General features: G+C 42.0%; 5 protein-coding genes and 3 long non-coding RNA genes across 31 annotated transcripts in view; 6 read left to right on the forward strand and 2 right to left on the reverse strand.

Annotated features, from left to right (window-relative positions):
- The first annotated feature begins 8,723 nt into the window (after positions 1-8,723).
- Positions 8,724-127,733, forward strand: HSD17B12 (hydroxysteroid 17-beta dehydrogenase 12). Of its 2 annotated transcripts, XM_086892241.1 has the most exons (13): positions 8,724-8,917; positions 28,952-29,012; positions 29,510-29,578; positions 76,441-76,487; positions 80,913-80,988; positions 94,592-94,702; positions 99,318-99,382; positions 100,335-100,379; positions 110,358-110,392; positions 115,796-115,877; positions 119,190-119,255; positions 125,758-125,907; positions 126,056-127,733. In XM_086892241.1, the coding sequence occupies exons 1-13, from the start codon at positions 8,804-8,806 to the stop codon at positions 126,158-126,160; spliced, it is 1,026 nt and encodes a 341-aa protein (XP_086748367.1). In that variant the 5' UTR covers positions 8,724-8,803; the 3' UTR covers positions 126,161-127,733. The 2 variants fall into 2 exon arrangements, with proteins under 2 accessions (XP_086748367.1, XP_086748368.1); XM_086892242.1 differs by lacking the exons at positions 8,724-8,917; positions 28,952-29,012; positions 29,510-29,578 and adding an exon at positions 45,063-45,359.
- LOC111930137 (uncharacterized) lies at positions 32,868-43,289 on the forward strand. Of its 5 annotated transcripts, none has more exons than XR_015287799.1 (5): positions 32,868-33,086; positions 33,559-33,672; positions 33,929-34,186; positions 36,126-41,344; positions 42,248-43,289. It is a non-coding gene; the product is annotated as an uncharacterized LOC111930137 (long non-coding RNA). The 5 variants fall into 5 exon arrangements; XR_015287800.1 differs by lacking the exon at positions 32,868-33,086 and adding an exon at positions 33,098-33,168; XR_002865044.2 differs by lacking the exon at positions 32,868-33,086 and having other exon boundaries at positions 33,175-33,672; positions 36,126-36,260; positions 41,110-41,344.
- LOC147652546 (uncharacterized) lies at positions 41,709-44,958 on the reverse strand. Its single transcript, XR_015287802.1, has 2 exons — positions 43,287-44,958; positions 41,709-42,273 (listed from the first exon to the last, which is right to left on the reverse strand). It is a non-coding gene; the product is annotated as an uncharacterized LOC147652546 (long non-coding RNA).
- Positions 127,734-128,568: 835 nt separating the features above from the next.
- On the reverse strand, positions 128,569-129,152 carry LOC111930049 (uncharacterized). Its single transcript, XR_002865012.2, has 2 exons — positions 128,902-129,152; positions 128,569-128,816 (listed from the first exon to the last, which is right to left on the reverse strand). It is a non-coding gene; the product is annotated as an uncharacterized LOC111930049 (long non-coding RNA).
- An 84-nt stretch (positions 129,153-129,236) lies between these two features.
- On the forward strand, positions 129,237-147,833 carry ALKBH3 (alkB homolog 3, alpha-ketoglutarate dependent dioxygenase). Its single transcript, XM_023927993.2, has 9 exons — positions 129,237-129,382; positions 130,684-130,796; positions 132,439-132,473; positions 133,331-133,378; positions 134,938-135,041; positions 136,226-136,314; positions 139,207-139,416; positions 145,955-146,053; positions 146,562-147,833. The coding sequence occupies exons 1-9, from the start codon at positions 129,313-129,315 to the stop codon at positions 146,652-146,654; spliced, it is 861 nt and encodes a 286-aa protein (XP_023783761.1). The 5' UTR covers positions 129,237-129,312; the 3' UTR covers positions 146,655-147,833.
- A 12,119-nt stretch (positions 147,834-159,952) lies between these two features.
- Positions 159,953-161,589, forward strand: C6H11orf96 (chromosome 6 C11orf96 homolog). The gene has a single exon (XM_086892243.1). The coding sequence runs from the start codon at positions 160,867-160,869 to the stop codon at positions 161,227-161,229; it is 363 nt and encodes a 120-aa protein (XP_086748369.1). The 5' UTR covers positions 159,953-160,866; the 3' UTR covers positions 161,230-161,589.
- A 63,725-nt stretch (positions 161,590-225,314) lies between these two features.
- On the forward strand, positions 225,315-240,653 carry LOC111930140 (1-aminocyclopropane-1-carboxylate synthase-like protein 1). The gene is made up of 15 exons (XM_023927994.2): positions 225,315-226,134; positions 227,245-227,861; positions 229,342-229,401; positions 232,006-232,076; positions 232,611-232,680; positions 233,798-233,864; positions 234,320-234,417; positions 234,985-235,062; positions 236,061-236,161; positions 236,842-236,931; positions 238,249-238,294; positions 238,442-238,583; positions 239,166-239,308; positions 239,691-239,844; positions 240,050-240,653. The coding sequence occupies exons 1-15, from the start codon at positions 225,498-225,500 to the stop codon at positions 240,346-240,348; spliced, it is 2,673 nt and encodes an 890-aa protein (XP_023783762.2). The 5' UTR covers positions 225,315-225,497; the 3' UTR covers positions 240,349-240,653.
- Positions 240,654-245,678: 5,025 nt separating this feature from the next.
- The window catches only part of EXT2 (exostosin glycosyltransferase 2), a 76,241-nt gene continuing 73,284 nt past the window's right edge, over positions 245,679-248,635 (forward strand). For 2 of the 19 annotated variants that reach the window (XM_086892246.1, XM_086892261.1), the window contains exon 1: positions 245,732-246,709. The gene's annotated coding sequence lies outside the window, so the exon portion shown is untranslated. Of the gene's footprint in view, positions 246,710-246,928; positions 247,868-248,009; positions 248,506-248,635 lie in introns of those variants that run through there. The other 17 variants (XM_086892260.1, XM_086892258.1, XM_086892259.1 and 14 more) reach the window with 17 other exon arrangements.

Genomic DNA, 248,635 nt, shown 5'->3' on the forward strand with positions numbered 1-248,635 from the left:
TTGTTTTTTTTTTCTCAGAAGTCTTTACAGGACCCAGCTGAGCTGCCTATGATGTTTCTTGGCCCTTTGTCTTAGACGGCAGTCATCAAATCTTTGATTCTTACTTGTTGTGCAAGACATTTTATTTATGAGGCTATTGACATTCCACTGTCTCTAAAAAAATTCCAAATTGAAAGTTCTTGTCTCTTTGTTGTTAATCAAGATCGGGTTCCTGAAGACCAGCAATGGGGATCTCCTTGTACCTTTCACCAGAAAAATAGGAAAAGGAATGTTGCTGAATGTCTTATGTACAGTAGTGCCAGACCTGAAAAAGCTGATTTCCTGGCATAGTTTCATGCCTTGCTGTAAATTTTCATGGATGCTCTTCCTGCAGTTGGGCCTTTCCTACCTGCCTTCTCCTGTGCGGATTCTCCAGTGCCTAATAAGGCATGCAGTCACAGTGCAGCCTTTTTGTCCAACCTGGAACATTTACAGGTCTTTGTAAATCTTGCTGGCCACTTGTTTCCACAAAACTTGCAGGAGCTCAATTACCATGAGACCTGTATTTAAGTGCCAGGACTGACTACTAACTACCAGTGTATTCAGCAGTTACTGACCACCCTTACGGTCACTTTCTGTCTGTCTTGTCCATGCACACATACACACACATAGCATGATCACAAGCCTTGTTGCCATAGGAAACCAAGCTAAAAACAAGCAAGGTCAGAAGGCATGAGCTCATTGTTTTTCTTTTCCTGTTCCTTCTTAAAAACTCCTAGCATAGGCTTTTGTTATTGATTAGATTAGATGTGGGTTTGGATGCTAGGTGATCACACTTGCTGCCTGCGAGTTTTATACTGCATGACATGGTGGTGTCCATCATGGAGTTTGTCTGGCTTCCATCTTTGTCAGGCCTTACCTCACTCCCTAGTCAGTCTCTAAAAGATCTGGCAGTCATACTTGCTGCTTTGGCTTGCAGTTTCCTTCCTGGTCCCTTGCTTGTTGTTGAGAATGTCTCCCATAATCACTTTGATCTCATTGCAGGGTTTTGCCCACCTTGAAAAAAGTAGTGGTATCACAGGAACGAAGGATATTCCAAAAATCCAAAGCAGGGTCTTCGGTGGTTAAATATTACAGAAATTGTTAGTCTTGTTAGAACTAACTCAACCGCTGTCATCTTCGCTTTAGAATAAATATTTATAGTGTGTTATGACTAAACCTGTATAATACAGAGGTATTTCCCTGGGTAGGAGATCTGATGTATACCATGTCTCTCCATAAAGGGAAATGAAAGCCGTACTTTTGCTAACTGTTCATGGATGACTCTTCTTTCTTTGTCCCCCCTAGTAGAGCAGCAATGTGCCACTTTTTTGACCAACATGGTTACTTGTGGAGACTTATTTGTGTTTTCAACATAAATTGCTTCATTCTCTTCCATCTTCTTCTATCAAATACACTTGCAAAGTACAAGGAACAGGAACCCATCTGGATATATATGTATAAAAGAGCTTAGTTAATAATAAAACACAGTATGTATTTCTTTATCTCATACAAACATTCAAATATGGTGACTACAAATGGGCACAGTTATTTGTACATGTTTTATCATGAATAAATCAGATATATTTGCCATATACTGTTTTAGATATTCAGAACCTGGACATTTACTTGGTTATGGTGGCCTGTCCCCATGGCCAGGGGAGGCTTGTTCCTTGCTTGTGATTTTCTATGCTTTTACATGTATTTGCTCTTACAGAGGTTCTGTTCTTGGGTAAAATCAGAGAAATTTCAGCCTTGGAAAATATTACCTCTTGTCCTGTCAGGATGCTTTTTTGCTCCAGTGGATAGAAATTATGTCTTAAATGTATATATTGTTTAGTAATGACTCCTTTGCAGTGACGATCAGTAAATCCCAGAGGTACATAGCTCACCCTGATCCCATCTGCATTTCTACATCTTTCCCTGTCTTTGTCAGTGCTGCAGAAACAGAGTACCCAAAGTCACTCAGCAATGGCTTCTAGCCACCTCAGTTTTGTTAGGCCTTCTAGGGACAAAAGCTTTTCTCAGCATCAAGTGTTTATGGAGAAGGGTCTGGAAGAAGCCTGCAAGAGTAATGGTGGCAAACTGTAAAATTTGGAGCACTTCTGGCCATCAATGAGGGCATTGAAAACACATTTTCTGAAATTCTCTTTGACCACCCCATCCCCAGCTTCCCTAGAACTGTATTGCTGTCTTTACTAGTTGTACACACAGGGTTTTGGCTGTTCATGGTGCCAAGCCATGAAACATTTGCAGTCTGGGAGCTGTGCTGATATTATCAGGTCAGCAGAGAAAGGGACTACTACAGTTATTTTCAAAAGCCACTGAGGAGATTAAAGTTGCTACAGAGCGTACACCTATCACCCTGTATTCTTCCAAATCCTGGTATATGGCTTTAAAAACCTTAAAGAAAAGGAAACTGGCAGCTCACTGAGACACCTCACCTCAGAGCTGGCACCATGTATCTTGAAGGCTCACATCACTGGCTGAATCCATGCTAGTAAATATGCATCCTGGACCATTCTCTGGCATTGAGGTCAACTGGAACAAAACATACAGTATCCATACTACTAAACTGTCATGATCTCCCAAGACAGGACAGCCATACACAAAATGTTTCTTGAAAACAGTCTCTGGCTCATGGTAGCTTTCAGTCCTCACCCAGGAGGTGTTTGGGAGAGTGCTGTTTGGTCCTGGCCTCAGCCATGCCAGTGTTCTTCGAGAAACTGGAGAAGAGGTGCCAACAGTAGTGTCCCTGGCACCATTTAATGTTTCAGAGAAGGTGTAGCCAGCAGACTTGCAGGTGAATTGTGGGTGCCTTGGCCACAGCAACAAGATGAAAGGGTTGATCCTTTTAACAAGGGCTGCAGTTCCTTCTGTTTGTCAATCCCTTTGTCTTCTTACTCAAACCTGAGATTTTATTTTGATGAATGCTGGCATGGCTTGCTATTTTCAGCTGTTTAATAGTTTGCTGTTGTGATTGTATCTGATTGTGTTTGAATTTGTATTTCCCCAAGGATAGGGAAAGGGATTCTGTAAATATTATTTGTTTTAATTAATAAATGTCAGCTTCTTTTGTAATGTGGTTGGGCAGCAAGGATGTGCACAGGGATAGTGACCAGTAAGGCCAGAAAGGCAATGCTGTTTTTATTCCTGTGCCACATTCACCATAGTCCCTTTGCCACTGTTGCCAGAAACTCTAATGCCACCAGGAAGGACATTATCTATTATAAAACCCTTGCTAAAGCCCCAAGGTATTGAAGGCAGGCAATAAATTCCTTAATATTTTCTCAGGTATTTTTTTATGACTCGCAGTTTGTTGCCACAATCCACAGACTCTGTAAAGCAGGTCCTACTGAAAGGATGCACTTGGTCAAAAGGTTTTGATTTGGGCATTCAGATTATTTTGATTCCTTGTAGGCTTATCAGGAGATCACCAGAATTATTTTGTGCTAGTATAATCTTTCAAAATACATCTTCATTCTGAAGTATCCTCTATAGCCTGATGCAAGCTCTGGTTGAATTTGGCCAGACACATTAACCAGGCTTCTGCTAACTGAGTCAGACCATTTGTTGGCTGCGGTCTAGGAGACACACTGTTAGCCCAGGAGAAGAGGTTTCTTTCTGGTGATTATTTTGTTAACTGGGAAGACTTTAAATTTCTTGTTTATAATACTTTACAAATCTACAGGTCAAAATCTGAAATAAATGACAATATTTTTATTAAATGCTAATACATCCTGAGCAAATCAGTGATGATACAGGACCATGAAGATTCATTGTAGTCTATTAAGGTTGTGTCTACATTCTCAAATGTGTGTATCTATTCCTAGAACTATCTTGGATAAGAAAACAAAATATCTTGGGTATTTTTGCTATTCTGAAGCTTTCAGTTAGACTGTTAGTTGAGTGAAATATTCTGTGGAACAAATGCTGTTTGCTTAACTCATGGGAGCTAGTCTGCTTATTTCAACGAGTTCGCAAAGTGAACTGGATTTTGTTGTTTGGAAACTATTCAGAAAGCTGTGCTATATTTTTATGGAGGATCTTCCACTAGTGTGGATGTCACTATATAATTAAATCAATAGGAAACCGGTGGGGAAATTAGAAGGCATGGCATTGAGTTTGCAATGTTTCAAGATTAACAAACACACCCTTGAAGGGGGGCATGCAAAAGGCAGATGGACCCAAATTCCGATACACTTCAAATGGTATTAAGTAATATTCATGGTTATTTCTTGTGCTGTATATTTAGGGCTTCTGTGGATATACAGCACTGGAATTATTATGTTCTAAACTAAGAATTTTAGAGTGGTTTTAACAAATGTTCTATTCATCTGTAAAATCTGGAAATGTACTCTGTCAATGGAGGTTAGTACATAAAGACTGATGACTGTTGAAAAAAAAAATGTGAACTTTTGTTTGAATATAACTATTTGTTTTGATGGTAATTGAGGCAATTCCTTCACTTTCCACAAACATTCATTAGATGATATTCTGTAGAAAAACTGTCACATGCAATGATGCATTTCTGCATCCATATGAATGCCTGAACTGGAAGTCTGCGTGCAGCTTTTAGGGAAGCCTTGTATGGGTTGTAAGTTTACCAACCAAGGGTAAAAAAAAGATGTCAAGTGATTTGGGTGACCAATAACCCCCTATAAATACTAATCTATGAGTAGATGATTCCTAAAATACACAAAACTGTCATTTTAGTGAGTAGCTTGTGAGCAATCTCATGGGCAGAAATATGTTGGCAATTACTCATTCAATAATTTGTGAAAAATATATTTGCTCATTGGCATTTTGAAAAAAAAAAAGAAGATAAATCTCTTAAATGCATTGCAGGGAAATATCTTGCCAGCTAACAACCGAAAACACACAACTCCATTTACAAATATTTAGCCACTTTCTAATTGATATTTCTGAACTTCTGATATTTTTTACTGGAAGAGGTCTGTCTAGATGTACAGACGCCCCAGTTCCCCAAACAGGAGAAATGTAACCCCAGAGTTGTGATACAATTTGAACAAAATCCAAAATCTACATGAGCGGTCTTGTTTCTGATCTGAAATTTGCAGCTGGATAGCTTTTTTTAAACAAAATTTCAATTTTTTTTATACTTGGATATGTTAAAAAAAATGGATTGCAATTTAACTTTGAACCAAAATTCACTTTTGAAAGCTGTTACGCATGAGCATTAGGGATACCAGTACACATTTGAAAATGCAGTTATTGGCAGTCATTAGTTTAAACTCCTCTGCAGACCACAGGTAGATCCAGAACAGCTTATAGCTCATAATTTATGATCTGCTGCACTTACAAGATTTATGAGGGCCCATTCCTGCATCATTCCCTTCTCATTGGCCCTGAGAATCAGTTCTCCCATGCTGCTCCTCTGTGACATGCCTTAGAGGTCCAAAGGAGATTTGTTTCCTGCGTCTCCTTCTTGCTGAAACTCCCAAGAAGAAAGGTCATTTTTAAGGGTGTATTTTTGTGATGCAGACATAGGAAATGATTGTTCAAATCTACTGACAGATTTATTTCATGCAGGATACATGAACAGTGCTTGTAACTGGTGGTCCATATGTGCATGGACTGATTTCAGATTGGTTGCTTAGCTGGCATAGCTACTTCAAATTACAAGATTATTTTTGCAATTTCAGCCTCATTTCAGTAGTGGCTGGACAACAGACCCTATCACGTATAGACACAGAGCTCTTAATGTATTCCTTTTCTGGCTTGAGGAGGTTGGAGGGGAGTAATATAATTTCCTGACACAATTGTTTATTTTTTACAGTTTTCTAATCAAGACTAAGTTCCTGAACCACTATATTACTGAAATGGTTACATACTTTACTAAAATTTCTTCTGGTTTTCAAGTATACAATGACTATCATAGCATAGTCAAAACAGTACCCTCCATTATAATTTGGTGGTTTAAGATTTCCTTTAGAAATAAAACAACTGAAGTAGAGATATTTAATTGAACTTCTTCCTGAAATATACAATGTTTTTGTTTATATTTTTGGTTTTCGGCTTTCCTCTGAATGATTTGCTATCCAAAGCAAAATCAGGGCTTTTCTAGTACACAGTAATTAAAAAAATGAGCACTAACAAGTACTAGAAAATGAGTTTTGTTCATTGTAGACTGGTGACCTGTACTGCAATGCAGAAAGCAGATGATGACCTGAAAGTCAGAGAGACTGAAAAGAGTGACAAAACTTATTACAAAACGATTACTAAAATTGTTAAGAAATTTGTGCTTTGAAGCAGTCATGTGTCTTTAAGCCTGTCACGATGCAATTCAGCTTCTTCTTTTTTAAAGTGTTCAGTGATGAGACTGAATAAAACATTCCCAGGAACTCTGGTAACGTCAGTGCTGCTGGCCTGAAATATTCCACTTTTTGTCATAGCCCTTCTCCTGACATGGCATGTGTTAGTACACCTTGCCCTGTTATCAAATGTCCCCCTTCTTCTGCCCCATTCTCCTTTCAGCCAATGGGAATTACAGTATAGGTTTTCTGAGAACAGGGGCTGGCCCCCTTTTTGGGATTTCTTTCCACATGAAACAATAACTTTGCACAGTGCCTGATTGGTTTATGGGGGTTGTTTATGGTAACTTCTTGAGTTCCACAGAGTTTTTGTGTTTTCTTTTATTGTTGCTAATTTAAATTTATTTTTAAAGGGGGAATTAAATTACCTAGACAGGAAGATATTGATGCAAATTTCCTTACTGCTAAGTTAATAGGATTGAAATTAGGAGCATGTACATATTTTCAAGAAGCATCAAAAATATATAACTACAATTTAGGGGCCTTAGAAAGACTTAACAGAAGTTACAGTTTCTGTAAAACTTACAGTTTTAACAGAAATGTAATTGCTTAGCTCATCTGTTTTTTAAATGCCATGGCCAAGACTGAAAGACTCTTTGCACCTTCAGCGATTCCTCAGGATTGTGTTGAACTCTTCCTGAGAACAACATCCTGGATAGCTGTCTCCCTGTTTTTTTCAGGGTATTTTAAAGACTCCCCAGATGAAGCACTATGACAATTATGCTTTACAATCCATTCCACTATATGCTTTCTTTATAATTTTACCTGGAAATTTTGTGAGTGAGTTCCAACAACAAAACTTAAACTGTGGAAGTGTTGTAACATGTACTACCACACATATGTACATGCAATTATTTTGCAGCTCAAGAACACTAAAGTCTCTTTCTGAGATTAGCACTCTTTAGCCAATGAAATACTACAAAAATATAACCCTTCTATTATTTATTTCTCCTTTTGTGTATAGCTGCCAGTGCACATTCAACCCAAAGGATCTCACGGTGCTTTGCAAATGACATATGTTCAGGAATTCCTTCTACACTGAAATGCCCAGGCTTAGAGGGTGGGCTGCAGCCAAGAAAATAATTAGCTTATAGCACACTGCATAATGTGTGTGAACTGCATGTGTGTAAGGATAATTCTGGCCAAGGGCATATCAGACAGTACATCTCACCAGTGCATCCTGCTGGAAAAGTCTAATATTGAAAAGCTCTATTAAAATTTTAAAAACTATCAACAATCTTCTTCATTGGCAGTCAAGTGTGGCCCACTAATATTTTCTTTTTATTTACACATGTACATGTATTTTAATACCCATACATACAATTAAAATGTTGATTTATCATTGACATCCCTAAAGTTCTCTTTTTACAAGTATTTTCCTTTAAGCACCAGGTTTTAACAGCTGATGAAAAAGGGAGTTAGAATGAACTTGGCTTATACATCTGAGAGGAAAATATACATCTGTATTGACTAAGATAGGACAGTATACATTTATATTGACTACTGACTGACAGCTCTGAGTACCAGCCCATACACAGACTTACTTGTATAAACTGTGAGCTAGACAGTGAATTGTGTTTGGGCATTTGTCTTTTTAAGTACTACAGCACCTGCTGCCTGTTTCTTGTTACTTATGTAGTGCTGCTAGCTTGGAGGTCCCCAAACATTTTACCAAGGCTAATTGAGGAATAATCCTATTTAAATTGGGAAAAGAAAAAAAAAAGTAATAAAAAAGATCCAACAAAATCCTAAAACTTTTTTCCCTGTTTAACAAATGAGAAACTACCAAAGAGTTCTATGATATGGCTTTGTCAGTAACACACAGTGAGCCCTAAGTTAATACTTATTGCCAAAACTGAGTGCCATAACTGCACCTGTCAAGCTCTTTCTCTGACTGGGTTTATCCGTCAGTTTGCTTTTGGAGTAGAAGCAGCCAGTTGTGGAACTGTACAATCTTACCACAGTGAGACTGTTTTTCCAAGAGCATCCACAACAGCTGTAGTGTTGGCTAGTAATTATAAGAAGGACAGCAATTCTTAGAGCCTCCCCAGTAGTACCAGTGTTCTATAACAAAGTCTTTTCGTAGACCTTCAATAAGTGCTTCAGTGTCTTGCAGAGAAAAATATGTTGATGTGACCTCTATACTTGCGTGAGAAGGGGCATTGTTTACCTCAATCTTTACCATAAGTCTTGCTTTCTAAAGAATTTAACTTAGCTCCTCAAACTTGTTTTCCTTGCTTTGTCCTCTCCTTTCATTCTCCTCATCTCTGCACTGACTCCCAGGATGCCTCTATTCCCAAAATTATTACACCAACTCTCAGTTAATGTTGCTATTCAGGTACTGTCTTTTTCTGCAGATTCCTCAGGACAGATATCTTCTGCAAGTCCTTTCAGAGGAGATGTCCAGTGAGATGTCCACAATAACAGATTGAAAAGGATGATAAAATAAAATGGCAAGGACTATGTGGAACCAAACAGCGACTACTGGCTGTCTTCTTGTAGAAAACCCTTGCACTGCTCAAGCATCTCTACTCTATTCCTTCCTTTTCTTCATGCCCCCTAAGGTATGTTTGGGAATAGTCTAATTTAGCATATTAACTTCTCAGGAACCAGTGTTTTAAAATATTTTTACCTGTATTGAGATATATTCATGTATGGCATTGTATCAATAATAAGAGAAAAGGCACCAGCACAGTTCCTTTAGCTCAAATGTATGCGTGCTAACCGAAGGATTCATTATTTCTGCTCTTCCATGCTTAGATTTCAAAATCAGATCTTTCATGACAAGGCTGTAGATGGAAAGCCATACTTTGAAATAAAACTTTAAGAAGTAAAGTGGGGATAAATGATCTCTATAAATGTAATCCAAGTAGTTATTATTTAATAGCTGATATTTTTGCTTCTCCCTTCCCACTTACTGCTGAACACCAGCAGTTTCTAAAGGGAAAGAGCCTGACAGGGGAAAATAACTGATTTTTTTTCTGGAAAATAGGGATTTCTTTCTGGAATGTCTGTAAGTGCTGGTATGTACACACTAAAGTGTGCATGCATTAACTGGAATTAGCAGCTTTGAAACATTTTATGTACATGGTCCCTCTATGAAAAAAAAAAAAAAAAAAGAAAGAAAAGAAAGATGGCTCAAGCTCAAATAAATTTCCAGGCTGATTTGGTCAGACAAACAGCAATGTGGGAATATGTAGCCAGGATGCAAATGCCTACATAATGGATATGCTCTCTGAGTGTAACTGAGTGTGCTTTCTCTATGCGTGTCTGTGTGTCAATGAAGTGTTTTGTATTTATTTTTCTGTGTGTCTGTCTGGACATGCTTCCAATCCAGTTCATCCAAGGCAGTGTAAGTCATAACAATACTCATTTGGCTGTGTTTGTCAATGCAGATATTTGAGTTCATTTGAGTTCTGCATGTCCTAGTCAGGACCTGTGCTTGTCCGTAATATATGTACGCGTGCATTCATGAAGATGTGCTTTGGTCTGATCTGGAGAGGTGAATAACTCTGTGCAGAAGAGTGTATACAAGGGAAGTTTATTTTCACTAGTTTGCAGACATTTAGTACATTCTTAGTGTACAGAATGCTGACCACTGACAACTTGTGACATCAGGGTTAGTAATGATTGACAGCATTAAAGATATTTTAATTTATGAAGATAATTATGTCCATATTCTTGCACAAAACTTATTCTATTTTCTCTCATTCTCACACACGCATACACACACAAAATTACACAAAGTTACATTACAACACTGTGAGAGAGCCGGCCTTTGCTTCTTAGGGGAATGCAGAATACGGCCAAGACTGGTTTTAGGAGGTTTTTTTTGTTTGCTTTTGCCTAATGCTTAGAAATACAAACCTTTAGATTTCTATGCCAAGTTTGGAAATTGCATCCCTACTAAATGTTTTACAGGCACTTTGAGCTGTCTGGTAAGCCAAAGTGAGAGATTATATTCATCAGTTTTTCTGTCTACTTAATTTGTTATGTGAAGTAACCTTCCCGAAGTGGAAGCATTTCACAGTTTTCCAAAGAACCAGGAAATCTTTTTTTTTTAAATGGCAACAGAAATAAAAGTATTTCAGTCTCCAGCACTTCAAATAAAAATAAAGACTTGATTTTTCATTGCTTCATTTAATAATTTAGGCCCATGCAAAGTGAGTGCAAAAGAGGTATTGATGATCTATTTTGCACTATTTTCTCACCTGAGTCTTGAAATGTGATTTCCTAATATGATACAGACTACCAGCATGGTGAAACAGGTGCTTATACAGAGCTGAGTATACAAAGGGCAAGACAGCAGAAAATTAGGGCATAGGGGCCTATCCCAATTCCCCCAAAGGAAATGGGAACTGGATTAAGCCTAAACCTCTAATTACATACGGGTAATAGTCTATCAGAACTCCCACAGCAAAAGGGAGTTGGATCAAGCCCAAGACTCTAATTGCATTTTTTCCTTGCCATTTTTGTTCATATATTTTGTTTACTTGGCTCATCATTACATTATTTTGTAATTATTATGATAGGATTAGTGGCCATTAAATATCTGATTTCTGAATGGTATGGCTTGTTCCTTGTCAGTGATGTCCCTGATCTATGTCAGAAAGGTTTGTATATTCTGGTTGGTATAACAAGAGATAGATACATTTATGTAATTGACTGAAATGGATCAAGGCTTATACATTTCCTACCACCACCTCAAAGAGCCATACTACTTTCCTTTGTGTGGTAAACAATACAGTGCTAGGCCACACCAGTGCTATTTTCCTCCCATTTTTTATCCTGGTATTCATACCAATGCCTTTGAATTTCTGTAGTGAGGCCTGGATATATCTAAGGAATTTTATAAGAAAAAAGCGTTACTGGCTATGTGATAGCTATTACTTGGAGAAAGTTATAGCACTATCTGTCATTTTGGAGCACCCCAATACATTTGTTCAGTTTGTTCAATACCAGATTTCCTCCTGCTCTTCTAATATTAACTCTGCAGTGGTATCAACACGTCATCTGTAGTGCAGATGTTTGGAGATTTGTCCCATCTTTGAATCCCATCCCCAAATCCCATCCCAGCTCTAGAGTCAGAAGAGAGTTCTGGCACATTCCAGGCAACAGGGAGTGTGCCCATACTTCCAGTGGTACCCTTACTGCGGCATACTGGCAATATCACAACGACAGGGCTATACAGAGGCCCCGATACATGATGGGAATTCTCACTGACGACAGTAGAAACTGCATGCGTCAGTCTAGGCAGGACTCCAGGTAGATGATGTCAGCATGGCTTGGAACACATCAAAGTAGGAAATACATGCTGGAGCAAGGGGCATTTCTGCAGTCATTCCTCACAACATAATTTTACTTAGTCGCCCATTAATAATGTCCTGAGACAGAAGGGTACAGCTTTATTTTGGAGATTTTATTGATTTTGCCTAATTTGTACTTTCAGTTTGTGACCTTAATATGTAAACTCAAGATTAGGGGAGGGCTTTAGTCAAGACAGGCATAGGCTTCTGAAAAAGTTTTCTCACAGCTGTGGTGGAAACAGGCAAGCAAATTGGCTATGGATCTTGATTAATTAATGAAAGGGTTTAGATAGGAAGGTTGTCCAAAACAGGAAGGTTTTACTCATCAACATAGGAGTTTTCATTCACTGTATCTATCTGGAGAGCTGGAAAGGAGATAATTATCAATACTCATTGGAAGGATATGGTGAATCATTGATATAGCTATTCTTTGCTTTCTGAGACAGAAAGACTGACCAGTTTAGAAGTGTTTTGTTCCCAATTAATATACTTTTGGCTACAGCAGAGGTACAGAAACTTTGAACCAAATAGTAGAAGACGTGTCTGTCAATTAAACTATCCAGGAGATGTATTGGTAAGTGACCTTCGGTTACAGAAATATAAAGACTAAGTAACCTCAGTCACTTCACTGGAATCATTCAAGACTTAAACTGACAGAAAAGAGGAAGGAGCGTCTTTATCTCTGAAACTCTCTTATCGCTTTTAGAATAACGCAGCCTTAACGTGTATCTCCTAACTGCAGTAGGAAATATGTTTTTCTTTCAGACTGAACAGTATTTTGGTGTTTAGCTCACTTGACATAGTGTCTGTCAAAGAGGGCCATTTTTTATTTGTGAACTTACAAACCTGATTTGCAGTGTTTCCAATATGTGCATTAAAATTTGTAGGGCTGTATCTCACTGTAGGCTTAGCATTTGTTAATATTTGAAAGGGACGTTTGATTAAGAACAAACAGGGTGAAATACATCATGATAAACAACAACAAAATGTTTAAAAATAGATCCAATTCTCTTGATTAAAACAGATTAATTTTAAATTTTTCAATGAAGATTAGTTAGAACTATATCCATGATTTGTGAAAAGTAGTATCCGAAGGCCATTTTATTGACTTTGAGTTTGCTGCCCTGGGCTATGTGGAGCCTGGGAACTCAGAGAGGCAGAGGAATAAGCTGGCCAGTCCAGCTTCAGTGTTCATGACCAAAATACACCAACACTCAGATACTTCAGGCTGTGAGATGCAAGTGAACTTGCAAAAACTGCTTCATTCAGCAGTTCTGTGTGCTTGGGTAACAGAGGTAAGGAACCTATTTAAAATATATACTTTAACCAAAATATTTGCCTTAGCATTGCTTTTTGGAAAAAGCAATGTAAAAATACCTGTCAGATCCATTTTAAAAGATAGGTTCTCTTTTGCCATGAGAGAAAACCATGTCTTTCATCAGTGGGGTCTGATACTGAGTTAAGCAGGTCTTCTCTGTATAGCTTCAGTGACAAGACATTGTCGTGCTTCCCTCCCACCTCCTTAACAGGTGCAAAGTGTGATACGCCTGCAGCCAGTGAAGTTGTTGGAGTCTTGGAGGGCTTCAGAGGGGCTTTCTCTGGCAGAATTCTTCAAGAAAGGGGAAAAGTGCAGGTTTTGTAATACAGCTTTTGTAAATAAATACCTAAATTGCATGTAATTCAACAGCTAAGCATTTTCTTAAGCACTAGTATCAAGATACTGACTAAAAAGTAAATAATATGAAAAATTTCTGCTAGTAAAATCTTCTCTTTCCTAATATAAAAGAAGGTGGAGAAAATATATTGTATATGCAAAATGGTTTTTTGCTTTTTTTGAAGCAAAGAGTGTGTATAATGAAAACTATTTGAAATAAGTTTAAGAAAAATGTGCTTGAATGCAATAATGTAAGAAAAAAAGCTTTACAAGATTTTACAAGATTGTATCTGTAATTCATTGTAACCAGGGGAAAACTGATTCTTCTGTAGAGTGCAGACAAACAGACAACATTCCACTGGCTTGGACTGGGGCTCTGTGTAGGTGGCATGTTGGCCCTTGGCACAGAGTGACTTCACAGTGCTAGGTGATACCATTTTAAACAGTTAATTAAACTAAAGTTTAAATGTTTTAGACCCACATTTCAGCCCCCAAAATCTGAAAATAAAGGACCATCTTACTTCCTCTCATAGCCTTTATTGCAGATCTCTGTGCTCCAGTCCTAAGAGGTCATGATGCTTTCCCAGGCAGACTGAGGTCCCACTCTGTAACTCATACAGGTAGTTTGCCAGTGTTTCACTGATAAAAGTACATGTCGAGGATCTGAATTCTTACTGGCATGCATGAGAGAAATTGCTAAAATCATTGCAGCTGCACAGGTTAGCATCAGTAACTTTGGCTTTAGTTTGTCAGTAAAATGTGGAGATCTTCGCTCTCAAAATGTTTGGAAGTTTTCTGCCATGGGTCACTGCAATGTACCACCTAACCCCAGTTTCACAGAGTACATTTATGTGTAGGCAACTGATTGCACGTGCTAGGAGTGGGAAGTGTTTTGCAGTCACTCCCCTGTATGATGTGTGCCTTAAACCTCCTGTAAAGAGTTAACACCACTGGAGGCTAATCACAGAAGACTTGCTGACCTCAGGGGATTTCATCAGACCCAAGCGCTTTTGTGATCAGACCCCATGAAGACGTTGCACAAGTCATGCATGCGTTGAGGGTTCAGTTGTTGGTTTTTGAAAGCTGGTTAATGGCTGTTGTCTTTTGTGAAAAAAAGTGTAATAAAAATGTTATTTTCTGCTTAATGCAGAATGTTTTAACTTCTCAGAATATAGCTCTTAGTCTTTGCTTGCCCATCTGGCCCCTTGGGCTGCTCACTTTCATAGCTGGGTTGTGCAGCTGATGGTGCAAGAGCACAGCAAAGACGATGTACCTGAGACTGCAGTCAGTGGGAGAGCTACACAGAAGAGCCCTGCCACTGGCAACAGACCAAACTGTGACCATTAAATTCCAGTTCAGTTATAGATCTTTTAAAAAACAAAATCTAAGATTAAGATGTTTGGTTAACCCTTTGGAAGTGAGTACTTGTAAAAAGCGGGGGGGAGGGGGAAGTTTTTCTAGGAAAGCACTAAAGTATTGTAATCTATTGTGAAAAAGGCTAATAAAGGGTAAAATCAGCAGCTCTATGGCTTGTAATACCTGTGGAGCAGATACTTTTTTAAAGTGGACTAACTATTTTCATACCTTGTAACAGTTACCTTACCTGTATAAAAGTACATTTTCTAGTTTAAATAATTATCTTTATTAGTGATTAATGAGCTGTGAACTTGAATTTGCTTTATTTACAATTAAGGAAATATTCAAAATCACCTGAATAGCCCTAATTTGAATTTATCAGCAATGCTTTTAAAATTTTTTTTAGAAGCTCAAAATAGGACAACTTACAAATTACATTTTAAATAGTTTCACATCTCCCTTAAATAAGTTTGTTACACATCTAGACTGAAATTTTAGATGTTCTGTTTTAATTTAGTGAGATAGTTTTTGGCTGAAAATAGGGTAATTCTGAATGGAAAAGTTATCAAAGCTTTATTTTTGGCAACAGCTTTTCAAAACGACACGAGGTGTAGTCTGCTGTGCCTTGTGTAGTTTCAAGCTCTTGCTCTGCTTAAAGTGCTCACAATTTTGTATGATCAGGCCCATAACTACCTTTGTCACCACAAATAGAGCCATCAGTGTCACGCCATTCCAAAAAAATATGTTAACCCTTTCCTGCCCAGCACCTTCTCAAAGACTTGCTTCAACTTGAGCAATTCAAAGAACCAGCTTTGAGAGGAGTGGAGAGCTTTGGTGGTTGGTTCAGTAACTCTTTAACAGATCATCCTGATTTAACTCCTGGTTTTTTTCATAATATAAAGGAGTTTTCACTAATTCTCCCCCTCTGTTCCTGGTTCACACTTTCTGTGTTTGCTGGGAAAATTTATTGCCAGTTTGCTTCTTTGTGAGGGGACAGGTGAAGCCTATGACTTAACAGCAAATAGACTAGAGGCATCAAGGTCACAGGTCTAAAATAGGTAGAACTACTAATTTTTCCAGCTGTATACTAGCAAAAACATGCATCACAAAGGTCTGATCTTAACCAGCCTCCCATGCTTTTCCATTGCCCTCACTATTTGACACCTGTAGGTTTGTGGATTGGAAGCCAGCTTTCATCCCAGCTGTTACTGGTGCCCTGGGTCCTGAGCATGCAGGATGTGTGCTTGGGACCACCCCAGCTTGGGGGCTTACAAGTATCCTGCTCTGTCTCTGCACCACACTCTGCTTGGGTTCAGAGGCAATTTTACATGTGACTAAATAGCACTGCTTACTGAAGGAGTTTATAAATCCTGGGGACTAGATTGAAACAATTAGCTCCAAAATAGTTTTGTCCTGTAAAATAGCTTCAATCAACATCAGGACTAAACATGCTTTCTGTTCCTTATTGAAAAAAGTAAGGAATTTCTGCTGGCTGTTTGGAAACTAAATCCTACAACCTCTAGTGAATATTCATGCATATTCATGAAAATAGTATCAAGGAACTCAATAGAAACATTTCTGTGGATCAGAATTATTCCTAGGAGTGCAGATTAACATAATATGGCCCCAGAAAAATCTCCAATTGATAATGCTACAATGCTTCCTCTTTTGGCACCTAGCTTTTAGAGCTAAGTTTTAAAAGCAGTAAATCAAAAGTAAGAATTAAAACTTTTAATTGCATGTTTCCAAGTGCATTATACATAAAACAACATTAAGTATTCCAAATGAATTAGAAAACAAGTAAAAAAGCCTTTAGCTGTAGTTTTGGTTGAGTTTCTTTTCTTGGATGTTTGGGATCTGCTATAATCACTTCTACAAAAATTAAAATCTTCAGGACAAGCAGCTTGAATTTTCAACGAAGTAAACAAAATTTTGCACAGTACTAGAGTTTTTAAAGTAAAGAAATTGGTGATTTGATTTGTAACAATAATTTGCAAATTTAACTTTGGAACCAGCTTTTTTTTCCAGATGAGGCAGGACCAGAAGTAGCCAGAACATTCAGAGAAGGTAACTATATAAGCTTTCAAAGCTGCTTTGGTAACATACTGTCCATCATAAACATAATTTTTACAGAATCATAAATCCATATTTTCATATGAAAAAAATTTTCATACAAGCCTCTTGACCTCCATAATTAATTTAGGCAAAATGTCTACTGCCTTTAAATGTATTGCCTGAAAATGCTTCTTTCAGGGGAAAAAAAAATGTCCTGAGCTTTATGTAGCTTTTATTTGAATATATTACATATTGTGAAATATTGACATACAGAGACAGGTCCTTTTAATTGTCAAGAATTTGGACTTGAAGGAAATTAAAAATCAGAAAAGATTAAAAGTTAGGGAAAACATTTTAGAACTGCAGGCACCAGCCAGATAATTTCAGTGGGCAGCTTTTTTAAAAAGTGAATGTTTATACTAAATGGCATCCAGTTCAGAAATAATTTTCAGGGAAGATATTTTCTTATATTCTGGGAAGTTAGACTCATAATAGCCAAAGTACTACGTAGCATGCAGCTAAATATAAAACAAAATAAGCTCAGTTATCTAATATAGATATAAATACAAGTATTTGTGAAATCTATTTACAGCAGTGTTTTATACCTTAACACAGAGACAAAAAAAATGAAGTGGAAATATTGTATAATTTAGCTAAAATACCAACTAATTTTTTTTTCCTTTTGCTGGAATTATTTCCTAGCAGTAATAAAAAAGATTTAAATTTTAAATTTAAATAAAGATATCAAATATGTCCAAAGAATAAACATACCTAATTGTTACTGAATTAATATGATAAAATTTAGGAGACAATTGGATTTTAAATTCTTTTGGACTGATCCTGCTCTCCTGAAATGAATGGTAAAATTCCATTTGCCTTCAAAAGGAGCTGAATTTTCTGTCAGCTTTTAAAATAGAATTTATTAACTCTTCAGTATTCTACTAAATAATAAAACTTCAGTGTTTTTTTAAAATCAAATAACAAAAAAATTAGATTAAAATATAAGCAAACAAGGATTAGCAAATACTGTTAAAAAAAGCTTTTGGGAAATAGCTATTGGTACCCTATTGGCTGATAATTTCCTAAAAGGTATTCAGCCTTATTTTTCTACTGTTTTAAGTTGTTTACAGGACTTGGATGTTTTAGATTCTCCATTAATATATACAGGATGCAAAAGAAATAAAGCCCTGCCCTTGCAGAATAAAGGTAGAAATATGTTTTGTCAATTAAAACAATTAAATCAAGCTGCTGAATTTAAAATTTAGTTACCTAAGAACTGACATTTTAAGTTAGCACTAGAAAATAAAATAGAGATATCTTTGCATCAAAGAAGAACTTCTTTTAACAAAATATACAAATTTGGTCTTTCAGGCATTAAAAAAAAATATTTGTATTTGTGAATTTAAATTTGTGGTTTAGTAAATATATTGTTTAAATAGTTGGCAGAGATAACCTTTGAAAAAGGATAATTGGTAGAAATAAAAGTTAAAGTTTGTGCAAAAAGAAAATACTTTGATAAGGGCAAAGAGTAAGCACAAGTCAGATTAGGATTCATCACTATCCCATGAATTGCTTTATACCATACTAATACATATGACTTTAAGACAAAATTGTTAGAATTGTTACTCACCCTTACTGAATATGTTTCTATTAAAAAGTTATGTTTTTTCCTCCTTCAAAAATTGTTATTGATTTTTCTATAGAGAAGCAGAAAAAAAAAGTAAATTTGATCATAATTCACAAATACGCTTTCTATTGAAGCAGACTTTTTACTCTGAAATTACTAATAGGAAATTATTGTAACATTTTTTTACAAGTTAATTTATGTAAGAAGCTTTTTGAAAGTTATAATATTATCTTATAACTGACTGTAGCTAGAATACAGCATTTTTTCGAATTGAATACTGTACATAATAATTAACAAAACATGTGGATGTAGATACAGTTGCAATTATTAGGAACATTAATTTGCATTGTTAAATCTTAGTGGGGAATTTGTTCTTTCTTAAGGCTCTCAAGTAGTTAGCAATGAAAACAAATTGAGATTAAAAGAATCTGTTTCAAATCTTCCTTAAAAACCTGAAAAATGTTTCTAAACCTTTAAATGTGGCTTGATATATTTTTGCTTGTAATGTATAGGTTATTTATAAATACTTTCTTGGATAAAATATTTTTATTTATGGATAGTTCATATCTCATTAAACTTACTGAGCAGACAGGGTTACATCATATTTGTTTGTAAGTTTAGCTGAGACTTATTTAATAGAAAAATGAGCTAGATAAATATCCTAAATTAAGTTTCATCCAAATAATAGCACTTGTAATAATTATTTTATGTTAAAGCTCCTCTATTGATTGTGTATCTGGAAGCTCTCTGTTCAGTTTCTACTTAATATTCTTGGAGTTTTTTTCCATTTATGGCTTTCGGAATAATAAACACAATATCCCTGCTTTTGAAATTTGCAATAAAGAATAAATATTGATTTTGTTTTGACATCAAGAGACATTACTGACAGAAGGAAATATGCAGCAATTTTGCTCAAGTAACTTCATGAAGTTTTAAATTCTTTGCAGGGAAGGAGTTAAAAGAACAAAAAGAAACTAATGACCCCCCATCCCTCCCATATTTGAGTAAAAATATTTCTATATGTCTGCTGCAATTTTTTTAAGAGGGGAAACAGCTTTTTTGCTTTGGCACTGTATTAAAATTCAAATAATAACATTAAAATTCATTATGAGAGTTTTACCATGGAATTTAGCTTTTCAAAGGTCTGGACAGCTTCTTAAATTTAACTGAAACTACATTAAAAAATTATGTTTTCATGTACTAAGTAAACCTAAATGTTTACCTTGGAAAAGAATAACTGCATATATCTGATCTATGGAGAGAGGAACTCCACAAAAGTGATTTTTTCAAAGGAAAAAAATTATTTCCATATAAAATTTAAATCAATGTGCATTTGTTTCTAGCCATATTAGTGCTATAACCAGTAAAATAAGGTAGATTTTTACTGAGTAAATGAGAGGTAGGTAGAGTATGATCTAAAGTGGGAGCGAGCTCAGAGTTGCCTCAGTGTAGTGGCAGCACATAAATGTCAAGGAACAAAGTTCAACTTCTTTGACTAAGTTTCCACTGAGATACCACCTTAAATTTGAATTTGCAAATTGTATGTGCTTCAATTAAATCATGGGCTTTTAAAACATATTAACAAACTTAAACATGATTATGTTATTAACTATTTCATTAATTAGAAAGAGAGCTCTGTAAGATATAATGTAAGCCAAAAATGGAAAACGGAACTGATGGTGTTAATAATATGCTTCATTCTTTATTTTTAAAAGAACAGTTTTAGAGGAGAACAGTAAATTCACCAGAATAAATTCACAATTGTATATACCTCTATTACTTTTTGAAAATGTTTTGTTCTCCTGTCATTAGTTATGACATTAATTATGTCATCTTTTTGCTCTCCAGAAATTATGCCAAAGTTGCTGAAAGGATAAAAATATCATCAGCTTAAGTACCACAAAAAAGTTTTCAAATATTTCTATATTTCATGTTACAATAAGGTGTATGTGAAAGATGATTAAATGTAATTCATTAATTAAAAAAATTCCAATGATGAAGATTCAGCTCTAAATTATTATTCCAGTAGACTCTTATTTTATAATTTTTTTTTTTTCTGTAGGGTACTGTAAATAAAAGACGAAGTCCTACATTCAGAACTCCAGCTGATAATAGAATAAGATTAGACAAGGCAGGATTTGGAATGCAGTTTCCTCATTTCTGACTCTAATCTTATAACCATAGGAATATCTATGTTAGAGGTTCCAAGCTGAATACTTTTCTTCTGCTACAGTTACCTAGATTTCTGTTCTATTTACTAAGATTAATATTTTTGCCACAGTTTTCATTGTTAAGAAATTTCAATAAGAAGACCAATTGCTCTGGTCTCTAAAAATCCATTTTGTCAGGATGAGAATTAATTAATACAGCTTTAATTTACTTTAAGTTTTCTCTTTCCCTTTTTCTCCCTGGTTAATTTGGTAGAGGGCAAAAATAGAACTCAGATTAGTGTAATTTCTGCCATGGCAGGGAGGTTGGAACTAGTTATCTTTAAGGTCCCTTCCAACTCAAACTATTCTGTGTTTCTGTAGTTTCCTAACTCATATCAAATCCTCTGTTTCTGTAAGACAAATTCTTGGGGTAATAATGACATGCTGCTACTAGCATGATTTTTTTAACCTAAAATATACCATTCATTAAATTTAATTCACTCCAAAAAATCCAGTTAATTTGCCTCAATATTTATCAGAGTTGCAAATTGGGATTTTAGTTATTAAATCTTAGTATTAATGGTCATTATACTTATCATATAGAATGCTATTTAAACAGGCCTCATGCTTTTAAGATTTAAAGCAACCATTCAAGTCATCTTCACCACTGTTCTGCTATAATAATGCAGTAAATCTGTATTTCATGACACAGGGATTTAAAATGAGATAGTACTATGTGCACAAGGGTATCTAATTGGAACAAAAAGGAAAGCAGTCAGAATATGAGGATATCTGGATTTAAGTGGGTTAGCACCAAACTTCTTTGTAAATTGCTATATGAAATTTTGATTCATATAGAATCATAGGTGTGAAGATGTGAAATTACACAAACTGTGTGATGTATCCAAGTCCAGCCAAGAGCTCGTCAGTGATCACTGGGCTCATGTGACAGCAGTGACTTGTTGCACTGCAGCCTGACTTCATCCTGAAATGGAGTCTGGAGTGGAGAAGTGGATGAGGTAGAGGTACAGGCTAAGCTCTGCAGCTGGAACACAAGCCTGCCCATCCTCAGAGCAGCCCAGCTCTTGGATAGGAACCATTCCAGGTCTGTGGTACCCAAGTCCTCCAGAAATTTAGGGTCAGGCCTGTTTTGGTAAAAACTATTTGGCTACATTCTAGTGTAGAGTGCAGTCAGTTTAAATTAGGTTGTACTTACCAGAATTTTTGTGTACGATATTCTGTATTTATGGCTTGGACATCATGATTATTTTAACTGCTTGCTTAAAAGAAGCTGAAACTTTAGGAATAGAGAGGAATTATTTTTTTACCAAAGAAAAAAATACTGTATATAGGACAGACTCTGTATAGATAATATGCCACCTAGCTGCTGGGTGTATTTATTCCTTATGCATATGAGATGGGTGGTAACATGAAGCAAGAAGGTACTAATGGCTGCCTTTGACTAACAACTGGTAAAAATTAAGTGGATGCTGACAGAATCACTTACCATTTGTGGAAGTTTCACATGTGTCTCATTTTCCAAATTTAATCAAAATTTAGAATTTTTCTTGTATATGTTTTCTGAAATTTCAGAGTTCACTGGTCACACAAAGATGCACAACAGTAGTGAAGTATGGGTTATATTCTTCAACTGCATGGCATACAAGCTCTGAAGGTTCACAAGGGGAAAAAAAAAATCTCAGCCAGGTTGTGTCAATTAACAGTGTTCTTTACACACTTAGTTTATTTGAGAAGTTCCACAGAGTAAAGTTTGAATTAATCTGCCCAACCTTCACTTTTCCTTGAGTTTATACTCCAGCAGCTTACAGAGTTGCTGGTTGCTATATAACTGGGACTGTTTGGTCCCAGTAAGACCAGCTTCAGTACTATTCATGTGAGAGACAAAAAACCTGAGCAGAAATACCTGACCTTAACCTATGTGAAGTGTCCACTTTATACTGCTTTATCAGGAATATGTACTTGGGCCCACAGCCACTGTTTACAGATGGGTCTGTAATCTATTATCATGTAGATAACTATCAGGCCAATTTTTTCTTCTTCTCTCCCCTTTTCTGATTTCTGATTATTTTAACTATGGTTGGATAGCCAGAGAAGAATATTTTGTTATTACCTGTAACCAGAAGTTCTACAGTATTTAGACAAATACTGTAAAACACCATTAATAATGAGGTGCTGCAAAATCATATAGGACAGTAAGAAATATCCATGTAAAAGACTGACAGGGCATAATTTTTCATAAAAATCTTTAGGACCATTAATGTAACTTTTATACAGCACTTTATTTATTTTTTTTTAATAGGAAAAGATCGAAGTAACACCTGTGATATTTCTGAAATCAGAACACTGCGTTTTCTTTTTATGGAACTCTACTGAATTTTGTTTATTCCCATTTAAATTGTTACATCACGCTCATAACTGCACTGTTGAAAAGCCACTTGCTTAGTGCTAATGAGTGTGTTTAGATACTTGAGAATGACTTGACTTGTTTCCAGGAAAGGGATGGGAGTACCATATATCCAAGATTAGTTGGACACAGCTTGGTTTACAACCCATGAATATGTATTCTTGAGGACTAGACATAGTATGGTTTTGGATGGTCTTCCTGAGGATCAGAATGGATGTTCTGTTAGTCTCCTGTTAGCAGATGGTTTCTGATCTTCATTATGCTACAAATTTCTAGCCAAACTTTTTGTTGTCCAGAGGGTGTTATTTTTTAACACTAGTGTGTTAAGGGGGTGGGAGAAGTAAGGGGTCTTTTATCTTGTGCAAAAAGTTTAATATTAACCGAGTAGAACCCCATTTGCCTAAGTGCCCTGGAATGTCAAATAAGATGTAGAAATACATTTATATGTAGAATACATGTATGAACGTGTAGAATATGGAGTAAAATAATTTAAGATTTACTGTGGGAAAATCACACACTATCTTCTCTCAGAAAAAGTTGGGAAAAGACTTGTGAGTGTAAAGAGCTGGTCTAAGAACAAGAAAACAGAAGGACTTTTTGCCAATAAGTTGTTTTTGTAGCTGAAGCTCTTCAAAATGGCAGAGGGAAATAGAGCAAGCTCATCAGCTGTCTGCATACAACCCAAAAGGTACCACGCTCATAATACATTTTGAGACAGGTGAAGTCCACAGGATTTTTACACATGCTGAGCACTCCCTCCAGCTGAATTGTGTGTAGTTCCTTCCCATTCATCCACTAATATCTCATTCAGAAGGACCAATGCTTTCAGACTGTGAGGATTGTACCCTACTTTTTAATTGTAGGATACTGAACATATGGCAAAAATACAGTCACTAATTTTTTTTAGTGACTTGATAAATCTGCTACCAGTCAGCCCACCGTCAGAGAAAGTTTTATGTATCTTTCTTTCAATCTCATAGGGAGGTAACCTGTGGTGCAGTTCTTTTTCCTGTTAACAGACAGCATATGTACTTCCTTATTTTGCAATCTACTATATGCAATATCATTATGTCCTTTAGTAGCGTTTATTCTATTATTTATTTTCTGAATCTGTGATTTCCTTTTGATTCACCTCTCTCCCTGTCATTGTCTTGAATCCTTCCGTTTTACGAAGATAGATTTTTGTAATTGCTACCTGAAAAGTCACTTTTTCAGGGAGACTGGACCTACTGACAGCAAGCCAAGGCAGTTAGTAGATCAGTAGCTACCCTAGATACTTGCAGGAGCTTCTCACTCCCCAGCTGTCAAAACTGAGATATTCCTGAGAAACTTTGGGGTTTTTAACACTGTGAGTATCACTGTCCTTTGGCAACCTATGGTTGGAGAAACTATTGTTTAGCAGAGGCAAAGTTCCCATAGAATGATGAATTCCCCGACAGCACAGTTTTAGAAAGCAACAGAAAGCAGGTTTGTTTAACCTGGATTCAGTGAAGGTCTGCTGATAGTGGCAGAGGACCTGCATAATTCCATAACAGCAAAAGTTTCTGTGATAAGCTGAGTTACAGCTACCTTTCTCTCATATTTCTCTACAAACAAAATTATTCTTAGTAAGGGATACGGGCCATAGAAGTGGTTTTGGTGCTGGTATATTTACTTTATGTTTAAGGAAAGAACGAAAGTATTTTTCCCTAGATTGCATGAGTATTGTTTTAAGTCTCTTGATCAGCCTGTCTTTAGTTAGAAGTTGCAAAAGACTATTGGAAATCTATGAGGTTCTGTTACCTTAGTTGTTTTAAATAGGGCCAGGTATCATTTATAATCCATGTGTTGTAATAGTCACTGTATCTCTGAGATAACCCTGTTGTGCAAACAGGAAGATGCTGTTCGATCACAAGCCAAAGGAAGGGTCCCAACACTACTGGGATTCTCTCCATGAATCCCCATCCTCCGAGCTAGCTTGATTATTGCTATGCTCATCTTGGTATCTCCTATGTGAATTTCCCATTGAGTTAGGATCAGGGCACTGCTTAAAGATCAGGAAAAGGTAAAGATGGCTAAAGTCTGGTGTATTTGAGACTAAACTGGAGTGAAAGAGAGGTGAAAAGTCAGCGATCTTAGGCTGTGCTCTCCTCACCTGTCACAGATACTGTTTGACCTGTTCACATCTCTGTTCCTCCATTTAACCTACCTGTCATGACAGCTACTCTCCACTCGCAAGTATTATGAATAATGTGACTATTACATAGCACCAGCTGTTATGCCTGGTGCCTTCCAAGACAAATACTCAAGCAAGTATTTGTTAATAGTTGTTCTGCTCCTTGTTTTCAGAAGGAAAAAGGAGAGTGCAGCAGACTGTCCTTGTGATAACCTCTTGTACTGCAGCATAACCTGTCAGAAGAGGGCTGCAAACTATTAGGAACCCCAAGGAGAGACTGCAGAGCCCTTCAAAACTGTTGGCATGGCTAGGAAAGGCATCTCATGGAGAGTTCCCTTCTTTGCACTTCAGGAATTAGTATAACATTAAGTATCTTTGAAGTAACACCAACCCTCTTTCCATCACCTTTCCTGTGTAACTGTCTTTGGCCTCTACCACCCTCATGGTATTTCGAAGGGTTCATTAGAATACTTGCCGTGAGGCCTTAATATCCTTTTAATTGGAAGACGAAAGATAAATGGCAATCACACAGCTAAAATTATCTGGTTATTCTAGTTTTAGAAATACAAAAATGTACAGCAAATATTTATATAAAATTCAGGTAAAATACAGGTTAGAATGCTCCAGAGTGCACCATGAACAGCATTTAAGAGCAAATCTAAGTTATGAAGTACATCCTTCAAAGGAAACTTTTGAAACAGGCCATTGTATTTCCTGTAATTATTTATCTGATTCCACCAATATTAATTGATAGATATTTAGTGATTCTTGAGTGTTCACTTAAGCTTCATGCTACATTAAAGAAATTGATACGACTCAGGGTTTTTGCCCTAAAAGCTATGCAAGGAAAGCTGGAAGTATCAAAGTCTTTCTCCCAGGGCACTATTACTGGGGCAGATGCAGCTGTGGGTGAAAGACTGATGTAAAATCTATGCAATAGGTAACTCTGACAAAAACAGTCTATCAGTGGTGTGGTTGGACATTAGAAAGTTAGGGACAAACAATCTTAGATGATGCTGTTAGGAAAGAGTGAATTTTGACAGTTAGGAGGAATGTGGATGGATACCCTGGGATGCAAATGTAGCATGTTGTGAATATGTAAAAGTCAGTGTTGTGATCATGCTTTCCAGTAAACTAAGTTTTCTGTGACCCGGGTCACAGTGGTCTGTTTTTGTATGGCACTGAGAAACCTTAAGGTGTGGTTTACCTAAATGACTGAATAACCCCACCGAACATGGGGTATATTTGTACGCTTGAAATTTAGTGTAAGTCTCATGTTGAACTGGCCTTGGAAACAAAAAGGATGTCTTCTGGGGAAAGGAGAGGAAACATTACGGTTGAGATGGAAGGCAAAGACAAATTCTTCGAGAGAGCAGTTACTGCTGTGTAGTAATATCCAAGAAAAGAGAAAGCAGGAATGTGTGCTGCCTTGTACTGTGGAAGCTGCTCATGGTCTAGGCGTGTAATGTGACAATATAAGTCAGATACACAGTACCACAGATAACTGGGATAGAAAAGTGTGTGAATGTGGAGTGGATGGGTACATGATCACAATGCACTTGCGTTTTTATTCACATTTCATATGGTAAATTAAACAGTAGTGTAAATAAAACTATGATATAAGTATTCTCACAGGAGTTGCATATATGAGCTTTCAGTATTTGACTTTTGGCATGTAAACTTGACAATTTCTGTAAGCACATAGTGGCAATTTCTATGTGTGCTTGTGGGACGCAAAATGTCTATGAAAGAAGCTGAAAAGTAACAGTTGCACGGCTCCTATAAGCCTCTAAGTCTTCCCATTAAGTCTCAGTGTCTCAGAAGCCCTTATGTCTACAAAGGCAGGAACTGCAGTGCTTTGATACCTAGAGGAAGATTCCACTCTATGTATATGTGCTTGCCTCCATGTGTGTGAGTTCACAGCCGTGTTTTGGAGTCTATACCATAGACAGGGAAGGTAATATAAAAGGGTACATACAGGCTTGGAAAAAATTTGTATTTGGAAAATACAGATGCAAGCCAGTTTTTGTCCTGCTGTTGATTGTTTAGGTGCTTAGAGCACTGTGGTTTATCCTGAAAAAAATGAGGGTTACACAAATGTATGCTTTGGAAACTTTAGTTAGACAAGGTCCTGGTGCAAGACAGTAAAAGTTCTGTCTGGGCTGGAGTGTGTTTTATAGATTGCACTTGGCATAAGCAGGAGAAAGAGTTACCACAGCTGGTAGCAGGGACACAGAGTGTTTCTTTCCCCATGCAAACCAAAGTGAACATATGCCCTCTAATTTCCTATGGCCTATGTCAAGAAGAGTATTTATTGCTAATTTAAAAGCATACAGAAAGGTAAATGCAGGGACCATTTTTTCCCCCTTGAGTTTGCGTAGGAAAATAATTAAAGGCAAACATTGTATGTTAAAAGGAATATATTGGTCTGCATATGGCATTCTTTTGTTGCATTTTACAGACCCAGTGGCCTGATCCTGCTATCACTGAAGTGAATGGCACATTTCTTATTGATTTCAGGGAAAGAAAGAGCAGACTACAACCCAACATGAGACAGGTGGAAGCTGCTTCTTTAGAAGCATGCTACCCATTATATTTAGGCTCCCAAATTACTTTTTCTTAGTGTCCTGGGAAGTACATGGATACAAATTGTTTGTATTAGAAGCGTAATGAGGATTACTTAAAGATGCAAATGTTGTCTTTAACATTGCTGAACCAAAAACATAAAAGATTCTGCCAGTGCATGAAAGTGAAACTAGCTGAGAACAAAAGTGAAACCAACAGGCAACTCTCCCTTCCCAGGCTGAGTGAAATGCAGAAATCCTAGAGTGCTGATGCTTAACAGTAAATTTGAATTTTAAAATTTCCTCTACTTTTATTAGTGTGAAAAAAGTGTTGTTAATGATCTAGACAAAGAGTCCCCCTAAGATAGGTGTTTTCTCATGATGGTATCTCTTTAAAAAGTCAGAACCAATTAAAAATGTCTTTTTTTTTTTTTTTTTAATGATATTTAGGGGGATCTGTACATGTTACCCTCTTTTTCCTTCTCATGCCTTTTCCTTTTGCATGTGTTGCAGCACAGACTTATAAGTCATGTATCCTTAATATTCTGACAGAAGCATGTGCTAGAGCAGGACAGAAATGACCTTGCTTTACAGAAGTATTGGTGACTGTAATCAGCAAGTTTCTAGAGAAGGGAAAGAAAAGTATTTTTAAAAATATATTAAAATAATGGTTGAATGTGTTTAATTGATAAAACACCAAAAATGAGAGGAAGTGTAGCAATGGGGAGAGACAGACTTTCAATTCTTCCTGCCTGATCTAGTAGGATCAGCAGGAGATAAATGTACAGAAAAGTGGGGAAATACCAATCAAAACAACAGCAGAGGGTAAAAAAAAAGCATTGGGTGCCATGGACAAAAAAAAAGAGAGAATGGAGGAAATTAATAGTTTAGATAAATTAACATTGTGCAAAATTCTTCCTTGATTCACATTTGTCAGTGCCTAGGAAATTGTGTGTAAAAATACATGTGCTTCAACAGTCCGCTGTAGATCTAAGCAGTATGAGGAGGGTAAATAAATGGAAGGAAAAGTGGTAAGAGAGGACTGATTTTTTTTTTTTTTAGGGCAGTTTAGTCATAAATACTACACCCTACAGTGCTGAGGCTTTCTGACCATGATTTATGTTAAAAATTCTTATTAAATGACAAACTGAAGCAAGATTTTTTTTTTTTTTTAATTTAGCACAAGCAATTTCTGCTCATTATCTTAAGCATTTTTCCCTCTCACATTTGTTTGGAAAAGTTTAGAGGGAAAAGTGGGGGGGAAGTGGTGTATAGACAGTGATTTTAGTTGGTATCTACCTCACAGGTGGAGGGAGGAAAGGGAAGTATCAAAACTACAGGCCTATGTAAATTCTGCAGCATCAGAAGTAAGTACAAAATAATACAAATCACAGAAAAATGGGTAAAACAAAGACCTTATTTATCTGGGAAGGCATTCAACTTTTAAAGCAGAGGAGGGAAAAGTTGCTGTGGGAAGAAATATCTCAGGACTTTGTCCCTCATGTAAATAGCTTTAAAAATTTTTCAATGTATGTAATTTTTTTTTTTTTTTTAATATAAGATCACACCATTTGCAGATTAAATGTTACTAATGGGATGGTGCATGCAGGGAGGCCTCTAAGAACTGAAAACCAGGCCTAGGGAATCTGGTACTTCAAATGACAATGTATGGAATTAATTTTTGACATGTGTACCTTACTTATAAAAACCAATTTTGAAGACTCAGACTAGAATGTAATAAGAGTTTTTAAAATGCTTTTCAGACCAAAAAATATAAAATGCTTTTTGAAGGCCAGATAATCTGAATGTGCAAAGATGTTCCTGGGTATATAGTAATTTTAATCTATTCCCTCTTACATTACAGAGAGCATAGCACAGCACTTGTTCTGGACAGAAGGACAGACATCCGAGGGACATGGGCATCTCATCTCAGGTAACACGCTCTTTCTGATGGCTTGAGAGAGAGAGAAAAAATAACTTTTTTGTTCAGATTAAATAATACCTGACCTTTTGGCCTTTTAGATTTTGGTGTTTATTGACCTTTCAGACAAACACAGATACTTTTGTTTTATTTTGAGAGAGGCGAGGAGGCAAAGTGTTGTGAGGGAGGGAAGTTAATGCCAAGTCCTTCTGATGTCCGATCGGTTGCAGGAGAACAGCAGTGCTGACAGTGGTATACCGGATTTTCCCATTGAAAGATGCAAATGATAGAATGTTATAGAAAGATCAACATATTTGTGAACTGTGCTGTGTGTTTCAGTTTGCTTCACATTAGAATAGCTAATAAATTGGAAGTAGATGCTACAAATCTCTGGTTGGTCAAAGAGAGGGCTAGAAAAAATAGTTCTTTCTAATTGTATGTGGTTTTATTATGTTGACAAATATATTTGATGTGGTAGCAATTAAAAGTAGTCTGTTTTGATTAAGTTGAAGGGCCGAGACTTGGTTTTAAAGCATGCTGGTTAATTAAGCAAAGGTCAGTAAATGGCATAAAGCTCTAGATAGGATTCTTTCTGAGAAAAATGCAGTTGCTTGAGGTCAAATTAGTCAATAAGTAAAATTTTCTGATCAGGAAAGAGTTTGTATTTCTGAGGTATTTTATACTTTGTGTAAGCTTTTTATACACCAATAGATAGAGGAGCTGTGTTAAAGTGTTGGAGTTGCAGTTGTGTTACGGTACGTCACTTGTTCTTCCTGGTTTGAATTGTTGATTCAACTCTGATAATTAAGACAAGAGAGAAATGTAAATTCCATTTACCAAATGTGATGTTTGTAGCATTTAAAAAAAGTGAGAGATTAAAAATTATTAGAAGACTCTAAAATATATAATGTTGTTCTGTACCCTTTGAAAAGGCAGAAATCTAAATAATAATATTTCTACAGGCAAAATAATATACATTATCTAAAATAAAGTATAAACTGCTGTTAGAAGAGTTTTGAAATAAATAGTATGTGCAGATAGGTAGTCAGGATTTTTAAGTATTTTTCTTCCCCTGTTCTCTCTCCTCAAGGAAAATAGAAGGATTTCTTTCAAATATAAAAGGAATAAATAAATACAATTGGGATGAAATATTATACTAGATATTTGGTGAAATTTGTTTTCTTATAAGTATTTTGGTTTTAAATGAAAGTGCTGTGAAATAGTTCAGATCTCAGAGTTTGTGGGGAGGAAATGTTCCAGCATCTTTGTTCATACCTGAGGAATCCATTTTAGAAGTCTATTTTCCCTGTTTGCAAAATACATTTTTATTAGATCTATGTATTTGGGTTAAGACTTACTTAAAATTACTTAATTAGGTTATACTGAAATTCTAAGTGATTTAAAAAGAAGGATTATGGTAATATGACAAAACATAACACTATTTTCATTGAAATTCTTAAATAAAGCCCTTTTAACATGCCACTTTTAAAAATCTATAAATTTAGGGTGTTAAAATAGTACAAAATATAAAAAGGCTGAACTTATGATGGAATGTATAATCCTGTACCAGTGAGCAGGGGTTTTATAGGTACGTCTGGAACATGGCAGGAGGTCATTTACACCTTCCGTTTGGTTTTGAGCATTTCTCTTGTGGTATTGTCCTTCTTCTTATTTTACAATGTATATGTAAACACTTATAAAACATTTGTTGTTGATTTGTTCAGAAAAAATATAGAGAAAGAGGTAACAGTATAGGTGCGCTAAACTAGATGGGGACTGATTGTGTTTTCCCAGGAAATTCTGAAAAATATACTGGAGTAAAAATTGCTACAGTAAAGAATAAATTCTAAATAATTGTATTTGTACTGTTTGAAATAGTGTGGTTGTGAATTGTCTTTAAAAACCTCCTGTAAGGGTCCAAAAACAGTGCAACATAAAAAGGTTTTCCAACTGTGTTTTCTCTAGATAAATCTATGGGCTTGTAGGCTGATTTCAGAGGCAGAGTATTAAAAAATGAACTTAAAAAAAAGGAGCTATATGTTTGCTTTTCTCATAGATAAGTTGTTTGTTTTTTTTCTGAAAATGAAAACGTATATGTGTTTCTTTCCTCTGTGTTGTTTATAGTTTGAAATAAATAATAAATTTGTAGTGATTTTTTTTTAAAGACATATTTGTATGAAAAAATCTGGTAGTAGGTTTGTTTTACTTGTAATTTAATATTGGAGAAATAGCAGAATGTTTCTGGATATTTGCATTTGTTTCAGAGGTTGGAGCCTAAGCCAGATTTCTGTGTAGTCTGTCAGGCAGTTACACGTCTGAGCATGTTACAGTCTGTAGCACTACAAATTAGAGCTATTTGACTTTTATTTGCTGCACGAGACTTTCATTAAAAACAAAAAAAAGGCAGCAAATAAAATAGAAAAATAGGGGATGAGCCCTGCATGTGTTTAGGGGCTGTTTTGGGGTGCAATGCCGAGCTGTGGAGGGGGGCTGGGTGAGACCCAGAGGGTTTTACTCTGAGGTGCTGATTTTGCCTCAACTTGTGCTATCTGCTCCTGTCCCTCACTGACTTTATAAATTTATTCTGAGTCTCCGGGATATTTTTTAGTTCCCAAAAGGGTAGTTGCATGCACATTGTTTGCTACTTATTTTGAGAGGAGCTGAAAAAGAGATGAATGTGTTGGTCACACGTATACTGAGCACCTGTATGAAGAGTGTATGGGAAGGAGGGCAGAATATGAGTGTGTGACTGATTTTCACATTAGTTTCACTACAGGATAGCCCAGCATTTCCTAGAAACTTTGTCCCAAAGTTTTCTGGTGCTTGTAAAGCTATTTTTGAGTTAATTTGCTTATTGCAATTTGCCTCCTCAAACATAAAGAATTTTTTTTAAAGCCCCACCAGCCAGAATGAGGCATTTCACCTGCTTTTTACTATATCGCAGGAAGCGTGCAGTTAGTGTCGGTAACAAACAGTTGTGCTTGGGACCAGAAACCACACTGCGGGAGTACAGAAACCCGCCACGGTGTCAGCGGCCCGGGGCCCGCCGCTGGGCCGGGCCGGGCCGGGCCGCTCGGAGCGAGCTCGGCCGGCGAGCCGGGGCGCAGTGGCGCTTCCCCGGGGGCCGCGGATGTGCCGGGCCGGGGTCCCGGGCAGGAGGCGCCGGGCAGCGGCGCGGGGGCACCGGGCGGGCCGGCGGAGGCGCCTCGGCGCCGCAGAGGGTTAACGGCGGCGGGGCCGCGGGGGCCGGCGGGAGTTGTAGGCGCCGCGGCATGACGGGAACCGCCACGAGCGGCCGGGATTCGCCGGCTGCGGCCGTGACGGCGCCCGCCCGCTCTGGTGTGGGGGCGGCGCAGCTGTCCCGTCGGGTGGGAGCTCCGGCCCGTCCCGCTCCGGCCCGTCCGCGCTCAGCCGGCCCGTGCCCGGCCGGGTGTCTCGGCGAGCGCCGGCGTTATCCCCGCGCCCTGAGCAGCGGCTTCGGAGCGCGGCCCGGCCGGGGGCGCGCCTCGAGCGCCGGCAGGTCAGTGGCGGCTTTGCCCCGGAGCCGCTGGTGCGGGGGTGCCCGGCCAGTACTGGCCAGCCCCGATATCGGTGGGGCCGGGGTGAGGGCCAGAGCCGGGGCCTCCCGGTGCCCCTCGCTGCCCGCGGCTCCGGGCCGGGCATTAGCCCAGTTCGGCAGGGCTTGCCCCGAGCCGAGCCTCCCGAGAGGGATTTGCTTTGGTTAAACCACACGGGCGGTTCGTCCGCGCTGGCTTTGGGGCTCCGCCGCACCTGTGGCTGCTCGGGACCCCGGAGAGACACCGGCTCACGGGCTCAGTGCTTGTGCGGACCTTTGCTTCCGCTTTGCGCGGAGCTCCGCACCGAACCCGAGGGCCGGTAGATCCCTTCCTGCGGCCTCCTCCGCTGCTCAGCTGGCGCGGATAGAAAAGGCTGGCACGTGGCAAGGGAGGATCCGGTGCTTTTATCTGCAAGTTGGGATTTTTTTTCCTTAGAGTTTGTCAAGTGTGAAGTGGAAGAATGACGGTGCGTGAAAGTGCTGATGCGCGTTGAAGTTATGGGACAAACCCAGGAAGCAAACAGAACTTGGTAGTTTACCTGACAGAGAGGTATTTTCTCTTCGGACAAAGTGGGGAGGGAAGAAGAAGGAGGAAATTAACACTAAGTGTTAATGTAATATAATTTATGCCAATAGTGCGAAGTCAGTTCTTGTTAAACCTTCTGATGTTTTAGAGTAACTTGTTAATTAACTGGAGATAATTTACTCTGTGTATCAAAGGAATGACAAATAATAAATCAGTCGGAAGTGAATTTAGTTAATTTTGTTTATGTATTTTTGTTTTCCTCCTTATGTTTTGGAAGCAGATCTTGAAAGACGGTGTCATGCATCCACAGTCAGCTGAACTTGGGGCTGAGCCTGCTTAAACTTCTCTTGGGAATGGAAAGATTCTTGTTATGTTATTTTCCTTGCTAAGAGTAATCCTACTGAGATTCAGAAGAAGACTAATTTATTTGTTAACTAATAAATAAAAGTGCAAAGAAAATTACACGGTTGAGCTCAAACATCAACATAAAAAGGAAATATGCCACAGTTTGTTTTCTATTGCTCAGTTTCTGTGAGAGGTATGTGAGGAGCTCTACAAACATTTTTCTGTCAGAAAATACATCAGATTTTGCCAGTGGTATCACCTGAAATACATTTTTTAAAGTATACTTAGATGGTTCACTGAAGAAAGAAAAAGAAGTGAAATATATGTTTTTTTTCAAGAGAAGTTATTGTTCTATTGGAGGGAAATTAAAGTTGTTTTGCTTATAAAAGAAATTGTTGACTAGCCAGAGAAAAGGGATACATGCCTTCAGTGCCAGCAATACAACCTCTGGTGGTTTGGGCTTGCAGGGTGAAGCCGGTGAAGATGGCATGAGATAAAAAATCAGAAAGTCTAGAACAAAATAAACCAGAAAAAATCAAGGCAAGAGAAATACAGTTATTGTAAGGTGTTTTACACTTGTTAGTGTATTTCCTACTCTGTTCCCATTCTAACTATTACTTTTGCAGTTTTGCAGTAGTAGGTTTTCCTGAGTTCTGTTTTCTGATTTCAGTGGCAATGCATTAAGCACTGCAGTTGTGCTTTAGCTCAATAAATGCAATATATCCCCTTTCCAAAAATGTATAATCTACCTGCAAATACTGTACTGTATTAGCAGTGGAAGCCACATAAAAGGGGTCAAATAGTTGAGGGTACCCAAAGGAAAGACAAGATTAGTAATAATGATGATCTAATCTGGCAGCCATTGTACACTTAGCTGTAGGACAATTTTTGAAGGACAAAATAAGATCACAGAGAAATTAAAGGTAGGATAAAATGCAAGGCTTTTAGCAAAATACACTGTGCCAGGCTACCTTGTTACCTTATGTTTCATTGTGAGGAAACTTTGATTCTGTTCCATGTGAGGAAATCATGTGAAACAGAGAAAATTTTGATTAATTGCAATGTAAGGTGACTTTGGAATGAACTGACAGATAAAAAGTGGAAAGAGATTATACTGATGGAAAGAAGGCTGCAAACTGGAGTTTTTGAGGACTGTTGGAATTCTTCCCATAGTGACACTAGTGAAAAAGTACAGCAATGATAAAATCTTAACGACACAAAACCGGTAGACTGTATTGATAGGAGGACTGGAATATCCATGTGCTGACAAGATTAATCAAAACTGAGATTAATAGAATTAGATGGGTTTTAGTAATGCAAATAGAAACTGATCACAATTTTTTCTAGAAGAGTTCATAGCTTCGGTGACAGGTTGGTAGTTGGTGTAATAGCAGTAGAATGATAGCATGTGACATGGCTGAGAAAATAATAAAAAACAAAGATAGTGTCCTAGAAAGTGTTAAGGGATGGATTTCCTGTATGTATAAAAATATTACTATATTTTTAATGTAATTATAAGCTTTTAAAAATATAATTTTAATAATGTATAGTATTTTATAATTATATATTATGATGTCCAAGTATATGGCATTAGTAAGACCTTATCTGGAGCCCAACTATCACCCACATTCAGATAAATGGGTTCAAACAGATGGATGGAACAGATGTAGAAAAGGACCACATGGATGTTAAGAGGAATAGAGAGGCTTAACAGAAAGACACAGAAGTGACACTTACACTGCTATATAAGAAGGGAAAATAATTATATGAGCTCAAGATCAGAATAAAGCAAAACAAATGTGTGTAAAAGGAATAATGGATAGACTTCGCTGGAAATTGCAGGAAGAGCTCTAACTACCAGACTAACGATATTCTGGAGTGGTTTCAAATGAGAAACAAGTTTAAATTTCTTTTAGAAGGAAGTTTGATGTAGCCAGGAAAGAACATTTGTGTTGGGTTCTGCATAGTATTGGGGAATTTGACTTGGGGAATCTTGGATATCCCCTCCCATAATACCGCATTCTTGTGTATCAATGGATTCCAAGATGGATATGTTAATTTACAGTGGGTCCATTTTGGAAGTGCTGCTGGTTTTTGTCATATTAATTTCCTTTTATTCTGCCTCTTAATAGCAGCAGAATAGTTTGGTTGTGTTTGCTCTGAGCTCTGTGTTTGGTTTGGACACTATGGCTGAATTCATGCAGTGCTACCTGACTTCTTATGCCTGGATTGGCTACTTGTAGGAGTCTTAATGGAACAATTTTTAGGTAAGTTTTTAGGCATCTAGGCCAAGACAATGTTGCATTCTAAAATGTATGGATAATCAGCTTCCTTGGGATGTTACTTGAGACCTTGTGGCTTTTTTTTTTTTCCCTGCCTTTTGGATTGTATGGTTTTTACATACAGCACTTAGTGCAGTACTGAAGAATTAACAGAAGAATATAAAGATTAAACAACATTGTTTTTCAGCAAAGCTGCTGTCCTCTAGCCAGACAGTTTAGATTTTCACTTGGCATTTTGGGTTTTGGGAAATCTCCACAGGGCAGGGAGTTAAGCAATCATTGCTCAGTCATCCATTTTAATTTTATTTTTCAGTCCACAGCTGTAGCAGGTTATTCAAAGAGAAATAATATGTTTTAAGGAGGTAACTTCCTGTTCAGTGGTCAATAGAAAACTAAATGATAGAATCAATCTTATCATCAATTTATGCATTAAGTGCTACCACTGGCACTTTCAGTAGTTGCTGAAGCAAAGAAGTGAATTGATTATAAGAATTAAACTTCCTTCATATACCTAGAGGTGAACAAGTCATGAAAATGGAGAGCTCATTTGGTAAGAGACAGTATGAAAGACTAGTAAAAAAAAAAAAAAAGTATTATATCTAAATGGTTTCTTGTACTTTTTTTTTTCTGTAAAGTGGGATTTGAGCTGCAGACATTTATCTTGAAGCTTACAGGGCAGAGGTGTGACCATACAGTGATGGTATGACTGTGAAATGAAACATGCTTGGTTGATACTTAACCCTGATTCCTGAAAGTTATTTTCCTCTTCCATCATGAGTCTGATTCTTTAAAGAAAGTGATTCCTATTCATAGCAGGTTCTTTCTCTTGTTCTTCTCTTAACCTTTCTGAATTGGAAGGAAGTTGTGGACTTCCCATTGAAATGTAGGAACACTGAGTTAGGCCTTCAGCAAGGAAAAATTTTCTGACCTGATTTGCCTGTGTCATCCTACAAGGCTTTCTGCCATTAAAAGAGGCACTTCCACTGCTGTCACTTGTTTCCAGTCCTCTAGTGCTGTATTATGCCTCTTGAAATAACACTGATAGGGGGAGCTAAGTCATGGAAGTGAGCAGCAGTCATGTGATAAGACTGATATGACATTTGTGTGACTCAATAACAAAAGCAAAACATCTCATATTTTAGTATTAAACAAAAAGAAGTTGTTACTGCTGTCACTAAGAGCAAGCCAAGTCCATTCTTTAGCTGGTTTTATGTAACCACATCTGGGGAGAACGTATATACGTGTATGTTCACACACATGTGAACAGGTGTAAACCTACACCTGCTTTGCTGCGGGTGCTGGCTGATGAGTAGAATTAACAGAGAATCAATATTTAGAAGTACTGGGAAAGCTACACACCAAACAGAATCAGAGCATGGCAGGGCTTGGTTTGGTAGCCTCAGAAAGGGAGGGGTCACTGCAGCTTGAGGCAGCATTTTTTGGGTTGGTTGTTTTAATTGCTCATTGTTTGGTTTGTTGGTTTTTTTTTTTTGGGAATATTCTGGAGCCAGGCCATTGTGGCTGTAAAATCTTCAGATTTCCACTGAAGTCTCCAGAGGGGGATAGCATTTTACATACCTTGAATAGATGGCCTTCTGGGTGGAAACATTATTATGGTGTCTTTGGTCCTACATTGTTTTTAAACAATGGTGGTTTTGAAATGCCAATTATAATGGTTAAAAATTCAATGGTAAAAGTCTTTAGGAAGTCTGGAAGACAAACATTTTAAAGAAATATGGAGAATTTGATGAAAACTATACAGATACATAATTAGGATTTAAAGATAGATAGCAATCTGAGATACTTTTTTTGCTCAAAACTTTTGCCCCTGGTAGGGTCCTAGTTGAACCTTCTGCCCTCACATTTCCTCTAGGAGTGACACGCTGTGTTTAACAGGCATTCAAAGTGGAATTCATGTTTGTGAAATACTGGGAGTAGCCAAGACAGTCTTCCACAAGTACTGGGTTTTTGCAGGGGCACCAGAACTGCCTGGCATGTGGATCTTTAAGGAGACACTGAGGGCTAAAAAGGATGAGAAAACAGAGATTTATTACGAAATGTAGTCCATCATCTGGGGCTGAAAGTGAATGTATCACGCAAGGTGACATTGAATGTTGGCAGTGGTGTGAGTGCCATGAATTCCTGAACTTTGTTCATTTTATCTGGGCAAGTATTTTTATCGCTTACCTACAGTTACAAAACTAGGTAGAAGAGACATCAAGGATTAAACAATGAGCACACAGCATTTCATTTCTACAGATTATATTTCCAGCTCAAAATCAGTATATTTCAATGAGCTGTAGGATTGAAAAAGGGTAATCAGTAGCCATGGCTGTGTTATGTCTCCAGTAAACACATGCTGCACTTGGATTTGAAGCAGATATAACTATTATAATTTATTTTTTTTAGTAGTATTAATTTCCAGTGTTGTTGGTGATTTTAAAACCCAACCCCCACTTTATATGCATGTCCTACTAAGCTTTCCTTGCTTTGTATAATAAGGAGCTCCCCACTGCAATAATTTCTGAGAACTTTAAACAGAGAATGGCAACAAAAAGAGGAAATCTGAGTTTTAACAGGAGATGTACTTGCCAATCCATAGTAGGTAAAAGTGAAAAATCCCTGTATCAAGTACCAGAAGTTTGTAGAACCATTTGTATTGTTTCCTGTTTGTAAGGAAAACTGAACAGACTTTCTCATAAAGAGCAGTGTACATCTGCATGGCATGTTAAATTTGCAATCTATAGACTCAACTAGTTAATATGCCAGCTACTGTTTGGCTTTAGATTCTGTTTGTTTTCCATTGCTACATTTGCTTGGAGTATTTTGTTGTTGAGAAACTTGGGACTTTATTCCCTGAAGCAGGCAAGGTTGCTGATGCCCAAAGTTTATTTGAGAAGCAAGGAATGTATAGCTGTTACACAGTGTGGTAACCTAAAATGCCTGACTGACTCAGTTTCAAAGCTAAGACTCGTGTTTAGCAGCTGCCTTGTGTTTGCAAGTTTCTGCCCTTCTCAAAGAAACTATACCCAAAAGTATGCAATTGCAGATGAGTGACATATCAATCAAAATTTGTGCTTAATTGGTTATTTATTATGGCACTTAATGTTACAAATTCTATCCCTTTCTCTCAGCCTGCTGTTCTCTGGCTCCCTTGTTTCCTGCAAGCTCTGCAGAGCAGGGCTGAGCTGCTCGAGGTGCCTTATGTTAGGCCCACAGGAGTCCTGTACTGTAGGAACTGACAGTGAGAGCCAGCTGGCAAAGCCCAAGTCTGAACCATGGATCCCCCAGCACTTGCTTCATGTGTAGCATGCCAGGGAGGAGGGTTACAAATACCCACTTCTAGAGTTGCCCAAATACACCACTTTAACATATGCTGAAGATGTATACACAGGATGGTGCTGAGAATGTCTGCCCCAGCCCTTCCAGTCCCACTGGCTTTCCATCCCATCATTACAGCTGAAAGAAAAACAGTTACTGAGAAGAAATTCTTTACTGAGGGTGGTGAGGCACTGGAATAGGTTGCCCAGAGAAGTTGTGGATGCCCAATCCCTGTGAATATCCAAGACCATGGGATGGGGCTCTGAGAACCCTGGCCTTGTGAAAGGCATCCTTGTCCATGGCAATAGAGTTCAAAGTAGATGATCTTTAAGGTCCCTTCCAACCCAGGCCATTCTAGGGTTTTATGATATGATGATTCTGGGATTCTGTGTGCTGTGCAACAGCTTCAACCAAAATCTCTTCACTCCACACACGTGTGCCATGCTGTTAAAGCACTTTCCTGCCCTTTTGAGTAGAGGAGGGAAAGCTGAACTCCTGGGTGAATGCTAAATAGTGTACGGGCTCAGAGGGGTCCATGACCCCTGCAAGGGCATGAAGTAGGTGCCTAAGGAAAGGCTGAAGATCTGGAATTCCACACAAGGTACAACCCCATCATTATGATGAACTCAGCAGCGGATGAGGTGTATTGAGAGATTTGTTGGTGTGTCTGAATGGTTCTTTTCAAGATCTTAACAGAATGGACAATGAAGATTACATTCCTAGGTATTCTAATTTTTGCCTTCACTGTGCACTGGGGCAGGGTGTCTTAATTTGGAGCTGTGGATTTAGGCAAAGACACGCTGCAGTGCTCAGCACCGCAGCAGCCAGGCCCTTTATTGAATCTGGCCTCACTGCAATAAGTGTGAGTAATGGTAAGAGAGGCATGAGAGCAGAATGACTGTACAGGGGGGAGAGCTGCTCTTGAGTTGCTAGCATGAAAAACATATTTGTAAAGGGATAAAATTAGTGCTGGGTACAAGAATGCCATTTAATGAAACAAATGACTACACTGCTCAGTGGCAGGAAAAAATGTGACACATCACAGATAACCCCCTTCCCTGTCTCAGGGTTGCTGCAGAGCATTTCTGGCAGCACTGGGCAGGCTGGGATGAGAAGTGGATCCCAGTGCTGAGGCTTCCTGCATGCTGAGACCCCCTCACTGTGGGGACAGGTCTCACTGTGGGGACAGTGAGTGACTGTCTTGGGTTCTCATCTGTGGGCTTGTAGTGAGAAGTGTTTTCTTCAGGTACTAAGACAGCGGGGCAGGAGGGAAACATGAGAACGTGGTCTCACTGAGATGTATATTGCTTGTGAGGTCCTTGTGGCAGCAATGTCACAGAAAAACTTCATGATAAAAATTGAATGACTCTTCTTACTGGGTGCTCTTTTATCCCCTATTCATTGTGTTTTATTGCTCCTGTGCTTTATTTTTGGTTTTTTTGTCTCCTTTTGATGTTGTCATCTATGTAGTTCTAATCCATTTTTTTTTGTTCCTTATTGTTGCATTTTTCAGTCATGCATGTCACTACTCCTTTAACTTTCCTAAGGACTTCTCTCTCGTCTCTGTTGTGCTCTGCTGTACAGCTTGGCCACCATCCATATGATGGAGCAATGTAGCCAAGCTGTGGGGTGACCAAGGCTTGCATCACTGCCCTGACCCAGATTGCATCTGCAGTCATCTGGAACTGACTACACGCCTGAGCTGATAAAAGAGGCTGTGGAAATTCAGATCTCTGGGGCCTTGCAAGGTATCCTCATACGTGTATGCATGTTGATGTGTGAGTACACTCAAAATGCTTGTCTGTTCCATCAGCTCAGCCGACTGGGTGCTCCTTTGGGATTTGCAGCAGTTTATGGCAAATGGGAACAGACCTGCAAAGCCCATGAGAATACTGGAATTAACCCTGGAAAGGGGAATAGGCCTGTTGCTCAGAAATGTGTGATGCCCATAAGCAAGAGATGCAAACCCCCTCATCTGACCTTTGTATAATTCTTTCCCTTCCAGTGAGTCCCTTTCCCTGCCTGTGACTCATCTTCTTCTAAATGTAGACTGTAAGCCTCTCAGAGGACTGCCCTTCTCTCCAAGCAGGGCAGCATAAAAAATAGCAACGCTTTTGAATAACCAGTATTATTTTTTTTAATACAAAAAAACCTAGAGAACTTCCTTGCTGTGTCTATACTTCTGTGTCAAGGGGTTTATCAGTCCCCCTGAGAGAACAGCAAGGCAGGTTCTCTCCTGACCTGCAACAAGAAGGTTGTTCAGACAAGAGGTCTCAGGAGCAGCACAACTGCAGTGCAGTGGGCAGGAGATGTTATAATAAAAGATGGGTAGACTCTGACAGAGACCAACAAATCTTTTGTAGCACCTACATACTTCCTTCCCTATTTCTGACCCATTTGTAATTGGCAACATCCCCTTGGTAACTGCAGTGCAGCTTACATGAATGTCCAGAATGTCCTGCTCCCTTCAGCAGGTTGCCCAATGTTCATTTCCTTTCCTCCAGCTTCTACGTGTACTGTCCAGCTGCCCAGTCCACTTCTGTTCTCAACACTTGGTGACTCTGGTGACCACTGTTACCTTCCATCCTTTGCTTCAGCTCTTCTGTTGTTTTTGATTTGTAGTAGATCTTTTCTACCTTTTCTCTTTCCAGATGTTTGTGCCATATCCACCTGTCGTCTGGAAGACAAAAGAGTGAGGATCAGCAGTGTGTAATTTATTCTGCATAAACTGAACAGATGAGAACTGCCTTGACAGCTACTAGAAGAAAATAGTGTGATATGACCACAGAAAGCACATGTTCTATCTAACAATTTCACTATTGATCCCAACGAGGAGTGGCACTCAACCTCCTTCTGATTACCTCTGTTCTTTTCTTTTGCTCTAACAGTATATTTTCTTTCCAACACGCAAGTGTTTATGCAAAAATACCAAGATTCTCTATGCAGATTAAAATAGGTTTACAAATTAAGGAAAGGCTGGTATGGAACAAGAGGAAAATTATCCCAGCATTTTGCATTTTTTTGTAATCTGAGTCCTGTCTTTGGAGGGTGTTATAACAACTACACGCTTGGTGAGGCCTAAGAGGATTTTCCTTGTGAAATGACTGAAGGAGTTAGCCCTAGAATATCACCCTGCTCTAAAAGAGGTGTTCAGTAAGCAATAGGTGGGCTCTCTTGGGAAAAATGCAGAAGAAAGCTTGGTGAGAGCTGGATCCTCTGCAGTGTCACCTCTCATGAGTGATTGACAAAAGAAAAAAAAAAATAGGTGAACTAATTCACTGTGGGGATGGAAGGATGGATGCTTCCTGTTGTGGAATAGGACGAAATCCTGTGACATGTTCTCTCCTATTAGGTTTGATACCAATGCTTATGATAAAGATTAATTTCTAAAAAACAACTGTAAACCTATAGGTCAGCCAATAAGACACTGACTTGACTAATTTTTCATTGCAAAGAGTATGATAGTTTCATGCCTTTAATTAACATCAGTGCAGACAGTGTGCTGTTGAATCCAATTAAATGTGAATCCTACTATGAATTTGTTTTCCACAAGTAGATTAAGAACAGAAGCCTTTGATTTCTATTACTTATGTATTTTTGAGTGAAAAGCTATTTCATGTATATATATTTAATAACAGGAAATGTAGCAAATATTTATTTTTATTAAACTAATAAATAAAAAGGATAAACCTATCACAGCAGATCTTCATTTCTTTTCTTTGGTCTTGTTTCCCTTAGCACAGACGAAAGGTGATAAAGTACAACCTCAGGTATCTCAGGATGCACAGTTCTTTGCGTCGGGTAGTTGATGTCATACAAGTGTGTCCTGTTTCTAAATGAGAGCTTTGAGGTGGCTGTAGTGCTTGTAACTGCATTCACATGGCACCATGGTCAGGTTGCACTCAAGGTGCAACACGCCAGGGTACTGTTTACCTGTTACAATTAAGGTGGCACCCTTACATGAACTCTTTCCAAACTCTGAAGCAGGCAGATCTTAGTAAATGTGGAATGGGATGAAGAAAGAGAAATTGCAGAGAGTTTGTAAATCCACTGAGTATACAATGGGCGGTCTGTAGGAGTGGGCTGCAAAGGGAAGCCAGGCCTGAGGCATGCCAGGATTTGGCAGATTAGGCTCCTGGAGGCTGCCTCTGCCATCGACATGGTGTGTGGCAAGTAATGCAAAGGAGTGGACAAGGGGAACATGGCTGCAGCCTGGCAGCTGGTACAGCTTGGAGATCTTCAGCAGTAGTGGCTGGATTTGGGTATGACCTATTTGCCACTCCAAGAAAGAAAGGAAAGGCAACATTAAGACTACCCCCTATGCTACTTGTTCTTAATAACTCAGATGGATGTGGATCTCCAAAAAAACTCATTTAGAGAAGGTTTCTTACTGCTTGAACTAAGGTAATTGTCAAATAAGTGGTATGAAAGGCTTGTGTACAGAAAAAATTGACACTGAAAGTTGCAAGAGGCTCCTTTTAAAAACATCAGTCCCCTATACCTCAACTGGTCTTCTCTGACATTTTAATTGGCCCACACCTTACACCAAATTGCCACTGATCTTCCATATTTCTCAGCCACTCCTGCCGTTTCAGCCTGTTGAGGCAATGCATCTCAACCATCAGCTATTTCAGGGCTTCAGCCTCCCACAGCCTACACTGTCCCACCTCCTCAAAGCAGCTTTGTGCCCTTCACCACCCGGAAAGAGCCACCGGCGGCGTGTGTGTGACATTTCTCTGTACACTCCTCCCAAGTGCAGGAGTTCCTAACCCGTCCTGCGTGGGGCTTTGGGAGAGAGGTCGTGTCAAACGGGCAGCTGAAGGGCGACGGGGCACGGCAAGTCCAGGCATGGCACAACAAGTGGTCATCTCAGGGGAAATATTTCAGGAAGCCTCCTTTGACCCTGGATCTTTTCGAGGAAGACAAGATCGAGGCCGGTCAGACGGGACAGCGCTGCCAACCCCGCGGTGCGTGGGGTGCAGCGGCAGCTGGGCTGTGGTGCCCAGCCGCGCTTTGCCCGGGATGGACTTTCCCCGGGGCGGGTTCCCTGCGCCCAGGGGTCCCTGCGGGCCCGTGCCGGGCCGGGCCGTGCCGTGCCGTGCTGTGGTGACCGCGGCGCGGCTCCGTGGGCGAGCGCAGTGCGGGGCTGGGGGAGGGGAGCCGAGGGACAAATTCGAGTGCGAGGCGGAGCCTGAGCATTTTATGAATGGGCTCATATGACGTCAGTGGGGGCGGGAGCAGAGGTCCCGTCTTTCACCATTCCTGCGCGGCTCCTGGCCGGTGGGACCAATCGAGGTGCGGCGGCCCGGTGACTGCCACGCTCGCCGGCCAATGGCGGCAAGAGACCGGTGCCGACCACGTGGGGCGCAGGCCGCAAGTAGTACGGGGGCGTGTGGCCGCTCGCTGCCTGCCCCCCCTTGCCGGCGCGGCGGGGCCGGGCGGCCCCAGGGCGGGCGGGCCCGGCCGCGTTGCCGGGTTACCCGGTGGCTGAGCGGCCCCTCCGCCAATCGCGGCGGGGCGGGGGCGGGCGCCGTGACGGCTGCGGGGCGGCGGTGGCCGGGAGGGCTCAGTCCGGCCGCGGCAGCCTCCGCAGCATGGTGGCTCCCGCCGCGCTCCCGGCCGCCGGCCTCTTCTACTGGGTGGGCGCGCTGGGCGCTGTCTACGCGGCGGTGCTGGCCTCGTACCGCCTGCTGACCGGGCTCCGCGTCTGGGTGCTGGGTAGCGGCGCGGCCGCCGTGGGGCCGGCGCTGGGCGCCTGGGCAGGTGAGTGCGCGTCCCGGCCGCCCCCGCCGCGGCTTTTTCTACGGTGCCCCCTCCGGGCCGGGGCAGGGACCTCGCGGGGGAGCGGCCTCGGCCTGGCGGGGAGGGGACGCGGGCGGCGAGGACCGGCCCGCGGGGGGACCGGGGCAGTCTGGCGGAGTACCCGTGGGGCGGAAGCCGGGTCCGGGACGGGCCGGCCTGAGGCAGCGGCTGAGGGGCCGGCGGGTTCCACTGCTCTGCCGGGTGGGCCCCCGCCGAGCCGGGAGCCGTTCTCAGGCTCCCTACGAAACGTGCGAGGTCAGAGCGCGCCGGTCGGGTCGGTCCTGCATGAAGCGCCGAGTGTCGGGACTTGTGGGCGGGCGTGCGAGCACGGCGTGTTTGAACTTGGTATCTCCGGGGCGGCCGGGCTCGCAGCGCGGCTCCGGGGCCGCGCAGCCGGGGCCGCTCCGCAGTTCCCATCGCGGCCGGTCGGTGCGCGCCGCCCCCTCCGCGCCGGCCTCGCACCTCATCGCTGACGTCAGGCCCGCCCCGTCCCCGCCGCCCCCGGAGGAGCGGCCGCTCCCGGCGCAGCGGGAGCCGGGGACCGCGCGGCCCCCGCCCGGCACCGGCAGCAGCGGCGCTGTCCCGCGGGCGAGCGGCGGCGGCCGCGGGTGGCCCGGGAGCGGAGCCGTGCTGGAGCGTGAGGGAAGCGCCCTGCCGAGAGCGGCGGGCGAACGGCGGAGCGGCGCGAAACTTGTGCCGACCCCGTCTGCTGCGGCAGCTCGGCCCTCCTCGGTCCCGGAACGCGCTCAGGAAGGGGCTGAAGCACGAGTGGCCCTCCCTGTGGAGGGGGTGACAGTAGCGGTGGCAGGGAGGGGCGGCGGCAGCATTTAGCTGGCATCCCCGAAATACAGGAGTGCTGTGGAAGTACAGCAGAGGCTGTTACCAGGGTGTTTTCGGCGCTACGCTGCTCTAACTTTTTTCAGTACTTCGATTCCTGGTCACAGAAGCCACGCTGGGGAAAGACGGTTTCTTCCGTCTGAGTCTGCCACTGCCACTGTGGCCTTTAAATAATGATGAGGCGAGAGAAATGGTTTCTCTGCTGGTGTAACAGATCAGGCCAAGGGAATTTTCAAATCCATTATTGGAAAAAATCATTGTAAAGGGCAAGTCCTGTGCCTGATTGGGAATTAATAAGGTGGGCCACAAAAATAATTGTAGCGTGTAAGAGGTGTGAGTTTAAGATGAGATGACAGTTTAAAAGGCTGCAAAAGGTACTTCCTTCCCTCAAGGGGAGTAGGAGGACATCAAGTGCTCAGCTGCTGCGGCTGCTTCCAGGTGTCAGACCTGTAGGCAGAGAGCCCTGCAACAAGCTTGTTTGATTGCTGGGCTTATGACTGCGCTCCCCCACAACCTCTGCTTCGGACAGCACAGATCATACGTGAACATATGTCTGGGTAGTTGAATGTCTGCTTGTGTGAGACACCGGTAAACCAGCAGTGCTACTTGCAGCATACACAATGCCAGAGCATGTCATGAGTCCTGTGTGCACAGGCTCAAAGTGCAGCAGCCGTGCCTTGGATAAGTTGCAGCTTTACTTACAAATAACTAAGGCCCAGGTCTTCCTTTCAGCTGGAGAAATGTTATACCTGTTAAAGATGTGGCTGGCACAGGACACCCAAACCTTTGATTTTCTAATATTTGTTTTGCATATATTACTGCATTATCAGTTGCCTGCTGACTTGTGGTGCATCCCAGAAGTCTTGGTGGCCACTTGAGTTTGTTTTGCATTGTTTCAAGCATGGAAGTTTGCAGTGCTTGAGCCAAATGTCAGTTTATCAGCTGGAACCACAAACTGTAAACAGCAGATCTTCCCACAGTCACATCCTCGAACATCCAGAGAACTGCAGTGCAAATGTCCTCTGTCACTGTTTTGTACGAGCGTGGTCAGCAGTGGGCCACGGTATGTGGCCAATGGCTGTTCACAGAAGTTGTTTTATCTCTGTCAAGATTGTGGTCTTCAAGGCAAGGAAGAAGAGGAGCACTGGCAGCACAGCTAAATTCTGTGTTTATTGCTCTGCTCTAAAGTGGGAGTATTGCTGCAGTGTCTAGGAGAATGGAGAAATGAGAGTGGTGATGCCTGCTGTCAGGCAAGACATGTGGCCATCATGAGTTAGCTGTTGTGTGTGCAGCTGATGCAGGTGAGATGCTGCTTTATTGGGACAGCTGAAAAGAGGAGAGGTTGTCTTAGTCTGAATAAGCACTGGGGTACTTTCCCCTGAAGTTTATTATGGCTGGGCAGGCTCTCTGTTTACTCTTATGGAAAGGAGGATGGAGGCACTACTGCAGATGTGTTGAGTCACCTTGAGAATTAGGAAAGTATTAAGTCATACTGTAGGAAGAAGTGCATTTCCATTTTTTCTGATATTTAAAAAAACAAGTGGTTTTGATGCTAATTGGCTGCTGGAGTTACTGGGTCAATGTATTCTTTTTAGTTCACAACTGGAGAGCAACTTCATAAAAACCCTAAAACACAAGTCCTTTTGGAAGGACTTCTTACTAACCTTTAATTCTTCTGCATGTCTGAAATTGAGTTGCAAATTCTTTCCTTTTTTTCTCAGAGGTTTTTTTTGACTGCTTCTGTCTATGCTTGGTCTAATTTACTGGCAGTTAGAAGGAGGGGATGTGAGGAGGAGGAACAACTACGTGAGCTGATAATGTACTGTGGGAAAATTAGGTTTGTACTACTTGAGGTAGTAGTAGTAGTAGTAGTAGTACACTTCTTTTGACAAAAAGTTAGTTTTTCTATGGTCACTATTATGTGTGAAGGTCTGTAGGCAGCTTTTCTCTCCGTATAACTTGCATCTGGCTTGATTTTTGGGTACTGTACAGTGAAGTACAGTATAGAAGTTGGGTGGATGTCTCAATGTGAGATGGGTGGATCTTGAGAGACTATACAGTGGAAACTCCTGGGTTGAATGTTCTACCTTCAGTGTGCTTCACAAGTTGGTAAAAGAAGATAGTAACAGCTCCTGTGATTGAAAAACAATGTAGCTAAATAAAGTACAGACTCATCAGGACCAGAGTGCCAAGGAGTCATTCTGAATTCACCAAGAATACAGCAAAGATGTGGCTGTTCCCCTGCCTTCCTCTAGGCAGACAGATGTGTTGGTAGTGCTGATTGTTGTGATCCATAGTGGTATTTCCTTAGGTTGGATGAGAGTCCTATTCTTCTCCAATTGATGGTAGTGGCAGGCAGCCACCTTGCTTCTCTGCCATTGAAAATTGGGTGTATTCTGGAGTATAGAGTGTCTGGAGCAGGGAACTGTCTGCTGCTGTTATAGCTCCCATTTGGAGAGTTGCCGTGTCTCCTATTTTAGGAAGCTGCTGCTTTTTCAGGAAAACATGAAATCGTTTTTCTGCTCCTTCCCTTCAGTAACTTGGTGAAATAAGTTCAAAATCCTGTTATAATTTAGACTGGGAGGGACCTTAGGAGGCTTGTAGTCCAACCTTCTGTTTGGAGCAGGGTCAGCTGTGTAATCAGGCCAAATCAGTATATGCAGATAATCAACTTTGTATATTCAAAAGACACTGTCAATGCAAGTTGGATTGATCTGGTACTCTAAAGCATCTAACATCTTGGTTGTGTCAGTACTTGGTTGTGTGGATACTTAAACTTTTTGTTTCTTTTTTTCCCTGTCTCAACATGGCAAATATTTTGATGATTAATGTGATTCCCCCCCCCCCCCCCCATTTTCTGTAGTTGAAACAATGTGTTAACTGGAAATGAAGTTTGTTTTGATTGTGAGATTGGCCATATGACACTTGAAGAAAAGTTCTGCTTTTTTTCAAGCCTCACAGTAGTTTAGAAAAGCATCCACTTCTTCCCCTAATGCCTTTGATAGAGTCATGGTTGAATAATCGTACATTTAGTGGTTACAAGATGTCTGATAGTGGTGATGCTTTCTCATGTGGTGAATACAGCTGTACAGTTGTATGTGGGCCAACAAACGTTTGTGAAGATGAGCTTGCCTTAATTAAGCTTCTTGGAGTTTATTTCTTAACATACAAAATTAACTTAATGTGGGCAATTTGCTCTAGGTTTCTTAAAAAAGAATTTGTAGGAGGTCGTTAATCAGGATGGTGCTCTCAACTGCCTCTAACTTTCTGTAAGACCCTTATTCAGTCTTAAACCATTTTTTTTCCTGTGTAAACATTTTAAAAAAATTAACAAAAACTTCTTAGAACAGCAGCAAAGCTGGGTGACCCTCTCTACTTTCTTGCTGGCTTCTTTTGCTTAACAAGGGCCATACATAGTTCAGCATCTAAAAATAGCAACTTGTGCACTAGGGCCACTGAGGGAGGCATGAAAAATGTAAGTAACTGGGTACATGAGTAGTGGAGTAGATACTTCTTTGTGTCTGTACAGTCAGGTCTTTCAAAGATTAAGAATACAGGGGCAGTTCTCAAACTCTTGTTGACTAGTAAGTTGAGATAATAACAAGCTCTATAAATTAGACCTTACTGATAATATTATTCAATTAATAAGATGTGATGCTTATGTCAAGATGAAGAAATCTAAGAAGAGGACTAGCTGGATTTTGTGCTTGTAAATGGTTTGAGTTAGATTCCTTCTGTAAACTGGTGCTTTCTGTGGTCCCTAGAAATGATACCTTATGAAACAGACCCTGATCCTTATAAAGTTCTTGGGGTATCCTTAATGAAATAAGTCAGATGGTAAAATATTTTAGTTGCAATATAAGAAGTCCATACAGAGGACATTCACTTCAGTGCTATCAGGTGCTAACTTGTTGATGACTTTGAGCAGCTTTTGCAATCAGTGTTGTTTTTCAAACTCCTTAGCATTGTGAAATAGTTGTTACCTTAAAGCTTCTTAGTCTTCTGCAAGCAAGTTTCAGTCCCGATTGCACAAGAAAGTGAAGTCTTGCTTTGCAGGTGTTTCACAATGTGCAGTGACAAATAGTTGACAAACCATGTCACAAGTCACTGTTGCAGATTTAACAGCCACCCTGGAGCGATGTGTGATGAGGGTGTAGTTAGTAGGGAGATGGAGGGGAAGAGTGTTTCAGCCTCTCTGAGTATTACTTTCCCTGCAGGATGTGAGCTCTGCCCAACTCCTCATTTTCCCTGTGCACTGTGCTTGGCTGGTGTGTGCAGAGCTTTGGAGGGAGCTTCTGATTATCTCTTATTCTTTAGCTGAATCACTTATTAGGGATTTATCAACTTCAGCACTTCAGATCCATGGTGAAGGTTTTCTGGCCTTGTTCTCAATTCTGGACGCTACCCTTGTATGAAATAAAGCATGGCACTTGTTAACTTGAAAAGTAATGTTAAGAATGTGTGAAAATATGCCAGCTTTCTTGAAAACTAACTTGTTTAGACACCAAGTTCAATTGTGACAGCTCAAGTGAAATGTACAGACTGAACTCAGAGCATATTTTGTTTTCTTGTTATGGGTATTTGCAAACTGCTTCTGAGGGGTTACTGCACTGAAGAGTGGCTCAGAGAGCATTCTGATGCAAATGTCCCATCTGTACTTTCCTGGAGTATTGTGCTCCAGCCTGTATGGCTTTTTCTTTACCTATTTGCCATGTAATACTTCCAAGTATCCATCCTAAATTTTCTCTAGTAAAAATTTAGCTGTCTGCCTTCATAGCTTGTAATTTAGGAGACTTCTGTCAGTGTATCCCTTCAGCTTTGTTGGACTAAGGAAATGATGCTCTTCCAGAGCAGTCCAGGAGAAGTGGGATCTCTGACCTGTTTCTCTAGACTTGGCAGCTCGTGCTGTGTGGTGTTGGAGGAGGCTGTAACTCCTTGAGAGACCTTGCAGCTCTTGGTGAGTCAGGAAGGCTCTTTAGTATTTTTTAAATAGGCTACTGCTATTAACATACCCTAAAATCAGTCCTGCTTCCTAGACAGTATAAAGTAATGAACCGTACTCCACTGTTTTCTGCAATTTTTCTCTCTTTCTGGTTCTTGCTTACTTCTCTCAGGTGTTTCCATTTGCACATGATGTTACTGACTATTTAAAACCTCTACTTAGTAGGATTGCACAACACTGCACTAGGTGCTTCTTTTTGCACTCTCTGGTCAGAAGAGTAGAGGGAGAGTGACTGCTCAGAGTCCAGAGGTCCTGAGTCCTGATTCTGCTGTGTCCTTGCTGATGGACTTCAGCCTTCCCCTTCTGGCTCATGCCAGCACACTAAATCTGTGTGTGGGTACCACCAGCCTCAGCATCAACCAAGCCTCGTAATCTACAGCTCTGCAGTTCGATTCAGAATATGAGCAGACTTCGCCATGTTTAGCTGCAGGAGCAGAGAGATGTATATGGAGGAGGGTTAAATGCTGCAGTACGGTTTCTCCATCTGCAAAAAAACCCAAAAAACAGCTAATGAGTGGAGGACAGATGTTTGCATTAAGGTGAAAAGAATACCCATCTCTGATAAGCAGCATGAGAGGGATATGCTTAACAATTTATTAGCCTGGAGATGAATAGCTGTGATTCAAGCTAGCTCATTCATTCTCCCAGTCTTCTGTGTGTTTTAAGGTAGAAATACTTGTAATGGAAACTGGTTACTTAAAACTAGAGAATTTATACAAGGGTGTAATCTAGAGTGATATCTTGCTCCAGTTTCTTTGGTTTGCTCTTTTGTCCAGTGTGCTTCCCTCACTTTGGGATTGTCAGGAGGCTTGACCTGAGGGTCGGAGGGCAGAGCTGAGAATGTCCTTTGGAAAAACTGCAGTAGTTCTCCACCTAGGAATTATTTTTTGGTAGGTGGGTGAAACACGTTGCTCTTGGTCTTGTGAATATATTAATTCCTAATCCATAGGGTGATGATGACCATCTCTGCTATGGAAGGGATAACAGTAAGAAAGTATCTTTCCTGACTATTCTAATAGAAATGCCAAATGTGGTTCTTTAGGCCTGTATATGAACACAAACGTGGGAAAAACACTCTAACTTGTAGGTAAAACACCCATTTGTTTTGCTTGCATGGTTTCATCACTTATCTAAGTTGCTGCTTCTAGCTTCAGATGACTTCTGGTGCTGACTTACTGATAAGTTTTAGAAAACCTGGTTCTTAGAGAAAAGCAAAAGATTTTTCAGGTTGAGTACATTAATATCTTGAAATGCTAGAATTAGGGCAATTCAACTTTCTTCTCCTGTAGTACATTTAATTGCACAAAAGAATTGTACTTTAAATCTGCTATTTTTTGACTCCTGATTTAACTTTAAAATAACATATTGTTTTTCAAATCTTTGCAAGTTCCCAGATTCCTGGAATTAAAGTCTAGAGCAGTGCGCCATCACCCACTGGGTGAGTCATTAGCAGTGCTGAAATCCTGTTCCACAAAATAAGCGTCTCCAGCTCACATGGGAAGAGAGCTATATGCAAAATTTCCTACTGAGCTTCTAATTCACTCCATTGCCCTCAGCAGCAGATGGTGACACCTAAAAGCCTGGGGTTTGGTTGTAGGTTTTGAAAGAAACCTCTTGTTTAGCAGTTCTTAAAAGTGGAATGGAGATGTCCAGAAGCTGAGCCTCAGGGAAAGTAGTGCCTGTCCCATTGTTTCTTCTACTTCTTTTCCAATTTATGTTACCCTCCCTGCTTCTTTCTCCCCTGAGGGTTCTCTTGGGTTTCTCTCATGATTCAGTTGCTTGTCAGTGGTGGGAGACAGCTGGGTGGCTCAGGTTCAGGCATGGTCTGTGTACGTGCAGAACTTGCTGTCTAGTTGGCTGTACAGGTTTGGTTTTGGTTGCATGTTTGCTTTTTTTCTGTTTTTCACACCTCCCTTCTATTTTGTCCTCTTAAGCAATTGTGAGCCACATGTTCTTGAAGGGTGTATCATATCAGTCATGCCAGAGGGGACAGCTCTGTCTCCACTTCTTGAGGAGCTCTGTACTTAACTAAACAAAGAAGAGCAGACTTGAGGAGTTCAGCTCTAGGACTGTTAATCACTACAATTTTTCCAAAAGATTTTGTGTATGTTAGAAGGCAACCAAAGAAGCAGACAGGGAGAAAAGCTGTAGTGAGAGAAGAGGAATGGGAGGTGATAAGCTCAATGGGACAAAGGTTTTTGTTGCTGATGGGATGAAACTGTTGTGCATAGACTAAAGTGTCTGGTCTCCTTACAAGGTATCTAGTCCCTGCTTTTAGATAGGGAGGTTTGTGGATGTGTGTGAGGTTACATATAGATACAGAAAGCAGAAGGCAGAGAACTGTTTCTATTTCTGCAGCTGCTGCTGCCCAACCAACACTTGCTTATGCTTTCATTCTGCTCTCCCCTACATTCTACTTCACCACTGGATCCTTGTTCAGCTTTCACATTCCTCATCTGTGACTGGCTGATTTGTTTTTCCAAAACTCTTCCATCGTTCTGAAGTCTCTGGAAGACCTGTTTCCCATAGGCTTCTGCCCCTTTGCTCCCTTCCCCAAGATTCTTATCTTGCCAGCAAAGGTGATTAATCTATAAACTTGTTATTCTCTATTATTTTGCATAAATATTTTTTTCTTCAAAAAGGTGTACATACCCAGTATTCCTGCTGTCTTAGTCTCATCAGCCAAAGAGCCCTCCATCCCCCAGAGTGTGGATTCAGTATGGATCACGAGTCAGATCTCTAACAGGAGGGAGAAGCAGCAAGGATAGGGCAGTAAAGGATCACTGCACTGCTGGAAAAAGCTGCTACTCAGTCTGTAGTTGAACAAGGCATTAGAGTAAGGATGTTTGCTGTTTGTTCCTGCCCTTAGTTGTCCTGTGTGTCCAACCCAGTGTTTACATGGCATGGCAGATAGGGATGTGTTTGCCTATCAACTTACAGGTGTGCTTCCAGGCAAGTTACCTGTCCTGATACAAACTCTTTCCCTAAGTATTTTTGTCCTGGTAGACCCAGATCTATGGCAAGACTTTAGGGGCTCCTCAGCTTTGTGTTTGTTCCTAGATTTTGATCTAGAACACTCCATTTGGTGGACTGGCTCTTCACCTTGGGTGTTCACTCTAACCTCCAGAGCCGTGTTCATGTTTCTTTGCACCAGAATCAGTTTGCTGACACTCACATGGTGTCAGTTTACAAATGAGATGCCTTTGGTCACAAGAGTGAGTGTGTGTTTTTACATCATGGCTTTCTGATGTAAAAGCTTGGTGTGGAGAGAGAAAGTGTATGGAGGGCTCTTATCTTGCTGTTTTCCTCCTCACACTGGCACTGAGGCTGGTCTTTTTGTGTGGTGATCTGGTTAAGGAGTGTGCCCTGCAGAAAGTTAGTCCCTTGGGGCTATTTATGCTCCATAGACTGCTTTGGTCATATGAATTCCAGTGCTGGTGCAACAGAAGGGAAATTTGGTAGTATTATGGAAGAGTATGTTGGAAGATACAGGTGAGCCCAGTGGTCAGCTTGAGTTGCTCTGAGACCAGGCTGCTGCCAAAAGAATTGCAGCTGCTCTGCTGCTGGCTGGGAGCTCTCACTGCTTCTGTTACATTGCCTCAGTCAGTGTGTGGTGGTGATGTTGGTGAGGTCTGCTTGTGTGGCTGACCTCTAACTCTACAAGGAAGACCAGCTGCAGTCAACCAGGTCAGCTTCTTGAGCTGCCTGAAAAGTGGTTGGCAATCAGATGCTGAGGAAGCAGGTAGGCATGGATGGTTGGGTGATGTCCTGCAGCTGAAGCTGGCTGAAACTGAGCCTGAAATTGCAGGAGGAGACTGTTGTCAGTTCTATTGCTTGGTCCCATCTTGATGGACTGTTCCAAAGTTTTGTTTTACTTGATTCTTTTGTGGGTCAAGATGGGTGGCACGTACCTCTTGTGTGTTTGAGAGGATTGTTTATGTGTTGCAGGGTATGATTTTAGTCCCTGCTAACAGGTTTTAACTAGCTCCTTTCCTTTTCAAAGACTAGGATAATGGTGTTGTATTGGTTTGATAACTAAGTTTTTATTAATTTTAAGAAATAAACCTCTTTGTCATTCTTTCTACAATAGTTTATGGTATTGTTCTTCCTGTGACCTTGTCCTTGGGGACAGACTGGTTGTGCTTGGCTGTTTTTCAAACTCTTAATCTGGTAACCAAATTCTTGATGTTTTAAAGTGTTTGGAAATGATGGGGTAGGAATCTGTTAATCTGAAAGTCTTTGTAAGCCAAGAAAATTTAGTAAAATGAAAAAGGTGGATTTTCAATCTGCCAGCTATGCAGAATTTTGGTAGTATTTCATCCCAGCTGGATTTGTCACTTAGTTGCTGTTGCTGGTTGTGGTTAAATCAAAGTGTAGAGTTTCTGATGTAAAACATTGCCTTAGCAACATATGAAAATAATGCATTTGTTCAGAAAAATGTGTAATGTTCCAGCATAGACTAGCTTGTTTCAGTCACCGTTAGTAAGCTTTTGATTGAAACTGTTTCTTGTGCACTAACCTAGAATTAGTCTCCTCAAACAGACTTTCAGCACAAATTATTTACTAAGTGAAGAAGCAGATTTGAGTAACAATGTATCTTTTTTTATAAATGTATATTGTTTTAAAGTTGCCCTTACTGTAGAAGTTGGTTTATATATTCATTTTAAAGCTTTACTTTGGGGGGAATTACTGCTATGGGGATGCATGTAAGTAGGGGATGCTGATTAAAACTTATAATGCCCTGTGTGGTACTGTATACACATATTCTTACTAGCTTACTAGCTGGATTTTCTTCCATCTGAAGTTTGCTGTTATTCCTAAATCTTGGAACAGTGATTCTGTTCTTAAAAAGCTTTTTTTTTCCCCCCCTTTCTCCTTCTCTTCCTTAAGGAGTCTTAGTTCCTTAGATGCAAGCTACTTTGTCTAGCCACAATGGCCATTTTCAGCAGGAATGATGCACCTAAATTGACTGCTGTGAGAGTTTGCATGTGCAATGGGCTGCTCGGCCTCTAACCAGGCTATGCTGTGCCCCAGCTGGCCTATGTTTGTCCTGGTGTGCATGTGTCCTGGTGCTTGTGGGACAGCAGTGTTCTGGTGAGGTGACACTGGCTGAATGCGTGGTAGGAGAGGTTTACAGGGCCTGAAGGAGAGCAGCAGAAATCCTGGAATGGGTACCACTGCAGGGGGAACTTTATTAAATTTTGAGGGGTCTTTTGAGAGGCTAGAAGGACCTGTGGATAATAAATCTGTTTTGTCAGTCTGGTTCTGATCAGTGAACTAAAGGTGCCAAGATCACTCTACGCAGATATGTTAAGAGCAGCCTCCATTGCTCTTTCTGGTGTCAGACTTCTAAAGTAGAGTTTTCTCTTGGACCAAAGAGAGAAGTTAAATTGCTGGCCCCTAGTCCCACTCAGAAAGGAGCTGGGGAAACACTAGGGAAATCCTTTTCTGCTGTGGAACCTATAAAGTTGTCTAAATCAAGGAGTCCTTGAAAAGTTGGGATAGGAGGGCTGCAAGAATGGGATGTCAAACAAGGAAGGAAAGCAGCAAGCAGAAGAGAGATAGGGCAGGAGGTACCTGAAGTCAAACAGGGAGCCTGAGGGGTACAACCTATTGAGCATGCTGCTTTCCAGAGCATCCTGGAAATTGGTGAAGGTTGTTCTCCCTTTATAGCATTGCATCTGTGGATAGGAAATGTTGCTGAAAATTCCTCCTTTTTTTCCGAGCCGTGGCTGCCGGTTTGCTTGCTTGGGACAAGCTGAAGAGTCCTGTCACCACTTGCTTGTGTGGACTCTGTAAATGAAAAGGGCGTTGGGGAGACTGCAATGAAGACCTTGGAAGGAGCTTGTAGTGGACCTTGACAGGGGAGTGCTGTATCTTTGGTTTAACTCTCCATAGAAGTCTCCACTTGGTCAGGGACAGAGCGCATGTTAAAGACAAGGTGAATAGTGCTGTGCTTATGCCAGTGTTCCCTGATGGAGCCGGAGCTCAGCGGGACCTGAAATCCATGCGTGGTGTTGGCTGGCCCGGAGGTCCTTCCCTCTGCCGGGTGTGCCCTGCTGCTCTGTGCTTGGGACAGGAGCTCGCAGGGCTGCTGGCCACGAGCTACGGGCGAGTTCTCCGCTGCGGGCGGATCCTGTAAAGGCCGGCTGCGGAGACCCGAGGGGCAGGCGGCAGCGAGGGATGCGGGGAATGCTCTGGGCTGGGCCTTAGCTCAGCTTGGGCTGGGCGCGCTGGTCCTTTTGGAAGGCAGGCGCTCGGGCAGTGCCGGCTGCTGGCCGGGAGCGAGGATCCAGCAGCTCGGGATCGAGCAGCGTGCTTGGTATCAGGGGCTGCTCGCATCCTGCGCCGTGACGCGGGCGTGCTGGGATCAGTGTTCGGGAATAGGACGTGCTCCTGGCACGCCGGGCCGTGCCTCACGCGTGGGCGCGGAGCGGCGGCTGCAGGGCGCCGGCGCCTCCGGGCCGTGCGTCCGTCCGTCCGTCCGTCTGTCTGTCCGCCCCCGCCCGCCCGGCGCGGCGCAGCAGCGCCCCCTGCCGGCCCGCACGGCGCGCCGGAGGTGCGGGCGCTCGGGGCCGGCCTCCCGACGGGACCGACCCCGCTCCGCGCTGCCTCCGGTGGGCGGCGGGGGAAGCCCGCCCCGCTCCCGGGGGAGCCGCTGCCCGCGGAGGAAGGCCGGCCCGCCAAGGGTTAATGCCGCCTCACCTCAGCCGCCCCGGCCGCGGCGGGAGGGGGCGGAGGAGGAGGAGGAGGAGGAGTGGTGCCGTCACTGCGGCGGCTCCCGCGCCGTTACCTAACCGGTGACATAACGCGCTCCCTCCGCTCCGCTTAAGAAGCGCCTGGGGCCATCACGGGGCCCGGCAGACCCTGCGGGGCGGTGGTGGGGGCAGTCGGTGTGACCCCTGCCGGGAGCGCTCGGCTTCCTCCGCCCTCATTGCCGCTCCTCCCGGGACGCCCTGGCGTCCCGCCCCGAGGGGCAGCGGGGCTGCCCCGTCCGAGAGCCGGGCGGTGGTCGGGGGGCGCTCCCCGTGTCCTCCTCCCGAGGTTTCCCGGGAGGCAGGGGATCGGCGGGGCTCCGTGGGAGCCACCATCCCGGGCCCGGGGATGCGCGGCCGCCTCGCGTGCCAGGGATCCTGCCAGGGACACTGGCTAGTCCACGTGCGGCCGGGGGGGCCGGGACAGCCTGCGCCAGCCCAGGCACTGACCGCAGGCGCTTCCTCTGCCTCCCTGCTCTGCCAGCGAGAAGAAAGTGCACCCAATCAATCGTAGCTGAAACATTTAAGGAGGCGTGATGGGAGCCTCGTTTCCATGGGAAAATCTGGGGAGTTTTCCACCGGGGAAATACTGCAAGTTTTCAAGGGCTTGGAGTGAAATATAGAAGGCATCGGTGGGCGTTTCTTTATTTAGAAACGGGAAAGCAAAGGCAGTGTTGCCCGAGTTCTTCCTTAAATCTTTAAGGCAAGCGCCTATTGCAAAACAGTGCCGATACGAATAAAACAGTCAAGGATTTCTAGAGCGCTTTAACGTAAGAGTCTCCCTAATGCTTTATGGTAATTTATCGAGGGCATTTCTCATGAGACAACTGTTGCCTTCTAAGTTGATTAACTTGGGCGTGTTAACATTATTCATATCCTCCTTCCCCCCCCCCCGCCGCCGCCGATGGATAGAAATACTTAATTAAACCGAACGTAATTAAGAGCGTGGGATGGAAGGGACCTCTGTGGAGCAGTAATTACCAAATATTCTCATTCTAGCTCAAACTATATCTATATATTTTAGGATAAAAAACCTGCAGCGTGGCGTTCAGGTTCGCTGGGTTTCCAGCGGCGCAGGGTGGCCTCTCAGCGCTGCGAGACCCCCTTTTTTTATGAATGGTGGGGCCGTGCTGGATTGAGCGGCCGGGCGCGCTCGCCGCTGCCGCGGGCTGCGGGCAGAGGGCGCTGCCGGGAGCGCTCGGCGAGGCGCGGCTCGGGCTGCGCTCCGCGGATGCGGGACGCCAGAACTGCCCTTCTGTGTTCCCCGCCCGTGCAAAGCTTAGGGTGCAAAATGTGCTTTTGGGAAGCAACGTACTGCGGAGTACCTCACACTTCTTGTAGGCAGGGTATCTTTGGAAGAGAAGTTTTTTTGGCTCTTCAGCAACTTAAATTTCTGGAGGTTGTTGTTTGTATGAACCACCTATTTGAGTAGATTGTTTCTCATCATAATTAGGTAACTTTCAAAGATAGTGGAAATGTAAATTCTTCTAGTGCTACTTCTCTACGTTTTAAGGCTTACTTTTATAGGATCTTGACAGCTGAATAAAGGCTTGTCAGCTATGGCATCTTTTATCTGTGCTTCTCTTTACATCTTTTTAACAGAGTAGCGTCTACTAAATATGATCCTGAAGCTTTCTTTGCCTCTAACAAGCCATGAGAAACTATTTCCAGTACATCTGAGAGGACTCTACTTTTTAACAGAAATAAGTGTTATTTAGAGTTGGGGATTATGAAAGATTTAGAGCCATTCCTACCATAGCATGAATATGCTTATAAGCTTCTTGTGGATCTTGGTATATGTGTGGTTGTGCTTGAACCTGTGAAAGGGGACACCCTGAAGGGTGTTTTCCTCTCTTCCCAAAAAAGCTACTTTAGCAATTGGTTTGAGTAAGATTGCACACATTCTTTATTCCAAAGTAGCAAGGGAGAAGGAAGGAAGGGTTTTATGTGGTGATGGTTTGAGTCTTGGATAGCAACAGGTGGTTTAAATGGTCCAGTCCACCTTTTTTTTTGTCCTTGAGAACTAATGGTTTGGGTGACCTGAGTTTTTGAATGTTTCGAGTCATGAGAACAGAAGCATAAGAATCTACTAGAAGATCCAACATTGTCTCTAATCAATATGGTTTTGGTTCTTGCTTAACGTGAACTACTTGGCTAATTAGCTAAGGTGTCTTCTTATTCTAAACTTTTCCACTTTATTATCCATTTTAAGTGCTGGAGACTTTCACCTGTAATGGTCACATTAGTTTCAGTCTGCATTTATCCTAGACAAGCTGCCTACAGATGTAATGAGGATTGTGAATGTCCTGCAGTTCCACAGTTCTGCAGCCTCAAGTGAGGAGCAGTGGGCTGGGTGAGATAGGAGCAGTTCTTTCAGCCTCTTTTGTCAGTAATGTTTCTTACTTCCATGTCTGATGTGACACATGTTATGTGGCTGCTGTGCTCTTACTTAGTCTCAGTAAAACCATGAGGAGCTGGCTATGGAAACTGGTCTATTCTTCTGGCTTGTCATTGTTCCTGCTGTGCTGGAGTGAAGCTGATGTACGTTTGTACACTTGTTTTCTGCTGTATATACATTGAAGGGCCTGAACTTGCATTCTGCAGTTGTTATCCACCTGATACCTTCACAAGGCCTTGTAAAATTTCCAGTGTGATGCTTTCCATCCTGCTGTTTAGGGGTGTCAGATATGGAAGTCTCTGTGCTCCAACTTGCAGGTTACACATTGCGTATGAGTTTTGTTGCCACTTCAACTGTTCTGTAGAATCCTTATTTTCATACCTCTGTGTCCCTGGAGCTAATGCTACCTTCTCAGCGTACAGCTTGTTTTAATGTTGCTTCTAGCTTAAATGAATAAAATATCACTGGGTGTCTTCCTGCTCAATTTCTGTTCTACTTCTGAGCAGTCAGTCTCTTCTGAGAGAGCAAGCTTCTGAATGAAATCTCTTCAAGTCTCACCTCTTTGCTGTTGGATTCCTTTTTCCCAGATAACCTGGGGATCTTGCAAATTCTGCTGACATTTGCTTCCCTACGCTTGTGTTGGTGGGGGAGGAAGTGAATACATAGTGTGGGTGGTGGGGAGGCAGACCTTTTCTGCTCCAAACAAGAAGTTTTGTCAAGCTTTCCTACTTCTGTCTTTCTTGTGTGCTACATAGCACGGTGAGAACTTGGAAGAGGGAAGATCTTGGAGCTGTCCTTACACAAAGCAAATGCTTTTGCTGTCCCTAGAGCCGTCTTTATACTTGCTCTCCCACAATCTGTTAGTGCACTCTGGGAGCTGAGGTGTAAAACTTGGGAACATGATACACATACAGGAATATCTCCTGAGCCCTGAATGCTGACTGGCCGTGACTGATAAATGGATGGTATGAAACAGGAGGTAAGAGCTCTTATATGTCCCCTGCCTGTGTTAATAAGCAATGGACTCGAATTCTGCAGGGCAGCAAGTTTGGCTCATGGGTTTGTGTAACATACACACACAATATATTTTGTCCATGACCGCACATTCAAAACTTAAAGGCTTTTTTAGAACAGTTGGATGGTGTCCCCTCCCATGGGCCCCTGGAGGCAAGAAGTTAAATAAGAGTAGTTTCTTGGGTAGTTCTGATTTTGGGATTAACTCTGGGGGTTTTGGGAGGGAGCAGATGAAAGTGGAATTTAAAAGGGGTCAGTGCAAAACTTATCAGTAAGCTTGACTCTGTCACATGGAGGTCCAAATCATGCTATTGTAGAACAAAAAGGACCCACAGATCCAAAGAGCTGGAAAATCCCTATTTATTTTAAAAACAATTTTAAAAAGCCCTAGCATTTCAGAAACTCTTCTTGTATTTTAGAATTTTTAGCTGTTGAAAGTCACTTAGCAGAAATGTGTCTTAACAGTTGTCTGTTATACACAAGAACTTCTAAAAAGATCTCCAAGAATGGAAACAGCTTGGGGAAGGATTAGATATATTAGCTTTGTGGGCTTTTCAAAGTCTTCACAAAAATTCAGCAAGGAAGCCAAGCTGCTTTGTATTTCAATAGAAAACCAAGAGGTTAGAAAAACTCTGTACAGTGTTGTGTAACTTTGTCATATACACTGCAGGGCAGGTGTGTTTGCTGAAAAATGTATAGATACAGATTTTCTCTTCACATGTAGAATCTGTCTCTTTCTTGGAAGATGAAACATGAAAAGGAGTGACTTGTGTGGGTAGTAAGTGGGTGCAGAGAATGGGAAGGTGACAGTGCAGGCATATTAGCTGTCTTGAAACACGTTTTAGTATGGCTTGAGCTCTTAAATTAAAGGTTCTGGGAGAGCCCTTGCAGCTATTGCATCACTTGCTAAAAATAGCATCTGTACTGCATAAGGCAGCCTGTCTGCAGTGTGGATAGTCTTGAGAATTTAGTGCTTCTTATGAATGATGTTCAGTCATTTTTACTTCTCAGCTAAGCATGTTTTTAATCTAAACTGTGATAGAGAATGAAGCAAAAGGTTTTATTTTCTGAGGGTGGGGTGAGTTTCAAAATAGCATTGTCCACAGTTCTGTGTGCAGCATGATTCTAAAAATACATTTTTAAGCTTACTGAAATTACAGCTTAAAGGCACTGATAAATATGTTCTTATATTGTAATTGTCAGGGGAGGGGAAGAAAAAAAACTTCTTTGTGCAGTATGAGGTATTCTGCTCTTCTCATCAATCACTTAAAATTTAGCAGAGGTTTTTTTTAATGGCAGTTACACAATGCAAGTGAAATATAATGCTAATCTGAATTCTTACTAAAAAAACACCCCACAAACCCCAAATCCCTTCTCTTGAAAATAGAATATATGTTTTACAGTGCTTTTTTCCCTTCTCTTATTTTGAAATCTTAGTCAAGAATCACCAGCAAAGGAGTGTGTTTGTATTCCAGTGGTGTTGCTGAACCAGACAGGTCTGCAGCACAGCATTTTATTTTTAGACTCTAGGTTGCCATTTTTATCCTGTAAAAAATATTCATCAGCGTCTGGGTGACAGGCCATCAATTTTTTTAAATGTGTTAGACCACGTTTTTGCACTTCTCTCTATTTCTCCTTTTATATCCTGCTATATACATTTCTTTTTTGGGGGGACAGGGAGAGGGTATGGATTTTAATTCATGCATTAGATTTTTCAATTCACAGATCTTTAGCGTCACACGGTTCATTCATCTTCTGTGCTCGGCTGCTTACGCAGCTTTGCTTATTGTCTGCAGAGGGTGAACTGCTCTGGTGCAAGCAGCAAAAGCATGGGATGGGCAAAACCAGCCTCCTGCCTGACTGGTCACCTCAGCTGCCCTCTCTGCTTGCCCCAAAATACCTCCATGTGGCTGTAGTAGTAGTTTCATGTATGGTTTTGGGGTGCTGGTGAGGTATAAAATTACTTCCTGGATAAGCTAGTCAAGGTCTCTTTGCAATAAATGTATATGAGCCAGCTGACTTGTAACAAGAGAAGATGGGAGATATCTTCTGGTGTGTAATACTAAGAATTGTTTAGTGCCTGGCAGGAGGGGCTCACAGCCACACAGTTGTTGGGTGGCGAGGCAGTAATTCACTAAATGTGAATCTGCAGCACAGATTCTATGGCAGGAGTGCCACATTGCAGTTGCTTTCTAGGGTGGTGGGCTTCAGAACCTCCATACTGCAGCTGTCCTGTTTATGCATAGAAAACCTGAGGCTTTCTTAAAGAATTGCTTTGTGTCCTTGAAGAGCCTCTAGGCTGGCAGGGAACTGTTGTCATCAGAGCAACTGGTACAGCTGATGGCCCCTCCCTTTTTCCCCTGAACCCAAACATGGGAATCTCTCTGTAGCAGTGACAGGAGCTTGTTTTTGAGCGGCTCTTCGGTGCTTTTGGTGGTGTTGGAGAAGAGTTGTTGCTAATGGGAGGTGGATGCCAGGAACAACTTGCTGCTGGAGCCAAGTTAGCTTGTAACCCAAGGGGGCCTCACCTCTGAGGGTGATGGGTTTCATGGTGGTCTGGCTGCTTCCTAAGACTTTACCTGAATCATGGGATCTCAAATACTCAAAGGGAACTGAGAGAAACAAGAGAAAAGAGTGAATATACTCTGTTAGTAGCTGAAAGTTTAAGTCATCTGTGTCCTGATTAGTTTTATTTGTAATTTTAAAAGCTTTTGGAGCACTGGTATCCAGGATGGCTTGTTGTGGCAGGGCCAAGCTTATGATAGTAATAAAGGTATTCCCAAGTGTAAGAGCAATACTATTTTTAGGATGGTTGGTTACTGACACTTTTGGAGTTAGAAGTGGAGATTTCGTATATTGAAACTATATCTCCACACATGCTAAACATACTTTAAGGGGGAGAAAATGGACAGGATTTTGGTCATATTTCTAGAGACATTGAAAGTTGAGATCTTCCTAAGGAAGGTTCTTGGGTACAGTTGTACCCATTTGTGTACAGAAAGATAACATATTGAGCTTGTGGTGTGACTTGTAACCTCCTTAAATGTGTGTAATTAAAAAAGTTGCTTATCAAAGGTAGACTTTATCAGCCCTATTAAAGATACACTTTATCAATCATATATGATGATAATACAACACTTTCTCAGGGTTAGAACTTGTTTTTGCTTCTGCACAGCTAAATGGCTGTCCTGATTTATGTCATCCTTCCTTAAATATGGAACATTCCAATTTTTCCGCATCAGAATTTGGAAACCCTAAGGAAGTGGCTTATGGAAGAAAGCAAAGTGGTAGGTGATATTTCAGAAGAAATTAAGTAACCTGTGTGTTTGATTTCCTTCATCTATTTTGGCAATGATGGTTTTGAAACCACGTTGTAAATAATTGGTTAAGGATTGGAGACTAGATCTGAAATACCATAAATGATAGTGGTATCCAGATTGAAGGAATGTTACAGGAAGAAGAGGTGAGGCTCTCTGTTTCCCTTCTCAGGGGCTGTTCTGCAAGGAGGTTTGTTGGGTGAGAGCAAGGCTGGATGAATATATGACTTGAAGGCATTCCTTAGCTTTTTAGGAGTTCAGAAAACTCCATATGGAGGCACACAGTGGTTCTGGGTGAGCTACTTAAGTCTGGATGGGCTTCTCAGCTGAAAGTTGGCAGGCTGTGTTGTGAGACTATATTCCTGAGAGTCTCCATAGTCTTTCTGTGCTTCCCAGTTTGTCTATTTTTGGTATATTGTTGATGCAGTGAAATTCTACTCCGTGACTTGCATTTGAAACGAAGTTTTTAATTCTGGGAGTAGGGAAGGAACATGGTGTTTCTAATATGTGGAATATGGTTAATTTGGTATTTTAAATGTACTTAATTTTTAAGATTAAATTTGCCATCTGCAAACCTATAGTCCAAGGGAATTCTGATAGAGGCTCCCATTAAAGTGTTTCCTAAATACCATATACATTTTGTTATATCCATTAGATTCACCTGTTTAGTAATATATAAAATAACTTGAAAATCCACAACATCAATTTAAAGGACAGAGAGAAAGTTAAGCAAAGTGACCAGTGTCATTGCTTGCCATGATCAAGAGGTAGTGGAGAAAGCACCAAATCCCAAACTAGCAGATGAGTTTCAAAAAGAACAGAAGGAGGTGATACTGTCCCATGTAGGATGTAGTTCAGCTGAGTGGCTTCTTGTTAAGTCTGTATTATGTGCTAAAGGTTTACATGGATTTAAAAAAAAAATAAAAAATAATACCTTAATAGCTTTGTCTCATGTGGATTTGTCCAAAATCACCAGCTGTGGTCCACTAAATTGCAAGCTGGAGACAGGAGGAGCATCCTGGAGAGATACCATTATACTTGACTTCTCAAAATCTCCTCTCAATACCTCTTGTTGACGACTAACAGAGACCAAGTTTTGGGTTGGCTGGATCTCTGTTTTGAGCTGGAAGATCTGATCTTGGGATAAAATGGTTATACTGTGAGAAAGCTTGTGTACATTGTGCTTTTTTTTTTCCCTTTGCTTCTAGTACAAATGGTTGGATGTGTGCAAAGGCAAAGGAACAGGTGAATGCTAACATGGGGTTTTTTTTCCTAATAACCTAATGTGTTGGATGTGCCAAGCTCATACAGAATGATGCATTATGCTTAAAATACACCCAAACTTTCATTTAAAAATTTCTTCAAGACTGTGTTTTGTATAACTGCAAATAATTCAGATCCTAGTCGTGAAGCTGTGAAAGGTCAAAGTGTTTCAAAGGTGCAGAGAAAAGGTTGTATTTAGCACTGCACCAATTTCATGCCCACGGTGTGATCTTTAAAAAGCCATTACAAGGTGCTGTTGGTTTTTTTCATGCCCCAAATGGAGACTGGTGTCCTCACTGTGAACAGGAGGTGCTTAAGTAAGAAGATTTGAGTTATTGCCAGCAGGATAAGGGGTTCAAGAGGGAACCCCTTCCTAGTTCCAGTGCTTCATGGAACCAGAGTCTCTGCTCTCTTAGGACCACTGTGCATTTGACTTACATGTTGTTTTTCTTATGTACAGCTAGCTTCACTTAGCCCCTTTCTCATGGAGAGATGAACAAGACACTCTCTGGAAGTCAAATTGTGTGTTGAGATGGTGGGGGAGGAATGATAATTTCTGCGATGCCCTCTGACAACCTGAGGAAGTGTAGCACCATGCAGTCGAGAGAATGTATCAAAAACAATAAATAAATTACAGTCAGGCTTATTTTGTTTCCCATTTTCTGTCAGATCCATTAAATGGATGTTAATGAACAGATTCTTGTTGTGAGTTTGTAGCTCTACTTCCACAGTTAGCTGTGGCTTGACCTGCATTTCAGATCTCCTCCAGCAGGTCAGGTTCCTTACCCTTATTCTGCTTTTCAGAGTCAGAAATAGGGTGGGTTTTTTTTCCTTCTTTGGGGAATAGTGATTTCCAGTTGGTCACAACCAACCAACTTATATTGTCTTCCCAATCTTGGCCTAAACTTTTCCTTTTCTGGTGATTACCCTACAGGAGCTTATGAAGAGCAATCAAAATCCTTTTAAACTCATCTCCCAGAACAGCTAACTCTAAATCATCTTAGCAGCCCTTTTTTTTTTAAATTCTTTTTGCAGCTGTTCCCATTTAAATTACTTAATGTATTATTGTTTCTTATTACTATAGGAAGCAGCTCAGTGGTTATACATGTTGTCTTTATAGTTTCATCAGAAGGACAATTTACACACAATTTTATATGCAGACACTGATAGGTTATATCAGATAGAAAGACCAGATACCTTTTTTCCATTGCTTATAATGGTCACTTCACCTCTAAACAAAGTTAGTTTCAAATGCATATCTTGACATGTGGTATCTCCGTGTCACTGTGTAATAACTGGCAATATTATGTTTTATTCCTGTGTGGTCTGTAGACCCATGTCATTCTTTGCAGTGTGACACTATGATCCTTTTCAGGGGCTAGATTGTCTGTGAAGTTCATAGAGCATTTCCTTCTTTGTGTGATGGTCACTAGTAACAGTGCTGAACAGGATTTGTGCTGAGATCAGTTCCTGAGGAGTGTAACTAGTCATTTGTTTTTAAGCTGATAAAATTCTGGTTTTGGTCTGAGCCATTGTAGCTGCCCCCCCAGTCAGCCCCTGATGATGTTCTAAGATTCTTATGTTTCACCATATAAAATTATTTTCTTTTGCCTCATAGGTCTGGAGCATTCTTGTCTAAACTGACCATACCTTTTAGAAGTTTGACACAGTTTGACTTTTGATTAAAAATGGATCTAGTGCTGCATTTTATACCAGTCTCCGCTTTTTGTATGTTCACAGTTATTCTGACACCTTGCCTAGCTTTGACTTGAAATGAAATGCCCACAGCTTGCCAGGATCACTTGTTTATCCTCTTCTACTTGCAAATGTTGGCTCTTTGTTGCCACATCGCTAACTGGAAATTATTTTTCTGCTTGCTACTAATACTTGGTGAAAGAGGAAAAACAAATCTCAGATTTATTTTAGTGACTTCTGATGTAAAATCTTCTTTCAGCATTGCAGGTTCTAAACCCAGAGGCCATTCTGCTGGCTGCTTAGTTTCTTCTCAGAAAAGTGGCTTAACTATGCGTGTTTCCAGTGGCAAACACACTGAAAGCCCCCAGATGGTGCCAGTCCTGAGCTATCTGGTCTTTAAAACGTTCGTGTTGTATTCACCCCCTCCTAGAGGCAGGAAGAACCAGAAATGGTAATTTGAGTGACCTCTATGCATGTGGTTTTTTGGCCTGGTCGTGCTTGCCGTGACAGTCAGCATCTGTCACGTATTTCACAATGATGAACAAATGAGAGGTTGTTTTTGCTGAATATTAATGCTATGCAGTAACTCTTACTGTAGTGTTTTACAGAGCACAAGGCAGCTGTAGCCTTTGCAAATGCTTAACTCGAACTGGCTTGAGCAGGTGATCCAAACAACTTCTTGCTACTGCAGAAAGTTTAATTCAGGGCAATCTTGGTTTCACCTGACATTTTCTGGATCAAAAGGCTTAAAAGCAGCAAAGGATGGGGTGGGGGCTTCTGAATAGGATAACAGAATTTCCCCCCTTCTCCCAGACTCCCATGTCCATAATGCAGCAGCCCTTGACTGACAGGAAAAAAATACCTTGCAGCAAAGGCTGGAGTTTGAGTGCATAAAAGACAACCAGCTTGAACTGGGAGAGCTCCCATAGAGGCAACTGCAACTGGAATTGCTTAAGCATTGAGTGTGACTTTCATGAATTCTTCAGCATGCTTTTCTTGTAGGAATTTCTAGATTGCTTCTAGTTCTCAAATCTAAAGAATCTTCAGAGTGCACTGCCCGAAACCCTTTCTTGCTGTAGTTCTGGGTGAATTGGGAACTTGTCAGTGCTGTGATATTTATAGAATATTTTTCTACCCACAATCCTAGCTCCTAGACACAAGCTGTTACCAAGTAAGTGTTTGGTTTTGGGAATTGAACCTTTTTCTGTAGCCTGTCTTTTCAAAGCCTGACCATTAGGTGTTAGCTCCTCTGTGCAGAAAGAAAACCTTTATATGAAAAAAAAAATAAAAAAAAATACTGAATTTCTAGGATTCCAGCTTGGGTACGGATCTTTGTGATGAGACTTCCTATTTCAGCAGTTAAATTGAGAATAGATGTGAAGTTTGTCTTATTTTTTGCACAGAGTTTTCTGTTTTTATTTAATAAAAATGCGGGGAGTTGCTGCTGTCTTATTAACTTGCAGCCGGCATGCTTATCTTCTTTGTTCTTTGTTAAATATGAGCTGGCATGTGTTAGACTGCGTTAGCGTTCACTCTTTGGGACTTCAGTGGTTTCTAAATTTGGCATTGCTAAGCCGGTGCCCTGTTTGCTTGAATCAATTGGGGCTGCTATTTTTAGCAACAAAAGGGAATTGAAATAGCAATTTTCTTTCCATGTAATGGATCCCCAAGAGGATTACTGATGTAAGCTCTCTGTCATCCTGTATTCTCCCCTTCCCCAAAAGCACTCAGACGAAAGGCAGCTGTCATGGTTTGCGGCTGTATTAATCTTTAATCAATCGAGTGTTTTCTGCATTCAGGTGTTCAGGGAAAAAAAGGGTCACGACTAAGATCTGCCTAGAATAACTAAGCACTCATGCATGGTCTGTGCAGCCAGAATTTGTGGATAACGGCAGGGATAGATGGAGCAGCTAAAAATAGTATATGCTTCCAGTGTTTCTCCAGTCTATTTTTGATGCTTGATTTTGATAAGGTTGATTGGAGTCTTACTAAAAATAGCCGTTCCTAGCAAGCTGAGGACAAAAAGTAGAATATTTTTAACCAGCACAGACTAAAGTACTTTTGTTGGCTAGAGATAATCTAGAAGCTTGGTATTGGTCAAATGCCAGTGATTTATATAAATCTGTAATAAATGAAGCTCTGCTTGATGCCAAGCAGGGATAGTCTTTTCTCCCCTTGCCAGCTTTTGTTTTCCCCAGGAGCTGTCATATTCTTAATATAGCCTGTGTGTTTCGTAGCAGAAGAATCTCGAGTCTTCAGTTATTTATGGGCTGTACTTTAAACCTATGCTAAGGTTAGCTGTGCTGTGAAGTTTCTCTCAACTGTATTGCTTTAGCAATACACAGAGGGTCCTAGTTTCTGTTGATATGTGCTGCAGCTGGATTCTGTGCTGTGACAGACCCTCACTCAATTCTGGGTTCAGTCTTGCAGGACAGGGATGGCTCTTCGGTGTGAATGGAGGATGTTGCAGACAGACTAGCTCTGCAGTGACCATTTTGACAACAAATTTGAACACTTCTCAGGGGATCAGAGATGTAGCTAAGCTACCCTTCTTGAAATCTGTTAGCTAGCTTAGTTTCCTGACAGGAAAAGGGTGTAGGTATTCCCAAATTGCTGGACCCACATCTGTCTAGGGAGAATAACATTGCTGGTGGCCTGAGTTCTCCCTCCTGGGTAATGACATGCATGAGTGCATCTGCAGTACTCAGAAAGATTGCCTGAGAACTCTGGCTTTTCTGAATGAAAACAGGAAAATGGCTGAACCAAAATGAATTTGTAGTTTGAAGAGACTAGTAGAGAACATGTCGAATAGTTGCTAGCTTCATTGTGTAGGTAGGCAAAGCACTGCAAGGACTATGCCTGGTGCTGTTTGCTAGAGGCAATATGGATAAAAGTATTCTGTGCTTTATCTCCATTAGGCATCCCAAAAGTTCATTTTGCTGTGGAAAACGTGTGTTTGTATCTGAAGGCAGGCTTGATCTCTTTAAGCTCTTTTTTTCACTGTAGTCTAACCTTGAGTTGGGGAGTCACGAATCTATAATCTTGTTTCAGCGTGATTGCTCTGCAGAACTGCAGTAGAATTTTCTATGCTTGCTGTTGCTCCCTCTCCCTGTGTCAACACTGGTCCTTGCTCCCGTTGTGAGATGAGATGATTTCTACATGCCTGCCTCATGCTTTACTGCACCACTCTTTGCTTTTGTTTTAAGATGTTCTGGCTGCATGAGAAGCAAGTAAAAATTTTCTCCTTGGGCCCTGAATACTCTCACTGCAGTCACAGAACAGACTGCCAATGGCAGCTGGGTTCTGCCTTTGCCTGGGTTTGGGGAGGTAGTCCCTGCTTTATGAGCAAGGAATACACCTCTGTTATATCTCTTAGGAGGTGGTGGATGGTTTTTGGTGACTTCTTAATTGCCAACACAGTGGCTGTTACTTCTTATAATCAGAAAAATACGTGAGTTCCTCATAGAGTTAGTGGCACTTCCTCTCTCATATTTAGCCATGGGTTGTGAGATTTCTGAAGGATGCAGGTATTATTGGAAACATTTGTGTATTTACCCCTATGTAAGGCTTCTGGAGATGTGTCTACATTTTTCTCCCCTAAAGTACCACTGGTCATTTTAATCTTCTAGACTGAAGTCACTGTCTGGTTGCATGTGTTCCACAGGCTTGGTCTATGGCTTTTTTAATAACAGGAAAGCTGTTCCCTTTTAGTGCAAGATAACGCCTCACTGACTGGTGAGGCTTTCTAACTTTGTTTGTCAAGGGTTGCCCTGAGTTTGGTACTGGCCAGGAAATGCTGCCAATGCTTATTAACTACATCATACTTGTTGTGTATGTGACAAAAGCTATGCATTAGGAGGTAAGTTGACTAGGTGGTATTAAGTTGTAGAGAATTAGTGAGTTGTGTCAATAGCTATTCTAGTAGTGGAAGCTGTGGTTGTGGCCGTGTAGCTGTATCTTAAATTAAAGAGATCACTGTAAGAGGTCAAAAAAGCGTAGTTCAGCTTCAAGTGGGAATTGAAAAATCTGTGGGGGGAGGTATGGATTTCATTTTTAGTTCTTCTCTCCCCACAACCACATAGGAAGCAAAATTCTGGCACAGCCGTTAGGGCAAAGATGCTATACTGTCCTGAGGTAAAGATTCTGGTGATTTAAGGAAATGATTACATGATATATTAAGGATAATACTGTAATAAAAATTTAACTGTTTGTGATCTTGTGCTGATGACTTGTATATAGACAATGGTAATGGAAACATCTACAGCCTACATATAGTGTAACCTCCTCCTCCAGCAGTGTGAGCAGATGATGTTCCACACTGCTCTCATTGTTTGGAGACCTCAATACTACATTGGCAGTTTCTTTTTGCACCCTATCACTGCATCCAAAGCATGGGCAGGTTCACAGTCATTTATACTGATGTGGTGTACACTAGTGGCTAGCATGAGCAGTGTTTTTAGTTTAGCAGCTTTCCAACTTCTTGCCTACCACTCCAAATGGTGTAGGGTTTGGAATATAAGACTATTGATGCAAAACTGAAATAAAAACCAGAACTAGAAAATGATACATACATCTGTCACTGATAACAATGATTATGCCATGCTTACCCAAAATACAATTTCCTAGAAGAGCAAGAGATGTTCCTTTCAGTGTGCTGGACTCACTAGGGCCAGGCTTTGTGGACTCTCAGAACAGGGATTTTTAGACAGGCTGTTTTGGAACTTAAGAAAGATGATGTATATATATGTCAGCTCTTTAGTTACGCATATACTAATTTCAAAGAAAGTTCTTGAGATGGGAATGTGTTCCAGGTGAGGACTAATTATTTTGTGAAATACCATGTATCCAAAGCTGCTGAAGACTGGCCAGTGGGAACTTCCCAGGGTAGAACATCTCCAGCCCAATGTGAGTGCATGTATTGATTTATTAGGAGTGAGGTGCTCTCAGAGTATGTGGTGTTACTGGACACCTTCCCTTATTTTTTGTCCCCTGACTTTTAGGGCTGTAGGGGAAAAGGCAAAGATGGGTGTTGACTTCTTTATCTAAAATTAGCCAATGCTGCAATACTTCCATTCAGGCAAACATTTACTTTGTGGGCTCACACACAAGTTGCCTGGGCACTCTTCTTGCTTCTCTCCTGGAGACAGCAGATGGCTGAAGTGGGAAGCTACTACAGTTAGTCTGACTACTGAGTAAATGTGTATAATCACACTTAGGTGCTGGTGCAGCTTTCTTGTATAGACAATAACTTATTTCTATCCCGCTTGCTTTGCCTTCTTTAAGCTCTGCCAACTGCAGTCAATTTGTAACTTTTGTTGGAAGGCAGTCTGTAGTAGAAACAAAATTCAAAAGCTTAATCTACACTTGGAGTCAAACTAGCTTGGGCACATCAAGTTGAAATTTAGTTAAACAGACACAGCTTTGGAGTGGTTAAAACTGCAACATTTTCCTACAGTATGGAAGCTTGAGATGAATGTAATCAATGTGAAAATAGTGACTTTCTAATGTACGAGCTTTAGGTAATCCAAAATGTGGAGGAAGATAAAGTGGCTGACTCTCGACTTCTGTGATGTTGGTCCTATCAATTACCTTTACCCACCTCTTCTCCCTTCTTTTACAATGGAGGGTCTAAGTTATGCTTTCCGCTCTGGCAGATTCCTGTCAGGACAGCCTTTCTGGCCAAACTGCCCACGAGGATTCAGAACATGGACAGTAACCAGAGGTGGCTGAACTGGGTGCTGACCTAGATGGCCTCTCCAGCAGTGCAGCTGTAGATGGGAAATCCATTTGCTTTGAATGGGAGGGAGCTGAGCCAGGTGGCTTCTCTCAAAGGGCCTTAGGAAGAGAAGTGTGGCCTGAAAACAGTAGGGTTTTGGTTAGATATTGGAAAGCACTCCTTGTACTGTGTTTGTTCTTCAAGATGGTGTGGGAGCATGGAGCAGAAGAGAGTTATCCTTCTCCACATAGAACCACTAATTAAATGATGGTCTCAGTGTCATCTTGCAAGGAGTTCCCTTATTGCTAAGAAAAACCAGCTGTGTACTTTATCCTCATACCTATGCCTTTTCCTGCAGCAGAAACAGAGCAGGGATGTGTATCAACCAGGAGTCTGTTTCTGTAGGTGATGGCTCAAGCACTACTTTTTTCCTGATGGGATTTTGTGATTTGTATGTGCATCAGGTTTATTTAAATTTCTCACATTCTGTTCTGGGGGCTACTTCAACCTCTGGACTACAGGTTATTTTAATTTGAACTAGGGCCTATAAAGGGAAAAAAAAATCCTGTTACACTTTAGTTAGAAATCCCTGATCTTCAGCTTATGTCTCATGCTCCAGCTGATTCCATTACCATTTACCTAAGCAATGGATTCAATAAATGAGTAAATATCCTTGACTGAAACTACTTGTACTTTACCAAGTCTTTAAAGGGCTACAGGTGCTTTTTGGAGTCCCTGCCTCATGGAGCATGTGTTTTTGGCTGCAGCTGCTAGAAGTGGAATAATTTGCAGTGTCAGAAAACAGTATTTAAAAATGCTGAGCTTGTTATCTGGGAATAAACCCATTAAGTCTATAATTTCTGAGTTGGAAGGAGAAGAAACAATCTAAGTGTTACAGGGAATGGCTCTTCTTTAGATGCCTCACTAACTATAGTGAAAGAAATAACCTTTTCACCGAGTCACTGAGGTTGAATGTTTTCCACATGGGGTCAGCTTAGAACTTGTCCAGCTACTGTTGTGATCCTTACAGGGAGGGATCCTGGTACTGTTTTCACTGTACTCCTGTTTGCTTCATTGTTTTGGTGAAGCAGCAATGACTTGTGTGATGATACATAATGCGAATCTCAGGTCAGCAAGGCTGAAACTGAAGCTTGTTAGTTCTTGAACTAAAGGGATTGTGCTGTCCTGCAGGACTGTGGTGTGTCTGGCTGAGTGGGTAACAATACTGCTACAAGTTTAGTGGCAGGAAATGGGCTCCTGATAATGTATTCTTGATTTCTTCCCTAAAGTCTGATTTTTATTGGTCATTTGGACCCTTGATTCACCTTTCATTACATGACTTTATTTCTCTACCAAACCTGTCACTCACACTTTCCTAATGGTGGCTGGATAGGAAGTGGCAAAAGCAGTGTGACACAGACACTTGGTTTTCTCAATAAAATTCCCTGTCTTTGACAGTGCAGCAACCAGAGCTCTGTTTAGTAGCTGGAATGTCCCTTGTGTGCAGTATGCATATCCTTATATGCTGGAGTTATGGCATCTTGCAAATGAACCCTGAAACTAGGGAAGGGATAAACATATATGTATGTACCTTCATCTGTGGTCATCTGTGAATCTCACTTAAATCAGGGATATGACTGTATCTTTCCTTCTAGCCTGTTACTGAATTGTTGCTGGACCATTCAAACTCAGGTAGGACCTTTGCTGGCAGTTTGATCTTTTGTTATTACTTCCATTTATTCATAGATAGCAGGCATAGAGACTGAAGGGGTTATAGCATTTCTGAGCTCTTAGTAATCAAACACAAATATTCTGACTGCAGTTTGCATGCCAGCTGGTAGAGGGGATCTGCAAGCAGTAACTAATCAAATCATCTGCAAACACCTCTCCTTCCGGTGCTCCGAAGGGAAGTTATTGCTGAATCCCAATGCCAGACAGCACCTCTATGCTATGAGTTTCATTCAGGTAGAGGTTGACATGAGAATTAAACCAGCACTCCCAGTTAGTTCACTGTTCTGAAACATTAAACAAGTCCAGTTATTTGGCCATGCTTACATTCAACAATAAGCAGTAGAAGAACAAACCAAGCTGTTCTGATCTGATCAAAGGACAGACAGAAAAAATCTGGTATGTTGTGTGGCTGCTTGGAGAGTGAGAGCAGAGACAGGTAAATGAGGTTAGACAGGAGAGCTAAAAATGTAAGGATGTTGAGGTGTAGGCATTTGGTTTGGTGAGAAAAAAAAAGCTGAGGGAGAAAAGAAGTGGTGCTGAATGTACTTGAGCAAAAAGTGGTTGGAAAAGCAGTTTCTGTATGGAGGAATTGCTATTTACTGAGATGATCAGCTACTAGTGTGGTGAGAGCCCTGGAATAATCTGTCAAACTAATGGCATGTTGAGTCACTCACAGCTTCGCAGCTTGTGGAAAAGAATCCTAGAAAGACTTGAAGCTTGACACAGATCCAGTCACCCACAGGTGAGAAAGTTTAAGCTGTAGAAGCCCAGCTTGCAATTGATGTCTGGATCAGTCACTCATACTTGCTGCTGGGGAGCACCATGGTCATAGGGATCTGAAATCTGCTGGAGGAACACTAGCAGAGACCTGTTGTCTGTGTCCTAAAAGCTGTTTTCTTGGATGCTTACAGGATTGGAGATACCTTTTATTTTACTGTGTACTTAAAACTAAGGTGGCAGCTGGTTTAATAATCATAAAACAGCTTTTTTCAGTTAAATGGCTTGGAAATCTCTTAGTCCACAAAGCCTCTGAAGAAGTGTATTGGGACAGAGGACTGGCTTGAGAAGGGGTGCTGAACCTGATTCTTGAAACACATTAGGCTCCTAATTCCATCTCTTTCTCTCCTTTCTTACCTATGGAAAGGTTTCAGTGTGAGTTTTTAAGGTGATTTCATAAAAGCTGTACACCTATTCCAAAGACTTTGATGTGTTTGTCTGGAATGAGTACTTTAATAGCCTACATAGGAAAACACCCATTGCAGTTCCTTCTGTGAAGCAACTAATGTAGATTTGTCTTTCTTTTTGTTGTTGCAGTGGTCACAGGAGCTACTGATGGGATTGGAAAAGCCTATGCAGAAGAGGTAAGAATTCATATAATTTGCAAGTCTGGCTTGATTCTTGGCAATATGTCAAGCTGTCGCAACTCTGTCAAGCTGCATATGATATCTCCTCACCTTGTCTCAACATAGATACCTGTGGAGAAAGAGGTCTTCTACCTTGCCTCCTTCTGGTAACCAGCCAAAAGTTGTATCTCTGTTAGTTTTGTTTATTTGTGAACTATGTTTTCAACTCTTACCTTGTCCTTCAGTTTTTAACTTTTCTAGTTTTTAAAAGAATTTTAACTTTCTCAGCCCTTGGTATTTCCTTTTGGTATTTCCAGGCACTGACTAAATGGCATTTACAGCTGCCAGCAGTATGTTCCAATTACTTCCTCAAGTTCATAAAGTCTCTGAAGCTGGGTTTTACCTTTATCTCTTTTTCTGTACTTTTGATCTTGATGGATATGTGGGCTCCAAATATATTTCATGTGATGGAATGTACTGCTTAAGACAGAAAGTGCCTGTTAGTATAGGGTAATTTAGCCTGTAAGCTCAGAGAACATAATGACAAATAGTGCTGACTACAACAATTTATAGCAAAAATAACTTTAAACTCAGCACTCGTATCAAAGTAAGCTTGTCTGTGCTTGTTTTTGTGTTCTCTGAAACACCAGCATGATTTTGTGTGAGATCAGCGGTGAGAGATTCCCTTTTCTTTGATGTTGTTTTGTTTTGTGTTTTTTTTTTTTGTTTTGCAAAGCCCACAGGGAAAATGGCATTCATGGATAGTCCTTGTCCTTTGGATTCCTGTCATCCTGATGTGCCTTGCCTTGCTGCCTCACCCCTAGCCCCCAAATTCCTTTCTATTTTGCAGGAAGTAGTATCTCACAGTACTGGTTCAAGGAAGGGGAATGGATTGCAAAAGGAATTAAGCCTGGTGCCAGCAGCACCTGATCCTGGTTTATTGTTCACAGCTCATACGTGCCAGGTATCTCAGTTACATGGCACCAAAGCAAATGATGCAACACTTAATTTTAACTGTCTGGAGCAAGTGGAAGGAGGTCACTGTGCCCACAGCAGAGCATTATTAGGAGGAAGTCCTCTAGTGTGGAAGACACCCTCTGAACATCATGGGAGATTAGTTTCAGGATCTGTGTGTGAAGATACTGTGTGAATAAAACTGCAGCTTGCTTTATGTTCTGTAATGTCTCTAAGAACTAGGCTTCTTTCAAGCATGAATGTCTGCTGCTGGCTGACTCCTGCATTCAAACCCCCATTAGGAAAGCCTTGAGTATGAGATACTGTTGGAAAACCATGTCTATTACAACTGCCTTGTAGTGGTTGCTATAAGCAAAGAACACCCCAAAAGCACCCCAGAGGGTACTGATACTCATTCTTGGGCTACAGAATAAAATGCACTGTTCATGAGTTGTATTTATTATTGGTACTTATGTGTTTATTTAGAATAAAACACAAATCCATCCTTTGACAGCTTAGACAGATGAAGAAAATTGATAAAGTCAAGTGTGGATGTAGAGTGAAAGGTGGAATACCTGAAAAGACGTCTCAGTTTTTAAATTAACTCCAGAAATATCTCCAGGCTGCCAGCAGAGGCTTGATTTTCTACTAAAAATTCTCTTCTGGCTACTATAAATTCCACTAGCATATGGCTGCTTGGGCCCTGATGGCTGTGATTATAGTCATGCAGACAACTTCCTTTTTCTTGGAGGGATTGTTGAGAATTGCAACTGAGTGTTGAGAATTGCCTTTTTGAAAGTTTGATATGGTCTCACTGGAAAGTGATGGACGAGCTTTATGAGTGCGTGGAATCTTGGGTTATACTCTGCTCTGTAGATTATTTTCCTTTTCCAAGCAAAGAACTGTTTTCACATTTTCACTCTTGCAGTATTAAGACCTTTAATTTTTGCCCAGCAGTGATATTCTTATCATTGCTAGATCACCCCTTTGTGAAAGGTTTCATATTTTGAGGATGTGGTCAGGAGTCAGTATTCGTTGCCCCTCTATCATTATCTTCTGCATGCTTTTGAAAATCATTAGTATAAATTCAATCTTAGCCGTATTTATGCTCTAGTGATAAACTAGAGGTTGCGATCCCGTTGCATACTTTGTAGTACTCTACTATGCCCATCTGTTGAGTATAGCATTTTTAGAATCTATTGCTATGTCTACTCTAACAACAGCTTTAACCTTGCTTTGGTTGGCTGTTGATGTCATTGTTTTCCATCCTGGAGAGAAAGAGTTTGAACAGCAGCTGTGTTTTGTTACCAGAATGGAAAATGTGGTAGTCACTAACATGGCATTGAAGGAAATCAAACGCCTCCATTCATCGGCTCCATTAGAATGGTGACCCTTGCTTGCATCAATCCTTAGGCTACAAGGGTATCTTCCCAACATATGCTACTCTAGTTGAGTTTTTATGTTAAGTTTTAAGGACTTGTCATTCAGCCATTCCAGGACCTGAAGGATATTGACCAAAGGGACAAGTATAATAACAGGTTATCTACAAAGCAAGTGGGTCTTCCTTGATTCCTATATAAAAAATATAATTAGTATCTGGGATTTTGGGGATCATTATCTCTCTTTGGATGATTGTGGTTCCTTTCAACCAACTAGGTTGAAAGTGAAGATAGAGTATTCATCAGGCACTTTAACTGAACCTGCTCTCAAGTGCTGTATCTTTTCCAAATTTGATTACTTCTCTTAGTGATATTTGTTCCTAGTTACAGGGGCTTTTGTTGGGTGTTTTATGTGCTGTCTACTTAGAACTCACTTGCAAAAGGGTTTCTGCTTTCAGATGTACTTCTCAGAATGCATCCCTTTAGTATGAACATAGCAGAGATTTCTCCCAAGTTCACCCTTGTGGAAATTCTCTAAATATGGTGAGGTGCCACTGACTGGATGTATTGGCATCATTTTACTTCTTGTCTTTTGAGACAAGTGCAGCTGAACACTTTTCCAGTAAGCCCAGGTACTTACTGAAGCAGTCTGAGCCCAAAGGTCATGACTGCTGAAAAGAGAGCAAACTGTTCTGTTGCCAGTCTGGAGCTTTGCATCCATGAGAAAGATCTCTCAGGCTTTTTTTGCCTCATGGGACCACAGTTATTTTGGATTCTGAATAGAATACTGTCAGATTGTCCTAGCAGGTTGGGTAATCAAGGCCTTCACTGCCTGGATCCTGTGGAAGAAGAGTGCCATTCCCTTTTTCCTGGTGCCTTCCAAACCTACTCTGGGCTTCATGTAAAGCTTATCTGGAGGTGGCTGGATGTGTTCATCCCTTTTAGACAGTAATTCTTGTAACACCACGTCATTTCCTTGAGCAGAAGGCTTAAGTTGTCTGTAAGCCTGAACCTGGCAGCTGTCTGCTAGTGATTCCTATGGTGTCTTTTGTTACACCACAGCTTACTCTATGCTCATGAGATCCAGTATGAGATTTCTACTGCTTATAGGATAGTAGTACCTCTGGGAGTAAAGTACAGAATTCACTGATGGACTCTGCCATACCTGTCTCTGACAGAATCACTACTGCTTTGCATTCTCCTGCTAGAAAAATAGATGCCATGAAGCCACTTCAGGTTGTTGCTATACAATGCTGTGGTGTTTGAGGTTTCTGCATCTGTGTGTTTTGTTGGTTGGTTGGGATTTTTTTTTGTTGCCGTTTTTTTAAAATTCCATTGAAAATCCATTCTCATCAGATTCTGAAGGCAGTGAAGGAGTTTTGTGGGAGCGATGACAACATATGTGTTTTTTATATGTAGGTCTTAAGTCTCTGAAAGGCAGTGCCACTTTGAACTGTGGATAGATATATTGTTTCTACTTATAGTAGTCACAAACATAATTTTCATTTTAGAGTAATTCAGATATCTAACTGTCTTCATGTCTTCCTCAACTTTTCAATTAAATTGTTAGAGCCCATTTTAAACCTGCAGTGGTAGGTCTGATTTGATGACCAGGTTTTTCTCTGGCCACAGCTTAAGTTCCACAGATAGCTTCCCTAAAAGAGTTGCAGAAGTAAATTAATACTTGTGAGTAGTACAAAGTCAGAGTGGAGCCTTACTATAGGGAGGAAGTATTGAGTTGCAACATAGGTGTTCAAGTGACCATGGATATCTTAATTTGGCATATTAAACTTAATGTCTTTGCTCTGACTTGCAGAGGTAGTGTAAAAGTTTTGTAACATATCTACTATTTGTTATTTTATGAGTATGTCTATCCACTTATACTAGATGACTGAGAAGATAATGTGGTGTGAAGGGAATTAAGTAAGAAAGAACATAGAAGTATTTGTCCTGGTTTTTCCTTTTGTGTCTCTATTGAAAACTGTGTTTTTTTCAGACTTGCTGGTCATATGTTGTCGTGGTATTTTATGAATCTTGCAATTCCTTTAATTAGGATACTAACTTGGAAGTGATTTATGACTATTCTAATGTCTCCTCTTTTGTCTTGCAGTTAGCAAAACGTGGAATGAAGGTGGTTCTAATCAGTAGGTCAAAAGAAAAACTGGACCAGGTTTCTGCTGAAATAAGTGAGTTAAAACTTTTTTCCTACACTTCACTGGCATGCTTCTAAATAAATACAATTGCACATGAATTTCATACATGCTAATATATACAGCTCTGATTTTGAAAATGCTTTGCTCTTGTGCACAGTGCAAATGTTACAGATATAAGTGGTAAAGGCCTTGCAGATCAATTTTACAGCTGTTCATATTTAACTTCTGAGAACAATAGAGGTTAGTTCTGGAATAAGTACTCCTAAAACTGTTAGTCTTCCATAAGAACAGCTTACGAGGCCAGACTGAAATACCACCTATTCATGTAGTAGTAGCCGTCTAAAATCATAATAAGGTAAGAAACATGCAGTCATTTCCCCATCTGAATATTCCCTTAGTTTGAAGCAAGTTTGATTTCATGGGCTCCAGCCATATGTGGTTTCTTTGCAACTAGAAGGTGTTCAAAGCATTTCCCTTATGTTACTTGTTGTCTTACCAAGTGTACAAATTTATTGTGGGTAGCTTGCCCCTCCTCTCTCTTTTTTGTTTTGTTTGAATAAGCTACTCAAAGATTAGATTAGAGACCTGTAAGCTTTGTTGAGGTGATGAGTGTTCATAGTCATAAGAATATTTGGAATGAGTTAATGTGTTTAAGAATCTGTATTTGGGATTGTTCCTTCATTAAGTGAGTAGTAAGTGGCTGTAATGAAAAAATAAGGGAGAAACTTTAGTGTTTCTATCACAAATGGATATTGTACAGGACCAGTTAGGAAAAAGCTTCCTCAAGTCTCGTGCTGACAAATGATTTTCCAATCAGTGCAAAGTATAATTTAACCTACAAGAATTCCTTTTCTAATCTAGATCTCTTTTATTCAGGCATATTTCACGCAAGGTTATTAGTTTGTGCAGAGTTATGTCAAGATAAAGTGAGAAATGTAACCATGTGAAAAGGTTTTGATAAGCAGGAGTAGGAGTTGTAGACTATAAAGCAGGTTTCTCAGCATAATAATGTTGGGCAAAGAAACCTGTAAGATCATGCTTTTGTGTTACCCTCCGTTGTCTTGCTCAGGCTTTCTAAAATGGTTTGTGTATGTAATGCAGATAATGGCAAGAACTGCTCTTTTTCCAAGGTCATAAATGTACAGTTTTGGCTTAGGTTTACTAAATATTTCTGTGAATTTATTAGTAGCACTGCTTTACTATAAAGCATAATCCCCCTAAGTCAGTAGTTAAAACACTGTCCTGTACTAACTTGTAGGGGACTGCTGAGTGAAAGTAAGGATGACTGAAAAAAATCAAGGACTTCAGCTTGCTGAACAGTAGCTGTTGTATTAGATCTGTGAAAGTCAGGGCATACAATTCTGTTGATATAAATGTCATTATTTCTGATTTTTAGTGTCCAATGTAAGATGGCGTATGAAACTGTTTTCTGGACAGAAAACTATTATTTTCTATGTGTATCTTTAAATTGTAGAGAGCAATCCTTCTTAGAGAAAAGCTGTCATCAAGTTCTATCTTCACTGATTTGGAAGTAATTGGCATTGCTCATTAGTATCCTGCATTTAAGGTTGTCAGTGCATTGTCTGGACCTACCGTGATGCTGTGATCAGTCCAGTGGCAATGTAAATGCAGCAGAATAGGTGTCACTGCCTGGGTAACCTGTGTAACTGACGATGCTTGCTGCCAGTACATAAAGAAGCTACAACAAGGTGGTGTTTTTTGGTGGTTCTCTGCAGTAGCTGGATGACAGTTTGCTGCATGTGTGGGCATGTGCAGTCACGTTTCTAGCAACGTTACATAAAATTGTTTTCCTAAGTCAAACTATAACTGAAAGAAGTTTCTACAAATAATCTTGTTCTGGAATCAAACACCTATGCATGAAGTGTCAAGCTTCCTGAAAGTGGTCATAACCCTTTCTGTAGCAGTCTGGGTATCTCTTCTTCCCTGGGAATTAAACATGATGCTGACAAGACCGATAAATCTACTGCTTTGAGCTTCAGCACTTACATGATAGCTGTTGGGGGAGGTTCTCAGATTAAAAAAAATAGGTACATGTACCTATGTGAAGCAGCCTGTAATACATAATTAGTGTTAGGCTTCACCCAAACATTTTTCTGCTTCCTTTCCTAAACCATTCTGAAATGAGATGACTCACGCTGGGTTTTCAGAACACTTCTTTTGACAACACTGAGCTACTGAAAAGTCTGTCTTGTTCATTGTGGCATATACTGAAGGATTAGGATAGTCTGCATGATCAAGCAAGCCCGAGTTGCACTTTCAGATCCTGCTAGGTTTTAGCTGGGCAGAATTGTCTTGTATTCAGTCTCATGTGGTCTCAGCAGTCTGCTCAGATGTTGTCATATATAAGGTGGGTGACTTTTTTAATGCTAAGACTGTAATTACTTGAGTGGTCTTCCCTTGCAGCCTTCTAAGGTAGCTTCCAACTTCATTATGGTGGTCCATTGTTCTTCAAATTGGCATGAGCTTGCTCCTCTTTAGGGAAGAAAGGCTGTTCAACTAATTCCAGTTCTTTTGTGTGATTCTGTGCATGTTTTTGGTTTTGACCTCCTTTTCACTAATCAGTCTCATGCTTATCCTACTGAATGGATAGATGCAGTCTGCCACAAATAAGGAGAGAGCTTTTGAGGCTCAGGTGTGTTCATTCTGTTTTAGAAGACTCTTCTGCTCATAGGGTAGACTTCTGCTAGGAGTAACATCTATTTACAAAATGCGAGTTGTATAACCACCATCATAAGGGAAATACTGATATGCCTTTCTGCATGTTAAATGCCAGCTGACCTGGAGCTGATATTTTTCATGTGTGTATGTGCATTAAAGTGGCTGAACTGATGTTACAGGAATGCCAGATCTTCTGAGTGTGCAGCTCAGTTTGAGCAACAAAAATTAGTGGTTTAATTACAAGTCGTTAAAGACTTCAGAAGACTTTTCACTGTGTTTTCAAGCATGATTTCAAGCTGTTTTTTTTTACAGAGTACTTAGGTGTTTTAGGATTTGCCATGAAAGAGAAATTCTGCTTTCTGTTCCCTAAGAAATAGAATATCAGCCACTGGCTGAAGAAAAAATTTAGAATTTCCTCTTCAGTCATCATGGACAACCTTTATGAGGAATTATGTAAGTTTTATGGAAACATATTTGTTCTTATAATCAAATTGTCATGCACAAGCACAGACTATTAAGGTCACTATAAAAATTGCTTGTCTTAGTTTAGTTCATGCTGCTTCACTGTTCCACCACTTTTCTGAAGTGTATGTTGCATTACTTTGCTAAACACTTCCAAAGATTCAGGGAGGATCAGAAAGAAAATTTCTCTGTGAATGGAGACAATTGTTTGAGTGCCACATTATGAGTCTGTTCCTTGATTTGCTGTATTTAATAATAAACATGGTCCAAGACATCTCAGGTGCTCTGTGCTGGCAGTTGGTTATCGAACCATGGATTTGCAGGCAGAAAGGCTTCAGTTACTGCACTGGATAGGTTTGTTCTGAGGAGAATTGGGAACTACTTTGCTGTAGAAACTCATTACCTGGGGGCTGCAATATGAAGAATGTAGTGCAGAACAGTTAAACAAGGAAAAACTTCAGTTTGTCTATAGGGAAAGTGTCAAGAGAATTTGGTATTGATGTCCGTTTATAGCTGGTACCTTCACAGGACAGGTCATGGAGTTGAGTATGAGCTGCAAGAGCCAGGAAAAAAACTGTTACTGCTTGCTAGTGTTTCTACTTATAAGTCTAAGTAGCTACTTGCTTGTAGGTGAGTACATATAAAAGCAACATGGCAGATTTTGAGTTTGTCATCAGTTACTATATAATGAAAGGAAATTTCTATTTACTGCTTTAAAGTTGGTAGTTTAGTGTTACATACACCCAGGTGATAAAATTGGCTCCAATTAAATTGTTTGAGTTCTGAGAAATCCATTGTTTTTCCAATGTATTCTCACAAGTTAGCATTTAATTGGAATACACTGTAAGCCTTTCATACATTTTGGCAACTAATGCCCAAAACTTTGATTCTGCTACATGACTATAAGAAAATACAGGTTTTTTCTATAAGGAAATATAGATTATTTGCAATTAAAATCTATGTAGCTATTTCATTCCAATGCATTTCCTCAGCCCAGTGTGTAGTGTATCTAAGTTACTTGGTCATGGTAGTTTCATCTTGAACTACTCTTGAACCCTAAGATTTTGGGTATTGTAAACTGATAGCTGTTATGCTTATACTCAGGTTCTCTTGTGTTCTTACCAGTCTTGGCATGATTTTTGAGTACAAAAATGGGATGTGGTGCCAAACCCAGAAATGTTTCTTCCCCGTTTACTAGGTAGGTGTGTTTTACAGTTTTCTTCTGCTTTCTTGGTAACCAGATGGTGGGCAGCATTCTGAAGCAGACCTGATGCTGACCCATGTGCTTGTGCCCCATCCCTTACCATGACCCACTGCAAGAAATGGGCCATGCCCCCATGACAGATCTGATCCCTGCAGATGATCAGCTCCCTTGGAGCACTTGGCTCCTTCATCTCTGCCCTATCACTTGGATTTCCTCCCCACTGCACCCCACTAAACCCTCCTCACATTTTAGAGTTGGCAGGTAAGAATATTTGTTTATGCAAATGCAAATGCAGACAAGCTCTGAGAGGAAGAATACATCTTTTTACTTTTCTCACGCAGAAATGAGAAGGTTCACTTGCCTGAGCTTAACTTGAAGACTAAGTGAATCCGGCAGTTATTCTGACCTTTAGCGATCTATTCTAAGGTAAATGAATGTGTTTTCAGCCTCCTATCATCTGAGCCAGGTTCAGTTTGACATACTTGAAATCCCCGTATATTTCTTGAACTTGACAAAATGGCTTCAAATATTTCAGACTTGTTTTGATGCACTGAAGTCACCTTTCACATAAAGTTGTAGTGTGAGGATCTTTGATTCCAAATGAGGTCTTGGATTTCATCTCTGAAGTAAGCTTCCCTTGGATGAAGTGAAGGAGGTTCTCTTGATTTTGCCTTGTGTGAGCCACTTACTAAAGGAGTGGTTTGCAGGCACTGTAGAGAATGGACAGAGGATTCAAACTGAATTAATTTTTATTAATTTGTTAATAAATTAAATAGATGAACCCTGATGTAAAAGAGCAGTTGGAAAAGGAGCTTATTTTTAGTTTTGAATTTTTTTCTTTTAGAAGAATTTTGGTTCTGTGGTGTTGGCTGGATCTTTTTTCCCCTTAGTCCCTCTTTTTTAATCAAGTTCTCCTGAATTTTCTCAGTGACATTTTGCCTGGATTCATTTAAAGAAAATGAGCAGAATACTTAGAGAGGAGCACTTGACAGATGTCCTGCAAGCTGCACGATGCAGTCCTAGAACTGCTTCACCTCTTAGGAGAGTTTTGAGGCAGCAATCTGGTAGGACAAGCCACAAGTAAAATGTTCTGTAGATGAGTAGTGATATCCTTGGAAAAGGACTTTGTTTCCATATCATCTGTTGGCATATGAAGTAACAGACCACATGTCCCAGGTGGTTTTAAGGATGAAAACCAGGAAGTTTATTGGTCACTGTTAGGGGTTCCACAAAGCAATAGGGTGAGCTGGCAAGCTCTAGGAAGTGGTGCTTTTTCACCCCTGGCAAGACTGAGTGTGCATCTTCCAGAAAGAAGGTGCTTGCTGTGAACCTTACTGTCAATGTGTTCTATGCAGTATTTATTAATAGTCTGTAAACCCAGAAAGTCCAGGGGAAGGAAGTGTATAAAGGTTATTTAAATGTGGATTAGGTACTTTGGGTTTCCTTGTCTGAAAGTAAACACAGCACAAGCAGCCTCTTCCCTCTCCTCACATACTCTGTATATTGTGCCTGTAGGATCAGGACTAACTCTGGAACTTAATGGTTTCTTGAGTCTTACAGTTTTACTTGTTAGGTAATTGGATCAATGGGCAGGTGACTTCCTTGGTACTTTTGAAACCCGGACTTGCCCAGGAATTGTGTTCCCTGAAAACATTTGGGGTCACTGCTGCCTCTGCCTGGCAGTAGTTATGTGAGGGAATACATTGCATTTTCTGTAATACTCAGAAATGTAATGCCCATCTCTGCTAACAACCTCTTTGTAACATAAGCCTTTAGGGATGCCAAAACAAGAGCCCTTGTGCTGGTCTCTGGGCCATTAAACACCTGTTGTTAACATGGAAGCTGCAATCTATTGCATATCACTTTCAGTGTAAAATAAGCTGAACATTACATGGAAAGATAAGTATTGGATTGTTTTCGCATTGGACTGGGTGGGTGAAAGTCTGATTTGCAAATCTGGTTTAAGCCAATTGGTGGAAGCTCTATTGCCAAGAGACTTGAAATTAGGTCTTTTAGGTGTCTGCTGGGAATAGTCTCTCTCTGGCACAAGAAAGGACTGTGTGGTGAAAACAGTGCTGTCTTCCTTCTGCAACTTCCTTCTATGAATGTGTCTTATATCACTTTTTTAGCAGGTTAAGTTCCATTACATCAAGTCCTTTTTATCTGTCAAAGCTGTAAAAATCCCTGATAAACTTCTCTGCTGAGGAAATGATGATAATCACTTCTTTTTTTTCAGGAATATGTTGTGGTGAGGAAAAAAATGCTAGTTAGTAGCTCTTCATAGAGAAAGGAAACTCAGTTGATTCGTTCTGTACAACAAATTTTTAAAAAAATAATCCTTGAATATGAGAAATAAACAACTTTTAAAATTGTGTAGCTACTGGATAAAGGTATTCCTGCTGTAACTTAGGCATGTGCCACATTTTCAGTGCTGAGCTGGGTACTCTGTTTCTTTGAACAGTAGATGTGGACTAATTAACAATGTATTATTCTGCCTTACAAATAATACTTTGGAAAACCCTGAAAACTTGTGCTTTTAACTTCCTGACTTTGGGCTACAGCAAACATTTTACTGTGGAGGTATAAAAGATGATGCTGAATCAGCCTAGCAACTTGTTTCCCTTTTAAAATTTGCTTCAATTCAAGTAGAGTGACTGACTTGAATGTCTTGAAATTGACTTGAGAGCAAGGACACAATTTTTTGTTAATCCACGATGTGACACCTTTCAGTCTCTATAAGTGACCCCAAATTCTTCTTACAATGTATTTTTTCTGGTATTTTTGAAATTCATTGTGTTGAGCCAAAATCTGAAAAAAAAGTTTGTTTTTTTTAATAATTACTGTTATAATAAGTATATGGCTGAAGAATTTAGACTTCATTTTGCAAAAAGTCATGCAAAATTAATGCCTACATGTATAGATGTATCAGGTGCACACATTGTCGCGGACAATAATAATGATATTAAAGGAAAGGAAATATTACAGGAAATATGGGAAATAGTCCATATGCCCTTCCTAAAATGATTAAGTAAATTAAATATTTCTTTAAAAATAGCTCTCTTCATGCTTAGTAAAAACAAATACATCAATGAATATAAAAAAAGGAATAAAATCTTGGTGGAGGGTTCAAAAATAGTGTTGGGGAGGGAGAAGAGCCAGAAGGGGAGTTTGAGATGCTGCCTGCTACACAATAGCAACCTTCCCACACTTCACGTTGTGCTTCCCCCTGAAGCAGCTTGGGATTGTGCCCATACCGACTCCTTGTGCAGCTTCAGCCAGAGTGGATATTTTGGGGTTGCGGTGAGGAGAGCTATTCTGGGAATCACGACTCCTGATGGCACGAGGGCGGCCGCACGTGCGGTGCCCAGGAGCCTCTCGTGCCTGGGGTGCGGGGGCGTGCGTGGGGAGCACCGCAGCTCAGCTCGCCTGGCTGCCTGCAATCACGGCTGCATTTCCAAACACTGCCGTGACTGGAGCGTGCAGCCCCCCTGGCTGTCAGCCTCTGCAGCTGTTTGTCACAGGCTGCTTGATTTTGTGTTTTTAGTTAGCTTGGTAATTAGAACAAGCTTGATTTAGAAAAGCTTACAATGCTGAGCAAAATATTTGGGTGAATGGCCTTATTGATTGATCCTGTGTTGCTCAGAATGTGTTTCTGACTTGGTTAGCGTGTCTTAGAAATTGTAATATATTTTGATGTAATGGAAGTCAGAGGAGAGCAAATGGAGGCAGCTATTAATAAAGTGTGTTTTCCCTCTGTTTTGTAGTACTGTATATACACATTAAACACTTAGACAGCCCAACAGCTCAATGGTTTTTGGACTTGGGCTTGGAGAGATGAAGTCATCTCTGAAAGCTGAGAAGTGAGGCACTGACTTTTATGTCTGTGTATATCAAAACTTAAAGTTAACAGAACATTTTAATGAAGGTCTGTCATTTTTTTTACCTGCTCTACATTTCTATACGATTAGATTTTAAAAAAATATTCATTCTTTTAAAGGAAATTGTTTCTAAAAGATTACATGTGCAACTGTTGCAGTATGTATGAATTCTCTGAAAGTCCTGCACGTGTACTTGAATGAAAGGAATTGGAACCAATTCCTAGGTGCTTGACCAAGTCTTCATATGCACATGCTTTAAAAAATTTATGGAAACATAGCAAGTGCTGTTAGCTTGTAGGCAGGCATCTTAAGCCGTGCAGGAGCAGCATGGCCTTCCTTTGCAACAGGTGCAACAGAGCTTCCTTTTAGAGATTTCTTAGGTTATCAGTATTCGCGTTCAGAGTTTCACACCCTTCAAAATGTTCAGAAAAAACTAGCTCTTGTTATACCCAGCTGATTTTAACATGCTTCTACATGGTAAATATATCACTGTGTAATAACAGTCTGCTATCACCAGTCTGGAAGTACTTGGTACTTCTGGAAAACCAATTCCATCCATCCATGACACTGTGAGTTACTTCTGTGAACTCTGAAAGTCCTAAATTGGTTACATTCCCAAAATGAATGGCTCTCCCTTAAAACCAACTAAATACTTTGTAGAGCTGTCAGGAAGCCACTCTATAGTCTTAAATTCTTCATCTCTGTCCTGCATAGATAGAGTACTAAGAAGCAAGTGGTTTTAATATTTTTCTTTCATCTCTCAGCTTCTTACCCTATATTGAAAAGTTACAAACTCTGTTTCTGGAGACTTGGGTGCTGGATTAGGATGAGTTTGCCACTTCAGTGGTACTGGAAAGATGGCATCTTTATTTGTGGATGTAGTTCATTCTCCTTACTTAATGAAATTTGTCCTCTTCTGTATGATGAAAAATGGAGAGCCGTTTTCCTACTGAATAGAATCTCTGACCATCTGGAAGCTAAAGACCAAGTGAGACCTTTTATGTTTCTGCAAGCAGTTGCATTATAGTGTATCACTGAGATGGCAATATTTATACATGGCTTTGAATGTAAAGTGGTGAGATGCTGCAGTTGTAGTGAAAGTTTTTAATGTCCTTTCCCTGATCTTGAAAGAACCATCCCCATTACCTGCTTACAGTGTTGGCCTTGTATCCCAAACCTCTCTGTTGCAAAGTTGACTGGATTTGCCTCACTGTTCTTGGTGCAAATTCAAGCTGCTATAGCAAACTGCTTTGAAACAGGTGTTTCAAGAACTAATGTTATTTTATTAGGGATAAAATGTAATGTTATTTTATTATTTTATTTATTAGGAATGCTTCTCCTGACCACCAAACTGGTGTCTGTTTGCTGTTGCATCAAAGTACACAAGCTTGCTTCTCTTGGGGAACCTTCTTTCAAGCCCAGTTTATCTATGTGTGAAGACTTCCTTAGCATTTTCTTAGCCTGTCAACAAAGATTTCAGTTTAGGGGGGCTGATGATTTGAATTATTTGCAAGCTTAAAAAAACCCTAAAAAAAAATAAATTAAAGTGTTTGCTTTCTAACCATTTTACAATTCTTAGTTGTTATTATTTAGGGTGTACCTCACCATAGTTTCTAGCTTTCTGCTTTATTTTTTTAAATTACGGTGTGATTCTCTTTTTCCTGGTGCTCTAGGTAATGTGGTGTTATTTTGCAAGTGAATCTTTTTAGTAGACAAGGTATGCCCTACTTCCCCTGATAGTTAAGATTAGCATCTTCCTTGCATATCAAGACTGGATATGTTTCCTGTAAATCAGACAAATCTGGCCTTTGGAATGAATAAGGCTTTTGCTTCACCTACTGATGTTGCAACTGATGCTCTTAAAAATCAGGCGAGGGTTGGCCTGTTGGCTGTTCCTCAGAATGGTTGTAAGGTTTTTTTTATGCTTATTTTGAATAGGTAACACTTTAGCCAAGGTTTCAGGCACTATTTGGAGTCCTCTGCTGAGGATACTGAAGGTAATGTGTACTTCAAGGACTTATATGTGAAAGTGTTTGTACTTCTGATGGTGTGAAGAATGTAGTTAAATAGTGTATTTGTTTCCAGATTGTCTTATTCCTGTATTGTGCAGAAATGCACAATGGGAACATGCCTCAGGAAGTCAGTAGTTCTTTTACCACTGCAAAAATAGGCACTTTTAAAAGTTGTTTTATGTTCCCCTTTCATTGTGTATCTTATGTACTGCTTTTGTTTGCATGACCACTGTATTGGACTGTGCTGTGCCCCTGCCTCTGCAGTCTGTGTTCTTGGGTTGCTGTCTGGATCTTGGGAAGAATACATTCCAGTATCTTCTGCAAAAGTTAACTTCATCTTTTTGTCTTGTACAACGTTTATACTGGCCTGCTCTATCATTATTGGGACTGTTGGTTCATTCAGCCTTTCCAGAGCTGTGAAAATTTGTTCATGGTCAACAACCTACTTCTCAAATGATGCTATGAATGGAGAAGATCATGTCTGCTTTTATTGGTTTACCAGGATACTGTTGAGCACAATTGGTGTCTTGCTAAATTATCAGATGTCTTAGCTAAGGTAATACAGATCCTGCAAATTAACTGGACCTGTGAATGCTTAGGTTAAAATTTATTTGTAGGGTCAATACTGATCTCACCTAATTTTTTTAGTAAATGAGATGATTAGGACACTTGTGTGTCAGAATTGAGAATTGTGAAGGAGATCTGCTGAATTTCCTTTCCCATCCTATGGGTAGGTGATGACAGACTGCTGCACAACTATAGACAGCATGATGTTGTAATATTTAGTCTCCTGCTAAGGAGCATTTGAAATACAGTTCTGAAGACAAAACATCAGATCCACTTTTCAAAATATCATCAGGAATGTTGGACATGCTGGCAGGTAATAGCTCTTTCAGGTCCTCTAGCTGTGACTGCAAAAACTGTCTTATACCTTCCTTTCACTCCCTGTGGCTCTCAAGTGCCTCCTGGTCCTCAAGCTGAAAGCTCCATTAAGGAGTTTCAGATTTTCTCTTGGACAGCAGTAGCCCAGGCACTCCTAGATACCCTGGATAAGGACATAGCCTATTTGCTTCTTTCTCTATTACTCTACATCTCAGTGTCTTTCTGGCAGATAAAACAGGAATGTGCTCTCTTCTAGCCCATCTGTTTGAGAACATCTTAATCCTGAAGATCAAGGAAATTCCCTTTTCCATTTTTTCATGGAGAGCACACCTGATATCCTCTGTACCTTGTGCTCTGACTACTAGACCAAGTTTACACTGAAGTGACTTAATGCTATTTGCATTGTAATTTGAAATAGAACTGTTTCTTTCTCTGAGGTAGGGGATCATCCCACCTATTGCAGGTTCTGGGACAGAGCACAGGGTATGCAAAAGTTACAGGATACCTGAAAGCTGCTGTGAAATGAGGAGGGAGGATTTGGTCAGCTGGTGGTATCTGCTGGGGCAAGACAGCCTTGCATGTTTGCATGAGCAACAGCACAAAGACCTTATCCTTATCCTCTGGCTATACCAGTGGGCAGCCTTCTACTTTTCACACGTTTTCATATGTTGTACTGTACACCCTGTGCCCACAAAGGGTGCTGTAGTGCTTTTTTAAAGTGTATTGCTTAACTACAGTAAGTGTAATGGCTCTTTGCTAATTTTCTAAAGGCTTAAAGAAGGGTCCAAGGGCTCAAGGAATAGTAGTGTGAATACTTTATTGTTTTCTATTTATAGTATTATGTATATAATTTATAGTATTATTTGTATTTATAGTATTCAGATTTGTCTTTACCTTGTCCTCTTAGTATCTCTGTAGTGATTTCAGGAAGCTTTGAAGATGGATTGGTAACAATCCTAATGAAGAGTGTTTAGTATAAAAAGGACAGGACCAGTTGAGCAGTTTGTGAGAGTGGTGTTTGGGTCCTTTAAACAACTGGCATTTCACAAAGCATCTGAGTGGCAGTGAAGACAGCTGCAGATCCCACAGAACAGTTAAAAATGACATGTGTGTAAAGTGTGTGGCTTGGGCTGTGCCCATCCAGTCCATTTGCACGTATGAGATGAGCCTCTAATGTTGCTCTTAATTCTGTGTCCTGTAAAAAAAACAAATGTGTGTGCTAAACATTAGAACAGCTGTGTTCAAAAATAGACCATTTCTATGCCCCCCCCCTCCAGTGTTGAACTTGATTTTCTTCTGACGCGATCACAAGACTGCTGCTGCAGTAGGGGCTTAATGCTATTTACGTCGTCATTTGACATAGCAACATCTCTCAGGGGATTTTTAAACAATGCAGCTGTTCAGGAGAGATGAAGAGGTTGAGGATGGGAAAAGGAGCAGAAATAATTTCATCTGCCATTAGGGATATTGGGGGAGGGGGGAGGGGGAGCATCCAGCAAACCAGTGAGTTCAGTAGATTCATGATTCTGCATGAATGGATGGCAGGATCATGGGAGTCACGGCTTTCCCTTGAATGGGAAGGAGCATCATGGGAATCTGGCTGCTTCTAATCTTTTTTTGTGAATGATTCTTTTCCTTTAACATGGCACTGGTTTTTATGAATGGCTCTGGGGGCAATGTGCTGCAAAATCCTTCTTGAGCTGTATACAGGTCCCTTAAGGAATGCTAGGGTGGGAGTCGGGTGCAGCAAAACAGAGATGCTGCGATGTTAAGCTGCTATTCTTTCTGCTCTTTTGAAGTCTGAGAGGACATTGTACTGCTTTTAATTCGATATAATTTAGCTTGATGAAAGCAGAATTGCTTTTTAGATGAAGTATTTTTACTACTTGCTGCCTTCTCTTTCAAAATGCAGTTGCCTACATGTATTTTTCCTATTCTAGTAAGGCTGGAGATGACAGCAGCACATCAGAAGGGCTTTGGAATGATCAGATTTGAAGTTCTGCTCTTTTTTTCACCCACACGTTCCCTTTTTGGTACACGTTCAAAAAAATGAAAGAGTCAAAAAGTTTTATGGTACCAGAAGTAAGAATGGAAATGGAGAGCAAGAAAGAATTGTTTTGCTTGGTTTGAAGCAACTCATTTGCCATTTAGCTTAAGTTGGAAAAAAGTGTTCTTGTCAAGCTGTATGTGAACACTTGTATACATATGGTTACAGATTTCTCCATTTTTGCTGTTCTATGCAAAGGTGTATAATTTGCTATCTTGACACCTTTCTTGACCCTTACAAACAAAATATACTGAATCATTTGAGAATTTTTGTTCTCACCAAAAGTAGATTAATGTCATGAATGTCTGTGCAGGGAATGTTAAAATTCAAGGATTCCTCTTGGAGAGGTGAAAACGTTCATGTGTAATGCTAGCTACTTAAAATGTTTTGTAGAATCTAATAACTGTTACAGTCTTAATATCTGAATGGTAAACTGTTTAAAACTTCTTAAAACTTTTTTTTTTTTTTCTAGGGGAGAAGTATAAAGTGGAAACAAAAGTCATTGTTGCAGTCTTTGGAGAGAGAGAGGATATTTACAATGGAATCAAAGCCGGATTGGAAGGCCTGGAGATTGGTGTTTTAGGTTTGTACTGATCTTTCTAAATCTTTCATTGTGTTTTGTCTTGACATGCCTACTAACTTCTTCCCATATGGAAGTTTATTGAAACTACTTCACAAAAGCTATTATTTTTCTCACTAAGGCTCTGTTGCTGCATGCTTGAGGTGTTTTCTAGCTTGCTGTTGATACAATACATGAGACGGTGCTTGCATGTGTGCCTACTTTCTAGGAATTTGTGATGTTTATTGAACGTGTTCAATGTGTTACCCTGTGATTGTTAAAGGCCTTTAACTGAAGCTTGTGACTGCACACACCGTGTCATGAACACTTAGGGTTGTTGAGCCTGGAGAAGGTCTCTCTCTGGTGAGACCTTGTTGTGGCCATTCAGTACTTAAAGGAGACTTGTAAGAAAGTTGGGAACACTTTTTAACAGGGCCTGTATAATAGGACTGTTGCAAGGAGCAATGGCTTTAAGCTAAAAGAGTGTAGCTTTCGATTAGGTATAAAGAAGAAGAGGTGTTGACGCATTGGAGCAAGTTGCCCAGAGAGGTGAGGTGGGGGATGCCCCATCTCTGGGAATGTTCAAGGCCAGGTTGGTTGGGGCTCCGTGCAACCTAACCTGGCTGAAGATGTCACAGGGATTGGACTAAATGACCTTTAAATGTCCATTTTTAACCCAAACTATTCTATGATTCTATGACCTAATGCCATCTTAGATCCTAAGCAAGCTTCACATACTTAGCTTAGGAGATGCTCAATTTAGGAGTAGAGCCCTGTGGGAGAACTGTGAACTTTTAATTACAGAGCTGTTGAAATTCAATCATTACCATAGGACATCAAGTAACTGTCTCCTGCTTCAAAAGCTTTTTCTGGCCATGTTGGTAAGCTGTTTATTTTGCTGATAGGAGCACAATATGCCTGAGTATGGTTTGCTACATCACAGGAGAGTAGGTGGTGTGGAAGTCCTTGAAAAGACACAAGGTGATCCCTCCAGTTACTTTGTCAAATGTAGAACTGAGGTGATTTCATATAGGTGTTTTATCACAAGCTAAGAAGAGTTTCAACATAATAGCAGTTTACCTGAATCTTTTTGAACAGTGGGGTAAAAAAAAAAAAATTGCTTATTGGTTTTCTGGGTTTTTTTCCCTTGGAAACACATACGTCAGTCCTGTATTTCTATGGTTAGTCAATATAGGGATGAGAACCTCTGATGGTTAAACACATGAAAAAAAACATGTGGCTCAGGCATCTCCTAGTACCTGTCATCTGATAAAACACTCCTCACTACAAAACCCATTTTACTAACCTGAAGTGCAGTAGTTGGAGCTGCAACTGTGGGGTATTTTAGGCATATTTCAAAACAAATTTGTTATATACATGATAATATACTCTATGAACTTTGTTGCTAATAGATTAATCTTGTTGTTCATTGTTTGAAAATAAAGCTCCAGAAAATAGTGTATATAAAAATGCAATTAAAAAACATTAAAGGATAAACCCCAGAATGCTCCCTACCACTTTTCACAGACTTGAGTACATACAACTCATGGCATCCAGTATTTAATTGCAATAAAAATTCAAAGCCATTGGAGTAACTTCAACTGCCAAGGATGCGTTTTGTGTAAAGGGTAGTTGTGACACAGCTGTGAATGCCTTGTTTCTTGTTTCTGAAGGAAATAAGTTCCAAAGAAACTTTGAAGAGTAAAATTAATGTACATTCTAATCTGTCCTGTCAAAATCCACTCAGAGTGTAAGGCTTGCAAGCTGCCTGTCACGTAGCAATTGCTGCAGAATGGTAGATTGTTTAAATGTCTCAAAACACCAGCACATATCCCCACTGGAAGGGTTTTTATCATTTTTTAGGCTGTGATTAGGTTATGGTGATTTACAAAATCATGAAAATCTGACTTCTTATAGCCTTGCACAAACTGGGCACTAAAGCAGTGTGTGTGTGTGTCAAATTTTGTGTAAGATCATTACAGGAAAACAAAGCACGTTCCTTAAACATAGCCTGCTTCTTGCTTTTATTTGCGTGAGCATCTTAGCTAAAAACATGGTAAAAATAGCAACTAAATGCTCTAGAGTTGTGTATTCTCCAGCTGAGTTCCTCTACTTTTTTTTCTTGCAGCCACTGTCAGTGCAGGTTTGCAAAAACCTCTTTTTGAATTGATCACTAGCAGTTTTAGTAGATCTTGTGCTCGAGATCACCAGATTACATGATACGTGGATATTTTCTTTCCCCCAGATATAGCTGTATTAATAGAAACCATTTGCCAATGTAATTTTTCCACAGAGATGACGGTTACTCCAGAAGGATAGTATTTTAATTTTTTTTTTGTGGTAATTAATCTCTTGCTTTAGTGCCTTGTATTTTAAACTATGTAATATTTGTTGCAATCCAGAATTTAGTTTTTGTTGAGCTGTGTTCCTCATGTTTGTGTGAGGGAAAACATGGATTTAAATGAGACCAGCCATAAGGGTTGAGTTCTCAGGTTCCAGTATATTTTCTTCTTTCAGGTCTCATCTGGAACAGTAAGTATGAGAAGCATTGGTAGCACAGCACAGCTGCCAGTGATCAACGCTGGTTATTCCTTAACCTTATACTTGGAGACATAGGAGTCTCTGCACATACTGCTCAAGAATGAGCTTCTAATTATGGAGTTCCACAGAGTCTAACTAAAGTACTTACAGATTGAAATCCTTGTAAACTTCTTATTTGGAAGCTTCTTCTCACCCACGTAGGAAGGCTAAAAGAGTTTGCATAATGTTTTGCTGTGTGTTCAAAACAGCGTCTGTCAGTGACTTCGAACATGTGCTAGCTACAGCAATATGTTAAACAAGCAGAGGTGGGAAATCTTCCTTTTGCCGTTCTTAAATAGCTCTGATTCTTGAAAGAAGTTTGTGCTGGACAATATCTTACACTGTTGCCATCCATTTTTTTTCTTTCTAAAATATGGTGGCATGACCCAAAACCTGATTTTTTAATGGTGTGTTAGAAACTTGCAGCAGAGATGATTGCAGAAAGTGGAAAGGTGCCTATCTGGGACCTAGTCTGCAGTAAAGGGTGTGAATTCTGTGTGACTGTCTCTGTAGCATGAATCATATAAGCCTTCTAAATTTGGAGAGAATCACCAAGGTTAGTCCCATAACCCTGCCACAATTCATAGCCAAAATCCTTTCCAGAGAGATGGAACGAAAAATAGTTTATTTTTGGATGAAAAGAAGGAAAAAAAATGAGGTTCACTCTGGCAGTAGCAAAACTGGATCTTCTTCTTTTTAGAAACTTTTCACTCTTTCTAAATATAGCAAATGTCTGCTGGGAATTTGCCAACTCCCTGTTCCCCTCAATTCCTCACCTCAATTTTTAAAGGTTATCTAAAAGTTAAAAATTTGAAACACACAGCGTGACTAATGAACTTCCATAAATACACTAAGATCTGGACTAAAAGAGCTTGAGGGAATTCCGAATGAAGTTGGTGCACTTTGCCAGAATCTCTTCCTCCTGTTTCTTGCACATCTTGCATCCCTGTCGATGCTTAAATTATCTTTCAGGCTGGGTCTTAAAACGATAGCTTTTGGCACAGATGGAGGGGCTATTTTATTTTACTTTATTTTTTGAAAAAGGCATCAGTGCCTTTTGACGACGTTTCTTGTGCCCGTGCAGCCTGGAGGTGCACAGTGCTGCTGAGCACACACAGCACTTCGGGATTCTCTGGGGTGTAAGACACTATATAAATGTAAAATGTTGCCACAGCAACCACATGTCACGCGATTCACTTGCGTAAGATGAACAACAGATACTTAGGAAGCGGAGATCCCTTTTGGTTGCTGCTTTTTGTCTCCATATCAATGTGCTCTATGGAGCTGGAGGCTGCAGAGCAGCACCGTTTTCGAACAGAATTAGAAGTTTCCTCCTGTCGGGGCTGGGTTTTAGAGGATGGGTATTGGTTTCACGTCCGACAATAAAACCGTGCCAGCGTAAAGTATTGGAAAAACCCAGTCTAGGGGGTTGAAGCAATCCCGTGCAGGTGTGGGCTGACGGGGAGAAGGCTTTCCCGCGGGGAATCTCCGTGCAGGGAGGCCGGGCGGCGGCGCGGGGTCCCCGCGGGGGCGGCGGCGCTCGGGGCGGGGTGCGGGGCGCGCCCGCCCGCCCGCGCCGGCCTCTGCTGCCACCTGCCGGCCGCGCCGCGCACCGCGCCCGCCGCTCCCTCCGCGGGCACCGCGCCTCGCCTCTGACCGCGCTCGAGGGCTCCATCCGTTTGTGGGAAAAACGGCGTGACACGGCTTCAGCTGCTGCCCCAGCAGAGCAGAGCCAGGCAGCTGCTCTCCGGCTCACACCCCGCAGACAACCCCGCTGGTGGCGGAGGCAGCGTCCTGCCCCCCGCGCTGTGGGGCGTGGGTGCGAGGTGCTAAACGCGGCAGCTTGTAAACAATGAGAGAATTAACACTCGCACATTAAAATGGCCTGGCCTTGTGCTCCCGCGTTCCGCTGCGTGTGCGCCGGGATGTTTCCAGTTCAGGAAACTTGGCCAAAGCAGTTAGAATGTCTTTAAAAGCAACATTTTAAGCATTTAATTGCTTGAAAATTGTCATTAATCAGGGGGGCATCCAAGTGATCTGATTTATATTTTTCTTTCAGTCAACAATGTGGGAATTGCCTATGGTTATCCTGAATATTTTCTTGATATTCCAGATCTGGAGAAGGTAAGTGCTTTTGTGGTACCCTCTAGTGTTCTATTGTGGTTAGCAGATGTTACAGAAGTGTTCAGGTTTGGTTAAGGAACACACATAATGAGCTTTTCTGATTAGAATCAAGTGTTCAAAAGCTTGGAGATTCCCATAAGCAGCGTAACACAATGCTAATGATGGCAGTCTCACTTCTTGGTGGTGTTCTTTACGTATTTTCCCTGCTTCTTCTGCTCCTGTCCCTGGTCTCATCTGGCTGTTGTTTATGAGCTGCTTTAGCTTGTGCTGGGGGTTTCTTATGTGACTGAAGGGGAGCAAGCAATTTCATAGATGAAAGCTGCGTAGTCCATAACACCTACAAAACTTAAATAAGACCATTTTAGACAGCTCATGATGTAGGGACAATCTTGGTTGTACTGGATACATTGAAAACTCTGATTATGAACAATTTCACTAGTGCATGATTTTCTTTCTGAAGCCGTTGTAGCTCACTGGGTCCATTGTGGTTTTGTATTTTCTGCTTAAGTGTTGTTAAATACGTCTAGTGTTTGGTTCACCTTCAAATAAGCTCCATGATGTTTTGCAAAAATAAATTAAATAAATAAAATCCTAGTTTTTTACCTCCTGAATAAACTGAAAGTCATTAAAATGGTGAAGAGTAAAATATGGTAGTTAACTTTAAAATGTGTAAAAGATAAGAATTTATTAAAGTTTGTAAGTATTGCAAATTGTGTTAGGAAATAGTGTCAGTGTGATACACCTGTGTGGTTCTGTATTCAAAGATGAAACCTGACAAAGAGCAATTCACAGACTTTGCTTTGAAAGCCCATCACTGTTCCTCATACTTTAGCAGGTAGGCAAGGAGAAAAGGCAGATAATTTGTCCCAGAGGATAATTAAACCCAGAGGATGTATAAATACTGTTGAAACAACTTAAAATGAGTAAACCTCAAAACTTTGTGTTCTTGCAGACGATCGACAAAATGGTTAACATTAACATCATATCTGTTTGTAAGGTAAGTTACCAACACTTCTTGATAATTCAAAACCACAAAACAAGATTCAGTTGTCTGAGGGAATTACTTTGACCTGTTAGACTACAGGTTCATTTTTTGTCTTGGAGAACCCAGAGGTTCCAGTTGTAATATTGAACTGTTCTGATGGTTGTGTGAAATGTAATTTGTTGCAAAGATGCCTATTAGCTGTTTGAAAGGAGCAAGGTAAGTACATAAAACAGCATTCAATGCTTCTTCACAATTGTTCTTCTAGTCCTTCTTGTAAATGCTTCATTCTTCTCTCCCTGCATCTGTGTTTCTTGGGGTGGGCAGCCCTTATCTCTGCGTGCCTAAGGTTTTTGTACACTGTAGTGAGAAAGCACTTAAATCTTTTCTGCAAAATATATGAGCAAGAAGGAAAACCAAGTTCACATAAGTATGCATTAACTTTACATCAGAAATTGCCTTCACTTTTTGATATTTAAACTGAAGTTTTTATTGAGAAGAAATCAGCATGACTTCAGGCTAAAACATATGGTGGTTCTCTTGTTAGTTAACATGAGGCCCATTCAAAAATGAGGTTTTTATCCTAGTATAGCAAACCTTAAGAAGGACAGAGGGAATAGCTGCTTACACATCACAGGGATGCTGGTAGTGTATTATCAGTGTAATGCTGAAACTCCTTGTGAGTATTCACTGCTAAACTTTCTTATGCATAACAGTGTATCTCTATTAGTCAAGGGTTAACCTTCTGCCTCAAAGATAAAATATTACAGGTTTCAAAGATGGCTTGAAAGATTGGACTTTTCTGCAGCTCTTCTGATTAGGTCAGTTAAAGTAATCTAGTGCAGTTCTTTTGGGAAGTCTAAACTCTGATTTTCATGTGAGGAGGCACAACACCTCTTAAAACAATGCTTTAATAAGATTCTCACACTTCGTTAAAACAGACAAACAGTGAAAATGCAGCCATTGCTTGACTGAATGGGAGTTGGTAATGTCAGCTTACTGCTGCAAGTTCTTTCTTCTGTGTGTGTTTTGTTTAACATCTCAGAACTACTTGTTGGAAAGTCAGAAATGCTATAACAGTGAGTCTTCAGAAGCCTTTCACTTGGAAAATGACCATGGGCCTGACAAGTACAAGTTTTCTAGTTGACCAAGGACAGCCCATGGTGTCTTGTTGTCCCCCTGCAAGATTTAATCAAAGAAGTCAGTTATTAATGAGTTTGCTCTTAAGAAAACTTTCTCTTAAGGAAGTAATTTAAGTTAGCTGCATCAAGGTATACATCTGAAGAAGTGTGGTGTACAGACCTCCTCTGCTGAAGTGTGAGGTCTGTGCTGTGCCAGCAGAGGGAGTGCACTATTCAGTGATAAAATAATTTGGGGTGTCAGTCTTTCTTGGGAGCATTTTGTTATAGTAGAAAAGTTACAGATTAACTACTTCAGTATGTATTTCTGAAGATGGGAGGGTAGTGTAATAGTTTAAATCAGCATATACCCAAAGTTCCAGAGATGCAGCTAGATTGTGTTGTTTTCATAAGTAATCTAATGCTTCAGTTGTAGTGTCAGTGTTCGTCAACAATATAACAAAATTGTCATACAGCTTCCTGTAAGATTTGCGTCCTTTCAACCTCTTCGCAAGAATAGCCAAGAATTTTTGACTGAAAATCTGCTTGCTGTCCGTTAATAGTGGTTTTGCTTCTGTTTGAAAACTCTTTTCTTGACTGTGAACAGCTCCTGATACTGCATTTAATCAGAGTTTGAGCATAAGATTCCAAGCTTGAAAATGTTTTCTCCTGCATGAGCATGTTGTGTAATTAGACAGTAGGCACGCCAGATGCTTAGTGTTTTGGGGAGAAGAGCACATTAGGGATGTGTGCCATCTGTAAGACACTTTTTCAGGAGAACCCATAGAACTAGAGAATCATGGTATGAAAAAAATAAATTTAGGAAAAGTCTGTGTATCTTTTCACTTAGAATTTTAGGATGTAATCCTGTGAATGTTTAGTTCCATTTTTGAGGTTGATACCATCTCTTATATATATGCGTGCGTGTGTGTGTACGTATGAATATTTGTGTGTGTTTTTTAAAAACAATAATAAGAATATTCTTGTCTGACTAAAAACAAAGTTTGTGATGGAAGAGAGCACAAAGTTCTTAGGCAAGAAGCTGAAGGTCTGCTGAAATGTGAAAGTACAGGAAAGGCAGAGCTATTACCTGTTCAGGCTCTGCCCACAGTATCTCCAGATCCTCGTCAGAGGTATGACGTAACTTACACTGTCATGTTTTAGAGCATTGGCATCCACTTCCTTGCCTTTTGGACCAACCTTTCTCAGAGCCTAAAAGATTATGATGTGCCCTGCCCTCTGAGTAGCCTGCACCATGTGCCATGAGCAGCACCTTTTGAACAGCACAACTCTTCTGGTGTGTATGTCAAGTAATTCCAGTTCTGGCTGAAACAGCCCTTGGACTAGAAGTGGGCAAGTCAGGATAATTAGCACAGATTGATTTTGCAGAAATGTTGAAATCTGTTTTGTTGCCATAAGCATAGGCAGTTTTGAAGCATAATGCTCATCCCATAACTTTTTGATCCATCTTTTTCTTAATTAATCAGCTCATTGGATTTCCTAGGGGATATGCAGTGTGTAAGAAGGGACACACTGAGAGAGAAGACATGTTCACCTCACAGGACAAATTTTTAGCCTAGTTGGTCCCACTGTTCAGTATTTTTCCCAGCTGCAAAGCATCTAATACTATGGATTTTTGGCAGGTGTTTTGAGAACCTATTTTCTGTCAGATCTTTTAAAACCTATGTCTTTCCCAAATCCAATTCCATGCTGCCCTGCCTGCCCCCATCATGTCCTTAGAGCAGTGTTGGATTAGATCACCTGTGAACCATGCAGTCATGCAATTTTGGGGTTCATTCAGTCTAGCATGAAGTGTTAATTACTGTGATTTGCCTTTAAAGCACCCTGTACATCACTGAAGATAAGCCATGTAAAACTGCTTAAAACATGTTGGAAATCTAGTATCTTTTAAAATACTGGTTAAAAAAATTGACAAAATATCACCCTGTACCCCAGCCAAAGTAGATGCTTTTTAAGCTGTCAGGGCAATATCACATTTTCATGTGTGCAGTGCAGGAGTAACTCTGGTCTTCATATAATATACAAACAAATAAGTGTTATGAGTCTTGATGCCATAAATAGAATAAAGATTTTTCATTTGTGGTATTTTCTCAAGAGAGCTTGAGACTTAATACAGTAGTATACGAGGATCTAATTGACAAATAAATGAGGAAGAAGATGAGGTAGTATATATAGTTTCATTATTCTTGTCATAATCTCAAGTTTCTTGAGGGATTCAAATAGCAGAACTTTAATGAATGTTGGTAGCAGTTCAGGTAATGTGTGTTTGTATTATAACTTTTGGATATCTTGTTGCATTTTGAGACACAAATATTAGTGGCACTGAGTGAAATACCAGGTCAGAATCCCTGGTTTTTTTCATTAACCAGCAAGTGTTGAGAAATCAAAATTAGAGTTGCTCTGTATAGTTCTAATCACAGTTCCTTTGTATTAACTTCATCTTCTATTAACTTCATCTTTGTATTCTACAGCCTTTAGTTTTACTTGGAAAAATAAACTTGATTTGGCTGTTGGCTTAATGTTCTGAAAGCCAAGGGTTCTAGAACTGCTGTCCTGTGGAAAAAGTGGGTAGGTACATGAGCACAGAGGATGGCTTCAAATGCTTCAGGTAGCCCTTCTTTGTCCTTTGAAAGCTGCAAGAGTTACTTGGTATGCAAAGAATTGCAAGTTTATTTCTTTGGCAGCGTCACAATATGCTAATTGCATTGGGAGTGAGGCATAAACTTATTTTCTCTTGAAAAATGAGCAGGACTAAATAGTGGAGGGAGTGCTGGCTTAGCGGTTGGTTAAGCAAGGAGCTGGATTGGTTAGCAGGCTATTATATTGTGGGGGGATGCAAATTTTAGGCTTGTAGGTCAGGCTTTGCTTGGAAATTGGCACTAACAGGTGAAGTGGGAGAGTAATGTACATATACATCCCTTGTGTCTGTGGTAGTCTTCACGTTGATGACTTTACTCATGTTCTGTACTGATTGTCAGTACAAAAGGCTAATAGGCTTTACAGCATCAAGGATTTTTGTTGTCACATTTGAGATGCTTTTAATTTTCTCAAGACTTAAAAATACATAAATGCTTCATGTTGAACTGAGATATCTGGTGTGAGCCGCCCCTGTAATGGAGGAGTAGTGAGAGGTGAATTCCACCAGGTTGTGAATCTCAGGCAGGACATGGGAATAACTACCACAAAGTCTGAAACTGTGAATTTAGGAAAGAAAGCAACAACAGAACCCAAAACCAAAATAAAATTAAAAGGAAGAGCAGAAATTAGTGAATTTGAGAAAGAGGGGAATGATATCTCTCTCACTCTCCCCAATGTGGATTCAGATGGGCTAATGCAGCCTAATACTACATCTGTAAAGGTACCTTACCAGAAATCAGGTAGTAGTTGCTTGTCCCCTGCAAGAACCCTGTGTGTGTGTGTATTCCAGTCTAGTCAAGAGATTTTTAACATTTATTCACAGTCATAATCAAAGGGGGGGTTAGTGATCTAGCCAAGTACATAAGACAAGTTTAAAACAGAAGGGACAGTTGCCAGTGCTTGGAAAAGGAGTAAGCATCCTGTGAAGGTAGTCATGAATATCATTCAGATGTTCCAGAGGGAGAAATTCAATGCTGTGGTTTTCCACCTTGCTGACTTTGAACCTGAGAGTGTGATACACAGGAAGCTGGATCAAGGGAAGTGTAGCCCTGATAAATATTTTTAAGCAATAGTCAGAGAATCACTGGGGATTTGTCTTCAAAGTATAAGTAACTTGGGGAAATTCAGGAAATCCTAGAGTTCTGTGGCTTTCTGTAGATTAGGGATTGACACAAACACGTATTTTGCCTCTAGAAAAAAGAAAGTTCAGTTTTATTATTTGAGCAGTCTTTGTCCTGTGTAAAGGGCAAGAGGAGAAATATGCTTATTTTGAGAGCTTTCAGCTTTTAACTTCAAAAGTTTGTGGCTCTAAATATGGAAAACTTCCTCTTCTAAAACTTGCTCAGAGGAAAGTCAGTGAAAATGAGCAGACCTTGTTACTTTTATAGTTCGATTTTTATGTCTGGCACCCCTGATATGGTCACATGGGTTACTGTATGAGTTGAGCTGACGTCAGGTTTATTTGCTAGTTTCTACAAATACAAATAATTCTTGATCAGCTTGGGGTATGAGCTGCATTAAGAAGTTACTGTTTCAAGACAGACACATAAAAAAACTTTGTAATTGCTGAGAATGGGCTTCACAATCAATGTAATTACCAGTGCATGAGAACAGTTCCTTAGTTTTTCAGGTACCATCTGCAGGCAAGGGAACCAGTTAACTTTGTTAAACAGCTACTGCATTTGTGAACTTGTGTGGATCCTCTGCCCTGACACTCTTGAGTTGGCTCATGGTCACAATGATGTTTTTGTACATGAGTGGGAGCACCATGGGGAATTCCTGATCTTTAAGAAGTTATGTTGCTCTGAGTTGTTAAAATTTCACCCCAGGTTTGTGAATGAGGGAAGCTTCTTGGATTCATAACACTGTAGCAAAGTTGTCCAAATTCTCAAGCCTCACCCTTTGTTGTATTTGCTTAGCTCTAGTTATAGAAAGGGTATCATTATACCATTTCAAAGTGGAAAGAATGACATGCAGTTGTAACATCATAGAATGATTTCTCTCTAAATATACAACCGTGGTATTCGATTTCTGGTGTTGTATAACAGTTGTGAGGCCCATAAGGTGTGAAGGATGACTTTGAATATTTATCTCACCTTTTCCTGCTGTGTTTTAGTAGTCTGAGTAACATCACTTGAAAGATGATAAAAATTTTGCATATTAGTATTATTATTTTTTCCAAAGTCTCTACTTCTGAGCTATTGCTTGGACCAGATTGGAAAAATACTACAATGCAGTGATAACTAAGAATGGGAGGTTTTCTTTGAAGAAAAATCACTGGAAATCCATGATTATAATTTCCAACTGTATTTGTTGGTCCTCCAATAGCAGCTTTTAATTGTAGTGCCTGCTTTAGAATGTAAATCTAGCTATAACTCTGTGCATTCTTGTATTTGCAAGTAGGAATCTTTGCTTTGTTAGGGTAAAAGTGGTGTTACTTTTTCCAGAACTAGAAAGTAGAGGTCAGGTTTCATGAGGAAGAGTGGACAATGCAACCAGTGTTTGCCAGGAATGTAATAAATGCAGTTGCAAATAAAAGGGCATCAAGAAATGATAGCTGCCTATAAAAGATGATTGAACTGGTCTGTAATCAGTCTCTGCCTTAAGTTAGTCATTTGCCCTGAGCATCCTGGAACTTGAGATCTGGATAGTTAGGTATGAAAGAAGTTTACTTAAAAACAAAGCAACCCTCTAAACCAACTGTACCCCAGACTCCATGACAGCATTATGTGTGCACGTGAAATAACTGGAAAACACACACAAAAAAATAAGAGTGCAACAACCGCTCCTCATGGTAGTGTGCTAAATACAACTTTTAGCCAGACCCTGTAAAATATCAAAGATTAACAGCTTCTGATGTTGAGTAGTCTGTCCTGAACAAATTTGTCAGATGGATGTGCTCCAATGTAAATTTTCAGAAACAAAAAGCACTTTGTTTTAGATGAACTGGCAGTTTTCACGTAGCCCAACTACTTGTCTGGAATTACCCGAGTCTTCAGAGTCTTGGGAACAGTTGTATTTTCAACTGTAGCACTCGTATTTCTGTGGAAAGTAGTATTCCTTCAAAAAAAAGGTCATGTGAAGGAAGCTTAACCATGTTCAGTAATCACCAGCTGAAGGCACTCTTTAGGGTAGCTCCCAACCTCTCCTTTAGGCTTCCTGACACTTCCTTCCACCTGTATTAAATTGCCTTCAAAGAACTCTAAAGTTCTCTGACATCCTGCATGCAAATTCCTATAGATTGCCTTGCAAGCCTTTGCCATTTATGAAATACACACCATTGCAGAACTAACTGACTATCTTTAAACAAGACCCAGCTAAAATTTGTATTCTTTATCTGGGAGATATTTATTCAGTTCTAGATGCTTAGGTTTTGAAATGCCTTTTTCCATAATGGCGTGTCTGAAATTACAGCTATTGCAGATGAGTGTGAACCAGTTTGGCTGTTTTGGATAAGGATCATACAATACAAGCACAGGTGGACACCACTGACACCATTATTAGTGCTAAAACTACATTTCTGCTATTAATTGTTTTATTTAAATTAATGCTGAAAATATTTTACATGTGTGTACAGTGTATAAAATTGCCAGAGCTGAGTATGGCTGCAGAATACTCTGCCAGCATTTTTCCAATCCTGCACTTTGAGTGTGCAGTTGGCTGGGTCAGGTGAGTCTGACTCAGAGCACTGCCTTCTGTTATCTTGCTCTTTAAAAATATTGGTATTTTTACATCAGGGTACTGAATATTCATAAATATATTTTTTTTACAAATCACAAAGGTGTAAAAATATTGATAAAAATTTTTACCTTTTTTCACAGAATTTTGAAGTTCCCTCATAATAAGAATTTTAGTAAAACAAATGGAAGTGATGTTGAGTATGAAGCCCAGTTTTGCCATCAGTATTTTTCTGTGGAGGGGAAAAAAATTGATGGCCTGTCCAGCTGAACTTCAGAAACAAACCATTTAACACAGTTGGTAGAGAGAGACTTCTCAATTTCTCCCCCAAATTGTGTACCTATTGCTGTATTTCAGCTGTCAATGACTTCATAGTTTTTTTTATTTTATGTAAGTCCAGCAATTATTGTAGCATATTTTAGTAGCCAGCGGGTTCGTGATAAACTGTTAGAGCTGCTTGGTGGGTTGTAATTTGGACTTAGACCAATGAATGCATTTGTGTGGATTTATGACAAAGTTTCAAACATGGGGTCTCCTCTACAGTGGGAAATTGTGTACTGGTTTTTCAGATCATTTATGGGTTGCCTAAGGGAAGGCAATTCCAGTCCATGTCCGCGTGCCAATCTGTGGAGATGATATGCAGCATTACACTGCCCTGAGAGGCAAGAAACAGTATGCTGCTTTTTGCCAAGGGATCTGTGGAAGAGATCATAAAACTTGGATCAGATAAAAGCTCTTCCAATCTTGAACTAGTCTTAAAATCAGCCCAAATCATTCTTCATCCTTTAAGATTAAAAGAAATAGTTGTTTCTACATCTCTTTTGAAGCATTAGTGTATGAAAAAGCTCATGTATGCTTAAACTTAATACTAGAGGGTTTTTTGAAGCTGCATCAGATCTGTTTAGCTTGTTGATGCTTATCAGCTCTGAATACTTAGTTTGACTTCTGGGGCAGTGCTGACAGCTAAGTGTGTCAACAGCTGACTTCATGAAAGGAAGGCCTGTTCAACTCCTGCCTGTACAGTCCCTTATCAAAACTGTCATGCAGTGTGGCTGATGGCAGAATCTATTCTAAGGAAGAAATGCCAATAAAATGCAAAACACAACCCTTCTCTGGCATTTTCTTTGTGTGTCTGCAATCAACTGAGATTGTTTTCTTTTGTGGTTTTTTTCCTATTTTTTTTTCTCCTTTTTTCCTGAAAGGGTATGCTTTATAATTAAAAAATAAAAACAAACAAACAATAAAACCTCAAACCCAGACTGAGTCATATGTAAGAGCTAATGTAGTCATGATAATAAAATGAGTAGCTTCCTACAATAAAAATGGTTTATTTGTAATGAAAGTGCTTACAGGTGTTGTGTGCCTGTATATGCTGATTTCTTTTGTGTGTGTTTTTCTTTCCATACTATTCAAATAGTCAGTGTTTTATTTTATGCTATCAAGGTAATTAGGGATCAGTGGGAGTATCATTACATTTTGGTGTATGCTGGTTTTAGTGTTTTATTACCTACCTCCCATGTTCTCAAAAATCTTGTTAGAGTACATTTTTGATGTTGAAAATGGTAGCAGTTTATATTTCTTGTGTGATCTGTCTTTGGTGTCAGTGACAGTTATGCATAGGGTTAGTTGGGGTGGGGAAGAATTTTGCAGAAGCAGAATTTTGATACTGCTTTAAGAAGGCAGAAGTTTTGGATTTAAATTGTATTTTAAGATGGTAGTAGTGGGAAAATTAACTATTTTATACTAATTAAAATTTTGCCCAACTTTGGATCAGTGCTTAATTTGTTTCCCTTGTCAGAGATGCTCTGTCTGCAACTGGGAATCTTGTTTTAGGATTACTGCTCTGGAGAATCCTTCAGCCAGCTTGTAGATGGATTGCTCAGAGTCATAATAACGGCAGGAGTTTCCAGAGCAGTGAGGATGTTTGCCAGTCGACTTTCCTCTTAGGGATGTAGATTTTTCAGTGTGAAAACATCTGTGTAATCAGCAAAAAGTGTTTTGGAGTCTTAAATATTTTCTGTAGGTAATAATGTAGGAAACTTACATTCACTAATTCTGTCAGTGCTCTTGCTGCTCCGTAATTTATTTTTGTCTTAAACTCAGCAGTTCAGTTAGCCTTGCTAAAATGTATTGGATAATGTTTTGAATCTTGGCATAGGTGGTAAATTTAGTCAGTCTTGAGGAAGAAGGGTGTTTTTTGCAGGGAAAGGAAGATGGTATATGTACTGTAGTTCTCTGGTGTTTTAATGTTCTTTAGAGGCCATGGATACTGCAGAGTGGTGAAGGCATTTGTTTTATTTACTCTTGTGCTACTAGCTAGATGGGTTCACCAGATTCAGTGCACACACTACTTGACAGAGCCAAGTTATCCAGGTAGAATAAAAATAAACTGCCTACGCAAAGTATGGTCTCTGCTTCCCCGAGCCGTGCTTTGGGTGGAGGGGGTGGCAGCTGCTTCTGGGAGGAAGGGAGGCTTCCCTCGGTCTCTGGCTGTCTGGTGTCTGCATTCTCAGCCATCACGAATGTTTTCCTTTTGCAGATGACACGATTGGTGCTGCCCGGCATGCTGGAAAGGTGAGTCACGCTAACACTATCCAGACAAAGTCATCATTATTTATAGGGGAGAATCCTTTCTTGAAAAATTCATTACTGTGACTAATCAGCCTGGTCTCCATGTTTTAATGGCAGAGTAATGCTGGGTGAGTCACGCTGATGGTGCATGAATCATCAGACGGTGGAAGCCTTTTCCACTCGATTCCCTTTTTATTTTTCCTCTCCCTTCTCCACTGTTGTGGTGATTCCTTTTAGAACAGAATTAAAAAGCCCGTCTGACTCATCAGCACTAACTCAACAACCTGCTATTCTGAGGGGGTGGTTACAGTTCCTGGGAATAACCTTCTTAAGGCTATTTCTCTAAGTCATTGTAAGTAAAATGGATGCAAAGAATTTGTTCTCATTATACAGTAGGAGGTATATTGAGGAAAAGCTGTGATCATTTGGAAAAGTAGAATTGGAGACCAGCTCTTTAGAATAACACACCACTGTCGACAGGGAAGACATGTACTGACTTCCCAGCTTAGCTCCCAGGTGAAATCAAAAGGTTCATGATTTCCATTTAGTCCCCCCCAGGCTGTTTTTCAGCTGATGTTGGCTCTGCTGGCTGTTTGCCATCTCTCTTGGGGTGCTAACCCTGCCTTGCTGGGGTTTGCCCTGGATCAGGCTTGAGCCATGTTCACAATACTGGGAAAACCTCTGTAGAACCATGCAAATGAATACGGCAGGAGGAGTCCGTGTACGGGGCAAGCCTCCAAATCTCACAAAGATGATGAAAAAAAAAGGAAAAGGGCTTAGTTTGTGTCATCTCATCATCTGAGAGTCTTCATTGCAGACCAGAATTCAGGTATTCAAGTGTTGTTGCACAGATGCATAGATGCTTCACTTTTAAAACAAAGCTTCTTCCTGGGTGCAGACTGTCAGAGCTAGTGGTCATTATGAGAGTCAGTGTCTAGCACATCAGGGTGATGGTGAGCTATGATTTTTACTTAGCCAATCAGGAGATACGAATACATTTATTTCATCTAAAGAGATCTGAATTAGAAATATAGACCCAAGAGTGAGCTCTGGGGCAGGAGTAATATTTCCCAATGAAGCTGAAGTAGAGGTTGAGGATTATAATACAGGGGTGATACATACTCAGGGCTTATAGGTCAGAAGCTGCTCCTTGTACTATTATTGATAGATAAAGGGACTTGTTTTTTGTAAAACCACTGTCCCCTGAAGGTCCCAACATGACCAAAACCTTTATACTTTTGAGGAGATTTAATGTTGTTCCATTATTAGGCTTAGGAACTTAAAAACTCTTAACAGTTTCTTTCTTCGGTTTCTTCTTTCTTTAAAGAAATATTGTAGCTATGCATTTAGCAGAGTTATCTATTCAGCTTCTCTGGACAGAATGATGTATACTCATAGAATATCCTGCATAGGTTTTTCTGTTACATTTCCATCTGGGTAAGATGATTTGAATGGAATGTAGCAAGCCAGGATCCTGCTGGGTCCTGGTTCTAACTGCCCTCGAGCACACACCATCTTTCCTCTTACTTCTCTAACTGCATGACTACCTCAGGGATTCCAAGGATAAATGCTCAAGAAGCCTGGAAAGAAAAGGTTAATAGTGGTAAAAAAAACTAAGCGCACGTCTTGAACTTTTTCATAAATATAAGGAACCACTTTAAAAGACTGCTCCATTTGGATGACAGCCTTGGTGTCTGTCTCAAGGAAAATTATTTGAAAAAGCTTCCATTTTCTGTTTGATTTTTGTGAAGCTGGTTGGGTTTGCAGTGCACAGAATCATTGCCTTCAGCTGCCAACTCCTGCAGTCATAGCTCACAGGCCATTAACACCTCTAGGAGTCTGTAACCACAGGAGAACATGGATGTCCAGCAAAACCAAGGGCATGAATGAATTTGAGCTGGACTTGGCTGCTCTTTAGGTCAGCCATATACTTCTCACATGGGACCACAGGCTAGAAAAAGGGCTCCAGGCTCTAAGAATAAAGCTAGACTAAGAATCTCATTGTCATTCCTCACTTGTTCAAGGAGGAAAGCATGTTGAGTAGATAGATGTGACATAGTGTGTTAGAGCATCTTGCAGCTTGCTCTAGTACGTACTTTTGCATATTAGAATGTTGGTTTTATGACAATATATTGCAAGATAAATTCAAAAATAGAGCATGCTTTGTATGCTTTGCATCCAGGTCTGATAAAAGAAAACAAAGCTACATCTTAGTGTGCCTTTTACTTTTTATTTATAATAAACACAGCAGCATTCGATGCATGCCACTTCTGGTAATTAAGTTCTCTGCTGTGACTTCTCTCCTGTGCTCTGAACACTTAAAGTGACAATTTATTATCTGAAGCTTCCTATTACACTTAGATGAGCAGTTCCTGTATAAATACGCAGGCTACTGTCTGTGATGGGAAACTCATAGAACTGAAAATGAGGCTTGATGTCTTTGGGAACAAAAAAAAAGCCACCGCTACCAAAAATCAGTTGGCTGTTGCTAGACAAATACCAAGCTATGGTATTTATTGCCAGGAAAGTAGCAAGTGCATAATTACATTACAGAAGAAGCTTGCTCTTTCCACTTGGCATGCAGCTGGAGCAGGCACTGGTTGCCACAGCAACAGGGAGATGGCTAAATATAGCCTCCCTGGTGCTGGACCGCTTAAGGTAGAATGATGGGGAGGTGTGAGGGTGTGGGCCTGGCTCTCTTCATCTTAACCAACTTTTTTTGTTTGGTTTTGGGTTTTTTTTCCCCATTAACGGCACAGTCAAATCAGATGGAGCCCAAATTTATTTTTACCACACTGATGCTTGAGTAATTCTTCAGATCCCTCCATGAAAATGTTTATTCTGCAATTCCTCTAAGAAGCAGAATTGTAATTGGAGTAATTGAGAGTGTTCCCCCTACTCACATGCTTCTCAATTTCATTTTATCTGGAGGTTTTAAGTTATGAGCTTTTAAGGCTAGGACTGTTTTCTTTAAAATGTAAAAATACAAACCACAAAACCCCCAGTGGCACTGACTGCTTCAAAGAGACCAATACACAGAGCTTCTGCAAGGGGCTGCTATTAATGTTTTAATGTTTTATGTTTTGTTTTTCCAAGAGGGTTTTCTTTACTGGGTCAAACCATTAATTCACTCCATCTAGGTGGTGCTCACGACTCCTGCTAGAAAGTTGCAGTGTAGCCAGATGCTGTGAGACCTGTGCTTGCAGCCTGAATGTCAGGCTCTCTTCTAAAGCTTCAGTTTATTTTAAACGTGTGAGGCTCGTGTTTATCCATATCAATGCTTATCCTTCTTTGAATCTGTTAATCTTTTGTCCTCAGTTAAGTTTTGTGGCAAGTACTCCCTAGTCTGAATATGAGAAGAGTACTTTTCTTTTATTGGATATAAATTTCCATCTTTCATTTAAATAAATGTCATCTTTCTTTTGTATTCTGAGAAGATAAATCAAGATCTTGATCTTTTTCAGTTGTTAGTTTGTGTCCTCTTATCATGGTTACTCTTAATAGTCTCTTAAATAACTAAGTTGATGTATCAGAGTGGATTTTTTTCTTCACTTCCCCTTTCTTAAATCATCAGTTTCTTAATATTTCTGTTCTGTATTTTGAGGGGTAAAGATGGTTTGTAGACTGTAACACAAGATTTTGGTGGTGGTGGAGGATCTGTCCCTGCCATTTCCAGCATCCTGTTGTTTGGCTGGTTTTAGTGACTGCTGCACAAAAGAGAATTCCTTGTTCAGGGTTTTCATGAAGGACACTATTGATTTAGAATCCATCAAGGTTTGTGATTATTCACAATTTTTTCTTTAGTATGCATTGTTGGTTATTGATACTCTTAATACTGATTTTTTTATCTGCCATTCTGTAGTCTGTTCACATAGCAGCCTGAGCTTTTTAAAAAGTTCCTTATAGTATTCTCCAATCTGATAATCTCCTAAAAAATGCATAAATACTCATTTTATTGCTAATCTTCATTTGAGATAATGAATAAATATCACAGCCACCACCTGTCCTGATATGAAAAACTATTAGCATCCACTGTTAGCTTCTAGCATCCACTTCTGCTGTCTTGAAAATTCCTGATTAATATGTGATCTTATTGTGATGCAGCTTTCCATGCTGCATATTTTGATCCATGCTACTACTCTTTTCGCCAACCAAGCCTTTCAGAGAAGTCCTGAAAAACACAATGAACTTTGGAAAAGGTGCTTGAAATCCTGAATAACTGAAATTATTCTTTTGTGCCACATTTGCCGTCTCATGCCTCGTGACAAATCAGTCACAGATGTAACTCACGGTTATGTCATGGCACAAGCCATGCTGGTTTGACTCTGTTGTCATGATTTCCAAAGCATTTATATGTTCTAGTTTTTAACGGTGACTTAAATTACTGTTAAATTATTGTTTAAGATGGTTACTTAAATGATTGTGGCAGCAGTGGTGTAGGGTATACCTGGTTGATCAAATACAATGGAAACTCATGTGAATCTGCAGGAGCTGAGCTGTGTCATGTCCACCTGCATGAGTGTTCTCACTGCACTGAGCGTGGCATACTTTGCTATGTTGAGGTAAAAGGGCTTAAATTTCCAACAGGGTTGGAAGAAGTAGAGATTTATTGTTCATTATGTTGGACTGTCTTGCAGCACCTTCTAACACAGTAATTGCCCTAATTCGCATGAAGGTTTTAAAATTAATTATTTTTTCTACATGTCACTTAATATGTCTGATTTGGTAGGTAAAACTGGTCTCAGAAATAAATATGGCTGAAATCAGTGTACTGGGAGGTCAGGAGTGCATGTGCTCTAGAATGGCTTGACAGAGCAGGTGGTTGCTAATCTCAGGTATATTTACCAAAATACTACCGATAATACCTTCAGTGTTACTGTGATACAGCTGTAAGACAACTTTCATTTTCTGTGTTCATCCACTGAACATCTTCTATATTTATTAAAATACTTCTGTATTTGAGCCGTAGTTCAGATCCTTGCTATCTTGAAGATCCATTATGAAGTAATATTTAGAAGATGAAAGGAATTATCAAAGTGTAAATCATACAACAAAACTGTGTTGCCATTTCTGCCATCTTATCCTAAGATGTAGAAGCTCCTCTTGAACTTGTGACAGCTTGACTCAATGGGTTTGCATAGTTTAGCTCACAGTGTGTGTATGTATATAAATACAACTTTAATTATTTTGCTGTATTGACCTTGGAGTTGTTCCTGATTTATATCAGCTGCTTGGATACTTTTAACTGTGCATAAATCGAATTTAAATTCAGGATTTGGTTGGGGTTTTTAAACAGATCTTAATTTCAGTTGCGTTCTAAAGGGTTTTTTTAGGCTTGCTGTAATTTTTGGAAACATGAAAGATGTTTCCTTTATTTCATTATAATATATCTTTACTTCCTTTCAGATCAAAAGGGATAATCCTGAATATTGCATCAGCTTCAGGGATGTGTCCAACTCCACTGCTGACTCTTTACTCTGCAACCAAAGTAAGTGTTCCCCTTCCACACTGAAATCAAGTGTCAAACATAAGGCAATGCTTATAGGAATAAATGTTTTGGTGTCCATCTAGTGGTGCTTTCATGAACTAAAAGTACAGAGTTTCTGTCTTGAGTTTTTCCAATAGTGAAAGCTGGAAGGTTGAGAGAAAACTGAGTGCAAGGATTTACTGGCATGGAAATGACTATTTTATGTATTTCCTCATGCATTCCATTTTTACATGGAAAAGCATAGTAGTGTACCAAGCAAGCTTAGTGTAAAGTTGAGAAAGGACATTGACTAAGTTTAACACACTTTATTTGAAACTTCTTTCCCCTAAATTCAGTGATGATTCTATGATCTACATTTCATCTTAAATTCATCTGCTCTGGTTTCTCTTTGTGTCACTTGGACAGTTTCATCTTTTTGCAGCTTATTTTGGTTTTTTTTTTTCCCTAAGATACTTTCAGGTGATTCTAAAATGTTGCCCTACAATATCTCCAGTGGATGCTGGATGCATATGACAGAATGTAGGTACCCAGCATGGAACTGAGGCATACGTGATGAAATAGAATGCAAGAGACATTTACACTGGTATTAAAGCAGTATGGTACTGCACCTTTTTCAGGCATACCTGGTAATTAACTTGACTATTTCAAGCATCTCAGAGTCTAAGCAGAACCTTGACAGGATGAAGAAACCTTCAGTACTGTCATTCATGTCAGAACAGACTCACATGTCCTGTAGACTCTCAGTAACATCTTCATATTCCCAGAAGGGAGTTGATGCACACTATTTCATACTAGAAGGGATATTTAAGTTTAGAAGTATTTAAGTTTAGTAGCTTTAGCTGATAAAATTTCCCCTTGGAATAACTGTTTCCTGAGGACAGTTCTTTGTTTTAATACAAATGGTCACTTTTGTTGTGGTAGTGCTTTAAGCTTTATGCAATCAAATGAGCTTCTGATTTTAGTGCTAACATACCTTACACTGCTTTGGTTAGTTTTTTTTTTTCAATGGGAATCTGAAATATTTCTTCCCCTCCCCTTAAAAAACTTAAGTTACAGGTCAAGTAATCTGTCTATTCTCAGCACTACCCATCATCTCCTACAGCAAGATTAGTGAGCATGAAAGTGACTCCCCTAATGTAGCTATAGAAAGACTGTATCTGCAGTTTCTAGGGTTTTTTTTTTTCCCCTTCATCCATTTAAAGGGAATTTAAAGCATAATACCCTTCATGTGTAAGTCAATGACTTTGACTAATTATCAGGAACAAATGTGGTCCAACTCTTTAACCTTCCTGTGGAGAATTCCCTAGTTTACACTGAAATGAGACTTTTCAAGGAATCATACTGCTATATTTTGACAGGTTTACCTACCTGCGTTAATGATAATGAGAAGTGAAATATGATTATATCATTTCCCACCTCACCCCTATGCCTTTGGATTTGTTATTAGATACTTGGATATCCAAGAAGAAATTTTCTAACATGAAATGGTTATCTGTGTATTCAGGGAATGTTTACTTAGAGAGCAGGTTCAAAGTTGTTGAAGGACTTGAGCTTGTGGAGGTAGAAAACCCAACTTGTCTTGAAATAAATGTTTCAAAAAAAACCAAACTCCAAAGCTTATTTGTATACTGGAAGTTGCTTTCTCTTCTCATATAAAATGAATATTTTCTTTATAGCAAGCTCTTTGCAAGCAGTAGAGAAGACAGTCTTTTATACTTCATGTCTATATCTGAAGCAGTAGCTAATATCAGGACTTTTGTCATGGAGGAATAGTTAGAAATTTGAATGATCAAAGCACTTTCATTAGCATAATGTAGTTATTTTTAATAGATTATCAGTATACTCTGTGCAGTTATTGCACATGCACCTGCCTGCTGTGTTTAGAAACTGAACCAAACTAATTGGCATGTCCGTGCAGGTACCTTACTCTTGCAAGAGGACAGTCAGAGGATTCACTTGAATGGTTGCTGCTAAGCCAGACTTTGTCTTGTTCATGTTGACTTCTGAATTTTCTTATGAACTTATACTCAGGGGAGAGGGAGGAAAAAAGAGCAGCTGAACAGCAGATAAGCTTTTTATGGAACCTTCTGCTAGCTTATGCATGCAACTTGAAGAAGAAGAGTAAAAGGACCTACCTGCTATACAGCAAAATCCAGTTTTATTTCAGATCTTCCAAGTATGCTCAGAAGAGTGTCTATAGAAATAGTCCAGTAGTATGGGAGTGTTTCTGTTCTTTTATAGGCTGAATTCAGTGGGATGGCCTTAATAGGAAAAACACTGGCCACTGCCAACTTTGTATTTGTTTCAGTTAGGACTTGTGTTAAACCACTGGGGACATGGTGACCAAAGGAAGACTGTAAAGGCGGTGCAGTACTATAGCTTTGCTGCTCACTTTGAATCTGGTGTGGAGCAACTGCTTCTTAAATAATTGAACTAATTTACTTAGTATTTACTTTAGCTTCAAGCATGGATGGGGTGGTTTAGTTCATTCAGTTGAAGATAGTCTGTTCATCCTACTTGGTTGTATCGCTTCACTAAACAAGAAACCATAGCAGAACCTGCTATTTTTGTCTCACTGGACAGCAGGATAAGGTGGAAAGGTGGTTTAGAAGAATTTGAGAAGTGGAAATCTCTTCTGGTTTGAACTGCTGGGTAGCCTTTGATTTTCCAGACAATATTTCCTGGCAGGGTTAAGGAAATGGCTGTGTCATCTTTGAGAGCATCTTGAAGGCAGGTGCTAACATCCACGTTTTAAGCCCTTTAACTTCTTTCTTTGAACTTTCAGTCTTGCAATTTCTGAAACTTCCAGAAGTTTGGAAGAGGATCTGTGGAGGTGGACTTGAGGATTAGGAAGAAGTGTCACCATAGGGTGGCATTTTTTAGAACTGTAAAGGGAGAAGACTAAGTGTTTAAACACTATGTTCTAAAAACCATGCACAAGAGGAACCCAATTAAATCAGTCTTAAAAATATCTAAGAAGATGACATAAGTAGTGAACAATGTGAACATGAAGTCGTCTTTTCCTCTTTTAACTAGGCTTTGTTTAACAAATCTAGTTCCTTTTCCTTCTATATTAAAAAGGAGGTTATTTGTTTAGATTGAGCCTTGCTTCTGTAAAAATACTTCATAAGCATAGAGTTTCTATTTGAATGGCATTGCTCTTGTATGCACAATTTCATTGAAAACCTCGGGTTTTCACTTTGAAAACAGGAACTCCAAATTGTAATTCAAATACCCTCACACAAAACTGTTAAACTAGAGTTTCCATTGTAACGTGTATCATGCTGCATGTTTCCCTTCTTCTCTCTCCAGGCTTTTGTGGATTACTTCTCCCGAGGCCTTCATGCAGAATACAAGAGCAAGGGCATCATTGTGCAGGTGAGTAGTTTGTTTCATGTAAGTGTGGTTACCACAGCAACATTGGTGTCTTGGCAACAAAAAGGAATCAGCATATTCTCTTATTCATGAGTGTGTGACACAGATTAAGGATAAGGATTTCCTTTGATCCCATTAACAGCTTTCTTAAATGACTCTGAAACCATGGGTCTTGAAGCAACAAAAGACATGGTTTGGTTTTGTGTGGTTTTAGCTGGTGGTGCTAATTGAACCTTTATAGATAAAATATTCCATAAAACTCTGCATAGTGCTGTGGAATACATCTTTATGAAGCTTCATCTACTGGAATACACTGTGGAATGTGTTTGTGCAGGCATTCCACAGGTAACAACTCAAAGGACTGGAATAATAGAACCCATGCAGTGTCAGTGAATCAACTGTTAAACTAATCATAGTTGAAGAAGGAACAAAGCCTCAAAGATCCTTCATGTGTGACTGACTGATTTAATTTTCTGTATTGCTAAGGAGTGTTGTTTCATACCCCTCCTTGCCCCCTCCCCATTTGTTTACCTTCCTTGATTTTAATTATTTGTAGTGTGGCACAAAAGCAAACCAAGCCAGTTTCTCATAGTTTTATAGGATTTTGCTTTAATATCAGTTCTCACATACTTAGTGTTTGCTTCCAAAGCTGGAATTTCCAGATTTGGTCACAGCGAACCTTCCATTGCTATTAAACCTCTCCACAGCAAAAATCAGTTTAATAAAGGTGGTATGACATCTTACCTGTACTGTGAAGACAATGGTATCTCTTATTGAAGTTCAGTTAGAGATCTTACAAACAGGATTAACTATGTCCATGCCTCTCATTCCTCTGTTCTGTGGGGTAATTCTCAAAGCCATTTGAACTTCAAAGGCTTTATGAAAGGTAAGGCACAAAGTTGCCTGCTTTAAATGTGTAATCACCATACAAAAAAGCACAGCTCTTATTACTGGCTAATACTATAGGGAAGTTGTTACCAGATTAAGGCTATGTTACTTTTTTGGTGTGATAGATTATTTTTTCCTTTTAAATATATTCAGCAAAACAAGAACTTCTCACCAGAAAATGTCCTGTCACATTTCCTGAGAATGGATTGCATTATGAGAAAAGACAGTTGTTGGGTGAGCTATTCCCGTGCAGTCACCAACCTTTTAATGGGAACCTCCTGTAAACCTAGATTTAAACTTTATATTAAATATCTGAAGGGGTGCTGTATATTTTTGGGATCTGTTGGCAGCGGAGAGGAAGCTAGTGAAGGTGGACCTTGAAAGCATTCCAACTGCTTGACTTTAGTTTTACACTGGTAACATAACTTGGAATACAGCTCCAAAACCTTGACTTCTCCCAGGGGTGCTTGATTCTGTGCCCTAGCTCTCTGGGTTGTACAGTTAAACCAATGTGCAGCTATGAAGGATGCATAAAAAGGTAGCACTCTGAACAGGTTCAGCATGCAGGGGTCATTTTGTGAGCTCTCAGTTCTTGAAGTGGATTGAGCTGGAGTAACTTTCAGTTAGTTACTGTCAACAGACAGTTCATGTCTCCTTGTTATTTTCTCTCCTCACAGAGTTTTAGCTCCAAAGTGTCCTGCAATGGGTCAATGTTTACCACATGGCAAGTTCCTTACAGCTTTCTCTTCACATCTACCCTTCTTGATTACTTCTACCTCCTCAGTGTCTTTCAAATTGTATTACTAGCAGATTTAGCTCCACTATCAGACAGTTATTCTTCATCTATATTCATCTATGTGCAATGTGGCCCTCTCTGTCTGTGATCAGTGTCTCAAAATGAGACTCAAGGAACTGGTAGAGTATTGCCCTTTCTTACATCAATAATATCAAGTCTTCTGGGTAGACTTCCTTTCTGCTGAAGTCTGTCTACAAAGTGAGCCACAGGCCTCTTCAATACACAGCTTCACTGACAATAGACTGAATTTTTTTGGGCCTGTGTTGTGGTACTACATCTAACCTCTGTTTTCTGGTGTTTTCTTAGGCAAAGCTACTCTTAAAGTCACTTTAGGGCGAGGGTGCTTAGGGACAGATGCTTGCAGGAGAAAGAAGTGTTGCATCTTTGAGATGTGTTGTTTCTATGTGCAGCTTTCTCCTCCTCCCCAGATTTTGTCTAAGTAGTACTCTTAGCAGTTTGAGAGGAGAAAGAAGGAGGTGCAAGAACTGTTCATATAGGACTGTGGAGTACCTGTTGAGACTGACAAGGTAAATAACCCAGTGACTCATGCTTGGCTAAAGGCATTAAGACCAGTATGAATGTATGTAGGATAGGAAAGGTTTTTTAGCTTTTGGGTATAGAAAAGCTAGGAAAAGGGTTTTTGGTGTCTTACATTTTTAAGATTATAAACAAATAAAGAATTAAATATAACTTTCTGTATCTACAGTTCTGTTTTCCTGTACAAACCTTTACAGGTTGTGGTAAACTGTCTTTTTGTGACTCTGGTGTTGGTTTAGGATGCTGAATTCCTGACAGCAGAGCACTGCTTTTTACCCTTAAATGTAGATAGTGAATTGCCATTGAGTTATGTGGGTCTGATTTTCAATAACTGTCACAGCTTCAATTTGTTATGCTAATTTTGTTGCAGTCCATGTCCTTGTCCTCTTATTTCAGCCTAAATCACTATAAGCCAGTAATGAATATTACAAGTACCTTCCTGTGAAGACTAGCTGACCTGTCTCCTTCAATCCCTAAGGAAGATTGCATCCCTCTTAGATTTTTTTTTTTTTTTGAAGTGCATCTCTGTGACCTTCAGAAGCATTATACTTTTAATTTCATATTTGCCCTTCCAGCTAGATCATCATCATTGAAACCAGTTAACTTTTGCTGTGAAATACCTGCAGAGCACCACCGTGTGAAAAGCAGAAACAAAGTGCTTGTGGGATTTTAGCAGTTTCTTCCTATCAGCCTCTCAAGTATGTGTCTTGCTCAAGTGGATTACCATCTGTGGAAGCTTAGCTTTGATACTGCTTTTATTGAAGCATACCCATCTTTGGATTAAAAATATGCTCTTCTGGCTGACATGTCTGCTTATTTTTTCAGAAGCAGCACAATAACAGCACAGGTTAAAACCTTGTATGTGTTTACGTGGGGAAAAGAGGCAAGAGAAAAGAAATAAGGAGGAAGATGACAATGACTTTACTCAAGACTTTCAGAAAGATCTCTCCTTGGCAGATTTCTGCAGACTCTTATGAAATCTTTGCTCTTTTAATATGTTTAGAAATACTGCTTGGTTCTTTGACCCTTTCTTTTTACTCCTTTTAAACTTCAGTTAGTTATTGGCATTGTCCCTTTATACTTCATTACTATGTGTAGCAACAGTATAGCAGTAGAAACTTGCACTATCTGTTTTATTTTATTTTATTTACTACATAAAATACTAGACCACAAATTAATGAAAATGTCCATTTAAAAAGATTACCAGAAAATTTTCTACCCTAACCTTCTGCTCTCCCAGCAGTTGGATTGCCTAGCAATTAGCAGTGGGAATGCTGCTGGCACTAGGACATGGGCTAATTGTGGCTTTATCCAGCCAGATCTTGGAAACCATCAAGAGCAGGGGTGCTGTGAGCTCTCTGGACAGTCTATTTGAATTTTATATTGCTCTCCTAGTAAAAAGGCTTTCTCCCTAATGTCCAGTCTGACAGTCTATTGCCAAAATTGACAGTTGACCCTCTTGTCATTTGATCAGGCATTACCAAGAAGAGTTTGGCTCTTATCTTCATAACTGCCTTTGAAATGATTTTAGGTAGGATGGTATCATCAGCTTCATTTTTACAACACTGAACAGGCCCAGCTCTATTGCCAGGTATCCACAAAAGTGTGCTGTCACCAAACTGATGTCTTATGGCATTACCTTATTTCCTCCAAAACTTTTTAGTTTTCTATACAGATCAACTTTGGTTGATGTAACTCTTCAATTTCCCTTTTATGTTCCTCAATCTCCTTTTTCGTCTGTTGGAAAGGGAAGGAAGCTTATTTGTCAACATCAAAGAGTTCAGGTCTTTTTACTTTTTTTAAAGTAAGGTTAAAAAGGTGATAAAATTGTGTAAACAGGGTGTTCTGACTTCAGAGGACTTACTTGACTATTCAGGACTTGAAATCTGGCTTCTTACATCTAAATAATATTCAAGAACCCAATTTTGAGTGTGAGCCAATTTGAATAAGCATCAGAGCTATAAGCAGTAGCAAATTTTTTAAGTGAGCAGGACATATTGTACTGACATAAGCTACTTTTAAGGCATGTTTTGAAACTGTAGGGCAGGCTAAGCTTTCCCTGAACAAGGAGAAAGTGTGGGTTATATTTGTCTGAATGTAAAATGCTGGAAGGCTTTAAGGAGGGGCTTTTAAATTTTTAAAAAAAATCTTTTATGCCTATTTTAGATATAGTTCATGAATCTCTGAATTCCTTGTGGGAAGGAAAAAGGGGAGAAAACTAAATAGATTCAGCAAGTCTTTTGACATCTATTAAAATAAGGTACAGTTAATACAAAGATGGTAAATATAATGTATCTGAAATTAAGTATCTGTCTTTTTGTTTTCTGGAGTGCATCTAAAAGAAAAATGTTGGAGTATAATCCCATGTTTCTATGTGCCTTGAAGTCTGTGGATCAGTCCAGTAGTGCTACCATATGCTTGCTCCTTCAAATAACCTCATGCACAATTGTTTGCCCCTTCATGCTGTCCAGTGGTGTAACTGGGTAATGCAGTTCACTTTTAAAGTCTTTTGAGCAGAGAAAAGAAATCATATCTATTGTGCTTTTCTTGGTGGGGACGTTGCAGATATAATTTGGCGGTGAATAAGAAGCTTAAAGTTTTAACTTTTTAAAACAACAAACTGGAGATTCAGCTTAGAAAAGTGATCTGAAAAATAGATGCAGTTCGTGTTCTGGAGCTGAAATGAGATACCTATGCTGCTATGGTAGCAGAATGAATAGTTTTCTTATCTGAGTATTTGTAGCTTTTGGTCACTTTAAAGGCAATGGTAGCTGCTTTCACTTCTGAAGTTTAGATCTCCATTTTTCCTTCCCATTTGAAAGTGGACTCATGTAATATATTATTGAAAGTCCTATTTATAGACAGAAGGGCACAGTTTTCATATTCTCAGGTGAAGGAATGAGCAGACCATTGTGGTGGTAAAATTTCTGTTGAAATGTGCACAGCTATGGCATGGATGTACACTCCATGAGAACTGAAGGGGTCCTTTCCCTGCTGTGCGGCTGAGAGCAGCAGCAGATGTTTCTGAGGTCAGGCATGTGTGGTCGTTCTTTAAGAGACTAACATGGGGAAGCAGGATTACAAACTGTAACTTGCCCAAATATTTTTTGCCCTAATGTTTTTGGAGATGGTGTTCTAATTTGGAGATGAGTTAGTAGCAGAGGTGGGCACACACTTCTCAGGTACTTGCTGTAAAGGTAGGGCAGTGGGAGCACTCGCTACATGGGCAGTAGTGGATGGATGTATTGAATCACTGCTAGAGCCACTGACAGTGTGTTAGGAGGTCCTTGTTGAAGCGGTGATAAAGTTCCAGCCTCTCTAAGCATGTTGAGATATGGTATGTTTAATATCAGTTTAAGCACTGTCGACCAGGGCTTTTTTGATTACCTTTTTAGAAGAAAAAATTGAGGACAAGTTGAAAGCATTTCCAAAACCATGACCATGAGCCAAGGGCGTTGCTTCCTACTGTGCAAGTACATGTACATTTCCCTTTCCTTCTCCAGCAGCATGAGACTGGGATAAGTGGAATGAGGTTTTGGATCCTCCAGGTCTATCTTGCCCTACCATGGGCATGCCTTTCTGCTATCAACATCTCTCCATCAAGATATACCTACGCTTCTTCCTCTTGCTTCTCCGCTGCAGTTCTGAGACCCAACATCACTTTTCTGTTTTGCTTCCAAACATTGCTATAAAAGCTCATTACTTATGCTCTGCTTCTTGATTCTTCCTTCTGTCCTTCCACTCTGGTACTGATAATCTCCTTCGTCCTCTGAGCCCTGCTGTGGAGTTACAAGCTCGGTGTTTTGAGTCCCTGGATGTTGTTTTCTCCATCCTCCTCCTGTCTTTGCACAGGTGCCAAACTGAGGAGCTTTCACTATAAAACTTCTGTCTTGGTTTCTGCACCTCCTTCCCAAGCAAACATTTGGAGATGTTTGAGAGAAGCAGCAGTACAGCATTTTCTATTAAACAACTGGAATGAAGTTTTGTACTTATTAGGCAAATTATAATGGCTTTTCAACCATATGCTTGCAAGAGTGGTTTTTCTAGGGCTCCAGCTGGTGATGCTGTCTGTCAGGAGACAACTGAACTATGTCAGGTTATCCAATTAAAAAGTTTTTGATGTTACATTGGGATCCCATCGTGATCTCAGAACTGAAAATAAAGCTGGCTTAAGCTAGAATTCGGTGTACAGATTATCTGATTTCCAGCTACTTTAGCTCTTTAATGGATTGGTAAATTAATCTTAAAAGCATTTCCTGCTTAACATAGTTTTCCTGTGTGCAGAGTGTTCTACCGTATTATGTGGCAACAAAAATGTCCAAAATCCGCAAGGCAACCTTTGATAAGCCGAGTCCTGAAACGTATGTCAGAGCTGCCTTGGGCACGGTGGGGCTGCAGTCCCGGACCAATGGGTACCTACCTCATGCACTCATGGTAAGTCACCTTGGAAGATGTAAGGATCTGAAATGTCCTTTGTGTTTATTATGGAAAAGAGAGTAATTAGTACAAGTTTTAAAATGCTGAGACTTCACCTCCTGATTTTTATTTAATTGGGGTTTTTGTTGTTTGTTTTTTTTTTTAGGGATGGTTCATGTCTCTTCTGCCTACATCTACTGCCATTAACTTAATCATGAAAAAAAACAAACAAATACGGGCTCGTTATTTTAAAAAAATGAAGGAGAAGTAAGTGGGAAGCAACTTCATCTTGGGAACCTGGGACTCCTGCAGATTCCATACCATGCTGCAACATCAAGTAGACCTAATGTTTTAAAGATCTCCAGTTGTAGGTGTGCTTTCTAACAAAGAGAACAGTCTTGTTTTGAGGATACAGATAAAATGAGACTGTTGACTTCTAATATTGATTGAAAAATAGGCTTTATTTGTTTATAGATATTATGAGGGGAGAAGTGCTTTGAACTAAAATTGCATTGTGCATTACAAAATATTTTCATGGACTTGGTCAGACATCACGCTGTTGAGGAACATCTTGGTTATATAGTGTCCATCATATATATTATTGTGCTCATGAGTGAAGGGCAGAAAAAAAGTAGTTCTCAAAGATCCCTGGACAGGTGGGCAGGGAAGGAAAGGGAGCATAATTATTTAAAAAGGTAATCTGGCAGTATTTCCTGAGTACTGACCTCTTGAAGCTCAGGTTTTGGATACTTGCGAGGATTCTGCACTATCAGCCAGCTCATGAGTGCTCCCCTGCTTACATGGTCCAGTGTGATTTTTTGGTTATGAACTAGAAGAAAATGGGCCAAAAACCAAAATAAGTGTAATAACTCATCTATAAATATATACATAAAGTAACACTGCAGAAAGCATTCAAAATCTTGGGTCTTGAATATGGATTCTAACTTTTCAGTAATATGTAATCTTCATGATTTGTAATAACATTTTTAAAAGTTCAGTGCCTGCTCTTTGTAATAGGTGGTGATAACACAATGTAGATAAATGTCACAAGTTACATGTTATGTACTGGTTGCTATGTAACAGATTATGGGTACTTTAAATGCAGAGCTTGAAATGAGTTACTCGTTAGCAACTGTGGTTAAATTCTTTTTGAAGTTATGTATCAGTCTGTCTGGTAATGTCCTTTGAAATATGAATCCTGAATATTTAGACGGCTTTAAAAATGAGAACCAGGAAATGTTGTAATGAGTAGAACAGTTTTAATTTAATTGAATTAAAATTAACTGATTTGTTTCATGGTTCTGTTCCAAAGTGGAATGCTCCTATGAGGCTCAAGTTACCTAACTCCTGGACACAGGGAATAGAGTACATGAGAAGTCTGCACTGCTGTTGTCTGTATTTACCTACTCTTTATTAAAGATTTTGGTCTCTAACATTCCTTTTTATAAACATAAAATGTATAAGACTAGCAAGGCAAATGAAATTGCAAGAAAATACCACTGTTTCCTATGGCTGAAAAGGGAAAGTTTTTTCTGTCCTTCAAAGAATAATTTCAAGCTCTGATTTTGAAGTAAGATGTGTTGCACTGAGACATGATTTGGGGCTAACATTTCTGTACATTGAAAAAACCTGAATACCGATGCAATGGTGCTGATCAAATCTGAGATGCAGATCCTATCCCATAGTTTTCTTAATTTTTTGGAACAGGGATGGTGAGGTTGGTGGTATTAGTTCTCTAAGAGCACGTGATTTGGTTTCCTCTGGATCTGATGTGAAAGCATTGGACTATAAAAATCTGTATGTTTTTGACTTTGTAAAACAAATAAAATGGAAATTACTCTTGAGTCTTTAATGTGTTACTTTTTCTCCTAGAAATGTTTGCGGGTACATGCAAGTGTCTGATTGTCCTTTATTGTGAGTAATTACAGTGAAAATTGCTGTATTTTACATGCCAAAACCAATGCTTATATTAATCCGTTTTCATGGCTGTCGTTTACTCCCTATCTGGGGTGCTTTAGGCACAGCATCTCTGGCCAGTTGAGGTGGGTGACACTCCTGCTCTGCTCTGCACTGGGGTGGCCTCACCTTGAATATCTTATGTGCAGTTTTGAGTACCACAATATAGGAAAGATATAAAGCTACTGAAGAGCGTCCAGAGGATGACTATGAAGATAGTGAAGGGCCTGGAGAAGCAGCCTTATGAAGAACAGTTTGAGGTGACTTGGTTTACTGAATTTGGAGGAGACTTATAGGAGACCTTATGGTCTACAGCTTCCTCACAAGGGGAAATGGAGTGGCGGACACTGATCTTTGTGGTGACCAGTGACAGGAACCAAGGGACCAGCATGAAGCTGAGCCAGGGGAGGTTTGGGTTGGATATTAGGAAAAAAACTCTTCACCCAGAGGATGTTTGGGCACTGGAACAAGCTCCCCAGGGAGGCAGTCATGGTACCAAGCCTAACAGAGCTCAGGAATTGTTTGGCCAACACTCTCAAAAACCACATGATGGGATTTTTGGGGCTGTCCTGTGCAAGGCCAGGAGTTGAACTTAAGATGATCCTTGTGGATCCCTTTCAACTCAAGATATTCTATGATTTTACATAAAATATATATATATGTATATAAAATATATAAAATATATAAAATATATATAATATAGAACATACATAAATATATATATAAAATCAGCAGGATACAAATTTTATTAGAACTGTTAAACTAGTAATACATATTTCCAAGTAACAATTTTCTAACTATTGAAGGTATTCAGAAGGGTATGGCAGAGAGAATGGTATGCACATCCATCTGGCACAGAGGGAGGGGTGTGCAGGTAAGGAGGTTCTCAGAGCCCCGTGTCCCTTCATGTGGTGGCAGGCTGCAGGTTGGGTTCCCTCTCTCATGCCCTCTGAGGTCTTCTATTTCCCAAGCTGCAGCAGGGAATCACTAATTAATTTTTTATCTAAATTATACTTTAACCTAAATTACCTCGACTTTAATTTTGAATGTGTTCACCTCAGTGATAGAGGAGGTAATGTGGGACTACCCTGGGCACCTGTCAGAAAATAAGAGGGGGTTTCTGGTGGCATCGGTCCCGTCCTCTGCTGGTTCCAAGACTGTTTTTGTTACCGGCGCCATGCAAGGCCTGGAATTTTGGCATTTTGACTCCCTTGTTGGAATGGCACAAGCGGGCAGGGAGGCGAGTTGAACGCCGCCGGCTGCCCAGGCACAGGGCACCTTTAATTGAAGCTCGGCCCCTGCGTGCGCGGCGGGCGGAGCTGCGGCCGCACGGCCAGGCCCAGGCCCAGGCACGGCCCGGGCGGAGCTGCGGCCGCACGGCCAGGCCCAGGCACGGCCCGGGCGGAGCTGCGGCCGCACGCCCAGGCCCAGGCGGGACTCGGGGCCCTGGGCAGGGCCGGGCCGGGCATGGCGGAGAGGCGGCAGCGGGCCCGAGTGCAGGGCGGCTGGGCCGGCGCCCCGGCGGGGCGGCCCGCAGGTAAGGAGCGCCCACAGCCGCCCTTCCCTTCCTTCCCGACGGCCGCGACTTCTCCGCCGCCGTCCTGGGCGCGACGGGGCGAGCGGCGGGGCCGGTCTCCGGCTGCACTTCCCGACCGCCCTGCGCGGCCCCGGGGCTGGCCCAGTTTGCCCCGTTGCCGTCGGTGGCTGAACTGCAGGTGTTGGAACCCAGCTTTTAAGTAAAGTTTGTGCGTGTGCCACAGGTGCGGCGATTTTGGCTGCAGAACGCAGGGTGTGGATGTGTTGCTAACGCGCGCGGTGAGGCGGGCGCGTCGTTGGCGTCTCTGGGCAGCTCGGGGGAGACGAGGAGCGTTTGGTGGAGCTGACTTGTGTAAGAACAGTCAGTCACTTATTCATAAAACGCATTACGTGTCTTTGTTTAGCTTTTCAGGGTGAAAACATTGTAAAATAAAGAGATGTAGTAGAAAGGGATGGAGTTAACGTCACAGGGGTTTTAGCAAACATTGAAACCAAAGAGTGCAGAGGCAGAGGAGTACTTTGAAGGTTTCCAGTCTTGCAGGGGGAACTGGTTTGTTTTTGTGAACGTGCTCAAAGCATGTTCCACTCACCTGATTACAGTTTCCATAAAGCTCCCATATATCTGCAGCCTGAGCATCCTAGGCAAGCTGATTTTTTTAATCATGAAAAAGAATAGCCAACTGTTTTTGTGCATGTGGCCTCAAAATTATCTGTTTCAGGTGCACTTCATTGCTTCTATTCATGAGTGGATTAAAAAAAATAAAAATTTCCCCGATGTTTGAATTATGCTGAGTGAAGATTTTGTGTTTCAGGCCCATTTTAAAGCCTGTTTGCATGTGTAAATAAAACACCTGAAGTGGTGTGCTGAAGTTGCTCTTCCACTTTCTCCCTGGTGTAAAAATCCTGTTCTAATAAAAGTGTTTTTCTCTTTTTTTTTTTTTTTTTTTTTTTTTCCTAAAAAAGGTAATACAGAGGGAAACAGTTTAGCTGCGTGGAGCAATTCCTGCTGGCGTGTGATAGGTGTTTGTTGTAGAATTGAGAAGTTATAGATGTCATCCTTTCTGATAAAAGTATGTTTTCAGTTCTGTTTGTCTGTTTGTATTTGTTTGTAAATAACAAATATACATGTAAAAAAAAATTCAGTTCCTGTACAGTTTTAACTTTTAGGTTTGGCAATTTCCTGAAATCTCTGCCAATCATAGGATACTCCAAGGAATGATTCCATATGTTTTTCCTAGCTATGTTTTTAGTATCATGATATTCTACTGAATTGAAGGATCTTTTCTTCTTTCTCTGTTTTAGCACCTAAGGTACCTGTGGCCAGCAGCGTTGCCCTTGCAGGTGCCAGACCTGCATGGAGACAGAAAGATCAGCCTCACATTCAAAAGCAGTTTGTCTTTGAAAAGCCATCAGAGGTAAAAATTACAGGGTAAATAGCAAAATCTCATCTGTTATTAAGCTTCAAATGATAGATAAAAATTGTTTGAGAATATAGTCCATTGTTTAAAATCTGAGCTGAACTTTGAGCCTTTACTAAGCATAATTGGGAATTGTTTTGCATATATGGCAAACAGAAAGTCATAGTCCCTCTGTTTAGCCTGCTCATAACTACTTGTTTTTTTTTTAGAGAGCTAAAAGAGTATGTTCTACTAAATATTCAGTGTGCAATGTCTAAGCATGGTTTGAGCTCTTCTTGTTTTCCTCAGATGGGTTATCTGGCTTAATTTGTTAGAGGGGAACAGCATGGGATTTGTTTTATATACTTTATGTCCCATTGTTAGCGTTCAGGAACACACATAGTCAAGGAATGATTATATGAAGGTGCTTTATTAAGAGCTCTGGGTGTCAGGAGTACACATACCCAAATCTGACCTGACTTGGTTTTGAGCTGAACATATTTTATACTCTATCATTGTATAACTTACATATTAATTATTAAACTTACGTTGTTCTATTGTATACAATAGAATAGCATGGATTTCTCATGGTTCCCATCAAACCCCTAACATAGTTTCTCATGATTCTTTAAACAATATTTATATCTAATCATATCTAACAATTACATAATTTATCATATACTGACTACACAGGTGCAGTCTCACATGATCTTAGCAAGCACAATTCCTAACATTTCTCAGGGCCTACCTTTAACACTTTTCCCAGGGCTTGCCAAGCCTAACTTTGTTTCTAATTCTCCAAATTTTCTGTGATTTTAAAATCTTTTTCTATCACCTTCAGCTGACGAAGGATATTGTGCTCTATACAGAGCACTTCTTTGCTTGGGGAAAAAAGTAATTGTGAGCACTTCTTTCTAAGTTAGACTTATTTGAAAGGCTGTCATCTTGGCTCAGAAGCATTGAAGACAGCCTGGGAAAATTCTCTTTCCCCTGTGGCAGAGACCTGCTATCTCTATGGTACTGTATTTTGATCCTCTTGTTGGCTCAATGCAGTAACTCCTTGCAAATCAGAACTCCACTGAGCTCAGAGAAGAGAAGCATAAATCCCTGAGACAACCAGAATGATAGCCAAGGCTGGATTAAATTACTCTGTTTTTTAACAAAATACAGCTGTCTCAGCTGTGCAGACAGCTTTACAGCGTAAGCTCCTGCTATGTCTGATCTTTTGTGTTTTGTCCATTTGACTGAGGCCTGCAGTTTGTTCATGCTTCTTAGGGTTGCTCTGAATTTTTCCTTACATAAGGATATTTTTATAAATACTATAAGCATTTTCTTGATTGCAGTTGATAAATAGCAAGTATTGTGATAATCAAAATAATTTAGAAATCAGTGTCCTTTAGGGGGCACTTGATGGCTAAAAACCAGCCTGCAATGGAAGCTGCATTTGAGAGTTTCTGGGATGAGGAGGGAGTGGCTGAGTTGTTTTCTACTGCTGTTTCCTACTGCTACTGTTTTCTGCTACTTCCCTCTTGCCCAGTTTTTCTCACTGGCTTATCAGTGTGTGGCTACACAGAATCACTAGAGATGACTGTGAGTTCTGTTTGACTGGAGAGCACCAGATATTTTAAGATTCACTGTGTACTGTCTTGTTCCCTTTCAGGTGGAGCGCAGGGTTCCTGAGGCAGGTGTGATAGAGTGAGTACCCTGCTGGTTTCTCTGTGTGCTTTTTCTGTCATCATGGTCGGTAAGAGTAGAAATTGTGGACTTTTAACCCTTTTATCATGAGCTGAATGTATTACCAGGAGAGCCCAAGTTAACTGGTTTTTATGCCTTTGGTATGGCTGGGAAGGCAGTAATCATGCTCAGTTGGACATTCTGGTTCAGCACAATTGCCAGTACGTCTTCTTTGGTTAGCAGTGTACATTTTCCTGGGACAATCCCGGTGTAAACTATGCTGGAAATAACTTACTCTGGAATATACCAGAAATATAGTTGGTATGGCATCTTTCAGGGATTAGAGTAGTAGTTGATAGTAAGTTTCCTACTGAAGCTGGGTATCTGTATGTCATATACCCTTTGTGTTGAAATGGGGGTCTTCCCAGGATAACTTTGGCATGAAGTGTGACAAAGTGTGGTTTATGGTGGAGTTAAGAGATACTGAAAATCCAGCTTGGTTCAGTTTGGCTGTCTTGGCAGAATTTTCTTTCTCAGTGTACCTATAAAAGCAAACACAGTGATCTGAGTGCAGTCATGTACAGTTGTCTCCTTCAGGTTCCCTGTGACGTCCCTCTTTTATTTTTTTCTAAGAGCCCTAAAACTGTACTGAGTCTTTCTTTGGTGAAAGGAGGGACAGGAAGAACACGCAAACTCATTTGCTGCCTTACTCTGACCTTTATGTCCAGGACATTATTTCTTCTTTTTTCTAACTTTCTTTTCTTTTTTAAAGAAAACTTTATCTAGTCCAGGCCTATAGCAATTCCAGTCTGTGCTGCTCAGTCTAAGGTAATTTCTTGTTTGTCTTTCTGATGGCTCTTTCCTTTCTACATCCTCAGCAAGCCTGGTGTGTATGAGCTCAGCAAGGGACCAACTGGCATTTCTAGGTAAGTGGATGAAATATTACTTGCTTTTGCAGAGTGACGTGGTGATACTCAGCTTTCTGAAGTCCAGTCTCTGCAGAGGGTTTTGATTTCAGCATTTGCACACTGTACTTCCTGTGCATCATCTGTTTAGAGTATTTCTGGAAGTACTTTTGAGTGACAGGTAGCAGGGACTGAGATGGTTCTGAGCAGCACTGAAGAGAAGAAAAATAAACCTGTTGACATCTGGTGTGTACTGCATCCGGTGCTCTTTCCAGAATAAGGACAAGGGTCTGTGTCGGTTAGTGTCACGATTCACAGTAAGTTGCTGCTGCAGATTTGGATCAGTATTCCTGTGTTAGCAAGTGTGGGATGTCTGTGTTGTACAGTTAAGAGTGGCCCAAAACTTGTAGCTGTAAATTGGAATTGTTTTAAATAAATCTAATAAAAGCATTTAACTTTAGGCAATTGTGGTAGCCTCAGGATTGTCCCTTCTGCTTATATGCTGTGCCTTAATTATTTCAGCTTAAGGACACTTCAAAAGAAAACCTACTTACTCTGTGATTCCTACTAACTAAAATATATTTTACCTTGCTGACTTAGCTGCAATATCAATATTATTCCTCTTCTTTTGAATTTGATAGAAAATTCAAATAATGCCACGGACATAGTAATTTTTTGTGCATTTATTTAATTTCTTCTGATTATTGTGTTATTTTATTTTTGTGTCTTTATCTTAGTTTCTTCTAAATATGCAAATAGATTTTTAAAGCATTTTGAAAAGTAAAAACTTTGACCAGCTGGAAAGAGACAATATACACAGTCAGCTGCATTTTCTGGAGTTTGTTTTTGTAATACACCAATGGAAAGTTAATAATCAGATTTGAATCTTTTTTTTTTAATACCTTTACTATATACTCTTACTGTGACATCTTTAGGGCGTGGAATACTTGTGAGAGTAAACTGCTGTTAGCAGCATTCCTACTCTGCAGCTCACCACAGTAGCTGTAATTCTTGGATGACTGCTAGTGCAATCAATATATTAGATGTACATAAGGAAATGAAAAAATAGGACACGTTAAATATTGTCCTTATGCTAAATACTTTCCTTTGTGCTTTGAAAAAGAGAATAGGAATGGCAGTAGGGATAAAGGGATATCAAATTCTAAGTGATGTGGAGACAGTGAAAAAAGGACAATTATTTACATAATGTTGATTGTATTACTATAATCAGGTCTATCTGATTTATCAGATGTGAAGTTAATGACAAGCAGAAAGATGTCATTTTTCACAGCATATGACTGATTCTGGAATTCATGGTATGTTGTTGGTTATCATACATTTTTAGAAGTTTTGAATAGGAATTACATACATTTGGTGAGGGTAAGACTCAACAGGAGCCCTTCTGTTCTTTTTTTCGCACCTGCTTTTGGCTGGGGTCAGGAACGGGATACTGGGCTTTGACTTCTGATATGATGCATTACAGCCACTTTTAACTCCTTTGGGAATCCTGGAAATGAAAATACTTTCCCAAAGCAGATATAGAAATGTATATTCCTTCCATTTTTCTTTTTAATCCTTAGGATTCATTTGATTCCTGGCTTTATTGACTCAGAACAAGCAGACTGGATGTTTGAGCAACTCCTGCAAGACATACCCTGGGGCCAGCGAACTCACATCAGACAGGGTAGGGAGTGTGTAGACCATCTTTTCAGGTCATTCACAGGTCTATTCCATAACAGAATCTGTATGTTGTTTAGAATTGGTTTTAATTTTCAGTATTACCACTTCTTTAAGTTTCTGTACATATCTGAAGACTACTGCAGCTTATTTTGCAATCTCTAATGACATGTTACTGTGGCCAACTGAGTGAGATCTTTCCAAATTAAAATTGCCTGTCTTAAAAATCTTGGAGCTGTACTGTCTCTTCTGTCATCTCCAGTTCTTTTTCTCACTCATTTTTTAAGATTAAGTCTGGTCACCATCATACAATCTCCTGCAAAAAATATGTTCTTGGAGATTTCTTTCATGAGGTATATTTTTTGCCTCTTTTACTGAAAATCCCAGCAGAGAATGTTCCTCTTCCTTTGGCTTTAGTTATTAGTTCCAGTGTGCAACAGAAGAGGCTGCTATTCTGGATTTGTTCACTAAGGGGCACCTATTCCAGCTAAATCTCACTTTCAGTCAGGATCTGATGTAAGATAATGTATCAGAGTAGTTACTGGATGGGGCTGGAAAATGTCTTCAACATGTATATTTCTTGGCTGGCAGTGAAGGGGCAGTATAGTGGAGAATGCTACCTGTCAAGCATGAGAAGTTGTTGCCAAGATAGTCTTTTCAGAAGCTGGAAGTATTTTTAACCTGATGTTTGTGTTACACCACAGAGCACACACATATGTGATAAAATATTGTGTCCAGCCTTGCCACATTATGTTTCTGTAATGTCCCAAGGATGCTACAGCCCTTTCTACTTCACCTTTCTAGTGGATTCATCTTCATCTTGCAACTTATGCCAGCATACTGGGCACCAGAACCAGGTGAATGTAAAACAAGATAAAATTTCAGTTTCATTTGCTAGCTTTAACTCATCCAGTCCCTGCTCTGTCTGGCATATAGGGGTAAGAAAATGGATATGTTTCCAAGATTTTGACAAGGTAATTCCTCCTGCAGATGCACACCTGATTTTGAATAATTTCATTCCTACATTTGAGTTCATTTTGTAAAGCTGAGAATTTTAAGGAGCTGCTTTTTAACTTCAGGTGAATGGACAGTCTCTTTTTGATGAAGTTTCTTGGCAGAATTCCATCATCTCTCCATTTTCAAATCCTGTGATAAGGCCAGTTGAGAATGTCTTCCTGTTTTTTTTTTCAGAAGCATCTTTTGAAGAACCACGGCTAACATCCTGGTATGGGGAACTTCCTTACACATATTCCAGGATAACAATGCAGCCAAATCCAAATGTATGTATATGTTTGCATGTGTTTTATTACTGTCTACAAAGAAATCCTTTGCCAACATCAAGAGACAAAAATTCCCTCTATCCTCTATTATCTAGAGAATCTGTTAGCATTTCATTTGTGATCAGCAGCAGATTCTACAGGAATGTGGTCAGTTTTATGAAATGCACTTTGAGTGAGTTGACTGAGAGCAGTGTAATTTAGTTGCCAAATATTGCCAAAAGGAAGTTACTACTCTAGAGTTTAAAGTTTTACTTTGAGTCACTGGAGCTTTGGGCAAAACTCTGAATTGCACTGTGTAACTTACTCCAAGTGTCTTTGCATGGGACATTGTACTGCACACAGTCATACTGATTTTTTTTGTTGTCAAGATAAAGTAATACCAATTACTGAAATAGTTACTTTCAGAAACACTTAGGTTCAATACTGCTTAAATGAAAGTTTAGGCATATTTTGATTCCTGTGTGGATGCTATGAAATTCACACATGCAGCTCATCAGCTCAGCAACTCCAGATTGTAGCATGTCATTTCCCACACTGTTTTGGAAGAGTTAAAAACCTTCCAAGTGACTCAGTGATGTTTTGTTCATGTTTTCTCTCCCTCTACGCCCCTCTCTCTCTCTCTCTCTCTCTCAGCCTGTTGTCCCATCAGCCTGTCTCTTGGTATTGCTTTGTTTAAAATTCCCATGGCAGTAATTAGGTGTCACTGTTGAAAGCTGGATAGCATGAGAGAACAGTGTCCCAAGTCCCAGAACTGCTGCCAAAGTGGGATGTTTGGGATGAGTTGGAAAGGCGTTGTTTAACATGATGAGTTGTAAAGATTTTAGTCTCAAAAATACTGTAGTTAAAAATTCTATAACCTACAGAACTTGTGGTGGAAAAACAGGCATTTCTTTGGTCCTCATTTGTGAAATACTATTTTGAATGGGCTTTTCTGAAAGCTGAATGTCTTTAGGGATTGGAAGTGCCCTCACAAAATCATTTTGTTGTACGCTAATGATTTAAATCCAGTTCAGAACTGCCTTCTGTGGAACCCATTGCTACTTGGAGATTGGATGGAGCCCATATACCTTGGATGCAAGGTTTCATTTCAGTTTGCATCAAGTTCTTCAAGGAGTTAGCACTTATGGGGCCACTGGCTTGTTTCTCTCATCCAAAAGGCACAAGTCCTAAATTAATCACTCAGGCTGGTACTGTCTTTTATTCCTGAATATTTCTGCATTTTGCTGAGAGAAAGAAACTCAAGCAGAAAGTGAGATGCACTGGAGAAGTTGCAGAGATGGAAGTCAGCCCTTCCCAGGCTGGAAGGTTGCCTGTAGGCAGATCCGTGGGTACACTGCACATGGGCACTGACATTTCACACAGCTTTGCAGGTGGAAGTACCTGTAGCTAGAAGAAGTGGGGGATGGTGTGAAGAGCACGATCCCTACCTGTAGAATAGGGTTTCTATCACAAAAATATCCTGAATAAAATGTAATTTAGTGCACAGCTTAGCCAAAACTGATTACTCCCTGAAACAGTTGATCTGTAGGAGTAATTAGCTTTGTGTCCCTCCTTTTTTGTTTGGTAAAAATTGGTGTGATTGCAGCGCTTCTAGATATAATCCAGTGTTAGTGCCTAAATTAATTTTGCTATTAAAAAATGTTTCTCTGTAAGCAGTGATAGAGTTGTTTCAAAAAATATTTCAATGAAACTACTTCCACTGCTTCAGGTTTGTAGTTGGCTTTCAACTACATTGTAAAATTCACCATATGGTAGCGTTTTAGTAATACATACTTCTGTGATGTGAGTTGAAGAAATCTAGTCCTGGTTGGTCACTGAAAAGTGCTCTGAATAATTGTTTTTGGACTTTCTGCACATTCAGGCAGCACAGTTGCAAGCAAACTGGTTTTTGGGTTTTTTTTGGGTGGTATTACTGCTTTCCCAACATGTTCCATAGCTAGAATTAATTACTCACATGATGCTTAATCGTTGAAGGCGTGACTTAGCTAGAGATACCCCATTAGAGAAACATTGTATATGTTCCATATACATGCAGTGTAACCACTAAGTTAAATGCCTCTTAAACTTGGAGAAGCTTGGAAATAAGATAGTGCAGTGCTGTTTATTAGTGGTGGATACTAGAAAATATTTCCAGCTGTCTGTTGCTTCTTCTTCCAATGGTGCACTGGGAGATTTGGAATCAGTTTCTTATCCTCTCTTGATCTCTGTTTTTGCTTATATAATGGACAAAAAATTCTGACCTACATTGCTTTGGCTTTTTTGTTTTTCTTATATATTTGTGTAGTTCTTAAAAGCTCTCTGACAGATGAAAGTCATGATGTAAGCTTATAACATGAAATAACTGGACTGAGTTGTAATGGAATGTGAAGAGCTTCCCTGGGCTGTGGGCTCAGCAAGATGCTAGTAAGGGGAAGGATGAAATCCAGGGCCAGTGTCATCGGTTTTGTGACCCACTGAAGAGTTACAGTGAAAGCCCCAAGAGGTGATGAGTTGAGCTCAACAAGCTGTGCTAACAGAGTGGGGACAGAGGGCTGTGATATGCCAGCCATTTCCTCTTGTTCTCTGTCAACAGCTGCAGGCAATTGAGAGCAGTGTCATTTAGTCACTGATTGCCTCCATTAGTATGAAAGGCAGCCTGGTTTCAGAGTTTTAAGGAGATGATTTAGTATTGAGCGATGGGTAACGTGTGCGTATTTTTCAGAAAGCCCAGCCCATTTCTCTGCTCTACTAAAAATATCATCAGAATTGCTGTGAGTCATTTATTTGATTTTAAGTTTATTGTGATTGGAGTGCAGTATATTTTGTTTCTTAGTAGTTTTTGCCTTCTGTTTTGCATTACCTGCCCCTGGCCTGCGTTCATGGTATTTACATTCCCCTCTGTGGTGGTTGCAGTGGCATCCTGTGCTGACCATGCTGAGGGAGCGCATTGAAGAGTTCACTGGCTATACCTTCAACTCTCTCCTCTGCAACCTCTACCGAAATGAGAAGGACAGCGTGGACTGGCACAGTGACGACGAGCCATCACTGGGAAAAAATCCTGTCATTGCCTCACTCAGCTTTGGTGCTACTCGGACCTTTGAGATGAGAAAAAAACCTTCCCCTGTGAGTGTTTGTGTCACACTGAGAGAGTCTTATAGCTACTAATATGTTTATTGTTTTCCCCATTTAAGGGAACTTAATTACTCAAGCATTTCAAAGTTAATGAAAACACAACTTGGAAAGTTCTGTGGAAGAAGTGTAGGGATCAAGAAATCTCTAATCTCTAGTAAATCTCTAATAATGTGCAGCAGTGTAGTGTAGTGCTGCAGTGAAATTGGAATCTGGGCAGTCTTGTGCCCAAATAAGGGCCCCTTCTGGTGCATAAGATGAGATCAGTGATGCTGTAAGTGGACTTACACTGTGCAAATGAATCAAAGAGTTGCTACCATTTTCTTAAACTCAAGCCAGTGTTATGTAATGCAGAGTGTATTTGGGATGAAGAGTAGTTCTGACTGCTCTTGTAAGTGAAAATCCTCTAACAGTGTTTGCATTTGGACGTGTGTGTATCCAGATTGAGGGGCAGTGAACAAAGGGAAGAAGCTCATTTATTGTCTGTAAAATGCCTTGGAAGCTGTCACATCGTACTCGCAGGCTAAGGATAAGGAGGCTGTGTGGAATATCCTTTCAGGAGTTAATTGGTGATTCAGTAGTGAATACTCTTTCTAGATAAAGTGCTATGTTTGGGAATGCTTTGTTTATAAATCAGCTTAAACTTTGCAGGTCATATTTATCCAAGTCAGGGATTCACACCTGTTGAGAATACAGACCTTATTTTAGAATGTCCAGTTTCAGATGAATTTTCTGCTTGTGCAGTCCTTGACAACTTTGGAAAGAAGTTTTCTATCTCCTTGTGTTGCTATTTATTCTGAGTAAGTAGTACAGAAAGCAGAGGTGATAATTACCAGCCTGCAAGAAAACTCTATGCTGACATGCTGAAGCCTGCCCATCAAGAGTCACCTTGGGTCACCTAGTATGAACAGCAAAGGTCAGAAATTGAGCCAGAAAACAAATAGTTTGTAGTTTTCATCACTTCTCCAATTTGTAAATTCTTTGTTGCCTGAAGTGAATTTAATCTTGGTCCCCAAGCATGTGATCACATAACCAGTCTGTTATGTCAGTGGGCATAGCATGAGTAAGTATCCCTGATGCTGTGTTGATAATCAAATGTCAGCTGGAAAGTTTGTTCCTCTAAAAAACTGTAAATGGTGCTTGGATTAATTTTAGAAATGCTTGCGTTCCCCATCAGTGGATCAGAATAAAATACACTTAAACTTCAGTATAAACTTTGCAGGTTCTGTCTTAAAAATCAATCCTAGTTCTTGAGTAAGATGCCTTTTTTATAGATTTTCTGAAAAGACAACCCCTATTAGTAAAGGGAGAAATTCAGTCTGCCATTTGTACTTGGCTGCCTTGTTTGATCTGTACTGCACGATTTCTTCCCTTTTCTTCCAGAGATGGATGGTTTTCTATAGATGTATCCTTTAAGCTCTCCTCATTTCTTTTTTAGCACCTTTGACTTGATATCTCTGACTACCTGAGTCTTGCTAGCTGTGAAGTGTATTTCTTTTGCAAGTGTCACATACTCTGTGACACTTTTCTCTGAGGTAGAATCCCCATGTGCAGATCTTCGAAATAGTTGCTATTAAGTGTGTCCCATGTCTAAGGGAACTCATACTTAATAATTACATGGCACACATTATGTATTCTTTGCACATTCCCGAAGCCTGAAGTTTCCTGAGAACATCCTATGACAATGGATGCTTTGCTGAGTGGGAGTTACAAGAGGCTGTGATGGAAATTACAACCTTTCAGGCTGTACCGCCAGAGAAGTAATTTTCATACTCTACTGTACTGTAGCATTCGCTCTTTCATTAAGGGAAAGTTAAAACTGATTGTAGATCTTTGAAGTTTGATCATTCCTTTGTTAAAAAGCAAGTTACAGGAAGAGGAATGCAATCTAGGGAAAAGGAATTCAGATTAACAGTCATCACAGACATTCAGGCTCTCCCTGGTTTCAGTATTAACCAGTATCAGTGCACTGGGTTTTCCAGACGTATTGTAGTCTTATAAGTCTTCATTGAGGAGGGAAATAGTAAGTAAATCCTTTTTCTCCCAAAATTAAGCCTCTTTGAGGGCAAACTCTGTGCTATTTCAGATTCTAGGGTTTCAAAGGCCTTCGTTTCCCTTTGTTCTTTTAAGTGCTTTTGAATATTTTGAGATGAAAGATATAATGAACATACAAGATGAGAAATACTACGGTAGAACATCACTGTGGATAAATGCTACTAAGAAAAAATGTGATTTCCTGTGTGGGATCATCTATTGAGTACAAAACTGTGTGTACCACAAGTGAGGTCACAGCTTGAAGGGCAATTGAAAAGTAGATCAGAGCCTTCAGAAACTTCAGTTTGTATTGGTATCTCTGCAAATATTTTCTAGATTGTATCTTGAAATGTGGATGAACCTAATAGGGAATAAAACCCTGTTTCTCTAACTGAAAAGATGACCAGTGGTGTTGATGGGGTTGCATTTTGTCTGCATGTTTATGTGAATTTTAACAACTGTCTGTTAGTAATTTGGTAGTGTTTTTGTAAGTCACTCTGAAACAATCATGCAATCTGAAATCTTTTTTCACTTGGCAAAAATGAAAAAAAAAGTTACTTAGGTTTAAGTGGTTTTTTATTATCCTGAAAATTGTTCTAGGTTGAGGGTAAGGAAAGGTTCAGTCCTCTGTTTTTCTTTTTGGTGAACACTGTATTGGATAAGTCATCATCTTATAATAGAGGGTAAAGGAGTGTGGAGACATGTGTAGATCGTTTGTATCTTCTTAAACAAGCATCCTTTGTGGAAAAGTAGAAATAATTTGTACTGGGATTTCAACCCAGTGAATATAAAAAAAGCTGCAAATACATTTCAGGTGTAAATTTCTCACTGGAATAAGGAGACTTCATGGAAATTAACATGACTCCAGAAACTGTTTTATTTTGCCTGCTGGAATTTTTCTTTTTAAGCATTTGTTTTTCTAAATAGAGCCTTTTCTGTTTATTTGGACCAGTTACGTGATTGCAGCTGGTATTTGTCCTTTGCTTTAAATGGTTTCTAGGTTTTTTTGGATGCCTTCTTCGTAGTTAAAAGTCTACAGTGATGTGGTTTCTTCTATTTTCTTCTTCCAGTTCCAGTCAATTACTTCAATCTTGCTCCTGCTTGCTTGTTCCCCCTGCCCCCATCATTGTAGCTCCTGCCTACACTGAAATCAGGAGACAAATTCTTTTCTTTAGAGCTGTGATTCATACACAGTTCACACACCTTTGGTTGAGTCAGTGGGTCCTCTTGTGCTTGCCTACAGCCTGAGTGTCACCACTGTGGCACCGTGACCTCCTGCCATTCCCCACACAGCCTCAAGCCCCCAAGCCCACTTGGACGTGACTTCTTCCTCCCAGTCGAGAGGAATTGATTTCACTCTGTGGGATGAGTGTTCCTGATACAGCCACACTACCATTTTTTACTATTGCTTGTTCACTGCTCAACTCTGAGACAGTGCCAGGTTATCTGATTGTGTCCTGGAAGAGTGGGGAATGCTAGTACAGGGGGGAAGGGTGATACCTGATGTCCCACTGGGAGGTGTCTTGTGGCAGAGGGGTGGCTGCCATAGGTACCAGCTGGGTGGCTGTCCAGCAAATGGTTATGTGAACTGTGGAAGGAGTTAGAAAGCCAGCTGTCAGCTTGCTCTTCTTCCATCTATAACCAAGGAAACCGATGGCTGCTGGGAAGGGAGGGAGCTTCACACCTTTTAGATAATAGCAGGATGTTCGAGGTATTCGAAGAATCAACCTCCAGATGGGTCTGTCCTTCAAATGGATCTCTGAAGCACAGTCCTTTTTTCCTAGCAGAAGGTAAAGATCTCCCAGTACTTCTAGAAAAAGCAGAAAAATAACCCTTTGTGTATTAACAGAGCTAATTGAAGATGGATTTGGGAATATGTGGAGCATGGTAGAGGCAGAGATTCAGATCAAGATGAAGCGAGTTGAATTTGTAGATTGGCATGAAAGAGACTCACAGACAGCGGTGGCTGCAGAGGAGGAGGAGGAGGTGTCCACCAGTAGTGGCAGGGCTTGAGAAGCTGTAGGTAAGCAGAGAGGCTGAAGGGAGTGCTCAGCTGCAGAAGGACTGAGGGAGTTTAAAGGTAGGCCTGTATAGACAGGCCAGTGCATTATGTGAGTATTTCAGTATATCTGAGTATATCAGTGTAACTGATATTCATTACTGAGTCTGTAGAGAAAAGCAGTGTGGTGAATATTTTGTCAGAGACAGTGAAAATAAACATGTTAAATGCAGAAGAATTGATAGGTGAGACTACTTTGTTGTGGAGGAGGGTGTTTACAGAGCTGGTGCTAGAGATGTAAGCTGGAGAAGAGGGATACAATCAAGATGAAATCTGAAAAATACAAGGTTTGAGCTTTCGTAAGGATAATTCTCTTGGTAGTAGGTGAATAGGTGAAGCAGAAGACTAGGAGCCAGTATTCTCCATGAATGATGCTGACTTTTGCAATTGAAAATTATTTTGCATAATTTGCTTGTATAATTGTATTATTATTTATACATTCTTCTACAGGATGTTTCCATTTACTTTTCCCTATAATAGAAGGTTCCTCTACACAGTCCAGAAACCATTTCCTACCACTGTAGCAATAAACTTTACTGAGATTTAAGAAATAAACTTGGGTGATTTATATAGATTATACTAGATCTTTCCTCTTTCTGATTTTGATACCATTTCAAGAAAACAACCTTGTTGGAGTCCCAGAATTCCTACAGATTTTATATTCACAGCTTCCCATCAACTCACACTGAGCTTTCCTTGCTTATTAACTGTAGTTACTCTAATTAAGGATTTAAAAAAAGGTTTAGCCAGTGTACTTGGATAGTGTAAAGCTTGAATTGTATTAAATGTGTAACTCAAGACTATGAAAATTCTAATACATTAAAAAGCAGAGCAGTTGCTTTACTATACATGTTTTTGTAAGCAGGTGGTTTTGTGGTACATATATAGAGTTACAAAGTGAACATAAAGAAGTCACCTAATGCACTTCTTTCAGTGTTTGTTACCAGAAAGTCTTTTCTACCTTAGATGTCAAAAATAAATTCTCTTCATAAACTTCTTGATCTCTGAAAGTCAAGTGAGTTCTCTGTTTGTCTGACATCAGCTCTAGCAATAAAAGTTCTGAAATGACCTTTGGTGGACAGTAACGACATGTAAGAAAGTAAAAACTTGTTGTTTCCCCGGCTTTGCAAAGCAAATTGACATATAAATATCTTTTTCTAAGTAAAATGGAGTTTAGAGATGTCCCATTTAAACCGGAAAGTAATTGCTGTTTTTACATACTGACTTTCCTAAGCCAAAAGGGTGTTTTCTCCTAAATCATTTATCTTAGCAGAATTCCTTTTTAGTTAAGATGAGCAAGAGATAAAAATAAGCTCACTGTTGCCCATCACAAAGTGAAATGATGTAATCCTCTGAAATAGAAAGTACGTGTGCAGTGATATTTCTCTGCTTTTCCTCAGCAGTCATATTTACAGTATCTATTTTTGAAATTTTTTCCTTTTTTCCACTGAAGATAAGAAAACATTTCTTGATACTAACTTGATACCAACCAAGCTCTTTTGCATTTTTGAAAGTGCAGCCCTCTTTCTATGTGCACCTTATTTATAAATTCACACACACTCCCAGTTGGTTTTCTGAAAATCAAACTCTGTTTTAGTTGAGGGCATAATTTTCCCAGTATTTGTTACTTTACCTCATTATTTTGAGCTTTTCAGCAAGCCATGAACGTTCAAAAGGACAAACCTCCTTTAAGCTGGACTACTGCACATTTGACTTAGCAGTGTATGAATCTGATTTAAAGTTGGAAAGGATAGTGCAAAGCAACAGAGTTGCTGTTCCCACTCATGCGGCATGTGTGAGACCACTGCTGGAGCCTGTCACTATGTCTAGTTGTTATATTTGAGTTTTTAAATAGTTGCACATAATCTAAAGGCTTAACAAAAGCTTGTAAATTATTTGTCTTTGAGTCTAACATTCTGTTTCGCTTAGTGGTGATTAAGACAACTTGTTTTACAAGGTATTGTGGGAAAAGGAGGATTTTTTTTTTTTTTAAATAACAAAAACTCTTCTTCCAGCAGCTAGTGCCATAGCAGCATGTAATGTTGTAACAATTCAGAATAGCAGGAAGATGTTACTTTTGATGAAATAATTAACTGTTGGAATCTAGGGTGGCCTTTGCAGAATGTCTCCACACTGAACTGTTTAAGATGTTTCCATAATGTTTGCAGCCTCACTCCAGAATTTTGCACTAAATACAGGAACTGATTGTTGAGCTTTACCTGTGGCATCCAGGTAGTGAGCTACAATGGCTTCTTTTCATCGTTAAAATGCTTGGCTCCTGGACTTTTTATGAAATATGGATACAGAGAGGTTTACTTAGACTTGATCTTGGAAGAGCCTCCTCCTCCCTCACAGCTCCCTTTAAGCTCTTCTGTAAAGGACTGGTTTTCTACTAAATGCACATGGCCTGCTTCTTCAGTGTCTAATGTTTCTTTTTAGGAAGAGGATGGAGACTATACTTATGTAGAAAGACTCAGAATCCCACTTGATCACGGGACTCTGTTGGTGATGGAAGGAGCCACCCAGGAGGATTGGCAGGTAAGAACTCCTTGACACTGTTTATGTGCTTTACTTGCAGTGCTGTTTTCCAGATATGCCGAGGCACTCTCATGAGGGTATGGGACATTCTGCTTCCAGTGGCACAATTGTTTTCCAAGGCATTAGTATTGCTTTCTGCCTCAGAAATAATGGGTTTGCTTTCATGTGCCAAGTGATGCAGTAGGAATCAGTTCAGATATTACAGCATTAAACTTCAGCAACAAAGGTAGTAGCCTGCAGTGAAAAGAGCAAAAGCAATATAGAAACATGGAATATCAAAAAGTTGTAACTTAATTTTAAGAGTTCTACATTAATATACGAAGAGTTTTTGTTTTCAGTGGCCCTGAGCAGTCAGAACCTGATTTTCTTACCTAAGTGTTTGGAAATACAAATAAAAAGCCATCACAGTCAGTGATGTCATCATTAGTCATTGTTTGATTACCTGTATTTTAAATGCACAAGCTCATGATTTGATATTTTTTTTCTTTTTCCCTAATGCCACTTACAGCATCGAGTGCCTAAGGAGTATCATTCTAGAGATGAACGGATAAACTTGACATTTAGGATCATTTATCCAGAACCTGATGGAGTTTGGAAGTGAAGACCCACTTTGGACATTGTTGGATATACACCCACAGCAGATCTAGAGCCTTAGATTGCTACAGATATAAAGGAAGCCTTACAGGAACAGAGATCCTTGAAGTCATGGGGAAAAGAGTTGATGTTCTGAAGACCTTTGGCAATCAGAAGCTGCCTGTGTTATGTGGACAAAAATTATATGTTATTAGATGATGCTAAATCACAGGCTTTGTGAACAGTGATTATTCTTAGAAGAGCACAAAGCATGTAAAAGATTTAAGAGGTCCCAACTGGAGCAAAGAGATTCAGTGAGCAGTTTGCACCTTGTCTCTCCTTTACTCCCAACTCATGATCTCTGTTGGAAGTGGGTGGGATTCTTGTCCACCTCTGTGCGTTTATACAGATATGAAAAAGCTGCACTTGGTGATGATCTCTGGTGTTACTTATTTCACCAAAGGGTGGTGCACTGCTTTTTTATCTGTAGGTTGCAGAGTCTCTTCCAGTTAAGCAGTTTCACAACTTAAATAATGTATTGAATTATACTGGTGTCTAGTGGAACAGAGGGTCAAGGCTCTTATCTGCCATGCACTGTGTGGTCAGACTTTATCCTGTTTATCCATGTAGGCAGGACAATGCAAAGGCAAGCAACAGAGACATCTGATGACCCTGCTTCTGGGTCAGTGCATATTGCATTTAAGAATATCACTCGGGGTTATCTCTTGAGCCTCTGCTGTGACAGATCAGCAGTCAGGACCTCAGACCAGATTCCAGCCTGACTTGCTGGAATCCTTCAAGTTTGGCTGCTGTGACTCACCTGCTGCTGGGAAGCAGTGGGCTCATGACTACAGTCTGAATGTTAAGTTAGGAGTGCTGCCTGTGCCTGTGTACTTAAGTTCTTATTGCAGCTAAAAATCATCACTGTACTGGGTCAAATCATAGTTTTGGTCAATCCTCACTGTCTGCCTGCAGTAGGATCTAAGCACAGGTAAATACCCTCTGCCTTCTAACACGTCAGCTTTGTTAAACAAGCTAATGTCCCTCTTCACTGTAAGAATAAATTGGTGTTGAGAAAAGATCTGTCTTTATTTAGCCAGCATGTCTTGTGGTTTAAGTTCTTATTTGGTGAGAACAGACAGGTTATTAATACTCAGTTATGCCTATGTTTTAATGTTATTGATGACATAAATGTTGAGCCATTTCACTCCCTGTGGTCTTAAATTGGGCAGAATCATTTCCTAGAAACAGCTTCTCTACCTAAACCACCATACATTATTCTCATGAAATTAATGTTACTAGAAAACTTAACTTTGTTGTCTTATGAGGTCTTCACTTTCATCCCAATTTGTACAGAAATGTTTTTGGAGTATTTTTAATGTTTGCATTTGAATCTTTTGTCTAGGCTCTGTGATGTATTTCATGGTAATCAGAGTTGAAGGAGGCAGATGCTTCCATATTTACTTTCTTTGAGTCATTGGAGCTTTGTGCACATCCCTGTATGTGTGTCCAGGTTTGGCAATCCTGGAAGAGAGTGGTTTTCCTTAACCAAGGGACAGTGCTAATTTCTCAAGGTATCCTGAGAAGGCAACCCTTTTGCCCTTATCAATTCATTCAAGCTCCATTTGTTTTCGCTGTGTTAAGAGTAAGTAGCCAGGCTGCAAGAAAGAGGAGGAGATTGAGATGAGTTGGAAACTTTTAAACTCCCAAACCTCAGCCTGTGGAAATTGCAACTCATTTGAATTCAGTGAATCTATGGCACATAACTAATGGCAGAACCCTGGAGGCTGATACTGTTGTGGAAGAGCAGTTTTTCACTTCCTTTTCTTGGTTTCAATTTGTAATGTTAACAAATTTTGGTTTAGTTTCTTTACTTCCTTTGATTTGGGAAATTACAAAGTTTTCCTCCCCTGAAATGAAATGATTTATAGGAGAAATGTTCTATCTCCCAGCACTTCTTTTGTTGCTGGAAACGGCTTCATTCTGCTTTCTCTCATGTGTCAGCTTCGCTGTATCCAAACCTGTTTGGCAGTGAGAAGGCATATGGCATCATTCCCCAGCCTGTCCTGTGTGTGCTGGCTGCAGGGGGAACAGTTGGCCTAGAGGTCAAGTTTCTTTGTCAGCTGGGAGCTTGTGGGTCCTTCCTTCCTTCCCCCACCTTCTCGCCAAAAAAGTCAGCTAGCCAGGTAGCAGCAAATTGCAACCTCCTGCCTGCCAAGACAGCAGGAAATGGCTTTGAGCAGGGGAGATTGCAGCCCAGAGCTCCTCAGGAGACCTTTCTGCAGGGACATCTTTCCTGTTGGTAGAAATTTGTTCCTGAATGCTACAGGCACTCCTGCTGAGTTCTCAAAATTGGTGTGCACAAAAGTGAGATTTGAGAGTTCTTGAGCTGGTGGTGTTCCCATGGCACCTAAAGATTTTTCACTAGAGGCCAGGGCAACTTGAACATTTCTTGTGCTGCTCTTCAGCTGTGTCTGCTGTTGCACTCGGGTGCAAAGGGCAGCATGTTTAGAATGGTAAATATGCAGTTAGGTTCCATTCTTTAACATAAAGATAGGTGGAGGAACCTTTCCCCTAGTTACATGGATTTGAAAACAGTATTTCTAAAAATGTCATCCAAAAGAATTACTTTCCAGTTACAAAGCTTGCTTTCTTCCTTCCCAGGACTGATGTGATATTCTCAGCCAAAAACTTTTTTAAAAATTATTTAAACTCAGAGTACACTAAAGTAAAATATGCTGTTTATATGTTCACAGAGGATTCAAGGGCAGGGGACTGGCCTGAGAGTTTTGTTTTTGCGGTTGGCACCACATTCTCTCCATCTGAGGGTCAGCAGCAGCTGCTGGGAGCTGCATTGCTTACAGAACACTTCTGTGTCATTATTTTTGTGTGGAAGATACAAACTGTGGGTTTACTTTGAAATACAGAATGGTTTGGGTTGGAAGGGTCCTTGAAGATTTCAGCAGAGTATGTGTCTCTTCTGAAAAATGTTCAAAAACTGCATTCTTCAAAACTGCTCGTCTCTGGCTTTCACACAGGTGGAAACTACTAGTAACCCCAGGTAAGATTCCCTTTTCCAGATAAGCCATCGCCCTTTCCAAAATATAATGGCCCTCAGATTTGATGAGAAGGAGCAGGTGAATGGAAGATGCCTTGGTAAGGATGGACAGTTAGCCTGCCTTCCTCAGGGAATGTGCAGGATGGAGCCGTTCTGAAAAAAAATCCCCAACTGGGTCCATATGTAACCATTCCTTTATTTAACAGCTACATAAGCAATAACATTATTAATTAACCACACTGGTGTCAGGCATCACTCTGTCCCCGTGCTACATGTAATTGTTTCATCACAGGATACTTGAATATTCAAGCACAAACTCTTGGTGAGGCTGGAGTATACCTGATTCAATACTGCACTTTTGGACCACACTGGGTTGATCTGAGCATGCACCATTTGAAATCAATAGCAAAGTTCTGTCACTTCCCTGCTCTGGTTTTTTTTTTTGGTTTTTGTTTGTTTGTTTGTTTGTTTGTTTGTGTTTTGCTGGGTTTTGTTTTGGTTCTTTTGTGAAAAGGAGCACTTTAGGATATTCAGTTTTAATTAGCTTTAAAGCCATGGATAATTTTACTTTGTCTGTATCACATGAATTCTGCCTGTGTCTTTTCTATTTCCCATGACTTACAGGGTTAGAATAGCTACACATAATAATTAATAGCTACAATAGTAATGGAGAAGGAGACAGGGTGCCAGGAAGGGGTTAAGAAGTCAGAATTTTCATACTGTAGTATTGGCAAAATGCAGAGGACTGTTCTCCTGGGGTTTGGGATAAAAGATGTGTGTATGATGGGTGCTGTGAATCCATAACGCCTCCTCCTCAAGTGCTGCTACTATTGCCTTGGCTCAAAAGCATTTAACACCCACTTTGCCTATTCTGGTCATAAACCTTTGCGGAGTGTATAGGAAATCTGCCTCACTATGGTTTGTTTTCAAAGTGCTTCTTTTCCATCCTTGAGGTTTCCATAGCAACCTGAATAATCTGTTTGAATTGGAGCATCCTGGCCTGTCCTGTCTCCACCTAAGTCCTGCTGAGATCCTGTAGGTATCATCTCCTCTTGACACACTTGGGAGTGACTGGTGATGGTTGGCCACAGGAGCGCTGGCCCTTCCCAAAGAGTAGCCCACTCATCAAGGTGACAGATGTGTGCTTTCTCCCCTGATGTCCTATTTGATTTACCTCCTCCTAGGTAGTGCTCAGTACAGCTTGGTGGAGTTATTGCCAGCTCCCTTGAAGCTGGCAGGTCGTTGGTGGCTCACCTTGGGAAAGCATCTCTTGAGGGAGCTGGGAGGCCTTGTTTTAAGTAAAGAAAGTAGGGACTGTATTGAAGAATTTTAATCCGAATGAGGAGCGGGGAGGTTTGTTCCCTGACCCCCATCGTTTGTTTGATTCAGGTTTCCCAGCAGAAACAAATACTTTGTTCTGTTCACACAGGGGATTTTGCTGGCTGAGCAAGACTTTGAGCAAAGTCTTCACATCCTGGGGTCAACCTGACAGATGGTGCTCACTGGATCCAGAATGGTGCTCAGCTGAAAGTTGTTTCCATCTAAACTTTAGATCAATCAATGGAATCTATTAGTTGATTCCATCTAAACTGTGTGCAGCTGCTTTGCTGGTAACAGAGAGTGTTACTTGTTCTGTTGCTCTGCTCCCATTGTGGAGGCATACAGATCCATGCTGAAGAGAGGGTTGACATTACAGCTGATCTCTGAAATGCCAGTGCCAGCTCTCCGCCCCTGGGCATGTGTTTCCAGCAACACCCTTGTGCCAAGGCAGGCTGCCATGCAGCTGGAAGAACACATGGACTAGAAAGAGCCTCAGGTGTTGGATGAGATGGGATTTGTAGCTGTGACTTACCGTGGACTTATCATTGGGTCCTCATCATTGTTGGAAAGGGCTGTGGGAAGCCTTCTCACCCTGAAGAGCTTCTGATGCAGAGAGCAGAAGATAAAGCAGGAGCGAGCAGAGACATGAGTTGCCAGAGGTGTACTGGCCTAGATAGACAACCCACAGTCCCCAGCTGATTTGTCAGGGTGCAGAATCTACAAGGTCCTCAGTTTCCTTTCCCCATCTCCTGCTTTTTGGGTGCAGATCTCTGCCAAGAAGGAGACTATCCAAGTGACATGGCATGCCTTTAGCTTGAGATACCTGCAGGACCTTGGAAAGGAGGGGCCACAAGGTGCAGGCTCCCTGATTTTTTGGGAGAAGCAAGGGTAGTTAGTAGAAGAGTGATTAAAAATTGCCTGGTGGTGTTTTCTGTTGGGAAGCAGTGGGAGGGTAAGGGAGGGGAAGTGGTGGTCACATCAGTGAGACAGTGTCTGACAAACTAATTAATGCAAAATTTGCCAATACCTGCACTTTTGGAGCACTGATGGAGCCATGACAGTTGGTGCCAGAGAAGAGATTGTTATCCTGGAATAAGCTGACCAGCAAGTCTGGAGAAGTCTTCCCAGGCCTCAGGGCGAGGAGAGCAATTGAGTGAGGCAGGGCAGGGTAGACACAGGGCACAGCATCTTGGTGCTGCAGTAGCCAGAGTTAGAAAAAAATGTTCTGAGCCTTGGCTGCTTCTCTGTAACATCTCTGTATTTTGCACTGATCATTTTTTTCCTGGTGACCTTGCCAGTTATCTCCTGTCTTTACTTCCTTGCAGAGATTAAAGTTGCTCTATTTTACCTTAGAAAAGATCATTCTTTGGCTTTGGGCGCTATGGGCTTTCATCTGACAGGAATGGTGTTATGCTTTTTGTCTTCCTGCTTGTCTGCATTAGCACCACTCTGGCTCCTCTTTGCAGGGCAGGGCTTCAGTTGTTGAACCATCACTCAGCAATTTACTACTTTGGTTTGTTTGTTTTTGTCTAAAGTTCCCAGAAACATTTAGAGATTGAATAGAAATATCTCAAGGATTAGATTACTTAAAGCCTGATAGTTCAATTATCAAGAAACTTCTGTTTTAATCTCTAGACCACAATTAATTTCTTTCTTGATTGCTTACAAATAGACTTATAAAGAGAAGAAAAAGTGACATTTATTCTGCTGAAATAAGTGGATACTCTACAGTGCTTTTAGCTGCAGAAGAAAATGGAAGATAAAATCCATCAGAAGTGTTAAGATCTGATTTGTGGCACCAACCTAAAATTTTTAATCTTGACTCATTATAGAAAAGATTTTCCTTTTGTCCGACCTCCAAAACAGCCAGAACTTTTATATCCATGCTCTCCGCTGGTCAGGCCTTCCTTGTTACTTTTGAGATGTGTCATCAGTTTTGTCCAAATGTGAGAGAGGATGGGAGGTCCCAGAAATAATTAAATTCAGCTCTTGCAAATCTCAGCAGTTGAGTACAGAAAAGAAACCAACACAAGTGCTCTGTGCACTGACAGCTCTGGGTTACTCTGGGCCTCCCTGGGAAAGGAGCAGGAGAATCCTCCTGTCCTCACTGCCTTGCCAGTAGCATTTCTGCTCCCCAGGAGGCAGCACGGAATGCCTGGCCATCAGCACTGTCCCAGCCACCAGCTCAGTGTGGAGCATGTGGAGGGTTGGAAATTCCCAGGATTCAGCAAAGTTCTTCCCTGCATGCAGAAAGTCTTTCTTCTTCCTAGACATTTTTAATTATTTTGTGGGGCAAAATGTTTCCTCCAGATTTTGAACCTGAGACAGAATGTCCTGAACTAGAAATCCTAATTTCTGTCCTGCTTACTTGATAGGGTCACAGTAACAGCTGGGCATGGTAATGCCATGGTAAGGGTAATCCCCTTAAATGGGATGTTAGAGGTTTTATTTCATGTGCCAGCAACTTGGACCAGGAGGAATATTCAAAGCAGTCAGTTTATTAGTTTATAGTTTCATTCTATAAGAGCCGAGATTTCTGCAATCACTGGTCTTTGGTTATTGGAACCACACTTTTTTTCTTGTACCCTCATATCACTGTGTCCCCATGCATCAGTAACAGCGCTGGGAAAAGCTTCCATCCCTTCTGATGCCTGTGAGGCCAAACAAGGGAAATTTAATGTAGCAGTTTTTTGTCAGGAAACACTTTGCAGCTCTCTTTCAAAACAAAGAGTTTTATTACTACATTTATTATTAGTGGTGTGGTGACAGCCAAATGCTGTTAACTTGTGAAGTACAACTGAAACACTGACTTTTCACTCCAGCTGTCACTTTACAATTTAAACAATTCTATGTAGAGAATAAAATAATACATTTCTGTGAGAAGCATTCATACATTCAAACATTTTAGTCTGTACTTTCTCCTAATGGCATGGGGCAGAAGGTTTATGGGATTTATTGCAGCTTATAAAAAGGCAGGCAGGACTGAAACTGAGATATTTGAGGGAAAAGGAGCTTTGAGCACACATATTTTGTGTTAACTGTGTGGGATTGTGAGCTTCCCACAAGTACTGACAAGTGTTTGTCATGTCTGCCAGCTGTGCTGTGGGTGCATCCTCGTCTGCTCCCAGCTAACAAGAGGCACCTTTGGGGATGGTGAACCCCACGGTGTCCCTGTGCCAGGAAACCTTGCTGAGCTCTTGGGCCTGGGCTCACCTGGGGCCTGTAAAACTGCTCAGTGTGGGACTGGGGAGGAGGGAATAGGAGGAAAGAGAAGATGGGCTGAGGAGGATCATACCATGAAGCTCTCTGTAAAAAACAAAGTTGGGAACCAATAATTTGGCTGAATTTCCCACTCATTACTTTAGGGAGACTTGGAAAGAAATTTTTTCAGCTAAAATGGCCAAGTTACATATAAAAATGAGACGTATACAAATGTGACAAACCTTTACTCTTAAAATGCTATTTTATCTAAAAATTGCCTTAAAACCTCAGTAAATGTCACGGGGCACCATTTCTGTGGCAGGTTGCCTGGTGAGATGTAAAAATCCTTCCGTGCTCCTATCATCTGTACACTGGACATTCACAGTTTGAAACATCCCTCAGAGAACTTGCCCATCCTAGCAACTCCCTGCTATGTTGGGAAGAGCTTTCTCATGGAAGCAGCTTCAGTAGAAACAAGTTTTCATAAGCTGCCTGCAAAGATCCCAGTGGCAGCCTGAGCCTCCTGCTACCGCTCACAGGTGCCTTGCTGCATGTAGCTGCCCTCCAGTATACAGGAAGTGCTGTTGGGGAATTTTCCTCATGCTTTACTACCTGAGGCTTCTCTCTCATCTCGTGCTGTGGGGAACAAAAATCATGGTGCTCGGGGTGTGAAGGAGACCCCCAGGCTGTGGGAGGCTGGAAGCAGAGTGTGCTGCAGAACAAGCCAAATCTTCTCTTCCCTCTGGAGATTTTCAGTCCTGCAACTAAGGCTCTGCCAACACCTGCCTGCTGCAAAGGGGAGATGTGCTTATTCCTCACCTGTGCTGTTGGCTGCAGGGCTCTCCATGGCTGCCTCAAGTGATGCCAGGCAAGATGCCCCTTGGCATGGGGCAGGGGAACTGAAGGATTTAGAAAAATACTTCAAGGTACACGTCAAGCATTTAAAATGCTGTCTGCATGTTGGCCTGCTGGCTGCCTGTGAGTGCAAGGGTGTGTGATCCTTACTGTAGGATTACCCTCAGGCTGCCAGCTGCTGGGCTGGCTTGGCTTTAATTTAATTATTTCAAAGGGAGATAATGTTAAAAGGCTACTGAAGTTGAAACAGTGGAAAGGAAGGTAAAGGATATCCAACCAAATACATAAGAAAAGGGATATGACAGCCCTGAGTGCGTAGCTCTTGCGATTGGCTAGCCACTCCCTGGTGTAAATTAATTCCCTGGTGTAAATGCATTCACATGTGCTGGAGAGAGGCCTGGCTGCCTAGGTAAGATGCATTCTGTGTGCTGCAGTTTTGTTATGACAGCTAGAAAGAGACAACAGTTTGTTTTTCTCCATGCAGAAGCCTAACAGTGGATTTCAGCTAGGTCTTGTTGGGTAACTTGGGTTCCCCTATCAGAAAGGTACACTTTTGAATTTAAATCAGATGTGTGTGCAAAGAAAGAGACAGAGAGATTTCTGCTTTCTGAGGTAGTTTGTATTTGCTGCCTGTTTATTGGTGTGTCATCTCCAGTTTGTAAGCAGTATCTGTTAGATTGCAGTTGGCTGGATATTTTTATTTGCTATTTTAAAAGTGGTTGTTCCAAGATACAAATTCTAGTGGAGAGAGAACTTCCTCTTTCTGGATAGAAATGAGTACCCAGAGCAGGATGCTGAGTGGAGATGTACACAGAGATGCACTGTGGCTGGAAATGCCACCTGCCAGGACAGCAAGAGGTAGCCTTTACTCTTGATGATGTTTTGGGAGGATATTTGAAACTGACATGCTGGGTATAGATTGAGGTTGCTGGGATTGTTCCTGTTTATTCTGCTGGCTCTCAAGGGACCCCATCAACTCTGACAGACAGCAAAGTCACTGCTCTGTTTTGGGACATGAACTGTGGTGTTCGCTGTGACTGCCCAGCTACAGGTGGTTTCTGTAAAAGCCCTGGCCCTTCAAAAGTTTATTTTCCTACAGGAAGAGGTGGGTATCTCTCTACATCCTCTTAATCTTTCCTTTCCCTTCTATGACATGAGATCTGATAGCCAGCAAAAGGCTGTGTGTGTGTTTCCAATAATCACATTTTTAAATGTATAAACAGATAACAAGGTAATTTCCATGCTGTTTCAGCAGTGATAATTGTGTCTCCTCCTATAATTTAACTACACAAGGCCCCAAATATGAATATAAAAGGTTCCATACTGCGCTGTGCAGTGTGCTGGCATACAATGTGGCTTCATGAAAGGAAATGAAATCTTGAAATTAGGAAACAAAATGAGCAGAACACAAAGGAGATGAATTATGATGAAATGGAATGCAAATGAAAAAAATACTAGAAAATTCTGAAACAAAGTGAAAATATTTAAATGGAATGGGATGACATGAGGTACAGTGAAAAGTTTCAAAACTTGCTGAGATGACACATACTGAAATCTGAAAATCAAGGAACAAAGTGAACCACAGAGACAGAAAAAGAATTATGATGAAATGTGCTCAGATGAGCAGCAGATGGGTGGTAGCAAGGAGCAGGGTGTGGAGGGAGCAATGTTGGGGTATAGCTGTGGTCCACTTGGCAGGACTTTTACATTTGCAGTGGCTCTGGAGCTCTGGGCTTTGTGTTTTTCTCAACCCTAACCCTGAGCAGAGCAGTAAAATCAGCCTTTTCCAAAGCTGAGGTGCCCAGCCCATGGGTGCTGCCAAGGAGAAGAGTGTGGAGGGAGCAGTGGGGATGCAGTGCACTGGGGGCTTTTTGCAGTGAAATGGATTGGAACATGCTGAAATGATACTCATTGAACTTGCTTGATTCCTTTTCCTTTAATGAAAGGAAATGAAATCTCCAAACCAGAGAAGGAAGGTAACCAAACACACAAGAGGAGGTAGAATGAAATGAAAAACAATTGAAAGAAAACCCTAAAATTCTGAAACAAATTCTTAAATTCCATTTAAGGGGAATGGGATGACGTGAGTTGCACTGAAAAGTTCCAAAACTTTTCTAAATGATACTCATTGAATTCTCCATATCAGAGAGAAAGTGAGCTGAACACACAGGAGAGGAATTACAATAAAATGAAATGCAATCCAAAAAAAAAAAAAAAAAGTCTGAAATGAAATGAAAACAACAATTAAATTGAATGGGTTGATATGAAGTGCAGTGAAATGGACCGAAACTTGCTGAAATGTTACTCAGTAAAATCACAAGATTTCATTTCCTTTCATTAAATAATGCTGGGAGCAAGTGAAATTGAGGCCATCATTTAAACTACTTGAGTAAATATTTTTTTTATGTTAGTGCCTTGGAGATCTAACTCTGGGGATTATGTCACAGGATAAATTTTCTCAAATAATATCTTCAAGACCTCTCAGTTATTTCCATGGTGATCTTGCTCCTGCTCAGCACTGACATTTCCCAAAGCATTTTATAATCATATTTTTGAGGGTATTAAATCTAGCTGAGTTTGCCTTCATACGGAACTTTTTGTAGGAAACCAGACAGGCAGTTTGTACTGGGACGTGTTTTGAAGTTCAGATATCAAGTCAACCAACCTTTTTTGACAGAAGCTTGGATACTTTTGGGCTAGAGCAAATTCAATTTACCTTGTTTTGAATAAATGTGTGATGTTTTTCTGCACTTCCAGAAAAAGGCTCCTATCTCATCTTGTTTCTGCATGAGAGACAAACTCATCCCCAGAAGTCCTCCAAGTTGGTCATCAGGCTTGTCTTCTTAGAGGGCTGTACTGAGGAAGCAGAGTTCGGCCTTTGCTGTGCTGCAGAATCAAGTAGTCAGGAATTTAAGTGCTTGTAAATGGAGCTTTTGGAGAGAAAGTTGTTGCACTGCAGCAGGGATGTATGGGCTAAATTTAGCCACTAAAATCAACAGTAAAAACTACAGCCTTCTGCAAGCTGGAATGATTCAATCTGACCAAACATAAAATTGTTCCCTTATTAAGTTAATAGTATCTCCCAACAAAAAGGCTCCTAACTGACCCTGGCCCTAGAACTGCCTTGGGGAGCCAAGAAGCCAAGAGATTGCAGCCAGGTGTTTCATTAAGCCAAGGCTCCTAATGTTGCTTTTGCACTGGCAAGGAGCAGAACAGCCAGCCCTCTGGAAACACACTAGCAGGTGCCCCTGGTCCCCTCTCTCCTAAAACTGTGTCCTTGTTCCATTTTATCCCCTTTGAGACAGGGTTGTAATTAAAATGGTTCGTTTCCAGCGCAGGTCCTGAAACATTGCCCCTGCTAAGGCAATTTGGAAGGAGAAGGGACCAGTCCAGACCAGTCCTAAGACTTGCCCAAAGACAAAGTTGAGAGTTTCTGATGGTGAACTCACAAAAACAAGGCCATTTCTGTGTGCTGGATTATGGCACAGGATGTGTTTTGTGTATGTAAGCTATTGGGGTTTTTTTTCAGAGCATTTGTCCTCCTCTGCACAAAGAATGTGTTTTATGACAAAACACAATAAAGTCGGACTGGCTGTAGGTGCCTCACCTTGGGCACAGACCTGGGGCTGCTGGGCTAAGCGTGGGTTCCACCGGGGGCTAATTGACAGTGTGCTGGCAGTGCCCTGGGTGCCTCCACGCTGCAGTGCTGTGCTGCATGTACACACTGAGCGTGGGGGTACTGAGTGACTGACTGCTTGGCAAACCTCAGGGCCCTGAGTGCACTGGCCTTGTCCCCTCAGCATCGCAGAGCAGAATTCCTGACACTGCTGCTAAGCCTCCGCTTCCTTCCCGGTTCCTAACCAAGCTTCAAAAATATCGCCGAGTGGGTGAAGCTGTACTGGAGAGTGTCTTTATGGGAATCATCTAACATTAGCCCTGAAGAGGGGACAGACTAACCATTTCAGGCTCTTCCTCCCTCATGCTTTTCTACTCCTCCTCCCTCTAGCTCCTTTCCTATTCCTATCATAAGTTTTTCTTATGCCGTCGGGTTTTTCCATCACCGAGAGTGCTTGGCACGCACAGCTTTAAAGCGTGGTTCCAACCATCACTGATTTGCAAGCTTTTGTTTCAGCTCAGTAATACTTGTATGCCATTTTCTGTCTGAGCATCTGATTCTGCATCATATCAAAGAAGCACCACAGAGCCCACAGGGGAACGGAAAATTTTAGGATCCCTTCTAAAAGGAAAAAAATTGAGTCACACTGAAGGAAGTATTTAAGCTTCGTTAGAGGTGGCAGACTTGGGAACAAGAGCCCAGAGTCCTGCTTAACCCTCTGTTTGCTGATGGTTCTTGCCTGGGTCCGTTCCGTGTGATCCCTGCACTTTAGATCTCAGGCACTGTAACATGAGGTTATTCAGATTTGGATTTGCCTTGGAGCTTCCTTTAACCACGGGTTTGTTACTCTGACGGGTGGCCATCAGCTGAAAGCTGATGTGACGGGTCTGTCGGTACTCTTTCATAGCCATAGGGTATTGACAGAAAAAGCAGCGCGGTGAGACGCAGAAAGCTGAAGTACCGCTGTGGCAGTCCGGGATCCGTCGGGCGCCGCGGGGCAGGAGAGGGATGCCCTGGAGGACAAGGGGAGAGGGGGCGATGGGGCCCGAGCGCGATGGCTCCCCCGCCCCGGGCTCTACCCGAGCCTCGCTGCGCGGGGCCGCGGCGGGCGGGGGCGGCGGTGCGGGGGGACACGTCATGCGGAAAGGAGAGCCGGGCCGGCCGCGGGTGGGCTCCGCTGCGGCCCGAGCGCGCTGCCGTCTGAGCATGCTCCCGCGGGGCCCCGCCGCCTATATAACGGGGCCGGGGGGCCGGCGGCAGCGGCTCTGCTGAGGCAGCGCAGGAGCACCGCTCCGCGCCGGACTGCGCCTCTCCGCGCCTCTCCGCGCCGGACTGCGCCTCTCCGCTCCGCGCTCCGCTCCGCGCCGGACTGCGCCTCTCCGCTCCGCGCCTCTCCGCGCCGGACTGCGCCTCTCCGCTCCGCTCCGCGCCGGACTGCGCCTCTCCGCGCCTCTCCGCACCGCGCTCCGCTCCGCGCCGAACTGCGCCTCTCCGCACCGCGCTCCGCTCCGCGCCGGACTGCGCCTCTCCGCTCCGCGCCGGACTGCGCCTCTCCGCTCCGCGCCGCGCCGAACTGCGCCTCTCCGCTCCGCTCCGCGCCGAACTGCGCCTCTCCGCTCCGCGCCGCGCCGAACTGCGCCTCTCCGCTCCGCGCCGCGCCGGACTGCGCCTCTCCGCTCCGCTCCGCGCCGAACTGCGCCTCTCCGCTCCGCGCCGCGCCGAACTGCGCCTCTCCGCTCCGCGCCGCGCCGAACTGCGCCTCTCCGCTCCGCTCCGCGCCGAACTGCGCCTCTCCGCTCCGCTCCGCGCCGAACTGCGCCTCTCCGCTCCGCTCCGCGCCGGACTGCGCCTCTCCGCTCCGCGCCGCGCCGGACTGCGCCTCTCCGCTCCGCGCCGCGCCGGACTGCGCCTCTCCGCGCCTCTCCGCACCGCGCTCCGCTCCCGGCCGAACTGCGCCTCTCCGCTCCGCTCCCGGCCGAACCGCGCCTCTCCGCTCCGCGCCCCGCTCCGCTCCGAGCTCTCTCCGGACAGCGGCGCTCCGCGCTGCCCCTCGCCGTGCCGCACCGCCCCGCGGGGCCCGTCCCTCCGCCGCCGCCGCCCGCCGGAGCCGCGGCGCCCGGCACGGCCGAGGCAGCGAACCCCGCTCCGCCGGCCCCGGCCCCCGCGGCGGGCGCTCCCGCGGGCGGCAGGATGGCCGCGAAGCCGGCCGAGCTGATGGGCATCTGCTCCAGCTACCAGGCGGTGATGCCGCACTTCGTCTGCGTGGCCGAGGAGTTCCCGCCGCCCGCCCGCCCCGCCAAGACCCCCAAGGGCAAGCTGCGGCGGCCGCGGCAGTCGCGCTTCAAGACGCAGCCGGTGACTTTCGACGAGATCCAGGAGGTGGAGGAGGAGGGGGTGTCCCCCATGGAGGAAGAGAAAGCCAAGAAATCTTTCCTGCAGTCGCTGGAGTGCCTGCGGCGGAGCACCCAGAACCTCTGTCTGCAGCGGGACCGCCTGGGCAGCTGCCGCCTCCGCAACAGCCTCGACTCCAGCGACTCGGACTCGGCCCTGTGAGGGCGGCGGGGCTCGGCGGGACCCGGCCCGCACGGACTGAGCTGCGGGAGCCGCGCCGCCGCCGGCACAGGAGAGCCCCGACGGGCAGCCGGGTCGGGATGTTTTCTAAGAAAGCGCTTGTACCTTCGTTTCTATTTGATTGTATGAAACTCACCATATAAAAGACAAAAAAAAAAAAAATAAAAAAAAAATCTTTTCTATTCGTTAGAAGAAATGAGCTGTTTTAGATGCATTGAGCTGCTGGACTTTATATTTATTTTTGCATTTAAAATGTTGACTGCATTAATTTAATATGTTTCTACCTGAATGTCTGTTATTATTTCCATAAAAAAGTAATAAATCTGATATATTTGCACAGTACTTACTGGGCTGTCCTTATTTCAGGGATCCAGCTGTCCTTGTTCAGCTTTGAGGGGTAAAGGGGTTTAAAAGCCGTCGGTAGCAAGTGCAGAGCCAACAATGTTTACCTCAGGAATGCTGCTCAGAGAGGTTTTGTAGGCTGTAGTGTCAAGTATAAACTAATGAGACAAAAGTCGAGTTAGACTGATTTTAAACTGCTTTATTTACTTCTTTGAGATCTCTCTGTTAACCTGAATTGAGGTTTAAAGAGCATTTATGACTGGTGCCCAAGAACCTTATTGCAACTGGACAAGCCTCTTGCATTTATAAAAATGCATATGTAGATTCTATTTTCATTCAAGCTGGTTTTGTCTCTTCTTCCCTTCCCCTTCTGCCCCATAAATTATTTAGTGCTGCAGACAGTCTTGGTAATTGGTTGGAATGCAATTTTATTTACTACAGCACTTGATACTATGTGGATATGCTTTTCTTGGAGTTTAAAATAAGGGGATTTTGATAATGGTAAATTTGTAGGAGTGAGGCTTCTGTTGGGCTGCTGCATGTGTGTGTTTGCAGGTGCATGTAAGATCTTCTGTGTTTGTGGGGTATATGCTGAAGTGCAGCTGAAGCTCTCTGCAGAATGGAAACCAAATTCCTGGACTGAGAATATTCCACCTGTATTTTCTCCATTTTCTTGAAACATTTATGTGCTAATATAGTGTAATCCTGTGGTAGCACCTTCCTTCGAGGCAAGCCTCTGGCAATTAAAACTTTCCAATCAGTAGGTATTAGCTGATACTGAGCTGTAGCTAATATTTCTCTGGGATGATTTTCAGGGGACTTAGGGCATTTCTAACATCGTGGTTTGAGGTGCAATCGTGCTGATCAGTATGGGGAGGTAAGGGCTGGGGCAGAGGAAGAAGACAGACATGGTGCTGGTGAACAGGGTGTTGTGATAGGATTGAGAACCACAGACTTCTACCCTCTGGGCACAAGTACAGCAGAAGACCCATGCAACTGGCTCCTGGCTACAGCAAAACTGAAGCTTGTCTCTAGCTTAAAGCTGAGGAAAATCCGGGGGGCATGGGGTGTGACTTGTTTTTGGACAGGTCCTTCACAACTCCCTCGCAGCACCAGCACCTCCAGCTGGGCTCCGGCACCAGGGGAGGGTTGTGCCAGCAATTCATCAGGTAAGAAAACGGGTCTGGACCCTGACCCGACCTCCTCATACAAAAAAGCATTGAAATGACCCCCACATGTCTCCTTGCATGCAGCCTGTGAAACAGCTTTTCTCCCTTTGCAGTTACACCCTCACGGCTGCTTTCTCTGCATGATACACACATACGTAACATCTATGCACAAAGCAAAGCAACTTGACTTCCAGAAAAACTTTCAGTCAGGCAGGCAAACTGGAATCTGTAAGGCATAATCAGTTACCAGCAGCTGGGCTGATTTTCCTCAACAAATTCATATCAGTGCTTCAATTCTGGGAGTTCTGGGCTTGGGAAAGGGTTTGCATCTTTCCCAAACATCATGTGGGAACTTTGTAGCCATGTGCCTCTATGTTGCATAATGCACACAGCTAATAAGCTCCATAAAATTTCCAGAGATTGTATAGCATCCTTCCCATGCTGCAGGTTTTAGGCTACTTTTCAGTTTCCCTTTGCTTTCAGGTCTGGTACAAATCCCTGTGATACACAAAGTGTGGGGTAGCTTCAAGAGGCTGTGAGCACATGATCCTTGTCCCCACTCCTAAGTTTTCTTTAGCATCTGGGGTTGCTAGCAGGCCCTTTACCATGGCTATTGCCACCCCTCCTTCAGCGTGCAGCTGTGCTGCTGCCACCATGCAGGAGGCACAGGAGGCTGTGCTGCACCAGCCAGCAGAGGAGCATTGGATGCTCACGCCCTGGAAGGGTGAGAATAGACGTGGTCTCTTTTCTGTTCCAAGAGACAAATGTAGATGTTAAGACATCTACAAAGAGTATTTGAAAATCTGCTGTAACGTGTTTGAGGAAAATGTCATATTCCAGTGGTTAGGCTGAATAAATGAGTTTCTCTTCAACTGTGCTTTGTTGACATTTTTCTGTTCCATTTCAGAGTGAATAACATGGGAGATACCAATGCTAAAGATAGGCTAGTGTTTATCTTCCAGACAGTTGCAATCAAGGCAAAAGGGTGAAAAGCCAGGGTGATTTAGCTATGTCCTGGAGAAGCCTTCCTGAATGCAGCTGGAAAAATAAACCTCCCTCCCAGTCTTCCTGTGCTGCTAATTTTGAAGGTCTCTAGTGCAGTACTTTTCAGCGTCATGACTATCGTGTCTATCTGTCCTGTAAGGATTGCAGGAAGTCTTGTTAAATTCACTTTAGTGAGGGTAATGACTGTATCAAAGGGGTTTGAGTCTGTCATCTGCTCCCTAGGCTTGGGATGTGGGTTGTACATTTCCTTTCAGCAATTCACAGCTTAAAAGCATCCAACAGATGCCACTTACAGTGATGCTCGGCATGGCAGTGAGTAGGCATGAGCATTCCATGTCTGCACAGGAAGGAGCTGGAAGTCAAATTCTCATGGTGCAGCAGGATGTGTCTCAGGGCAGAGGTGAAACTGAGCACCCCAAGAGTGTCTTCAACACTATTTTGCCAAATTACAGGAAATCACACAGGAGAATTTGTCTTCATTGGGACTGCCTGTTATTCTCATGTCACTTTATGTGTAAATCATTCTGCCCTCGTGGCAAGAGGTTCATCAAGTCAGTAGAAACTTGAAGTTGAAAGCAACTATTTTATTCTCTTCCTGTTTTGTGTCCAGTCCCCTCCATGCCTGGCAGCATTTCTCCCCTGTGTTTGTTTTTAAATGCTGTGTTGTTGTAAAACTTGTCATGCTGGTGTGGTGGATCTGTACCTCCATGCCTTATTTTGGCCTGATCAGCGTAGAGGGGATCTGTGAACAGTGCAGTATCATTGCTCTACCAGAATCAGGGGGAAAAAAAAATCTCTCTGTTCATCTTATGAGAAATATTTCTCTGTTCTTTTTGCAAATGTTTTAGCTAAGTTTGCTCAGTAGTTAATGGAGGATTTCTGGGTACAATTTAGCGTCCACCTCAAGAGGCTGAGGACAATCACCTCTCCTAGCTCTGTATGCACCAGTTCTGGTCTTGCATAACTTCTCTCACCCCTGGGCTTCCATTAATTCACTGGCAACACTTCAGAGTGGAGCTGTTATCAGGAACAAGTATGGAGAAGGTGCTTGCAATTTCTGCAGGTTTTTGTGCTGGGATCCTGAAAATGCATTTGGTTTAGGAGCTGATTAATGATGACCCTTACCAGTGCTGGGGATCTGACCCTGCAGGAGCACAGTGGACAGACTGGAGCACTGCTGTTGGTAAGAAGCACCAGACTATTGTTATTTAACCTTCAAAGTGACAGCAGAGCCACGGGACAAAACACAAACCGAGGCATCCATTTATTTGTCAAGCTGACAGCAAACAAATTGCAGTGTAAGAGAGGCCGATGAGTGAGCTCTAGCAAATCTGGTTGCTGTGGTTTCTCAAATGTCAGCAGTGCCAGCAGTTTTCTTGGCTGCCCTCCATGAGGTTTGGCTCCCTGGCAGCATGCATGGGCCTCAGCCTTCAAGCCCCTGGTCTGAGGCTTTTGAGCTGCCACCAGAGACACCAGCCTGGTTCTCCAGGCTGCACTGAGCCTTGTTTGGACCTCAGCTCCCACAGCGTGGCTCAGCCTGGGCTGTCTTTTGTACACTGGACTTGCATTTCTGTGGGGAATAAAAAACCCCACTGCAGCAGATAAGCAGATAAGGTGCAGATAACCCGAGATCCCTGAGCAGAGCTCAGACTGTTTGTGCAGTGATGGTGCCCTGGATTTCGAGTTTGGCTTTTCCAAGCCATCTTAAATAGAGTGTGCAAGCTGGGAGCAGTGTTCCAGCAAGGCTCCTAACTTTAGGGAATTTTTTTAAGCTGTAAAGATGCAAGATGACATGCTGAGCAGAAAATAATTGGGTGTCCAGTAACAACACAGCAAGAGGATCTCACTTCTTCTGAAGCAGGAGGCCAGTACACAGGATAGGGAGGTCAACCCAGAGGCCGTCATCAAGTAGTATGTAGTCTCCTTGAGTCACCTGAAGTCAGGTGACTGAATTTGGAAGAATTAATTCATTATGGGAATGAATTAATTCTCAAGCAGCATCTTGCCATGTGTATGTGTGTGTGTGTGTGTGTCCCTGTTCCTGGTCTGTATAGTCTGGAGTGAGTGCTGCTAGTAGCAGAGCAGGCCAGCCTTTGACTGTACGACAAAGCACTTCCAGGTATTTAATTGGCACTGGAATTACTTAATGGGTAGCAGGGGAGAAGGAAATACTTCCTGCAAAACCAAGAGCTGTGAAATCAGAGACCAGAAATGGTTTCTTGTGCCAGAGTATTAGCTTTAAGGCTATTAAATGTGTAGAATTTGTAATTATGCATTTGTGACTTCTGTGTTAGTAAATGTAATGGTATGTTACAAATAGCTTAGGGATGGATCCTGACTTTGTCTGCACTGGTGTCAGATTGGCTTTGGTTCAGCTGTCCTCAGGAGTCAATCTGGATTTGCTCCTTGTAGCATTCATACTATTTGCTGATGTTGCTGAGCATGTTTCTGGACTGACGTGAAATGTCCAAGACACTTCTCCCCTGCTCCATCATGCCCGGGATGATCTGAGGTTTCACACAACCTTACACAGCTTTAACCATTCTTTTGTTTTGGGAACAGTGTGAACGATGCATGTGCACTTGGCTGGGACATCTGTTCCCTTCACCCACATGGACTGGGAGCCAACAGCAGCAATGGTGAAAAGCTGGGGAAACTGGATCAAGAGGGGAGGGGGCTTTCCTTTTTCTCCTCTGTCCATCCATAGATGGACAGAGTCAGTCTCATAGTCCATGAAACTGGAGAAGACTTATTTAGAAACTAAGCTGAGGTTCACCTGGATCTGATTTCAAATTAAACAAGATCTACCTCAGTAATTTATTACTCTGTCCTAAATACAGATTCTTTGTTTAGAAATGCTTGCATTGAAGAGGTTGAAGTTATTTATTAGGAACTGGTGAAGGGGAAGTTTTCCTTCTTATCGTGATTTGAAATGTTGTAGAAGTGGTTTGGTTTTTTTTCCTTCCCTGTGAAGAAAATTACCTTTCTTGGGCAAAAGGGAAGGGGATTGGTGGGAAGGGGGAGAGAGAGAGCACAGCTTGCTTGTGAAACAGTTCTTGGCTAGTACAAAACCATGTGAAGGATGTTTATGTGCTTGTTACTTTTAATCTTGGATTCTTGCAAGTGAGAGTTTTCCCTTGGAGAAATATTTGGAGGTCCTGACCATGATGGCTAAAGATACATTTCAGGCTCTTTTCACAGCCTCTAATGTCTGAGGGAGTCTGCAATCTGATGACTCAAACGTTTTAGGGGAAATTCAGCAAGGTAACATGTTTTTTTCACTGTTCTGTATGTAAAAGCAAACTGAAGGATAGCAGCACTGGACACATAGGTTATCACACATGCCTACTGGTAAACATTTGCTTTTAAGAGAAGTTGGATGCTTTTCAGCTGTAAGTGGCTGGCATTTATTGTCTGGGAAAATGTGCTTTGAGGTTCCCTGTGCTTTAGAGGCAGACTGGATAGTTGGGCTTTGAAGGGGCAGAAAGATGCAGTAGCACAAAAACCTGGAAGGATGCAGCTCTGTCATTTGAGGAGAGAAGACAAAAATACCCAAAATCAGAGCAAAATGGAATGTAGCTTGCCTGCCTAAGACAGCGAAGAAGGGTCTTTTAATCAACTTCTGTTAGTAGTACTGCACAGTTTATGCACTCTTGGGATCCAGTGAAATGAACTGAAGAATGAAGTTTTGCCTGCTTTTACAAGTTTTGAAGCATATTGACATTTTCATGTGACATTTTTGGTTCTTTATCCTGAAATAAATGTGGGAGTTATGGAGTTATCTACCAACTCCCTCCTTTCCCAGAAAATTACACTAAAATAACAAATCCACTAGTTTTATGAGTTTAGTTATGAATTCTGTGACTGTGTTTATGTGTGTGTTTACTCTCAAATATCATGTCCCAGTGTATTTTTACCATACAGATGAAGTAAGCAAGCAGGCAGAACAGGGAATGTGGTAGGATTGCAGAGATTTCTGCTAGCTTTAGGTGCCAAGGCACTCCAGGTCTCAGAGCAAGGGTGCTGACAGCTGGGCCTTCTGAGGCTTACTTCTTGCTCAGGGACAGAATATGGTCTTGTGCTTTCAGGGGCAGATGAAGGGAAATGGGTCAGGGAGGAGAGTGCTGTTCCTGATCTTGCACTGCCTGACCCTGAGAAAACTGCTTCTCTCTGGACATCAGTTTCCATGTAGGAGAGCTGGGAATTTATGAGGCTTGGTTCACTAATCCATGCAGACAGAGACCTTTTGGTTTGCAGCCACAGGAGATATGTTTGGTTGGCAAATGGGAAGGAGGTGGATTTATTCAGAGGACGAATGCCCAGCAATGTGATGTCAGGGTTTATAAAACCCCAGCTGTTTGGTGAGATCACCTGTGCCAAGGAAGCAGGCTTTGCTTTGTTGGAGAGCCTGGCACAGAGTCCAAGCCTGCTGGGCCAGAGTCACAGGGTCATGGAATGGCTTGGTTTGGAAGAGACCTTAAAGATCACTCACTTCCAGCTGCCCTGCTTTGGGCAGGAACATCTTCCACTGGGCCAGATTGCCCCATTCAACCTGGCCTTCAACACTTTCAGGGATGGGACATCCACAACTCCTCTGGGCAACCAGTTCCAGGCCCCCACCACCTTCACAGTAAAGAATTTCTTTCTAATATCCAACCTAAACCTGGGCTTTTTAAGTTTAAGACCATTTCCTATATCCCCTCTCAGAGGCTGCGTGCAGCCCCTGGCTGGCCAAAGGCACTTGCTCATTGGGACACAAACACACCTTTGGCTGTTCAGCAGATCTTTATCGGAACTGGGGAGAAAACAGTGTTCTGCCACTGCTGGTGAACTGGATTGCAGGCTGAGGAAGCTGATGAATGGTATTTACTCATTACTGGGATTGCATGTGGCCTTCTTAGGTGTCCCTTGCTCAGGAACCTGAGACTGGTGCCCTTCCTCCTTCTGCAATGCAGGGATCCCATGATGTCTCTGCATTAGAAAAGGGCCTGTTTTGTCAGCATGAATGTGAGTCTGAGTCAAGGAGGAAGGAGGGCTTCCTGTAAACACCTGAGGGAAGAGAGCAGCGTCGTGCCTGAAATGTGGTGGCTTTGGGGGCTTAATGGAAAGGAACTGACCAGCCAGACATCAAAATGCATGGTGGCTGACCATGTCCACCAGTGGAGGAAAACCTGAGCTAAACAGTGCCAGCAAGTAGCACAGAGCCCTTACAGGCAGAGGTGTCCTGTCTCCCTAGTATCTGTGTGTGGCCAGGTTCCAGAAGTGAGCACCCAGAGTGGGATGCTGCAGTGAACGAGCTATTCTGGCAGAAAGACAGTGTGCAAAGGTAGCCAATAAAGCAGTAACAAGAGGTTCTGTCAACTTGTCACAGACTGAGTAAACATTGCAAAAGGGCATGATAGTGCTGATGGTTTTGTACTGTTTTAAGCAGTGCTTCCTAGAGCAACAAGTCTGAGCACCCACAAGCTGCAGTGAGCCCTTGATTTTGCTCAGTGAATGTACAGATGCACCAAAGAGACACTTTGCAATAATCAAGCATTCAAATTTCTTAACTCTGTAGGGTAAAACTTTCTCCTCCCATCATCTACATTAAACTCTTAGCTTCAAGGATGAAAATTAGAAGAACCCAAGAGAATAAAAAAAGCTTGAGGATATCTAGGCTTTGGATATTAAGAGCCCATGATAAATGGATAAACTACCAGAAAGACGTTTCAAAAAGAATAAAAATAGCTAGCATAGTTAAATAGCAGATGAAAGAATATTATTAGAAGTAAAAAGATATCCTACAAAAAGCGTAAGTCATGTCCAAAGGGGGAAAACAGAGAGGATCATAAATACTGGGATGTTAAATGTGAAAAATTTGCTTAAAAAGAGATTTTGAAAAATTGCTTGTAAAAGGCTAGAATTTTCTGCTATAAACTTTTGGGAACACATTGAAAGAGATATGTTCTATGCTCACTAGAAAGTCTTTGGTCCCCTGGCTGAATGGATTCTAGAGTGAACACTCAAGGAGAATAAGACAATATCATTAAATCTAACTCTGTTCCCTGGAACACTGTAAATTAGGCGTATTTGACTATATATGTAATACAAAGGTGTCTAAAAGGGCAGTTTTTGATGGCAAAAGAGATGCTGGAGTCATTGCGGGTAGTCTGAAGACAACTTGCTGCTCAGCAGCTATTAAGTGATAAGAATGTTGATAACTACTAGGAAAGTGTGCTGGTTTTGGCTGGGGTAGAGGTAACCTTCTTCACAGAGGCTGGTATGGGGCTGTGTTTTGGATTTGTGCTGAGCACAGGGTTGATAACACAGAGATGTTTTTGTTATTGCTGAGCAGAGCTCACCCAGAGCCAAGGCCTCTTCTGCTTTCCATGCTGCCACACTGCTGAGGGAGCTGGGGGTGCACAGGAGGCTGGGAGGAGACACAGCCAGGACAGGTGGCCCAAAGTGGCCAAAGGGATATTCCAGACCAAAGGGATATTCCAGACCATGTGGCATCATGCTCAAAATATGTGGCGGGGGGGAAGAAGGAGGAAGAGGGGGATGTTTGGAGAGATGGAGATTGTCTTCCCAAGGAACAATTACACATGATAAGGCCCCACTCTCCTGGAGATGGCTGAACACCTTCATGTCCACAGGAAATGGTGAATTAAGTCCTTGCTTTGCTTTGCTTGTGTGTGTGGCTTTTGCTCTCCCTATTAAAAAGTCTTTATCTCAACTCATGAGTATTCCAGCTTTTACCCTTTCAATTCTTCCCCCAAACCTGCTGGCAGGGAGTGAGTGACTGGCTGCGTGGGGCTTGGTAGCTTTTTGCGGTTAAACCTTGACAGAAAGAAATCAAGAGCAAAGTAAAAATCCCAATCTGGCAAGCATCTAAAATGATATTGGTGTGGTATCATGAATATTCTGTTTAGGCTTAGTAATTAAAAAAGAAAAAGCAACAACAACAAGAAATCTATATTTCCTGCTGTTGAAAAAAAATGTAAGAGTGGAACCTTTTAATTTAAAACAAAAAATATGAAGAAAGGAGGGAGATGCAGGAATAATTTTTGAAGATCAATGAGGATCTTCTTAATTTCTGACGGTACAAAAGCTGCAGAAGTGTATAAGTTATTGGACAACAGGTTCAGGACAATAAAAAAAATAGAAAGAAAAAAAAAAAGGAAATACTTATTTTGTGCAATAAATAACAGAATCCCAAAATTCACCGTCAAAGATGCCAGAAGGACCAGCCCACTCAAAATGCAGTTAGGCAGATTCCCAGGAGACAGGTTTATGTAGATCTAGTAGTGATCATGTGGGGATGGGGGACAGAGGCTCTCCAAACCACTGGTGTCCAAAAGCCAGGTGGGTGCTCCCGAGTGATGTACCAAGTGCTTCCCTGCAGCCTCTGCACGTGGCCACAATTACAACTGGGATGAAGGACTTTTATCCAAATGGCAGCAGCCTCAGGACACCCCTGACAGCTGTGCTGGCTGTCTGCACTTCTCAGGGGGAAGTCCTTCTGCCTGGCCCATGCTGTGTGGTACTCACAGCTGTCTGTCTGGGCAGACAGCTGTGAGTCAGCTCACAAGGGCAGGTCAGGCGTGCCCATCCTCTGCCAGCGCTCTCCCAGTGGCGGTGGAAAACTCTCGGCTGAGGAATTTTTCATGGCTGTGGTGAAGCAACAGCTCCTTGCCCACAGAGCTCCAGGAATCCAGCAGGGAGGGATCCAGGAGGAGATAGGGCTGGCATGGTCCCTCCAAGAGCATTTTAGGTACCTGCTGTGGAAGGAGGTGTTCAAGGCTGCGGAGTTTGCCACACAAATGCTGTGTTTCACCCAAAACCGAGGGCAAGCTTTGTTAGGAGCCAAGAGCCCTCAGGGCTGGTTGCACTGACCCCCCAGCTGGCAGAGCACAATCACAGGTGGGCTGAAGTGAGAGGCTGCCTGTCCCTGTGCTGCCTCTCTCTGCCCCCGTGGCCATGCTGTGCCCAGTGTGTGCCATTTGTGTGTTTGTGCTGACACGTTTGTCTGTTTTCAAGTGATTGGAAACTCAGATTTATGAGATGGAAGCTAAGATTTATGTTCTTCTTTTGCCATGTCTGTGTCCTATGGACATGAGCTTTATCTCCTATCTTGTGTTTAATTCCTGTGTAGGCACTTGGAGACTGATCTTCAAGTGCGCATCAGAACCGCCTCCAGAACATATCTAAATAAAGCAGAATTTGAGTGCTAGCATATGGTTCTTTTCCAAATGCCATGTTGGTCCTGCTAGAGAAAATGGTTATTTTCATAAGCTGCAGGGTCAACATTTCAGGGGCAAGATTAAAAAAAAATAAAATAGATGTCCAAATAAAATAATTGGGCCAAATTTTGCAGTGACTAAGTTACTCCACCCAATACATGGAATGATACTAAATGAGGAATAAATCATCCCAGAATTTGGCTCAGGGTTGGCTGCTGGAGCCCAGACAGTAATAACAGGTAGACTGGGATTGTACACGAAAAGCCAGGATTATGCTTTTCCCTGCTGTTACCAAATGTGCAGTGCCTGTTTTCATCAAGCCTGTTCTTAACTCTCTGTACTATGGGCTGAAGGCCCTTATCACTGTGTGATGCCCCTGCTTCCTACACAAACAAACTCATACAAGTGTGGAAGGTCTTGGCTGATCTCTGTAGCTTAGCTTGACGTATTTCCTGCTTCTTATCTGCTAGGCTTGACCAGGCTAGTGAAAATCTGGAGAAGGTCCCCGTGTTGCTGAAGGCCCCTATTGGGCCCTTCTGCTCAGAGCTTTCCAAGTCCTGTCCTTGCTCAGTTTCCCCAGGAGACCTGTGCCTGTGGTTTCCTTGCATTTTAGAATAGATTTACAGTCTCAGAGGGTCAGGACCATCTAAGTGGGAGGCAAGCTGAAGAGGAAGGCTGCTGCTGTTTGCGGTGATCTCTAGTGCACCGTGGGCAGGAGCAGAGCTCCATGTGGAAATCCCTGTAGCTGGGAGGTCTTGTTGGCTTCCTGCAGGAACTCTTTGTGCTCCTCTGAGAGGGCCTTCAGGCTTTTCTTTTTTTTTAAATACTGTTCAGGTTTTTAACACACCAGATGCTATTAAAGCAAGAAAGTGTCAGAGCTCCTTTGCCCGTCCACAGGCTCTTGGGAGTCCTCTGGATCCTGCTCATCCTTAAGGCTTGTAGAATCATAGAATAATAGAATATTCTGATTTGGAAGGGACACACCAGGATCATCAAATCCAACTCAGATTCCTGTAATCTGAAGCTTTCAACATGCTGCCTTGTCCTCTGTGAATCTCTTAAGACAATGCTGGAGCTGAGGTCTGTAAGGACAGCCCACCAGGCCAGACTGCAGCAAGCTGCCTCCTCTGGGCTTCACTGCAGGCTGGGATCTGTGAGCCAAGCTTCTCCTGGGCTGTCCCAGTTCATTCCCTGCACATTGGCAGGGCTGTGTGGAAAGGAGGACAAGACTCAGGATCTTTGGGGACTATTTTCTCACACCTCCTGCCATTGTGTCCCTGTGAAACACCAATTTGGGGTTGTTAAAGGAGTATATGCTGTCCAGCCCACAGAAAGCTACCTCTTTCAGCTGTGTGTTCCTCAAAATACAAATGCAGTTGACACAGTTCTTAGCACAGCTTTTCCCAAGTACATTTTGTTTTGTAAAGCTCTGATTTGTTAATGTTCCTAGCTGAATATAACCTGCCCTGAGGATGCAGTGCTGAGACTGGAGAGCTGAGCACCTCTTCCCACAGCCGTATGCCCCATCCATCACACAGTGTTCTGCTCTTTTTTGCCATCATCCCAACATGAACAAACTTCATGGAAAGCTGTATCTCTGCTTAGTGTTTGCACTGCCTGCCTGCTTCTTCCCTGCCTTCCCTGTGCTCTCAGCTCTGATTTACAGCCCAGAGACTGCTTGTCTCTGTACCCCAGCAGATTCACTTTTTCCATTTTGCCGTCTCTCTCTCGGCCTGATGCCTGCTCAAGTGGGACAGCACATCAGGCTCAGCCTCCTTCTTAGCAGCTTGTAAGTACATCATGGTTCTCCAAGTAGGGGTTATTTTTACCACCTCCCTCTGCTTGTTGGTGGCACTGATCCGAAAGCAGCTCTCACAGCAGTGTCCTGGCTAACAGATGCTTTGGCCAACAGCTTCCATCTGACAGGGTAGGAACATCACATAGGCAGACTGGGTCAGGGATACCTGTGCTCTGGAGAGGGATGAGGCTTCTCCCCTCACCCCCAGCCTCATTTCACAGTTCCCATGATGCAGCCTCAGCCAGAATCAGACCTTCACCTTGTGTGTGCCTGAAAAAAACCCTGTGTCACACTTGATGCATTATGGAAATTTCTCATCCTATCTCTGACTGCCACAGCACACAGAAGCAAATAAAAATATTAATAAGTAAATATTTCCTATCAATATGTTGTGGAGTTTATCTTTTTTCCTTTGGCCAGGAAATTGCTTGTATATTTTTTTCTGCTTTCTTGATTTTTCTTTACCCAGCTTAAATGCCTGCTTTTGATTAAAACAGGAAAAATCTAATTGTGTCTCTACTGCAGCAGTGTCTCCTGGGAGGCATGGCTCTGTGGCCTGACACTGCCCTTCTCTTGGCTGCAGTGGATGAGGGCATCCCATTCCCCACCCTGGGGCAGTGCAAACCTCCTGAGGCACGGCTGCCAAGGTTGCTGGCACAGGGGGAAGCGTGTGGACCATTTTGGGGGGGGTCACCTGGGGAAAAGGGCAGCTGGAGATGTCCAAGTGAGAGATAAAGTCAAATTTTCAAAATGTTCTGCTTTTGTTTTATTTCACCTGAGAGAAAGCAATTTTTCAGGGGGAAATTGCTCTTGCCTCTAACTGTTGGAGCCACCACTCATTTCAGGTCTGGCAAAGACAGTCTGGTGTGAAGGCAGAGGGCTGGGAGGAAATGCTGCTGCCGCACGTCAGCAGAGACGGCGGACTGAGGTAACCTTTGCAATTACTCCTGTAAAACTGTTTGAGTGCCTCTGTCAGAACCTTCAGACTTTAAAAAATCATTGTTGAGGCTTTTTATTTAATGCTGCTATACTAGGAAAGCTTTAGGGCTCCCTTGCTGGAGCAAAAGGCAGGCAGACCCGATGTGTTGCGGGAGGCTGTGTGCGAACGTGGGAGCATCCTGCAGCACAGGCACAGACACTCTGCTGTGCTGTGGGTGCATGCTGCTCGCTCAGGAGCCATGGGGCCACAACTCTGGTCAAAGTCTTCCCATGCAGACATCTCTGCTCAGCATGCCTCAGCCCTGCCTGCCTTTGTGGAGGCTTTAACCTGATGAAAGCTCAGGACGAGCTCTGACCCCTTTGTGTTGCTTTTCTAGAGTGATTAATATGGTGCCCTCCCCAGCTGCTCTCACTGCTCCTTGGAGATCCTCCAGCCACCTGCAAACACACCTAAACACCCACACAAGCCCACACCTTGTATAACGTGGGTCACAACCTACCACAAGGCTCTCATGTTTTATCCACCACTTATAGATACTGGAACACAAACCCAGCATATCCCATGCACTCCTGCCTGGGTGCACAAACCCACAGCTTTGTTTACCCTGGTGCTACATGTGTATGCTGAATGCAAAATGTGTCCTCATGGTGCAGGGTTTGCCTTCCAAAGAGTATGACAGTCTTTTGTGGGCAGCAGAAGAGGAGCTGCACAAGCAGCTCCATGAGAGAAGCAGCCTCCAGCCCAGTTTTGCTGCGGGGTGGCTGTGCTGCTGGAGCAGATTCCTCTGGCCCCTGCCAAAGCCAGAGGTGCCAGCTGAAGACAAAGACTCCTTGCAGTCTGGGGCTGCTGTGGCCAGACTGAGCTGCAGAGAAAACTGTTGCATCAATACTTACCTGACCCACGCACACAGCTCCATCGTGTGCCGCCCAGAAACGTGTGCACGCCCTGTGCACGCATTTCCATGTGCTTCCATGTGCAAATCCATCAGATCAGAGGTGCCCTATGCAGCACACTGAGAGCCACGTGCAAACCCCAAGGCATGTCACACACCTGAGTGCCAGCACTACGCGTGGCACCGAGAACCTGTCCACGTGGAGGAACCTGCAGCCTCTGGCAGGAGTGGGCATGGCTCTTAGGGGTGGCCAGTGTACAGACCTCAAACTGAAGTGCCACTGGGATTCCAGAGGTGGGATAGCCTCTGGCTTCCTGTCATCTGAGTACTGTGTATGTATCCTCTTGCTAGGAACAGGGATGTTAGGAAGAAGTTTTTCACAGAAGGGGCGATTGGGCCCAATGAGGTGGACTCTTTGTACCTGGAGGTGCTTAAGAAAAGACTGGATGTGGCACTTAGTTCCATGATTTAGCTGACAGGGTGGTGCTAGGTCATAGATTGCATTTGATGATCTCAAAGGTCTTTTCCAACCTAGCTGATTCTGTGATTCTGTAATTGGCACTGGATATTAGCTGGCTAGGGGTGAAGAGATCACCAGAGGGGAAAAGGGTTGTCATTAATGGTGGTGGCAATGAGAGGCACTTCTGACAAGTCAAAATCAGCCTTTGGCTTGCTAAGAAGGGACTTACCCCTTGATTCTTGAGGCTGAAAACCATAAAAAGAGCACAAATAGCCCTCAAATTATGACTGCTTGCTCTTGGATCATGCTCAATTGTGTTTTAGCAGAAAAAATATCTCTGGGCTGGGGGAGAAATGTCTGGGGTGTTCTCTTGCGCCAGGAGTTTGAAGTGACCATGAATAAACTGAGGGAATCTGGTTGGTTTTGCTAAGGCACAGAGTGGGCTGGGATCCTCCTGGCTCAGCTCTGTCATGGTATATATCTGTCAGCCCATGGAGGCTGAGGCAGGAGGTTAGGGCTCCCCTTGTCCGCCACAGTCACAGCATGCCTCTGGGCCAAGGTTTCACCCCAGGTTTCTCATACTTTATGTAGGTGCTGGAGCAGAGAAACAACCAGCAAGACAAGGACAAGACTGAGTGTGCAGGGGGCTGTTAATAGGAGCAAATTTTCTTGGAGGAAAATTGAAAGCATGAGTAGTTGCATTTAAAGTTTTTGAGATGGAAAATAATGAAGAGAAACCTCAAATATATTGCCCTTATCATAATCACTCCACTCCACCCCTGCAAAATGAAATCAGAACAGCATTGCCTCATAGTAATTTGGGTTTCTGACTGTTGGTACTCAAATATTTAAGGTTGGAATGGTCAGGTGACTTAAGTGCTATTTGTTCCAAAAAACTTCAGCATTATGGGGAAGGACTCTCACTGGAGGAAATATGAAGGTGTCAGAACTGTCTGTTCCATTCCGTCTTCAGGAGGGCTAAATGTGGCAGTAAAAATAGACTAAGACTGAAAGAAAACAGAGGTGAATGCTACAAAAGCTTGGACACTGTGGGCATCTTTGTTGACGCCTGATGCACAGCAATGCTGAATCTGTGAGAAGCTGTGGCAACAGGTACTGCCCTGTATCCTGGAAAACCACTGTGAAAGAAGATAATACCTGATAGCATCAGGCTGTGGAAGAACTGGGAAGGGCAGGTTGTGCTCTGGGAGGCTTGCTGTGCAGATGGGCAGCATGGTAATCCACATCAAAAAGTGTTCTCTGTGATCTGTTTCACCCTTGGTCACACCACTGAGCCTGCTTTGAGCCCCACTTCGTGCTCTCCACGCTTTCTGCAGGGCTATGCCTGAGCTGAGGTCAGGTTTCTTTTGCTGTTAGCTGAGACAAGAAGAGAGCAAATAAAATCCAAGAGATAAATGGTGCCTGTTAATCCTTTCTGTGTGTTCCAATGAACTGGATTTGTTGTTTAACAACCAGCAGCTCTCCCTGTGTGCAGTGTTCCCGGGAGACAAAATGTTCAGCTCCTTACATATCAGGTTCCAGCAAACGGGGATCCAAAAAGGCTTTTAGAAGAGGGGTTTCTGCTCAGTCGTGGGTTATTGATCAATGGAAAGAACAAAATGCTCCTCATGCTGTGGGAACCACATATCCTTGTACCTTTAGCGATAAAATCAAATACTGGCTTTTGAATAGAGCCTGGCAAACTTAAGGCTGCTGCTTCTCACTGGGGCCTTGCTTGTGACTTCTGCTTCTAACAAGGGGTCAGCAGAGGGGATTTTGTGAAGAGGTGAGGAATGTGGTTAGTGTTTTATTCGTGATTCTTCCAAAGTCTCTGCATGAGTGGGAAGCAGAGCTCCCTCTCCTCATCTGCCCGCTGCTTTTCCCAAGAGCCTGACCATAGCAGTGTATGCACTTTATGCACACCAGCATCCTGTCTGCAGGGCATGAGCCAGGGAAAGCAGGTTTGGGCTGGGTGTAATTCTACCACAAGTCTGATCCATCCAGTAATTATCTCCTGGGTAGGAAACAGCTCCCAGGAGGTGCTGCTATTTCGAAAGGAAGCGATGTGGATTGAAGCATGTTGCACTCTGAATGGGGGACTGGCTTGTGGCAGAAGAGTTTTTCCCTGGGCTGGTGTGACAGGACATCCAAGCCCAGGCAGGATGGATCTATCCATGAACCAGTACAACCTTCAGGTAGGAAAGCCATCTGTCTGTATTGGTGGGCCTTGGCTGTATAACCTGCAAAGGGTAATTGTGTTGTACATTGGGGATGTATTCTGTATCACCCAGGCAAGCTCCCCTACACGTGACCATGTGGGTGCAGCACTTGTGTGTGCAGCTGTGCAGTGGCAGAAACTTTTACTGTGGCCTTGGGGCTGCCACAGATTTCATGGGGCCACAGTTGTCAAAGAAAGAGTGTCTCTTCCCTGGACTGGCTGGCAGGGCTTGTTGGAGTCATGCTGCAAGTGTGAGACCCTCCACTGTGCTCAGCGCTGGGCAGGTTCATTATTTAGGGCATAGCTTCAGAAAACAGGATCCTAGAACCAGATTACTCCAGGAGCTCTTATTTATTAATTTAATTCATGATTATTTTATAGGTCTATATTAATATTGTTTATGTATTTCTTCTTTAATACATGTCCCTTTTTGTTTTATTAATGAATTTTCCATTCAGTTATTAGGCATTGGAGTTAGTCATGTCAATACCAGCTATTGAATCTGTTGTTCTGCTAGATCTCAGAGGACAAAGCTAAGGCTGAACATCCACCCTGAAGTCAGCACTTGCTAGTCCTGAAGGACTAAATCCAAATGGGACCCACTGTGTCTTTGGGATTTTGTACCTAAGTTAAGTGTCACAATCATTCCACCTTAAACCTGTAGATGCCCAGCTAATCATAATAATCAGGTTTCTGGTTTTCTGCCCAACACACAGTCTGAAGTCTCAGACTGGCCTGACCCCATAACTGTACTCAGACCAGGTCTCTTAGAACAGATCTCAGAAAAATGTCAACAAACATTGGCATTTTTGTGTTACTTTGTCCTGCAGTCCAGCAGATAGAGCACTAACCTTTGGGGGGACAGAAATGAGGACTTGTGTCCTATCCTTACTCTGCCTGATTTGGCTCTGGGATTAAACCTGATTCCACCACTCCTGGAGGGAAGTGTAGGCAGAGGTGACAATGGAACCCCTGTCCAAAACTCTGTGTCTGGTTTTGTCACCCTAGGCAGGGTCTCAGGCTCCATGTTCTGAGGAGACATGCTGCTCTTAGCCTAGGGGCTGCCACCAATGCCCTTATCCTTGGTCCCTCCTGCTATCTAGGTGACTTCCAGCTTCCTCTGCCACTGGAATAATCTCCCTGTCTTGTACAGTGAACCCTGGGAACCTAATTCTTGACTGAAGCTGTTTGTGGGTGAGAAGACACCAAGCAGCTCAGCACTGCCAGGCAATTGGTGAGCTGTTTGTGGGCTACTTGGGAGCCCTGGCTGCTACAACCATGTGGGAAGCTGCTGGTGGTGAGGCAGCACAGTGCACAGCTAGATAAGCTGTTCATGGCTGCTCAAAGAACCACAGAGAAGGATTTCAAAACCAGCTCCCGATTCTGGAGCTCACAGGAAGTGGTTACAAAAACAGGCCTGGTCTCAGACAATGAAGGTCTACAAGGTCCACACCTTATGGGGAATGTGGCATTGAGGAAGGGTACAGGGCTTTGAATTGCTCTTTGATATTTATAATCCTGTTGGGTTTTAAAAGCAATTCTTCTGGTGTGTTTAATACCATGGGCACAAGGAGGACTCAAGAGGCCTAAGGCAAGAGAGAGGATTACTCTTTACATACAGGCTCAGCAGAGCGATGTCCTGATGTAACAGGATCAGACACCTGGTTTGCTTCTGCACAGAGGACTCAGGCAATCAGCCCCATTTGCCCCTGCCTGCTCAGCCATGGCTTCAGGCTGTGAAAAATAGGAATTATGTGCAGAAAAAGTTTTGAGACTAAACAAAGTATTAATTTTGGTTTCTTTTCCTTGTTTTCAACTACAGTTCAAGAGACTAAAGCACTTTTCTATACAGAGGAGGACCAGAAGTGTGGTGGCTTTTTCTGAGCAGAAACTGAGAATCTGGTGCAAAGACAAAGACTGGAATTTAAATATAGTAATGAATGTGTCTTATCATGATAAAAGCCCAAGGCTTTTTCCAGACATGGGTCTGGATGAAGTGCCAGACTGGAGTGTGTGTTCGGGTGCACTGGGGTGAAAGGAAAGGGTTTGCTCTCCTGCAGCCCAGATGTTAGCCACATGCCAGAAGTCTTGCACTTGAAGTTTGCACCCCTGTTGCAAGGTCTCCACCTTCCACATTACAGCACTGTGCCTTCTTTTCCACTCTGCAGCTTCTCCAAAGGTGCCTCTGAGGATGCCACACCTGTGCAAGAGGGTGCTGTAGAACCCTCCAGCTGCAGTCCTGAGCTGGTGGTGTTCCCCCTCATTGTGGATTTGTCCCATCCCATGTCCTGGAGAAGAAGGTATTTTCAGGGCTGTTTCACACCAGGAGTTACCACCTCCTGCCACACTTGCTGCCCCTCTGCCCTTGGGAGACACTGTTTTGGAGCCACCCAAGAGCTGCACCCAACAATTTGGCTCTTTCAGCAGAACTGGGGGGTGTACTGCCCCTACACTGACTTACTGCCAGCAAGTGCACATATAGATCCTGCTATATATAAACAAGCAGGGTCAGAGCTCTATTTTTAGCCTAGCTCAAAATATATCCCTTGCAGTGCATTTCTTGCCACCAATTTCTACTCCTGTCTTCTTGCCACAAAAAAGCCCTCAGGTCAATGAGGTCTGTCAGCCCTGTGATCAAAGTGGGGGGACAGGGTAGAAAACTTTGCTATGGAACATTCCCCAGTGTCGTGCCCTGCCGTGAGCAAAAAGTGAGATGGGCACTTGTACTAAAACATCCCTTTAACATTTCAGGTGAGAAAAGTCTCCAGGACAATTTTTAGCATTCAGAGTCAGACACTATGTAAAATGAGAGCCCAGCAGCTCAACTTCACCTGTTCCAGAGCCAGCTGTGGGCATGGGGGGAGTATCGAGATTTTGTGGGACACCTGTCCCACCAGAGTCTCTTCTGCTGTACCAAGTATATACAGTTCTGTCCTCTTTAGGGCTGAGCTTTGCTTTCTCGTGTAGCTGACAGGACCAAGGAGTACAGGGCACGAGCATCCCATTTATCTTGTGACAGTACATGATGAGATTGGTGCTGCAGTGTGATGGTTCCCGTCCTGCTTCAAACATTTCCTGGAGTCATCATGGCAGTAAAAAATAAAGTGCTGCCTCTGGCCTTCAGGATGATTTTTGGGGATTCTGCATTGGCTTTCCATCTTCCTAAAGCCAGACAGCTTTGGAGGTATTTGCAGTACAGCTGATGTGTCACTGTGGCTATTTAACCTGGCTACTTGGGGACAGGAGATGGCAGACCTAAGGCTGGACAGGCAATATTTCATAAAGGGAAACCTGCTGCCTGCTTGGCTGCAGGTATAGGAAAGGGGTGGAGGTGACATGTGAGAGGGCAAAGGGAGCAAAACCTCAGGGCAGTTTGCAGGGCTTGCAGTGATAGCTCTTGCCCCTGGCTGCATGCTCTGCCTGCTCCTACGGCCTCTTCCCTCTGGCTCCCAGGGCACCTGTTGGAGGAGTGCACACTCAGCCTGCTCTGGGAAAGTGCAGCAGAGTGTCCTGTGGTCATCTCCCCCACTTCTGTTGTGTGCTCGGGTCCTGTGTGACAAAGACATCCCTGAGGGAGAGTTTGCTTTGAAGGGCTCTGGGTTCTAAAGGGCTCCCATACTTCCTGGCTTTGCCATGCCATTGCAAGTCCCAGTGCAGCTGCTGAGCTGGGGCAGCTGAGTGTACGTGCTGCAGCCCAGGATGAGCAGATCATCTTACTGTCTTTCATCACAGGCTAAGCTTAATTTCATTTGCCTTGCAATAGTCCTGGCTCATCCTGTGTGCGTGGCTGGTTACTCATGGTAACTCATGTCACTGTAACTCAGCTCTGAGTCCCGGCTCTGGCAATTTGAGTGGAAATCTTATGCTAGTTCAGGAGTTTTTCTGACTATCTTGGCTTCTGGAAACCTCTGGTCTGGGAAATACTTCTCCTTTTGCTCCTAAAACACTTTCCACACTTCCTGTTATGGAAAGAAAGAGCATTAAGATGGGATTCCAGCATTCTTGGTAGGCTGGGAAAAGAGAGGGGTAATGCATTAACTGTTAAAACATAATCATGACTTTCTAGCAGTTTCATATCAGAGGGAGACAAAGAGGTTTTGAAACAACCTGTTCTGTTTACTCCTTTAATGAACCATGGCTCTTTGTAAATTTATTCCTGTAAACTGAAAGGCAACAGAAAACTAATGGCATTTTGCCTTCCTTAATGTTTATACAGGGGTTAATATGAATTTTTAAGCAGGAGGACTGGAAGAATCATAGTATATCAGTCAATGGACAGTGACAGTGACATGTGCACAGAATCATGTCAGCAAATATGTGGTGGAGGAAGGTAAGGATAATAAAGATGTGTGAAACAGACAGCTAAGTTCTTACAAGTTCCTAACAGTTACCCACGATGCTTTTAAGGGAAAATACATTAATTTAGGATCCATTACATACACAGGATTAATTTTCTAATTCTTTATTTGCAATTAACTGATAAATATAGAAACCACAAGTCTTTCAATGCAAAAATATATTTAGATGGAGGCAGAAGGCCATTCCTATTAAGCACTAGTAAGCTTGCCACCTTGGGTTGAGTATCAGCATCAACTATAACTGCATTTTTTTGTTCATGGCCTGATGATTACCAGAATATCAACTAGGAGAAGAAAAAGCTGGTGATGTATGTTTACTACAGACTTCTGTAGCCTAGGAAGAGTCTGGAGACTGTAGAAAACAGGGAAATACAGCAAAGCTGTTGAGTCATAGTGCACCTTAAAGCGGAATTTCCACTGAGCGGGGTACCCTGCTGTCTGGAAGGGCACAACCAGAATTTCCTGCCTGACTCCTGCATCCCTGATAACAGAGCACTTCCTGAGCACAGTGCATTCATTGCAAATGAACTTTAGAACTATAGCATAGAGGATAAAACCTGCAACAATTTTAAGCTGCCACAGGAACAGGATGTGAAGGATTAAGAGCAAACCTGGTGTTCTAGGTCCCAGCTGCAGTAGGGGTACAAAACTCTAGGATTATTCTAAGAGAGACTGTATCCCACCTCACCATGAAGCCAAAATATATTGCTCTGCCTGTGACCTGTGATGTCTGATGAGGTACACTGACTCCCAGGAGGCTGGGAAGAAGTAACAAGCAGTTTGTTGAGACTGAAATGGACATCTGGTCTGCTGGCCGGGGGGCCTCATGGTGCTGAGGAGGTGGGCAAACAGACCAATCAGCTAATCAGATGGAGACAGGATCCTCATCTTCCTCTATTTGGTCATGCCAGGGATTTGGTGGGGTTGTCCCTTCAGAGAAGGATTAATTTGGAGAGCTGAGCTGCAACAGCTAACTCTGGAAACAGCAGAAGTTCCAGAATTTGTGATGGATATAGGGCCAAGAGACTCACTCTGCTCCCAGTGTAGTGCATGGCAAAGCTCCTACCACTACTGTCAGCTACTGTCTTACAGCAGTGGGATGAGCTTTTGGAAATCCTGACCTATCAGCTTGCCTTCTAAGACCAAAGGCTCCATTTCTTTTTTTTCACTGTGCACCTGTCTTCTCACAGCATCAGCTCATCTCTTCCTCCCAGTTTGACCATTTAATTGTATATGGCTATTTAGTGATTAAGAATGTAAAGAGAAATAGGAACTTTCCTTCTGTTAACTCCTTAAACTTCTCCCTTCCAACTTCTACATTTTTCTCATTTCAGATAGCTGTGAAGGGATATTTGGATATCCACAAGACCAAGAGCAGGATCAGGCTATCAAAAAAGATGGCCAGTGCCTAGTTCCTGATATATCACCATTTTGTGGTAAATGGAGGATCCATGCTGTCTGGTGGACACAGTAGCCAAAGCTCAGATTCCCTGGGTCCGTATCATGGGGAGGGGAATGGATGAAGAGGCAGAGGAGGCTAGACTTTGAATTTTGCCCATGGCCTGTTTGCTGCTCCTTTTGACAGTGCCCCAAGTGCTAATTATAATTTCCTTATTCTTTATATTTGGCCAGGGCAAATGACAAAGTGGGGAGAAAGCCAAAAATAAGCAGCCCTCAGAATAGCCCTCTCCACATCTTCTTGCTAATGGCATCTCTGAAGAAGACTGCTTGTTCCCCTTCAGACAAGCTTTCAGAGGCTATTTTAATCCATTTTTAGTTGCAAATAACATTTATCAGAATAAGTGTGGGCTGGTTGCCAGCTCCTTCAGATCTTTGACAGCCTGGAGGGGCAAGTCTCTGAAAAATAACTGAGTGTGCTTCTTTCTACTGCATGTTCCCCTGCCCAGGGGATTTTGGGGATGTAATAAGGAAACATTCATCTGATGGAGCAGAGCCCAGGAACCAGTGCTTTACTAAACCAGTGATTCCTCTGTCATCAACACTTGTTCCCAGGAATCAGAGCTCTTGTTCCTGTCATCAGTGGGGTTGCTTCAGATTCAATTTTGCAATCATTAGGAGGCAAAGAAGCAAGGTTGGCAAAAAGGTTAGAGAGTCAATCATTTCTGAGTCACTGCTTAGAATGTGACCCTAGCTAATTGTGTTCAAAAATCCTTGCTGACAGTCATGCCATGGCCACTCCACGATTTCCAGTGAGTTCACCATCTTTGCCAAGTTCATAAACTGCTCAAATTTATATTTTAGAAAGTGCCATATTGAACATTAATTGGCATTCCCAGGGAAGGAAACCTGGAGCAGGCTGAAGATTAAATGTTTAATTATTTAAAAGATTAAGTGCCCCCTTTCCCTGGAGAAATTTTGATAGCAGGCAGTACCTGGGCAGCTTGCCCTATTGCTCTGTCCTGGACTCTGGGGTTGTCATCTTTCATCAATTATAAGCCAGTTTTAACGTATCTTAGGAATAATATGTATGGTGACCTGCTGTCCAATTCCCTGGGAAAGGGCCGGCAGGCAAAGGAGAAAGCCCTGACAGAGGGCTGGGGGTAACACGAGAGATCTTGGGGTCTGATAGAGGTTGCCATAGGAGAAATGTAGGTAAATATTGCTACATTCATGGTATATTGCTGTCCTGTAGCATTTGTCATAGTGACTTTGAAGACCACTTGATCTGGCCTTGATCTATTTATATCTCTTGTATTCAAAACCAGGCATGTGAAATGCAGATCAGAAGGGGTTCATGAGCAGTACTATGCAGAAAGCCTGTTGAGTGTATGATACCTGAGACAGTTTTGGATGCATGATCCTGGCCTTGCATCAGCATAATAACGATAAATTCCTTGCTATGATGAGGGGAATTGATGCATTTATTCAATAATACAATGGTACTGATCCATTTTGCTCTCTCTCTGACCTGAGACCCATTTGTATGCTTTACGATGTGCAAAATATATGTTCATATGTTTTGACAGTCACAATAAACGTTTCAGGATGATATGGGAATTTTCACAATGTTGCTAAGTTCTTGTTTCTTTATTATTTAAAGGGTAAAGCCTGGTAGCAACAGAACCCATCAGACATGTTAATATGTAGATGCAAATAAGCCTTCAAGGAATATTAGCCAAACCCTTTCTCCCTATTTTATTTCACTGTTTGTGAGAGGAAAGAAGACTTGGCCGGAGGTGAGCAGGCAGATCATATTTCTGTCAAGTTTGAAGGCTGACTAGACAATCCTTGTGGCTACTGTTGACCTCCATCCATGCACTGTCAGGGTCTTGTGACCTGTCATTTGTTGCCTGGAAAAATGCCAATAAACGTGGCTTACCAGTAGAGTGTCATCTTCTCAGCACCAGTAGGGCAGTTACAATTTCCCAATTAAATACTACTCCTTTAGCTTGATGGTATAAGGGTTACAATGAAAACCAAATGGCAGCCCTTACCTACTAGCTTGTGTCAATTCTGTTTCACTCTGTTTCCACGGATGGGTTTGGCTGTTGAGCAGGGCAGTCTTTAAACAGTGGAAAGAGCAGGGGATGACTCACTCTGCTGCAGCAACCTGGGGATGCTTCTGCTTGCTGCCTCCAGACTAATTAATTTATCATGAAACTGGAGGAGTTTTGCTGAATGTCACCATGCTTGTTTTCCCTGCCTGGGTTTCTTCCATTATTTCTAGGTGGATCTTTAATGGAAAAATTGGGTCTGCCATCTGTAGGTGCACCTGTCTCTCTGATGGTGCTGCAGGCCTACATGGGAAACCCCAGCAGCATTTTTGCTTGCATGACTCCAGGCCCTGCACCATGACAGGGTGCCCAGGACACGTCAGACCGCTCTGCTGAGAGTGGGGATAGCACCTGAAGTCCCATGGAGACAGCAGCTGCTCCTGGCTCACTGCCCCACATTCTTGGCTGCTTCCTGCCTTGGTGCTTTAGTTGTGCCAGCTGGAGCCTTGGGGGAGCTGCTGCTGATTTAATCATTCAACAAATTCCCCTGTGCAAATACAGATGAAAGCGTCCCCCTCTCAAGGAGGGCTGGTGCCAGGAGTGTCAGACAGCAGTCCAAATAGTTGCATGGAAAGCTGGAAAGGACATTTTATGATCTTACCAACAGGTTTGAGTCACAGATATCCTTCCACTCATGCATTCCTGAATTCAGAGCCTGAAGTGCCAACTGCCTTGTCACAGCTATTCTCCTACTAATGACAAAGATGTATTTACCCTGATGCAGCTTATTCATGGAAGTCAGCTTTGATATATGTGTTGTGTAGTAAAGCTTGGGCATCCTCGTGACTACTGAAAGCTCTGCAATGCTTTCAACTGGGGAATAAACCCATCTTTTTCATCTTGGCTCAGGTGAATTCCCTCCCCTGCATTTTCAGGGATAGGTGCTGCTCCTCACCTAATGGGGGCGGCATTCAAGATATTGAATTTAAGTAGAAAATTTAGCATATAGAATTAAAAGAAAGTTTGCTTCTCTGAACATCTAAAAGTGGTAGCTGAAGAAATAAAACGGAACACTTGTGGGGAAACTCTGTATAGGCCAAATGAGAAGGGATGAGCTCTGGCAGTTCATATTTGACTACACCATCTGCAGAAGGTCAATGGCTCAATTTTGTGTTGAGGAAATGCTGAGGGCAGACTCTGAGAAGGAAGAAGGAAGCAAGCAGGGGTTTAAGGAATGAAAGGAGAAGAAACCAGAAATGATACTTGAAGGCAGGAGACTGGTGGAGAATGTCAACTCCTTACACTCACAGTGTTGAAGAAACAAAGGAGAGATCTTACCCTAGCAATGAGGGGAGCAAGGTCTGTGTATCTGTGGGTTGTATTTATTTAGGTTTTTTTTGAAAATGCACTTAATGTTTGGTTTTGTCTTTGGATATTTATATAAATGCAGGGGTAGAACTTATCGTAAAAGGCTTGCACTGCAGTCTGGTAAGCAAAGATTCCTCCTCATTTCCCGTAGTTCCTTGAAGTCAGCTCCCAGGGCAGAGGCAGTACATGGTGTGCACATATTCTAGGGGTGGCAATGCAGAAATGAGTAAGCAAAGGCCTGCCTCTTGCTTTGAGTTCAGAGCACTTGGACATGCTGTCCTGGTGGCAGGCACACACCAGAGACAGGGGGCAAAGTTTGCTCTTTTCCCGACAGGCCAGAGCTGTCTTTAGCATCTGAGTTCCCACCCTGACCTCCACGGGCCTCTTGTAAAGGGCACTTGGACAGAACACTGTTTTGGATGGGCTTCCAGAGACCTTTTAAGGCTGTGGGGTTTTTCCTTTGTAGCTGCAATTTACTGGTAAAACTTGTCAGAATTATGCAGGCTTTTTTACGGTGAAATGGGTTCAAGAACCTCTATTTTTAGTCCAGCTCTAAACAAGTGCAAGAATTACTGCCTGCTAGTCTTGTGTTCCTCCGTGGCCCTTTCCCTCACCAGGGCTGTCAGCTTTCTGTGCCAGGTAGTTGTAAGGTGGCAGGAACAGTCAGAGAAATTGGTCTATTTAGTCTGAAAGAAATCCTAAGTTGCTTTTCCAGGATCACAGAAAGCCAATCAATCCTCTTGATTTGTCACAACAAGCTGATGTGACATTAACTAGGAAGTCCAAGTCGCCCTCTGAATGGGATACCTGAAAAGTGTTCTGGCTTTTGGAAGATTGTTGATCAGGAGGGAGCATGAGGCAAATGTAAGCATGTGGTACTGGAGTGCTGAGCGTGTATGTGCGCTGTTGACATAGCAATGTGTCTGTGTGCGATATGTTACAGATATTTAAAATGCACATTCCATGGCTGGAAGAGCTGTACTTGAAAAACCATTTGCAATCATAACAAGGACTCGGGCTGACCTGCAGAAATGTTAACTGTGGCAGAGTTCCTTACTCCAATATCTGTTTATATAAAGCATGTATGTGCTGTCCCTTTGTTTTATATACAAATTGACGTGGAGTCCATCCCAGGAAGCTTATCATCTAGGCTTAGCACTAAAGGATGCTGACTGTGGCACAGATGGGAATGGCTGGAAAACACACAGGACCCCACCCTCAGAAGAGACAGTGATTGCCACGAACACACTGTGCTAATCCCTACCCGTATTGTTTCTCATTTGACGCCAGCCCCAGCAGGTATCAACCAACCTTGCAGCACACCTACAGCCAGCTGCCCCAAGAAGAGCCCTGGGGAGCAGGAATGGTGGGCTGCACCATTCTGAGGCTTCCTCTGCAGCACACACGTGTGTCCTGCCCCAACATCAGCCCAACCTGTTCTCTCCTCCTCCAGGCTCAGCTGCAACCAATCCACCAGTGCAGCTTCCTTATATATACCTCCTTGGAGAAAGGATTTTGTAGGCTCTGTAAAAGTCATGGAAGTAGCTCCAGCCTCCTGATCACCTTCTTGGCACAGGGGTGGTCCTTTGAAGTGCAGGAAGTCTGCAGCCACCTTGCAAAGCCATTTTCCTACCTAGTGGACTTTCCACTATGTGCTTTATGGTTGAAGCTGCCCAGGCTGCTGCTACTCCATCAGCTAGGTGCTTTTGGCTGAGGATGGGGTGGTGGTGTGAGAGATGGTACGGCCCAGGCAGCGGGGCTGGACATCTGGACTGTGTCCCAGGGCTCCTGTGTGTCACTTGATGCAACTTGAACCCTTGTGGTCAAACAGTTTTGCAGACCAAGCAGAGAGGCTCTCAGTGTGAGTCCAGCAGGGCTTGTGTGCAGCTGGTTCCAAGGGGCTTTCTCACTCACAGTAAGGTGCACGTGGAAGGAGGTGACATTCTTTCCTGAAAGGCTGTGCCCCTCAGCTATTCTCCCTTGCATCTAAGCAGTGAAAAACCATGGGGCCTCAAGTAGGTAAAACCTACAACTGGCAGATCATCTTTGCTTTCTGTTGCCAAAAGACCATTGAGTCCTCCCTCCTGGGAACACCTGTGAAAGTTCTGCCCTGTCAGTCCCAGCTCTCTTCTTGTGCCTTCCTCCACACTTCCCCAGCTCAGGAGTGGTTCTGAGGATGTGAAAGGAAAGGACAGCCTTTATTCCAGCTCTTGGAGCACAGCCATGCCCTGTGATGGCCCAGAGGGATGCACCTAGGGCTGGAAGAGCAACAGCAGTAGGCATTGGCAGGGTGCAGCTCTCAGGCTGTGGGCCAGCTTGGCATAGTACAGCCTCCTGGGCTGTAAGTCCCAGGGGTGAGTTCCATGTGGATAATTGCCTCTCTGCTTCCTGCAGAGCAGCACTGAGGCATCTGTTGCTGCTTTTCTGCTCAAAATCTATTCATCTGCAGACTGAAATGAGAACCAGCTGGTGGCTGTTGGGATTTATTCTAGAAAAAACAAAATCTTCTGTAAAGCATTATTCTGTTTTGAGTTCCTGTTTCCTTTCCCATCTGCCCAAGGAGCTGTGTTTGTAGGTCTCCCACTGTCTGCATGTCCTCGCTCACGGCATGGCTCCTCTGTGCTGGGTCCCAGTGTGGCTCCAGTGGGAAAGGCTGGAGTTAAGTTTCTCCCCAGACTGTGCACAGGGGACCTTGTGCAAACTCTGTTTGCTAGTTTGGTATATTTTCATCTGCTTATGGCTTCCCTCCTCCCGAGTTTCCTGGATTTGAGCAAACCCAGAAATCTCAAAGCAAAACACCACTGAAACACCATCTGGTTTCACATCAAAACAGCACTTCCCAGGCATCCTCTGCCACAGCTTGAGTCTCCCTTGCAGCCTGCAACTGCACATTGTCACTGGCACCAGCACAAAGTGGCTGGTTTGGTGGTATTCTGCACCCACAAATCCTCTGCAAATATACAAAAACACAAGGCACAGGGCCAGATTTCAAAAACTGGGCAAACTCAACAACACTGAGCAATCTCTAGACTGTAATTTTTACACCTTCCTTTGTTTTCTGTGTTTGATTTTATAAGACTACAAAACCCTTATTTGTTTAAAATGAGAGGCCAGGTGTTGCTCTCAGTAACACCAAAATTAATCAAGTTTTGCAGATAAGGAATACTTCTGTGACCTCTTTTTTGTTTTCTACAGATGTCCTTCCTCTTCAGTTGTTGGCAGCTATGTGAAGGATTTCCTCACTGGATTTTTAATATTTATTAAAGAAATTGTGGCTTTCAAAAAGATTTCATTTTCTTTTGCAACTTCTAATAGTAATTAAAATCTCTTTCATAACACAGAACAATTTGTTCAGATGTATTTCAGTGCTTTCAGAGGTCTTTTCTGTTCTTCCTGGGCACTTTTCATATTTTTAAGACCAGAGGGTATTTTATGATTATCTGTTCTGACAATAAATCTCACCCAATAATTTCTGCTCCAACATTTCTTGAGATGCATTGTGTCTTTGAAAAAAGGCTGTCTTGTCTTCAATTCAAGGCCTCAAACTGTGGAAGCATATCCCATTCCTACATAAATCGTTCTAACAGTTAATGGCTTTTGTTAAACAGTGCTCCCTATAGTTCCTCTGAATTTGCTTGGCTTACAAGAACTGCATCAAATTATATTCCTGTTTTTATTTTTTGGGTTTTTTTTTGGTTTTTTTTTCTCTACTTGATTAAAAAGCCATATTTCTTATAATTTTTTCTGGTGCTGGTAATTACAAATCATCTTTTGACTTTCTGTTTAGTAAACTTGGATTGACCTTCTTAAGATCCTTGCTAGAAGTATATTTTCCAGATGCTGTATCTTTCTTGAAGCTCTTCCCTGAACCCTTGACCATTTCTGTGCTGTTTTTAAACTGTGAACACTGACATAAAACTACACATTCTCTTTTGATACAGGGGAGTAGTTTCCGCTGCCATTTCAGTGGCAGTGCATACTAAGATAATGCCACATCTCTGCTATTGCAGGATATTTTTGTGCTTTTAGGTCCAAGAATCACATTTTTTCTAGCAACAGGATCATGTTTAACTATGTACCATGACCCTTGGGTAGAGTCAGATTTTAACCATCCCTTACGGAGATGCTATTTTGTGAGGGACTGTCTTCCACTGTAACCATGTAACCCTCACCATCCTTTGCTACCATAGGAGTGACCTAAATTTAGATGCATTAACTACTGTAATGTAGAACTTAATATGTCATGTTGGACAGGCTTTTAAGTGGGCCTGTACATCTGAGCATGCTCCTTGTCTTTCCAAGCTCACCATTTTTGTATCATAGTTAATGCTACCTGCTTTCCATGAGCAATACTAATGTGGATTGATATTTTCATATGACAAGGTCAAGCAAGGCTGTAAAATCACTCCTGACATAAATGTACTGATGGAGTTATCTACATAAAATAAGCTAGAGATGTCACCAAATATGGGACTGTGTTTTAGTAAGACCCGATCCCATAAAAAGATAAGCACTTTTCCTAGAGAGAAAGTAGAATTTTTGTCTCTGCAGATGCTGAAACTGAATCAGACAAGTCCCAGAGCAACCTCACCACCTAATAACACCTGTTTCTGCAGAAGCTTGGATGGGCTGACTTCCAGAACTCCCTCCCAGCTCCAATTTTTCTGTAATTATATAATTATGTGACTAATTAGGTCACTACTTTTAATAACTGTCACTGTTGTCTACAGTCACCTTTCTTCATTTCACCCTGTTCAAAAGAGAGGTTAACTGGAACAGGCTCTTCAGATTTAAATATCCTTTGTATCAAATCTATTTAAAGAGCTGTGTTTATGGATGAAATAGAGAGCTCTTCATCATCAGGTGTTCCTGCTCATGCCAAATACAAAACAGAGGTGCTTTCTAAAGATGTGTTTCTCTGCAGGCTGACAATGTTACAGTGGGTGTCTACTCTAAGTGTGCCTTGGGGGCTGACACTGGTGACCTGGAGAGATTTTTGAGGGGCCTCTCTCTTGCACTCTGGCCTAACAGAGGCAACCAGAGCCTGTGGCTGGGCTCCTGTTGTCCCTGGAGCAGGGCTACTGGGCTGGCAGTCTCCAGGAGAGGTCACTCCTGCCTGCCAGAACCTGTCGGCACTGGCCAGGGAGCTGGCTATTCCTAGGGCGGATCCGTACTGTCGCCTCTGCAACGTGCAAAGCAGGATGGGCAGGAAAGACATCTCTTGAAGGTGGCTAAAGGTGTTTCACCTTTTCTCCTCAGTCTGGCTTTCCCATTCTGGATGCATCCAGCAATTTCAGGAATGTCAGGCATATGACTGGCTTGTGATTTCAATAAAACTTATTTGTTCAAGTTCATTTTAATAACAGAGTATTTCCAAATTGTTCTGCTTTTGATTTGTCCCCCTGATTACAGTTCTCTTCCTAAATACTGTGAATAGCCATTCTCAAGCTTCTGTTTTATTCCAATTATTATGGTATCTTTTGACCGAACACCATTGTTTTAATTTGGACTGGAAGAGACCTCTAAAGATCACTTGGTCCTTCCATCCACTCAAAGCAAGACCAACTGCAAAGCCACTTGGGGCCACATCTGGCTGATTCCTGAATATCTTCATTGATGGTGAGTTCATAGCCTCTCCAAGAGCCTCTTGCGCTGCTTGACCAACTTCATTGGGGTTTGTTCTGTGTCTTAATACCCAAGGAAAATTCCCTTGCTCTGTCCTTTCTAGACTCTATGTAATCCTATTGTTGTGCTCTATATTGAGATCTTCTAAGGTATTCCCTTATCAGCTTTCCCTTCCATTTTCCATATTAGTCTTGCTGCCCTTCCTGAAGTGTCTGAATTAACAGGGGCCAAGCATGTACTTATTGTACTTGAGGCAGTCTGGGGCACTACAGCTCTGCAAGTGTGTTTCATGTTGAGAAATGTGCTCTGGTGCTGGAGCGGGAGGCAGCTGGGCACCCCTGGCAGCTCCAGAGGGGCCTCTGGGGTGACACAGGGGACCACATGCCCAGGGCTGTGCTTGTGCAGCCATTTACCCACCTCTGTGATACAGCTGCTGCTTGGTTGCTGCTGCCTGAGCCAGGCATTGTGCTCCGGCTGCCTTCCCTGTTTGTTTTCTTCCTTGCGGCTTCAGTTGTTTTGCATCTGTAAGGCTGAGTGGGTGGCGTGTAGTTTCTGTACACTCTGTTCTTTTAGTGGGTTTGGTTTAGTCTGTGTTTTTAAATGCAGGTAGTGCTTCTCAGAAGGAAAATTACTGTCATTGAATGGCATCATCCATCTAAATACCTGGTTTAGACTTTACACCATAAAATCTGATGAGATACAAGCTGACATCTTCTTTTCTTCATCTGGTTAGAGGAAGTCACGATGTTTTTTCAGGGAAATCTTTATTCAAAGATCTGAAAATGTATAAACAAGCAGATACTTCATTTGCTTTCCTTTGTCAGGCTGTCAGAATTTTCCCAGGCCACACTAGTTTGTGTTTTTCACTTGTTATTCCTTCTTTTGGATGACAACAGAGAAATGAGTTGACAGGCAGCTGTATCTGAGGCAGAGACTTGCTCTGGGGAGATAAGCACTCAGCTTGAGAGAAAACTTTGCTGTACTTTTGGCAAGGCTGGATCAGTGACCCTGCCACAGAGCAATGATGACTTTTGTCCAAGAGTATTCATAGGCTAACATGTACAAAATGCCTGAAAGAGCTGTTCCCTGGACTGTCCTTTGTGGATGGGAAGGTGTGCACAGCTTTTTTTTCCAAGGGATATAGGCTAGGCTCAAAACATAAGCATGGGCTGACTTACTTACAAAGCCAGTCTCCTGTCAACAATACAGATAGTATATTGCTTTCCAGACTCTCGAGTGTAGGTCTTTACCTTTATGCTGGTCTCACACTTTTATTTCAGCCATATAGAGTGTTGAACCAGAAAAAGGGCAGGCCCAAGCCATAGGCTCCTCATGGATTTGTTTTGTTTGGACCCAGTCAGGAGTCTGAAGGCTGAGTGCAGGGAAAGGGCTGGGACAACTGAGGTCTCTCTGGTCTTTGACTTTCAGGTTCAGACCTTAGCAAATCACAGCATCTGATGCATGTTAGATGGGAGTAGGAAAGTATGCCTCAAATTTGCATGGCTATACTGTGTTGGTTTGAGCTTAAAACAGCAAAGGATGAGGAGCAGTGGCTGGTAAGGGTTGTGCCAGTGTGTAACATGTCCATGTTGACTGGAGACAGCAGTCAGTGGGGAAAGGGGCTTTGCTGGGCTCATAAGGGAGGAGTAGGGAGAGGAGAGCTTTAGCCATGAGATGGAAAGGGCTTGACTCAGGTGTAGTCAGTCTCATGTCCTATATTTTAGAAGGCCGTGTGATGAGTTGGAAGAGTTACAGGCTGTGAAAAGTGAGAAGGGTGAGGATGAGAATATGAGGGCAGAGAAAATGAGATGGGAAAGAAGGAAGGGGAAAGCTGGAGTGGTGCAGACCTCTTGAAACAGAATGGTCAGGCAGGTGAAAGATTTTCTGTGTTGCTTGTTAAAATTTGTGATGGCATCCAAGTTCTAAACATTAACTGTGCAGCCAGACACAAGGGACATGCAAGGAAGCTCAGGCTTGAGGACTGTGACTTGTCCACTTGCCTTGTCTCTTCTATTTGTTCTTCCTTCATCTGTCAGCCTCACACTGTGGCTGAAAAAAGCTGGAGGTCTCCAGCCTTCTGTACATGAGTCTTCTGTAGAGAATAAGGCCTGTTGCCTCCCTTCCTTGTTCATCATTGCTGTGAGACACACTGGAGCGTGTCAGGCATCTTCTGAGCCAGGCAACAGCTGAACAGTTATGTCCACGAGAAACTAATGGCCAAGAAAGTGTGGGGAAGTTATGGGAATGAACACGAGGAGTGTGGGGAGGGAGGGCTGCACTGTGTGGCTTTGGTTGCTTGAGGTAGGCAGGGAAGTACCCAGCAAAGTGCTGTGTCACTGCCTTGCCAAAATCCACAACAGCTGCCAGTGTTTCCTGGGGATTGTAGCCTCGGCCATTCCTCTGTTAACCTTCAGCATCCCTTATGGGACTGTGTACAGGAGGGAATAAAAGCCAAATGTACACATGTTCTCCTGTGGTGGGTATGAAGCCACAGAAAAATATCCTGTAGCCTCATACAAAGGTTACTTGGCAGCTGTCTGACAGGATTTTGTCCCTGTTAGAGGAGGGTGTTTTGCTGAGCACTCAGAGCAGAGTAATGCACCTCCCCAGAGAGCTGTTCTGGAGGTCCTGGGTATGCTCTTGAGCCCGTGCTGTGTGGTGTGGGGGGTCAAATGTACCATGCCTAATGTCCTCTGGAGTCTGTGCTGAGGGCACAGAGTTGGACCACAGGTGTAGCAGCAGCTATCTGGCAGAGGGCACACTGCAGGGGCACCACTGCTCCCTTGGGCCCACCATTGAACAGAGGTGCCTTCCTGTAATGCCCACGTCAATCTTTCATGGGCTTTATTATTTGCACTGATGAAGAGACACCTTCCTGATGTAGACTCACAGGTGACTGCGGTTCCTGGCATGTATCAGCCTGTTATTGTTGTGACACTGATCATGTATTTCCTTCTCTCACCCACTGCCTTTCCAAGGGGAAGCTGTGATAATGACAGGTCTACTTGTTCTTTGTCACAGAAATTGGGTATAATTGCTCCATTTTGGCGGCTTTAAGATGTGCAGCAAGGGAACAGGCAGGGTTCTTTCTTAAGGTATCAGTCATCTGAAGCATTTGGTAGATGGCACATCAGAGCTGGGAAGTGACTCAACCATCTATGCTTTTGTTAAAAGCAATTGCTTGGCTCTGGGAAAAAAATTAGAGGAAGAGAGCTGAGGGAGGAGCAGGAGGGGAAAGGACACTCAAGCAACAAAAACAGAGATGCTGCATTCTGTGTTGTTGTCATAGCACGAGAGTTTCTTCTTGCTAGAGCTGTATCTGAATCATCCCTTCAGCCAAGGAGCTATTCATCAGCTAGCCTACCCAAAGCAAAAAAGGACAAGGTGTCCCAGAGGACAGAGGGGGTTAGTGGGTGCAGCTGGGCTCAGCACAGCCACGCTGCTTCTTGTCAGCATGAGGATGCTGGGCTGAAGCTCCTTAGTGAGGGACTACAATAGTGTAATTTCTGTCAGGGTGTTGGGGTGAATTCAGACCTCTCTCCTAAACCTCTGGGATCCTTTGGAGATGTGTGTGGAAGTGACGCTCTGATGTCTGCCTAGATCTTAAAAATCTCTTGTTTCCAGCTTAATGTTGAGATCTCAGTAGAAGAACCCCAGCTTCCCACCACTGTCTGAGCTGCTGTTAGTGGAAAACCTCTTTAAGGGAAGTGAGGATTGCCAGGGAATTCCATGGTCTAATTAATGGATTAAACTGGCTTCCTGTTCTCAGTGACATGGTGTATTGGAACCAGGGCAGCCTCCAGGTTAGCCCTCTGCCCAGGGAACATCTAGCTGGAGGTGTGCTGCTGAGTGCCTGGATGGGCTGTGGCTTTGCCCTCCTGTAACAACACTGGGAATAGCCTAACTGGGAGCCATTCCTCTTCCTGTCTGGGCTCAGAGAAACCTAGATGAGTTGCTCTTGCCTGCCAGTGAGTCTTTACAGATCTTGTGTGACAAACTGCTTCATGGCAAAACAAGCCGCTTCTCAGTGGGCGTAGCAGGGACTGGCTTTGTTTGTTTTTCCTGCTGCCAAGGCCTTGCTTATCTAACCTCCATTTCAGTTCTGTTCTGAGTGGAAATATTCTTATTTATGCAGCTGGGGCAGAGGTCCTTTTTGTTTTAACTCTTCTAAGTTTGAACTTGTGGAAGAGAAAATCTCTCATGGTGGCTCTGTATTCTTTTGGATGAAATGTGGTGCCTGATACATGGGTTGTACAGATGAGCACAGGTCAGTAAATCTGTGCCCTGATCACTAACGAGACACAGTAATTTTGTCAGTGCATTTACACATCTACTTAATTGCATCTAGTAGAAGTTAATTTGAGCCTTCTTGGTCTGTGTCACCCCCATGTCAGTAACATCCAAAGGCTTCAAACCTGATACAAGTTATATATAGGAAACAATCCCTGCTCCAAAGAGAATTCAAGAGGTGTGACACCACAGCTGAGGGACTCCCTGAAGAGCACCCTGATGTCATCTCAGTCTGGGTTTGGAGGCCATCTCCTGGGATGTTCTGTGCTTGAGCACATCTGTTTAGGGTTTAACCACGACATTAAGCTGCTCTGCAGCTGGGCTGGGAGCTGCTCATGAGGAGTCAGGTCACTGAGCACACTGTGCTTGTAGCCACCCATATCATATGAGAAGATGTAACCATGTCTCTAGGAGACCCTATCACTTTGTTCCGATATTTCTGTCTTTAGTCTGGGTACCAGCATCCCTGATGGCCAACAGGGACTTGACTTGACTGTTGTGACAGCAGGGACCTGATGGTCTTCACACACTGATGGACCTCTTTGATTGTGGGAACAAAGTGACAGGGTTTTCTGTTATACAGAAAGAACTGTACTCTTTCTAATAGAGAATTCAGTAATCTGCAGAGTATCTGATGCCTCCTACGTGGCCTGCTGAAGTGTGAAAACTCCACAGCCCCAGTATTGTGGCTGTACCCAGTACTGTGCATTCCTAGGTGATACTGTGAAAACATGGAGAAATGTGATTTCTTATATATTGCTTCCTTTTATAGTCTCTCAATGCACCACTTTGTGTTTTTGTTTAAATATTCCAAGCTCTAGGTTTGCTTTGTTCAGCACAGTCTGTTCAACACAAAGAAAACTCAGTTATTACTGATTAATTGGAACATGCTTTCCTTTCTTAGCTGGGCTTTTATGGACTCTGCAGGTGCCTGTTTCCAAAACAAAGTGTGTCTCTGTGGCTCCACTCTGAAAAGCACCTACCTGTGCTAGCTTATGATTGCACAGTAATTAATGAAGGGTTGCAGAGCTGGTCAGTGCTGTCTATTTAGTGTGGGCCAGTGTGTTTCTAAGTACTGTGACAAATTGGTTAAGGGAGCGCACGTACATGATTTGTGACAGCTGATGAATGACAGTAACGGAATTTCCCTGTAATTCTGTAATTACCATTTGCATGCTCAAAGGATCTTGATAAAGTCTTAATGACAGCTCTCCTGTTGCTTGTATGAGAAGAAATTGTAATTCTGGAACCAAGCAGAACTAAGCAGAGCTTGTTTCCACAAGCTGAGTAGGAATGTTTCAACAAAGCTGATGCAGTTATAAAATGTGTATGTGCTGAAGCAGAAATGTTTCATGGAAACATATGTGGCTTGACAAATTTTAATTGTCAGTCTCATGTTGGATAACTTGCCTGTTGTATCACATGTTTGATCTGGAAACTGCACAGAAACAGAGCTGCTGAGGTTTGCCCAGGAATTGCTGCCCTGTAGTCAGTCCTGTCCTTATTCAGATCTGAGCAGTCATGATATTGGAAAATAACCCCAACTATGGTCATTTTACTCAACAGCTACTGAAGTCCTGGCCTGCATCTAACATTTTGTTTGTATCATCATATCTGAAATAAAATCTTACAGGATTTCAGCTTCATAGGAAACTTGCTAACTTTAATGTCTATTTGAAATTACATTTCAGGCTATTGATAATGTTTACAGAAAGGAAATCCCATTAGTCCACTAGCCTGAGACCTGACTTCCTCCTTATTGGTGCTGAAATTTTGAGCAGATGTGTCTGGAGGTGTTGTCACAACTAGTATACTCTTAGATAGCAGCTGCTTTTATTGTTGTTTAAAATATAATTTACACTGAGGTTTACCTGCACACAGGCTCCAGAGGATTATCCATTGGAGACTAAGGGCAGAACAAATTTGGCCATTTCTAAAATTCTTTGCAAGAAAGAAAATTGTTTTACAGGTTTCAATAGGATTCAAATGTCTCTACAGAATGAGTTTTGAAGTTCAACAGCACCAACAAAAAATAGTATTTTCTACATTCAGGAGATGCTTCTTTCTTGAAAATTTGGCCACAGGTATATTTAGGGCTTGAATAAAACCACACTCCAGAGAACCAAATCTTTAGGGAAGTTTAATTGTTGGCTGAAGAGATCCTGTTACCCAATTCTATGTAGTCTTATCAAATCTGAAATATTATGCCTATAAGGCCTTGGCATGCCTACTGTTTCCTTTCCAAGTGGCTTCACAGGATATTGACATTGTACCTGTGGGATGCTTGAGTTTCTCTGTGTGCAATTTTGCTGCCTGTAAGTAAATAGAGAGTGAGATCTTAATGAAGTGAATTCCAAGAGCTACAGTCCTGTAAGAAAAATTAAAAACTCACCCATAGCCATCAGTATTTACCTTCTAGGTTTAATCTCAGGTCAGGTTTGGTGTAAGGTGCTAAGAATGAAAGTCCTGATCAGACAACTGGTTTTGAGTCAGCTGCTCTGTCATTGGTTTTATATGAAAATTTGGGCAAACAGTTACATTTCACCTATTCTTGGCTCCTCATTTTCAAAGCGGGGGCAGTAATATCTTTCTGTCTCACAGGCGTGGGAATACAGTACAGCTTGTGAGGCTTGGTCATTACTGGTTTGGAAGTAGGACAAATCCACCTGTTCTCTTGATTTTACAGATGGCAAAGGCAACGTGGGGAGCTGGCTTTGTCAGAGGCTGTGTTAGAAATGATGGACTAATCAGTGTAGTCTGGGAACAGCATGTTCTGATGCCAGATCCCTGCTTTGGCCATCCTGTTGCTGTCTCTGCTATGTTTGGCTTTGCATCTGAGGTGCAGAGATGTTTCACCTGCGGGAGTAACTGGAAGTAAAAACCCCTAGTTTCTCTCCTTTACCAGATGCATTTTTTCCCTGGAACAGTTTCAGATTAGTTCAGCCATTAGACTCTCTAATGCCTTTAAAAAAAGTTTGTTTTTGCTTTCACATGCTGACAACATGCTGATGCTTGTCACTTGACTTGGCTGCGTAGCACTTCCCATGACCCCAGTAAGATATTTTGGAAAGGATATTAAAACAAGCATAAATTGGCCCTGAAGAAGAGCATGTTCAGTAAGTGTGTGTTGCAAGCACTTACGTCAAGGAAGCTAGAAATCTGTGCAGAACTTTTCTGTCCCTGAAAACCTTGTCAGGAGGTAATTTTCTGAGGTGCTGACTGCTGACACAAAAAGACCTTGATGATGTTTATGCAAAATCTGGTTGTCCTTCTCTCTAGTATTCACAGCACCCTCATGGATCCCGAATAGCCTTCTTCATCCCACATACCAGTGGAACATAGGAGGCTTTGCTCACGTGTCTCCTGGAGGATTGCCATCTGCCTGGTACCACACAACTTTGGGTTCTGCCACACAGTTGGTTTGCCTATTTACATGTTTCTGACAAAGCTTCATATGGCAAAAAAATATGTCAATTTTCATCACTGAACAAAGGAAAGAATAATTAATGCAAAGATATGACAAAAATTAAATCCAGAAATATGTGCATATTACATTTTTTTACTCCACCTTACCAGATTTTGTTTTAATTTTGCCAAAGACTGCAGTACCAAATTGCTCAAAATGATTGATTGGTTTATGTAAAAACAAGCAGATTGTTTTGTCTATCTATGGCTGAATGTAGACTGATCCAATTTTTGATGTTTCTGTAACAAAATGTTTCATGTTTTGCAGACTGGGTTCCTATGCAGAACCGGCTAGCAGTTACTGCTGGGTTTCCCAGTCCATCCACTAGGGCAGAAGATCTTTTAGTGTGAGAGACCCACATCCAAGCCTTCATTGGCAAAGGCTGATGCCCAGGTGCTTCAGTTACCGGGGCTGGGATTCTACATCAGGTTTTGAGGTAGAAATGGGGGATGGCTTCAGAAGAGAAGCCTGTAATTACACAGGGAGCATATCTGATGGTTTGTTGATTGGGACCCTCTAAGAGGAAGGGTAATTAGGGCAGGCAGAAGTACATGAACCTGGGATTCTCTCCTACTTGATGAACAACCAGTGCTGGGGCTACTCTGCCTTCTGTCTCTGCTGAAGCTGCTCCTCTTCATTTCCAGTAACTCTGAAGGTCAAAGCAGGTTCCATGGCCAGGTGCTTAGCTCAGCCCAAGTGGTTCCACCTCTCTTCTGTAGCCTGGGAACAGTTTCTGTTCTTTTTGGGAATCCAGCCATTCTGTCTGACTCCTTTGGCTTTTAGAAAACACCTCCCAAGGGAAATTACTTGATTTCCACCTAATAAAACATTTCACTTAATCTGAAGCCAAATGTTTCCAATTTGCCAGATATTCTAAAAGAAGTAATTCTCAGGGGGACCCACAACAACACTTCCTTTTTTTTTTCTGTTTCATGACAGAATAGAATTAATTAACTAGTGCCTCACCTCATGCTAAAGGCGAGGTGGCAAAAGTGGCAGCACTATCTGCTATCTTGCCTTCCAAAATGTGCTCAGGCTGAGGGAAACACTGGGGGCAGAGATAGGGGGGCACCCTCCAATCCTGAGGTCAAGCTCCTGTTTGAGTGAGTCACATCTGCCTGTTTGCTTCCCAGTGAAATAGCAGCCCTGCAATAAGAGATGTGAATGGTTCAGAGGTTCAGGGCTGTCCTCAGACAGATGAGTTTCACAACACCGTCTGTCCTCTGGGCACCTTTCTCTCTGGCCACTGACAGCTGAAGTGCTCCTTTCACATGCCCTGGGGCCACTGAAGTGCTCCTTCTTTCGAGTTGTCTATCTTGAAGTGCATGAAGGACCGAAGCTCCTGCTGTCATGACAGTGACCTTCCTCCAGGCACCACAGAAAGTGTCCAAGGAAGGATTGTGGGCTCAGTTACATTCCTCCCCTGCAGCTGCTGCCTCTGGCTCTCTTGTTTCCCAGCAACTCTGCCTGCAGGCATGATGTGCCTCTGTGCTATGGGGATACCTTCACCTCAGCCTCCAATGTCAAATCTGTGATTTCACTCATCAGTCTTTTCACTCCTGATCTGTCATTTGGGCCATGATAACGTCCCTATGCTCCTCAGGAGGGCTAAATAAGGGAGAGGAGGGACAAACTGTCTTCCAGCAAAGCAGGAACATAAAGCTGGAGCTGCAATTGCAGTTAGAGAGCACATAAAAGCCATAATTTCTTTGCCAGTGCACAGCCCAGAGACAATGCCTCTGCAAAGCCCTGCTGGCAGCCACCCCAGACAGAGACATCTGCGTGGCACATCCCCACAGGGGTGCAGAGCAGAGGGGATGATATGTCTCTGCTCTGCAATTAAGGCTCTCATTTTGTCACTTTTATTCCCTTCTTGTGGAAGTCAGTAAAACGTTCTGCTTTTCCCAGCTCCCACCCTCAGTGCAGTGCTTTATGGTGCTTGGGTGTTCCCTCCCCACCCTGCAGAGCGGCTGCCACCACATCCCCCTGTCCTCACTATCCTGGCAGGGCTGGGTGACCTGTCACCCTGCCTGCCTTCAGCTGAGGGATGGTCTTCCAGCTTTCCTGACCACTGCTGCAAGGCACTGACCAGCACAGGACCCTGCTTCTGGGAAACTCACTGCATGCAGCCTGGCTCTGAGGCACACTACAAAGGTTTTAATTATGTTTGCTTGCTACTTTGGCTTGGAAGGGCTGTCCAGGCCTTTCCCCACTCCTATGTGATTTAAAGCACTCTGCTGCAGGCTCCATGCTATAACCACTTGTCTGTCCAGCTCTCCTGTTCCACCTGATGCTGTGCTGCCAGGGCACACCAAAGTGCTCAGCTCTGAGTAGATGGGCTGCACTGCTCAGCTGTTCAGATACACAAGAGCTGTTTCTGGGATGTTATTGATCTGTTGTGGTTCTATGATTTCACAGAGACAGAAATCTGGACAGACCCTGGGAAGAAGTCAGGACTGCTGCACTTCACTGTCCCATTACACCAACCTGTGTTGCAGGTTTTCTCTCTTCTCGTCTGCAAGATGGTGTTGTACATACTTTATGCTTCCTCTTTATACCCTCACATACAAAGATCATCTCCAAGCAGAGCTGTATTTCTCAGCATCCTAAATGAGGAGTCAACAGGCAGAATGAGTCACTGGTGCAATTTTCCATAGCTTAATCTAAACTTTTAGGGCTTGATTTCATTATTATTGCTTACTTTAAGTGATTTCTTCCTTCGTGCTGAAACTAGCAGGATTTCTTGCTCATTTGGGTGGAAGGCTTTTAAAAAACGCACAGGTTGTTTCAGGTCAAGGCTCAATTAGGGGAGTGAAGAACAGGAAGAAGTGCTGGACAGGTAAACAGAACTAGTGATAAAAGCTGGCTTCAGGTAACCTTTGCTCTGTTGCATGTTCTTTTATGTTAAAAAAAGTGTTAAGTTAAAAGTGTTAAACACTTGAGTGGCTTAGTAACTTCTGTGAGCTCCAGGCTGATGGGCTAGCATGCAGTAGCGTGGAGAGGTGGCACTCAGTAAGCAGCTAAGAAATGTCATGTTTCTTGTGGAAATGTGAAGATTTTGGAGCACAGGAGTTAGATGCAGTGCTGCTCTTCAGTTTTCCTTTTCCAAGAAATCATCACTCAGGAGATGGAGTAGCTTTGCCAGACCATCAGAGCTGGGTACTCCAGAAAAAGCACTTAGGTCTTTGACAGTACCCAAGGACTTGATACCCTTTCCCCACACACCACAAAATGGATCTCTGTGATTTCTCAGGAAGCGTGCAAGGATGTCATTACGTCATGTAGAAAGAAAATTAAAAAAGCAAAAGCTCAGCTAGAACTCCATCAGACCACTGCTGTGAAAAATAATAATTAGAAGAGTTTTTATAAGTATGTTAATCAAAAAAGGAGGGCCAAGGAAAATCTGTACTGTTCACTGGATGGAAGGAAGGGGGGAAAAGTGTCACCAAGGAGGAGGAAAAAGCCAAGGTTCTTAATGCCTTCTGTGCCTCAGTCTTTAAGGGTGGTTATCCTCAGGACAACTGGATCCCTGAGCTGGTAGACAATGACAGGGAGCAGAATAGACCTCTTGCCAGGCTCACAAGTCTATTGGTCTGAATGTGCTTCATCCAGGGGTTCTGAGGGAGCAGAAGGGCTCACTAAGCCACTCTGCAGTGTTTATTAACTGTACTGGCTAACTGGAAGGGGCCCTGATTACTGGAGGTTAGCCAGTGTGATGCCCACCCATAAGATGGGCCAGAAGGAGGATCCAGGGAACTGCAGGCCTGTCAGCCTCACCTTGGTGCATGAGAAGGTTATGGAACAGATAATTCTGAGTGTGATCACACAGGAAAACCAAGGCATCAGGCCCACCCAGCATGGGTTTGAGAAAGCAGCCCTGCCTCACCAACCTGATTGACTTTTATGACCAGGTAACCTGCCCAGTGAAAGATGGAAAGTCTTTGGGTGCAACTAGCAACCAGACAAGAGGACAAAGTCTCAAGCTGCTCCAGGGAAGCTTCAAATTGAATATCAGGAGGAATTTCTTCAGAGAAAGGGTTGTTAAACATTGGAATGGACTGACCAAGGAGGTGGTACAGTCACTGTCCCTGGAGGTATTCAAGAAAAGACTATGATCACATCAAGAAAGATGTGACCCTTAGTGCCATGACCTGGTTGAGAAGGTGGTGATCAATAAAAGGTTGGACTCAATGATCTCAGTGGTCTTTTTCAATCTAATTTATTCTGATTTCCCAGCATCACAGATCATTCCTTTTCCCTCCTGTCCTTTCTGCTAAGACAAACCCAGTCCCTCTGCTGGATTTCTTAGTATCATGGCCAGTCTGACTTGAAAAATACTCCAGTACAGAATCTTTCAGACTGCATTACATTTCCTTTCCCCTACTCATATATTTGTCTTTTTTTTCAGGTTAAGTCCTTTTCACATGCATTAAAAAAATCTTCTGCCTGTTCTTGGCCATATTTGCAGACTTAGGAGCCTATCTATTTGGTCTCTTTGCCAAATGGCAGATACAGCTCAATTTTGAGAGTCTGGCTAGAGATTGTTTCTCCTCTCTAAATTTGCACTTTGATAATGTCTTACTACCAGTGTGCTACACACAACTAAGTAGAAGTATCCCAGAGAATAACACCCACAGATCTTATCCAGAAGGATTGTCCCTTCTGTCCTTCAGGGCAGGATATATTTTCTCAGATTATGTCAAAAAAACTTTTGCAGAATAGCTTCACCCCCACAGACTACTACAGACTTGACTTTTTCAGGTTTACCTGAGGAAGGCTTTGACCCTGCCAGATCTAGGGCAAGAGACCCCCAGGGATACCAAATCAGGTTGTGGACCCCCACTGCATTTGTGCCAGAGTACTGGTGAGTCAGGTTGGTTACTGTGTTCCCCAGTGAGCTCTGCCCTACTTTCCTTCCTTTATCCCTTTTTCTCTGTTCCTCTTCTCATGGCAGAAGAAGTTCAGCCCCTTTTTCTTCAGTTAGTTACTTTTTTTTTTTTTAATTCAGTTCAATCTTCCCACGCTGCAGAGATTTTTCCATGCTGGCTGTGATATCGCTCTGTATGAAGACCCTTCTATTTCTGTAACCCTTGAAAGTGTGCATGAAAATGGTAGAGAATATTCAAATATTTTGAGAAAGCATATAAGAATAAAAAGCTAACAAATTATTAGCAGAATATTCAATGTTCTAAGTCTCAAAATTATTAGAGAGTAGGTCAAAAGTATGCCTACTCCACCTTTTTATTTTCCCCTTCACTTTCCTTAAGTTCTATGTCTGTAGCTTGTAATTCTTATAATAGCTAATCCGTAGTGAGTGAGGATAAATTCCTCGAGACTAATGGACTTGGAAGGCCTGTAGTTTTTCCTTTTCCTAAGGCAAACACTAACTTTACCAAGATGCCTAATCCCTGAGAATATTCTCTCTAACAGCTTATATAACCCAGAGGATCTTCCAGGTTGTTATTTGCAGTAGGAATTGTTGAGTGCAAAGGCTGTGTTTCAGATGGAACGAGCCCTGGATTTTAGGCTGAGGTGCACAGGTGATGAAGAAGAATTGCCCTTGCACGTTATCCCAGGAAAGTGCATGCACTCATTGATATTTTCTGTGAGGAAGTAGCATCTGTCCTAGTCTTGGTCTTGGTCTTGACACAGATGTTAATCTATACCACCTCACATGATTGTTGAGGGTGGAGGAAAGGGATGGGTTAGTAAAAGAAGGGTGTGTGGCTTCTGGCCAAAAGAATGTGGTGGGCAGGGGGGAGGGTAAGCTGTAAGACCATTTTTCATTGTCTTGGGGTCTGTGGTGAGCATTTTTGCATGTGAATCACCCTCTCTTTTGTATACTTTTGTAATAAACATTGTTGCTGTTACTGGGTTTTTTTTGTTATATCATTGCTGTTTCCAGTAAATCGTTCTTATCTCATCCCATGATCTTCATCTTTTGTGTCCTAATTCTCAACTCCATCCCACCAGAGCAGATCAGGGAGGAGAAGGGGGAGCAAAAGAGTGGAATGTGATTTGAGAGTATCTCAGAAAGGGCACTGAATTGGGGGGTAGCATTCCTAAACCATGACAAACACATAGGTGAAATCCAAACCAAAGGAGAAGTTGACGGAAGACAGAAGAGAAAGTAGAAGTTGAGCAGAAGGCAGGGTGGTTTATGAAGAATAGAGTAGAAAAGGGAAAACTTTTCCACCTGGTTTAGCAAAAAGTAAAAGAGGGGTGATGAGGGGGGTGGTCAGAGCAAGCTGAGCTCTTCCCATATTTGCAGGTGATGCCTGGGGGTCTGGCAGGTCCCCTGGAGACAGCAGCTGTTATGGCTTGCTCTTTGGCTCAGTGCAGACTCACAGCTGGAAAAGTCTCATGGCCTACTGAGGCTCCATCTGCTCCCTGTTTGTACTGTGATATGCTCCATGGGGCTATACCTACAATGGACCTGTTGAAACACAGAGTCTCTGCAGAGAAAACATCCCTTGTACTCAGTGCCTTGTGCTATGAGGAATGGGTGTAAAGCTGCTCCCTCTTGCCAGAACCTCCACTGGCTCAGACCTCCTCTGAAAATATAAAATGCTCAGTGTTTGTTACAGATGTAGGTTTGAAAAATATCTGTTCTTCTCAGTGTGTGCTGTCTTCAGGGATCTGACGCAGAGGTGTGAGTCTGTACATGGTATACTACCTTCTACAATGTTTACAGGATCTAGAAAGCTAAAAGTCTTAGAGGGAAAGTTCTGTCCTTCCAGAGAGACTACCCCAGACTAGGCAGCTCTCAGAGATGGGGCTGAACTTGCCAAGTTCAAATTCTCATACAGGGCTTTGTTACTGCTCCAACACAGTTGTATCTGGAAGGGGGTTTTGGGCAAGTTCTGCTTGCTCATTCTTATTGAGATCAAAATTTTCAAGCGCCTATCCAAATTGTGGCCTGAAATTCCAGCCCAGAGCCTGGCTCACAACCCAGCCCACACAAGGAAATGGGAGTGAAATTCCCAAGAACTGTGGCTGCCCTGATCTGCCTGGATATTTATTGAGCTCTCACACACAAAGTAGTTTTTTTTTCCTCAAAAAAAAAAAAAGAAAAGAAAAGGAAAAAAACACTCTTGATCTCTCCACACGGCACATTTTTTCCTCTCCAAACAGTCTGATGTGATCAAAGCATAACCTGGTTTGACAAAGCATTTGTGAACTTGAGCAGACCTGGCCTTCACTCCAGCTTGCAATGAAACCCTGAACCAGGAGCTCGTCGCCAGGTTCCAGCCTGGGTTTCACTCGCCAGCTGGGATCAATGCAGCCTCAGCCAGTTGGCTTTAATTGCTGCAGACGCCTACGCTGTGCAGTGGGATACAAAGTGGAAAACAGGCTTTCAACCCCTTGTGTTCTCAACAGACAAACACGAAAGGGGTCCAAGTGGCTTCAAAGGGCAGAGGGTTTGGATGGGAGTCACAGGGAATTTGCAGGGTGAATTCTGGTGGAGCTAGGTTTGCGCAGGGGCCAAGACATTCCGGTGCAACGCTGTTGACGTCAGCACCTCGTGTTCAGCGTCGGATCCTCATTTGTATTTTCTCCTGAGCTCACAGAGCCTGGCATCTAGTTTGTGCTTTTGTTACAGCAGCTGTTACTGGTCTGGCTGCCTCAGTAATTTTCCCAGTCCCTGGAAAACCCACCCATGAGCCCATCTCTAGAGCTCTGTGATTGCTCTCTTAAGTACACGTTTCCCAGATTGACTCCCTCTCCACAGACTAATTCATCTGACTAATTACCCCCTTCTTGGTGCTGGTTTATTTTGAATGCAGAAATTTGGCCATTGCAATTTGTTCTATTCTTTAAAATTCCAAAGTCATTGAACAATGATGAATAGAAAAAGCCTCAATTCAAATTCAGCAGTGAACAGAGGCAGCCTCTCTGACCTGGCATGTGAGGCTGTCTTTTCTGAAAACGCGAGGCTGTGGCCCCAGAAATTCAGGTGCTTCAGAGAAGCCAGGCAGGAGGCTCCCCCTTGTCTGGTACTGCAGCAAGCACTGCTTGCAGGCTCCTTCTTGAGCAATGTACAGGTGAATTAATAGGAGATTTTTTCTCAGTGAGAAAAATGAAGTAAAACCGCTGACTCCTAGAAAGGAAAAATGGATTTCCCTTAGTAGAAGTGGTTTAGAACAAGAAATACATATCAGCATCTCATTGGTGCAGTACTCTAGCACAGGAATTGACACACTGGTTTAGACAAAAGATTTGTCATTGAGACCAACTTTTTTGCTTCAGAGGACAGCATAAAACACCATTAGAACAGACATTGGGTAGCACCACGCTAACAGCCATTTTTGCTAATGGAGAGTACTTCTGCTGTTTCCATAAATCTCTGCTGGATACTCTTTCTTTTTTGTGAGCACTCTTTCTCAAGCAAGATCTCAAGACAAGAGCCGTGTCTTTCAAATTCCTGTAGAGCTATGTTTTAATGTGAGGTCATTAGGGATGCCTAAATGATCTCTTACATAAGTAAAGTCTGCCCTCTTCTATTCTTGCCCATCTGCTTTCTTTTGCTCGTAGAAGAACCTTTTCTCTAGAACCCTCTCTGTGTTTTTGTATGTATTTTCAAGTCTTTGTAGTTGTTCCTTCACAAATTTCAATTTTATTTTGGCTGTTTCTTCTCAAATAGAATAATGAACACTATTATTTCAGTGGAAGTGGGTAATTTTGTTCTTAAAACACCAGCAAAAGCAGTTTGCCCAGTGCTCTTAATAAGTTAGGACCTTCTGGAATTCTTACGGTTGCCTTTTCTTAATATCAGGGGTAACTGACATGCTTCCTAGTTCAGATACCTCTATGCCAAAAATGACTGCTTATGCCAGATTTCCACCTGCTGCATTTTTGCTTAAATGGGTATTTGGAAATTATCTGGATGAGCATTCCTATCCCAATACCACCTACTTTTAAGGAAATCTGTTTATTCCTCTCTGAGAGTGACTCACAGATATTCCTGCTTTCTGGAAGGAATATGACTACAATGATACTTTGGTTTCATGGAAAGTAAGTTAAAGCTAAACTTTCCTGAAGGAACACTACAGATTGACTCAAAGATCATGAGAATCTTGTTATGTTAAGGCAGTCCTGGAATGAGGGATGATCTTTTTCTTCTGTCCCCTTCTTGACTCTTTCTTGAGATCATAGCAATCAGGTTCTCACCTGGTGTTGTTTAGTGGCATGTCTCAGTCATGTTTCCTGGGGAAGTTGTGTTCCAGACAGAAACCACCACTGCTTGTGTCTCATTGATCACATCAGAAAGTGAAGTTTGAGAAAGAGATGGAGTTCACTGCCTTCTGATCTATAGATGAAAGATTGCATCCCTTTCCACTTACCTTAAACATGCTAATTTAAAGAGATTGTTTTATTATTAAAGTAAATTATTAATTCTGGAGGTTGCCTTTTTAGGTCTGCCTTAGCTTTCTTCTCCAAAACTCTGAGATGCAAAGTGACTTGTGCTCAAAATATTTGCTCTGGTCAACTGTAGAGAAGACCTGTGAATCCAGAATCAGACAGTGGTGGGAAAAAAAGAGCAGTGAGACATGGTCATGGAGAAATTAAGAGAATTCCCATGAATGGAAGGCTTCCGATAAAAGGCCACAGAGTGTTACCTGCTTATCCCCATCTGTCTCCCTGGAAAGTTTTAGACCGTGCTGGAATAGAGCTCTTTCACATTCTTTTCTGTCTATTATGTTATCCTCTTCTTCTGCCCCCTTCCCCCCATCTCTAATATTTGTGTTTGAGTTAAAGCTGGACACAACGGGAGAGATATTTGGGTTCTCCGTTCCTCTTTCCCCATGATCTCTTATTCATGTGTGTAAATGTTTTGTTTTATTGATGCATGTTTGCCAGAGAAATGCTGGGCTTAGCTCCAGGCAGTCTCATTTCCCTCTTCCATCTTGAGGCATTCCAGACCTAAACAGCATAAGCTTGCACAACTAAATATTTGGGAGAAAGCAACAAATCTGTGTCACCAAAAAGCTCTAAATATCCCTCAGAATAAAATGATATAATTTAGTGTAAGCAGAAGTAGAAATATCACACCATTTCTAAGAAAAGTCTTGGATCAGATTAGGAAAGATTTATACTCAAAGTATGAATCATTGTAATCAGCATAGCATCTCACTTAAGTCTGATATCAGAAGTAAAACACCACCAAACTCAACTCACTTCTAACCCCAGAGCACTGAAATACCATTGTGCTGGTGACTTCTTAATTCTGTAGGATTCCAGGCCCCTCCTAGCACAGACCAGCCTCTTTCACTGAAGATCAGCATCTTTATGCTGCTTCTTCTCACTCCTCTTTTAATCTTTCAGTACTTTCTATGAATATGGAGAGGAATTATGGACAAGCTCCATAATAAGCATAAAACCCCATGCTTCATTTGGAGTGCAGGCCCTGTACTGCTGATCTTAGCTGAGACAAGCATCACCTACTGCTATGAGTGCTGAACCTGACACCAGCAACTTTGTCTGCAAAGGTTTCTGAAGTTTCTGAACTTCTCATAGAAGTTGGTGCAGAAGTTTGCCAAAGGTTACCACAACCCATACGAGTGGTGAATTTCAGCTGAAAAGTAAAGAATACAGATGGGACTGTCTGTCTTGTTTGTACTGTTGCAGCTAATTTTGACAGAGGCTGTGAACCAGAGTAAAAAGTCTAAGAAAAGAAGCAGAGGTTTGGAGTATCTTCTTTGGACTTTAGTACTTGTAGAATCAAGCCTTCAGACTGGACATGTCCATGACAGCAGCTCTTTTTCCTCTACTGCCACACGGCCTGGATGTGAAGGCAGTAGAGGAAATGGAAAGCAAACGGGATTCTGAAGAAAGAGGTCCAATTTATCCTCAGTGATGCTGCAGTAACTCAAAAGGGAGGATCTTTCATGTCTAAATGCATGAGAGAGACAACTACCCACTGCCTGTCTGTGCTTGCTCCATCAGGAAGTGACTGGAGGATGCTGCATCCTCCAGTTGCCTCCTGCCCATGGTAGAGGTTTTTAGAGATTCTCTCATTGAGTAAGAGCAACGCTGTATTTAATCCATTTTCTGTCAGCTGGCACAAGGCCTTGAAGTGGTTTGGGAGAGGGAATTCAAGCACTGCACACCTGCTCCCAGCCTCTGCCCAAGATCCACTCAATCACACCAGCGCTACCATTGGGTTTGTTTCTGGGCTACCACCCAGTGTTGAAACAGAGCTACAGGTTACGGAGATATGCACTATCTGCAGCAGCCCAGGCACAGCAATGTACTCTTCAGTTCCTCAGTTTATGGGAAACATCTGAAGCCTGGTCACATGCAAATAAATATTCCCTGTAGATAAGAGGGAGGAAAGAGAAAGAGGGAAGAGCTAAAGTAAAGGCTTTGACTGATTGCAAATGGAAGAAGTGAACCAGCACTGTGTTGCCAAAGTCTGGATTTCTATCAGTCTTGTCATTGCTATTGCTTTCCTTAACGCCTCAGCTTTGTGGAGATCAGTGTTTCTTTATTAATATTTAAATATTTTTTTAATATTTTGTAAATATTTTGATAGAAAATAGATGTTGGTTTAATTTCTAATTTTATTTGTTGGAATAGGGATACACAGACATCAAGAAATTACACATTTTTGTGTCTATTAATATACATATTTTTCTTTTTGCTGAGCACCTGATGGAGAAAAAAAAATCCATGAAAGATATAAATAAAAGTCCCTTTCTTCTTCCGTTCTTGCAAATTGTTCTGTAAATAACTATGATTTGTTTTACACTGAAGGCCAGGCCTTGACTACTTAATCAGTAGATCAGCTGTGCCTTTTCCCCAGCATCACTTGTGAGCATCTGGCATATTCTCTACGTGGGACAGGCATGTGGCTTGCACCTGGGTTTGGAAGTGAGACAGCAATAATCTTGCTCTTCCCCCAGTGGTTTGGAGCACAAGAGAGTACCTGGTGAAAGACCACGGCTAAGGTGACACCTGTTTGGGCACCCGAGGTCTTCTATGCCCTCCACTCCTGGAGATATGTAAGTGACAGACAACACTTTCTCTGCCTCTGGGGTACCAAGTGACCACTGTCATTTAGCAAACACCCTGCATCAAAGGTCAGTAATGCAGATGAAATGCGGGGTGGTTTAAAACTAGTTGCTATTATTAAAGTAGATCAATATTAGCTTAAACAGATGCTGGTGCCTTCTGAAAGAGGTATCCCCTTCTGTTTGCAGACAAAGAAGATCAAAGTATGCTAGTGAGGGGCTAATAATGGAATTAGCATGCTAATTCCAACTGGTTTGGAAGTTTGTGATGTCTTTCTGAACATAGCTATACTCTGATTTCTCTCTTTTTGTTATTTGAATTGAGTGAATTTTAAGGAATTTCATGGAGATAGAATGAATGAAATCCTATCAGACTGAAGCAGCCTGGGTACAGGCAGAACACATTTCAATGTATGCTGCCTTTGCTTGCCAAAATATTTATTTCTTCTAATTGGAAAAAGGCAAGTTCCCCTGTGGGACAAACAGCCTGCTTGAGTCATGACCTCTGGGCCAACAACAGACTTAATGGTTTTTCTGTTAGGTATGCATCATTCCTAAATAATTGACTCGACGCGTAACTAATTTCCTTCATAAATGTTTCTGCAATTTTGGTCACTTCTGAATGAAAGCAGCTTCATTCAAACTGAAAACCAGGAAAACACAGAGAAGAAAGATGGCAATAATGCACACATTTCAAATTGAAAGTTAATGTGTGTATTCCTTCATAATTCCCCTATTCAGCTGCAGTGAGCCAAAACTGCATAGGGGAAGGGGTGAAGGCACATGAAATTACATGTGACCCTTAAGATAGCTTTAGGGTAGACTCAAGTTTGGATTCAGTTAAAACAAAATCTCTTTAGAGTGAGGATACTCAAGGAGTATACAGACAGGACAGACTGAAAGGCTGAGAAACTGGGAAAATGGTGTGAAGACTCTTCTTCATACGTCTTTGACAGTACTGCAGGTGAGATCATGTTCCATCTCTCCCACCTGTTCTTGATTTACAAAGGGTGAAGGCTGCTACTACAGTCTTGGTTATAGACATCTGACTCAAATTCAAGCCAAGCAGCTTATATCGGTAATGCTGGTGAACTCTATTTCCTTCTATCTGTCAGCAAGGGTGGTGATGGTCCTGGACACATTCCAGTAGTCTGGAGGGGAGATTTAGGTGGAACTGGCCCCTGCTCAGTTTTCACTGCACAACTCCCATGGCACAAAAGCGGTTTCCTTTCTGAAGTCTTGCCAGATGCATTGAAGGATTAAAAAGAAACTGAAAAAATGTATTTTATCTCTTGCAGTCACCCACCAGTTTTAAGCTGAGCAATGGTGGCAAGTTGCATGGGGAAATCTTCCTTTGTTGGCTGAATATGACATGCCCTTTTGGGCTGCACTCAGGGTTATGAGTACCCTGACTCAGTTGACTGCCACTGCACTTACCTACTATTTTAAGAAACAGCTTACTAAACCAGGGGAAATTATTTTGCTCCCACAGTGTATCACATTTGGAAAGTGACCTCAACATGTCAGCAGCAGAGAATGGCTTTTGGTAGGATTGAGACACACACCTGCAAAGGGTGCTGGGCCTCATCTTGACAGAGCTTTATTAACTTTGAAAAGAGGGGTTTCAAGTACTCCCTCAGGTCCTGGGGTGGGGCTTTGCTGTTACAGTCTTGGGTTAGGAGATGATCTCTGCAGAAACCCTCTTTCTAATGCTGAAATTAGAGACTGAAAAACAGTAAGCACTGGCATTCTTCAAGGCACCATCTGATACTGACATCTCAACAAGTGAGTAGATGAACATCTGTCATTTGTAGACCTAGAAGTATTTTCTTACATGTCTCTAAAAACTTTTATGAAGTTCCCTAGAATAAATCATTGTTTAAAAACAGCTTAGTAAACATCATAGAGTTAAAATTATTTGAATATAGCACAGTTCAAACCAAGACTGAGATTTTGAAGAAAAGATTTGCCAGAAACTGCAAAACAAACTGTTCTTTTCCTTAATGTAATAAAATATGTCAGCCTCCAAAGAATCAGATTTTCAAAAGTTTCTAGCAATAGCTGTGAATTCTGAATGTTCCCTTCCACCTCAGAAGGCATACACCTGATGATTGATAACCTGCACACATTCTGCTCTTTAAATACTGCAAGGAAGCCACATGACTAAAACCAAGGACACAAGGACATGGCCTCTGATTGGGAAAACCTTCCAAGGGGGGGGTGTGATTCTCACACATGCTTTTCTGCGAGCTCCTTGATGCAATCTGATGAACGTACCTGACAAAGTAAATAAACACCAAAGAGAGCATTTCCTCAGCCTTTTTCCAGAGTTATAACTGCAGCTGTACCCAGGATCATAAGGCAAAATCTGACTGACTGTCAGTGCATTTCTTCTTCCAGTAAAGTCTACAGGTAAGAGCAACCAATTACTATCTTACTCTAATTGTGTTTTGCTTCAGCTGAAAGGTATGGAGAATTATTTTTGTTTGCTTTAGACAACGGATTTAGTTAATTTCTGGGGCATTCTAGTTCTGGATAAAAGAAACTGCTGTTGTCATAAGGCACTGAACTCTGAGAAGATATCCAGCATCTTTGGTTGGTACTTTTCCGCAAGAAGAATCTTTGATTATTACTTCCTTTGACCTGTGACGAGTCACTGAATTGCCCTGCGCCTCTCTTTGTAAAGTGGAAACAAGCTGTATGACTCTTTATGTTGTAAAATTGCAGTCATAAACACACAAGGCATTTGCCTATTCTACAGTAGACAATGAGATTGGGGTGACCACAAACTGTTTTTAAGAGTAATTATTTCCATCTGCTAACCTTTTTGGAACTGGACCAGTGTAGTGGGATGTGTGTTGGTCAACTCACTTTGTTTGTCTGGTAGGGAAGAATACACTATTTATTGGGATGGAGAAGGTTCATGTTGAACTAAACTAGACTCAGGACCAGCAGATCTAAGTAGTTTTGTGGCAGCCTCCTGGATGGTCTGCACCCCTGTAATACACACTAGTGAGAAGAAACAGAGAGGTCAAACTCAACATTGCGTGCACATGGTTATTGTGCTCTGGGGACTAGGCTGGCTCACAATCGGTGCCAGAAGGAATGGGCCCCTGAGAGACTAGAGATGGCTTTGTGTAATACCACTCAACCCTAGGATTGTTCAGGCAGTCTTAGATACATGTCTTCATGTACCCCTGGTGAAGTCCAGCATGGGAACTGGCTGAGAAATATTAGGAAATATTTCTGAGCTGTGACAGGAAAGGGATGAGATACCAAAGTGTAAGATAAGAGTGCATGTAGTGATAGATTTGAAGACAGGAGAACACTAAGTAGTAGTCACTACAGTAGCAATTTCTGGAAAAAGTGGGAAAAATGAGCCGTACATAAGCCTATAGAAGTTAACAAAGTGGTAAGACACAGGCACACAGGCCTGTCAAGAAGAAATCCTATCAGAGCCACCTGACCTTTGTTTTTTGACAGAGGAACCAACCAGGGAAGAAAAAGGAGATGTCCTATACTCTGACTTGGCTAAGGTTTTCCATCTTCCTTCACATGATACTCATAAGGCAGCTATGGACTCAGATCCCATGTGAAACTCCAGAAATTTCAATCACAGTCCTATGGAAAAGCTTATTCACTGAACATTTCTTGGAACTTTGCATTAAATTGGAGGGAGCAATGAGGGGGCTCTTGTCATTAATGGCTTCATAGGTGCAACAGATATAATGCTTATCAAATGTGATGGCAGTGTCACCCTGATGGGCATGCAAGCACATGGGAGAATAGAGCCAGAATTCAAAGGGCTCTTCAGGTGCTGGGGGACCAAATTAAATAATATTAAATATGGAGAGGTACAAAATAGTATTTAATAATACTACACTACACAAATACAAGGTAGGTGACAGCTTTCAGTACAGCAAGAAGGTTTTAGTGATTTTAAGTGATCACAAAATGAATGTTTCAAATGCTTTGCTACTGTTAAGAGACCATTTTTATCCTGAGACAAACAGACATTAATATAGTCTCCGAAGCAATCTCCTTTCTCTGCTTTGCACTGGTGGGTTTTTGGATAGAGTGTTAAGCCTAACATAATAATGGATTGCAGGTTTCATAAAAGCCATAGATTAGTTTCAGAGACTTGAGACAAGAAAAAAAAACAACAATCAGATGTCTAGAGAAGATATCCTCTATATTTTTTCAATTTGTTGACAAGGCTGTACACTAACCTCTCACCTTGTTGTGAAAGAAAGAAGAAAAATAATTTTCTGAATTAGTGCTAGATGGGATAAGAACTCTCCCTTACAACTTAGATTGTAGTAGGAGAGATAAGGGTTAGCCTTTAAGAAGCCCTTCTCATTCCAAACGAAGAACACTAAGTTGCTTAGGAGAGTTTGGGAGTCTTTTAAGTGAGATTTCAAAAACTTTGCATCTTCCAAGAATTGTCATGGTAGTGCTTCCACAGGTAGAGATGTAAATAATAAGAGAAACACAGGAACCCAGATAGGATAGCTGTGCAAACCAGACAAGCCTTTGGGCAAACAAGTTTCTTTTCCAGTCTCAAGCTACTGGTAATCCTACGCTGGAACAGAGTCCCTGCCAGTCTGTGCCAAGGGTAGGAGAAATCACTCAGTAAGAAAATAGGTGTTTGTCAGCCTATTTAGAAACAAAGGTAACAGCACCACCTGCACAGTTCTGTTGACTGTTTCTGTCTTATTTTAGTCTGTAAGTACAAATAACAGGTTGTGAAACTGTTGGAACAAGAGGATCTTCTCCCCAGCTTCAACTTAAGTGTCTGAGGGCCACTGGTTTTAAAGGGATTTCAAGTTCTGGTTCTGGACCCATGTGAGAAATTGGAAGGATTTCCAGTCTTGGCAGACTTGACTTCCATCCCAACCACTTCCATATGTGTTTTCCTGACCAATTTTTTTTTTCATCCATGCACTATTTTGAAGGGAAGATAGATTCTTAGCAGCATTGGCAAACATCTACTTACAGCTATCAAAACCTTGTGCTAATCCGACTTCTAGTTATCTCTTCTTTCCAGATGGCAATCAATCCAGTGTGGTTATTTTTATTTAAATATTAGCATAAAAGTTTCTGCCAGCCTTACTTAAAAATTTATTTTAACAGCTCAAAAACCTCCATCTCATTCATTCCCTTGCACAGCTGGACAGTGGTGCTTTCCCTAGCCTGGTCTCAAGAAGTTTGCATTAAAATAATATTTAAAACCAGGAGTTTATTTTTGGTCCACACCAAGTTCAGATAATGATAGCATAGCTGGATGAGACACCAAAGAGCTGTGAGGATCAGGCAGTTGCCATTACACCAGGCCAGTGCTGTGCACACCACAGGGTCTCAGGATGTTTCCTGAGGTACTGGTAATTTCACAAGGACAATAATGCTCCTGGGAGCAATTGCTGACTTTTTAAGGATAACATCACTGAAGCTCTTGCACAAGACAGGGAGAATGAGGGAAGGAGAATAGAAAGGTCTCTATCTCTCATGAACTGACTGCAAAGAAAAGCTTAAAAAGGAAAAAAATATATAAAAGTGTATTAAGTAAGAATTGCTAAGAAAGTGTGACAGTATGTGAGGGAACCATTCCTTTATGGGAATTATATGTGGCTCAGAAAAGCAGAAGCTGAGCGCAGCTGAGCTGGATGGATACATCGATGATGTCTTTGTAGCTCTCTGATCAAGACAAGCAGTTACAAGTTTTGTGGCTCAGTCTCAGACACAAGGCTACCAGTAAGTATTATTACCATTTTTTATTCTCAGGCCTGGCAGAGCCAAAAAAAAAGGCAAGGGTGAGGCTGACAATCTGCTGTCAGTGCAGTGAGGCTAGAGCAGAAAAGCTGTGGGGCTCTGGCAGGACTGTGTTGCACTGGCAGAGCCCTGTGAAAACTAAGGACACCTGTAGCAGTGGCTGGGCTCAAAAAACTGCACTGATACCACCACCCCTCCCTAGAACAGGCTCTGTGTGAATGAACAGGTCCTTTTGGGTGACATCAGAAGTATCCTGTTTGGTTACAGGAAACATGATCTCAGTATCAGCTCATGTAGTTAACTCAGGCAAAAGCAGTATAAGCTCCCCACTATTATATATTAAAATACAGAGGAATTCTCACCCATGGTTTTATATAGAAATTGAATTCCAACTGTTCATTGTATGAGACCAAACATGGAGGTCTCTGTCTATCTTTAGCATCAGATAAGGGCAGTTAGCCTACTCTTCATTGAGTCTGGCTTTTCTCTTTTAAGGCAAATGCGACAGATCCTGAATATGCCTTATGTAAAACTAGAGAGACAAAAAAAAAAACAAAACAAACCCCAAAAAATCATGGAACTGAAGGGCACAGTCCAACCACGCACTGGGAGAGAAATGAATTGATACCTGATTTTGTTGTGTCATTACTTAAGGATTTTTATCTCTTGTAGTTACTTTAGGGATCAGTGAATCTGAGTTTGGAGGTCACAAAAGGGACTGAGAGGTTTTTGGCTTCTTGTCTGTGGGTTCTGAATTGACCTATGTTGTATTCTGGCAGCAGAAAGGGAGAAAACATTTGCAAAGAACTCCCAGATCAGTCAGCCCAAGAAGCAGCAATGACCAAAAAATAAAGGAACCAGACAAAAATGCATGCCTAACTAATATAAACAATATGTCAAGATGGAAGCAACTTTAGGTGCCCATTTTCTAGCTAGAGCCAGTAGCTTTTCTTTACCTCTACTCCCCTGAACAGGGCTTTTCCTTGCAGTCCTTTTCCACAACCAGCAACTATGAAGAAACTACAAGGAGAGGTCACTTTGTCAGATGCCACAACATGTCCTTCATGGTGAAGCCTCTCAGGGTTTCTTTCTCTAGGGCAATGCAAAAACTCTGTGTTTAGAAGATTCCAATGAGCCCTGCAAGGAACTTAAACGTACGTGTGAATCTGCAAGTGCTGAGTTGCCCTTGCTTGCCTTGGCCTTGAGTGCCTGGCAAGCCTTAGTGGAGAACTTGAAGCACTGCAGGAGCTTGCTCTGCATATAGGATGACAAGTGTCAGTGTCATATGGAAAGTTAAATTTATTTGCCCTAATAGATATATTTGGTTTGATTTCTTGCCTGTGGCATCAGTCAGAGTTACTTCACCCTGAAAAAGAGAAGGCCCTGTCAATCCCTCAGGTGTGCTCATTACTTTAGCAGAAATGCAATCTGCTCCTGCCCTGAAATTTGCCACCATTTCATCTATAACATAAACACTTATTCAGTCACAACTTAGAGAGATCATACTATGGCAGCTAAATCTACAGAAATTTAGAGAGGTTGAAGAAGAGAACAGATTGTAGGAATCTGGATCCATTTCTTCTTTTGAATCCCTCTAACAAATGAATTTAGACACTTAGATTCCCTTTATCTCTGTTTGTTTTTAGTCACAGGGTTAGCCAGTTCTTGAAACACCCCCAGTCCAACCACCACATCCTGCTCCAGGGAATACCGTTAAATATTTGCATGGAATGAGTAAGCAGACTTGGCTCTTCTCAAAGTAATTTGCACAGAAAGTGTGTAAACCACAATTCCTGAATTGTTTGTGTAGCTGTTACACTGGCTTTGAGGGTGGAAAACACTCAGCACTTATAATATCTCCTTTGCCTGCAGGGGGACAGGTACTGTGGATCTGCTCAGAGTTTCATCAGAAATACAATGTGCTGTTTAATTGTGTACACAACTGACACTTAGGAAAAAAAAAAAGAATTAATCTCATAAAGTCAAGGAGCTGAACAGCCAAACTCTTCTTTTCTTCTGCAGTTTTCTATGTCCAGCTCCACTTTACAAAGTATTTTTGAAGACTGTCTTACTGCCCTCTGTGGGCTTTACTGTGAAGTACCTTAAATAACCCTGTGGGCATATGTTGGGATATGACTCCCTCAGAAACTTTTGCTTCTCTTCTCTCATGCCCATGTGCTGCAGCTGCTTACTAAATTGATACCTTAATTTAGCAAAGAAAACTGTACACTCCCCACCCCTTCATGTGCCTGCCAGTGCAATAACAAGCCTAAGAGAAGGCATCTGAAATGGCTGTTTGGTCTTGAAGTTTCTGAAAGCCAGTGAGATATAATAAACTCATCTCCAAATAAACATACAGAAATAGAAGAATTAGTAATAAGTTTGGAAGCAAGATCCTGGTACGTATGAGATCCTGTCTTAGTTTTGGTTAAGGTGCTTTGTTTCAGTCAGCATTTTGTGATTTTCAGGGGCTGGCCTGAGGGGTTTTGCAAGAAATTGAATGGATAATGAATATTACAAATTATCTTCACAACTAGAAAGTCTGTGAAGCAGAAAGGGTGTTTTCCATTTCTTTACAATCATCCGTTTTTAAAGAATGTAAAAATAAAGGTTGCTTTGGCTTCAGCTGTTCAGGGCCTCTTGGCAATCTGGGGAATCAGATGCAGAACAGAGCTCTGCATGAGCACCCTGGGGGTGCTCTTCTGCACCATCACTGGCCAGAGCAGTATCTCAGATCCAGAGACACTAGCAGAATTAAAAGAGCTTTTTTAGCACGGCAAAGTATCATATTTATTTATTTAAACTGTTGACCAAACTAGGGAGATGCATGAAACTTTTTGTCTCAACAGTCAATTTGGACTTTAATTTGTAAACTGCAATTATGACAATGAATTTTTACTATAGCCACCTCTTAGGAAGTAGACCTCGGTGTGCTCAACTTGTCTGGTTCCAAGGCAGTATGTAAATAGGCACCAGGTGAGGTGGTTGTGGTTCTGGTCACGGTTCTTCTGAGCTTTACTTAAGCGCTGCCAGCAGCCACTACACATCCTTGGGAAGTAACCTTCCTCTGATCTACAGCATTGTAAGAGCCAACCCAGCATCCTTTCCCATGCTGGAGGCTCTTAAAAACCATGGAGTTTTACTTGACTGCAGCAGAAACTTCCCTTTGCACCAAAGCATGGACAGCCATGCACTAAACTTCTGGAAAACAGGCCTGCTGGGCAAGAGGCCCTGCTGTTTAATGTTTCACTAACACATTCTCAGCCTGCCAGGGTCCCCCACGTGTTCCTTCCCAGGCGCAGGTTCCCACGCAAACCCACCGTGCCAGGCAGAGGAAAGTAGCTGGGGCTGGAGCACCCTCTGCAGGGACCTTCCTCCCGTCACCGCGCCGGCCACGCCTGCCTGGAAGGGACATCTCCAGCCCACCGCGGCTTCTCCACACTGCCAAAGGGGATGGAGACAACAGGTCAGAGAGGTCTTGCTGTGCCAAGCCTTGGCTCTGGGAGTGTCAGCAGTGGGAGCTGCCAAGTGCCCTCTCCTCTGGGAGGGGATGCAAAGGGCATTCTTCAGGAGAGGGAAGCACCATGACAATGGAGATGCTAACCCAAATGCTGCTTTATATGAGCCATCCTCTTTGCAGCAGGAAGGCATGTATAGTTTTAAGGCTTTATTATTATAATTATTATTGTTAAATCCTATGTAATTACAAAATAATTTATTATTACCATCTGTCATTAAACTGAGTTGCAAGGCCTCTATTACTTTTGTAAAATTTTCCCTACAAAAACCATCATGATGGTTGTCATATTTCTCAGCTGAGGGCCTGAAACTCAGTGATCTCCCTCCTCTCAGCTTGCAGATGTACTGGGAACAAACAGAAATTCTAGGGCTTTCGTTTCAGTACTGTCTGTGACCGCACCATTGAGGAAAAGATTTGACAAAACTTTATTTTAAATATTACTGCTAATGGGCAATGGCAGAGGAGCAGTCCCCTACTCCAATGGCCTCCAATGTTTAGGGCAAGCATTATTGTCTTAGATTTAGCTGATCATTAAGTAGTTGCATCAATGCCTTGTAGTTCTATAATAAGCTAAAAAAATGAAATAGTGAAGCTTAATATAATTTTTTAGAGGTGGTATGTTCAGGGTCACATTTCATGGCTTGTTAGAAATGGAGTTGTGATATACACTTTGCTAGGAAGGAATGATGTGTAATGAAGGCACTTAGCTGTCATCAGCTGAGATGAAACTGAGGCATGAAATTCTCTGAAAACAAGGAAGAAACACCATGGCAGCATTTGGTTTGCATTCCTGAGCTTGCTGCATGAAAAAGGAATGTAGAGTTGTTGGGGTCTTTTTTGACAAAGGAATATTAAAATAATTAGCCTGTCTTGGATACATCAAATTAGGTGGCACCTATACTTCTGTCACTTAAATAGCCATACAAAACACTTCAGAAGATAAAGTCTTTGTTTTTGGTTTTGCAATTTTCAGTGGATTGCTCTGTGCACATTTAACAACATCACTTTCACTTTGGGAACACAGCCGCTCTTAATTCCCTTTTCCATTTAAATCGGAAAAGCAGCTCAAAGAACTGGCGGGTAAAACAAGTATCTTGGCAATATAACAGAATGTGGCATGTTCCTTCTCAACTCCATGCTTGTCTGATACATGGTTACAATGGAAGCCCTCATTTTCATTTTAAAAATCAAGTCTCCACTTTGCAAGGCATAAGAGGGCAAAAACAACTGAACCATGAAAAATAGTTCAAGATTTGTTAAATTTTTTTATATCACAAATCTAGGTTCCAGTCCTTTTAATGTTTGCATTTTGAAACAGTGCCTTTTCCTGATGCCAGGATATGTGACAAGTTACTTTAAGAACACTCTGCTGCTGCCTGGCTAAGCTATGGCCCTCAGGTGTAACAGGCTCTAGCCAAGCTCTCAGGCTTCTTTAAAAAGCTTTTTAAAAATTCTATTTCATGCTGCCTTTAATCTATTTCTATTTATTACTAAACTTCAATCATCAATGAGCCTATTCATTGTTGCCCTGGTCTTTGTGTACTCCACTACACAATCTATGTAAAAGTCCTTATGTAATTAAGTATGTACTTGTAGAACATAGAGTGCCATTCCCACAGGAAAAAAAAAAACAACAAAAAACCAAAAACCAAACAGGAAAGTAAAAGCACATCTTATGGCCATGTGAAATACAAGATCTATTTCAGCAGACCGCTAACAAATCCAAACTACTCTCTGGTCATAATTTATTAAGAAAGATAGTGTGATTTTTAAAGCTAAGTATTTTTTTTTTTTTAATTTTTTATTGCCCCTGCCCACAAGACAGTATTCAAAGTATTTAATGAAATTTAGCAAAGATCAAGTCCTTTGTTTCCATTTCACAGACTGGGAAATGGAATCATAGAGGCTGTGAACAATTTATTAAAATCCAGAATGAAGGTAATAACAGTTGGATAAAAAACCTAGTGCTGTAATGAAGTAGGTCTTTTGATCTAAGAGAAAAATTACGAACTTTGTATGTGCTTCACCACCTGTACATTGGCCACAGGTGATATAGGATATGGACACACTACGTGTCATTCTGGTTTCCTCATTAATTACTGGTTTATGTTTGTACTTGCGGCCTTGGGGCTCAGTTCTTATCCTGCCAGGCTGGGGTCTGGGCTGGAATTTCCTCACCGATGTGGCACGGTGCTGCTAGCTCTGTCCTGCAGCGCGGCTTGAGGCACCTTCGCGGCTGATGCGGCAGGATAGCTCTGTGAAGTCGAGTTCCGCAGTTACAGACCCCTGCAGGGAATTCGAGCTGGTGTGGTGTAGAGGAAAAGAAGAAATCCTGCATTCGCTCTCTACAGTCCTTTAGCCCAGTTAGAGAGGTGGCAGAGGACGGAGTGGTGCTTGGAAGGACTTGAACCACGCAGCTCACTGATGGTGGGGTGTAAACAAAGGAACGAACTGCTGTAATGCCTAGTCGCTCGGGACGGCCAGACTGGAGGCACAAGTCCCCTGCTGGCGTCCAGGGGCGGCGGGCAGTGCCCCGTCCCCGTGCGTGTCCCCGAGCGCTGCCCGAGGGCCACGGGGGCAGCGGGGACAGCCGCTGTCAGGGGCTGCCGCCGCAGCTCTCGCCAGGCCCGGCCCGCGCCCGGCAAAAGCGCCGCCGGTGACCTGGGCCCGGGGTCGCGCTGGGAGCGGGGCCGGCCGCTCCACCGGCGGCATTCGGCAGCACCGCCGCCGAGGTCTCCGCCGGAGCCGGGGCTGAGGCGGGGGAAGCCGTGCCAGGCCGTGCCTGGCAGCGCCGGGCGGGGCGGGGCGGAGCCGCGGCGCCGAGCGCCGTGAGGGGAGGCGCGGCTGTGGCGCGGCTGTGGCTCGGCACGGCCCGGCACGGGGTGATGCGGCACGGCACGGTCGCTGCTGCCTCCTCCCGGGCCGGGAAGTGCGGAGGGACGGACGGCAGGAAGCAGGGAGCGAGGAAAAGAGGCAGAGTGGGAGGGACCCCACGGCGCCGCTCGGAGCCTGGCCCGGCCCCGGGAGCGCGAGAAGCGCCTGGCACGGGATAAAGTTATCCCGGAATAAGGCTGCACGCATGTGCGTCACCCCGGATGTGAACATGCCGGCCCGGCTCCCCGCTAGCTCGCTCCGCCTGGCTCCAGCGGATGGGCTGAGCCGAGCCGTGCCGAGCCGTGCCGTGCCGAGCCGTGCCCGAGGGCCTGCAGCCCGCTAGGGGCTGGGGGAGGCCGGGCCGCCCGGGCGCCCTCGAGGGCCGAGGTGCGAAAGCCCCTCCCGGCGGGGCAGGGGCAGGTGCGCAGCCCGGGGCGAGCGGCGGGCGGGACCCCGGGAGCGATGGATTTCCGTGGGAAGAAGTATGAGCGCGGCAGTAACTGGTCGGACCCCGAGGTGGTGGAGCTGCTGCAGCTCTGGGCCGACGAGTCGGTGCAGATAGAGCTGGAGAGCTGCTTGCGAAACCAGCACGTCTTCAACCGCATCGCCGAGGTGCTGCGGGAGAAGGGCATCCACCGGACAGGCGACCAGTGCCGGGAGAAGATCAAGAAGATGAAGCTGGAGTACCGGCGGATCAAGGACAATAGCAAGGCCCCGCGGGGCGGGCGGACGTGGAAGTTCTACGAGGTGATGGACAGGGTGCTGACCAGCCGGCCGGCCCTGGCCTATGGCTCCCTGAGCGGCAGCATGATGGCTCAGCAGGTGCTGCAGGGCAGCATGGTGGAGAGCTACCACCACCAGTTCGCCTCCTCAGCCCTGCCCTTTGGACACTCCCAGCACCCTGAGCTGATGGAAATCAAATGTGAGGAGGTGAACTCTGATGACCACAGCTTGACCCCAGAGCCCCCACAAGCCATGTCTTACCAGCAGGGCTCCCCTGAAGAACAGGAGATGGAGAGAGCCTTCTTGGAGAGGGCCCAGAACGACTCTCCCATCTCCAGGGTGGAGATTCCCATTGAAACCAGTGTTTCACCTTCAGGTAGGGATAGCCTTTTACATTCCAGCATAAGGTTTCTGCCCATTTTCCCAGAAGGAGAAGATGCAGAGATAGACACCTGGTTTTCTCAATGACATTTGTATCCTTGTTTTTCCACATCCTAAAAAGCTTTTAAGTAGAAGGCTGATATCTGAATTTATGGTGGTTTTTTGGGCCATTCCCAAAACACAGGTATCTCACTGCAGGTAAATGTAGTCTAGAATTATTGATCTAGGCAAAATACTGTGTATGAAATCCAAAGGGGTCAATGAGCTGGGCTAGTTAGATTTCTGCATATAATGCTGACAGTAATTGCCTTATTGAAAAAAACCCATTTGCATGCTTTTTTGGTATCACTTGAACATAACCAGAGCTGTCTGCTGTCCTCATGCTGAATTGTATCAGGACACCCTCTTCTGCCATGATTGTACTATAAACCTGCAGGTGAAACTGTCCTTGCATTGTTTTAAAATATATTCCAGATCTAATATTTTAACCCACTCAACAGTGAAGAATACTTGGGAATAATCATTGCCTGATTTTCTAAGCTATTCAGTGGGCTTGGAAAGAAGATGTTTTTGAAAGTCACTGGCAGAAACAGTGTATTTGTTTACAGGAGATGGGATTCCTGCACTGAAAATGCAGTTGGTGTTGCTTATCTGCCAGGAAGGGTACAGTTTGGGAATCCTGGGGATTTCAAACCAGTCTAGGGCAGGCTGATGGAAAACCATTAATTAATTGTTGGAGAAGAAGAGATGATAGCAAATGTGAGGTTAATGTCTGAGGTCAGGAGGAAATGGTATGTCCTCTTGGCTGTGGTGCTTGCACACACATAGCCTAGTGGAGGGAACTGATGATCATTCAGGTTAATATGGAGGTCGTGTAAGGGGCTGGGACTGGCAGCATCATGGTGTGCCCAGTGTGTGATGTTAAAAACAAACTTTAAAAAATGCTTGCAAACCTCAGGATGTACCTGACAGATTTTAATTTGCTCTTTCTATAAACTACAGTAGATAAAATGGTGTTCTTAGGACAGGTAGGAGAAGGAAGAAAAGCATGCCCATGCCACTTCGCTTGCTGCACTTTTCCTTCTTCACTTTTGTGTATTTGCAGGTTTCAGTGAGCCAAACATGGCAAACTCATCACGGATCCAAAATGTTGTTCCCCGGCCTGGCTTCTCTGCCTTGCATCGGCTGAGAAAAAAGCGGAAAGGCCAGCGCATGAGGGACCCACTCGATGATCTCCTGCTGAAGACTCTGACATCTCAGCGGGCCATGGAAGAGCGCTTTTTGCAGATGGAAGAACGCCGATTTCAGCGAGATTTGGACGTGGAGGAGCGTCGGATGCAACTGGAGCAGCGCCGGTTTGAACTGGAGCGGGAACATGAGTTTCGCATGTTCAATGTCTTTGCTCAAATGCTCAGCATCCTAAAGCAGAGCCACAGTGGCTCCTCCTCCACTGTTGCTATGCCTCAGGGTTTGGACTTCAGCCAGGCACTGTCTGAAATTGAGGGAATGGGAGGAAGAGGGAGCAGCCTGCAAGAGATGAGGGTTCGGCTGCTTGCCAAGAAGAGGGTTGACATGCACAGCTTCTGTAACCCCCCCAGCGGCTTCCAGAGAAGCCCCTACCTCTCTGCTCGTGGCAACTTTGCCAACATTTTTCAGGGCTCCACTGAGGAAGGTTACAAAGCCTATCACGCTGACAAGTATGATGAAGACAAGAACCCCAATGTGAGTAAGAACCTCAAAGTGTTTTCCTGGCTTCCTTGTTAGGAAAAAATAGCTTCTTAGAGGTTTGCTGACAGATGTGCTGAAACTATGGGTTTTTTTTGATCTCACTAATACAAGGAGAGTCAAACTGTTTGAGGAAAAGAAATTAAAAGTAGCTTTGAGGCTCATCTAGATACCAAAAATGAATGCTGTGTTCAGCTCAGGTTTGCATGTTCTGATTTCTTTATCAGGGTAGTAATAGCACTAGCAGACCTTGAAATATGTAAGAAATCTGCAGGAACAGAGTTCATGTTCCTCCTTTCACCTCATCACCTCTATTGCCCACTGAGGACTGTCTCTGATTATCTGATTATGTCTGATTATTGCAGGTGATGGATGCAGGAAGTAGAACTACTAAGTAGTAGCCTTTTCTTTTTTTTTAATTACTGTTAATAACACTCAGCACTTTTTCTGTCCATTTACACTCAGCTGCTCAGTTTTAAGTAGCTCATCATAGCCCTCTTGTGGCACAAAGGCTGTGTTAATAGTTTATGGCAAATTATTACTGAGTAACAAGTATAGTAAATATAAATAACAATTTATATGTGGATTACTTTTAATCAGATCCTTCATTCACTGAACTACTTGAAACTTTAGAAGTATTTTATTATTGGCCCTGACTTTAGTTTCTGTGGGGGTGAAAACTAGATTGTTTTACTAGAAACACACAGGGAAGTTTTTGTTACAAGGTACAGACTGCCTCTTCTGTGAGCTGTTGTCTATGTAGGAGGTAGTTTTTTTAAACGAATATCTAAAATTAGACTTGTACTTTAATAACACCAGAAGTTTACAGTTGTTTAGATTTTCCTTCACATTTTCAAAATTTATTTACCCAAAGTCTTCCAATAATGAGAATGTACTAGTAAATTTGAACTCTTCAGGATCTAATGCCATACTATATATGGCCAAATCATAAACCTGGAACTTCAGGGTCATCTCTCCAGAGGGAAAAATTTCAGTATTTATACTACTTATCATGACTACAAGTTTATATGACTTTTGAGCAAATCAGTAGAGTGGAATAGTAATTAATGGTAAACTAATGCTTTTAAGATAAAGAAATATATCCAAAACCTCATTTAAAACTGGTGTTGAAGGGTAAAGCTTGTTTTTTTCAGGGTTACTTTAGGGTTTCTTTTTTAGTTACATATAATAGTAAGTGAATTCAAGATTAAGTTAAACATGTTCTGTAAGGAAGTAAAACCTATTAGTACAGGTTCATTTACAGACAATTTAATGATTAAGAAGCCAAGTGCTTGGGATGTGTATGGAAATGTACACACGTAGATGCATGACTTGAGTTATATGTGGTGAAGTTTATGTGAACTGTGTTTTGACTTTTCCTTGGTAAGCTTTTTGGAGGCAATTTAGTGAAGTGATAGCTAAGGTGATGTACTCACGTGTTTTATGTGTCTATAAGCAATACTATTTCTTTTTCTAGGGTATAATAAACTTTGGCACCAGTGAGAACAAGCTCTGCTTTGACCTGATGTCCAAGCGGGTAAGTTCTATTCCAAAATAAAACACTGAATTTGCTGTGCAGTTCCTCTTAAAAGCTTGTACTTTCCTAGAGATACTGCTCTTACTCAGGTTTCTCTGGTAAAGTTTTTCATTGTGAATTTTAAATTTGGTGGAAGCCACTCTTGAATACAACTACTTGTACATTTATTTATTTTATTTTTCCAGGAGGATAGCAACATGGGTGTTTTTCTCTTCATTATGGGTTTCCCTTCTGGGATGTACTTATTTCAGAAAACTAGATGAAAATAAGATTAATTTTATTTTCCCCTGCTTACAGTAAATGATTTAATACAGATATTTTGAAATTAGTTTTGAACTCTATTTAATTTTGAGTATCTTTATATCTGTCCATTATAAAGTCATGCAACTTGGACACCTGGTTCTGAATTCACCTGAAACGTGCAAGTGGCAGCAGTGAAATCTCTCAAAATCAGACTGGGTCAGCTGCTACCTGCTGGCTTTGCACCAGGCAGAGGAGTGGAACATATAGCACATTTTTTTACTGAAAGAGTAAAAAAAGTCAAAAGGAAATGACAGAACAATGCTGTAGAAGAGTGCTTCTAGAATTCCATTAAAATCACTGCCCAGGTGGCAGGCAACCTTTGAGATGGGCAGGTAGCACTTTTTCCTATGTGTGCTTGTGTGCAGGGTGGGAAGGTGACTCGGGGTTGGACAGTCAGTCTCTGCAGTTTGTAGTTCGTGGTTGCTCCCATTCCACCACTTCCCACCCTCAAAACGTTCCCTGTTTTATTTCTGCCTGCTACTCCACTGACTCAGGGGATGCTACCCCACCACTCCACCTTTCAGCTAAAAGAACAGGTAAGGCAGAGCTGATGCCTGCATGGAAAGATGTCTTCTAGGCTGTGTAGGTGGTGCCTTCCTTCCTTCACTGTCCTTTCCTCTTTAACACCACATCTGCAGTAAGTAGTGCAAAGGGAGACAGTAGTCAGCTGCTTCTTAATTAGCCCTTCTGTGAAAGTGAGTTGAGACTTTTTCACATATACTGTTCATGCTTGTGGCAACAAGCAGAACAAAGATGTTGCCAGCTACTCAGTCAATCCTCATGGCCTTGAGTAGCAGTATGGATTCACTGAATGCAGCATCAGCTGGGATTGTAGGCAATTTTTTTTTTTTCTATTTGGGATTAAAAATACTGCTGTCACTGAATAATGTACCCAGTTTCTGTTTTCAACTTCTGATCCTTAAAGTAAAGAATACTTAGCACATTACTTTTAGGAGTTCTCCTCTTATTAATTCATAATTAATTCAGTTTTTGCCCAAGTCTGCTGGTATGTTTGGTGCTTCATTCTCTAGATAAGTTTAGGGGAGAGAGAGAGAGATGTAAGTAGTCACAGTTCTTGGAGCTACATAGACTCCAAAAACATCTACAGCTGAATAAAGGAAGTGTTATCCTATAATATCAGGTTGTAATATCAGCTTGCATTGGATAGGACATGGTCTCTAAACTCCAGAGCTTGGCACCAGTTATTAAAACACCTATAGAAAATGTTATGGTTTTGTTATTATATGCAAAACCTTCACACTGCATGTGGAATTTCCCTCCTCCCTTGCACTATCAACTACTTGTGTCCTCCCGACCTTTACTTTTTTTTAGTATTAACTCATATATTTGGTTGCCATTAAATATTGGAGGGGACATTGTATATAATACTTGTTCGTTACCTTTTTGTTTATCTAAAATGTTCTCTCTGCCTGTATCAAGGCTGTGCTTTCCCTTGCAACTTCACAGGACTGGATTATGTGAAACCTTGATACTTATAAACATAAAAATATCTAGATAAAAGCAGTGTGCACACTTTATCTAATTATAAATATTAAAAAGGACCTCCACAGTTCAGGTCAATCTGTATTTGAGATCAGAATGAACTTCTCATAAGGAATAAAGTGCCTGGCCTGGGGAATAATTATTGGGAAGATAATTTCATTTTTCTCCTGTCTTTTGAAAGTTCCTGTTACACTTCAACACTTACCAAACTAATCAGAAATATAAATATGAAGAAGCTGCAGTAATTTTGAACTGAGACATAAATGAAAGCTGTAATTTGTTAAAAAAAATAATATATTGAAAGTTTATTAAAGAAAAAATCATATCTGTCTCTGATTCAAATTCCTTTCTAACTCTTTCTGACAGTCTAGACATGAGTTTTCACAACTGGGACTTATTTTTCCAGCTAAAAGATGTTGTCCTCAGAGCTTGGGCAAAACACTCTTGGGTTTGCTTCATTTGCTGAGAAATTCTTTTTCAGGGACCTTGGTTATGGACATCGTATGTTGCCTGCTCTGCATCCTTGTTGTAGATTTCTGTGCAGTGAAGTTTTGGCTGCAGTAACTTAGCAGAAGCCCATAGTTCATACAACCTGAAGGTATCACAGATCAGATTGCTGGTCCTTGCTTCTCCAAGCTGCATTAATTTTGGTGGTCAATAGCTTTCCCAGTCCAGTTTTACAACTGTTGAAGTTGCACAAGTGTCTGTGCAGGTGTGCACCTGTACATGGATCCTGTCTATCTCCATATTTCCATTATTGGTAACTGGGCTTTTAATGATTCTTCTAATTTCTCCCAGCTGACACAGGCTGATATGAATCTGATGGACCCTTCACTGCTTCAGTATCCTGACTGGAAAGGACATCTGTTGTAAGTCTTTTTTGAAATGCTTCTCTTTTTTGTTTAATAAACAGAATGGATGAATACAAACCTCTTCTGCTACATTCTCTAGTTAAAGCTTTTCTAGGTCACTTAATCATCTTTTTCTTTGTAAAACTTTACATTAGCTGTCCTACCAGCTCATACAGTTAAAAATCCTTTTACGTGACAGAAGATGCAAATTTTCTAAAGCAGAGTTTTAAAAGCACTTGTGTACATTAACAGACTGGGTAACTCCAAACAATTCTTTGAAACATATTGAACACTTGGGGTTGTTAATCCTTCTCTTCTGTGCCAGATTAAAGCTCATCAGAAATGCATGCACCGTTATAGACATTGTCTGCAGCACCTCTGCTGGGTGTAAAAATCATGTCTGTTCCATGGGCCAGAGCTATCCGGTTTTCTAGCTATTTTCACCAGACTTCAAAAGTCCCTGACTTGACTTTCCTAAGATGTGAACCAGGTTTGGAAGCCCAGCCTCTTGGAGAATATTTGAATCAGTATTTGCTTTTGTGTATTTTTCAGTTTACGGGAAGAAGTGGCTCGATTTTTGACCTATTACTGCAAGGCCCCTGCACCTCTTAAAGCAGAGAATGTAGGTAACCCACTGTCCATTGGTGTCTGTTCTGATGTATTGACATTTGTTGGGAAACAGGTTCAAATTCCGTTTTTTAAACAAATTACATGGTAAGAATGCAAGCTGTTCTCATGTAAATGAGATTGATTCTTCATTTCAGTAGCTTTTGATGCACTCTTCTGACAAAACACTTCAGGTCTACTGTATATTTGCTTCATGTTTCACTTCTGGGTGCCAACTCTTCCTGTTGGTACTTTCAATGAGGCTTTGTATTTTGATCTCCCTGTTTAGCACAGGGACCTACTATGCCTGTATCCTCCAGCCTTTTCAAAGAGTGCCCACTGTTTCAGTTGAGTTCCATGTCGTCTCATTCCTCTGTTATACCTCAAGACAAAGATTTGTAATTGAACCAAGAGTTAGTTTTAGCCTGTAAAATTTGTGGCAATGTTGCTAGAAAGACATCAGAACCTGAGTCTCTGCAGGACTTGCTGACTTGTGAGAGATACAGCCCGCGTGCCGGGGCCTGCGGAGGTCAGGAGCTCCTGTCTCTGCTGAGTGCTGAAGGCAGCAGGAGCTGGTGCAGCCATTGCTTTTCTGGCTGCAGTGATTCAACAGACCCCCATAGCTAATGTGAACTGAGGTTACCACTGATCAGTTTGCTGATCACTGCCTCTTCAAGGCACCAGATTCTTCCTGATACTTGGAATGAAAGTCATGGTACCTGTGAGCATTTGTCCTGTAGAAGCAAGAGTCAAACCTGCTTCTGTACAAGACAGTAGTTTTCACTTTTACACAAATTTGGCAGGAGGTCAGAACTGCTGTTACCATGAAGAAATGATAACACATATTAACTGTTAAAATCATTTTGCTTTACTAGCATCTCAGAACTGCTCCCCAACTTTAAGCCTATTCTTTTTCTAAATTGCTTGTTAGAGTCAAAAATGGCACCAGAACAAAGTGTCTGTGAAAGAACAGGATTAAAGTTATTCTGGTAGAAGTGGGATTTCAGCAGGAAAATTCTAATGGAGAATTAGGGAGAAAATTTATTTCAGCTCTATTTCAGGAATTGTTCTTTTATAGCGTTGACTTTGATGTATGGATTTACCACTAATTAGCTTCTCTCTTTCTTCTGTAGGTGATTGTTTTAAATGGTTGTGGCTCTTTATTTTCTGCATTAGCTACAGTCCTTTGTGATCCAGGGGGTAAGTAGATGGTTGGAACATAGTTTTGTTTTGGTTTGTTTTTTTTCTGCTGGGAAATAATGTTACTTTGTTTAAATGCTGTTAGACAGAAGTGAGGCAGTGGAATTGGCATTGGCCTGCTGCAAAGTTGTTGTTTCCTGCAAAGTTGTGCTGTGAAATTCTTCATTTCCATGGTCTGCAGATGTCATGCACTCACACTTGGTGCGTGCCCTGTCTGCCTTCACTGTTTTTGTGGCACCCTGCTTTAGTTTGCCAAACTAGACATGGGCTATTCTCATTGTTACTTGGGCTCTTGCAGATTAAATAATTAATTTAAAAAGAAAGTGAAGAAAGAGGCAGTAGAATTACAGTGTTTCCAGGGGGTACAGTTGTAAAAATGCTTTCATGTTTAGCTAAAGCACATTAGGAGAGAAGACTGACAAAATTGATAACCAACTTTGTTTTCTTGGTTCCAGAAGCTGTTCTGATTGCTACACCCTTTTATGGTGGTATTACCCAGAGTGTCTTCCTCTATGGTAATGTCAAGCTGGTGTATGTCTATTTAGACAGTAAGGTAAGATCTGAGAGAAGGAAATAACAACTTCTGTAGTTAAATTTGAAAGCTGAGCTTTGGGAACCTCTGCAAGCAGTTCTCAGAACAAGGGTACACTGCAGCCAGTGGACATTTACTCAGTTTATTGCTGGGAAAATGGGCACCTAGTTTACAAGAAAGTCACTTGAGACCATTAATCTGGATTCCAGCTTTGTCCTTTTCTTGTATTTTACTCCCTATAAAAGTCCTTGAAAGGAAAAAAAAAATTATAATTTTGAACCTTGGAGAGAGAAGTTACATTGTGTCCTACTGAAGGTGGTCACAGGGCGGAAGAGCAGATGGAGATCTTGCATTGCTTTAGTTATTCAAGGATAGCAAGAAAATTCTGGTTTTGGCCAGCCTATGATGGCCTTTTGATTTTACTTACTGATTTGTTTATTCTCTGTAGTATAAAAGGATAAGTAGATGGTTGCTAGGTCATTATTGCTGGGGGTTTATTTTCTTTCAGGGAACATTTCTCAGTAGGTTGGCTCAAGGGAGTCTCTATTGAAATATCTTTGCCTTTTAAATCTTTTTTATGTCTTTCAGATTACTGGAACAAGCACTCGGCCTTTTCAGCTTACAGTGGAAAAACTGGAAAAAGCCTTGCAGGATGCCCGGGCAGAGGTGAGCTGAGCTTCACATTATCACCTAAGTTTACAATATATTGGAGATGTCACATCCCTGAAGTGGCCTAAAGATAAAGGCATTTTCAAAACCTAGCACCTGGCTTTCTGGTTGTCCTTGTAGACATCTGAGATGATGGCTTGCAAAGTCTGGGCAGTTCTAGGAGGAATCCCTCAGTGTTGTATCTGTCCAGTTTTGGTAACAGCAGAAAGGATAAATCAGACCTTTCACAAAGCACTGGAACCCATTCATGTCACCCCAAAAAAATGTACTTGGGCATGCACTAAAATTTGGGACCACCCAGGATTCTCCTTCAGAAAGGCCAGCTGAGTTACCTGAAAACTGACTGCTCTACAAAGCAGGGCTGATGAATACACTAAGAATGCTGAGAGTTTTTTCAGGAGGGAACTCTAGAGGATAAAATGCATGTGAATATGACTTTTCTGAAGGGTTAATCTGTAAGTTTGGCATTGTCCTAAATCCCATATATGTTTAGTTGCATCTTTGAATTGTTACTAGCTCGGACATCTCCAGCCAAGTGTGCTCTAAATAAGTATTTGCATCCACCTAACTCAAATTCTCATCTTTCTCGCCACATTCATGGCAGTCTTCAGTAATTTATTACTTCCCAATTACTAATGCGGCTCAGAAAAAGTACTTCCATACTGAGAGCATGTGAGACCATCTTTCTCATTAATTGGTTGACCAGATGGCAACCTATTACTGGGTGGTAGCAGTTCCCTCTTTTCAAAATCATGGATTAATTCTATAATATTTTGCTCATTTCACTTTGCAAATGATTTAATAGTAAAAAGAAAAATCTTAATTTGTGGCTGGAAGTTTTCACATGCAAATCTAACCTTGGAAGTGAAAAGTCATGGTGGAAGCTTCAGGGGAATCCTGTGTCACACTTAAGCGAGAGACTGCTTAAGTAGAGGAGCTAAAAATTCATCCCATGATAGGCACCCTCTTAATGCTATGATATGTGTGTTCTGCAGGGTGTCACTGTAAGGGCCTTAATTCTTCTGAATCCCCAAAATCCCCTTGGTGACATCTACTCCTTGTCAGAGCTACGGGATTACCTGGAATTTGCTAAAAGGTATGTTGATTTGGAAGGCTGAGATATCCTGAGTCAGATACAGCCTTCAGAATCTGGTGGAGTACTTACTGTCCCTGAATTTATCTGTGAATATCTTTTAAGTCAGGCAATTAGTCTGCTCTTCACACACATTGGTGGGCTTAAGAAAGGAGAGGGTAGTGCTGGGGTCATGGACCATGCAGTCATCTGGGGTGGCAAAGCAACTTCCTTAATGCAAGCTTTATTTTTCAGTAATCCAAGAAAACACTATGGCACTGTGCTTCCCTGATAGGAAGCTGAGTTCTTTTCCTCTCAGTTTCTCTGTATCTGTAAAGACAAAGTATATGAATATGGGTTCCCAGTTTCATCACAGATCATAATACTCTTTGAGATTCAGATTCTATGAGATGCTGAGTGGATGGGTAGTACGTATAGGAATTAATTTTTAATTGGTGAAATATAGAAGCACAATTATATAATCTTTGTCTTGTTACGTGGTTACAGTGGGTGACAGTTAAGTAGACATACCTCAAATTATTTAAAGGTACACAAAATAAATCTAAGTTGAGAAAAATTGCTTTGTTTCTGCAAAATTTGGCATCCCCTCTTCTTTGTATAAAGCAAGTATTTGCAGGCCTGAATTTATCTGTGTTAAATCAGAAGCAGCCTTCTTCTGTAATCTCCATTTTGTCCTTTTGCAGACATGAATTGCATGTGATAGTAGATGAGATCTACATGCTGTCAGTTTTTGATGAATCAGCAACGTTTCACAGTGTCCTAAGCATGGACAGGTAAAAGCAGCTCCTACTTCCCTGGCCATCTTCCAGTGACAATTCAACATGATGCCTTGCTGAGAACTTGTGACTGGAAGTTAAGTCATAAGCTAGCAGATTCTGAATCCACCTTACATTTATTTATTTATTTATTTATATTTCTGAATGGCAAATACATTTTGTCAAATACAATCTAGAAAGTAAAAAAATGGTGGCTAGATTTTTATTGTGGTATACTTCTCAATGTGTGCATCAATATTGGGTTATGACAGTCCCCAAAACTGAAAATAGATTTTTTGTTTGTTGATGGTGATTCTTTTCTATCTGAACATCTTTTTCCCATGTTTCTGTTGATGCTTTTAAAGGCTTTCTATTGCTGTTTACTTCCTAATTTTCCATAGAGTAGTTCCAGATCACAGTAGTGTTACAGACTAGATAATGGCTTTTATTAGGTATTGTTTTAATGAGCTGAAAAACTTTTAAAATATTTTTTAAAATATGGTGGGGTGTTGCTTTTTTTTTTCTTTTTGTTTTTTTTTTTTTAATTTCTAGTTTTCACCAGTGGTGCTAGATATCTTTTTGTGCTCAGTTGCAAAGAAATAAAATATACTCAGTTGAGTCCTGGCTCAGTGTTTCTGGGCTTAGATGTAAAAGAACATGGCTTTTGATTCTTGGCAAATACATTGGCAGAAGCCTGATTTCTAACATTAAATGTGTGAGTTTCATATATTCAAGAAATCTGCTGTGGACAGGATTTCTGGGCCTGAGAGGGTTTGGGCCTGTCAGGGGCTCATCTGTTCCCAGGGGGAAGTTCTTGGGAGCAGTTTCTCTCCAGAATTGTGTTACTGGAAATAGCTAATATTTCTCAAAACAATACTGAACAGATGTCCTTGGTGTGTTTTCTCTGGTCCCACCAATGGGGACCAGACCATCTACCAGTCAGGGTAACCTGGTTGGAAAAACTATATAAGGGTTGAAAAAACCTCGAATAAAGGCTTTTCAACCACAAGGCTTTTCAGCTACAGGAAGACTGGTTGCTTGTGATGATCTGACTCAGACTCTCGCCCAATACTTTGTGTCCTCTAGCGACAATCTGCATGTCAAATGTAGCACTTGTAAGCACCTGTGTCTTTGAAATATTTAAAAATTCTTCCAAGGGGTTCCTAGCTTCTAAAGTTAGGTTGCATTTGAATTTTCCCTGCTTGACTGCTGTTCGGTGGTGCGCTGTCTATCATTGTGTAATGCTGCCTCTCTGTTTCTGCAATGCTGCACTGGTGATCCAAAAGCTTCAGCACCTATGACACTAACTGCCCATCTGCATCCTTCTACATACAGATTGCCTGATCCACAGCGGACTCACGTGATGTGGGGCATAACCAAGGTGAGTGCTGCTTGTTACTGTGCTGTGCCTTTGTGACTGGTAGGTTTTGGTCTGGCCTCCTCAGGTTCCTCATGCTGGAAAAATCAAGTTAGTAATAGGATTCCAGCTATTCAGTGTAATAAAATAGTCTTTCTGTGTCTTCTGCAGGATTTTGCTGTTTCTGGAATTCGTTTTGGTACCTTATATACAGAGAACCAAGATGTTGTTAATGCAGTGGCTTCTTTGTGTTATTTCCATGGGGTTTGTGGACCTGTCCAGCACAAGGTTGCACAGCTGCTTAGAGACAGAGGTGAGTCAGTACTCCATGTACAATCCTCTGCCATTCTGTGTGTCTTGGTACCTGGAAGATCTCCCCTCCCCTTATGTTCCCTGGTGATCTCCTCTTTGTACACCTTAATTGACAGTCTTCCATTACCCTGAAGCTGCCCATGCAATGCAAGGCTGACAGCTCTACAGAAAAGGACCATTTCTGCATAGCAGAAGTTAGAGGAGCATCTTGGAGGAAGTGTGGTAGCTATTTGTACAGAAATTTCCAGTGTTATCTAGAACCAGATGAGCAGAAATAAGGAATACAGGCTTGTGGAGCAAGGGAAATGGAAATGCCTTCTGACTCTGCCCAGGGTGGAATGCTAACAGTCCATGATGACTGAGAACTATAAATGTAGGGAAACTTCCTGAGGAAGGTCAAGGAGATACTCTTCTCCACAGACATGCAACTGCAAAATACCTCTTGGCTGTCTTTTTGTTATTTGAGGAAACAGAAAACAAAAGGAGGTGAAATGTGAAGCAGAAAAAGACACTGAGTGTTTTGGAAGCTTGAACAGATCTGAATACTTCCTCAGTTTGTGATTCTTTATCTTCTTCTGGGCAGACTGGATCAACCAGGTGTACCTGAGGGCCAACCATGCCCGCCTGAAAGCGGCCCATACATATGTGACAGATGAGCTGAAGACGCTTGGGGTTCCTTTTCTCAACCGCAACGCAGGCTTCTTTGTCTGGATTGATTTCCGAAAGGTTGGTAGTCTTAGGGAGTGAGGCTTCTCCTGGAATGAGGGCAGGAATATAGTGCAACTGCATCTACAGGAAAGGTTAATATAGTGACAAGCATTTTGTTTTAATAAATCTGTCATCTGATGAGGAGAGGGAAGGACTGACAGATGTTTCAGTCTATTCTTTTCCTTTCGTCAGTCTGTGAACTTCCCTCCTTGCAGGAATCTTACTACTCTCAAGCCACTTCCCTCCCCATTTCTTCCTTTGTATCACAACTGCCATACTTCAGAGGTAAAAGGTGTCTCCCTTGGCCTTTGCAGACCTCATGGGAATCCCAAATTCATGAGGATCTCAGTGATGTAGTCTATATGGTACTAACCTCTGGCCCTTCTGATGACTCTCCTAGTACCTTAAGACAGGCACATTTGAGGAGGAGTTGCTGCTCTGGAAGCGTTTTCTGGATAATAAGGTCCTTCTGTCTTGTGGAAAAGCCTTTGAGTGCAGTGAACCTGGATGGTTCCGCATCATCTTTGCTGACAAGACCCATCGGCTGCAGTTAGGTGAGTAATGTTCTTTTTCCTCCCACCACAATTTCTGCAGCACTGTTGCCTTCTCTTCTTAATCCTAAATTTAGCCTATTATTATCCTCTCCTCTTCTCTGTTTTTTCTCCCTTTCTCCATTATCCTTTTCTGGATCTGATGGATTTGGAGACACTTGTGGCTTAAACTAATCCATCAGTGTTTCTCCTCCTTAAACTACTGCAGGTATGCAACGGATACGCAAGGTTTTGGAAGAGCGTGAGCAGGAGATACTGGCTGAGGAGAAGGAGCAGCCTTGTCAATCAGATCAGGATGGCAAAGCAGATAGCACAGATGAAGTCATTCTTGTATCCCGCCACCAAGACCCCACCTGTGCCAGTAGCTCCAGCCTTGGTGACCTCATTGGCCTCCTGCAGCAACAGATGCGTTCATCTGACTGGCTACAGAAAAATACAGCCGAGCAGTTTGCCCAGGAAAAGCCAGAGATCTATGATGTGTTCAGCAAACTGGTGGGGAAGCAATAGGGGTCAGTGTGCCTTCAGGGGCATTCCTGAGCAGTGACTGACCCTGGGCCCCTAACAACTCAGCAGTGACTTCCAGCAAATAATAAATATATTTTCTGTATAGCAAGAAAATTACTTTGTAGGACCCCTCCTCTCCCCTCTATTTGAGATCTCTAATTTGTACTATATAGGTGTGTTTTCTTGGATTGGGGTGAGGGTAGGGAATGGGGCGGGGGGGTGTCTTGTTTGTGTGCTGCTCTCTGTTCTGCAGCATCGTTGTATTTTATATTTCATTTCTAATGAATATGCTGTTAACTCTCTTATAAGCTCCTGTGGTGTAATTTTTTATTCTTCTTCACACTTTCCAAAAAGAGACTATAGATTGATAAGTTATGTGAAGTTTCCCTCTTCTTAAATGATGATCAGATGTAACTGTTCTGCAGCCAGTTGTCTCAAAGAGGTGTTTTTGGGAGATAGAATCTAGTGTCAGCCCTAACTTAGCCCTACCTAAGGGTAAAAAAACATGTGCATAGATTCATCTTCATTATTGAGACTCTTAGGACCATGCCCATCTGACTGAGTTCTATAAATCTTTTCATTTTGAGTTGGTTTCCAGTCTGACCTCAGATCAGACAGTATCCACCACCCTCAGTTGGTGAAATGCCTGGTTTTGTTTCTACTCTTCTTTTTCATATTCACATAAATAAACTGTATCCATTGGCCTCTTGGCAGAATGTCCAGAAAAGAGCTACAAAGGGAGAGGCAATAGTGAGCTGATGTTCTTTTTGCATTTTTTCTGTTCCTGGAAGTCTATCCCTTGTGGTTAACAATGACATAAATTGGCAAAGCAGTGCAGAGAATGTTTCTGCCACTGTGCTAGTTGTACCTGCAGGTACAGCTGCTTCTGTCACCTAGCACAGGCATCCAAGGATGCACCTTCCACCGTCATCACAATAATTAATGCAATTTTTTTTCTTTGGTTCTCAATTTGCAGGGTAATTTTTTTTGACTAAATGGTATTCTTCTGTCTCCTTCTTCTATTTCCCATTTTAAGAAACTTTTCTGTATGCTGGTGGTAGAGTATTTCAACTGGAAAGCTTTTTTCACCGATAAAAAGCTCTTTAACTTCTGGTACTATAAAATTTAGGTAAACTAAAGGAATTTGAGTTGGTTTTTCTGTATACATATTAATCAAGAGTTGAAGGAAATTGCCCATGAAAACTGAATAGAAGTGAGCGTTTCCCCTCCTCACAGATTTTGGCAGACGGGCATGAGTGACAAAAGCACATCTGCATCATAAACCACATTACCAAAGCATAGGCAACAAATAATTGATGCACCCACAATTTGCTTTGGGGTGATGGCAGAGAACTGCTTGGACAGTGAGAAGGAAAGTCTGAGCAGTGGCTGAAGAGAAGATGGTGCTGCTTGTGACTGCTGTGAGCAGTAACCAGTTCCTCCTTCAGTGATGAGGCCAAGGTTGGTGAGGTGATTGGTAAGATCAGTATAAGGGATAGCTATAAACATAATGTTTGCTAACTAGTTTGGTATTTGTCCATGGACAACATTTTAAAGTCCACAAAGCAAGCTATAGCAGAAGACAGGTCTCCTTAATGGAATGGGAGGTGAGATGTACAGCCAAATTACAAATGGACTTCCTGATTTACCTCTCCTTATGTATGTACCCCAAGGAAGATTTGAACAACAAAATTTTAGAGAGCAAGCTCTTTGAAATCAAGAACCAGGTACGACATTAGTTAAAGTGTTATTTTAGGGGATCCCTATAACAAATTGAACCCATTAATTACTCCTAATTTTCTTTTGTTCTATTAATTCTTACAGTTGGAGTATATGAATATACAGTAGTAACAATTAATATAATATTTTTCACCCATATATATTTACTGCTCAGAAGGCAGGTTTATTGTGCTGTTTCTGTGTGGATTCAGCCAGTAAAGCACACCTCTGCAGGAAAGAGGGTGCTTTCAGAATCCTCACAGCTAATATAGTATGGCCCACAGTTACATCTGAGCTTGCTGTAACTCAACAGAACACATACACACTTTGTTGCATGGAGTATTTTCTATGGGTTTTTCAAGTTTAACACCTGCCTGAGGATCTCTCCACTGGGGAATGTTAGCTTGGTCACAGAAAATAAAAATTCAACTGGAAAAGAGGCAAGAGAGAAATGTGGTCATGAGTCTGTTGTTGGAAAAAACCAATGGGTTTTTTTGACTACAAACCCCATAAATTTTGTAAATGGCCTTAAGTGGCTTACAAGAAGTAGTAAACATGTAGAAAGTCCTGTGTACATGTATATAGAAGCTAAATCAATTCATATTTGCTCTAAGGATACCCCTGAGAGGAAAAACACAGGTTCTGCCTGTACAAATTGTTTATTCTTTCTGCTACCTTCATGTTAGATGTTTTCTCTACTTGATGTATCTCATAGTTCTTATTAATGGCCTTTTCTTTTTCTATGTGGCAAATGTCTACAGAAAAAAGTATAGAGAAAAGATTAAGAACTCTCCCATGCTGTCGCTGCCCTCACATTTCCTTTAATCTGTTTGTCAAGTCATAGGAAAACAGAGCAGCACCTCAAATGAAGCCAGTCAGATCTATGTTTTTAAAGCTGTTGCATTTCATCTAAAATAAGAAATGCCATCAAAATTAGCACAATACTGTGCCTTCATTGCTTGTACTCATTGTAATCATGCAGGACTCTCCCCCATTCTCTCTTCTCCAGAGAAATAATCAGCTAAGCGTTTTAGTGTAGAGGTGGGAATTTCCTGTGCAGCATTGCTCCTGGTCATAGAAACTTCCATAACATACAAATCAGGCATACACTTGATATATTCATGTTTGTAGGAAGGAAAAATCTGTAAATCTCCACATTATTAACCTGTGTTACATTGCAGTTAAGCAGACAGCATAAGTGGAGCCTATTCAAGATGAGTATTTATGAAGAATCATGTGTACTTAAAGAAATAATCTGTGAAGATGAGTTTTCCCTTACAGAAATTTAATAGATCCTAAGCAAAATATCTGTAAGGGAAAATATTCACTGATAACCTAAGAGTTTTCCCCCCTAACTGAAGAAAGGCAGTTGCTCAAATGTACTGTGTGATAGACTTTATTTTTAAAAAAATAAATATTAATCCTTTAATTGTTTTATTTCTTCCTTGGAATATCCAACAGGTCACACAGTTGGGCTGACTGCTGTGTCCCCCATCCCCATAATGACCCAGTTTCTTGAAACCTGCCTTGGGGTCAAATTATCATTTATATTGGTGATTTCTCTGCAGTCCTCCTCCAGTTACTTGGTTACAGAATCCCTCTGTTGCTCTCATCCTGATGGCAGATTGGTGGTTTCATTTCATCAGAGAGATAGTGGCACACAGAGGCTCTATGATAAAAAACCTCTCATGGAGGAAGCTATATGAATCACATGCCTGAAAATTTCTGCATCTGAAGTATCAGGCATACAAAACTGTTTTGCACTTTTAATTACATGTGCAGCTATTTTTGTAAGATTGGCTGACCTAACATGAGGTTGTTTTGGTTATTTCTGAAGCAATTCAGACCACATTGTGAAGAACAGGGCAAGGTAACCTACAAGGGTTATATACAAAATGATATGTGTTCCATCTGAGAAAATCAGAGTGGCAAGACAGACTCATTTTCCATTTCAATTAATGCTTTATTTATTACTGACTTACATAAAACACTGGCAACTGACTGATGACATGATCCTAGATTATCTGCAGCCAACAAATGTACTAAAGAGTCTGAGGAGGTTATAAATACTCTACTTTTTGTCCTCAGTTTGCCGGGACTGGTTATTTTTAGCAAATAGCCAGTCGACCTTATCAAAATGAAGACTCAAAAATAGTCTGGAAAAACACTGCAAGGAAAGGCTATTTTTAGCTCTCCATCTATTCCCTGCTGCTATCCAGCAAGGTCTGATGGCACAGCTCATGCACGACTGCTTAGTTATTCTAGGCGAATGCTTGTTATGACCTGTCCTTTCCCTGGATGCCTCACTGCAGAAGGCATTCAATTGATTAAAGATTAATGCTTCTGCAGACCGTGACAGCTGAAAGCTTTAGGGAAGGGGGGAACACACTGACAGATTGTTTCTATCTGCAATTTTCTGCCAGATTAATAGTTTCTTTGAAGGGAACTCTTGCCTAACTGAATTTCCTCGTGTCTCATATCCCTCAGTGGGAGTTATTGCGGCACCCCTTCTATATTTGCACTTCTTTTTCCTTTCAGTTCGGGAAGGCAGTAGAGGAAGTAAGAGATACAGACATAAGTTAAATTACTCTTTTGATCAGTGCCATCCATCACAAACCAGAAGCATTGGAAATGTATGATGGACTAGATCAAGAGAGAAAACCGTGCAATTGGCTGCTAGATAGTTTATTGATCAGACTAGTTAAAACTTCACTGATATAAATGAGGGTACTATTTGGTTGTAAGACTGAAACCAGAACAGTGAACCAAAGCAAGGATCAGGCTGTTACACTATCTTTCTTTCTAACAGAAACTCTTTAATTTCATTCGGTACCTTATATATATTGGCAGTAGCCAATAACAAAATTTTCAGAAGAATAAACCGAGCTATGAGTTTTTAGTTATGCTGTGCCATAGGTGGAAAATAAGGTCGATAAGATGTCCTCAAACCATTAGATTTCCTGTTCATATTTGCCTTTTAAAATTACCTCCATTTATTATAAAGGTGTTTTCAGAATGTGCTGCTTCCATCGCTGACTGCATAAGGTGCACCATAATCTCACATGTAGCTTCTTTACATGTGGAGACACAGTAGCTAGCAAAAGATTTTCTCCTCTGTACCCTGATCACCCCAGCAGAAAATGCAGGATGCTGCATGCGACAGCAGGCAAATGTATGGTGTCATGGTAAAGCCCTTAAAAACAAATTCCAAATTACTCCCAAAGAGCCACATAAGGCAGGACATAAAAGGGCAGAGCAAAGAGAAGTGAAATATCTGATTTCTCCTGTGCATTTATAAAAATTGATAGCCGGTTATCCAGATGCTGATGAATATTTTCACAAGCTATAAATGGCAACCTGGAGTCTAAAAATAGATGCTCTGCCGCAGAGTTGTCTGGCTTAGCTACCTCACTAGAATATAAACAGGCTCCCTGGTGTGGTTTCAGGGAAATCTCTATCAAGACAGACTACATCCTCCATTTTTCTTGCTATATTTTGAAATAAAATAGCTGATGACTCTTGCATTTGTTTAATACTAGCTTTTAATGAAATTGTAGTGATTTTCACATTTTCCTACAGGGATAAAAGGATCATCAAGTCTCCGTGAATATTTCAGCTGCAATTGATTGGGTGCGCTTTCTTCTCGCCGGCAGAGCAGGGAGGCAGAGGAAGCGCCTGCGGGCGCTGCCTGGGCTGGCGCAGGCGGATTTCGGTGACCCCCTCCCCTCCTGCCCGCCGCTGCACGTGGAGCAGCCAGTGTCCCTGTCATGCGACAGCGCTGGGAACCCCTCTCCTTGGCTCAGGCACATGCAGGCTCTGCTCATACTGGTGAATCCCATGACCGCAGAGAGCCAGTGCTCGGCCGAGCAGCCCCAGCAAGTGAATGAGGCGCCTTCCAATTCACAAAAAATCAGCCACGGCCCAACCATCCTCCTGAAGGAGGGTTCCTGCCTCTGATTTATGAATGGGGCAGCTTGCAGCAATTGCGAGCTGGTGGGTTACGCTCAGAAACATTATGAACTGGAACAAGCCGCAGTGATTTGTATTTGTGAGGAGGAACAAGTCAGTACCTGAGGAAAAAGCCGGTACCGGCGTTCAGAAAGATGCTTTAAGTTCTGTGAGTGCTGTCTGTTGTTTGAATGTCACGGACAAGATGAAGGAGGCAGTGAGTCTGAGGAGAATGCTACATCACCTGCAATGCCACGTGTGTGAGGAGAAGCCGAAAGAAAGAAGAGAAAGCACTGCAGTGGCAACGTTTTGCCTTTTTTGTGGGAGTGCCGAGCTGTCTCTGTGCGTGCATGCGGATGGCTTTGCAGAGAGCAGTTTTCCCAAGGGCAGGTGAAGTGAAAGAGAACTAATCTGTTGCTGACAGTCAAGGCTGTTTAAGGACACTGTACTCACTGTGTGTGACAGAGATTCAGTTCAGAGGCTTAGAGCAGGGATAGGTGCAAACCCTCATCCTTTCACAAACACCCATTATAGAATAGTACACCGTCACATCATCATTGTACATAAGATAAAAATCTGTAAAAATGGCTACAAGAAAAATTGAAAAGGGGAAAAATACATTTCTGGCCAGCAAGAGCTGACACTGTCATGAGATAAACATGGTAAGAGTCTTTTAAACCACCAAGGATTATGAGAAGCAGAGCTGGCCTGCATTGTATCCCTTGGGGCGAGACTGGAAATGCTTCTGGCTCAGAGATCAGGTGGCTGAAAAGGCTGCAGCAGAACTTTTTGTGGCAGGATGTAATTGTTGAAAAGTTTATTGATTAAACTGTAACAGTTGAAACAGTTATAGTCCTAACAGCTGAAAATTGTTTACAAGTGAGAGATACAAAGTCAGCGCTGTTTCCACCGCAGTGGTGCTGGATGTAGACAGGGTTTCAGCCCAGAGAGCAGAGAAGGATGAAGAGCATGGTGTCACATGCAGGGACACCACACTGTGCCATTGCCCCGTGCATGGCTCAGCTGCAGCATTTTGGGGTTGTTCAGCTGGAGAAGAGAATGCTCTGAGGGTCCTTAGAGCAGCCTACAAGAAAGCTGGAGAGGAACTTGATACAAAGGCACACAGTGATAGGGTAAAGGGGAATGGCTTTAAAATGAAAGAGAGGTTAGATCAGATATTAGGAAGAAATTCTTCACTGTGAGGGTGGTGAGGCACAGGTGGCCCAGAGAAGGTGGGAATACACCAACCCTGGAAGTGTTCAAGGCCAGGTTGGAGGAGCTTCACAAACTGGTCTGGTGGAATGCATCCCTGGCAATGGAAGTGAGGTCGGAAGTAGATGATCTTTAAGATGGCCTCTTTTAACTCAAACCATTCTATAATCTAACATACTTGAGTGGTTTTGGGGTGGTTTTTTTGTTTGTTTGTTTGTTGGTTTTTTTTTTTGGTTTGTTGTTTTTTGGGTTTTTTTTCTGGTTTTTTGGTTTTTTGGTTTTTTTGGGTTTGGGTTTGGGTTTTATTTGGCCTACAGACCAAGACAGCTCCCATTTTTGGGAGTGAAACCAGTGTCTCCGATTCCCACATGGCTGGAGTTTTGCACAACAAATTTGTCCTTCTCTATCTTCTGTTAGAAGAAAATACTTCCAGTTACTTTTGTGAGAGGTTTGGGGAAGGTGTAGATTTGGGATATTTCCTTACTGAAGTAGCATGGTCCAGCAAAAAGTGACACATGACTCAAAAGTCCTCTGTCAACGAGAAAGCCCCATACAGTTTTGGAAAGGCACACCGGACCGGAGGAAAGCGAGCCTAGAACGCAAACGTGCTGGAGCCCGGGATGGCGGTGGTTCCTCGGCGCAGGTTTCGCACTCCCACACGAACGCTGCCGCGGTCCCCGTGCCGCTCCCGGGGGAGTCGCTCCCCTCAGCGCTGCACTCCCGCCCTCCCGCCGCGGGGCGGCGCTGGGCCGGCGGCCGCGCGTGCGCACCGGCGGCGCCGGGCCGGGCCGGGCCGGGCCGGGCGGGGGCGGCGGTGCGGGCGGGCCCCGCGCGGAGCGGCCGGGGCGGGCGGGGCGCGGCGGGGCGGCCCCGGCGACTGCGGGCGGAGGTGAGTGCGGCCGGCGGGGCGGCCTGCCCGGGCCCGGCGGGTGGGCGGGAGAGCAGGAGCTGCGGCGGCCCGGCTCCTGCTGGCCGGGTTCCGGGCTGGCTTGGGCCCGCCCGCCCGCCGCGTCGCTCGGAAGGCGGCCCGGCCCGGCTCGTCCCTCTACCCTTGCGCCCCGTAAAGGTTTTGCCGCCTCTGTCTGCTGCATCTTGCTCCCGTTACTTGCAGCACTCCGAGTGCCCCTTGTCCCGTGCTTGCAGTTGCCCGAGCGGATTGTGTGCTGTGTGAGGAGAGCGTCTCCGTGGCTGGAGAGGTGCCTTTCGGTGAGGGGTCGTCCAGCCGGGCTCGGGTCTGGACAGGTTTGGAGTGACTGAGATGCTCGCTGCAGAGTGCGACCCGTGTCATCACATGGCTGGTTGTGGTGCTGTGTCAGGAAGGAGGAGTAAAGGACGTGCTTAACAGTTGGAAGCATGTGGAAAGTTTTTAGTTGTAAAGCTGATAGTAATGTAGCATTCTGACTTCTGTCCT

This window comes from Cyanistes caeruleus, chromosome 6 (genome assembly GCF_971803275.1).
Source record: "Cyanistes caeruleus chromosome 6, bCyaCae1.hap1.1, whole genome shotgun sequence".
Classification (NCBI taxonomy): domain Eukaryota; kingdom Metazoa; phylum Chordata; class Aves; order Passeriformes; family Paridae; genus Cyanistes; species Cyanistes caeruleus.

What these genes read in the sequence shown, in the direction of transcription:
- HSD17B12 (XM_086892241.1), top strand. Translation starts at nt 8,804, where the DNA reads ATGGCAAGGACTATGTGGAACCAAACAGCGACTACTGGCTGTCTTCTT. An exon ending in TAAATTCTGCAGCATCAGAA is followed by an intron (nt 29,013 to 29,509) that starts GTAAGTACAAAA and finishes CTTACATTACAG; the next exon opens with AGAGCATAGCACAGCACTTG. An exon ending in CCAGGTTTCTGCTGAAATAA is followed by an intron (nt 80,989 to 94,591) that starts GTGAGTTAAAAC and finishes TTTTTTTTCTAG; the next exon opens with GGGAGAAGTATAAAGTGGAA.
- ALKBH3 (XM_023927993.2), top strand. Translation starts at nt 129,313, where the DNA reads ATGGCGGAGAGGCGGCAGCGGGCCCGAGTGCAGGGCGGCTGGGCCGGC. An exon ending in TCTTTGAAAAGCCATCAGAG is followed by an intron (nt 130,797 to 132,438) that starts GTAAAAATTACA and finishes GTTCCCTTTCAG; the next exon opens with GTGGAGCGCAGGGTTCCTGA. An exon ending in CCTGAGGCAGGTGTGATAGA is followed by an intron (nt 132,474 to 133,330) that starts GTGAGTACCCTG and finishes CTACATCCTCAG; the next exon opens with CAAGCCTGGTGTGTATGAGC.
- C6H11orf96 (XM_086892243.1), top strand. Translation starts at nt 160,867, where the DNA reads ATGGCCGCGAAGCCGGCCGAGCTGATGGGCATCTGCTCCAGCTACCAG.
- LOC111930140 (XM_023927994.2), top strand. Translation starts at nt 225,498, where the DNA reads ATGGATTTCCGTGGGAAGAAGTATGAGCGCGGCAGTAACTGGTCGGAC. An exon ending in AACCAGTGTTTCACCTTCAG is followed by an intron (nt 226,135 to 227,244) that starts GTAGGGATAGCC and finishes GTGTATTTGCAG; the next exon opens with GTTTCAGTGAGCCAAACATG. An exon ending in TTGACCTGATGTCCAAGCGG is followed by an intron (nt 229,402 to 232,005) that starts GTAAGTTCTATT and finishes AATTTCTCCCAG; the next exon opens with CTGACACAGGCTGATATGAA.